The following is a 288,358-nucleotide window of genomic DNA, read 5'->3' as shown; positions in this document are numbered from 1 at the left end:
TGTAGCAAGAAATTAGGGTTTGTGTGAAAATGATGAATTTGGGGGATTGCAGTGATGGGAAGTGTTTGATAAGGTACTTTAAGGATAGGGGAAGGTGTATGAACATCAGGATACAAGTTTTGCCAATGATTTGACTGTCCAAGAGAAATTGCCTTCAAAACCCTAGGAGAGGGAAATGACCTTACCTAGGCGCAACTGAAGCATGAACAAGGTGTAAAATGACCCAGTGGAACTGGACATGATAATGACAGCCTTCTGAATGATGGTACACTCAGATGAATAGTGACATAGACCAACATTTGGGTGACTTTGGAAGGAGTGAAATCAAACCCTAGACCTAATGCCGCGTGATCAAAGTTTACTTGAAGACTCACTGAAATGACAAAATTAGACCTTGACACCTTAAAATCACTTTGTAAGAGCATGTTTGATCACTGGAGGAAGGCTGGAAAGACTGACACTAACAAGTAGATGTATAGATCTCTTGCAGGACACCTCAGCTCACCATACATCCATAAAGCAGCCAACAACAGCTCACTTCCCATAGATTTCCCAAGTCATTCGCAACATTTTGCCAATCTGCCCTAATTTCTACATTTTTTTCCATAAGCTTCCCTCATGCCATTTGAACAAAGCCAACCATCATGTTCCCTCTTGATATTCCTTGACAAGCTCCAGACACCTCAACACCTTCATCTAGCTCTCAGTTATCCTTTTCCATTATTTTTCCACCTTTAAAACTTCCAAAAATAGCTCTCGGCCTCCTCCTGTAGATCCTCCTGTAGATCCCCTGCAGCCTCTTGTAGAATTCCCTATAAGTGGTTTTTCGAAATCTGATTGCAATGGAAGTATTTAGAAGGGTACTATGAGCTTCTTAGGACCTCTCCACACCTTCCTCCACCTCTGTAAAAACCAAGTCCATCTTCCTTCATCACCAGACCTCTGCACAATCACAACCAGATAAATTACAAGCATAATAATTTCACATAAAAACACTCAAAAGCACAAAAAGATGTTTTCTTCAAATTTCTTTTCAGAAGTAGCTTGAATAAATGAAATTTACCTTTTTTAGTAGTCAATGGCACTCATCGCATCAGTTTCTATCTCTTTTTCTACAAAAGTAGGGTTAGTTGGATAAATTAGGGTTTGCTAGGGTTTGCCTTACATTCCAGTCTTCTTTCTCTTTCTGCAAATAGAATAGCCTCTGTAGAGTTAGCTTTCTTTCATCATGGTTAAAAGCTTCTTCTAGAAATTCATAGAAGTTGGCTTGAGCTCCTAGTGATCTTGCGCCAGCTGACCAAGTGACAACCTGCAGTAAGAGCTAGTACTTGTGCATACAACATTATCGCTTCCAAGTTTGTTACGAACTACCGGTTTGATAAAAGTAAAGTAGGAAGCCCCAGGAGTTGCAACATTATTGCTGCAATGCTGGTTCTCACTAGTAACTCGTAATATGGTAGCATTACATGTCATATGGCCAAAATCCCCCACTGTGGGGCCAAAATCCTTACCAGCAGGGATGGGCTCCTCCGTTCGAACCTACTTACCTACCTCCTATACCTTTTCACACCCAATTGCCATTCTTGGCCACACTCGAGTTGCCAGATGTATCTCGCCTTATGAATGATCCAATCCTCCATTCACCATACTGGCCTCCAGTGCCATCCAAGATACCAAGTGATTGTCTAAAGTTCAATGGGAAAGAAAAAGAATATCCTCAGGCCCATGTGATGACATATCACCTATGGGTCTCTTCGAACTCTTATGTTGATGATTCTATTTGTCTTCGTCTTTTCCAACAAACCCTCACAGGTGCTGCAGCCAAGTGGTACATCGAGCTTCCTAGAAGTACTTACCATGACTTTAACTCTTTAGCTATAGCTTTCCTCATGCATTTTCAATTGCCGGTTCGCTACGAAATTGGAACCTATTTGCTCACATCACTTAAGAAATATACTGTGATACACATCTCCAATCACATCCATGAATGGAGACCTAGATGTCACCTGACCAAATTTGAGATTGTTGATCAGTTGCTCGTGATATAGCTATGGGTGGAAGCGTCGCTAAAGAGCAAGCCATTTCTCGTGCCTAGTACTTAGATATAGTTTACTCTCAGTCTGGTACTTTGTACAAGTTATTACCTAATGCTCCACGGCCATCATCTGATACCGCAGCATCAAAGTCACAAGTTGTACCTCTAGTCGATGGAGTTATTGGTTCAGTATCCCAGACCCCTGCTAAATCTTCTTCCAAACAGAAGTCAATCTCAAATGTTGTTCCTAATAGTTCTTCACAGAATCCACCTGGCCGTGGTAAAAACTCAAAGGTTCACACTGTCCTGTCTACTGTAGTGGACAAATCCTCAAAAGGTAAGAAGAAAGGAAAAGGCAAGGGTAAAGTCGATGGCCCAAAATAGGGTCCTCCCAAATCGTCTGTTGGCGAATCTTCAGAACAAAAACCTAAGTATCCTTGCCTCATTTGCGAGGAAGATCACTACATAAGGATTGTCCCTGATGATCTAAAGTTAGTCTCTTGCTCAAAGGGACCCCCACTATCTTCAAAGAGCCATTTCCATCTCAGCAAACCCAAATGGTAGACCAACCCCAATCATTTGCTTCCTTAGCATCTCAATTGTTCATGATGAGTATGCCTATTAATTTGGCTACTAGATAGAAATATTATCAAAATCTTGCTCCTACAGTTGGGAAAGAGAAAGAAGCCGCCCCTTCTTCTTTTGCCCTGTGTTCTGGCCCTCTTCATATCGAGTGCCCTAACCCTAATTCCACTATATGACCATCCTCTTAAGGTGTGCTGCAGAAATCATTGTAGAATCCTAATGCCCGAGCCGCTCAATACTATAATATTGTTGAGGATTTGGCTCAGGCACTATCAGCTATGTCGGCTCTTGAGGTGCTCCAAAGTTGCCCATTGTACCAGATATCTTTACTGTCAGCTATCGGGGGTATCGATCCCACCGATTCCAATTTCATATGTTTTGATCTAGAGAACCATGTTCCATGCCTCCCTTATCCAATTGTCTTTCTTATTCAGGTAATCATCAATGAGAAGACCATCCACCAAATTGTCATCAATGAAGGTGGTTCCACTTGCATCATGTCAATCGCATGCTAGAAGGCTATTTGTTCTCCTGGTTTGAACCAATCTCTGAACACTTTCGAAGCTTTCGATGGGCGCGATTTGCAACCCTTCGATGTCTTACCTAACCTTGCCATTACCCTGGAGGGCAAGACAGTGCAAGTTGAGGTAGAGATTTTTGACACCAATCTCAATTATAGTCTTCTACTCGGCCGGAGCTGGACCCATGCTATGCATGTTGTAGCCTCCTCCCTATTTTGCATGATTCATTTTCCCCATCAAGGGAATATTGTCACTGTCGACCAATTATCTTTCTTTGCCTCTTCCTCCTTGGATGGTAATGTTCTGTACGTAAATCACATTGGTGCTTCCTATGAGAGTGTGGGGGTAGGTCTTTTGAAAGATTCTGCCTTAATAGGAAATTTTCCACTCCTGCCTCCTCATGTTGCCTCTGTCAACATGGTCTCAGTCAAAAATAACCCTTGGGTCATATCTTCACCAGATCTGGTTGATACCTGGGGCGAGGTAATGCCACTTAGTCTCGTCGAAGTCAATTACGTGGAAATTCTTTCGGCTTCAAGTTCCACATCCTCTAATTATTTTATTTCGAAGACCTCTCTTGATACGTACTCTCAATCCTCGTGGCTTGGCGCTTTAGAATCACCTAATCCTTGAGTCAAGACCTTTCTTGTTGATGAAGGTATCATGGAATTCATGTCTCTCCATGAACCACCTTGGATCGATACTCATCATCGCTCCTCATTCGTGCCTCATCCGGTGGTCACATCTACCACTTTCGAACAATTCTATTCTCCATTTTCTATTGATATGTTAGTTTATCTTGACATGATCAAGATATTTCAACTGAGGGCACCTTTATCCCTTCATGGATTCATGATTTTTCTCCCTCCCTGAGTTTTTCCCAATTTCCCATTATTGCAATGGGGTTTCCATCTGACTCATAACCTTCCCTCACCTAGGGGGCATGGGGGCAAAGCCTTATATGAGCTCTACTCTACTATTTGGCTGAGTTGATGCTTACTCATCATGGAAACGGTAAAACTTTGGTGTTCATTTGTGTTGGTTGATTACCCCAGTCCCAACATGGACTCCCACCTCAAGAAGTACTATGCTTAAGTCATATTGCATTCAATTTTGTGCAGTGTGGTTTTGTGTGTTATTTTTCAAACAACTTTCATGTTTACTATGTTTTTATTGCTTTTCATATGTCTACGACTCCTCAAATCGGTTTTGCGGATGGTGCTTGCCGTAGCACCCGGAACCTATCGTCCGCGGCATGGGTTATTTATGACCCTAATGGTGAGTTGATTGACCTTAAAGGTATCTGTTTAGGTTGCACAACTAATAACATTACTAAATATAGTTTGGTCATCGAACTGTTGCCAGACGCCATTGCTCTTGACATTAGAGAGTTGGTTGTCAACCTGGTTTCATAGCTTGTCATCCTTCAACTCAAGCAAAAATATTCCATCAGAAACCCTCAAATATTGACAATGTATCTTTGTATTCATCTACTGGAAAGACATTTTATATGGTGATAATGTTTGATACATCAAAACCCCAAAAAATAATGTGTGTCCAAACTAACATCGGCAGCTCATAGGCCTCATATATCCATGGCACGCAGGCCTCAAAAAATGTAAGTGTTGTACCTAGGAACTAATCGGCATGGTGATTGTGTTAGCATGATATATCTCGTGCAAAACGATTCAGCAGTCGGTGAATCCAATCCGAGACTCCCGCCATGTTCTCTGGTACTAGCGAGGAATATCTCCTACCTGAGAATACTCTAGGATACCATGAGTCAAACCCTCAAGGTTCCTTGCGATCTCCTCCGCGTTGTCACTCCCCTCCTGATAAGGAGTGACAACATCAATCAGGCAGGGGACGCACTTTGCTATTGGGGACATCCCAGTAGGCCATTATGGTCCAATGTCTGCATTAACAAGAGAAATTTTATAAGCACATATATATCAAAAACAATTAAAAAACCTCAAAATCTCAAAATTGATTTTTTACCTTCATCATCAAAATCCTCTCCATCTGGTAAGGGCATGTCCGGATCTCCTCAGAAGTCGGTGCCACTATATGGCCAATCCTCCACGATGATTTTTTGTCATCGTAGCCATGAAAAGAATGCAGGTTTGTATGACATGTGTTGACCCCCAGTGATCCTAGCCATCAAACAACTCCAGCAAGCCATCCACGGATCACGTGGCATGGGAGGATCCACCTTAGTTAGATAATACTAGAACAGTGGCACCCGTTCCAAGAAAAAGGTCACAAATATAGATCCGAAGAAAAACTACTTCATATTCCATGCTTTAGCTTTGGTCAGCTAGCGCTTTATGTTGATCTTCATGGCCTCTTCCCAGTTGAATATCGTAGGTGTTATACAGTCGATAACATACAGGACCTTCAACTTGTTGGTCTCATGAACTTCCTGGGACCCCGCCACTTTGTTGATGGTCAACTGAAGCACTCTCAGTGTCAGATCCTGAATAGTGGAAATCTTAATCTTCCCACTCTTGGATTACAGGGCCTCAGGGCAGTGTTCACCAAGTAATGAGGATATGCTTGCCCCAATCAATCGTGACCCATACAAGTTGACTGGTTCCCCTCCTCAGGTCAGTCCAGTGATGAAATATATATCTAAAGTTTCCAACTCTAGGTCTTGGTCACCAATGACAAATATTTACCGATTTATGTCCCAAAGACTAATCAGGTACAGAAGTAACTCAGGTTGGGTCGCATCCCTGGCGTAAGAAAGAATTTGAGGAGCCCACAAGCCCTCAAAGCTTCCAGGCAATTTGGATCATTCAGTGCCTGGGTGTCCACATCCTCATGTTCCCGTTCTTTCCAATCCACCATTTTCGCCGATTCTTTCCTGCAAAAGCCATTTGAGTCAAAAATCATGCTTGACCCATAAAATTCAAGTTTTAACAGTGATTTTGTGAGGAAATAGAGTTTCTCCTATTCACGGCACTGGTGCGCCTGTTTTAAAAATAGAGTCACTGATGGCGCGACAGGCTTTGTTAACCACCGTCAGCAAGTGCAATTTTGTGCTTGGAAGTCGCACCGATTGAGGACGGATTTTTTTTTGCAAAACCTCCCTCAAAAAAACTGAAAAATGGTTAAAATAGGAATACAAGACATGAAAATGGAGCTCAAGGCTTTAACTATTACCTGTAACTGGCGGCTTGGCAAATGCCCTCCCGAATTTCCCGCAATCTGCTCCAAAACAATTAGGGAAAAAGTTGGTAAAAAGTATTCAGAGCAAGGTAAAATGGTAAATGGTAAAAATATATTTACTTTCCCCTTTTTATTCATTTTTCATGAAAATATCAAGTTTTTGTAAATGTTTTAACCTATTTTGCGTCGAGAATTGGATAATATACTTTACCATTTGTGCAATGACAGGTGATGGATGTTCGAAGATTATGATGAGTCACATTTCAGCCCTTTTCTCAACTCGTTAAGCTCATATGAAAAGATTTCTGAGTATTTTCCCCTTTTGAATCGTAAAAGAGAATAAAATGGGGGGGTTCGCTTTCAGGCTCTTTTCCGACCCTTTAAAAGCGAAAATATGGTCGAGCCCTTGTCATTTCGAACTCATTAACGGATGTGAAACGTCGTGTGCCCAGTTAAGTTTACCTCTTTTTTGGGTTGGGAGGCACTATTTACAAAAGCATCCATAAATATTCAAGTGTTGAGGACAAGAATTTTTTGAAGGAAAGGGGCATGTTAGGTCCCTATAATACTAGTGATTCCCCCATTACTATTGTCATTGTAGCCCTTATTGTTATTATTGTGCCCCTATTGCCCCCATATTGTTATTATTGTGCCCCATAGAAGCCCACTATTGTTATTATTGTGCCCTTATATTATTATTTTTATGTTAGTTTTGATTATATTGTGACCCCTTAGACTCCTATATATAGAAAGGAGGTTTTGTCATTTGTATCATCCAAGAATTGTTAATTTGTGTAATGTAAAGTAGGTTTCCCTGCACCCCCCCCCCCCGAAGAGGCTAATTTTTAAGTCGTTGATCTATCTTGTCTTCTATTTTGTGATATGGTTGCATAACAATTGGTATCAGAGCTTTGGATTCTAGGGTTTCACTTCTTCAAACAAGTCATTGTGGAATTTTCGCTATAATATTTTGTCTACGACGTTTCAGAAGATAAAATTAAAACCCATTTGAACCAAAATCATGATGAACCTTGGGTACGAATTTCAGATCTTGGTTCACTATATGTTAAGAGATATGATCCAAGGAGGTTAGGGTTTTTGCAGGCTCCCGAATTATATCTCAAATAGGTGACCCAGGGAAAATCATCATAACTTTCTCTCTGAGCATTAGATTGAAATTTCATAAAAAGTCACAGAAAGACTTGTTGAGAAAGCAAAGGGAACGATAGTGTCATATCCTCCTTTGCTAACTTACATGACAAGGAAGTATGGGGGAATGCTTGTAGTAGATCAAATGGGAGATGAGGATGGAGGTCACCATGACCAACACTCATTTTAATCCCATTAATCCATGAATACATGGCTCATTTTTGTTGTCAGATAGCAAGGCGATATCATGGGGGTGCCTAGGGTGTTTACTCTATAATAGAAAATTTATGGAGTCATGATGATCTAAGGTCGAGGTTATTGCATCGTGAGACATGAGTCCTTATGGAGCTTGGTTCAGCAGTCAGATTAGTTTCCCAATTAACAAAGCATCATAATGGGATCCAACACATGATGATATGTAGGAATTATTTCCAGAGACGTATTTAGAGATATCATTAGGATAGACTAAATCATGTTGATGATATCCAATGGAAGATGATCAGAAGGTTTTGATTGGACTATTGTCGAGACAAAAATAACTTTGAGTGGGGGGAGGATATTAGGCCCTAGAGTTGGGCATGAATTTAACTTAATGTGTGTTCCATGGGAGACATATCCATCACATGATTTGCGATGAATATATCACAAAAAATGCATTGAAAGAGGGTGTTGGGCAAGGGAACTCGAGCACAAGGTGTCAAACAATTAACACTTGTGGTTTCCATTGGGTAAGTGAGGAAGGTTTTTAGAATGATGTATATGGGCGACAAACACCCAACTTGGTCAAATCATGGGTAAAATACCCAAGACAATTTTTGGGGGAGACGACACGAGCACCCTAAGGTGTGGGCCAAAACACCCCTAAATGAGTGTCTGGACAAGGGGAGGAGGTCGGCCTGGGGCATGTTGAACCAAGAGGAGGGTGCCATGATGGAACAAATGGTGGGTTGAGTCCCCTAAATGAGAAATCAATGACCATGTTAGCTTAATGCCATGATGGAAAAGCTTCAATTAACTACCAACTGAGGGCCATGTATGCTTGATTGGAAGGTGAATTGAGTGACAAGAAGGTTGGAATGGATGAAAAAATGAGGGCATTCCAAGAGAGTGTAGTGGAATGACTTAGTGAAGACATGTGCATGTGATGGGAAAGAAATGTGGGCGTTGAGAAAAATGATGAGTGGGCCCAACCCAAGGCACCCAAAACAGAAGGGCAAGCTGACACATATGAAAGTTGAGAATGACTGAATGAAATAGGACACGACTCATATAAGTAAAGGAGTCACATGATGGAGGAAAGAGTGATTTGGATCAACTAAACCAACTATTATGTAGCAAATATAAAGTTCATGAATGAAGTGCAAAGGGAAATGAGAAAGGAAGGTGTGAAGGGTGTGAACGACTTGAGAGAAGGGAGGCTTGGGGGGCCTGATGTTGTGTAAACCCACGCTGAGACTTGAAACTAGATGAGGACAAGCCGAGTAGGGTCATGGTGAACCGCAAGGTGTCGAGATGACACATGAAGGTGCCAAAAAGACCTTAGTGTGGTGCAAAGGGTGGAACAATGTTGGAACTTTGATATGTTGGTTATTTTGGCTATGTACTCTTGTTGTATGAGCCATTGTCTCGGTCAATTATTGTAAAGTTGACTTATTAATAAAAGAAGAAGGTTGAAGGGCCATTCTTTTATAAATCTAAGCATGTGTATGATGATGTTAATGGTGAATTAATGTCTTGCATATAATGCTCATGTATTTTATTAATGGAAAATTAATTGAAGTAGAAGTAATAGTAATATTGTTTACACTATATCAAAGAGTTATGATATTTCGCTAAGTTTTTAATGGTATAGATATTATATAAGTGAACTTACTATGAGGCATAGTATGGGTGGAGTAACTATGTGCTGTACGAGCCTTAGGCAAAACACATTTTTCCACACACTTGAGCGATGATGGTGCACCCAAAAGGTGCCTTGCAATCATACGAGGCTCTAAGGTCATGAAAACTTAGATTATAAATACCAAACATATTTAACATCATTTTTAGCTTTGTAAAAAGATAAAAATAAATTTCTTGGATGGATCTCATCACCCTCTCATCACCCTCTTTAGCATAATTAACATTTTCTTATTATTACCTTCTTCAAATTTGTATACTTTTTTTCAAAGTGACAAACATATTTACAATGATAACATTATATATTTGATCAAAACCTACCTCTACCTCTACCTCTTAAATACTTCTTTCTCTATCTTCTCTTGAATAATAATGAGTTTGACCTCTCCCATGGTCTTGGTTGCTTTTGGTGCTAGTGTGCATCTTTATTCCTTGTTATTTGTAATTTGGAGGAAACAAATTTTCCATCACATTATCCAAATTAATATCTCAATATTTTTCATGAGATATAAGAGATCCAACTAGTTGATCAAATTGAAGGGCACCTAAATCCTTTCTTTCTTCAATGATTATGGCAACAAGGTTCCACCTCAGTGTTATATACCTAAAAACATTAATTTATAATCACAACCTCTTTTTCCACATTTTCTCCATTAGTAGCCATCTTATTGACCACATCTTTTTCTCACACATAATCAACACTCAGACTTTCAGCTTCTTGAATTTTTAATTTCTCAAATTCTCTTGTCAATGTCTATGGTTTGGCAACTTTGACATGATCACTACCTTGGTAAGTTTCTTGTAGAGTCTTCCAATAATCTTGAGTTATATCTGCACTTGCAAATCTAAAAAATAGGATCTTATCTAGAACTATTTAGATGTGAATTAAAGCTTAAACATTATTTGTATTACCTCTATCGTAGTTGCTCTATCATTCGCTATAATATTGTTCCAATTAGTTGGCTTTCATAACATCTTTCTACATTATTCCATAAATATTTTCATGTCACAAAAGTCATATCTTGATATACCAATAAATAATCACTTCCATAAATTCTTGGAAATGATAAGGAGTTAGAATTTGACATGATTATCCCAAAAAAAACAACTTACTCTCATACCAAATAAAAATTTACATATATATTATGAATGTGTTGTTTAATCAATTACAATAAAATAAAATAATAATATTAGTAATAAAAATAGAAAATAATCACTTACATTCTAGGCATATTAAAAAAAATAGACTTTCATTCTTGAAGTTAGACACACAAAAAGTATTTGACATTAATAATAATAATAATAATACTAAAAAATTTTGACATTGATAACATTGATAATAATAATACAAAAAATGTTTTACATTGATAATAATAATAATACTGGTGCTCCAAATAAAGGAGTTCATATCCATACAGAATAAATAGTTCACCACTGTTATAGACATTTTTGTGCCTTACAGCATGAAGCATGAAATGTCAATAATCTAAGGGATCCAAAGTCCCTAAACATGTTTTTCCTACCCCTAGAGGAACAAGGTCAGCAAACCACAGCACTAAATATCAGTTCTCCACCTGAAAGCACTCAAAAACAAGCTAATTCTGGATCATGTCAACTGCTCCACTGAGCATCTGCGCTGAATGTCAACTGCTCCACTGTGTACCTACACTGAATGTCAACTGCAAAGAAGGCTACCTGCGCTGGGCGAGTTTGGCCAAGTGGCACAGTCATTCCTCAAGGTGTCAATGCCCAGGAAGCTTCCAAAATGACACTTGGATCAGAGAATTCGACTGGTGATGAGTAAGAGGCTCTAGATATCCAAGTGGAAGCAAGAACCTCCAAGTGGACTCAAGAACTGAAGAATAACTGAAGTGAGAGAGGACACTAGTCAGCTTCATGCCAGCCTCAAGCTGACTCATCCTTTCTCCAAAACTCCTATATATAGAGCTCTCTCATGAGGTCTAGGGAGGCTGGAATCTTGTGAATGTAAGGAAGTGCTATTGGTTTGAGTATAGAACTATTGGGTGATTTGCTTTGAAGGGGGTGAAGAGGAGATTTCTTTCTGCTGGGAGGTGATGCTGGATTGGGCCTTTTATGGTTGTATCACTTCCTGAACTTTACTTCTTCCATTAATAAAGCATTTGAGGTTCTTCTATATACATGTGTCTCAATGATGTGTTGTTATACTTGTGTATTTGATTTATTCTAATCCTTGAATCAATTATGAATGTATGCTTCTTGTAGTTTCCCTTTCTTGCCATTTAGCAGGATCTTGGTGTAGCTGGGCCAGTGAAAGAGCAAGGAGCTGGGAGCAAGCAGCAAGGAGAGAAGATTGGATCAACCATTAGCGAAAGACATCGGTTAGTGGATCTCCTTCTCCCCTATTTTACTTTCATAAAGAAGAAATCCTAGATAGCTTTACTTCGATTGTTGCTGAGGTACTATCACCCTTAGAGTGGGATAGGGTCATTCCGTATTGGATACTTTTCCCAACAACAAATTGGCGACTCCGCTGGGGAACGTATCTTGTTGGTTGTTTGTGTTTTTGCTATTCATTTCATAAACACAGGGAGTACCGAATCGAACTGCATTTGGATCTTTCAAATGCAAAGTAGAGGGCAGCTACTCTAGCTCAGTTTCTGGGCATGTTTATGATTTGAAGAGCTGATCCACAAGGACTCTAAATAGCTCTTAGTGATAGCTTTTCATCCTCCTTTTCATCCCTTAGTGTGTACTTGATTGATAGCTTCTGATTTGGCCAAAAACTGTGAATTTTTTAGCAATCTGTGACCCAGAAACTGAGAAAAACGAAAGTTTATCTCTTCATTGCAGACACTGTGAAGGCAGTCTGCATTTCAGCGCAGATCCCGAAGGGGCTACCTGCGCTGAAGGTCAAACTGCCAGTGTACTACCTGCGCTGAACCAGTTTTGCCTAGTGCTACTGGGGTTCCCTCCTATTTATTGCCCTGTTTTCATCCTTGTTTTTGCAGCCTGTTATCAGTCAATGTACCTATCTGAAACCAACTTTCCTTGCCACTATTCTGCCTCGGTTGTATAAAGAAACTGTATTTGTTCTTTGTGTATTTCTTATATCATTTGCAGTTTCCCATAACGAAAAGTGAACTAGTCTTGCTGTGGCCTCTTAGATCTAGACCTATGATAAGTGTCGTTTTGATCTTAAGAGTTAGTTTGTTTGTTGTTCATAGCTGATTGAACTTTTGCTTTCGTCATATGGTTTGAATTTATATATTTCTAGTGTCGAAACAAGTAAATCTTAAGGTGTCTTTTGATTTTGGACAAGCTTGTTTGCTTTCACTTGAAATTGAATTCAAAGTTATACAACAGCTTTCTTTTTGTATTACATCAACATTAAGAAAGAGAAAAGAAATACCTGCATTGTGCATGTGCATTTTGACAGTTTGCATGTTGATTTAGGAAAAGTGCATTAGTGTGTGCTCTATGATCTGTGTGAAAAGATGATGTCTTTCTTTTCCCTCAGTAGTTAAGATTTTCAAAGTTGAAAGATTGAAAAGCTTGCTTATCATCTTAGACTGCATTTAGGAGTGTTACTATACATCTCGTGGTGATCCATAAAGGCAAACTACTAAACAAGATCAACCTTAAAATAAATTGAATTTACATAACAACGCATTGAAACATAATGCAAACACATAGAGGTCTAAGCTAGAGACGTGTTCCGGCGTCGTTAAACGTGATATCTTAGCGTTGAGTGGTTGGGTGATTCCTCCACGGTGAAGCGATAAGTATCAATACAGACTTGTGCTCCCACGTACCGTCGCGTATATATTGGGAGAACCCTATAGGAACAAAGCCTTTGTCCATAGGAAACCGTGTCGGCCGCCCTACCGATCGCAATGCAGTGAACACAGCATTCACGAAGATCGACCACTCGTACCGTAAAACGTATTCTGTGGTTTTGCGAAAAGTTTGGCACACCCTCTGCCTAGAACTCCAGAGTAGTTTCTTTTGGCCTTTTTCAAACTCTATAACTGAAAAAGTCCATCCGAGCATTTGTCACTTCGGGCTCGTTAAAACATCGAAGGAGACTAGAGTCATCTTTAGCTTTTTCTCGACTCTTAAAAAGTGAAAAAGCAAGTTGTGTCTAAAGCGTCGTTATAAAATTTATTTTAAACGGAACATAATCACCTCCTATTCCTGCATTGATCTGTAGGTTGAGAACATGGAACGCCCCAACCAAGGAATTCCACATGATGGAAATCCTAGTCCTTTCTCCTCTTGGGGAGAAGTCGGTGTGCCCCACATGGCCACATTGTCGCTTCCAGGACTGACAATTGGCCTGCCAATTTGGCTATTCTCAACCAATGTAGTTCAGAACACCATGGTTCCTGAACAGTCGAGTCAACAGTTAGATCAGTCTAAAGCTTCCCACCAGCCTTCTACTTCCTATAACTCTTCCTCCAATCCTTCATCTTCGCAAGGTAGAGCCGGCAAAAGCCAAGCTCCCATGGAGAAGAAGGAGAAGAAGAAGAAAGAGAAGAAGAAGAAGGAGCCTAAGGCGATTGGGGGCAAGCAAAAGACATCTGACCAAAATCCACACACAGCACAGACTGGGCCTAAATCGCCATGTGTCATATGTAGAGGAGACCACTTCCATAGAGATTGTCCCTGTATTCCCCGGATACTAAGGGACTGGTCCCCTCGGTTGCACAGTTCGGGAGCATCAACCTCTGATAGCCATGTTGAATGCATACCGTCAACCAGCGAAAGTGAAAGTTCAAGACAACGAGGGGGAGAAAGATTCCCCTGCAGACTGTGTGAAGGCGATCATGCCATCCACCATTGTCCCTTCCTAGACAAAGCGAAGAGAGTTTTGGAAGATCGCCCGGTTTCACCGTTGAGACTTCCTCCTGGATACAAAAAACTCGTGCCAAGTCCTTCGTTGGTTGAAAATACAGCTAGCCTGCTCAAGTGGTCAGCTGAAGCGTCAGTCATTGAAAATTAACCTACTAAATCCAGACCGGACAAAAGTCCAAAGGTCGAAACGGCAGTTGACCCGGTTCTGCCTTCAGAGGTTTCATCTTCAAATGACACCATCAATGAAGATTCATCTTCAAATGACACCCTCACCGAAGAGAATAAGGATGACACCATCCAGATTCTTTTCATCAACACAGACTCTGATGAGCATCAGGGCAATGCGCCCATTCCTTTATCACAGGAAGGAACATCGTCAGGGTCATATCCGGCCGTATATTCGGTCCCACCACCAAGCAACCTGGTTGTGTCCTTTGATTGGAACCAACTAGGCAGACCCCGGTTGCCAGCCAGTATACCATTCAGAATCATAGTCCAAATTTATAGAATGGTAATGGTTGGCACTATCATTGATGAAGGGGCGTCTGTGAGTATCCTTTCCTCTATTTCTTGGAAAGCACTGGGTTCCCCGGCGCTTTTGCCTGAGATAAGAAATCTCTCGGGTTTTGATAAAGGAACCAGTCGACCATTAGGGATCCTCCCCAATGTGCCTGTTACATTGAAAGGGAAGACCGTTCAAATGAACGTGATGGTCGTTCAAGGACCCTTGGATTATAACCTACTCCTTGGACGAGACTATATATATTGCATGGGAGCAATAGTCTCCTCACTCTTTAGAGTAATGCGTTTTCCGCACGAAGGAAGGATGGTCAAGCTCGTAGACCAACTTTCATTTCCGGGATCACGCATCGCAAATAGTCACATACCAACCCTGAATGGTCTATTCAATCACGAAATGTCTCCACCCCCAGTCCTCCTTCCCGATGAGTGCGATTGATTCGGAAAGATGGGACTGGAACCCAGGGGGCATGCATCCTGGTCTGCTTCGGGCAGAGGAAACCTTGGGTATAAGGTAGAATTCCCGCGAGAGAATATGACTAGTCCGTACCCCGTCCGTGGAGGGAAGAGGGGTTGTTCTAGAATAGGATTCTTTTGTTAAGGTCACGTGTTTGACAAAGGTCATTCACCATTGTCTACTTCGGTAGACAGTGCCGAGGAAATGTTTTCGTTTGAAGAAGTTAACAAAACAATCTTTGGGTAACCAGAAAGAGGCAAGCCTCACCCTTTAAAACAAAATGTTTTGATGGATAAGTAGGGGCAGCCTTGAAATTGTACTTTATACCCGGGGGCATGCAAACCTTTTGGAGTGCAAGCTAGGAGCGGTTATTTATCTATTTTTGGGATTAGCCGTGTCCAAACTTGCATAAAGAAAGGATGAGAGGGAGCATAGCTTTGGTAAGGCGCGAGCTCTATAAAAAATGGGATCTTACAGGGGACATTTCTCATCTTATGACTGGTATAATCGAGCAGTTTTACCGCGGAATTTATGCTCGTTAAAAAATAGAAAAGCGAGATTCGAGCAGTTTTAGCATAAAGTTCATGCTCGTTAAAAAATAAACGCAAGATTCGAGCAGTTTTAACGCGGAATTTATGCTCGTTAAAAAATAGAAAAGCGATTGTGAGCAAGAGTTTCCTCCAGAGTTCAAGCTCATTAAAAAATGAACCTATCCCGGTAAATAACCACTGTGATCGTAAATTTATTAGCCATAAAAGCCTTGGTCGTGTTTGCACCTGCCACCTCCATTCCATTTGGCCAATCGTTCACCTCCATATGATTGTTTACCCATTTTGAGGAACAGCTGCGAAGAGTGATTTCACCTAGCCATCCTTGTGACACTGCCGTGATTGGAAAATTCCAACCTGTACCTGGAATCTGCTGCTATCCCTGTTTATCACTCGTTCCTCAAAAGACGAGTCTTCTTTGAGCTCTTTTCATCTGACTCGTAAAATATGAAAAGTTTGCCGAGTTTTGGCCTTCCAGCTCGTTAAAATGACCGGAAGAGCTATCCCTCCTCTAGATTTTAATATTTTTGGACCTGAGGGATTATTGCACAAAAAGGTCGAGCGCTTGTTTTATTCGGCTCGTTAAAGTTATCGAAAATTCATCCCTTTTGTATTGTTTTATACTTTTTCGGACTTAAGGGATTAGATGACGAAAAAGGAATTTTTGAGTTAACTTTATGTACCTTTTCAGACTCTCTAAAAATTAAAAGGACCGAGTTTTCCTTGTCGTTAGACTCGTTAAAATCATTAAATAGTGACAAACTTGTCTTTAGACGAGAACGAGTTTCCCTATCGCTAGGCTCGTTAAAACATAGCGATGGGCTTGCCCGAAGGGCAGGTTATAGAACATGCATATGTTATCCTCCTCAAGCTTGACAAAAATAAAGAGGTACTGATCAGAAATGACTGGGGAAAAATTGGGAGAACCTCAAAGCTTTAATGGTAGCAAGTCGCTCTTGAACATGACACTTTTCCTCCGTATCACATCGGGTTGGGTTGTTTCATTCACCGGTCTCATCACCATGGTCTCGCCAAACCATCCACATTTGGGGTAATGCTACCGATCCATCGCATCAGTGTCGTCATATGTTCAAGAGATGTTGTTCAGAAAGAGTCAACCGTGTCCCATCCACTGCCATACATTATCCTTCATACATCCATGATCGCCACCCTGAATCATATGTCACGGATTGTTTTCACCTCCACTAAAATCATTAGCTCCGTTCCGTGTCACTGATGTGGGATTCATTAAGGCCCTCCTTTGACGGATCGCTTCTTGTCGACTTCAGCTCATTATCCAAGAAGTTGATCTAGGAACAACCCCCTCAGTACTTTGAAGCTTGCATGCCTCAATGGCAAGTTTCTCACTTCCGACGATAGGTATACATCATTGACCTTCGACCAGAAGATTTTGTGTGGTGTTCGACGCCAAGTCCTTTATTCACACCACGTGAATTGTACTGCAGTACCTTGAGGGTCATTATCATTATCGGTGATTCCTCTCGCACTTGTTAACGGTTTACATCATTGACCGGTAATCAAGCGATGTCTTTCCATGTTCGACTTCAGCGCAATTCTCACATGGATTGACTTGTACTTTAGAGTCAAGATCAAACGAGTTTGAATACCCCGGATCTAGTTTCATCCATCCGGGCTGCGATATATATTCAGGAAATATAAAGACATTTGACATGTACATCATTGCAGCAGATGATCATCCTACTCAAAGGATGATAATTTCAGCAGAGAATTATCAGTCTACCATCAGACGATCGTCTGTTCTATGTACCAAAATGAATTTATAAAGCTAAGCATGGGAATGCCCGCCTCAGCTAGATCATGAAAGCAGAATGAAAAATAATGTATTGTATTGTATGTTATTACAGGTCACCTCTCAACGATTGAATGAACTTCGGATCCTCCTGATAAAGCATTTCACCCGATAAACGACCTCATACTTTAGGGGTCAACTGTTATAGACATTTTTGTGCCTTACAGCATGAAGCATGAAATGTCAATAATCTAAGGGATCCAAAGTCCCTAAACATGTTGTCCTACCCCTAGAGGAACAAGGTCAGCAAACCACAGCACTAAATATCAGTTCTCCACCTGAAAACACTCAAAAACAAGCTAATTCTGGATCATGTCAACTGCTCCACTGAGCATCTGCGCTGAATGTCAACTGCTCCACTGTGTACCTGCGCTGAATGTCAACTGCAAAGAAGGCTACCTGCGCTGGGCGAGTTTGGCCAAGTGGCACAGTCATTCCTCAAGGTGTCAATGCCCAGGAAGCTTCCAAAATGACACTTGGATCAGAGAATTCGACTGGTGATGAGTAAGAGGCTCTAGATCTCCAAGTGGAAGCAAGAACCTCCAAGTGGACTCAAGAACTGAAGAATAACTGAAGTGAGAGAGGACACTAGTCAGCTTCATGCCAGCCTCAAGCTGACTCATCCTTTCTCCAAAACTCCTATATATAGAGCTCTCTCATGAGGTCTAGGGAGGCTGGAATCTTGTGAATGTAAGGAAGTGTTGTTGGTTTGAGTATAGAACTATTGGGTGATTTGCTTTGAAGGGGGTGAAGAGGAGATTTCTTTCTGCTGGGAGGTGATGCTGGATTGGGCCTTTTATGGTTGTATCACTTCCTGAACTTTACTTCTTCCATTAATAAAGCATTTGAGGTTCTTCTATATACATGTGTCTCAATGATGTGTTGTTATACTTGTGTATTTGATTTATTCTAATCCTTGAATCAATTATGAATGTATGCTTCTTGTAGTTTCCCTTTCTTGCCATTTAGCAGGATCTTGGTGTAGCTGGGCCAGTGAAAGAGCAAGGAGTTGGGAGCAAGCAGCAAGGAGAGAAGATTGGATCAACCATTAGCGAAAGACATCGGTTAGTGGATCTCCTTCTCCCCTATTTTACTTTCATAAAGAAGAAATCTTAGATAGCTTTACTTCGATTGTTGCTGAGGTAATATCACCCTTAGAGTGGGATAGGGTCATTCCGTATTGGATACTTTTCCCAACAACAACCACTCTTAAGTAAATGTTCACAATAATTTATTTTGAAAAACAACTCAGGCATTTTGCATGTATTATTAGCAATAATGAATCTAAAATAATGCAAATTATATTTAAGCTCTAACAATCAGAAATAAAATTAACGATGAATTTGGTGCATGAGACTGAATGACATGATAATGTTTAAAAATGAAAGTAAAGATCAATTCTATCCATGGCATGAAATGCATAATACAACATCAAGTATCATCACAATAAATAGATGTCTTGAAGTATAACTTAGCGAAGTGTCTGAACTCCCAGATATCTGAAGCATGCATGATAAGCATGAGATTTTATCGGCCAATCATTGAATGAAGTCAAATCTTTGAAAGTTGGAGTAAAAGTAACATGGGCCAAAGAAAATCTAGGTGTATCGTAACATGTCACAAACTGATGGACCCAGATCCGAATATTCAAGACCATGGCCTTATACCATGGTCACATGTGTTGAGGGATAACGTTAAGGGTGGTGGGTGTAACACTGCATTGAAATATGGTGTCCAAGCACCATATTCAATTGAGAAAAAACTAACGAATTGTACAGCAAAAGACTATGTGGATAGTATAGAACAATGATCCGATTGACCATTGTAAATGATATACAACAACATGAAAGAGGCAGAGCATTTAAATTGAATTTTTTTTAATTCAATTGTAATCCCAAAGAAAAGGAAAGATCATAATTTTTATTCCAAGTAATTAATAAAAGAACAATACAAGAGAAACTAATGCAATGGATGGAAGTTGATTGCTTCAACTATGATGAAGTCTTTCTGAGTTGTGTAAGAAGTAAATGCAATTTCTTTTCAAGTTATGTATGTGTATTGAAGGTTTTTCTAGAGCAGTATGTGAATCGGTGTAGTTTTTTTTTTCTAGTGTTGTGTGAATTGAATACCACTCCTATTTTGATTCGTCTACATCACATTGAAGAAAAAACAGTTGCGAAGAGTTTGTTGTATGTGTTGTGCATATGTGTGCCATGAGAAAGAGAGTGTGAATTGTTTTTGTGCTTAAGAGTGAGAGAACTTAACTGAAGCAGAAGAGTGTTGTGTCTCACAAAGTGTGTGTGAGGGTGAAAGAGCTCTCTGAAGTAGAGGAGAGTTGTAGAAGCATAGGACACAATAGAAGACATCATGGCGATATTGTTTAATTCAAAATTGCAAAGATTAGCCAAAGGTTTGAGTCTGAAAATTGTATGATATATAGATTTGTTAGCTACAATAGGTTGGTACCTATACAAATCAGAGGTTGGTGACTCTAGCAAGATGGTGTTGGATGATTAGAGGGGTTTGGGGCCTCTTGTGAGTGGTTGCTCACAAAAAATTATGTAATTAGAGTTGGTACTTTTGATTTACATCATAATAAAAACATGTTTTTGTCATTTTTCTCTCGAAAGTGTTTCCATGTTAAATAATTGTGTACAAGTGTAATGTGAATGTTGTCTTATGATTTGCTTATTGAAACTAATTGAATGATTGGTTAAACATTAGTAAAAAAATTTAAAATACTTATTCAACCCCCCTCTTAGTATTTCCTAATTCCCAACATAACTTTTTTGAAAAAGTAAAAAGAGTTTCTATGCCCTTGAACACCATTTTTGTCAAAAGTACTTTGACACAATAGGGGTTGGACATCATCAAACCTTTAAACCCAAAATATAGCAAAGGTCATTCTTACATATTAACAACAATTTATTACTTTGCAAAATGGCTTGCAATAGTAGAACTAAAAATGCCAATTTAGAGCAACTCATATAATTGTTACAATATTATATTCTATTGAGGTTCAATGTTCTAGAGATTCCCATTATTGGTAATGGTTCCATCTTCATTTAGCATCATGTTTTTTTTTGTAAATTTTATATAGTAATGTGACAATCATCAAATTAATATCCATGAAGCAATGGGCTAGCGAAAAAAACAAATACCCCTTTAATACAAATTGTCAAGAAGATGGAATTCGCAAACCAAATATTTTGGCACATGAAATTGGCGAACACTCTTTGGGAAAGTAGAATCACACCAAAAAGTAGTACTAAGCATTCCTGATATCTTGTTGTATATGGAAGGGATGCCCAATTACCAATACAATTGGAGTTAAATGCATTGACCACATCAACTAGAACAAAAGATGAAGAAAGAATCACCCCTTTATAAACTTGTTATTATTAGTTAACGCAACTAAAACAAAGAGCACAAGATGTACTAAACATACAAAATAAATAGTAAGTAATGAAGAGATATTTTGATCAAAGTTCTAACATGAAATATTTTCATATAAGGTCAATTCATTTTGTTGTGGAATAAATCTAAAGAGAATCCATCTTTTCATTTGAAGTATGATGCTTTATGGATTGGCCTTTTCTAGATAGATAAATTGTTCATTTTCACTTCTTATTTGGTCAAAGGTATGGACAAAGTACCTCTGAAGCTATGTGTAAACAAGAAACACATAAAACATTTCTTTTCATAAGCATTTTTGGCACTATTTGGACAATGTAATATAGTCTACCTTACACGATCATCATTTATACGATTCATCTTAAAATAGTTTTCCATTAGTATTGTTTATCTTTTTCTTAAATTTTCTTTGTTTGACTCCATGCCAAAAGGGAAAGACCCTCTAGATTCTCAACAACCCACAAGGTGTCACTGTGTCATAGTTGTATCCAGAATGTCAATAATTTTTTTATGTTTGCCACTTCTACTTTTTTGAAAATAAGAGTAATATTTGGGCTTATTTTATTCCTACCTTACTCTTCTCTCCATCCTATATTTCTCATATCACACCTCACTTCCACATTTCTTTGTCGACAATTGTACACTTAGTTGTTTTCTTGAGTCTCTTTTGGTAGTATGTAAAGAAGCATTGTTTTGAATCATTCAACATCCCACACAGTCTCTACATCATACATAGCCTCGAAATCCTACATAGTCTTTGCATCCCACAGATCCTCCACATCCTGAATAGTCTCTACACGCCACATATCCTTGACATATCACATAGTCTCTACATCACACATAGCCTGCACATCTCGTATTGTCACCATAATTTGTATCCCATTCATAGTTTACACCTCCACATCCCACATAATCTCTACACTTTATATCCATACATACTTTGCACTTTTATATCCCACCCGCATCCTTCGTACATCCAATATCCTATACTTAACATATCACTTCCCCCATATGCAAACTTTTAACAATAACTATTCTAATTTTAGAGTGTTTTATCATGCATTTATAGGTCACGATCTACCAGATAAAGACAATCATTCAAAGAAAATGAGACTTAACTATAACATACACTTGCAAGAAGTATGGAGCAAGTGTACACATTGATTTCCACACATATACTGCAACCTATTAAAAAGTGAAGATGGAAAATAGATTGAAGAAATAACTTTTGTGTGGAGATTACTAAGGAATTTTCTAATTCAAATTGCTAGCTTTGAGGTAGGTCATCCAAGGATAAGGATTGGGTGTCTCTTTATCCTATCTTGAACTCTTATTTATATAGTGGAAACTTGGTTCAAGTGGTTAGGAGTTAAGATTTGGGCTATTGTTAGAAATTGTAGTAAGAAAGGCTCAATTTGACTTGTGCCTTAGTCAAATTGAGTAATTAAATTTTCCACATCAACAAGATGACTTGGATTGCAGTTAGCTAGAGTGACATGGCCTTGTATACTAGTTGACTCAGTAAATTCAAGTTATAAGATAGAAGTAGAGTTGTGTATGTAGTGATTGCTAAAATTTAGCAATCTAGTTCAGTTATTTTCAGTTGAACTCAATTAACTGAGCTCAAGTCATTAGTTGAGTTAATTGAAAGTTAGTTGAGTAGTAGAACTATTGTTAACTCAATGATCTCTTAGTTAAACTAGTCAGTCTACTTAAAAATAGCCCAAACATGCATGGAATTTGAATTGCCGAGGTGGAGTGGGGGAAAGGCACATTGTAAATGTCAATTATATACTAGTTGAGTGTCCAAGTTTGGCATTAATGTCGGTGATCAATTCCTCTAGAAATTGTGCAAGGAAATAGGAGGACGTTGGGGCCTTTAATTGGCTAAGTGTTGGCCAGAGCAGGACAGTGAGTAGGAGAACAAGTTTACAGTGCAGGGTGTGCTTCAGATTCTAAGAGAGACATTGTAATAGTTTCTCATTCTCATCTGATTAATGAAAAGAAACAGAGGTATTTTTCCTAGTTGGGTTCCCCTATAAATCATTGTGTTCTTGTGGTTTTGATGGTTGCATGTCATTACATGTGTTTCTAAATTGTGATTTCCATTTCACATAATAGTAGAGGAAATTTGTAATATCTTGATTTCAATTCGATTTCATTAGTAGTATAAAATTTCTATTAATTTCTACATGGTATCAAAGTAGAAATCACACTAAAAATTAGTCAATAGATCTTCTCCTTCATAAATTTTGATTTACAGATTCAATGAAGCAGTTTTCTTCCATGCGAAAAAATCTCTTTCAACAGATTGAGATTGGAGTATGCCTTAGGTGTAACCTCGAATTTGATAGCTTGGTAGGACAAGATGGAAGTTGTACACAATGATAATGGAGTGTTGGAGTACACCAAAACTGAAATTCCAAAATCAGCAGTATCATATGCACAATTGTTATCCTAGTGGAAGAATGATATTGCAAAAGCTAGGAGGATCATCCTAGAGGGTGTAAGAGATCACATAGTTTCAAATTGACATGGGAAGTTAGTTATCTTGGTATTGTATGTTAATGACTTGACACTTACAGGGGATGAGCAGTTGATCTGCTCTTGCAAGGACCTTGCAAGAGAATTCGAGATGAAAGACATTGGCTTGATACATTACTTCCTTGTGCTAGAAGTATTCCTCTAAAATACTTCAAATATTTTACATAGAGAACTGCAAGCCTATGGACACGCCTTTAGCTACAAACTAGAGGAAGGAGAGTGCTTCTTCAGAAGAGGCAGTAGATGCTACCATCTACAAACAACTTGTGGGATGTATTTAATGGACACAAGGCCAAACATATGCTATGCAGTTAACCAATTGAGTCAAGCCATGGTGAATCCTACCAAGATGTATTGGAAGAAAACAAAGCATGTATTAAGATACCTCACAGGCACAACCGAGTATGGGTTATGGTACATGAGGACAAAGGGAGTGAAGCTCCAAGGCTTCACTGATGCAGATTGGGTAGGGAGTCCATCAAACAAGAAATTACTTCAGGTGTTATCTTTAGTGTTGGGTTTGCAAGTATTTCTTGGTATAATAGGAAACAAAATTTTGTGGCGCTCAATTCAGTAGAGGCTAAATATATGGCTGCAAGTCAAGCAACATGTGAGGCCATATGGATGAGGAAAATACTTGTGGGTATTTTTAGTTAGGAGATGGATCCGACAGTGATTTATTGTGATAATCAAAATTGTATTAAACTCTATGAGAATCTAGTATTTCATGACAGGTCCAATATTTGATATCATGTATGATCACTTGCGAGATTGTGTGTGGATGAGAATTATGATGCTACATTACATTCCAATTGAGGAGTAGGATGAAGATATCTTCATAAAGGCATTTTCAAGAGGCAAATTCGAATTCCATAGGTGCAGGATAAGGGTGGTGCAAAATATCTTTCTTGCTGAGAGGGAGTGTTAGAAACGGTGGCAAGAAAGGATTAATTTGACTTGTGCCTTAGTCATATTGAGTAATTCGAGTTTCCACATCAATAGGATGACTTGGATGGCAGTGAGCTAGAGTGACATGGCCTTGTCTACAAGTTAACTCAATAAATTCGAGTTATAGGCTAGAAGTATAGTTGTGCATGTAGTGATTGCTAAAATTTAGCAATCTAGTTCAATTATTTTCAGTTGAACTCAGTTAATTGAGCTCAAGTCATTAGTTGAGTCAGTTGAGTAGTAGAACTGTTGTTAACTCAACGATCTCTAAGTTAAACTAGTCAATCAGCTAAAAATAGACCAAACATGCATGGAATTCAAATTGCCTAGCTAGAGTGAGGAAAAGGCACATTGTAATTATCAATTGTATACTAGTTGAGTGTGCATACTTGGCATTGATGCAAGTGATCAATTTCTCTATCAATTGTGCACAGAAATAGGGAATTTCCCTATATGTTAGGAGCTAATTTCCTCAAGGATTGTGCAAGGAAATAGAAAGAAGTTGGGGCCTTGAATTGGCTAAGTGTTGGCGAGAGTAGGATAATCAGCATGAGAACATGTTTACAGTGCAGGGTGTGCTTCATATTCGAAGCAGGACATTGTAATAATTTTTCATTCTCATATGATTAATGAAAAGTAGAGGAGAGGATTTTCCAAGTTGGTTCCCTTGTAAATCATTGCATTCTTGTGCTTTTGATGGTTGCATGTGTTTCTAAATTGTGATTTCCATTCCGCAAAATAGTAGAGGAAATTTGTAATCTCTTGATTTTAGTTTGATTTCATAAGTAATGAAAAAATTCTATTAATCTCTACAATTATATAGGTTTATATGTCCTCCACTTCCTCCTCTCCATGTAAACAATTTTCATGTATTTTATACTTTCCGAAATATTTTAAATACATGCAATTTGTTAATGAACAACATATCACTTTAATAGACTTTTAACACCATATTACACCGTTAACAAAAAATCCCACCATAAAATAACCCAAAACCACCTTAATATGAACCCATTTATAAAATTTGTAATATAAAAATATTTAATGATCAACATTCCATTTAACATATTTAGACATAATATTATAAAATATAACTTAATATCATAACTTAAACATTATTTAACACTTCAAATTTTATATAATCATAGTAGTCTTATTATTATGTTTAAAAATAAAAATTGCAAAAAAAATATTTATAAATTTTTTCTTATTTTTATAATAAAATATATTAATTTTAAAAATATAAAACCATCATTAAAAATAAATATACTTGTAAGAAGAGCTTCGGCGTAAATCACATATAGAAAGAGATCTTTGTCGACGCGTTTCGAGCCAGCAAGTGTGGCTCATCGTCAAGACAAGTTGAAGAAACAGATCCAGCTTTGCAAGTTAAATAGTCTGAGCAGGGCCTCCAACAGCTATCTAGATCAACGGCTAGATTTGACCAAGGGACAGTCAAAAAGTCAAATTGATTATTTAGAGGGGGTTACATTATTAATTTAATAATTAAAAATTATTATTAAATGGGAAATAGTTATAATGGAGACCTAACATTTTATACCTAAGGTAAATGTAAGTTGATAGTTAAATAAATAAAAATAAAAATAAGCAATAATAATAATAAATATTCGTTAGTAGATAAATAAATAGATTAAAGAAATAATAAAAACATAAATAAAAATGAAAATCATATATATTCGTTAAAATATAAATTGTAAAATAACACTATATAAAACTTGTCCTGACGATGAGCCACACTTGTTGGCTCGAAACGCGTCGACAAAGATCTCTTTATATGTGATTTATGTGATTTACGCCAAAGCTCTTCTTACAACTATTATGGGTCACAGAAGTCTCAATTTAACAATAAATATACTCAAAATTTATATAAATTTAAATTAAATAACTAATTTTTAAATAAAATAATATAATTTATATTTAATAATTATAATAAATCTCATAATTATCTCGAAAAAAGATAAAGCAAACATGGAAAAATATATCATTTTAAATAATGAAAATAACAGTTTTATTGTTTTGCCTCGAAGCGATTTTATAAGAATGATGTATTTTAAGTATCTTAATGTAAATATTTTTCTGTATATAATTAAAACAGTAAAGTTGAATCGTCAAACGTGGAAAAATATATCATTTTAAATAATGAAAATAACAGTTTTATTGTTTTGCCTCGAAGCGATTTTATAGGAATGATGTATTTTAAATATTTTAATGTAAATATTTTTCTGTATATTATTAACACAGTAAAGTTGAATCGTTAAAGTTATATAATTTAAATCTATATTATTAAAATATTAGAGTTGAATTGTTAAATTTATATAATTTAAACGTTTTAAATAATATTTAAAATATTAAATTTATTTATATATTAAAAAATATAATGAAAGTAATAAAAAATTATGATTATATTTAATATGTGTAAATATATTAATTTATGAGCAATTGAAATTCAAATTTTATTAGAGAAATTAAAAATAAAAATATCTAGCATCAAACCTTCCGCAATTCCAAAAATAAGAACATTGCAAAAATAAATACTTTTTCAGAAAGAAAAATCAGGATATATATATATTGAGAAAATATAAAGATCTTGGGTACATAGAAGACGCATTGTCTCAATCTGAAAATCTGTATATGGAGAGCATACAAACATAAACCAAATGTGCAGAAGTATAATAACAGTGCCGCAGCCAATATCTGAAAGTGAAATGCAAAAGATGACAGACCATCAGAGTATAAGGGGCTGTCTGTATGAGATGTGCATATTGTATAAACCATATGAGCGCAATAGAGAAACCCCAGTCGCCGGACAGAAAGAGCTTACATAGAAAGGCCCGAAGCCTGTATAAACTGAGGAAAATGAAAAACCATATGACACAATTAACACAGACACAAAATCAGAAGATTAAGATCCGCGCCTGATGAAGGCCCATAGCTGTAGAAGACGACAGATCCAAATAAATGGATCGCTGATGACCCAATGACTGAATGAGAAAGGCCGAGGGAGCCAATTAAATCTGAGTGGGCATAGACCCCAAAATGGAAGGAAGAATGGAGGCAAGCGGCAGGCAGGAGGCCTGGAAGATGCGCCTGTTCCTCCATGTCCAGATATTCCAGCATGTGAGACAGAATAGAGCCTGCCAGTTGGGGCATTGAACGCCCCACCAAGAAAAAGCATCCTGAACAGAGGAAAACAAACAGTGAGGGAAACCAAAATGCAATGAGAGGTCATACCAGATTGCAAGGGAGGCGGGACACTGAAAAAACATATGGTAGTTAGATTCGCACTCCTGTAGGCATAGTTGACATCTGCCTGGGCCGTGCCAACCTTTTCTTTGCAATACATCCCAGGAGAGATTCTTATCGGAGAAGAGAAGCCAAGTGAAAAGGATGGTTTTGAGGGGGCAAGGGGCCTTCCAGATTTTAACAGGAAAGACAAAGGGGATGGGAGGGAGATCAGCGATCAAGACGGAGTAAATTTTTCGGACAGAGATGGGATGGATAGAGGTGTCAGTGGACCAGATGAGGTTGTCTTTAGTGCCGAGTTGAAGAATCCCATGATGGGAGAAACGGGAAGAGAAGGAAAGCCATAGGGGACGGAGGAGGGGAGGGATGGCCAGCTGAAGGTCGGATTTCCATATTGGTTGAAGAGAGGACCAGGAATCAATAAGAGTGTTCCAGGTAAAAAGGCCTCTAGAATGAAAGAAAGAGAGTAAAGAGTGGGGAATCATGGACTCCAGATTGTATAGAGTGGGATCTATACCAATAAGGACACTGGAACCCGAAAAAAGAGTCCACTTAAGATACTTCAGGAAAAAAGGTTGGATCTTTTTGAAACTGTTCCAAATGGGGGATCCATTTCGGATTCCAAGCGAAAATCTTCTGAACCAGTAAACCAAGGGTCGGCCCTTTAGGATTGCAAAAATAAATACATCATTATTTAATCGAAAATTAAAACCAATACTGATTTTAAAAAAAAAAAAACAAATTAACCTAACAAAAAACAAAGCTAAACCAGATTTCCATTAAAACGTAAAACGTTAAACATTCATATTTCAAATACTCTAACCGCACATTTCAACTTAGTCGTGTTTGGTACCGCTAACCACCTCCATCTAACGTTTTCCTATATCATTGGCCATGGGTTGCAACATAATGTAGAAATGAAGGAACCCACAAACAAATACTCCGACTCTTTATCATTTCAACAAATATTCTATTTATAAATAAAATTTCGGTGTAAATCACATAAAAAACATTTATTGACACATTTCCAATCAATTAATGTAGTTTATAGTCCAAACAAGCTATACTAAGTTTTTATATTAATATGTTTCCACTATTTTCCTAAAGCCCCCATATAGATGGTATTGAATTAATATTCTTTTTCTAAAAAAATATAAATTTTTCATCAAATCCACCCGTCAGATTTATAATATGTAGACACCATATACTAAAACAAGAAATATTAGACCACAGGTTTGACGAAAAAGAGCAAGGTAGGCGGGCAAGGTATGCGGTATTCCGCCGGCACCGATCCGTAGAGTCGTAGACTGCCAGGGAGTGAAGTGGACACCGGCAGTTTCCTCTCCACACATGCGATCTCCTTTCCAAGTATATGGTTATCATCGCAAAAGTTGGATTATCCGACTGGCCGAGCATCAATTTCAGTTTCAGTGTCCCGTCGAGTTTGTTGGAGCGTATCAATTTGTTGTGCAGGACGTACCAGAGTCGATAACGACCCACAACGGTTCTTGCAGTACTGTGTTTTTCTCGTGGGGTCATGTGAAAGAAAGGCAGGGAATCATAAATTCTCAGATGAAGTAGAAAATGAGGAAGAGAAGTCTTTCTTACTCTCGGGTCGGCTGCCATGGACTCCCAGCAACTTCAGAACGATCATCAATAGGCGGTTGATACAAGTTGGGACGGGGATGAGGACAGCGATTGACTGACGCCGTGACCACAAATGGAGGGATATATTGCCCAGATGTACAAATGTAAACGGTGAAAGACGCGGGGCCACTGGGGCAGGTACCAGAATTTACTTTCGTGTCGTAGAACACTTGTAAGATAAGATAGAAAGCTAGATTCTATGTATCAGTTTTTTTTGGCTTCTTTCTGGTCTTTTGGTAGCCGGTTCGGCAGGCAAAAAGGAAGGAAGAGGAAATATCAGTGCAATCTTATTATATTATATATATGATTAATGTTCACTAAGATCCATCTTCCCTCTTATGTGCTATTTGCAGGCCACATATTCCCTACCAGGTTTGTTAATGTTAATACTACTTACTTCCGCTTCTTTATAGTGTCGATATGACATAGAGATTGATTAAATTTATTTAATGTGGAATGGTAAATGATACCCCAAGCGCCGGAAATGGAAGTGACAGTGCAACACAACTGTGAGAACTGATCTTTCGTTTCTTATTTCCCAGATATTTATCAGCTGGTGTAACTGACAAAAAGAAAATTTCTCAGAGCATTATTCATTTTTTTAAATCTTCTTTTCAATAATGCATAGATAGAACATGTAGAATTCATAGTAAAGTTTTAGTGTCGTATCTGATCTATTTTAATAGATTATTCAAAACCACAGAATGCGGCCCCTGTGTAATGTTGAGAAAACGGAATGGCTAATGCACATTATCTGAAGATCAACAAGCACGGAGACAGTTACAATAGATATATCTTTTTGTTTAAAAATTGTGTGGCTAAAAATATAAAAAATATATATAGAAACTTACAAATACAAAAAGTCATCATCCCACAGTAAAAAGTGAGAAAAGTTATTCATATAAAAGCAAGCATAATAGTCAATTTTTATGCAAACGACAATTTTTATGCAAAGTTATCCAGGTACGAGAAAACATTGTTGTTGATTTTTCATGCAGTTTTTGAGAAAAGTTATTAGGTACGAGAAAACATTGTAGTTGATTTTTCATGCAGGTTTTGAATGGCAGGTTAAGAACGTGGGGTGTAGAAATGTAACATTTTGTACATCAAAATGGAAAAAAAATTGGGTGTGACTGATTTAGGAACATTGAATCTAACTGTAAACCTAAAATCAATTTAATACTACTTTTTCAAGTCGTGTTCAATATTTAGATCTACACCAAGTGCCAAGCGTGGTAGTCTAATATAAATTTATTAAAAAAAATTGGGTGCCTTTGGTTTTTTATGTTAAAGGATAATATGTTTCATTTGTACTGTAACCATACTATTTTCCTACAATCCCATACAAAAACTAAGTGGATCACTTCTTGATTTAGTACATTGGTTTCAACTGTTTACACTATAGAGCTTCTCAACACTAGATAGGGGTGACATTCTATGGTTTTGAATAATCTATTATAAATGATCGTAGAGGCACACTACCACAGTAAAACCTTCTTAAGAATTCTACATTTATTTTTCTATGCACAGTTGAAAGGTAAGTTTAGAGAAACTAATAGATGATAAGTTTAGAGAAACTAATCGATCGATGATGTCAGAAATTTATTTATTGTCTGCTACACTACGTGTAAGGCCAAATGAGAGTTTGGGAAATAAGAGAAGGAAGGTGAGTACTTACAGCTCATGTTTAACTGTCATATCCACTTTCAGCACATGTGGCATCCTTTCCCATACCACATTAAGTAAATTTAATCAATTTCTATGTTATATGGAGGCTAAAAAGAGTTCAAAAATAACGACGTAAGCAGGGAGTATGAATATCGTCTTCCATCAAAACAGTAGTTGCAGTTCATACCCCGCGGTCTCCAATGGTCAATGCAACACTCATCTTGATGCTATTATTTTTATAGATTCACCTTTTTACTTATTATTTGTTTGGGCAATGTAAAACTACAAGTACATGCTATTATTTTTATAGATTCACCTTTGTACTTATTATTTGTTTGGGCAATGTAGAACGACAAGCACGTCGAGCATTAAAAAATTATCTCGAGTAGATCGAGCTCTCCCTCACATTCGTCTCCGCCATTTCCAAGGCAGCCAAGGTATCCCTCCAACCCATAAATTTGTTCACATGATATCGATATTGTTAATTATTATTGCATAGAGCTTTCCATTCAACTTTGATCAAACAAAACTTGGAATGACAGTTGGTGGAGTACATAGGCAAGAAGCTAAATACAAGCACAATGTTGGGGTTCTCTAACGTAATTGGACCAACAGAGGAAATGGAATTCTGTGATAATCACGTTACTTACATTCTTTCCACCTCATATGTAAACCATGATTTGAGTGTTATCTGAATTGTTTGATACGTCCTGTAAAGACATATTGTGAATCAATGAATAAATGTTGAAGCACTCGATAGTGATGCATTTCATAAACCACGATGGCAAGGGGAAGCTCATAGCATTGGTCTCCGGGGACGTCGTTCCAGATCTTCAGTAGCTCTGCGCAGATTGTGTTGATGCAGTGAGACGAATGAAAAAATGAAAAAGGTGCTTATAAACAATATGTCCTTGTAGCCTGCGGAGTCGCAGGCCTATATATCTCATGTACCTAGATATGCTTTTTGATCACATTAAGGGTAATAATCTGTTTTGCCATGGGATCAAAAACTGAACTAAACAATGCTCTGTTTTAACACAGCGGACATAAAAATCATTTGCGAAGTTTCAGCGACAGAGTTTCGTCAACTGAGTTTTCAGCAACGGTGTTTAGAAACTGGTGATTCAGCAACACTGTTTTGACGTAGAGAAACTATTTTCTGAATACGGTGTTTCAGCAATGCACTAAAAAGAAAAAAACTTGTATTAATTAACAAGACAACTGTTACAAAATTCTTCCTCTCACAAAGGGATTACAGTAGGAACGCTTCAGATGCAGTTCCAAAGATTTCACTTTGTCTCTGCCTGCAAATTGACACCACTGTGTCTGCACCACTGCTGTGCATTACAAAAGAGCAAAATACTCTATCTCTGTTTTATGAGTTTACACTGCAGTGTGTAAAAATCTCTTCATTCGCACTGCTCTTTACAATGGCGCTCAGGTTGTGATATCTCTGCACTGCTGTGCATTACAGACTCTGTCTTCTCCTGCAAAACATTACACTGCTGTGTGTAAAACTTTCAATACATGTGTGTTGTTGTCTTCTCCTGCAAAACATTACACTGTTGTGTGTAAACTTTCAATACATGTGCATTGTTGCATCTCACTGCGTCTCACTGCTGTGCATAAAACAACTTCTTACATTACTCTTCCTTTTCTTTCTCACAAATGGACAACTAACTAAAAACATGACCATATGTTTTACTTGTGTGGTAAAACAAAATACAACTCCCGTGAATAACACAAAATAGAAAAATTAAAATCTTTACCTATGTTCTACGCATCACATTGAATTTCATTAATTTCTTTTCTGACAAAGGCTGGGGGTCAAACAAAAAAAACTTTCACTTCACGCAATCTTCATGTTGCAGGCCTGTACATCAATTTTGGTTTCAATCGATGGTGGACAACACTGTTATCATTCGGACGGTTGCAATCAATATCGTGCGGACTTTTCTGACTGATCTTTATGCTCCGGGGAACAACTATTTTGGAACAGTGGCTCTGGGCATGTGTCAGCAGCTGGATGTGATCGCTGCCCCTCCAAGCAATACTACTGCTTGGTGAAAAGCGGTGCAATGAACTCATGACAGTTTTCTTGAACAAAAGCCTGCTTGCAGTCGCCATTTTGATGGCGGATTCTGGCAATTTAAAATAACATTTCAACGCTCCCCTTTAATTTCAACTGCTGGGTTATCAGTCATACCCAAACATTTCCTCAAAAATTCAAAACTTTTCTGCCTATTCATATTAGCTTTCCTTTCATCGCTTTCATTACTGTGCCCGAGCACTCCAATCATGTAATATCCTCTTTCTTTCTGCCTCAAGAAAGATCTCCAATCTTTGCATCTCCAAGCTATCCTACAATCTTTTATTCTTTGCTCTTATGTCAGATTTAATTCCATATCTCTCCCCTATAAGAAGGTCTTCATCAAGAAATATAGTTCAGCGATAATGATCAAGAATTACAGGCTCCCCCTAACTGTATACATCGTCTCCTTTTGGCAGAGTCTTCTCAAAAAAAACTTAGATTGGCTGGAGAGCTCAAGGGACTTTCAGACTGTATTTCCTTCCTTCTCCATACTTGAGTAACTTTCTTCTTTTGCATGGTTCTAGCTTGTGTAAGAGCCCATGTTAAGTTACAATCACGTGCCATATGACCAATGTTATGACACTTGAAGCATTCTACATTGTTCATGAATAAGATTTCATGATTTCTTCCTGTAAAATTGTTTCTTGGAGGTTGTCGAAGACTATAACATATATCTCTATGAGATGCTCTACAGTCTTTTGCCATATGACCAAAGTTTGAACAAGAATAACAATAACCAAAAAATGAACTTTGGTACCTGGGAGATGGAGGTTTCCTTGATGTACTTCTGAAGCCTTTCTACCTTGAGATCCTTTGATAATAACCATTGCCTCTTGCTTCTTTGACATCATCTACATTTCTTTTTGGAGCTAGTTTTCTACTTGGAGCAAGATTTCTTCTTGGAATAGGATTTCTTCTATTGTAGCCTTGATTTTTCTCCTTGCCTTCACTGGAACTAGGAGCATCACAATTTCTTTCTGGCTTCTTCACATCTCTTTTGCTTAAAGCATTTTCATTCTTGTTTGAGGGTTCACCTGCATACCCAAGTCCTGATTTATCAGATGGACATCTGTGATAGCTGAGCATGTCATCTAAGGCTTGAGAGCTCTTCATGATTTTGTTCATCCGTTCAACCTTTTTCGTGAGGAGGACAATCTCTTCTTCCAATCTTTCACACTCATTATTCTTCTTTGCAAGTTGTTCCTTAGTTTCTTCCTTGCTACGAGTAGCTTCAGCTGCTACTATTTTAAGGGAGATGATATCTGACTTCATTTTGAAGATTTCTTCATTCTTTGCTTGACTGCTCTCCATTTTCTTCTCAGCTCCTTGTGCCTGTTTCCTGGCTTCTTGTAATTGAGACTTAAGGGAGGAAACCTCTACCTCATGGAAAATTTTAAGAACCCCCCCTAAATTTATAAATATAATAAATGGGCGAATCTCCATCGTATATAGGAAAAATGGAAGGCGATTTTATCAATAATATAATATGTATATATAATGTTTTGGCGAATCTCTCACCAGGCATGGCGAATATTTTACTCAATTATAAAATCTTGTAAGATCTTGGTGAGTCTTTCACTAAATAATAAAACTTTGTAAAGTCCTAGTGAATCTTAGCATAGGCTACATGCTGGTTTAATTCCCCCATTTAAATAGGCTACATTCCAGGTGAATACCATGGGTCAATACCATGTGCCATTTTGGTGAATACCATGGGTCAATACCATGTGCCATTTTGGTGAATACCATGGGTCGATACCATGTGCCATTTTTATTTTTATTAATTCTAATATTAGGGTTAATAATGGTTTTTTGCATGGTATTAATAACAATCTAGTCCATGGTATTTGTCCCATAGTATTTTGGCCATAGGTTTCACCTAAATATAACCCATTTTTTGAGTGTTCGTAAATATAAGGTGACTTATGGAGTGAATATAAAAAAATGTTTTATTTGTTTACCATACCTCTCGTTTATTTATATTTTTATTAATTTACCATACCTCTTTTACAAATATGGTATTTGGCCCATAGGATTTACTTAAATAAAACCTCTTTCTTGAGCCTTCTAAATAGAACGAGGTTTATGGACTAAATATAAAAAGAGGTTTTATTTATTTTTATTAATTTACCATACCTTTTTTACAAATATGGTATTTGGCCCATAGGATTCAATTAAATAAAACCTCTTTCTTGAGCCTTCTAAATAGAACGAGGTTTATGGACTAAATATAAAAAGAGGTTTTATTTATTTACGATACGTCTAGTTTATTTATATTTTTATTTATTTACCATACCTTTTGAGTAAGTATAAAAAGACGTTTTATTTATTTACCATACCTCCACTTTACTTATATTTTTATTTGTTTACACCCTTACATGTATATAAGGTGACTTATGGAGTAAATATAAAAAATGTTTTATTTATTTACCATACCTCTCATTTATTTATATTTTTATTAATTTACCATACTTCTTTTATAAATATGGTATTTGGCCTATAGTATTCACTTAAATAAAACCTATTCTTGAAAATGGGCGAATGGATTCACTTAAATAAAACCTATTCTTGAAAATGGGCGAATCGAAGGTTGTAAGTCCTAATTTTAAGGGCTAAATTTACCTTTTTTACCCTCTCCCTTAAAATAAGGTGAGCTATTTGAGGTGATTTGTAAAAATGTACTATGATACAAAATATTCGCCCACTAAAAATTTAAAACCCCTTAATTTCGCCAAAGGGCGAACATTCGCCCCTAAAATTATCCTTGCTCTACCTTGTACTGACCAATCTCTTCTTCAAGTTTGTTCACGCTCTTGTGCCTTTGTTCAAGTTGACTTGACAAGGTATTTTCCTGCTTCTTTGCTTTATTCAATTGATTTGTCATGGATATGACTTCTTCATGATGTTTCCTTTTGCTTTGATGAAATTCCTTCTTAAGCTTGGCAAGCTCTTCATCCCTTTCTTGTACTTGAAGCTTGATGAGGTCAACTTTCTTCATTGTTTGATCTTGGTTACCAACTGGAGCTACCTTCTTAAGTGCCTCATTTTCCTTTTTCAAATTGTTAATCTCTTCCATGGCAGTCATAAGTTGAGTGAAGAGTTCTTCTACAAAGTCCTTTTCATTCTTTTCATCTTCTAGGTCTGATTCAGCCTTGATGTCATCATTCTCATTTTCAGCTTCTATGATGGGTTCAGGATCTCCTTTTTGATTGATGGTCATGGTTAGTGCTCCTTTTGAGTGAAGATCATGAAGTTTGTCCCATATATCATTTGCTGATGAATATTTTCCTAGATTCTTCTTTACATAATCAAGTAGCCCATTCAAGATTGTCTTTGTTGCTTGTGCATTGCACTTCTTGGATTCTCTATCCATCCTGCTATCATCAATCACTAATTCCCAAATTTCAATCCCTTGAGACTGTAAGAAAGTCCTCATTTTTACTTCCCATATATAAAAGTTCCCATTGAACCTTGGAGCCTCAAATAGAATGCTTTCAAATTGATTGTCTTCTATTTTAGTAGTAGACGGAGATACATCCTTAGGAGGATTGGAGACTTTCTTCCTTGACCTCGCCATTCTTAATTATGCTTCAAAATACTTGACTGTGTATTTAAAATAACTGACTGTCTTCAACAGTAATACAAAAACTAGCTTGAGAAATACCTTGGATTTTTGACTGAGTCTTCACTCTACTGGAAAAGCTGCTACAGCAAGAAATCCTTCCTTCAGCTTCTTTGACACCTTCAAAGAGCTTGGACAAGCTCCGGTACCATGTTGGAAATTTCTGATAATTCCAAACAAAATAACTGAATAGAGAGTAATACTCTGTTTTGCCACAGGATCAAAAACTGAACAGAACAATGCTCTGTTTTAACACAGCGGAAATAAAAATCGTTTGTGGAATACAGTGTTTCAGCAACAGAGTTTCGTCAACTAAGTTTCAGCAACGGTGTTTCAGTAACACTCTGTTTTGACACAGAGAAACTATTTTTTGAATACGGTGTTTCGGAAATACACAAAAAAAGAAAAAAACTTGTATTAATTAATAAGACGGCTATTACAAAATTCTTCCTCTCACAGAGGGATTACAGTAGGAACGCTTCAGATGCAGTTCCAAAGTTTTCACTCTGTCTCTGCCTACAAATTGACACCACTGTGTCTGCACTGTTGTGCATTACAAAAGAGCAAAATACTTTGTCTATGTTTTATGAGTTTACACTGCTATGTGTAAAAATCTCTTCATTCGTGCTACTCTTCACAGTGGCGCTCAGGCTGTAATATACCTGCACCGCTGTGCATTACAGACTCTGCCTTATCCTGAAAAGCATTACACTGCTGTGTGTAAAACTTCCAATACATGTGTGCTGTTGCGTCTCACATCACCTCTCTATCACTGCACTGCTATGCATAAAACAACTTCTTACGTTACTCTTGCGCTATTGTGCATTACATTTCATGTTCTCTCAACAAAAAAAAATTACCCTCGCGCTGCTACGCATTCCTTTTCTTTCTCACAAATGGACAACTAACTAAAAACATGACCATATGTTTTACTTGTGCGGTAAAACAAAATACAACTCCCGTGAATAATACAAAACAATAAAATTAAAATCTTTACCTACGTTCTACGCATCACATTGAATTTCATTAATTTCTTTTCTGACAAAGGCTGGCGATCAAACACAAAAAACTTTCACTTCATGCAATCTTCATGTTGCAGGCCTGTACATCAATTTTGGTTTCAATTGACGGTGGACATCATTGTTATCAATCAGACGTTTTGCAATCAATATCGCATGGACTTTTCTAACTGATCTTTATGCTCCGGGGAACGACTGTTTTGAAACAGTGGCTTTGGGCACGTGTTAGCAGCTGGATGTGATCACTGCCCCTCCAAGGAATACCACTGCTTGGTGAAAAGCGGTGCGATGAACTCATGACGGTTTTCCGGAACAAAACCCTGTTTGCAGTCGCCGTTTTGATGGCGGATTTCGGCAGTTGAAAATAACATTTCAACAACTGAGAGTCATCTATCCCAGATGTTGTTATTAGTTAATGTGGGAGAAGCATATAATGTAACGCTTGTTTTTATGGCTATTCTTTTTTTTTTTTTGGCAAGTGATGTTATATTAATATTGAGAAGGAATTGGCTATGATATGATAATAGAATGCTCTTCCTTAAGGGGAATTTCTGACGAGAAATCAGTGAATATTTCAATATCATTCCACACTTTCGCAGATTTTATATATAAGTGTTCAAGAATTTTTGCACTTTTAGTATAATAAGTGTTGCTCTTTTTAATTACAGGTGGTGTTAGGTTAAAAGTGTTGAAAAGGCAAAGGAGACAAAACACAAATTCACTCACAAAACACACGATCACAAAAAAAATGATAGTTACAATGAAACACTGAAGGGTATTTAACCTTTTCCAACTAGGACTTGCCTAAAATATCTTGACATGCAACCACACACTAAAAGTCATCTATCACTTGACTCGACTCAACACTCAACCCTCAACAATTAGTTAACTGAATCTCTAGTTTTAGTAAACTCCCTATGCGGGAGTCATTAGCTTGTTTTAACACCCCTTGTTAATTACGACTGCTAAACTAAAACTTAGACTCATGAAAACTCAAACATGCATGCTGGTCTATGTCTCAGCTAGGCTTACAATACCCAAGTTTCTTCTATGAAACTCAAACACATCTTTTGCTAGTGACTTAGTAAATATATCAGCCAATTAATCACTAGATTTACAAGGCTTCAAGTGAACTTCTCCATTGCTCACAAGTTCTCTATTAAAGTGATATCTAGTATCAATATGCTTTATTTTCTGATGAAACACATTATTTTTGGATAGTGCAATTGTTGAGGTGTTGTCACAATATATTGTTGTCGATCCTTGTTGTTTCTGCTTGAGTCCATTTAATACTCTTTTTAACTAGACTGCTTGAGATGTTGCTGATGTTGTTGCTACATATTCTGTTTCTGCTGACGAAAGTGTCACAATGGGTTTCTTCTTAGATTCCCATGAATTCACACTTGAACCAAGATGGAACACAAAATCAGAAGTGCTCTTCCTATCATCCAAATTGCCCGCAAAATCACTAACTATGTATCCAATCAAATCCTTCTTTTTTATGCTTGCATACATTATGTCACAATCTCTAGTTCCTGCTATGTATCTCAAAATTCTTTTTCTTGCACTCCAATGTGTGTATTTAGGAGTCTCCATAAATTTGGAAATCAAACTCACTCCTTGCTTGATGTCTGATCATGTAGCTGTGAGATACATGAGGCTGTCAACCAATCTTTTGAACAGAGTTGGATTGACATCTGATCCTTCATTGTCCTTGCTTAACTTTGTACCTGTTGCAATTGGTGTAGGGATAGGTTTGCAATTTTCCATCCTAAATATTTTTAACAAATCTTTGGCATATTTATTTTGACAAATAAAAATTCATTTTTCATATTTCTCAACTTCTATGCCAAGAAAATATTTCATGAGACCAACATTTGTCATCTCAAATTATTTCATCATGGCTGCTTTAAATTCATTTAGCTCAAAATCACCTGTAAAAATCATGTCATCAACATATAAGAAAACAATCAAAATGTGTCTATGCTCATTTAACTTTGTGTGCAAGGTAGGCTCAATGTTGCTTCTGCAAAATCCATTCTTAATCATGTAGCTGTCGATTTTTTTATACCATGCTCTAATCGCTTGCTTTAATCCATAGAGCGCTTTCTTCAACTTGTAAAATTTCTCTTCATTACCTTCAACCTCATATCGTGGAGGTTGCTAGACATAAATTTCTTCTTCTAGAATACTTGTTAGCTCTGCTACAGGTTGCTGATGTACAAGGGGCCTAAGCAAGCTCATTTCCTCAGTTTCTGCTCAGAAAAGGTCTACACCAATCACCTTCCTTATTCCCCTTCACCCCTGCTTATATTTTCAAACTCGCTACCTCCATTTTACCTCTGAAACTCTATGTAATTTCATGGTTCCTCTGACCCCCGAGTGCTAAGTTTTAGCCATCATATGACAAAGTTCACATGACCGCGCGCTTTCTCCAGCTTTTCCTGTCACACCAGTTAAAAAACGTGCATATCCAAACCCTGCCATCCAATCTTTTACCATTAGATCCAACAACATACGCTTCCCCCGCTAGCATAACATAACCACACGTTAGCTCATGGGGAAAGTGGTTTCCTCTCTGTCCTATTTATGCATCGGCTAATTACTCGCATCGCTCGCCCGCATACGAATACCGCCCATCCCCTGTAAGCAGTGCGATCAATACTGCCCCGCCGCACAAACCATTTTCCCTGGCCGTTAATCCCCGCGCATCTTGGATTTGTCCGCCCGCGATCCGACGGCTCACAGTCATCCATTCCCCATTTCCACCTGATACCTCCTGTAAACCGATCTCCGCCGTCCATCTGCGAGATCCGACGATTCATAATCACTCTGGCCCAGTTCCTCCTGATGCCTCCTGCCGAGAGATCCCCGCTGTTCATTTGTTTAATCCAACAGTCGCTTTTCTTCCTCCGCTTGTCCTGACTATCCACGTCCATAACCATTCTATGCTCCTGAAGGATGAAGGTGGCTAGCTACTTGTACCCGGCGCAGTTACTCCTTAACAACTGCATTCAACAGAAAGTATGGACGAGAAGAAAAGGACGTGCCTCGAGCAGTTACAAGCATTTATCAGTCATGGAATGTCTCCTATATTACACTCCACCTGTTCGAGAAGGACAACAGAGTAGCTGAAAAGATCAATTTTGTTCATTAAAGCACACAAACTGTAGCAGATACTCTTTCAGAGAGTTAAGGTGGTTGGTGGTCCATTATGACCCCTCCACGCATAGCACAACAGCATATCTTTATAAACAAACTCTATATATACCCAGAAAACAGATGTAGTCAGGGTTGATGGTTGTTGTTTTGATGTAAGGTTCAACTTCTGGAGACTGTAATTACTTTGATACTTGCAACATTTGGTCTTCATTTTCAGCTAATACAAGCTTATTTTGCTATTAATTGCTCACTTTCCATTTCTACTCTGTAACTAGGCTGTGCCTGTTATGCATTGGTTCATGTGCTCTTGATATTTAGCATTAGAGGGGCTATCATCCCACCTCTGTGTTGAAGTCTAGTATGTATCATTGAATGTGTTATGCAGGTTTTTGTTTACTTAATGCCAGGGAGCTGTCATCCTGTTTGTGCATTAGGAAATAGATTTGTAGACCTCTTTACTGGTTGCAGCCGGCCATCATATGGTCTTGTGCATCTGCTGGTGTGCTCAATATTCTCCATGTTCACCTAATCCTCAAACTATGAGTAATTGGTGGTCTAAAGCCTTGTAGTTTGGGGGTGTTCACCCATGTCTAGATTTAAGCATAGTAGAAGTGGTTATTTGGCTTGAAAAAGCATCATTCCTTCCATTCATCCATTTCCAACATTTTTGTTGAGTTTGTAATGTTCCTGAGCATCTCTGAGATACAACCTAGGAGAGTTTCTTGAGGTGATAACATTAATTGGCATCGTTGTCGAGGAGAGGAGATTGAAGCTCAGCTTCCCTGGGAGAATGACAGTTCTAGATTTTGATGATAGACAAAGTCTGGACACATTTCTGGTTGTAATCATCTATCTGGTGACTCCACTGGAGGAAGACCAACCTTTGGTGACTCCATAGTATAGTCTTGGCTCAGCTTGTGAGACATACTCGAAGAAATCCTTAGAAATCACCAGCTGAACCAATGCCTAACCCTGAGAAGATCGTTAAGCAGAAGAAAACATCACAGAAAGGAGCATCAGGATCAGGTAAGCCCAAGAAATCTTATGTATCTCTGAAAGAGAAGATTATAGTTGATAATATACAATTTTAAGATATTGAGCCTAGCGTTGCTAGTGAGAAATTTCCTTCAGAGATTCATACAGCTCCTGGTTCATTTAGTTCCCCTTTGGATCTTAGTCCAAAGAAAGTCTCCCATATAGTCCATCATATTCCCTTGTCTCCGCCATCCATTACATTGCTTCAAACTACTCAATTTGTCAGTGTCCTTCTACATACCCCAGTCATGGGAGGACAACAAGCACCTATGAAGATGGAAAGAATTATTGCTGCTAGTTATGGACCCCTAGTCTTACCTATTCCTTTGAATGCCATGCCTGCAGGAGAGTATAAAAAATATATGCCTAAATTCACTGGTACAGAGGGAGTAACTGCTGAAGAACACCTTGATTATTTTTATATCTATGCAGATAACCTAGATATCAGTGAAGATGATGTATGGATGAGATTTTTTGTCCAGAGCCTTGATGGTGAGCCTAGGAAGTGGTTCAAAGAATTACCCCATGGGTCCATAACAGGCATTGAAGCATTGGATGATGTATTCCTGAAGCAATGGGGAGATAGAAAGGATCTGCTCTATTACCATACTGAGTTTGGTAACCTGAAGAGTGAGAAAGGGGAGTCTTTGCTTGATTTTAATAAAGATTTAACCACATGTATAGTAAGATACTAGCTGAAGTAAAGCCTACTCCCACCTCTGCCAAACTCACTTATGCCAATGCTTTTGACTCTGATTTCTGCCTACTTTTGAGAGAAAGAAGATGTGCCACTCTAGTTGATATGCAGGATGTAGCACTAGAGGTGGAATCAAATATTATGGCTGCAGAAAAGCTTAAAACACATGCTGATAGAAGGAGGCAGAGAGGTGAGGCTTCTTCTTCCTCTGCTTCATCTTCAGAACCTAAATTAGATAGGATGGCTAAAATGATAGAGTCATTGGCTGCCGAGATATCCAAGCTAAAAGTTGAGCAGAGCTCTGGGAAAGCAAGGTTTCCAAACACATTTGCTCCAAGAAACCCAAATCCATTCAAGAGAGAAAATGAGCAAATGAAAATCATTTAGAAGGGTAAAGAAACTAACGAGGATCAAAGAGTTAAAGCTCCTTTTCAAAATGTGGTCATGGAGGAGGAGCAGATTGAAGATGAGGATGAAATTCATTGTATGGAAGATAAAGGCAGTGCTTCCTTTTTGACATTGGCTGCATATGAAGAATCTTTGCTGCAGGAACAAGACAGTCAAAGGTGGGACAGAGAGGTTTTTCTACAAACTGAGGAGTAGCAAAGATATAATTTGAGGTCAAATGCAAAAAATGTTAAGGAGAATCCTGCCCAAAGAGCTGCTGTTCAAACAGAGTCACAAAATATCATACAGAGAAGACCAGCAACTGACCCAGTCATCCTCAAAGCACCAGTTCAGGAGTTAAGATGTTCTGACAAGTTACCTTCCTCTTTCATCTTTGAGTCAGAAGTCCAGAAGTTAAAAATAGTTGTGCCTCTGGTAGAATTGGTAAAGAGTGAAGTGTTTAGAAAGCCTATCCTTGAAGCTCTTGAGCTGGAAACCACACAGACCTCCACTGACTCTGTCAATTTGCAAGATGACAAGCCTGCAGTTGTGCTTAGCCCTATGATCGAACCTGCTGATAATAATTCCCCATCATTTTATGTTTCATTGACCATTCATGACAAAATCCTCCACAATTGCCTGCTAGACACAGGGGCCAGCCACAATTTGATGCCTAAAGCTGTCATGGAAGAGTTAGGCCTTGACATCACCAGACCATATCATGATTTATTCTCATTTGATTCAAGAAAGGTGAAATGTCTGGGGTTGATTAAAGATCTAGCCATTACCCTAACTCAATTGCCCATGAAGAGCATGATGATGGATATTGTGGTGGCAGATGTCCCTCCCAAGTTTGGTATGCTGTTGTCCAGAGGGTGGATTAAGAGACTAGGTGGGACATTGTAGAATAGTTTGTCTTATGCCATTGTCCCAGTTTTTGGAGGAGAAAGTAGGAGATTGTACAGGGAAGCACAGTTGGCATACATCATCAGCGATGAGAAGAACCCTACCAATCATCCCATTTATGCCATGGACACCGATTTTGGAGCATGTATTCTACAAATGGAAGAGTCTTAGAGGGCCTCAATGCAGCTTAAGAAACCAATAGTTCATGCCGAGGAAGAGCAAGGAAGTCAGGTTTGGGAGATGTTCTTTGATGGAGCATGTTCCAGGGAGACTGCCGGAGCAGGGGTGGTACTGGTATCTCCAAAACAAGAAAGCACACATCTGTCTTTTAAGCTGGCTTTTCAAGTCACCAACAATATAGCAAAGTATGAGGCTCTGATATTGGGCCTTAACGCAACAAAAGATAGAGGAATCAGGAACATATATGTGTTTGGAGATGCTGATCTTATCATTCAGCAAGTAAACAGAACATTTCAAGCAAAGCACCCAAGGCTGAAAGCATACAGAGATGAGGTATGGAGACTCAAAGATTCCTTTGATAGTTTATGTATTTCATATATCCCTAGAGCCAAAAATTAGCTTGCTGATTCCCTTGCTGTGTCTGCTAGCATGTTTTTCCCTCCCACACCTCCCAGACTAGTTTATGAAGTCCAAATGAAATATAGAACATCCTTGCCTGATAATGTCTAGCATTGGAAAGTTTTTGAAGATGATGATGAAATAAATAGGTTTCTGCAAGTCACTGATGAATTCTTTGAAATTCAAGTTGACCAAGAAAATGAAGCCTTGGAAGAAAGTCCCCAATCCCAGCATAGAAACAAAATTGGCGAGGATAGTATTGTCCAGCTTCCCAACAATCATATTCCTAAGGGTTTAATTCCTTTACAAAGACTGTTTGACCAGAATGATGTGCCTTATAAGGCTGCCCAGAAAGAAGATCAATTTGCAGTTTGTAAACATAATATAGGGAGTCCAGACCAGCCTAGATATATAAACCTGTCCACCCATCTGTCTGTTGCCCAAAATGCTGAATACTGCAATTTAATGAAGCAATTTGCTGATGTGTTTGCCTGGGAATATAGTGACCTGAAAACGTATGACAAGAAGATCATCCAACATAAAATCCCTCTAGAGAAAGACACCATACCTTTCAAACAGAAGTTGAGACCAATAAATCCTTTGCTCCTTCCTCTGATTGAAAAAGAAATTAAAAATTTGTTGGCTGCCAAGATCATAGTCCCTCTTAGATATTCAAAATGGGTAGCCAATTTGGTTGTGGTGAGGAAGAAAAGTGGAGAAAACAAATTCTGTGTCGATTTCAAAAACTTAAACAGATGCTCAAAGAAAGACAATTATCCCTTACTCAAGATAGAGCACCTGCTGCAAAAAGTCACAGGAGCCAAACTAATGTCTTTCATGGATGGATTTTCAAGGTTTAATTAGGTTGTTGTGCATCCAAATGAGCAAGAGAAGACTGCATTCACCACTCCTTGGGGCACTTTTATGTACTCCAAGATGCCTTTGGGTTGATGAATGCTCAAGCCACATTTTAGAGAGCTATGGATATAAAATTTGTGGGAGAGAAGGATAAATTTGTCCTTATCTACCTTGATGACATAACAGTATACTCCAGAGACCATAAAAACCATTTGCAGCATTTGAAAAAAGTGTTCCTGAAGTGTAGAAGGTTTGGGATTTTAGTCAATCCTAAAAAATCACAATTTGCTTTAGAAGAAGGCAAGCTATTAGGACATGTTGTTTATGCTGTAGGTGTCTAGATTGACCCAGAAAGAGTAAAAGCAATACAGTCCCTGTCTGTCTTGAGATCAAAGAAGGACATCCAGTCCTTTCTGGGAAAGATTAATTTTGTGAGGAGGTTTATACCAAATTTTGTAGAATTGGTGAAGCATATTACCTCCATGTTGAAAAAGGGGTCAGAAATCATGTTGTAGATCTAACCCAGAAATATATGAAAATATAAATAAACCCAAGAATAACAAGATCAAAATAGATAGAAATGCTTCTTTATTATCAAAACCCTTAAGGTAGGGCAACACCATACATTCACTCCTTAAGGAAGGAGAACACTCCACAAGCCATATGCCTGTTCATACAATAATTCTTCACTTCATATCCCTCCATGTGGAGTCTCTAGCCTCTATATAGGCCTCATACATACAATACCATGCATCATTACCATGGTTCCCTCATACCATCAACTAATACCATGGGCCCATTACATTATTATTAACTACTTGTGGTCCCTTACATGACATGGGTTAACCACCTTATTTATTACTATGGCCCATCCCATTATTACATTATTACCTTGGGTACCTCCCTTGGTACCCCATATTATCCCCCCTAGGTATATAAAATTCCACCCCCCAAGCATGTTTCGTCCCTGAAACATGGGAAGAACATAAATAATAAGATATACTCAAAAGAGTAGTCCACTGATACCATGCACATGCATCTAGCCATCCAAGAGAAAGGTGAACCCTCGATCTCGTTGTTGCCTTGCTCGCTTGAGATGGAAGTCGACTGTGGTAGCGCTTTTGTGTGGATGTGTAGTAGGTGGATCTTCGTTCCTCTCGATCTGTCATGCGGGGGTTGGTGTCCATGTGGCTAATTGGTTGCCATCTTAATGGTTGTCTTGCGGGGTGATGTGGGTGATGATATGTTGAAGTTTTAACCCACAATGGCTTTTTCTTTACTTCACCCTGCTGTGGTGCCTGTTGTGGTGTCTTCTTTTTCAATATGACTTCAACCACTGAGCCGTCCTCTGATGTATCAGCACCTGTAACCTTTTCTGCTTCAGCCTCTGTTTGTGTTTGATTATCTATCATTACTAGCTCATCATCTAATATGTCAGACTCTGGAACACCTTCTGCTTCAGCCTCCTTGGACTCTACCTGCTTATTAATGGAAATATCCTGTAATGTAATTTTCTTCTTTTTATACCAGAGCTTCAGGAATTTCTTCTGCACATTAATATTTATAGTACCCACTGATTCCATCCAAGGGTATCCCAAAACAACATCCATGTTATCCATATCTGAAGCATAAAAATCACCATGAAACACATACTTATCCATAGAAAGTTTCAAATCCTTATAGATTTGAACATCCTTATCATCAACCTGTGTATGTTCAATTTGTTTTGCTGGGACTTGCAATTTTTTTGCCAAATTAACACTGATAAAATTATGTTTACAACTAGGATTGATAGAAACAATGATCTTCTCTTTCTGAATCAATCCATGAATCTGCAATAAGGATATACTCGTAGCAATTAACCCCTTATGTGTCTCATTCTCCTTTTTTCTAGCCCGAGACCATTTGTCCAAAAGGACTTTTTCAAATTCTGCATCTGAGAGTTTGTTCAACTGGTTGTTATCAAGTGAGAAATTCCATTTTTGAGCCTCACCTCTCATATTAGACAACATTCGAAACTTCCAAAATATCCCATATGTGGACTTGTATCTTTGTATGCATTCTTCAATAGTAGGACCATCATCTTTTCCTGTAAAATATAGAGTCGCCATGAAGAAAAAATTCACTTACTTGGAGAAAATTTGTAATTGTCACAGTTTCATCAATATTGCTCAGAATCTCTATTATAACCTGTTTTTGGAAATGGAGCAACCATTCTGCATCTGCCCATGTGATAGAAATCCTGATTCAGACACTGGAATTACAGATCTGCGCTGCTACTTTCCCGCCGTCACCCAAAATTTCTACAAAAAGAGCTGATTTTAATTCAGTGATATCTCCCTCATCCGGACTCCGATTCGACTGATTTTTTTTTTGAAGTTGGGTATTTTTTCCCAAAGAATCCAGATCTGCAATTATATTTTGCAGATCTTGTACCAGGACGTCTAGATCTGCGCCGCAAAATCGCTGCCCTGAAAATTGTCTGCAACCCCACTGATTTTTAGATCAGTGATATCTCCTTCATCCGGACTCCGATTCAATTGATTTTTTTTTTTGAATTCGACTATTTTTGCACAAAGAATCTAGATCTGTAATTATATTTTACAGATCTTGCACCAAAATGTACAGATCTGACCTGCAAAGTCGCCGCCCCCGAAACCCTGCAAAAAAAAAAAAAATCTCCACTTTTGTGCCCAAGAAAGTGCTCTAATACCAATTGTTGTAGATATAACCCAGAAATATATGAAAATATAAATAAACCTAAGAATAACAAGATCAAAATAGATAGAAATGCTTCTTTATTATCAAAACCCTTAAGGTAGGGCAACACCATACATTCACTCCTTAAGGAAGGAGAACACTCCACAAGCCATATCCCTGTTCATACAATAATTCTTCACTTCATATCCCTCCATGTGGAGTCTCTAGCCTCTATATAGGCCTCATACATACAATACCATGCATCATTACCATGGTTCCCTCATACCATCAACTAATACCATGGGCCCATTACATTATTATTAACTACTTGTGGTCCCTTACATGACATGGGTTAACCACCTTATTTATTACTATGGCCCATCCCATTATTACATTATTACCTTGGGTACCTCCCTTGGTACCCCATATTATCCCCCCTAGGTATATAACATTTTTAATTAGGTTGTTGTGCATCCAAATGAGTAAGAGAAGATTGCATTCACCACTCCTTGGGGCACTTTTATGTACTCCAAGATGCCTTTGGGTTGATGAATGCTCGAGCCACATTTCAGAGAGGTATGGATATAAAATTTGTGGGAGAGAAGGATAAATTTGTTCTTATCTGCCTTGCAGCCACATTTCAGAGAGCTATGGATATAAAATTTGTGGGAGAGAAGGATAAATTTGTTCTTATCTACCTTGATGACATAACAGTATACTCCAGCAACCATCAAAACCATTTGCAGCATTTGAAAAAAGTGTTCCTGAAGTGTAGAAGGTTTGGGATTTCAGTCAATCCTAAAAAATCACAATTTGCTTTAGAAGAAGGCAAGCTATTAGGACATGTTGTTTCTGCTGTAGGTGTCCAGATTGACCCAGAAAGAGTAAAAGCAATACAGTCCCTGTCTGTCTCGAGATCAAAGAAGGACATCTAGTCCTTTCTGGGAAAGATTAATTTTGTGAGGAGGTTTATACCAAATTTTGTAGAATTGGTGAAGCATATTACCTCCATGTTGAAAAAGGGGTCAGAAACCAAGTGGACTGATTCAGCAAGAAAATCCTTTGAGTCCATTAAAAAAGCTATTATGGAGGCTCCCACTTTAATCAATCTAAATTACAACAAGGAGTTCCATATATTTTCTTTTGCCTCTAATGAAACCCTTGCAGCAGTTTTATTTCAAGTAGATGAAGAAGGCTCACTGCATCCGGTGGCATTTTTTAGCAAAAACTTAAGGGATGCTGAACTAAGGTAGGACATTATTGAGAAACAAGCATATGCTCTTATCAAATCTTTGAAAGCTTTCAGAGTTTTCATTCTGCATTCCAAGATAATTGCATATGTACCCTCTGCTACAATAAAAGATGTCCTAACACAACCTAATGCTGATGGAAGAAGGGCTAAATGGATTGCAAAGTTAATTGAGTTTAATATAGAGCTGAAGCCCACCAAACTTGTCAGAGGTCAGGGTCTTGCTAGATTGTTAGCTGAAGAAAATTGCAGAACATTGGACATAAACCTCATAGGCTCAATTTTAGAAAATGGTCAAACAGAAGAAGAGGAAGCAGTTGAACCATAAGGGAATCAGACACTGGTCGAAAATCTAGCTTCTTGTGATTGGTACTCTACAATAGCTAAATGCTTGCTAAATCTAAAAATCCCTCCAGATTTTACTCAAAATCAAGCCAGAATTGTTAAACTTAGGGCAGCAAAATATTGTATCCATGAAAATCTGCTCTATTGGAGGGATCCATCTGGAGTGCTTTTGAGGTGTTTGGACAAAGAACAGTCAATGGAGGCTATGCAGTAGTTTCATTCCAGCGTGTGTGGAGGGCACCATTATTGGAAAACTACAGTGCATAAAATCCTCAGAGCTAGGTACTATTGGCCCACTTTATATTCTAATGTCTTTTCATTTGTTAAATCTTGTGACAAGTACCAAAGAATTGAAGGGAAAAACAGTTGAAGTCCTTTCCCTTGAAACCAATACATGCAAATGGACCTTTTCAGCAGTGGGGCTTAGACTTCACTGGAGAAATCAATTCACATTCCAATGGCCAGCACAAATGGATATTAGTAGCCACTGATTATTTTACAAAATGGATTGAAGCAATCCCTACCAGAAAGGCTAATCATAATGTGGTCATCAGTTTTTTAACAAAGAATATCTTCACTAGGTTTGGATGTCCACATAAAATAATCACAAACAATGCAGTAGCCTTCAGAGCAAAAGAATTGGTGGAAATGTGTGATTGAATGGGCATTAAGCTGGTTCATTCCACCTCATATTACCCTCAAGGCAATGGTCTAGCAGAATCCTCTAACAAAAGCCTGATAAGGATAATCAAAAAGTTGTTGGAGGACAACAAAAAGAATTGGGATTCTAAGCTCAAGTATGCACTGTGGGCTGACAGAGTGACCATTAAGAAATCCACAGGGAATTCTCCATTCAGGCTGGTATATGGCACTGAGGCTGTGTTTCCAATTCAGTTAACTCTCCCTGTGGCAAAATTCCTGCAAGAAGAACATAGTGAGGGAGAAGACATGGCAAAAAGGATCACTGATTTGGCAGAGGTACATCAAATCCGAGAACAACTGGTTGAAAAGGCTGCAACACATCAGAAAAAGATCAAGGATGCTTTTGACAAAGGGACAAAAGCAGATAATTTTCAGGTTGGAGACTTGGTTCTGAAGTGGGATGCACTAAAGGAAAAGAAAGGCAATCATGGGAAGTTTGATGCTTTCTGGATAGGGCCTTTTATCATTTCTCAGATTCAAGGGAACAACACCTTCATACTGAAAAGTATGGGAGGAGAGACAATTTTTAATGGCCCAGTTAATGGATGTTTTCTAAAAATTTATGTGATTTAAGGTCTTTTGGCCTTAAAATTGTAAATATTTGATTTTATCAGTCTTAGTGTAGGTTCAGTCAGACTACATGCCCAATGAAACACTAGGAATTTTGTTAATTTGTTTTTCATTAGAAAGGCATTGATCTGCAGGTTCTTGAGACCTCACAGGGAGGATCTCATCCCTAGAAGGAGCCAGTGTTAGCTCTACTACAGGTTATTGATGTTCAAGGGGCCTAAGCAAGCTCATTTCCTCAGTTTCTGCTTAGAAAAGGTCTACACCAGTCACCTTCCTTATTCCCCTTCACCCCCGCTTATATTTTCAAACCCGCTACCTCCATTTTACCTCTGGAACTCTGTGTAATTCCGTGGTTCCTTTGACCCCCGAGCGCTAAGTTTTATCCATCATGTGATTAAGTTCACATGACCGCATGCTTTCTCCAGCTTTTCCTGTCACATCAGTTAAAAAATGTGCATATCCAGACCCCGTCGTCCGATCGTTTACCATGAGATCCAATGACATACGCTTCCCCCGCTACCATAACATAACCACACGTTAGCTCGTGGGGAAAGCGGTTTCCTCCCTATCCTATCCACCACACATTGGCTGATTACTCGCATCGCTCGCCCACGTATGAATATTGCCCATCCCTCGTAAGCGGTGCGATCAATACCGCCCCGCTGCGCAAACCATTTTCCCCGACCGTTAATCCCCGCGCATCTCTTCTGCCCGATAGCCGTCGGATCTGCCCGCCCATGATCCGATGGCTCACGGTCGTCCATTCCCCGTTTCCGCCCGATACCTCCTGTAAATCGATCTCCACCATCCATCTGCGAGATTCGACGGCTCATAATTACTCTGCCCCGCTTCCTCCCGATGCCTCCCACCAAGAGATCCCCGTCGTTCATTCGTTTAATCCAACAGCCGATTTTCTTCCTCTGCTTGTCCTGACTATCCACGTCCATAACCATTCTGTGCTCCTGAAGGACGAAGGTGGCTGGCTACTTGTACCCGGCGCAGTTACTCCTCAACAACTGCATTCAACAGAAAGTATGGCTGAGAAGAAAAGGACGTGCCTCAAGCAGTTACAAGCATTTATCAGCCATGGAATGTCTCCTATACTACACTCCACCTGTTCGAGAAAGACAACAGAGTAGCTGAAAAGATCAATTTTGTTCATTAAAGCACGCAGATTGTAGCAGATACTCTTTTGGAGAGTTAAGGTGGTTGGTGGTCCATTATGACCCCTCCACGCATAGCACAACAACATATCTTTGTAAGAAAACTCTATATATACCTAGAAAACAGATGTAGTCAGGGTTGATGGTTGTCGTTTTGATGTAAGGTTCAACTTCTGGAGACTGTAACTACTTTGATACTTGCAGCGTCTGGTCTTCATTTTTAGCTAATACAAGCTTCTTTTTTCGTTAATTGCTCACTTTCTATTTCTACTCTGTAACTAGGCTGTGCCTGTTATGCATTGGTTCATGTGCTCTTGATATTTAGCATTAGAGGGGCTGTCATCCCACCTGTGTCGAAGTCTAGTATGTATCATTGAATGTGTTATGCAGGTTTCTGTTTACTTAATGCCAGAGAGTTGTCATCCTGTTTGTGCATTAGGAAATAGATTTGCAGACCTCTTTACTGGTTGCAGCCGGCCATCACATGGTCTTGTGCATTTGCTGGTGTGCTCAGTATTCTCCATGTTCACCTAATCCTCAAACTGTGAGTAATTGGTGGTCTAAAGCCTTTTAGTCTGGGGGTGTTCACCCATGTTTGGAGTTAAGCATAGTAGAAGTGGTTATCTGGCTTGAAAAGACATCATTCCTTCCATTCATCCATTTCCAACATTTTTGTTGAGTTTGTAATGTTCCCGAGAATCTCTGAGATACAACCTAGTAGAGTTTCTTGGGGTGATAACAATCCCATTCAAGAAGGTTGATTTCACATCCATATGATATACTTTCCACCTATTTTGAGCTATTGTGGTTACAACTACTCTTACAGTATCCAATCTGGCTACCAAGAAAACATTTCTCCAGAACTAATGCCTTATGGGGCCTGTTATCCCATATCACAATTAATTCATTCTGCGGCAAAATCTATTCCCAGTTGCTGCAAGAATCCTTTTGCTACAAGTCTAGCTTCAAAAATGTCAATTTCACCTTTCTCATTCAACTTATTCTTGTACACCCGCTTTACACCAATGAGATTTTTGTCCTTTGATAAATAAACCAAATCCCATGTATCATTCTTTTCAATAGCTTCAATTTCTTCATCCATGGCTTGCACCCAATTTTCATCTCTGATTTCTTTTTCAAACGAAGAAGGTTGGAATGACAACAATGCAAAATTTAAACTAACATCCAAATCATCATAAATATATTTTAGAATTCTCATCTTTCTCTTGCCATTTCTTGATTCATCACTTGATTGATCGCTGGGAGAATATCAATTTTTTGATCTGCTTGAAGATTCATGCTACTCTAAAAATCTTGGAGTCCTTATTGGTGTGTCTCTGTTTGGTGTTTTCACCTATGATTCGTGCTACTCCTTTTCTGCTACATCATCTTCTTCCATCAATGACACTTGTGCATCAACTGTTTTGTCTACAGTTCCGTTCCATGACTCTTGTTCTTTGAACACAACATCTCTACTAATTATGGTCTTCTTTGTGACAAGGTTATGTTGAAAATAGCAACAAGAAATGCTAAATATAGAAGTGCTAAAAATAACATTGCTATAAATACCATTTCAGGATACATTCCAATATTAGTTAGTCCCTGAACTAAAATTGAGAATTAAAATTCGAATTTGATCTTAGCAGCTATTAGAAAAATAATTAATTAATTCATCTTGAGTTAATTAGTTAGAGAAAATCAAACATGAAGTCTATTTGAAGACATGCAACAGTTATCCCTTTGATTGAGGAAGTTATCCTTTAATTAAGGAGATCACGATGAGTTGTACTTTGAGTTGTAATTAGTTAGCTCAGTTAACTGAGTTAAGTCCAGTTAGATTAGTTCCAATAGTTTGTGGAACTGATTGTGAGTCCAGTTAGTCAATGCATGCATGCATGCAATTAGTGTACTTCAGATAACTGAATATTCTCTCATAAATAACTCATGCATGTCAGTTCAGTTAGAGACCCAGTTGAGATAAGAGGATGGGACAATGTACTATCAGTTGCAGGAATATTCCCTTGAGGATATCTCTTGCATGCAGAAGGAATTCATTCCTTGAGGATTGTGCAGTTATTTCTGAGTTTGGTGAGTTGTGTGAGAGGTGAATTCACACAGGTGGCAGCCAGAGGACCCAGGAGAAACTGCGCAAGGAAATAGGAGGCTTGGAGGACTGAAGGAAGGCATATGTTATGTCTATTCAGTCTATGAGTAGAATTGAGGGATTGTACTGAGAGCTGGATAGCTTGTGAGCTAAAGCTTTGTGTAATATGAAGATATTTCCACTTGTATGATAAAACAGAGATCGGGGCTTTTAGCCGAGGCTTTCCCCAGAGTATTCTTTTGTGTTCATGTGTGATTGATTTCTCATTCTCTGTTATATGTGTTCTATTTGATCTTGCTCAAAATTGATTAAGCTTACGCAAGTTTGTTTGTAGAAGTAGATCAAGTATTTTGCTTTAGTATATTGCATTATCAGATAATCTACAGTGAGAATTTCTATAGGTTATACAATTTGTAAGCTTTTGATTGCTCACTATAACTAGTAAATATGCATTTTTCACTTTTATCATCCAATTTGCCTCTTCGCTCTTTAGGCACATGTGCATAAGCTACACAGACAAATACTCTGAGATGAGACATGTTGTAAGACATACCTAACCATGCTTATTCTAGTACTCTGTTCATCACACTCTTTGTAGAATATTTGTTGATCACATAAAAACCACATGCAACTGCTTCTGCCCAATAATCATTAGACAAGTTTCTGCCTTTCAACATGCTTCTTACCATGTTCATAATTGTCATTTTTTTTCTCTCTGCTACACCATTCTGTTGTAGTGTGTACTTGGTTGTAAACTGTCTTCTGACTCCATTTTGTTTGCAGTAATCATGGAATGCCTTTGAGTTATATTCTCCTCCATGATCTGGCCTCAATACCTTGATATGTCGATCACTTTGGTTCCCTACTAAGGCTTTGAATTCCTTAAACTTTGCAAAAGTTTCAAACTTCTACTTCAAGAAGTAAACCCAAGTCTTTCTACTATAATTATCAATGAAAGTGAGGAAGTAACAACTTCCACCAATTGACTATGTCCTCATAAGTCCACACAAGTTTGGATGCAGTAGCTCAAGGCATTGCTTTGCTCTGTATGCAACACCCTTTGAAAAACTTTCATGTTGTTGCTTTCCCAAGATGAAACACTCACAAATACTATAAGGTTCTTTGATGGGACATAATACTCTGACCATATGTTTCTGCTACAACAATCTTAAACCAGAAAAGTGCAAGTTTCGAAATCGAATGTGCCATAAAAAAATAATCATCAGAACATGCAACTGTAAAAGAACTGACCTCACCACTGTAGTTCATAATTATAGGAAAGATTATGTTCCTCGTCATTTTCACCTTCACTATCAACTGCTTACTTGGGGCCTTGTCATATATAACACATTCTTGACCTTGAAAGTTAACTCTGTATCCTTTCTGTGTCAATTGACCAACACTTATCAAATTATGTTTGAGACTTGGAACATAATATACCATTGAAATTGTCTTCGACTCCCCCTGCTTGGTTAGAATGTTGACCACTCATTTTCCATATACATCCACAGTCTTGTCAGTGCCCAACTTTACCTTTATTTTCACAGATTGATAGAAATTTGCAACCAAATTCTTATTGCCTATCATGTGGTTACTGCAACCACTGTCTAACAGCAACACACTAGCAGAAGGTTCATGCATGGTATGAAAAGCTGGGAATATGGAGTTAGTACTCTCTGTAATGACATTAGCTCCCTAGTTCCCTTGATCAACGACCTTCTTCCTGCAATCATGAGCATAGTGAACAAATTTATTGTAATAATAACATCTCACCTTTGATTTGTCAACTCTTTGATTATTGTTGAAGCTTCTGTAGTTGCTTCCACTTTCATGTTCATGCTCTTCTCGGCCATCTCTTTGATCACCATAACTTTTGTCTCGTCCTCTACCTCTCGATCTACTTCTGTCTTGACCTCTGTCTCTTGAAACAAAAACCTAGCTTTTGAAAGTGGTTTCTAAAGTGGAATCTTTATTTCTGTCTATCCTTACCTCATGTGGTAGAAGTGATCCCATCAAATCATCAACTGTTAATGATGCCAAATCCTTGGCTTTTTCTATTGCTACTACCACAACATCAAATTTGGTAGACAAAGAGAGAACCTTCTCAACCACTATTTAATTTTTAATTTCTTCACCATAAATCTTTAATTGATTTATGATAGTTATGACCTGATTCATGAAAGAATCGATGTCCTCTATGTCCTTCATCTGCAAACTTTCAAAATCTCTCTTAGTATTCTGCAACTTAACAATATTGACTTTGGTCATACCTTTATAGTTTGTTGCCAAAGTATCCCATGCTTCTTTTGCTGAAGACATGATCACAATCTTTTGGAACACTGCTCAGTCTACTCCCTACTGAATAAACTACTACGCTTGTGCATTCTTCTTCTTGTCTTTCTTCCATTGTTCCCTCTCTGCATTATTGAGAGCTCATTCTGCGACTTCATCCTTAGGTTCTGCAAACCCAAGCTGGACATAATCCCAAACATCATGAGCCTATAACTTTGTCGTCATCTTAATGGCTCACACATCATAATCTTTCCATATAAATGATGGAAACTGAGACTGGAAATTTGAGAAAACCATCTTTCTCTAAAAAAATTCTCTTCAAAAAAAACTTTTTACCAAACTTTTTTTTAATTAATTTTATAAGAACAACTTTATAAAAATTTCTCTCTATCAAACAAAATTCTTTTAAAATACTCCTCTTTCAAAACAATATTACAAAAATACTATTAAAAAAATATTTTTATAACATTCTATATAAAATCACTTTATATCCTCATGAATATACTCCCCTTAACAAAACATATGTGACTCCTCGGAACATGTAACAAAGACATTGGAATGTTTTAAAAGACCTCTCAACACATAAACCAGTGACCTTTTAATGGTTGACTTTTAAGACTTTTAACACGCTAATGCTCCTCTTGTGATCACGAAAATAAGTTTAATTTATGTTTTTTTGAAAACAGGGTAATAATGAGAAAATATAAATTTCTCTTCTTTCACACGGAGTATTGTTAATCCGTTCTCTTTTACTTTTTTAATCTCGTTTTCATATTAATTTGTATTTAGCCACAAAACACACAAGCTAGACTCTTTTATTGATCACACAAAAATTGATACTAACAACCAAGGAAAATTTTAAGGATGGAATTTTTTCTTGAAGTTTAAAAACATTGGTGCTAATCCCTAATATGTAAACTATAAAATGTTTATTGATATATTTGTAAAATTATTCAAATTTATAATGATTTTATATATAGTCTCTATATAATGTTGGGGATTTTTTAGGTAAAATAATTTTATATTTTAAAAATTGTGCGAAATATATTTTATAAAAATTGGAAATTGGTTAATCTCTTTTGTGGAAAATCATGGAAAATTAGCCCATTTGGCGAACATTAACCCCTAAAATTTTTCATGCTTACAATGACCCCAATCAAGTGTATTTAACTTTTTCCAACTAGCGACTTGCTTAAAATGCAACCACATACTAAAAGTGGTCTATCATTTAACTCAAATTGACTCAACACTCCAACACTCAACTCTCAACAATTAATTAACTGACTTTCTAGGTTTAGCCAACTCCTCATGAGGGAGTAATATGAGTAATTAGCTTATTTTAACAAAAAATAATTTAAATTATAGTTTTTTATTTTGTAATCAATTTCTTCATTATAATATGAATTTAAAAATATCATTAATATAAATAAATATATAATAATAATAATAATAATATTATTATAAAACTAAATATTCTCGGAATAAACAGAGACAGAAAATCTCACCAAAAAACCATTTAAATTCATCATCACCACACAGACAAAATAACCTCGCCAAAAAACCAAATACACATAATACAAATGCAATTATCATAGCCTCACCAAAAAACCAAATACATATAATAGAGATGCCGCTGTTGGATCTCAACAGCGAAAAAATAAATCATATTCAAATGGAACAAAATAAATCAAAATATTAAAATAGAAATAAAAAATAAAATCAATAAAATTAAGAATTAAACAAATAAATTAAATAACAATAAATTAAAATTAGAAATTCCAAAAGATATCAAAACATAAATCTATAAAAATATTAGCAAAATTATTTTAATTTAATTATATTAACCAAACACAAAACGAAAAATAAAAAATAAGGGAAACTATAAATAAATTATATATTTTTTACCAATAAATAAATAAATAATATTTTTTTCATGCAATAAAAATTTATGAAAAATAAAAATAAATAAATAAAATATATATAAAATAAAAAAAATGAGTGAAAGCCAAAATTAGAATGCAAAAGAATAGTGTATTTAAAGAGTAAATATGAATATATAGAAACCCTTATACCATAAAAATTACATATAATGAAAATAAGAATTTATATTTTCAATAAATAATTTTATTATAAATAAATAAATATTTTTGAATAAATTTAATTATATATTAAAATTAATTTATTAATGATTTAAATAGACAAATAATAAAATGAAGCAAAATCAATATTTGGTAAGTAGTGTTTTGTTTTGTTTTGTTTTTTTTCTTCAGAAAATAAATCTAAAATAAGATACATAAACTAATAAGAATATGAAAAGATAATTAATTAATTATTAACAAAAGACAAAAAAAAAAAAAAATTATTCAAAAGTAAATAAAAAACTATATAAAGTAATAAATTATAAAAAAACAAAAATAAATTAATGAGAAGAATGAAAATAAATACCTATTAGCTAGAAAAAATAGGAAAAATATTTAAATACAGAGAAAGAATTAAAAATGGGGAATGAACAATAAACTCGAAAGCAAAGAATAAATGAATTTACCATAATCTTTTTAAAAGAAGTTAACAAACAAATCTACAAATAACCACAAAAAAAAACAACTTAAGGGAAGAAGAACCACCAAGGAAGGAAGGGAGAAAAATAAAGGACGATACCTAGGAATAAAGGGATGTGATCCAACAATTGTTAATATTCAATCCATCATCCCTATTCAATACCTTAGTGCTAGAATCACTATTGGAAAATGAATTTCATTTGTATTAAGAACATTGTACATATACATACAATGTTGAAATGGTTAGATTTAGTTTCTAATGTTTCTTGGAATTTAGTAATTGATTACATAACGTGCCATAATCCTAACATATTAGATGTCCAACAATCCCCCCTAATTTGAAGGGGTGTATATGAGCCCAAGAAGAGAGCTAAAATGGAAAAAATGCATAACAACCAATAGATGAATGTGCTATATGAAATGGTGGTTCAAAAAAACCACAAAACAAATTAAAAGTTGGGAGAATTCAAGGTCTCAACTAGTGGTGGTTTAAAGTTGACCACCAACTCTAGGACCAAAGCTCGAAGCAGTTCCTAGAACAATTAAAAATATGGCTAGAAGCTGAAGTGTTCTTGTAGAGGAAGTGTTCCTAATGTTCTAAAAAATGGGGACCTTCAACATGGAAAAGAGATCTCTCAACGAGTAGAAAAAGGGAGAACCTTAACCTAAAATGGAAGGTCTCAAATTGTGATGGTTTAGTGAAGGCAACAAAGCAAAGGATTCTTATGAGACATTGCTTTATCTCTAGTTACAAATTTGAATCTAGTTATGGCTATCTCTGGTTGTATGCTTAGACAATAGGTTCAGGTTATGGCTTAGACTTGCTTGATAAATCTTTGAAGCTAGTAACTGACTATCAATTATCCCCGTATCAGATACAAGGTAAGAAGATGAAGAAACCTTCACTACAAGGCTAGTCAATACTTGAGAACAAATTCATTAGTATGAATGATATATCTTCTTGGATGTTGAAGACCATTTCCAGGAAGCAATACATCCAAGGTGAATCGTTGTTCTCGCAATACCTTTTCTTTTGGAACCTCTATATGAATGATGAGTGTGCTTACCACAATGCTCACAAGGATGAATATCAAAACACCGATCTTTCATGTGGCCAAACCAATCACAATGTTTACATCTAACAATATGTGGTTCTTGTGCAATAGGAGCAAGTGGAGATGGATCATCCTGAAGGAATCCAGTGATGTGAAACTGGGTGGTCTTGGAATATTCCAGAATATGAAAGGACACATCCTTGTCATATTCAAGACTAGTTCTATTCATGTTTTTCACAAATTATTCTCAAGGTCTGATCAAGGTCTTCAAAAGTGCAAGTTGACGTTTCACATCTGCATGCAAATCCACTCCTGAAATGGCTCCATTATTTTGTTGAATTTGTGACTGCTGGTGGGAGTTAGATACAATAAAGAATAAAATGATTCAAAGCCAAAAATAATAGTTCATTTAAAGAGTAAATAAGTGTTGGGTGTGTGTTATATTCTTTTCACAACTAGTCTCACGTGCACAAACCCAATAATAATTTGGCGGACCCAAGGATGGGGGGCAGACCCAAAGATAGTGGGTGGACCTTTCCATGGTTTTGCACATGGTTTTAAGCATGATGGTTTTCTACCCATGGTATTTTTTAGATCTGGTCAGGGAAACTATGGTTTGTAGAAATTCTACAAATTCTCTACAAATCTCGCTCTGAAACCATATAGAAAATTTGACTGTAGATTAACCCGATAATGAAATATACCAAAGCAAAATACTATAATCTACTTCTACTATCAATTTGCGGAAGCTTAAAGATTGAGCAAGATCGAGTTGAACACATATAACCAGAAAAAGAAGAATCAATGCACATGAAACATAGAAAATACTTAGGGGAAAGCCTCAGCTAAAAACCCCACTATCTGTATTATCATACAAGGTGGAAATACATCAGAATTATACAAAGCCTTAGCTCTCATAGCTAGCTAGCTCTTAATACAATCCTCCAGGATGCTCATAGGAAATCAAAGCTTCTCACAAGCCTTCTCCTCTGCCCTCCAAGCTCCTATTTCCTTGCGCTATTTCTCTTGGGTGATCCTCCTGTTACCAAGTGGAACACTGATCTCTCACACTGATCTCACACCCTTTCAGAACCGCACAATCCTCAAGGAACCTTTCCTTGACTGGATGCATGAGTTTCATCTATAGGAAAACACATGCAACTGATAGTACACTGTCCTTGACATTTAGCTCAACTAGGTCTTTCTTAGAATAGACATGCATGAGTTTCTGATGAGGGCATTTTCAGTTATCTAGAGTACACTGTTTGAGTGCATGCATGCATCAATTAACTGATAACTCACAATTAGTTCCTCAAATAGTTTGGAACTAATTTAACTGGACTTAACTCAGTAAAATGAGCTAACTAATTACAACTCAAATATAACTCAATCTTATCTCCTTAATTAAGGAATAATCTCCTTAATTTAAGGGATAACTGTTGCATGACTGCAGAAAGACTTATAACTTGATTTTCTCCAACTAATTAATCCATAATGAATTAATTAATTATTTCCAAGTAGCTAGTGAGATTAAATTCGAATCTTAATTCATAATTTTAATTCAAGGACAAATTAGAATTGGAATATTCTGGATTCTATTTTTATCATTTCTTGTTGCTATTTCAACACTCCCTCTCAACAAGAAAGGAATTCAACTTGATCCTTTGGAATGTTATGCATGCAACACTTCTCTCAAGTGTTGTTGCTCCAACAACTCTAGGAACATAAAAAACATCCAACCTGAATTAGTATGATGCATCTGTCGTCAAAGTCTCTGATTGCTATTGCCTCTCTCAACTGAAAACTTTGTGCTTTTGCTGACTTTGCCTTTCTATACTGTTGTTGTGAGTCTCTTAAATGGATAATTATATGGGTTCATTTTACCTCCTAACCTAGTCAAATCAACCATTATCTTAGCTTATTGTATGATTTTTTGATTATATTTATGCTTATAGGGTGAGTTGAGTTAGTTATTATGCCATGTGGTCTAACATGTATTTAATGCAGATTATTGATGGATTTCGAGGTCAAAGTCAAGGATCCAGTGGTCAAAGTGCAGCAATAACTTGAAGTAGATAGAGGAGAGGAATTATAGGAGGGAATCCCCCTCATTTATTACTCCTCACTTTGAATTCCCCTTCATTCAGCTCGGAGTACTAGCAGCTGAATCATGCACTATAAGGCGGTCGAGCAAGTGGAAGATGATTGATAGTTATCTCGAGTTTTGGGAGCCAAGCCTCCCTGATTTTAAAGAAGTTGTTGGTAGCTTCAAATGTATAAGTAGAGAGGCCTAGGGCCTCACTAGGGTTAGATTTTTTGCTTGTGTAAACTCTACTCAAATTTCGAGCTTATTATTTTGTGACAGTTTCATGTAATCTTGCTATTTTTTGATAATGAAGATGGAATCCTCTTTTAGCTAGCACTGAGTTACCTTAGAGGGCTAAAGCTCTTGGGTTAGGGCCCAATCCAAGTAGCCAAGCTTCTCTTTACTTGTACTTGTATGCTTTACTTTAGTTTGTAGATTAATTTGCTGTTAGATGTATTTCTCTTATGGTTAAGAATAGGTTGCTTTTGATGATTTAGTAGTTTGCTTCCATTTGTGCTTTCGGTAGTAGGTTAAGCAGTGATTAGAGAAGATTCAAAAGGATAGCAATAGTGCCTTGGCCTCTCTTCCTCCCTCTAGGACCATTATTTGAGGCAAAGACCCTCTTGCTTCCCCAAAAACATAGATTTTCCTCATTCATAGGACTTCTAGTGTTTACAACTCTTTAGTAGGTTGATAGTCCAGTTTTGATTTGCTTTAGATCTCCTCTATCAAGTTTACTTCCTAATTTGCAATAGTCCTCTTTTATGCTTTCCCTTTCTACAACATTTCTCAGCATTTCCTTTCACATATCATAATTTAGGCCATTTTGATGCAAAACTCTGTTTTTCCTAGGATGCATTCATCTCATTGGTTTCTTGATTTTCTTGATTGACTGTCAGCTTCTATGCAACAAATCTCTTCCAGCAGTAGGCTAGCTTATCAACAATAACACCCTCCATCTTATCCATGCCCTATAGGTCTCCCAAACCTCACCTCAATTTTGCCCTAATTTCCTACATTTTTCATGGAACTTCTTCCTCTCTCCTTGAGCAAACCCAATCATCTTTCTCTTTCCTGGAGATTCATGGAAAACCTTAGGCACCCTAACACCTCATCCCAACCTTCATCCACCTTTTCCACCCACTCTCACACCCTCAAAACAGTGAATTGCTCTCGGCCTCCTCCTGTAAGCCTCTTGTAGTTTCCTTATTTTCCTCTTGTAGTTTTCTTGTGTCCTCCTGTAGTTTTTCCTGTAGGCATTATTTTGAAGGCCGAGTGTGTAAAAGCCTCGAGAAGGCCACCTAAGACCTCCTAGGACCCATCCACACCATCCTACATCCTCCCAAGCTCCAAAACCTCCCTCTAACGCCACCTGTTCACTGCCACACTCACACACAATAAATTAGAAACATGTTAAATTCCAATAAAAACACATAAAAATCCAAAAATATGTTTTTTTCTTGTTTACTTCTAGAAATAGCATGGTTAGATGTTGTTTACTTCCTTGAGTAGGTAATGGCATTTCTTTCATGGTTTTCATAGTGTTTTTGGAAAAAGTAGAATTAGCTTGTTCATTAGGGTTTACTAGGTTTTGCTTTACGTTCCAGTCTTTCTCCTTTCTGCAAGTAGAGTAGCATCTGTAGAGTAATCTTTATTTCCTTTCATCACACATAGAGATTCTTCTAAAATATATAGAAGTTGGCTTGAGCTCTTAGTGATCTCGCGCCGACTGACCAAGTGACAACCTATAGTGAGAACTAGTACTTGTTCATATAGCACCGACGCTTCCAAGTTTGTTATGAGCTATTGGGTTGATAAAAGTAAAGTTGGCAGCCCAGGAGTTGCAACATTCTTGCTGCATTACTGCCGCTCACCACTTTTTGGTGTCGTTGCCGGGGAAGCGTCAGAGTATTATGTGATTACTTCTTTCTTCTATTTCCTATTGCAACATTCTGCTAATAGTTTATTTCAGCAAAAGTAGACTAGTCATTTCCTTTCTCTCAGTTTGCATTTTCTTGCTTTCCTTTTCGATTCTACAAATTTCCATTCAGCAAGTTCATTTCAGTTAGTTGTAATTTGTTTTGTTCAAATCACAATTTCAGTATTTGCAGGGATTTTCAGTGTGGGGCAAAAAGAAACAAAAACCAACCAAAAATATTTCCTTTCATGCCTCGTAGGAATAGAAATAACTCAGAAAAATTTTTGCTCAACACCCCCACTGCTTCACACAGCCAACCTTCTCTCTTCTTTGGTGGCTACAATAAAGAAGAACCCTTAGGTGAAAAACCAAACATATTTGAAGAACCTATAAGGGAAGAAGAAGAAGAAAACATTCCTCTAGAGCCAATGGCTGAAAACAGAAATGCTAGGGGAAATGGAGAGAGAATGGAGGGTACCTTCCCCATTCGGGAGACCAATGGAGACACCAAAATGAAGAATATAAGTCCTTCAACCCTACCTCACTTCCATGGTCTGAATACAGAATATCCTGACGCCTTCTTGTTTGCGTTTGTTGTCATCTGTCGAACTTATGACTATGCAGAAGAAGAGCAAAAGTTGAAACTATTCCCTTCTACTCTCAAGGATGCAGCACTGCACTGGTTCATGGGATTACCTGGCAATAGCATCACAACTTGGGCTTAGATGCAGCAGGCCTTTAATAATAAGTATTGAGACTATTGTAGGTCAAAATATACTAAAGAAGAAATCTTCCGAATGACCATAGGAAGTGACGAGTCCCTGGAAGACTATGAAGAGAGGTTCCAGGTCAGTTACAAAAGGGTCAGGTGTACACTTGAACCTAAGTCTCTGAAGTTGGTCCTGTTCAGGGCAATTCGGCAAGACCTTTTTGATACCCTCCATCTACTGGCTAGGGGAGACATCTACCAACTATCCTATGAGGACATAAAGACTGTTTTTAGAAACCATGCTAGAGTAGCCAGAAAGAAAGGTAGGGGGAGTCAACCTCTAGCCAGTGCCTCTTCTTCCAATTCATCCATTAAAGGTGAAACGAAACATGCTGGAAGACTTCAAGTGTGAGATGCTGCAGGCTCTTACCATGCAAATGGATAACTTACATATCAAAAGAAAACAAGAGGAAGCAGAGAGGGCTTTGGCCATTTTTTGCCCTAGATGCACCAGGAGGCATCCTAGAAATGAATGCCCATTGAAATCTATAGAGGCTTGTTCAGTCTGTGAAGAAGATCATGCTACAGATAAGTGCCCTTCCTTGCTCAAACTTAAAGCTGTATACCAAGGGGCCGGAGGAGTCACTGAACATATCTATTACATAAACCAAAGGAGGCAGCATGGACCTAGGCCATAACAACAGGGGATGCAAGGGACATCTGAGGCATACTATAATCCCAACCAAGTCACCTCCATGCCTTCTTGGGCCCCCCCTGCTCATCCTTCCTGGTCCATGCCTCCTCCTTGGTATTTCACATCTCAATATCATGCCCATCCAACCACCCATTCGTTTCAATCCTATGCTCAGCCACAACCTCAGTGGAATGCATCTCATCAGGGGTGGAGGCCCCAATACAACTCTCTTCCCGCTCTTTTTCCTCCACCAGCTACCCAACCACAACCATTACCTCTTGCTCCACCAAGGCAACCCCAAATGCCCGCCCAGCCAAATCCAAACCCAAACAACAGACAGGCTCAGTAAGTGTATAGTGGGGAACCATCATGCCCAACTTATGCTGTGAAGATTCAAGAAATTAACTTGCGATCTGGGAAAGTTCTCCCAAATATCCAGTGTCCACCTAGGGAGTGTCATGCGGAAAGAGTCAATTTTGCAGACAAAACCGACCTCCCTAGAAAACAAGGCTTTTCTAGTGACAAACAAAACAATCAAGCACTATCTTTCCCTAAATATGCATTTAAAATAAAAGCAACCAAGTGTTTAAGGCTTACCTCTAGTCCAACGCTGTTTGTAGCAACCAAGCCTCTTCGATCCAGATGAGCTCCTTCTCCTTGAAGCCTGCATACACAAACAAGCAAACGATTACATAGCACCTGAATAACTCATATAATAAAACATATTCATCATAAATACCAAGGAGTTTATGAAACAAATTATATATAACAACTTGTTGAGAAAAATGAACTTAATTGTATTAATTGGAAACAAAAGAAACCTTACAACCAACGCCTTGGTGTTGTGCAGGTCCCTCCCAGGGTCCAGCAAGAGTTCTCCTCTACTTTGATCAGCTCACCCACTTCCAAATGAAGCTAAGAAAGGATTGGGATCTCTCCTCTCAAGCTCTATAAAGGAGTCCTAATTTTAGCAGCATCTACCCTTAGGAATGTTCAGCTTTCAACCTCCCCTCCCTCTGGTCCAATGCCTGTATTTATAATGCTTTGGAGGAAGTTAAACAGGTCCACCATCAATGGGATAAGCTCCTCTTTCAAAGGGATAGCTCCCCTCTTCATGGGATAAGTTCCTCTTTCATTGGGATGCATGAACCATCTGGAGGCGCTCAATCCACGCCAAACCATCTTCTAGAATGCTCTAGAATCGACCACAAGTAAGTTTTTTGAAGTAAAACTTGCGCCTTTTGACCTTTACAGGAGTACGCACACGCCCCTTTACAGACAGAGCGTACAAGTACGCAGGTATTATGTACTTGAGGTGCGTACACGCAGGTAAGAGTAAGAGAAACTGCGTAACCAGAGTTGTATTAATTTTTAAAGACTTTCTCTCTTTTTTGGAGTTTGACATGAGGAGCAGAGGTATAAGACTTGCCAAGGAGGATAGTATGGTTGTTGATGGAGCCATACTGACTGCAAATAGTCATGGTGACAAATTTTAGTGTAACAGATTGCCCCCTAAAGTGCGAGGTCTGTAGTAGATTAGGGTTTTATATCATCTAGGAAGGGTGAAGCACTTTATCATTTCGAGGATTATCTTGTGGAGAGCCTAGTCGGAACCTGCAAATATTCAACACAAAATACATATATGAGATCATATCATCGCTGAGGTAGGCATTCCCATACTCAGATCAAAAACTTAACTAACAAACTAACTACTGCTCTGATATAGGAACAATTTCGCAGTACATCATAATCATAGACATATGTAGACACAGTATGGACGTAGCCATCTGCTTATAATTAGTCTACTGTATAATGAATACAAAACTCCTTGCAGCCTGTATGGCAGAAACTAGATCCACGGTCTTCATTTCTGCTTCCCGAAATAGTACGTTTCTATCCATGCGAATAAATGAGTTGATGTCGAACATGGTAGAAACCACTTGATTACCAGTCAATGATGTAAACTGTTAACAAGTGTGAGAGAGACCACCAGTGATGTTAATGGTTCTCAAAGTACCCAGTACAATCCATGAGATGTGAGTAGATGTGTTGATTTCGAACATGTCACTCAATCCTTCGATCAAAAGTCAATGATGTAAACTGTCGTCAAAGGCGAGAAACTTGCCATTGAGGCATGCAAATTTCAAGGTACTGATGATTCCTAGATCATCTTTCTAGATAATGTGCTGATGTTGATAGAAAGCGACCCGTTGCAGGCAAGCCCACAACACGAAATCATAGATCAAGTTGAAGAAATGTAGCTGTAAGGACTGACTCAGGGATGGTCAAGATGGATGACAGATTTTTTGCAGATGAATGGTTTATTTGCAAGACTCCTCTTGAACACATAACGACACAACAGATGGCTTGGTGACAATTGACCCAAAGTTAATACCCAGAAATCGGCTGAAGACTTTCAATGTGGTTTGATCAACTGTTAGGAAAAGGATTTCCCAACCCAGGTGAATGAAAAGTGTCGTGTTCAAGAGTGGTGATAAGGTTTTTTCGAGACAAAGTATAACAAATAGGCTCATTTTCCTCTCTTTTCCCCCACCATTTCTGGAAAGTACCTCTTTATTTTTTACAAGCTTGAGGAGGATAACATTTGCTTGATTATAAGCTCATCCTTCGGATGAGTCCAACTTAGTTTAGATTTGAACCCTAAGAAGGAGTGGTTCGTTCCTGTTTGTAATTGAACAGGTCCTTTACTGTGAAATTTTAACGAGTCCAGTATAGGAGAAACTCGATGTTTTTCAATTTTAGAGAGTCTGAAAAACTTAAGAAGACTCCAGGGTTGACCTTTTTTGTAAATTTGTGTCTCCCAAGCCCGAAAAAGTATAAAATAATACTTGAGAGAACTGCTTGATCTTTACGACCAAGGAGTACTTTCATGATTAGTGTCTCTGATCTGAAAAGTAAAAAGTGATCAAGGACACGTCGTTTTATTTCTAATATCGAATTTGAAACGACAAAAATCCGGCAATCTTTTCATGTTTTTACGGTCAGAAAAGAGCTGTAAGAGGACCGTCTTTTTAATTCCGTTTTAACGAGTGTAAAAGAAACGCTCGGCAATCTTTTCATGTTTTAGGAGTCAGAAAAGGGCTTAAAAGATGACTATAAGGTTTCACTTTTTCGTAAGTTTTAACGAGTTCGAAAAAATGATAAAAATGTACTCATGGTTTTCACTTTTTCGTAAGTTTTAACGAGTTCGAAAAAATGATAAAAATGTACTCATATGGCCGACTTTCAATTTAATTTACGAGCAGGAAAAGACGGAAAGAACTCGGCATTTTCATTTGTTTTACGAGAATGAAAAATAGCAAAATAATCTCGGGATTTTCATGAGTTTAACGAGCCTTGAAAATAACTGAAATTGACTCGAGATAGGTTTCATTTTTACAAAAGCTTGAACAGAGAAAAACTATGCTTCAAAATAGTTTCATTTTTACACAAGCTTGAAACAGAGAGAAAACTGTGCTTGATGCCCCCTAAGCGTAACTGCTAGAGCGCATGCCCCCCAGCTTCATTTCATTCAACCAGTTGGATGAAATGAAGGTTGAGTTATGAGATCATTTGAAAGACTCGACCTAAACTGTAAGAAAATTATGCAAAAACTGAAATAACTAACCTAAATATACAACTTAACATTTATGAGATCTAGTCAAACTCTCGACTCAAGTAGAGGAGGATTTGTTTCATTTTTTAACGAGCTTGACACAGGAAAAGAACTATGCTCGAATTCAGTTTCATGTTTATGCAAGCTTGAACACGATGTTCTTATCCCTTTTGAGTCCCTTGACATGTGTTCCTTCCAGAGAAGTATTCTTCCTTCTGATGAAGACCTTTTGGAAGCCATGATCAAGGCGTGTCCATTGACATGTCTTTCTTCCAGTTGGAAGCCATGATCAGTGAATGCGAGGATAGTTTTTTCCTGTATCAACCTCGTTAAAAAATGAAACAGGTGGTTGCAAGGATAGTTTTTTCCTGTATCAACCTCGTTAAAAAATGAAACAGGCGGTTGCGAGGATAGTTTTTTCCTGTATCAACCTCGTTAAAAAATGAAACAGGCTGCCATGAGGACAGTTCTTTTCCTGTGTCAACCTCGTTAAAAAATGAATCAGTTGTTCGAGGAAAGTTCCTTTTACTGTGTCAACCTCGTTAAAAAATGAATCAGTTGGTCAGAGGATAGATCTTTTCACTGAGTCAACCTCATTAAAAAATGAATCAGGTAGATTGTAGGTTATATAGGTAGATTGTAGAGAGTAGACATGAGCATAGTTCCTTATCTTGTGTCAAGCTCGTTTAAAAAATGAAACAAGGGTTATGAGCATAGTTCCTTGTCTTGTGTCAAGCTAGTTAAAAAATGAATCAAGGATTTTTGAGCATAGTTCCTTGTCTTGTGGCAAGCTCGTTAAAAAATGAATCAAGGTTTTTTAGAGGATAGTTCCTGTTACTGAGTCAACCTCATTAAAAAATGAATCAGGTAGATTGTAGGTTATATAGGTAGATTGTAGAGAGTAGTTATGAGCATAGTTCCTTATCTTGTGTCAAGCTCGTTTAAAAAATGAAACAAGGGTTTTGAGGATAGTTCTTTTCCTGTGTCAACCTCACTAAAAAATGAAACAGCTCCCACGAGTCTTTCCAAGATTTCGAAAGTAAACCTTCATTTCATCCACCTGGTTGAATGCAATGAAGCTTGGGGGGCATGTACCTTGATTTGCGTCATTATGCTGGGGGCATGCGAACTTATAACGAGCATAGTTTTTCGTTTCAAGCTTGCATAAACATGAAACTCAATCCGAGCATAGTTCTTTTCCTGTGTCAAGCTCGTTAAAAAATGAAACAAATCCTCCTCTACTTGAGTCGAGAGTTTGACTAGATCTCATAAATGTTAAGTTGTATATTTAGGTTAGTTATTTCAGTGTTTTGCATAATTTTCTTACAGTTTTAGGTCGAGTCTTTCAAACGATCTCGTACATGAACCTTCATTCCATCCAGCTTGTACTTAGTTGAATGAAATGAAGCTAGGGGGCATGCGCTCTAGCAGTTATGCTTAGGGGGCATCAAGCACAGTTTTTTCTCTGTTTCAAGCTTGTGTAAAAATGAAACTACTTTGAAGCATAGTTTTTCTCTGTTTCAAGCTTTTGTAAAAATGAAACCTATCTCGAGTCAATTTCAGTTATTTTCAAGACTCGTTAAACTCATGAAAATCCCGAGATTATTTTGCTATTTTTCATTCTCGTAAAACAAATGAAAATGCCGAGTTCTTTCCGTCTTTTCCTGCTCATAAATTAAATTGAAAGTCGGCCATATGAGTACATTTTTATCATTTTTTCGAACTCGTTAAAACTTACGAAAAAGTGAAAACCATGAGTACATTTTTATCATTTTTTCGAACTCGTTAAAACTTATGAAAAAGTGAAACCTTAGAGTCATCTTTTAAGCCCTTTTCTGACTCCTAAAACATGAAAAGATTGCTGAGCGTTTCTTTTACACTCGTTAAAACGGAATTAAAAGATGGTCCTCTTACAGCCCTTTTCTGACCGAAAAAACATGAAAAGATTGCCGGATTTTTGTCGTTTCAAATTCGATATTGGAAATAAAACGACGTGTCCTTGATCGCTTTTTACTTTTCAGATCAGAGACACTAATCATGAAAGTACTCCTTGGTCGTAAAGATCAAGTGGTTCTCTCAAGTATTATTTTATACTTTTTCGGGCTTGGGAGACACAAATTTACGAAAAAGGTCAACCCTGGAGTCTTCTTAAGTTTTTTCAGACTCTCTAAAATTGAAAAACGCCGAGTTTCTCCTATACTGGACTCGTTAAAATTTCACAGTAAAGGACCTGTTTGATTACAAACAGGAATGGACCACTCCTTCTTAGGGTTCAAATCTAAACTAAGTTGGACTCATCCGAAGGATGAGCTTATAATCGAGCAAATGTTATCCTCCTCAAGCTTGTAAAAAATAAAGAGGTACTTGCCAGAAATGGTGGGGGAAAAGAGAGAAAAATGAGCCTATTTGTTATCCTTTGTCTCGGAAAAACCTTATAACCACTCTTGAACACGACACTTTTCATTCACCTGGGTTGGGAAATCCTTTGCCTAATAGTTGATCAAACCACATTGAAAGTCTTTAGCCGGTTTCTGGGTATTAACTTTGGGTCAATTGTCACCAAGCCATCTGTTGTGTCGTTATGTGTTCAAGAGGTCACTGCAAATAAACCATTCATCTGCAAAATACCTGTCATCCATCTTGACCATCCCTGAGTCAGTCCTTACAGCTACATTTCTTCAACTTGATCTATGATTTCGTGTTGTGGGCTTGCCTGCAACGGATCGCTTTCTATCGACATCAGCACATTATCTAGAAAGATGATCTAGGAATCGTCTGTACCTTGAAATCTGCATGCCTCAATGGCAGGTTTCTCGCCTTTGATGACGGTTTACATCATTGACTTTCGATCGAAGGATTCTGTGACATGTTCGACATCAACACATTCATTCACATCTCACGGATTGTACTGGGTACTTTGAGATCCATTGACATCACTGGTGGTTTCTCTCACACTTGTTAACAGTTTACATCATTGACTGGTAATCAAGTGGTTTCTACCATGTTCGACATCAACTCATTTATTCGCATGGATAGAATCGTACTATTTCGGGAAGTAGAAATGAAGACCCTGGATCTAGTTTCTGCCATCCAGGCTACGAGGAGTTTTGTATTCATTATACAATAGACTAATCATAAACAGATGGCTGCGCCCATACTGTGTCTACAAGTGTCTATGATTATGATGTACTGCGAAATCATTCCTATATCAGAGCAGTAGTTAGTTTGTTAGTTAAGTTTTTGATCTGAGTATGGGAATGCCTACCTCAGTGATGATATGATCTCATATATGTATTTTGTGTTGAATATTTGCAGGTTCCGACTGGGCTCTCCACAAGATAATCCTCGAAATGATAAAGTGCTTCACCCTTCCTAGATGATATAAAACCCTAATCTACTACAGACCTTGCACTTTAGGGGGCAATCTGTTACACTAAAATTTGTCACCATGACTATTTGCAGTCAGTATGGCTCCATCAATAACCATACTGTCCTCCTTGGCAAGTCTTATACCTCTGCTCCTCATGTCAAACTCCAAAAAAGAGAGAAAGTCTTTAAAAATCAATACAACTCTGGTTACGCAATTTCTCTTACTCTTACCTGCGTGTACGCACCTCAAGTACATAATACCTGCGTACTTGTACGCTCTGTCTGTAAAGGGGTGGGTGCGTACTCCTGTAAAGGTCAAAAGGCGCAAGTTTTACTTCAAAAAACTTACTTGCGGTCGATTCTAGAGCATTCTAGAAGATGGTTTGACGTGGATTGAGCGCCTCCAGATGGTTCATGCATCCCAATGAAAGAGGAACTTATCCCATGAAGAGGGGAGTCATCCCTTTGAAAGAGGGTCTTATCCCATTGATGGTGGACCTGTTTAACTTCCTCCAAAGCATTATAAATATAGGCATTGGGCCAAAGGCAAAGGAGGTTGAAAGCTGAACATTCCTAGGGGCAGATGCTGCTGAAATTAGGACTCCCTTATAGAGCTTGAGAGGAGAGATTCCAATCCTTTCTTAGCTTCATTTGGAAGTGGGTGAGCTGATCAAAGTAGAGGAGAACTCTTGCTGGACCTTGGGAGGGACCTGCACAACACCAAGGCGTTGGTTGTAAGGTTTCTTTTGTTTCCAATTAATACAATTAAGTTCATTTTTCTCAACAAGTTGTTATATATAATTTGTTTCATAAACTCCTTGGTCTTTATGATGAATATGTTTTATTATATGAGTTATTCAGGTGCTATGTAATCGTTTTCTTGTTTGTGTATGCAGGCTTCAAGGAGAAGGAGCTCATCTGGATCGAAGAGGCTTGGCTGCTACAAACAGCGTTGGACTAGAGGTAAGCCTTAAACACCTGGTTGCTTTTATTTTAAATGCATATTTAGGGAAAGATAGTGCTTGATTGTTTTGTTTGTCACTAGAAAAGCCTTGTTTTCTAGGGAGGTCTGTTTTGTCCGCAAAATTGACTCTTTCCGCATGACAAAATTACTTGAACACATTATGCTTAGGGGGATCAAGCATAGTTTTCTCTCTGTTTCAAGGCTTTTCTAGTGACAAAAAAAACAATCAAGCACTATCTTTCCCTAAATATGCATTTAAAATAAAATAAACCAGGTGTTTAAGGCTTACCTCTAGTCCAACGCTGTTTGTAGCAGCCAAGCCTCTTCGATCCAGATGAGCTCCTTCTCCTTGAAGCCTGCATACACAAACAAGCAAACGATTACATAGCACCTGAATAACTCATATAATAAAACATATTCATCATAAAGACCAAGGAGTTTATGAAACAAATTATATATAACAACTTGTTGAGAAAAATGAACTTAATTGTATTAATTGGAAACAAAAGAAACCTTACAACCAACGCCTTGGTGTTGTGCAGGTCCCTCCCAGGGTCCAACAAGAGTTCTCCTCTACTTTGATCAGCTCACCCACTTCCAAATGAAGCTAAGAAAGGATTGGAATCTCTCTTCTCAAGCTCTATAAGGGAGTCCTAATTTCAGCAGCATCTACCCCTAGAAATGTTCAGCTTTCAACCTCCTTTGCCTCTGGCCCAATGCCTGTATTTATAATGCTTTGGAGGAAGTTAAACAGGTCCACCATCAATGGGATAAGCCCCTCTTTCAAAGGGATAGCTCCCCTCTTCATGGGATAAGTTCCTCTTTCATTGTGATGCATGAACCATCTGGAGGCACTCAATCCATGTCAAACCATCTTCTAGAATGCTCTAGAATCGACCGCAAGTAAGTTTTTTGAAGTAAAACTTGCGCCTTTTGAATTTTACAGGGGTACACACCCACCCCTTTACAGACAGAGCGTACAAGTATGCAAGTATTATGTACTTGAGGTGCGTGCCCGCAGGTAAGAGTAAGAGAAAGTGCGGAACTAGAGTTATATTGATTTTTTATAGGCTTTCTCTCTTTTTTGGAGTTTGACATGAGGAGCAGAGGTATAAGACTTGCCAAGGAGGATAGTATGGTTATTGATGGAGCCATACTGACTGCAAATAGTCATGGTGACAAATTTTAGTGTAATAGGGAGGTTAAGGAAGATAAAAATGAAAGAAAACCTGAAGAAAATCCACCCTTTCCTGAGAGACTATCCATGACACTCCAGCCTACCCCAGAAGAGACTGAACTCCTGGGAGAATTGAAACATTTATGTGTAAAGATACCAGTTCTCCAAGCCATAAAATATGTGCCTATCTACAATAGGTTGATCAAAGAGAAGTGCTTTAGGCATCCAGGAAGGCACAAGAGAGATTCCTAACCATCAATGTCATAGGACAACTGTCCAAACTGATGTTGGGGCAGATAATTTGTCCAAAATATCTGGACACTGGAAGCCCAGTAGTTGATGTACACATCAATGGTACAATGGCCCCACATACCTTGATTGATCTAGGAGCTGCCATTAATTTGATGACAAAGGACACAATGCTCAAACTTAATCTCCAAGGCTCCTTGAGGAAGACCATGATAGTGCTGTAGCTAGCAGACCGCTCCACCGTGATCCCTAAGGGGATTGTGGAAGATGTGATGGTCTCCATTGAGTCTTGGGAGTACCCTGTTGATTTCTTAGTTCTGCAGCCAAAGGCAAAGCTCATGGGATATCCTCTTATTCTGGGAAGACCCTGGTTGGCTACAACCGATGCCTACATCAACTGCCGAGCTGGGAACATGACCATAAAGAACGGGCACATGTCCAAGCAGTTAACCTTATATCCTCCTACCCAACCCTTGCTAGAACATGATCTACCTCTCTGGTTGGACGAGGAGGGTGAGGATGAAGTTTATTTTGCACCACTTTTCACGTTGGAAATCACCATGGGGGGAAAACCGCAAGATGAGGATGATTGAAAACTTGATTCAGAATCCACTTCCTAGTGTATCACCATTAGAAGACATAGTAAAAGAAACCCAAAACCACCCCCAACTTATCTTTGTGTGGTCGACCCTAATCTTCGCTTTGCAAATCTTGTTTCATGCCAAATAGTGATAAGCCATGTGCCTCAACATATTTTTCTCCTTGTTGGCTTTTTCAAGCAGCTTCTCCAAGTGCATATTTTTCCTCTCTAGCCAAGATTCCCTATCAGCATCAATCTCTTGCTCAAGTGGTGTCAATTTGACTTTCCTCCTCTTTGCTGCTTGCTTGTTTTCCCTTATGTTTTGCAGCTCCATGATTGTCTGCTTGTCCTCCAACTGCTTGTTCCATTGCTCAAGGTAATTTATGATACACTTAGCTCTTTCAAGGTTAAGATATAAGTCATGAATGTCAGCTTCTTGTTCTTCGATGATCTCCTTGAGTTTTGAGCTTTGGGAGCCCAAATTAGTATCCTCATCCTGAATCAAAATGAAATCTTTCTCCTGACCTTCCGAAGGCCCTTCATCATGAAATGGTTGTTTCCCTTTGTCTTGAACCTACTTTTTTGAAGAAGAAGGAAAAGCCCCTTTCACCTCGGGTGAAGATAGAATTTGCCTATGGTCTAATGAAGGAAACGAGACCCCTTCCACCCCAGGTGGAGATAGTACTCATTTGGAAGCTGAAAATAATCTCCTTGTGCCCTTTTGATAAGTGATAAATATTGGCACACTGGTAGTTTGAGTCTCATGAACCTCTTGCTGACTTGAAGGCCCTCCTGCCTCTTGAAATACTGATGGGGTCACTTGAGGGCTTTTGAAAACCTCATGTGAAATGAAATCATCCCATGAAACATTCAACAAGTTCAGCTGGTGCAAAACAACAATCTTGATCAATGCAAAGTGATAAATGTTGTTGTACTGTTGATGAGGAGGTTTCCTTTGCACCAATGTGATCATTTTCTCAATATTTCTGCATATGAAGTAGGGAAGGTTCATCATCCTCACTCTAGTGAAATGCATCAATAATCTAACATGATAGGTGTACAAGTGAGAAAATCTCCCTTCATAGTTGAAGTATTTGATAATGAACTTCATGAGTGGAGCATCAGTGTCCTGTAGGTATCTGAAAGGAAAGACCCTACTAATTTGCTTCTGATAACTAGCCTTGATATAAGGTTCATAATGCTCTTTGTCCACAAGCTGTCCTTTGTTCCACTGTTCACCCACATTAGGAATACCTGTTGCTTCAGCTATAGTTTCAGGTGTCAAAGTGAAGGTAACACCTGCTAAATTGACCTGGCCATTGTGAAGATGGAGAACAATAGTCTAGCAAGCTCATGGTGGTATTTCACCCTTTCTACCATCTCACAAAACTGGTAGCAAGACTGATGTTTGAAACATGCTACTACAAGAGGACAAGCCAATAGCTTTGTGAGTGTAGTGGGCTCCTCCCAGATGTGTTTTCCTGCCTTATGTGGTTTTCTTGGTGCATGAATTTCTTGGGAGGAATCACTCACAGTTTCCTCATCCCTTTCATAAGTTGAATCTGTTTCCTCGTTTTCCACTGTATGGTGTAAAATGATGAATATGAAGAGATTTTAAGTCAATAATAGGTGACTGTTGTTTGATAAATGGGATTGATGAATAGAGGATTTGATGTTGGCTGTAGGGTTTTTAGGGAGTGATAGGGTTTTGGGGAATAATGGGAATTAGGTGTTAGGGTTTTAGGGTTTTGGGGATAGGGGGGTAGGGTGAGTGTGAATGAGAGAGGGAAAGGGAAATGAAATGAGTGAAATTTCAGTGGAGAGGGATGTGAAAATGATGTAGGGGAATAAAACAACAAGAATGGAAATTTTCAAAACCCTAGACAGTTTTTGTAGTGCAACTATGGAACAAACAAGGGTTTAATTTTGCACCTATTAACACACCATCAATGATGATCAACTCTCTTGTAATGGCACAATGTGAGGTTCCACTTACTTGAGGAATTATGATTGCAAAGTTTTGGAGCTTGACAAGGTCATTTGAGCGAAATTAGGGCTAGGCAAACCGGTTGCCGCGCCAACACACAGGTGCACCATGCCTGTTCAACTCCCTCTGTAAATTCTATGCTTTGTGCACCGCGCCGAGCAGGTGTGCCGCGCCCAGAGAAACTCTTAAGTTTTGTTGCAATTTCTCCTTTTTTCGTCTCAAATCACGATTTCCACTTGTTCACTCTCTCTTTTGGCGCAAATGAAGTATACAATACAAAAAACACTTTATATACAAGTGGCTTTAATTTTTCATTTAAAAAAAGCCCACTTTCTAAAGTTTGCTTTTCACTTTGTTCTTTAAAACTCTGTTTTGCAGTTTGGCTCTCTTTCTGACATTTGATGGACTAATGCTTTGACTTTCTTGTCTCTTTTACAGGCGCTGGAGTGCAGGAGTTTGGAAAGGTGACCCAGGGCTGCATTTCTGAACTTATTACATATAGGAAAATTAAAATTACATGAAATTTTATATATAAAACATAAAAACTTTGTTTTTCCTCAAAACGGGGTTTTGAGGAAAAATCAATTACTGAGAATGTCATTATTGAAATTTTTTATGCTGAGACCTTATGAGACCTCCTCATGTGCCTGCTGACAATTATTGAGATTTTACAAGACTATGATGACAAACCCTAGGCCTAATGAGACCTAAAACCCTAAAAATGACTTTTGCAAATGTAATGACAAAAGATGACTGTAAATGACTTGAATTTGTGAAAATAGGCCAGCAGGTAAAGACCATGAGGGAAAATTGATATGCCACTACCATCAAATGATCCATGATCCTAATGAAATGCATCTAATCAGATGAGACACCTAAAAATTCATGCAACAAGATAATTTTGATCACTGATGGAGGGATGAAGATACCAACACTAACAGGGTACATATTGAAGGTCTACAAGAAGCCCTTGTCAAAGAAAGAATTCATCAATGGAATCAGAAAGACAGAGATGGTGGTGGAGCAAGTCTCAGCTTCCACCCCATCAAGTCCCTGAAAAAAGAAAAAAAAAAGAAAAAAAGCAAAAAGGGAGAAAAAAGAAAAAAAGAAAAATAAAAATAAAGAGACTCAGGTGAAAACCTCCATGAGGCACCCGAGTCCCACTGTTGGGTCGAAAACCTCCTGGGGTGGCTCAATGATGTTGAAAAAAGAAGAAATAAAAGGATATTTGGGTGAAAACCTCTTTTGAGGCACCCATCACAGGAAACTAGGATGAAAACCTCCTTGGAGGCAGAATAGTTGTTTTCAAAAAAGAGAAAAATAAAATAAAAAATAAGAAAAGGAGATTTTTTTTTGGAAATGTTGTTGTAGGTCAACAAGAGGAGGATCAATGTAGCTTGAGAGGAACCGAAGGACCTACAAAATCCATATTCTAATCCCTCCATCTCGTATTCTTCATTATTTCATCCATCCTTCCATTTATGAACTCCTCCAGCTCAGTTTACACAAGCTCTGTGTTTTCTACAGGATTCCCTATAATCCTACAAGATTCCCTAAAAACCTACAGGAGTTTCCTGTAGGAATTATAGTGGATTTGAAATCCCAAGAAAAGTGATCCTAAAGAAAAGGGGATGAAAAGCCTGTGTCTAAAAAAATAAAACATTCACTCCACCTCATCATCACCATGCCTTTCAACACCATGTTACCCCTGCATCCATCCAATAAGTCAATTAAAAAAATATATAGTTTTCAAAAAGAAAAAAAAAACAAATAGAAGAAGGTGAGAATAGAGGACAGAGGGGCAATACCTGAAGTCTATACCTCTCACCCACCATTCACTATAACCCTTCTCTACTCATGTCAATAATCCTCATGCTCTAGAAGTGAAAAAAGTATGAAATTTTAGCAGAGAGGCAACTACAAGACATCATATAGGTTTCCTGTAGGAAACCTTTTAGTATCCTATTCCACAAAGGAAACTTCACAAGGTTGCAGTCATCTTCAGCACAAGGATTCCAAGGTTAAGTAATCTTCTCCAGAGCTCAACAACAGCAACAAGATCACCAACATCACTCTCCAACACCTGCACATCAAAGGAAACAAGCATCAAAAGAGGCCAATACACAAAAATATGTAGCAAATACACATCACAGGGACATGATTCTCCAACAAAATCATCATCAAAGCATCTTACCCATAGGTATGTCATCTTACTCATGCTCGTTATCATGATATGATTAAAAATGTAGGATTATGTAAGAGTTGGTTTTATAAGCAAAGGTGGCCAGCTAACTTGGTGACCTTCGGCCAGTCTATGAGGAGAAAATAGTCAAACCACTCCATGCATGGAAGCAGTCAAATCAGAATAAAAAGGAGATAAGGCCAAAAATGGTTAAGTTACGGAGGAACAAAGTGGGAGATGATTATGAGGTATGGTGGAATTATGGACTGGTAGTGGGACCAACGATCCAAAAGGATGTGCTCATACTTAGACAACCAACACACCATCCCACACGATCATCCATATAAGGACATAAAACAATGATTACCATGAAAATAGAACATTAGAAATCTCGAGAATTCATCAAAAAGAGGTTGTTCTCGGCCTTCTTGAAGCAGCACCTACAAGAGACAGTTAACATTTTGCAACGCAGGAGACCTACATGATCCTACAGGAAAACCTATAGGATACAGAGCAGTCAATCTACATGATTATCAGTGGGCACTAAAGGGAGGAGAAATCAAAGGTTGTCCTCAACTGAACATAACCAGTGAGGTAGGAGCTATACCTTCCATGTTTTCTAGTTAAAAAGAAGAAAAATCCTCCATTTGATTAAGGAAGTTGCAAACTAGGTGAATTAAATTGGAGAGTTAACATTTAAATCTCTCTCACCCACCAGAATTCTTGAATTATATCCAACAAGCCTCCACAATTACCAAGGAAAGATGATAGGGGGTTTTAACAAGAGAGAACCCACAAATAGAGTGATAATTCATCAACACCCTCCTGTAGTAGAAATTTTCACAAGGCACCAATGGATGGGGTTGTTTGAGAGAATGAGAGGATACGATGATGAGGTGGCCAAAATTTTTTCTCTCTCTCATACCCCTCACTATGACCCATGCCACTGCTGTGGTGAAATGCCTATTATTAGAAATCACCCCTGAAGTTATAAGAAAAATCACTACACTCCATTTAGGGTTACCTTGGAGAAAGGAAGATAAGGGTAAAAACACCCTTTCAAAGAAGAAATTATTTTTGGAATGGGAGGAGCCAATGGAAGACAAACATGGGGTCAGAGGAGAAAGAATCCCATACCCTTGGAATGAAATTAGTTACCACCTCATTAAATATATGTCATGTGAGGGGAGATACTGTGTGGTGTATGGATACCACTTCAAACTCCTCCAAGAACTGAGATTTGGAGTAGACACACCTCTTCAAAACAGATTAAGTATACCCTACTTTCTTCTTCAATCAATGATAGACATGAGCATCAAAGTGCAGGAGGGAAAACATCAACAACTAGCCCATCATGGGTTGATCAAACTTATCCTAGAAGATGCTCTACAAAACCTAAGACTCCCTATTACATGGACAACTTTCAGAGACATGCAGGTAGAGGGAGAAATTGAAGCTCTTGAATATGACAAATCCCCACTACTAGTGAGAGGGATGAAGAAACAAAAGGACAAAATGAAGAGGAAACAGAGGAGGAAAAAGATGAAGAAAAGGAGGAGGGAAATGAAGAAGAGATAGATGAGCAGAGTGAGGAACTAGAGGAAGAAGAGAAATAGAAAGAAAAGGATGATAAGGAGAATGAAAAATAAGGAACAGAACATAAGGAATAATAGATGTTTATAGTTTAAGGCAGAGAAGGGGAAGAATCACCAAGGGTATCTCTAGAACCCATAGAAAAAGAGGCAGTAGCCTCTTACTACCCTAAGTACACCTATCAAGTGAAAAGGGAAGAGATAAAGACAAACACCATTGTACTTTAGGACAATAAAGATCACAAGGATTAGGCAAGGAAGACCTTAGACACCCACCAAAACTCCTATTGTCATTGAAGACTCACCAAAGCAGCAAGAAAAGGTAGCTCCTCTAGATAAAAATCAAGGATAAATTGAAGGAGATGGGTAGAGAATCGAGCAGCATAAGGGACAGAGAGGAAATGATGAAACCTTAGTTAGAAGCATAGAATGCATGGCTAAGGGGGCATCCACAAGAAAGGGAAAGCCAGTTGGAAACTATTGCCAGTTTATCCTTAGAGGCAATCCAGTGTAGGATGCCAGCAAAGTCTTATGCCTTGTATCTCAAGGAACAATGGCTACAATTCCAAATTAAGACTTTAGCACAAAGAGGCAATATTCCCTTCCAATACTATAGATAATTCATTGATCCCTGTGATCAAAGGACCTTGGAAGATAGAGCAAAAATGTCTTATTTTTACCTACACAACTTGGCCTTGACAAATTTGAATGTGTGGGGCCCAAATTCAAAACTAGGGACTTGTAATTGATGGCCCTAGCATCATGGATGAATCATGAGGAAGCAAGAGCTATATAAATAAAAAAGGTAATGGCAAGAGACAGAACCCCTTATGTCAGAGATGAGTATTCTAATCTACTGGCTGTCATTAGCACCCACAACCTGATTGCAAATGATCCTAAGCTTGCACCTAGGTACCTTGCTGCACATGAACAAACAGTCACACACTTTGAAGACATGTTCAGATTGCTAGGAGATGAAAACATGCAAGCTTGCCAAAGGAGATGGAACTCCTTGCCTTACAACCTAAAAATTAGAGAGTACCATTCTCCTAAGAGAATGAGAGAGGCACTAAACATAACACCCATGTACAGGAAAGCTCTACAAAGACTCAAACTCAATTGGATTGGCTTGAGACTTGTTTGGTCAATTTAGTGTGTTCTAAATTGCTATTTAAAATGTCAATCCGGGATTCGTAAACTGACGAAGTGAGGTGTACTATATGTACTAGATATCCATTTCCTTAGTCTTTTGTCATTTTTGAGTTTTTTAATTTGTTTTTGGACTTATCTTTCCCTAATGTGCGATGGCGGAAATGAAAGTTAAGTATGGAATATGGATGGATGATGATGATGATTTCTACAGTGATTTTTCAAAACTTAGAAAGTGCTCAAAAAAGAAAGCTTTAAAACAACTGTAATGGAATCAATTCTTAAGAAAAACAGTGAACTAATGACAATGGCCCAGTATCCTTGCTGCTGAATGAAAAGAAAGTAAAAATTGAACTTAAAGCAACTCAAAGAAAAGCAACTAATTCACACTACTTTAACTCTTCTGATCCTTTACCCTTCAGCTCAATCTACCTTGTGGGAAGCAATCATGAACAAGTCAAGCAATATGATATCTAAATGGCAAGAAATTAAATTGCATAAAAGAAACTAGTCACACTACTTCAACTCTTCTGATCCTTTACCCTTCAGCTCAATCTACCTTGTGGGAAGCAATCATGAACAAGTCAAGCAATATGATATCTAAATCACACTACAATAAGTAATATTTTGATTTCTTACTAATAGAGTCACCTGACTTAAAGAAAGAAACCCTAAACGGATGAGTAGTATGATATCTAAATAACAGAAAAATAAATAAGCAAATCACAACTTGAAAAAGGACAATGCTGGAATTAAACTTCAGAAAATGAAAGTTAGCAGGAAGGACAAGATGATCTCATATGCCAATAGTTATCAAAAAGATGAAAATTTGCTCGGGTTGCCTAAGAAAACCTGCAGAAAAACATTGATCAGCTGACAGCTACAAGAGAACAGAAATGAAAATATAAATAGCAGTGAATTAAGGAGCATCAAAACAACGTGTTATGTACAGGCTAATGATTATGAAAACAGAAACGTAAGGAAATCAAATAACAACTATACAAGGCTTTAGTGCGTAGGGGCCCTCTGCCACCTCAGCCTGTCAATGATCAGTCACGAGAACAAGCTTTAGCAAAGGAGTCTTCTCATGTATTAAAGCAGCAACATAGATAAAACAAAGTACAGTGGGGTAATAACAACAACAGTTCTGAAATTACATATCCAAAAGCTTCTACACAGCGTTCATCAACGCGTTATTTATAATGACAAAATGCTGAAACTAAGTAATTGAATCCTACACTATTAACTGTGTTGCCAAAGACACTTAGATCTCCTCAGCCGAGATCTAGCGTAACTGTCATCGTGTCTATTAAATCTTCGGAGTGGTAGCTGTTGGATTCAGGTTACGGGGATGATCTCTAGGTGTGTCGGTGTCTTCGTGGGCTGAGGACTGTGCCACGTAAACGTTCACGTGCCCAAAACAGAGACGTGCCATCGCTGAACTCCTTGGTTGGCTTTGCCTTTGACCCTCATTGACCGTGACCTTCCATGGATGATTTGGCTGATTTGAAGGGACACGTTCCATATATCCGTCACCTGTAGCTTGCCCATGTGGCTCGTTTCTTCATAGGACACCTGTAGCACATATTTTAACAAAATAGCTGCGGAATCCTGTGCTGGCTGCGGAAACCTATGCTGGCTGCGGAATCTGAGAAGTTTCCGCAGCTGCATGAACAAAAACTAAACCAAACAACAGTCATAAGCATAGTCAAAAAACCATGTAAAAAGCTCTTTTTAAACTACAATGCAATGATTTAATAGCTGGGTGGATGAAATAAGTGGAAAAAGAAGCCTGAGAGGGTGTATAGGAAGGTGCAGGTTTGAGGCTCAACGAGACTCAGTCCACCACTACATTTAGGAATCTTGGAAGGAAGGAAATAAGAAGAAGAAAGAAATTAGTGGGAAGAGATAGAGAGGAAGGTGGGATTGTATTCACAGGAAGAAGAAACTACAATAGAAGCATTGGTTGTCAGGGAGGCCACCAGAGCAATGAAGGACATGGATATAGATTAAGTTGCTCAGAGGATGAGCAACACTTTCAGTAGGGGGTGATGATGAGCCTCATCATTGGGTAACTATATGGACCCTAATTCACCTCCAAGATTACTAAAATCAACTCTTCTCATAATTCCTTACATGTTTTAATTATATTTTGCTAAATGAGATGAGTAAAAGTAAGATGTTATGTCTAGTGGTCTAATGTGTATTGATTGCAGCTTTTTCAGAGCAAATCATGGCAATTTTGGCTAATTCAGGGCAGAAACTCGAATGAGACAAGGAGGAGATATTATAGGAGACATATCATCCTCATTAAATCCTCACTCATTCAAATATTCCTCAATCAAATCACAGTATCTTGGAGTTGCAAGCAGCTGAGTGTTGGGAACGGGATCCCCCAAAGGACAGTTTTGGGGCTAAAAGCCTATGTTTTGAGTCATATTTTGTAATAAAATAGTAAATTCTTCGCATTTTGTGATTGTAGAGTGCGAAGGTGTCATGAGTCATAAAGGGTTGTCTACCCTTAGTTTCGTAAAGTAAAGTTGGCTGTAAAGGATCTACCCATGGTCCGCAGACCAAGGGATTATATAAAAAGAACTAAGCGCTAAGTAGTTTAGTAGAAATGGTGGAAGTCTAAGAGAGTCATAGCTATGAAGTAAGAAGTCTAAGTTTTGGGTCGTATCATAGGTAGAGTCTTTGTAGCTGAGTGCGCAGAGGCCTAGGATAGAAGTCTGTAGCTGAGTGCATGGACCCTTGCAGCTGTTTGCGTAGGGTGGATAGAGTTTGTAATCACTTGGAAGATATCAATAAAGAGAAGTATTCTGCAATTTCTATGTCTTTGTTCTTGTGAATGCATCTTGACATTTTATGTATGAATTTCATTTATAATGGTTATATGATGTGCGAATGTATGTAATTACGTTGTTTAAGAGAATGTAAGTAAGAACATCTGTTTACGCGGTGCTAACTATGTTTACCTGATAAGAGAAGTAGGATTCTTAAGATAACTTGACAATCTATGCAATACGCTGCCTTAGCAACACGAAAGTATTTGAATAGTAGGATAGGGCTACGCGAAGGCCAGTCGTACCCTTTCATGGAGGTATCAAATGAAGGAATAAGGGGTTAGGAAGACAGAGCCCTAGAACTTAGCGACCTGTGCCAAAGTAGGAATAGGAGGAATAAACCGACATCACGACCATCTCAGGGTGTAGAAACTTGGTTCCAGCATCCCCCCATATTGCTTCGGGTGAGACTTCAGTCCGCGCTCCATGGGCTGATGCTGAATGGGCCAATAGTGCAAGGATTTGTTTGGATAACTAACGCTGAACCTGGGTTAGGCCCCCTCAAGCCAACAAATGGTTCTGTTTTCGGGACCTGCATAAGAACCTAGGTCTCTCAGGTGAAAGCTGAGTATCCTAACCAACTAGACTACAACAAAGACTGGTTGGATAGTAAGATCCAAGAATTCGCGGTGTAGGAAAACAGAAGTCCATGACTAACAAAGGAACAGTGGTTGGACAGATACCTATATACGGAGATCTACGAGATCTTTTTTTGTTCCTTTCCAGTTGAGCTATACGAGTGGATTGCAAAGCTAGAAGATAGCCAAGCAAGGTGGAAACTTGACGGTCCTATTGTGTGGACCTTAGAGCTAGTGTGGAGGTTAGAAGCATCTAAGGATAAGATCGCCTGCGCTACCTATCATTGGCTCGATCGCGTCATAGGAGGATTTGTAACTGAATTTGCAGTTGACACCTCAGTTAGCTACAATGAGGCAGAGTGGTGCTTTTTCAAATGTCTGCGAGGTAAGTATGTGAAATATTTGAATACCTGGATGAAAATGTTATTGTGCAAAAAACGGGTTATGCAACTACCTTGATATTTGCGGCTACGCGAAGTGGAAAAACTTACAGGAACAAAGGAAGAAAGGGTCCTAAATATAGTCCATTGATTTCACCTCTGCAAGGTGACAAAGAGGGAATAATGTAGGCTTCTCCGTGAAGTGTTATTCAGTTAATAAGACAAGGATTCTCGTGACTTCCACCTCCACCCACACCACCTCCAACTTCACCACCATTGCCCGCGACTTCACCTGTACCAACTCCGCCTCCACCACAATTGAGTATGGTGAATTCAGTGAAGCTGTCTTTGTTCAAAGGCTTGGGAAATGAGGATGCGGACCAATTCTGGTTCATTGTGAAAGATGTATGGGAAGCTCATGGTGTCACAGATGATAACATGAAGAAGGCAACCTTGGTTAGTGCTCTGCAAGATCGTGCACTAACCTAGTACATCAAGTACTCTAATGATAACTCAAATGCTGGAGTGGCAGACATCCAGATCACGCTGAAGAAATAATTCAATAGGCCTAAATCTAAAGCACAATCTATTGTGGGGTTCAAGGAAATCACGATGAAACCAGGTGAGACACCTTGGGAATTAGATTAGAGGTTGAAGTGTAAAATCTGCGAAGCTAACATGAACTTGACAAATGGACAACATCACGAATGGTTTGTTTCTTTGCTACTGCCACACCTAAGGGTTGCGCTGTCACGACAAAAGATAATGACTCAGGCCGAGGCCTTGAAGATTGCAATGAGACTGCATGAAGCACCGATGCAAGATCCGAATCTGGGGGTTCAGCAGATCCATGCGCAGTTGAAAAATCTTTGCCTTGAGATTCAAAGTTTAAAGCAGGATAGAATAGTTCGACCAGAAGTGCGCGAAGAGGTATGGTGCCTGAAATGCAAGAGTCAGCGGCATGAAAAAGACATTTGTTCAGTATTTGCAAGCTATATTGTAGGAGGAGGACCGATGCCTTTGAGGCTAGAATCTCAAGCAAGACCGAGCGTAGGGCCTTCATTGCGGTGCACTATATGCCAGGTAGCAGGAAAATATGCCACAGATAATTGGCATTTGTTGTAGAAGTTTTTATAGACACTGCAACAACTGTTCTACAACTTCTGTAGGTCGGTAGGGCATGATGAGTGTAACTGCAGAAGCTACGAATTGATGATGGATAGAACACTTGCCTATAGGGTACAGGCAGAAACACAGCCCCTGACCAGAGTGTGGGGATGGTGCACACAGGCTTTCACTAGCGCGGACGAGGCCTAGGTAGAGGAGGACCTGGCAGAGGTCAGGGACAGTTGATCTTCTACAATTGCGGAGGACCAGGACATTATGCTCACTATTGTACTAACCCAACATGTCCATCGTGCACGTATTGCACTTTGTTTAATCATGAAATGGAAGACTGTCCTATGCTGATAGCAAGGATAAGTGACAAAGGGGCGCTACCACTTCAGCTGACTCAGAATCTGTAGATGATGAGGTTTAAGCCATGTGAAGAGGATCTGAATGTGAATATAGTGCTTCGAAGTGGAATCACAAGAGGCGATGACAAGGGGAAATAACCCGAAGACAACAAATGGGTTCACAAAGCCCCAACGAAGGAGGCTGAGTTTGATTTGGAGCACGCATGTGAAACATTCATGGAAGCAAAGAAGAGCTTCACTCTGACCTCCACCTCAGGGAGCAAGGATAAGCCTGATCAGGAGATGGAACCTTCTATGCTTACAACCTTCCTTGAGACCTACATGAAGCTACTGCGCAATAGCAAGGCTCTGAAGGGGTTGTAGGAGCTCATAAATGGATGTGCCAGAAACACTCCGATTGAGCCACGCATAGTATGAAAGCTTGGTAAGCATAAGACAAGGATGGGACGGGAGATGAGACTGCCCGTGTAGATAGGAGAGTATGAGATGGATCAAGTTATCTTGGACTTGGGGTCAGACACAAACATCCTACCAAAACAGACTTGGGAGCAGATGGGGAGACCCGCGCTACAATGGTCTCCGATTCAGCTAAGGATGGCGAATAAACAGAAGATCATCCCCATGGGGCAGCTACAAGGGGTGACTGTAGATATTGAAGGTGCAAGCACGTTGGTTGACTTCGAGGTAATAGAAATTATGGATGACAGCAACCCCTATCCTGTGCTCCTTGGAATTTATTGGGCTACTGATATGAATGGGGTAATCAATCTAAAGAAGAGAAAGATGATATTTGAGAAGAAATCACTCTGCATAATAGTACTCCTAGATCCCACTGAGGGATCACGCTATACTGAACCAATCCGCGATCATGAGAGCGATGACAATATGGATTGTATCTATAAGATAACAATGCAAGACCAAGATTGGGTGAATCCAATGATGGATGGATGAATTACCTGGGATCACAAGAGTTCATGCACCTCAGACTCTGATGAAGAATTAGAGCGCTGGAAAAATTGGTTATTTGAGGTAACTACATTGAGCTGTAACATGATGACCCGGTCACTTTGTTGTGTGTCATCAGAGGTAAGAAATCTACCCAATTATGATGGCGTGAATGATGTAGATATATTTTTGGATGCATTCAGGAGGGAGGTACTAGAAAAGCAGCGCTTCCAGGCGTTGGACTGGGTACTGCGCGTTATGCCTGCAAGATGGTGGGGTACGTATAAGGGAAGCTTTGATGATTGGCACGAATGTAGGAGGATAATGAGAACATGCTTTGAGAAGCCAAAGGTATGAATGACAGACAAGTATGATGGGCATGATGACCCGCGTGCACACTTGGCCAAATGAGCTCAAGCTTATGGAGAGAAGCCCCAACCTGAATGGGTGCACTTGTTCTATCACACCCTAGATGTTGTCCCGATGAACTAGTATGTAGAAACATAGCTCCACCATGGTATAGGTGAATGGAATATTCTACGTGAAGTATTCATAATGACATTCAGTTTTGAAGATGGGTTTTACTGTATTGATGAGGTGCTATAAGAGGTGAAAGCAATAATCTTTAGGATACCATAGGATCTTTTGGACCTGATTCAGCCTAAGTGGGCTACTCAGTTGAGTCATGTGCTAGAATGCTATAACATAACCACTGAAGAAGAGGATGAGGATCTGTGAAAGGTTAACATCCATGAAACAGAATGTCACCATGAGGTTGAAAGACCACAGGTTGAGAATACTGATATAACTATGCCGTTGAAAACAAAACAGGTAAACATTGGTACAGAGGCAGAGCCCAAATTTGCAAAGATTGGAGATTACTGGGATGATGCGATGGTGGATAAGGTCACTAAATTTCTCTGCAAATACCAAGATTTATTCTCTAACAAGTTTATGGATCTAAAAGGGATAATCGAGGTCCTAGGTGTTATGAAAATCACATTGAAGCCCGACACAAAGCCAGTTAAGAAAAGGCCATACCATCTCAACCCAAAGTGTAAGGAGAAGGTCTACTTAGAGCTGGACAAGATGCTCACGATAGGCATCATTGAGCATGTGGAAGAATCTAACTGGGTAATCCCAATGGTGGTACATGAGAAGAAGCAGAAGGATGAAATAAGGATATGCGTGGATCTCAGAAAGCTGAATGATGCTTGCGTACATGATCCTTTCCTGACTCCATTCACTAATAAAGTATTGGACAATGTAGGTGGCCAGGACATATATTCCTTCACTAATGGGTTCTCTGGGTACCATCATATCAAACTCACACCGGAGGATAGGAGCAAGAGAAAATTTGGCATTGAGTGGGGGTGTTTTCAGTACAGTGTAATGCTGTTTGGATTGAAGAATGCACCTGTAATTTTCTCGCGTGTAGTTGTTGCTACATTTAAGGAGTTTATTCATAAGTTCCTGGAAGTATACTTTGAATATTGGACTTTGTTTGAACTAGTGAAACACCATGTAGCAAGCTTGCGCCTGATGTTGGATACCTGTCGAAGATACCAAATCGCGCTTAATCTGAAGAAGTGCCTATTTTGTGTTCCTTTTGGGACCTTGCTGGGTCATGTAGTTTGAAGGCAGGGACTGATGGTAGATCCTGCGAAGATTGCGGTGATACTAAACTTGGAAGCATCGAGGAGTGTGAAACAACTGTGCACTACCCTAGGACATACAGGATATTGCTATGCCCAGATCACTGTGCCTATGGAGAAGTTGTTGAAAGAGGACGTTGCCACTGGAATGAGGACTTTAAGAAGAGCCTAGATGTATTGAAAGAAAAGATGGTCACTGTGCTGATCCTAGTCTTTCTGGATTGGAAGAAGGAGTTTCATGTAGATGTCGACGCGTCATGTATAGCCCTGGGAGCAGTACTAACACAGGCTGGTGGAGAAGACTTGGACCATCCTATAGCATTCGCAAGAAGAAGGTTATCTAAATCAGAAAGGAACTATTCCACCATCAAGCACGAAGGGTTAGCTATGGTATATGCGGTCCAGAATTTTAGGAAATACTTGCTGGGAGGCCACTTTAAGATGTATACAAACCACTCTGCGCTGAAGTACTTGGTCAATAAGCTTGTGTTTGGGGGGAGAACCTGCAGATGGTCGTTATTGTTCTAGGAATATGATTTTGAAGCTATTGTGAACCATGGATGACTGAATGCGGTACCAGACCATCTGTCGCACATCGAAATAGGTGAAGAGCCCACTAATGTAGTGGAAGGATTGCCTAACGTGCAGCTATTTGCAGTGCGCGTCGTGGATGGTCTTTTTGAGGATATAATACACTTCCTAATGACAGGAAATTCCCCAGAGGGATACACTGTCCAGCAGAAGAAGGAGTTAGTGGTGCGCGCAACAAATTTTTCTATCATTGTTGGGAATTTGTACAAAATGGGGTCTGATGAGATATTGCAAAGCTATGTACTAGAGTTCGAAAGAAGAAGCATCCTCGCAAATGCTCATGGGGGCACCACGGGAGGACATTATGCAGGGAGAGTGATTGCGCAAAAGATTCTATGTGCAGGGTTGTGGTGGCCAACCCTCCACCAGGACTCAAAAGCGTATTGCAAGGCATGTGATGTGTGTCAAAGGACTAGCAGGTCATTGCGAAGGGATGAGATGCCTTTGAATCCATAGATAATGTTGCAACCCTTTGAGAAATGGGCAATAGATATTGTGGGACCCATTCAGCCCCAACGAAAGACGGGAGCAAGGCACATTATTGTAGGAATTTACAGGGTAAATTCCTCAGACAGAACACCAAAAGGACACCGATCACAAACAGATCATAGATCAATACACCAGTATTTTGATGTGGTTAAAACCCTCAAATAGGGAAATAATCCACGGTCTAAGCCAACGCGGCCACTTCAGGCAATTTATTAATAAAAGAATGAAAATTTACATAAGCTTCTCTCATGAACGGTTAACCTACAAATGACCCTCCATGCTCTTTAAATAGAGATCATGGACCAATCGGGTGTTAAGCCATGGATCAAATGTCGGTAATACCGAGGAGAGAATGAACCGTCGGATCACTACATATCGTGACCGTCGGATTGTAAGTTACAAAATGTAGATAGCAAAGAAACACACTTTACCTAACTCTATACCTAACTCTATACTAGACCAAGTTGTACTTAACTATTTCCTATGTGTCGGAATATCCTAACATCCCCCCTTAAGAAAAACTTGGGATAGGATTGAAGGATTTACAAATATGACACAATAGGAGAAGGAAGGAGGCACTAGAGCATATCCCCCCTTAGTGACAACTTCCTGAACTCCAACCATAAATTGAAGTTTAGTGAACTTCGCCTCTGTGAGAGCCTTTGTAAAGATGTCTGCAAGTTTATCATATGTTGAACAATATTGCACTTCAAGAACATGGTCATGAATGAGCTTTCTGATGAAGTGCATGTGTAGTTCAATGTGTTTGCTGCGCTGATGTTGGACTGGATCTTTGCATAGTTGAATGGCACTTTGATTATCACACCAAAGTGTAGTCGGATGCTGCTGCTGAAAGCCAAACTCTGACAGGATCTGACGAAGCCACAAGGCTTCCTTGCTAGCTTCTACAGCACCACGACACTCTGCTTCTGCTGAAGAAATAGAAATGGCACCTTGTTTCTTGCAAGCCCATGTAATAGGTCCTAAACCAAGAGTGAACACACAACCTGCAGTAGACTTCCGATCATCAGGGTCACCAGCCCAATCAGAATCAGTGAAACCAACCAATAGAGGAGATGCTTCGGCACTGTAATGAATCCCAAACTGAACTGTACCTTGAACATAACGAAGTATTCTTTTAGCTGCTTTCCAATGAATTTCACGTGGGTTTTGCATAAACCGAGCAACAAGGTCAACAACAAAGGAAAGGTCAGGACGAGTATGGGTTAGATACAAAAGTTTTGTTAAACACACATGGACAACAAAGGAGTGTGAAAGATAAACCATTCAATACATTTTTTTATTAACATAAGATACACATTTATAGTACAATACGTGACTCTTGGGATTCAGATCCCAAGGTCTCTTGGACTGCTTAGTCTTTCCGGCTTCCACACTAACCCTTTAGGATTAGGTGTCCAACATTCCCCCCCTTAATCCGAAGGGTTATGTATGAGTCCAAGAAGAGAGCTGTAATACAAAATGTGCAAAAGATGCATGGCAGCACTAGGCTGAATGTGCTCTATGAAATGTTGGTATAAAAGGGCGGTGGTTTAAGGATGACCACCAACACTGGAACGCTTAGTGCAGTTCCCGGAACTCTTCCAAAACTGGTAAGAAACTGAAGTTTTCTGCTAGAGGAAGTGATCCTATTGTTTTAAAGAGGGAAACCTTCAACCATAAAAGGGAGGTCTCACCCCGCATAAAAGGTAAAACTTCAACCTGAAAAGGGAAGTCTCAACCTGTGATGGTTTAAGGATAACCAACAACTCTGGAATGCTTAATGCAATTCCTGAACTCTTCCAAAACTCGCAAGAAGCTGGTGTCTTCTGCTAGAGGAAGTGTTCTCAATCTATGATGGTTTAAGGATGACCAACAACTCTGTAATTCCTGGAATTCTTCCAAAACTGGCAAGAAGCTGGAGTCTTCTGCTAGAGGAAGTGTCCCAGATCGCCAACTGAAGGCATGTTCAGGCATCTTTGTCTCTGGCTACAACTCTGAAACTGGTGTGGCAGGTTGTGGCTCAGGCTCGCTTGATGTGGCTTTGAAGCTTGTAGATGACCATCATTTCCCCCCTGTCAGGTACAAGGTGAGAAGATGGAGAAAAATCAACTGCAAGACTGTTCAATACTCTAGAACAAGTTCTAACATGTGTTTGGAATATCTTCTTGGCTGTTGATGCCCATTGCCAAGAAGCGATCCATCCAAGATGAATCTTCGTTCTTGCAGGACGTTTGTTTTTGAAGCATCTGTGTGAAGAATGACTGGTTTTATGACAGTGCTCACATGGATGAAGATCAAAACAGTGATCTTTCAGATGGCCAACTCGATCACAGTGTTGGCATTTCACGATCTGTTGTTTTTGTTGTTGTTGTGGAAGAGGGGTAGAATCTGGAACAGTTGAAGCTGAACTGTCATAAGGAGCAGGTGAACTGTCATTAATGAAACCAGCACTCTGAAACTGAATGGGCTTGGCATAGTCTGGAATATGAAAGGACAAGTCCTTGTCATATCCAAGACCGGTTCTGTGCTTGTTGTGGACAAGCTGTTCCCAAGGTCTGATGATGGGCTTGGGAAGTGCAGACTGAACCTCTGCATCTGCATGTAACTTTGCTGCTTTATCTGAATGAACTGTAACATTATTGACTTGCTGTTTATGGGAGTCTGCTTCATTGTTCTGAACAAAAACAGGTTCAGAATGATGACTCCACTGGTGTAATTCTTCCTGCTGTAGCTTTGTTTCAAGCTGCAAAAACTCAATATTCTCATGTGCAGTTTGCAGAGAGGTTTGGATGTCAAAGAGAGTTTCTTTGTTAACTTTGACCATCTCATCAACAGTGGAATGAATTAGGATATTCAATAACTTTAATGCATCTTCAAGTCTGGCCATTTTTCTTCAATGTCACTTAAAAAACACAACTGAGGCAACAGCAACAGAAAAATAATATTGTACTCTTACTACAAGATATTGTAAGGGCTTATCAAGTGGCAACAATGTCGCGAAAATGGTTGATGGAGCAGGACCTGAGTAAGCTGGATGTTACCAAGTTAAACTACAATAAACATTTATCGTCAAGCTACAATAAACATTGGTACAATTGGGCACATGGTAAATCAACAGTCCACAGTTCGTTTCAAGAATGAACTGGAGCATAACATCACCAATGCAAAAAAAAAAATATATAAATGTGAAGATGAGTGATGTCCTCAACTTCAAAATTGAGAGCATCTAGCTGCTATGGAAATCATGCAAAATCTCTACAAGGAACTGCTCCAAAATCTCTACAAGAAACTTGCAAAAAAATGACTTCCAAAAATGTCTTCAAAAATGCTTCAAATTCACTTCACAATGCTGATCACTTCTCCACGAATCACTTCACTCAGAGGTTGTTTCAAATTGTTCCATGGACAACAGCAAATCTGCTTCGAGGTGGCTTCAATACTGCTCTTAAAATCTGCTTGAGCATGTGCCAAGTCATAAAAAATTTGACTTACAAATCATCTATCAGCGTTAACTCCAGAAATTTGGGCGTTTACCCCCATATAAGTGGGGGGTGGCGATGTGCCATGAAGACTGGCTGTTATGGAGGGAGTGCGCAGCCTTAAGTGGAGTCTCGCCCTGGTTCTGGTATTAATCATCGCCAGCTTTTCCATCTTTGACACATATCATGTTAATCTACTGTTATCGTATATTTCATCACAATCTCATGCAATACCGAATTATGGATTGCCTTCGCATGGTTCATCCTTGGTCGGTTCACCTGCTGTAGTTCCTCATAACAGAAGCCCTGTCAATGAGAAGCAAGAAAGACGTGGTATTCCGAAGGTGGAAATCGACCTGAGGCGCGCTCGGGCTTCAATAAGGAGAGCGGTTTTGCATGGAGAACAGAAAGGGGCACCCGGGGGTAACATTTCCACTAGTGACATCTACAAAAATGTCGTTGCCTTTCATCAGAGCTATTGGGAAATGTGGAAGCGTTTCAAGATCTTCTTATACCGAGATGGGGAACCGCCTCTGGTACACATTGGGCCGTGTAAGAATATCTATACGACGGAAGGCAGGTTCATTGACGAGCTTGAACTGGGGAATCGGTTCCTGACATCGAATCCGGAGGATGCCCATGTTTTTTTTCTTCCCTTCAGCGTAACCCTGATGGTGAGCTACATTTACAAGCCCTATTCATATGATCTCAAGCCCTTACAACGCTTCATGGCAGATTATATTCACATGGTTGCCAACAAGTACTCGTTTTGGAACAGAAGTCAGGGGGCCGATCATTTCATGCTGTCATGCCACGACTGGGCACCGATTGCATCTAGCGCAAATCCATTATTGTACAACAATTCAATTCGTGTTCTGTGTAATGCCAATGCTTCAGAAGGATTCAATCCGACAAAAGATGTAACACTTCCAGAGATGAATTTATATACTGGTGAAATGACTGGCTTGGTTGGTGGTCAATCTGCTCTGGAGAGACCTATTTTGGCATTCTTTGCGGGTGGAAATCATGGACCTGTGAGACCCCTATTGTTCAAGCATTGGAAAGAGGGCACTGATAGTGATATACATGTCAGTGAGCGTGTCCCCAGTGGATCATCTTATCATGAGTTTATGAAGAAGAGCAAATACTGCCTATGCCCAAGTGGATACGAAGTGGCCAGCCCTCGAATTGTGGAGGCAATTTACAGTGAATGTGTGCCCGTCATAATTTCCAAAAGCTATGTTCTCCCCTTCAGTGATGTACTGAAGAAATTCATTAAAGAATCGATGATGCCGCCATTACTGGACAAGGCGGAGTATCGGATTGTACATGCTACAACAATCTATTATTCGATTTGAAATGCACAGCGAAGTGGAGGGAGGTCGGAGCAGTTTGAATGACACGCAGACCAAAAGGAGAATCAAACGAAAATGAAGAGTTTTGTTGAGTAACGTGCAAGCGGAATTGGGATACTACGTTACCATACCATACGTTACCATACGTTAGCTCTGAGACCATACATTACCAGGCGTTTCAATTCAGCACTGGCGCTACTGCTATCGGTTACGTTACCAGGCGTTTCAATTCAGCACTGGCGCTACTGCTATCAGTGCAACTCCTCCAACTGAGCCAGCGATTATACTGGTAGTCTTCAGAAAAAGAGTCTTCAGGCAGCGTGCATTTCACTCAGCAGTGTTTCAGGCAGCGTTACCGTTTCAGCTCTGACATCATTTTGTATGCAGCTTCAGAAGAGCAGGGCGCAGGTACAGCGCAGGGATGGCAGAATTAATGGAGCGTTACAGAAGACTAGGCCAGCTCTAGTCAGCACTATTCAAGGCAACTCAGACCAGTTGCTCAGGGAAAACAGGCCACTCATCATGGCTCTGATACCATGTTAAACACACATGGACAGCAAAGGAGTGTGAAAGATAAATCATTCAATAAATTTTTTTATTAACATAAGATACACATTTATAGTACAATACGTGACTCTTGGGATTCAGATCCCAAGGTCTCTTGGACTGCTTAGTCTTTCCGGCTTCCACACTAACCCTTTAGGATTAGGTGTCCAACAAGTTTTCCTACAAGTTGACGGTATAAGGTAGCATCAACTTCAGGAGAAGTACAAGTGACTGAAAGTTTGACTCCAGACTGAAAGGGAGATGGGGCTGGCTTACAGTCTTCCATGTAAAATGGCGTAGAATATCACAAGCATACTTGGATTGGGAAAGGGAAATACCTTCCTTGGATTGCAAGACTTGAAGACCAAGAAAATAATGTAAGTGTCCTAAGTCTGTCATTTCAAACTTCCTTTTAAGGCTAGACTTCACATGGTTTATAAGGTTGGGATCACTACCAGTCAGGATAAGATCATCAACATAAAGAACAAGAATGATAAGAGACTTGCCCACTTTCTTGGTGTAGACAGTATTGTCAGAATGACACCTAGAAAAGCCATTTTCTAAAAGAAAGTTATCCATTTTGGCATACCAAGCTCGAGGAGCTTGCTTGAGACCATAAAGGGATTTCTTAAGCCGACATACAAGGCTGGAGTCTGTTTGTATAAAGCCAATAGGTTGTTCCATATAGATTTCTTCATGCAAGTCCCCATGCAAGAAGGCAGATTTAACATCCATCTAATGGACTTCCCATTTGAAAGAGGCAGCAAGGGAAAGAACAAGGTGGATAGAGTTCATTTTGGCAACAGGGGAGAAGGTTTCAGTATAGTCAATGCCTTCAACTTGTGAAAAACCCTTAGCAACAAGACGAGCTTTATGTTTATCAACTTTCCCATCTGGTCCATACTTGGTTCTGTAGACCCATTTGCATCTAACAAGTTTTCGTCCCTTTGGTAGAGGAACAAGATCCCATGTATCATTTTCCAATAATGAATGATATTCTTCATTCATAGCTGCTTCCCAATCTGGATGGCCTGAAGCTTCCGCAAAGGTGTCAGGATCATAATTCAATGAAGCTTGAGCCAGTAAAGAAGAGGCTCTCTCGAACTGAGAACGTGTACGTCGCTGATCTGTAGGATCACCGGCAAGATCACCTGTTGCATCCCGAGTAGCACGGACCCATTTTGGAAGATGAGGAGCTGAAGGAGGATCCTGAGAAGGTGGGGGAGGATTTTCATCCTCACTTTCATCATCTGAAGAAGAAATATTTTCAAAAGTAGAAGATAGGGAGAGGTGGCACATTTGCCGAACTAGGCTCGCAGGTCGATATATTTTCAGCAAAATTGACATCTCTTCTAATGATAACATTTTTGGACTTAAGTGGAATAAGTCTATATCCTTTGACATCTTCAGAATATCCAACAAAAATACATTTTTCACTCTTAGGATCTAAAGCTTTATGTTTCTCATCTGGAATATGGGCCCATCCTTCACTTCCAAAAACACGAAAGTGACTTACATCTGGTTTGATTGAGCTCCATGCTTCTTCTGGAGTGATATTCTTTAAAACCTTAGTAGGAGTGCGATTTATTATGTAATTTGCACAGTTAATTGCTTTTGCCCAATAATTAAGACTAAGTCCTTTAGATTGAAGCATACAATTAGCCATTTCCTTTAAGGTGCGATTATTCCTTTCAGCTACACCATTTTGTTGTGGAGTATATGGAACAATATGTTGCATTTGAATTCCATTATCAGTGCAAAAGTTGATGAATGTGTTGTTAACATATTCTCCGCCATTATCAGATCTTAGCTTAAGAATTTGATGTCCAGATTGTTTTTCAACAAAGGCCTTAAAGGCTAAGAACATGTTAAATAATTCACTCTTGAGTTTTAAGAAGTATACCCAAGTGCGTCTGGAGAAATCATCAATGAAAGTTAAGAAATACTTGTAGCTAGAGAATGAAGCAACTGGAAGTGGACCACATAAATCACTATGCACGAGCTGTAAAGGGGCTGAGGCGTGCCAAGAGGCACGTTTTTCAAAACTATCCCGATGATGTTTTCCGAGTACACATCCGGAACAAACACCATCTCTGCAAGATACCATTGGAAGACCTGTCACGATATTTTCTTTACATAGATTCTGAAGAGAGCGATAGTTTAAGTGACCAAATCACTCATGCCGAAGTTTGCTCACTTCATCATTATGAGCAACAAATACTGAGGGAAGATTTGATGACCCAAAGTTGTGAAACTTATACAACCTTGTAGAATCATCAGTAATGCCAGTAGCTAAAATCTGTCTAGGATCTCTTAGGTCCTTAATTACAACATGGTGAGGTGAAAATTCAACGATTTTACCTTCACCTGAATGGGTTATCTGATATACAGATAGAAGGTTGCAGGATAAGGTTGGAACACATAATACATCATTAAACTGACCATTGTCTAGATGAACAGTTCCAGTCCCTACAACACTAAGAGATCTATCATCACCAACATATATATTTTTGGTGTTACAATCATTTAGAGAAGAAAACATGGCTTTGTTTTTGGCCATGTGATAAGAAGCTCCAGAATCAATGAGCCACTCATGAGAATGAGAAGAAGAAGATACATTTAGTGCATAGCCAGACCAAGATGCTTGACAACCACATGCAGAAAGTGCCATTCTTGAAGATGAAGTTGAAGTTGAAGATTGCTCCAAATGGATGTTATGCTTCTTCATTGCTGCTTCCAAGGCTTCCATCTTCTTAAAGCATTTGTATTCTAAGTGGCCATCTCGATTACAAAAGTTGCAATGTCTATCAGTCTTCTTCCATTTGTTTCTATTTGTCTTATCATTTTGTTGAAATGATTTTTCATTTTGTGGTGGAAATTGCTTAGGACCCTTGTTTGGTTTAGGACCATTCCTTTTAGGATACGACTTCTTAGGATTCTTTGAATTTGGTTGCTGCTGGGCGGCTAACGCTTTCTTAGAAGAGTTTACAAGATGAAGAAGACCAAGGTGTAAGAGTTTTTCTTGTTCTCTTATTAAAGAATCACAAAAGGAATCAAAGGAAGGGGACTTGTAGGTTTGTCCTTGAGAAATGAAGGCTTCTCTTGTAGAATGGAAGGTGGAAACAAACACAGAATAGGCTGGTCCCAACTTACTAAGAATGGAGTAGATAAGGCTACTATCTTCTTTCTTAACCTTAACACCTTCCAAGAGAAGTCTAAGGGTCTTGAACTTGGACAAAAAATCTTCAATGCAAGAAAAATTATTGGGGTCCAATGTAAGCAATTCATTTTCAAGTTGATGGGCTTTAAGTTCTTTTTTAATTCCAAAGACTTTAGTAATCTGTTTCATTGCTTCATCAGGAGTATCAAGTTCTGCAATATGGAATCTAAGATCTGGAGAAATAGACATCCCTATCAATCCACGTGCTTGGTCTTGCCTATTTTCCCATTTAGCTGCCTTGTCTTCATCTTTCAGTTTGGTCTCTTGGCCTATGGCTATTCTGTAAAGACCTTTACTTCTAAGTAAATCCACAATGTAGGACCACCTTTGGAAGTAGTTGGTGCTATCAAGAATAACTTGGCATGGACTTTCTTTTTAAAAAAACTAAAGCTATAGATGCTGAAACTAAGTGTCTCAATGGAAAGATCTCAAAAAATTAGGCTGTTTCAAAAAAACCAGTTCTGAAAACGGCTTCCGGATGAAGAAGTTATGGCTTTTTGAAGAAAATTTGATGAAGTCGCCGATGAAGTGCGGGAATGTGCGGAAATGAAAAATCTGCCCCCACAAAATGGAGACTTGAACCCAAGACCTCTACTCTCATAAATTAGCTTTGCACCAAGTGAGCTATACAAAAATTTTGAGAGAGAGAGGGGGGGGGGGGGGGGGGGGGGGTTGATGCTTTGGGTTGCGTGCTTGCTTTGAGAAAGCTCTTTTTCCCTACAAAACAAAAAACACAAAACCCAACACCGACATACAAAAAAAATGAACCTTGCGGCTCAAAGTTAGCTTTAGCCGGAAACTAAATATTTTAAAAAATGAACCTTGCGGCTCGAAGTTAGCTTTAGCCGGAAACTAAATATTTTCCTCAATGTTTCTGATTTTCCGAGATCACACTAAGGCATAGCGGAAAAGAGCATATGCATGAGAAAAATCCTTCCTTTCTGTTTCTAGTTTGCCCAGATCGCACATAGTCGTAGGGCAAAGAGCATACACAGAAATGAAAGGTATAGATCTGGTAATAAAAATAGCTAAATAAACCGAAAACTGAAATAAACAGAGAGAAAATAACTGTAAACTGCAAATAAACAATGTATACCTCCAGATCTTAAAAATGACGCAGCTAGGGCTACCGGAAACCTTTTCGCGTGAAATGAAAGGTGTTCCTCACAGGAACAGATGCTCCCAACAAAAAAAAGCAGTCCTCTCGGCTCGAAAGCAGTCAGAAATAGTAGATCTAGGAAACGGTAGTCAGATGCAGTTCTACCGGCTTCATATTTGGATCACCAACAGACGCGGCCCTCAAATAGCTCTGATACCATGTAGGAATTTACAGGGTAAGTTCCTCAGACAGAACACCAAAAGGACACCGATCAAAAATAGATCACAGATCAATACACCAGTATTTTGACGTGGTTAAAACCCTCAAAGAGGGAAACAGTCCACGGCCTGAGCCAATGCGACCACTTCAGGCAATTTATTAATAAAAGAATGAAAATTTACATAAGCTTCTCTCATGAACGGTTAACCTACAAATGACCCTCCATGCTCTTTAAATAGAGATCATGGACCAATCGGGTGTTAAGCCACGGATCAAGTGTCAGTAATACGGAGGAGAGAATGAACCGTCGGATCACTACATATCGTGACCGTCGGATTGTAAGTTACAAAATGTACATAGTAAAGAAACACACTTTACCTAACTCTATACCTAACTCTATACTAGACCAAGTTGTACTTAACTATTTCCTATGTGTCGGAATATCCTAACAATTATCACCACGATGGAATATTTGACTCGTTGGGCGGAGGCACAGTCTGTGAAGGATTGCATAGGCATGACAGCTACGAAGTTCCTCTTTAAGAATGTACTGACATGATTTGGCTGTCCAAAGATTTTGATGAGTGATCGCAGTACACACTTTCTGAATGAGATGATCAATGCACTAATGGAGGAATTTCAGGTATTTTCACTAGAAGAGCATGCCATATCAGCCGTAGGCTAATGGGACATTGGAAGCATTCAATAAAGTGCTCGAAAATGCACTAACCAAGGTTTGCAATGCTTAGTGAAATGATTGGGACCTATGCATACCCGCAATACTATGGGCTTATCGGACAACACGCAAGAAGTTCACTGGACAAACTCCCTTTCGGCTGGTCTATGGTGTTGAAGCGGTAATGCCTATGGAATATATCATGCCTAGTCTGCCCATAGCAGTGCTCAGAGGTATGACAGATCGCAAGCCCTTGAGGAAAGGCTTGCATAACTGGATGAGCTTAAGGAAGAAATATTTCTAGTGGGATTTCACCAACAGGTCCAAAAGCAGCGCAAAAAAACATGGCATGATTAACATATTAAGCTACGCATCTTTAAGGTAAATGACCTGGTTTTGTTATATGACAACAAGTTTGATAAATTTCTGGGGAAATTCAGAATGCACTGGTTAGGAACCTATGTCATTAAGGAGATTACTGACGGAGGAGCGGAGGAGCGGTACAACTAGACAAATTGAATGGAGATCCCTTCCCAAAAGGTGAATGGTAGTTGATTGAAGCCATACACTGTTAGTCCGGCCATGTGACTAGATGAAGGTGGCACAGTCTTAGCGCTCCAGGTAGCTGAAAGGAGGCATGAGACTATAAACTACACTGCCCCAGTTGCGGAGCTGCGCGATTGGAGGATTGTACAAAGCAAGGAAGTGTCACAGGGTTCATGACAACGCAAAGGGAGCTATGCTACCTAGGGAGAAATCACACAGGTCAGTCGGAAAGTGATCGTTAAAATCATTGTTCATGATTTGACAGCAGAAATGCGGCCAAATGGAGCAGGCGGCTAACATTTAAGACGGAATTTATGGGTCATATCTTTGAAAAATTGCCATTAATCTGACATTAATGGACCAAATTTGGGTGGGACGGTTGGATTTGAATTCAAAATTCCCTATAAATTACAAGTGGCCATCCAGCGAAAAACACTTGGCATTTTGAGAATTGAGTTTCTAAGCTCTTAGGCGCACATGAATCACAAGCACTACGAACTTCTGATAGCCAGTAAAGTATTTGACACATTTTCAAAGGAGACATAGGAGTTCTTGCATAAAATCATGTCGGCACCAAAAGAAACTATAAATACCAAAGAAGTAGGAGAGGAGTTGGCACCAGAAATGGAGATGGAGGCAGAAGTAGTTTCTACAGAAGTTGTTGAAGTACTAGCTGAAGTCCCTAAATCACCAAGGACACTGAGACCAAAGCTGACCCCAACCAAGGAGACCACCAAGGATAAAAAGGGCAAGCAACCTGCCATACCAGTGCAGGCATCGCTAAGGAGAAACCCACCAAAACCCACCACACAGGAGAAAGACAAGGCCATAAATTTGGAGCCAGAGGAGGAAGACATTGAAGACATCCCAATAGATGATGAGGATGTGGGAGTTGAAGTGGAGGAGGTTGAAGCCCAGGGTGTGGACCCTATTATTCGATTTCCTAAGTATGTCCCTCTGCGCAAGCCCAAGACCAAGGTGCCAAAAGACATCAATGAAAGAAAGACCTCTTTGCAAACCCCTCTACTGTTGAATGCTATTTTTTTTGACGGACTATGCTTGGTGTGGGTGCTGCTGCTAAAACTTGAGGGCTAAGACCTGACTGATCATGAGAAGTTCCCACACCTAGAGACCGAGTAGCTGATGTGCTGCATCATTGATATGAATACCAGAATGATTGCATTGTGTTTGGTTGTGTTATATTCTTTCCACGAATAGCCCACATAGTTAACCAGGGGGTTAGAGGGAGGGTGAATCCCCCCCTTCATTGCACTGATTGTGTAGCGGGAGGGGGGTCACATGGGGTTTGAGGGGTGCAGGTAACCCCACTCTATGGGGTTGGTTTTGGAACCTATGTTAGGTTAGGCGGACCCACCTATGGTTTTGTGCATGATTTTCACACATGTTTTTGGATGCGATGGTTTTCAATGCATGGTTTTGGAAGCGATGGTTTTCAGTCCATGGTTTTGGATGCGATGGTTTTTTGTCCATGGTATTGGATGCTTCAGCATGTATAAATATGTATTGTAACATTGAAAGGAAATAATGAAAAATCAAGCTGGTAGTCCCAGTTTTGGGATCCAGGGGAAAATCTCTGTGTATATGTGTTATGCTCTCACATTTTTTATTTTCTATGTTTTAGAATTCGTATGCAGGTAATTTCTGTATGGGGTTAAAACCTACATTTGGTATCAGAGTTGTTTTAGCTTCAAGGGGACACCTTTGTTGCTGATGGGTTTCGCTTGGGCCTGTGGTAGACCCTGTTTAGTGGGAGATCTGCAAGATCGATTCTGGTGGTGAAAGAAGATGGTGAGTAGTGGAAAGATAGAGATTGAGAAATTTAATGGTCAGAGTTTTGAGTTTTGGAAACTCAAGATGGAGGATTTGTTGGTGGATAAAGATCAGTGGATCACGATAGATCCAGGTACTAAACCAATGGGAGTGTCTGATGAAGAATGGAAGAAGTTGAATCGGAAGGCAAAGAGCACAATATGATTATGTGTCTTAGATTTAGTATTGTTGAATGTATCAGGGGAAGCTACGACAAAGGCTTTGTGGGACAAGTTAGGGACTTTGTACCAATATAAGTCTCTAGTGAATAAATTGTCCCTATGGAAAAAGCTGTATAACCTGAGGATGAAAGATGGAGACTCGGTGACAGAGCATTTGAATGAATTTAATACTATGGTAAGTCAGTTATTATCTGTTGATATTAAAATTTCAGATGAAGATAAGTGCATCAGTTTGTTGTGTTCTCTACCAGATTCATGGGATAGTCTGGTTATTGCAATAGGTAGGAGTACAACTGCCTTGCAGTTTGATGAAATAGTCTCATCCTTGCTGATGGAGGAGATGAGACGGAAAAATATGGAGAGCCAGAATGGTGATGCCTTGTCTGTATGAGGATGGTCCCAGAACAAAAACAAAAATAAGTCATCAAGCGGGAGATCTAAATCTAGAGGGAGATCTAAATCTCTAGGAAAACATGTAAAGGTTGTGTGATGGAAATGCAGAAAGGAAGGGCACTACAAAAGGGACTGTAAATCTAAAGCCCCTGATAAAGGAAAGGGAGTTGATGATGCTCCTTCTGTAGAGGTGAAAACCACGTCAGACGAAGGTGGGGATGTGTACTTGGCTTCTTCAAGTACATATGTAGATCATGAGGCATGGTTGATTGATTCAGGTGCATCCTTTCACTTCACTCCCCATAGAGAGTGGTTCTATGAGTATGAGAAATATGATGGTGGTGATGTCTTCTTAGGGGATGATAGGAAGGCTAGAATCGTTGGTCATGGAAAACTAAAGTTGAAGTTCCAAGGTGGAAGGGTTAGAACACTTCCGGGTATTCTGCATATTCCTGCATTGGCTAGACATATGATTTTTGTAAGAAAGATGGATGATGCAGGTGTAAAAATAGTGTTCGAGAAGGATACTCGTAAGATGGTTCGGGGAGCGCTGGTATTGATGTGGGGAGTCGAGTATACACGAACTATCTTATAGGGGGGCCAGCCCCCTGAAGCCAGAAGCCCCAACCAGACCGAGCATAGGAGTTGTGTTATGGTGCACCATTTGTTAGGTCACTCAAAAACATGCCACAGATAACTGCCACTTACTTCAGAAGTTCTTTCAGACACTGTAATAGCTGTTTTACAATTTTTGTAAATCTGTGGGGCATGATGAGTGCCATTGTCAGAGTTATGAGCTAATGATGGAAAAAACCCCTACTTACCATATGCAAGAAGAGAGTCAACCTCAGGATCCTGGTACAAGAAGAGCACGCGAGAGTTTTCAAGGATGAGGAGGAGGACCTGGTTGAGGTCGTCGTCAGATTATCTACTGCAATTGTGGATAGCTAGGGCACTTTGCATGAGATTTCCTGAATCCTACACACCCTTCGTGTCAATACTGTAGAAAATTTGACCATGCCATAGAAGAATGTCCAGTGCTGATATCTAAAATGAAAGAGAAGCAAGAATAGCCTCAAAAGCCTACAGAGAATTTAAAAATGATGAGAGCTAAGCCCCACGAGGAGGATCATAGCATTAATATTGTACTAAGAAGTGGTATGTCAACTGGAGTAGATAAAGGTAAGCAGCCTGAAGAAGATGGATGGGTCTGCAAAGCTCCTGAGAAATAAGTCACCTTTGACCTTAATCGCACTAAGGAAACATTCATGGAATCAAATAAGAGCTGCATTGAGGCCTCCACCTCGGGTAGCCAGGAAAAGACACCAGAGACCAGTGTGACACAAGAGGTTGATCCTTCCATACTCACTACTTTTTTGGAGACCTGCATGAAGTTACTGCGTGACAGAAAGGTTATGGAAGGATTTCAAAACTTAATAGACAAGTGCGCCAATAAGGAAAAGACTCCTACAGAGCAACACACAATTAGAAATATTGGTAATAATAAGGCACGAACCTAATGTGAGATGAGGCTAACAACACCGATAGGCGATTACGAAATGGACTAGGTAATTTTGGATCTGGGGTCCGATGTGAATGTTCTACCAAAAGAGACATGGGAAAGGATTGGGATACATGTGCTACATTGGTCTCATATTCAATTCTGAGTGGAAAATCAACATAAAATCATCCCCATGGGACGATTTTATGGAGTGACAATCGATATAGAAGGTGTGAATGCATTAGCAGACTTTGAAGTTATCAAAATTGTCAATGACAGTAATACCTACCCCGCACTCCTGGGAATCGACTGGGTTATTAATATGAACGGGGTCATTAATTTGAAGAAGAGGACAACATCGTTTGAAAGGAAGTCTCTAAGGGTTATAATGCCACTAGATCCTATGTAAGGGTGCACTATACTGAACCAGTCCATGATTATGTAGAAAGTGACAATGAGTTATATAAAATCTACAAGATAACAGTGCGAGATTAGGATTGGATCAATATAACAGTGGATGGATAGATCGAATGGGATCGGGAGATTTCCTACACTTTTGACTCAAATGAGGAATTAGAGCATTCGCAAAACCGCTTACATGAAGTGTCTACATTATAGTGCAATATGCTGACGAAGTCACTGTGCTGCATCTCATCAGAGGTAAGAAATCTACCTTATTATGATGGTCTAACTAATGTAGATATGTTTTTAGATGAATTTTAGCATGAAGTCTCTGAAGACCACTATTTCAAGCATTCGAGTTGGTGCTACACCTGCACGATGGTGGGGAACACATAAAGAAAGTTTTGCTGGATGGAGAGATTACAAACGAATGATGAAGTTCCCATTTGGGCATGCTAATATAAGAATGAATGAGAAGTATAATGGGAAGGATGATCCACTCGATCACCTGGTGAAGTGGACTAAGGCATGGGGGATAAAACTACAACCGTAATAGGTACATATATTTTTTCATACCTTGGATACAATCCCCATGAACTAGTATCTCAAAACAGAGCTCTGCCATGGCACTGAAAAATGGGATGTATTGAAGGAAGGTTTATTATTGACTTTTAGCTTCAAGGATAGGTTTGAAAGCATGGAAAAAGCACTTCAAGAGATTGAAGTGGTTGTCTTCAGGAAAATGAGGGAACCTATGGATTGGATCCAACTAGATTGGAGCACCCAGTTGCACCACGCATTGGAATGCTATAATGTGACCATTGCAAAGGAGGAAGAAGACGCGAGGAATATACAGAGACACAAGGGCATCAAAAAATAGAAGGGCCACAAGCAGAGGACCCATAAATCCCTTCACCTTTGAAAACAATATAAGTAAGCATTGGCACTGAGGACAAAATGAAGTTTGCGAAGATTGGAGACAATTGGGACAATGCTACAGCAGACAAAGTTACTGAATTACTTCACAAATACCAAGATCTCTTCCCCACTAAGTTTTCATATTTAAAGGGCATACTTGGTGATTTGGTGTTATGAGGATCACATTGAAGGCAAATACAAAGCCTATCAAAAAGAGGCCTGATTGCCTTAACCCTAAGTATAAGGAGAAGGTTCGCCAAGCACTGGATAAATTGCTAGATGTAGGCATTATAGAACCTATTGAAGAGTTTGATTGGGTGAGCTTGATGGTAGTCCAAGAGAAGAAACAAAAGGGCGAAATAAGGATATGCATATTTTTATCACTCAAGTTGTCCCCCAGGTCGGAGTAAAGGGATACGGCCGAGGTAACCACAAACCAACTTTGGGCTACAGGTTCTAGCCCACTTGCAGTCAGAGAGGGCTCTCTCTTTATGATTTAGCTTTGTTGATGATGATTTTAGGCTAGATATTGAGTTCAGGGATTTTTTGTTTGGGTTTTGTTTGTGTTTTGGTGGGAAAATTGATGTTTCAAGTAAAAAGGCAAGTGTAGTGTGAAAGTTTCAAACCATTGGGCATGGAGTCAAGGAAGTAAGACTGCTGGTGCGTTTTCTTGGTCACAAGAGGAATGAGGAGCAAGGTAGCTGCACATGAAACAATTTTCCAAATTTAAAGGATGGAAAGAATGCTAAGGAAGGAGAGGCAGTTAAGAATCTCTTAGTCAGCTTAACAAAGAAAGTGGATGATCTCTATCTAGGGGCAGTAGAGAATCCCTAGATAACTGTCAAACACATGTGAATAAGAGTAAATATGAGCCACAAGGAATTCATATTCATGTCCAGTTCATTTCAGATGAAAAAACATAAAGAAATAGCAGAAATTGAGCCTAGAGTGCAGTTAAACAAGTTCTAAGCTAATCTTTCTTTTTGCTATTTAGATGGTGAAAAATGAAAACAGAGATAAGAGGCACTTATTGATTCATGTTGCAGCACAAGAATTCCATCATTCAGTCTCCAGAGACCATTAACGACACATCAGGCAGTCATTCTTCCAATTTCTTCAGCAATCTTTGATTAAAGAAAAGTATCAGACATACAGTGCGAGTCTCTAATGAAAAGTTATCAATCAACCAACCCTTGAAACAATACAGTGGGTGGTATATATAGGGAAGATTCTCCAAAATTGTTTATTACAGCTGTGACCTAAACAGGTCTGAAAGTAAATGATTACTTTAACCTGAACTTATAAATGCAAAAAATATCTATGAGCTGCACTGAGGGCAGTTGTATCAGAACTGAATCAATGTGTTGTCCTCGGTGACTTGGTGCAGTGCTTCTGCAATAACTGCGCATGGACTTCTGATCCATTGTAGTTCGGTGGCTTTAAGTGCTTTAACTGTGATTTGAGAGCTAGGATGGGCTTACACCTCCTGACTTGACTCTGCTAGAGGCCAATTAATGCTGACCTGCCTTGGGAACTGAAGATTTCCATTAAAAAATTAACTGATACTCTTTTCCGCTTCATCTCTCCTCTGATACTCTTTGACAAATGAATTGGGCTGGTTTCTGTCTCACTGCGGGTCAAATCAAAACTTAATGGCCGCTGTTTGGCCCTCTGTTTTCTTTAGAATTGTCTTTTGTTCATCTCTGCGTGCCTTGCGAAGAAAAACGGGTCATTCGGTGCCTTTAGGGCTTGCTGGGGGTTGCGCAATGAGGGATTTTCCATTTCCGCCCTTTTCTCGTAGCCATGCGCGATTAGCGCTAGGCACTAATCGCGCATGAAAAACTGCCTCGGAATTTGAATCTGGGCCTCCTAAGCACGATTTTCGCCTTTCGCCTCAAAATTGATGATGACATCAGCATGATGTCAGCGGGTGGGACCATGGTACGGCGGATGACGTGGTAGGGTGACGTCAGCAGGGTGACGTCAGCATGTACGGTCGATGACGTGGCAAGGGTGACTCGGCAGAGGGCCGACGTGTGCAGATGACGTGGTGAAGGTGACTTGGCAGACACGTGGAACCGGATAGGCGACATGGGGCGCGCATACAGAGGGCGGAAAGTGGTTTCATCGGACTGCTTTCTGTACGGGGGCAGTATCTGTCAGAGCCCCTCCGATGCAATAGGAAGTGGACAAGTGTCTTTGGGTACGGTAGAAAAACCGCCTCGCTATCAGAAGCTAATGACTAAGCAGCGGGGCACCTCCGAAAACGCCGAGAGCCGTCGGATGGGGAGGGCCCGATCCGACAGTGGACGGAGCGCGGAGCTGGCAGGAGAATAACAAACGGGCGCACGAATATGCGAATCTTCATACGGTGTGGTGGGGGGGTTTAGAACTTAGGAAATGTGGGTTATGGGGTTGTTTAACGAGCGAGGTTAATGTTTTATGCACACAACTTTAGGTTAAGGGCGGAAAAGAGGGTTTTTCAGGGCTAGGGTTAGGGAAAAAGGTTGTTAGCATGACCAGGTGTCACACTAACTCCTGTTAGGACGCGGATGGGTTCATGATAGTCCCAGGTGGACTATTATGTCCCAGAACTGATAAATACATAGCTATAGTGCTAGAGGGCGGGGTATGTATATAGGGGAGTTATTTAGTACATATTTAGTAGGGGAGGGGGAAATAGATAGGGGGCTATATAATATAGTCAGGAGTTAATATGGATATGATGAGAAGCGCTAAGGTAAGGAACCTTAGGCCATTTTGGGGGAATAGGACTTTGTAATAGAAGAATGGGAATCGTTGAGTAAAGCAGATCTTCACCAAGGCCAATGATGTGGAAAATGATGACTAAGAGGCATCAAGCAGATCTTGACCTCTTTGGGAAAATTAGTGAGTGATTTGGGGAATAAGAATGAACAGGGGAGTTAGTTATGTCCAGCTTGACTTCCTCCTGATGAAAACTGCATCATGGCTGTGATCTGAAAAGATATAACACTTAGAAACACAAAATTGATCATGAATCATCATTCTGCAACCTCAAAAACTACCTACCCAGCCTACAATCCTGTCATTTTTTCTTCTCTTTGGTCTGGGTGCACTTAGACTTGCAGACCCAGCTTTACAAATTTTTCTTTTTTCTGTTATCCTATCTAAGTCTACACTTATTTCTACCAAGGGCCCAGATTAAGCAGTTGGGCTCCTTTGATTCTCTACCTATCTACAAATCTGCCAAGATTAGACTGTTTGGACAGATATCATTCTCTATATTCTAAAACAGGAAATTGAAACCTAGGGAGACCAAGGTTAAGCTGTTTGGCCCTCCCTTTTATAGGACAAAAATGGTTGAGTCATCTCAATTGGAATTCAGCAGTGGCATTTGGATTGACACTCTTTCATAGTATCTTCTTTAACTTTTTTTTTTGTTTTGGAAATATGGAACACTGCAGCATGCAAAGTATGACATATTTGGCATGTAAAAATGTCAATCATGAAAAATGAACACCTGTCGCAACATGAGGCTAACAATGGCTCCACTTGGGGATGGCTTTTCCTTATGAAAAGCCAAGAACACCAGGTCAGACTGCCTTGAACTTCTGTGGTTGCTGTGGATTGAAGGAACTTCTTTATGCTGGCTGTTAGATAATTAAAACTTTGTAATATAAACAACCTCCTCCTCAACTGAAATATTGTGCAATGCATAGCACTGCCTGCTTTCTTCTACGTGCTAGCTATTATGTAGAATGTTGCTTGAGCATTGCCTTTGAAACATTTTCAAAACATGGATCAAAACTAATATGTTTGCTTCACTTTGCTTTGACCAAGGGTGCTGATATGTACTGTAATACTGGTCTGTTTTGCTACCTTTGACTGAAGATTACCAACAACTTCCCTTTACCATGAGTTGCTGTGATGTGACTGTGCCATTTTTTTTGTTTTGTTGAGGTTAGTGCAGAGACAGAGCTTTTGAACTAGAGCACTTGTATTGGCTATGTCTTCTCAAAATTCACTGCTGCTCCCTTGACAATAGGTTTGCTAAAAAAAATGAGAACAAAGTGCTGATATATACAAATATCGTTGTACAAAAGATATATACAAAGCTGCACTGTGTCCCTTAAAAGGGATCATGGTAATGTTTTAACATACAGCCATTGACAGGGCCTTCTTCAACAGAACTATCCCCTACAGACTTGAGAAAATAAGTGTTATTTCCCTGAACAGCAGAAATAACGAATGGTCCCTTCCATAAAAAATCAAACTTGGCATGTTTCCCCTTGTCTTCTCTTCGTGAGTCCCACCTTAGAACTTTGTCACCAATGTAGAAATCCTCAGCTTTAACTCTCTTATCAAACATCTTTTTGAGTTTCTCTTGCAAAATTTGAGCTCTGTCATAAACTTTTTCTCTGGTTTGCTGAAGATGAATGGTCTGATTTATCCTTCTTTGAATGTCATTTGGTTCAGCCTGAATTTCCTGTAACAGTCTGATAGTAGGAATGCCCAGGGATGATGGAAATCTGGCCTCCATGCCATATACTAGCTCATAAGGGCTCATTCCAATGGATCTCTTGCTTGAAAGTCTGTCTGCCCATAGGGCATTTACCAGCCTTTTGTGCCAGTTCTTCTTGTTCTCTTCCAGCACTTTCTTTATGATGTTGATGAGGCTCTTGTTGGATGATTCGGCCAAGCCATTGCCTTGAGGGTAATAGGCTGTAGAGTGGCCCAAGGTAATATGAAATTTGTGGCAAAAACTAACCATCTTTTTGGATTTAAAGGCAGCAGCGTTGTCAGTGATGATTTTCTTAGGGCAGCCAAATCTAGAAAGGAATTGGATAATGATGGTGTCATTGGCTTGCCTGTAGGGAATGGCTTCGACCCACTTAGTGAAATAGTCGGTGGCTGTTAGGATCCATTTGTACTGGCCTGAGGAAGAGGGATGGATTTCTCCAATGAAGTCAAGACCCCATTGTTGAAAAGGCTTCTTGGTAGAGATGGGCTTCAGGGGAAAAGGTAACAGCTTTCTCTTGCCCTCAAAGACTTGGCATTTGTGGCATGACATGGTAAACTTCTTTACATCTGCAAAAAGAAAGGGCTAATAAAAACCAGCCCTTAAAATTTTATCAGTAGTGGACTTCCAATATAGATGTCCTCTACAGTCACCTGCATGGAATTCTTTCATGACATTGTTAGTTTCGTTCATGGTTAAAAGGTTAAGCAATATACCTTCATGATTTCTCCAAAATAATGCACCATCTATGACACAAAACTTTAAAGCTTTCATTTTCAAAAATCTTTTCTTGGTTCTGGACAATCCTGGGGGAGCAAACAGGTTTAACAGTACAAAACATATATCAGTATACCAGGGAGATTGCAAAAAGGTCTCACTGATCTATGGAGTCGCCAGCTCCTGTTCATTGTCCAGTTGGTTAATGTCTAAGGCTTGAAAGTTTGTTTCGGACATCAGTTTGGCTAAACCTTGTCCCTTTATCAGCTTGGTTGGTTTTATTTCTATGTCATATTCAAGGATGTTTGCTATTCACTTGCCTCTTTTGCCTTCTAATCCCTCTTGGGTCAATATGTCTTTTATAGCAGCGTGTGGGACATAGGCAATCACATGGGAATATAAAATGTACACTCTGAAATCCTTGATGGCCTTAACAAGTGCATAGGCCTGCTTTTCCATGATTGGGTACTTCAAAGGGGCATCTCTTAAAGCTCGGCTGAAAAATGCAATCGGCTTTTCAGCTCCCTGCTCATCCTTTTGCAAAAGGACAACAGCTATAGTATGATCAGATGCAAAAGAAAAAATGATAAAATCTTTGTCAAATTGTGGGCTGGTGAGGACAGGGGTTTGTGTTAAGGCGGATTTGATACTCTCAAATGCCTGTTTGGTTTCAAGAGACCATTTTACCTTGGCATCTTTTTTTAACATATTGCTTAACAGTCGTATCAGTTCAGCTAGATTTGGAATAAATCTTCTTAGGAAGTTGATTTTCCCAAGGAATGCTTGTAGCTCTTTTATGTTTCTTGGATATGGGATTTGGAGGATGGCTTGGATTCTTTCAGGATCAATTCTAATCCCATCTTTTGATATGATGTGACCGAGTAATTTGCCTTCTTCAAGGCCAAATAGAGACTTCTTGGGATTCAAGGAAATGCCATATTTCCTGCATGTGATGAATATTTGCCTAAGATGCTTGAGGTGCTCTTCATCAGATTTGGAAAACGGGGTTAGGTCATCAAGATAGACAACTAGGAAGTCATGTATTTCTTTGGCAAAAGCAATATCCATTGCTCTTTGAAAGGTTGCACCGGTGTTTTTAAGTCCGAATGGCATCTTAACATACTTAAATGTTCCCTAGAGTGTGGTAAAGGTTGTCTTGTCTTGGTCATCCGGGTGAACAGGTATTTGATTGAAACCTGAAAAGCCATCTAGCAAAGAGATTCTAGATGACCCCACTACTCTTTGTAAGATGTGGTCCATTTTGGGCAAAGGATAGTGGTCTTTTAGGGAGACTTGGTTTAAATTTCTCAGATCTACACAAAGTCTAATCTCACCTGTTTTTTTTCTTGTAGGAACGAGATTGGATACCCATTCAGAAAATATGATGGGTGCTATTATGCCTGCTTCAAACATCCTCTTTACTTCCTTCTCAATCATGGGAAGAAGCATAGGGTTAATTCTCCTAAGTTTCCGTTTGAAAGGTTTCTGGTTTGGTTTTAAGGGAATTGTGTGTTGGATTACCGAGGTGTCATAGGATTTCAAATACTCATAACTCCAAGCAAATACATCTTGGAATTCTTTGAACAAATCAATGTACTTGGGCTTTTGATCGGGTGGTAAATTTATGGACAATTTGTTCATTTAGGGATTCTCTGCTGTCCCAATGTTGTGTTCTTCTATAGCAGTGTTCAATGGTTGCAATTTTGGCTTTCTGGGAACATCATTGGCGTCAAACATGTCTTCTAATGGGGTTAGGCCAGCAGGCAGAAAATTATCCTTCAGGTCAATGATCTCTGCCTCTGTTCTGGCAATTTCCTCCAAATGTATTTGTTTCAGCTGCTCTATGTTTGTTTTTTCAAAAACAGTGGGGTTTAGGATTTGTTTGGCTGTTGCAGTTGTTACAGCTTGCTGGTTTTCATTTGTTTGCTGTTGGACATCGTTCATAGCATCCATGTCAATGTTGATATTAGAGAACTCATGCTCAAGGGTGAGGAAATTGTTGATCTGGGTGTCATTTTCAAACACTTGCCAATCTTTCACGTTGTTTGGGACATTGGGCCTATGTTTTATTTCGGCTGTGAAGTGATGGTTTGGGTCAAAAGGAAGCTTGCATGTACTAGCAAAGGTGGCTAGGCTGTGTGCATGAATGTTATTCTCTCTTGAAATTTTGGCCAGTTTGCATTCAGTAAATGCATTGAGTATATTAGTGGCAACAGTCCTATAGGCCCTCATTCTATTGTCATTGGTTACAAAGTTACCTTTCATCTGCTGTATGACTAGGTCAGAATCTCCTAAAATAGACACCTTTGCAGCTCCTAGAGCTTTGAGCAGTTTAAGGCCTAACAGCAGAGCCTCATATTCTGCCATGTTGTTTGTGCATTTGAAATTCAGTCTGTAGGCATGACCTTCCGCATAATTGTTATGTGTATTGTGAATCCACACACCTACCCCTGCTCCTAACTTATTGACAGAGCCATTAAACTCTAAATACCATGTGATTTCTTGCTTGTGGTTTGTGCCAAGAGTTTCAGCTATGTTAGGATTAGGCAGAGTTGAAATTTCTATTTGGGGAGTTTCTTGTAGCATGCTGGTTGCATTAATTGTTGTGACAATCTCATGGGTATATGCAACTGGTTCTTCATTGATTTGTGCTCGTTGTTCTAGAGCCAACAACTCATCATCAATTAGAGAATTTGTATTATCATTAAACAAAATAAAAGAATCCATATTAGAATGGATTGAGTAAATGGGAAAATTTTCAGGCTTACTCTCACTACTCACTACATATTTCATGAGGGTTTCTCTGTACAGTCTCTTTGGTTGCCCAAAGGCCGAAATAGTAGCATAGGAGAGGTCTAGTTGAAGGGATCCTTGGAGCTTTGCTCCCCATGATCTTGATAGGAGCATACCATATTTTGGTGGGATGTCAGTCACTACCACGTCCATGAGGATGGTCTTATTGGGATATTGGACTAAGGAGACACACAAGTCTTTGATGAGGCCTAAACACTTGACCTGACTTGAGTCAAATGAGTACAAATCTTTGTAGGGTCTTGTAATATCAAGGTTCAGCTTTTCCATAACTGCTTTGGGCATCAGATTGTGTGATGCTCCTGAGTCAAACATAGCATTGTGCAGAACTTTGTCATGTATATGCAAACTGACATAAAAGGGTGGAATAGGTCCATATGTTGATTTTCCATTAACTTCTGGGCCAAACAACAGTTCCGGGGTATCATCCAGGACATTCACATCGTCCTTATTCTCTGGGATTTGAAGTGATCTTTGAATCTGTTGCCTATATACATCATGTTTGGCAAGTTATGAGAGGGGGATGGATATCTTCAACTTGGCTATTTCTGCCTCTAAATTAAATGGCTTTTCCAATGGAGTCTTGGTATTGATGCTGGTAGTTTTTTCTGTTTCATTTGAATTATCAGCGTTTTGCTCCTTTTTATCAGTGTTATGGGAATTGATTACTTGTGGTTTTTCAACTTCATGAAGGCCTTTTGGAGCGTTGTTCGAGTTTTTCTCAGAAGAAGAAAGTGGCAAAAGCTGATCTACAGAAGGCTGCGTTTCTGTAATGTCTTCTACAGTTACTTGATGCGGATTTGGGACAGTTGTATCAGCTGGTTTTGTTATGACAGCCTTGCTCTTAATCTTGTTGGGCTGTTTTCCATCCTTTATTTTGTTAGGTTCAGAAATGTCAATGGTTCTAGTTCTTAGCTTGTATTGTTTGTGTACTTCATACACAGTAGTATCATATCCTTGTTTAAAGTCAAAAGACTCGCCAAACTTAGTCTGAAATTGACTAAAGTTATATTCATCTTGGTCTTCTTGGCTTAGAAAAGTCTGATGCTCACCCTTTAGATCCATCAGATTCATGTGAGTGTCTTCTGTTTGCTCATTGGATGTAGATCCTTCAACATAATTATCTTGAAAAGGGGGTCTTATGTCATGGTCTGGGGTTGACCTACCAACATTTGTGTTCTGCGTTTTCCTAAAATTTGGGTTCCTTATGGTATTGGACTGTTGCCCTTCCCATGATGATCTTCTCTCAACATTTTCTACTCTTTCTCCCAGCCTTTGTAGGCCACTGATAATCGCATCAAGATTGTGATCAAAGGCTAAGGGTTCTTCCTTAAAGGTGGTTCTTCTTTCCATTCTGGCTCTGTTTCTTTTGGCAATTAGGTTGGCCTCTACGCTGACAGCAACATTTTGCATATCTGCAAGGGTCTGAGGAGCTCTTTCTTTTAACTGGTATGCCATATCTGGATCGAATCCATCAGGAAATTTATACAAGGCAAGGTCAGGTGGGGGTCTTAAGTTCTGTGGTATTGCATTATAGACATTGTTGAACCTTGCACAGTACTCCAAGACAGTCTCCTGAGGACCTCTTTTAATTGTATCATATTCAGCTAGTATGTGCAAGGGGTCTTTCTTTTTCTCCCATCTGTTGGTAAAGGATTGGTAAAGCTCATCTGGAGTAGTTATGGAATTTGCAGCAAGTGATCTAAACCAAGTTCTTACATCACCGGTTAAACTTTGAACAAAAATTCTCATTCTCACGCTATCATCATCTATCTTGTAGTTTTCAAAATAGTCTTGCATCTTTTTGGTATGCTGAAGGGCTGTGAAAGGATTGGTACTGTCAAAATAGGTAATTTTAGATTGGTACTCCTGAGGTAGAGCCCCGGGATTAATAGGCAATTGCAGGGGTGCATATCTATTAGCCATATTGGCAGGGATAAGTGGGACGACAGGAATAACAGGGATAACAGGGATAACAGGAGTAACTGAAGTAACTGGAACAATAGTTGTAGTTTTTGTAGTATGTGCAGTGAATGGAGGTGTGGATGGAGTACTTTGAGATGTGGATGATGAATAAGGGGAAGTAGGGGTTGAACGAAATAAAACTTTAACAGGGGTTGGAACACAACTCAGAGGAGCTGCTTCAGGACTCAAATAAGAAAAATCTTGTCTTTGCTCTTGCTTCCTGAGGATCTTTGGGATTAGGTTCGGATTTTCAAAAACAGTCGGAGGGTCTGGATCTGGATTTGACCTTGTATATCGTGGATTCTTCTTGGGAGCCAGTTTCCGAATGTTGTTTTTTGGTATTTTTATGGGAATATTTTTGAAATTGGCAAGGAACTGTCAGATTTTGAAATGGCTGTGTATAGTTTAAAACTAGCATGAAGATTGACTGAAGCAGCTTTTATTTGCTTCTGTTCATGTAAGACAGGAACAGTTTCAAAGGCTTCCTGGTTGACATTTAGGCTTCATCTGTAGTTTTAAGGGATATACAACAGTTAGAAAATCGATTTGCTTAGTGGATTTTTCCAACCTTCTTAGTGAAATTAACTGAGGATGTTCCCCAGCGGAGCTTTCCAACTTGATTTTTTGAAATTATCTGAGGATGAACTTCCCCAGCTGAGTCACCATTATGTTATCACTCAGGTTGTCCCCCAGGTCGGAGTAAAGGGATACGGCCGAGGTAACCACAAACCAACTTTGGATTGCAGGTTCTAGCCCCCTTGCAGTCAGAGAGGGCTCTCTCTTTATGATTTAGCTTTGTTGATGATGATTTTAGGCTAGATATTGAGTTTAGGGATTTTTTGTTTGGGTTTTGTTTGTGTTTTGGTGGGAAAATTAATGTTTCAAGTAAAGAGGCAAGTGTAGTGTGAAAGTTTCAAACCATTGGGCATGGAGTCAAGGAAGTAAGACTGCTGGTGCATTTTCTTGGTCACAAGAGGAATGAGGAGCAAGGTAGCTACACATGAAACAATTTTCCAAATTTAAAGGATGGAAAGAATGCTAAGGAAGGAGAGGCAATTAAGAATCTCTATCTAGGGAAGGAGAGGCAATTAAGAATGCTAAGGAAGGAGAGGCAATTAAGAAAGTGGATGATCTCTATCTAGGGGCAGTAAAGAATCCCTAGATAACTATCAAACACATGTGAATAAGAGTAAATATGAGCCACAAGGAATTCATATTCATGTCCAGTTCATTTCAGATGAAAAAACATAAAGAAATAGCAGAAATTGAGCCTAGAGTGCAGTTAATCAAGTTCTAAACTAATCTTTCTTTTCGCTATTTAGATGGTGAAAAATGAAAACAGAGATAAGAGGCACTTATTGATTCATGTTGCAGCACAAGAATTCCATCATTCAGTCTCCAGAGACCATTAACGGCACATCAGGTAGTCATTCTTCCAATTTCTTTAGCAATCTTTGATTAAAGAAAAGTATTAGACATACAGTGCGAGTCTCTAATGAAAAGTTATCAATCAACCAACCCTTGAAACAATACAATGGGTAGTATATATAGGGAAGATTCTCCAAAATTGTTTATTACAGCTGTGACCTAAACAGGTCTGAAAGTAAATGGTTACTTTAACCTGAACTTATAAATACAAAAAATATCTATGAGCTACACTGAGGGCAGCTGTATCAGAACTGAATCAATGCGTTGTCCTCGGTGGCTTGGTGCAGTGCTTCTACAATAACTGCGCATGGACTTCTGCTCCATTGTAGTTTGGTGGCTTTAAGTGCTTTAACTGTGATTTGAGAGCTGGGATGGGCTTACACCTCCTGACTTGACTCTGCTGGAGGCCAATTAATGCTGACTTGCCTTGGGAACTGAAGATTTCCATTAAAAAATTAACTGATACTCTTTGCCGCTTCATCTCTCCTCTGATACTCTTTGACAAATGAATTGGGCTGGTTTCTCTCTTGCTGCGGGTCAAATCAAAACTTAATGGCTGCTGTTCGGCCCTCTGTTTTCTTTAGAATTGTCTTTTGTTCATCTCTACATGCCTCGCGAAGAAAAACGGGTCATTCGGTGCCTTTTGGGCTTGCTGGGGGCTGCGCAATGAGGGATTTTCCATTTCGGCCCTTTTCCCGTAGCCATGCGCGATTAGTGCTAGGCGCTAATCGCGCATGAAAAACTGCCTCGGAATTTGAATCCGGGCCTCCTAAGCATGATTTTCGCCTTTCGCCTCAAAATTGATGATGACGTCAGCATGACGTCAACGGGTGGGACCATGGTACGACGGATGACGTGGCAGGGTGATGTCAGCATGTACGATCGATGACGTGGCAAGGGTGACTCGGCAGAGGGCCGACGTGTGCAGATGACGTGGTGAAGGTGACTTGGCAGACACGTGGAACCGGACAGGCGACATGGGGCGCGCGTACAGAGGGCGGAAAGCGGTTTCATCGGACCGCTTTCTGTACGGGGGCGGTATCCGTCAGAGCCCCTCCGATGCAATAGGAAGTGGACAAGTGTCTTTGGGTACAGCAGAAAAACCACCTCGCTATTGGAAGCTAATGACCGAGCAGTGGGGCGCCTCCGAAAACGTCGAGAGCCGTCGGATGGGGAGGGCCCGATCCGATGGTGGACGGAGCGCGGAGCTGGCAGGAGAATAATGGACGGGCGCGCGAATATGCGAATCTTCATACGGTGCGGCGGGGGGGTTTAGAACTTAGGAAATGTGGGTTATGGGGTTGTTTAATGAGCGGGGTTAATGTTTTATGCACACAACTTTAGGTTAAGGGCAGAAAAGAGGGTTTTTCAGGGCTAGGGTTAGGGAAAAAGGTTTTTAGCATGACCAGGTGTCACACTAACTCCTGTTAGGACACGGATGGGTTCATGATAGTCCCAGGTGGACTATTATGTCCCAGAATTGATAAATACATAGCTATAGTGCTAGAGGGCGGGGTATGTATATAGGGGAGTTATTTAGTACAGATTTAGTAGGGGAGGGGGAAATAGATAGGGGGCTATATAATATAGTCAGGAGTTAATATGGATATGATGAGAAAGCGCTAAGGTAAGGAACCTTAGGCCATTTTGGGGGAATAGGACTTTGTAATAGAAGAATGGGAATCGTTGAGTAAAGCAGATCTTCACCAAGGCCAATGATGTGGAAAATGATGACTAAGAGGCATCAAGCAGATCTTGACCTCTTTGGTAAAATTAGTGAGTGATTTGGGGAATGAGAATGAACAGGGGAGTTAGTTATGTCTAGCTTGACTTCCTCCAGATGAAAACTGCATCATGGCCGTGATCTGAAAAGATATAACACTTAGAAACACAAAATTGATCATGAATCATCATTCTGCAACCTCAAAAACTACCTACCCAGCCTACAATCCTGACATTTTTTCTTCTCTTTGGTCTAGGTGCACTTAGACTTGCAGACCCAACTTTACAAATTTTTATTTTTTCTATTATCCTATCTAAGTCTACACTTATTTCTTCCAAGGGCCCAGATTAAGCAGTTGGGCTCCTTTGATTCTCTACCTATCTACAAATCTGCCAAGATTAGACTGTTTGGACAGATATCATTCTCTATATTCTAAAACAGGAAATTGAAACCTAGGGAGACCAAGGTTAAGCTGTTTGGCCTCCCTTTTATAGGACAAAAATGGTTGAGTCATCTAAATTGGAATTCAGCAGTGGCATTTGGATTGGCACTCTTTCATAGTATCTTCTTTAACTTTTTTTTTGTTTTGGAAATATGGAACACTGCAGCATGCAAAGTATGACATATTTGGCATGTAAAAATGTCAATCATGAAAAATGAACACCTATCGCAACAGGAGGCTAACACGTATATCTGTGAAAGTTGAATGATTGATGTGTCCATGATCCATTTCCAATGCCATTTATAGATGAAGTGTTAGACCATGTCGAAGGGCAAGAGGCCTATTCCTTTACCGATGGGTTTTCCAGTTATCATCAAATTAAGATTGCACCAAAGGATAAAAGAAAAACCACCTTTGTGACAGAGTGGGGCTGCTTTTAGTACACTATTATGCAATTTGGATTGAAGAATGTTCCTGCAACATTTTCCTACGTACTCATAACAACATTCAAAGAATTCACCCATAAGTTTTTGGAAGTATACTTCACTGACTAGACTATGTTTGGATTGGTAAAGGGCCATGTAGTAAGTTTGCGCCTTATGTTGGATGCATGTCGCAGATACCAAATCACATTTAGTTTGAAAAATGTATATTTTGCATTCCTTTTGGGATCTTTCTAGGTCATATCATGTGTAATCAAGGACTGATGGTGGACCCTGCAAAGATTGTGGTGATTGTCAACTTGGAGGCTGCTAGGATTGTCAAGAATCTATGCACGATGCTAGGACACATTGGATACTACAGAAAATTCATTAAAATTATCGCGCCCATGGAAAAATAGCTGAAGAAGGACGTGAAATTCTTAAGCGCGCTTGAGCCAGAGGAGTTCTAGGATGGGTGACCTCCTGGGAAGTCCTGGTTACCGGGTGCAAGCCCCGGAAGTGATGATTGATGCTATGTGATTCGTTCTCCACATTTCACTAGTTTCAATCCCACTTCTTCACCCCTGTGAGCATCACCCGATGCAATGAGTGCTAAGTGAACTATTCAAAAATCATGAGAAATTAGTCAGTTACGACTACCTCTCATGGAAATGGTCATACGTTTGAATGACTTACTTAACGCAGTTGAATCCCAAAAATGATATCTAATATAATGCACTGCGTAAATCCCCCATACGTGAAATTCTGTTGGGATGAGGAATGTCAGCGCAACTTAGATGTGTTGAAAGAAAAGATGGTGACTGCGGCCATCCTGGTATTTCCCGATTAGAGGAAGGAGTTTCATGTACATGTGGATTCTTCTTGCATTGAGCTAGGTGCAATATTGACACAGGTAGGCGAAGGAGAGCTGGACCATCCTATAACCTTCGCAAGTAGGAATTTATCAAAGGTTGAAAAAAATTATTCAATGATAGAGCACAAGGGATTGCCCATGATCTGCACGTTGTAGAAATTCAGACATTACCTATTAGGGGGTCATTTCAAAATGTATACAGATCATTTTGCTTTAAAATACCTCATCAACAAGACTGTATTAGGTGGAAATATTTGCAGGTGGTTGTTATTATTTCAGGAATATGATTTTGAAGTTATTGTGAAGCCTCGTTGGTTGAATGTTGGTCCAGACCACCTATCATGGATAGAAACAAGTGAAGAACCTGGTAATTTGGAGGAAGGGTTGCTAGATGCATAGCTCTTTACGGTACATGTTGAAGATGACCATTTTCCTGACATTATTCAATTCTTAACTACAGGGATGGCGCCTAAAGGATATACAAATCAACAGAAGAAATAACTAGTCATTCGCACAACAGATTTTTCGGTCATTGTGAGACATTTGTACAAAATGAAGGTAGATGAAATATTGTGAAGATATGAGTTGGAGTTTGAGCGTGATAGTATTCTCTTTGAAGCTCATGGGGGAGTTGTAGGAGGCCATTATGCAGGGAAAGAAACTATGTAGAAGATTTTGTACGCGGGATTATGGTGGCCAACATTGCAAAAGGATTCTAAATCATATTGTAAGGCATGTGATGAATGTAAATGAACTGGAAGACCATCGTAGAGGGATGAACTACTACTACATCCTTAGGTATCTTTGCAGGCATTTGAGAAGTGGGCGATCAATTTTATTGGGCCAATTCAGCCACCTGGAAAGAAAATGGGCTTGCGCTATATTATCACTGTGACAGAATATTTAACTCGATGGGTGGAAGCACAACCAGTCAAGGATTGTACAACGGCTACTACAATGAAGTTCTTATTTGAATATGTCTTAACACGGTTTGGATGCCCAAAAATATTAATGGGTGATAGGGGAACGCACTTTCTGAATGAAACGATTAGCGCGATGACAGATGAATTTTAGGTATACCATCAGAAGAACACACCATACCACCTACAGGAAAATGGGATGGTCGAACCTTTTAACAAAATTTTGGATAATGTGTTGACAAGGGTTTGTAATGTGCAGTGGAATGAATGGGATGTGCACGTACTTGCAATTCTACAACCTTTAAAAAACTTACTGGGAAAATTCCGTTAAGATAGGTCTATGGTGTGAAAGTGGTGATTCCTATGGAGTACATTGTACCTATTCTATACATAGCAGCTTTGACAGATATGGCGGATCATGATATCTTGGAGGAATGTCTTGCACAGATAATGGAGTTAGCAGAGAACCGCTTTCCAGTGGGATTCCACCAATAAGTACAAAAGGAGTGCGAGAAAGAATGGCACAATTGCCATATCAAGCTTCACACATTTATCATAAATGATCTTGTGTTGTTGTATGATAGCAAGTTCACCAAATTTCCAGGTAAATTCCAGATGCATTGGTTAGCACCATATATTGTTAAGTAAATTACAGAGAGTGGCATAGTTCAACTCGTGAAGCTGAATGGTGAACCATTCCTAGGAAAAGTGAATGGGAGCTAGTTGAATCTATATATAGGGGATCCTGCCCTTGAGCCATCACTATATGACTACAAGATAGTCTTAGTTCTCCAGGCAGTTTCAAGGGAGCGCGGGACTATAAACTACACTGCCTGACTTGGATGACAAGGCAGCCACCAAGGTGCGTGACGATTGATGAGGGTGCACCAGTTGAAGCTGCGCTCAAGATGTTGTGACATGAAGGAGGGTGCCTAGCCCAAAAATAATCGTTGAAGTCACTATAGCTAATTAGACTGAGAAAATCTTGTTAGGAGGAGCGGGTAGGTAGTAATTAAGGTGAAAATCTTCAAAAATTTGCTGCCAAAGGTGCATTTATGACAAATTTATGGAGGGAATGGTTGGATTTGAATCCAAAAATCACTATAAATATGCCTTGTTGGTCTAGAAAGAAACACTTTGTTTCCTAATAATTTCTTGCATGCACCAAGAAGAGTGGGAGAGTTTTTTCAAGCATCCTGGGCTAGTTCAATATTCTGATATGTTGTGCCGAGTTTCTTTGGAGAAGATATTTGAACCTATGAGTTCTGAGGCCATGGTGTCTGAGGCCCCAGCTCCAGAAGCTACGAGCTTAGAAGCTATACCAGCAGTTCCTATGACACCAAGGTCGCTTAGGCCAAAACAATTTTCTTCTAAGGTAAAGAAAAAGAAGCTGGTTGGTGAACCAGTTCGCCACTCACCCTAGAGACATCCATAGGAGGTATAGCAGAAGGGAAAAATGGATAAGGAAAAGAAACCTTTTGTGCCCCTAGATTTAGAAGAAGAGGAACTCCGGTAGGGGATTGAGGGGTTGGATGCAAAGGACGCAGATCCCATCACTATGCTCCTCACATATGTGCCCCACAAAGAGGACAGAAGAAGGTGACCAAAGACCCTAATTCTGGCAAATTTTCAATTGCTACACCATTGCTCCCAGTTGAAGTTCAATTTGAGGGTATGCTCTTAGCTTGCATACCAGTGCTCAAGATGGAATATTGGGACCTCGCTGACCAGGAGAAATTCCCACATTTAGCCACAAATCAGTATATGACACACATATACTACAAAGATACAGGGGTCACAACGTTGGAACCAATGAAACGGGTTCACGGAGTTTAGCTGGTGGGGCTTTTACACATGCTATTCATACATCATTTTCATCGCTCCATTATCAATATGGCATGTGTGTGCTAGTTGCTGACTTTAGTGCATGATGGGTTTTCATGTCTAGGTGAGCCTATCCCCATCATGGATATGTTAATCCATAGGATTTCTAAGCTACCATATAAAGGAGCGGACCCATGAAAGGAATTTGTGGGAAAATCCCTCGAAAAGCAGCTTGCAGACTGCATAAAGTCCAAGTACGAGGTGGTCAAGGGAAAGCGCAGATATTCTATCCATGACATAACAGAATAGGTGGTATAGTTTTCCAAGAAGATCCTTGCAGGAAATATAATGTGAAAGTGTCACGTAGATGAACTTCCTGCACCGGTCATATCATTAGGCGCGTAGTGTGCGAATGGGGTCCAGCATAACTGGGCCCAATATCTTTGTAAGGAATTCTTGGCCAACTGTCACGAGGCGCAAGAGAAGAGCCATTCATTCCACTATGATTGGCTTTTATTGCTATTTTTTTTAGGTGGCATGGAGACTTCCAGAGGACAGTCAGTTCCCTCTGCTGAATGAGACCCTCCCAGAGGCAATAGAGTTCGCTTCGCTGTGGCAGAAAAAAGATGTGGCCTGTAGTACAAAATGCAAGGTTTTTTGGGTTTTCATGGAGATGGACATCCATATGGTTATAAACCATAGGCATAGGTTATCTCCCACTTTATTTGAGAAGCTGAGGGCTTCACATACTTTAAGGCAGACTTTCACAATGTCTGGATCCGTGCACGAAAAGGCCCTCAAGAGGTAGGGCACAAATTTCCTTACTTAGTGGCCGACACAGATGTACAGGAGGTTTTGGGTGGATGGCTAGCCGAATGGTGCAAGCCTTTGCAATTGGATGTCAGGACCAGCAAAGCAGGAGAAAGCTCCTCTGTGCATACCTCTGCTGTGAAAAAAAGAAAGAACAAGAACAGGAAGTCGCACAGGAGAAGGATGCCCAGTAGAAGAAAACAGAACTTGCTGCTAAGATAGCTGCAGAGAAAGAGCGAGCTGTGAAGGAGTGCGCTCCTAAAGAGTGGGTTGAAAAGGAAACACAAGATACTGAAGCGAGCAAAAAATTAGCCTCACAGTGCACTAATGAACAAGATCTATTTGCATAGGGCGTCCATGGGGGTGAAGAGGTGTCCACCCCCTTTAAATTCCAGAAGCGCACCAAGGAGCTAGCAACATGTCCATGAAAGAAGTGGATGTCTAATAAGAAATTGTAGGTGGACCATGTTGTGCTCACAGAGGGTGATTTAGATGAAATTGATGACAAAGTTAGAGATACCACATCAGAGCTATGGTCACACTTTGAACAACAGTATATGCAAACACTAGGAAGTGTCTAGAAGGATCTGAGCGGGCTATAGATCTAGGCCAGTAGGATCCAAGCGAGAATTGGGAAATTGAGCACAGTGCAAGCAAGCGTGAATGTTCTAGAAGTGGAATGGACCATGGACTTAAGGGTCATTCCTTTACCAAAAGGATCCTTGAAAGCAAATAACCAGGATGATCATGCCATGCTCGAAAAGATCAAGGATCTTAGAATCAATGTGTTTGTGCTTCCACTCCAAACCCTCCATGCTTTTGTGGTCCACAACAAAAGCATTGAAAGAGAAATAGGACATGAAAGTACACAACACAAACCTAGAATTAGTTATTGAACAATCCTGCAAGATAGTTCCAGAATTGCATGTCCCAAACGATGCATAGGCCAAGACAAAAGTCAGGAAGTTAGTTGTTGTAGTGCATGACGCCAAAGATGAGGTTGGGTGCATCACTTTTGAATTCCAGATGTAGATATCTGAACTCAAGCTCAAGCTTCAACCAACCACACTACCAAAAGTTCGGGAACAAAGAGACGCAACTATAAAAGAATCCATGGGTCAACTAGATGTCACAGTTCAAGGTTTCGAATAGCTATTCACTCAGGCAATGGGCCTATGGGATACACTATAGGAGGATCCTACACTGCAACAGTTAAACACAGAGATCAGGGAAGCGCAAAAATAATATGATGAGATCAGTACGACGGTGTAGATGTTTGCGCCATTCCATCGCTTCGTGCACTTGCAGGAACGCAAGCTGATGTCGATACAGATCCAGGAATTGTAGAAAAAGAAGTCCTTGGTAAGAGACTAGCTTCAGCCTTGGACAAAGGAAGCCACATAACTTTCACAGAACATTCATGAGAAGCGGAAGGCCATGCAACATACCCAGAGGACTATGCAACTTGCAGTGGAGGGGCCAACTATAGAGAAATTGGTCCAGGAGGTACAACAAGTGGTAGAACAGAGTACTGCGAAGCTTCAGGCATTGACCAAGGCATAGAGAGAACTCCACGAGAAAGTGGAACAACTAGCTGAGTGACTCGAGGGCAAGTCACGATCTTTGTGTTGGGGGCCTATTTGGATGGGGTCCCTAGGGGTAGAGTTGAATTAACTTAATCAATTTTTGTAAATAATTTTTTAAAATATGTAAATTCTCCACGAAATGTGGATGCAGACCGCATAGATAGATTGGAGCCAAAGGGCTCTTAGCCCCTTGTTTTGTTCAGTTTTGTAGACTCGCCCATGAGTCGGGGTCCATGGTATTGTATTAGAAAAGCTATAAATAGTTGAGTCATAGTGAGTCTTAGAGATAACTTTTGGATAGATAAGAATAGATAGATGAATGAATGAATGATATTGTAAGGGGTTGATACACAGGAAGGTTTGTTCCCGTCAATAGAAAAGGAAAGGCTCTGTAGCTGAGTGCACAGAGGCTTAGAAGAGTCCACAGCTGAGTGCGTGGACCCTTGTAGTTGGGTGCATAGGGTAGTCGAAGTCTATACTGGAAATATTCTGATTAATAAAGACTAATTTTGGGTTGGAAATACTTGCATCTGTGATTTATCTCTTTATCTTGCTCTGAATATTGTTTTCTTGAATTAATGTATTTTATTTGCGCAAATTGGGTTAATTGAATATTGTTATGCCTAATAAGATGATTGAATGGTGTACGCAAAGTTCTAGATATAAACTAAGTTAGTTGTCGATAGAAAGGTCTGTGCGATGATAGACCTAGGCCACAGAAACCCTAGAAAGCATTCTTATGTGCGCAAAAGTAGTAGGACTATATTCTTAAGATCTGAATAACATTATTGAAGGGTTTCACGAGGAATTGAGGGTCTTTAAGGCCAGTTCAAAAGTTAAGATCTATCGAAGGATTAGATAGGCACAAAGGCCAATCTTAGCTATAGAAACTCATCACATGATATCTGGATGCAGAAAATTGGTTCTTGCGTGCCCCAATACTGTTTCGGGTGAGACTGCAGCCTGCGCTATGCAGGTTGTTTTCAAAAGGTCCAGCAGTGTAGGGTTTTGTTGGATGGCGCAGCTAACTCCGAACCTGGGTCAGGACCCCTTAAGCCAACAACTTGTTACATATATCCTTTTTTGGTTACAATACCATAGGTAGATTCTATGAGTGGGTAAATAACATGGGTTAATGAACACCATGGGTGGATGTCACTTACAATACCATGGGTAAATTCCATGAGTGGTTAAAAATGCCTTGTTACATATAGCCTTTTTTTGTTACAATATCGTAGGTAAATTCCATGGGTGGGTAAATACCATGGGTGAATGAATACCATGGGTGGATGTCACTTACAATACCATGAGTAGATTCCATATGTGGATAAATACCATGGGAGGATGAATACCAAGGGTGTATGCCACTTACAATACCATGGGTAAATTCCGTGAGTGCATAAATACCATGGATGTATGAATACCATGGGTGGATGTCACTTATAATAACATGGATAAATTCCATGGGTGGATGAATACCATGGGTGGTTTCCATTTTCCATTTGAATAATATTTTCCCCCTATGATTTGATGGTTAAGGACATGTTTCATTGAGTTGGAGTCAACAATGATGATAGTATTTTGCAGTAAAACATAATGCCTCAATTGTTGTACAACAATAATGGCTACAAAAGCAAACTTCTCAATATGGGAATAACGAAGCTCGGGACTGATAAGGCCTTTGCTAAGATAGTAAATAGGATGTTCATTACGCATATCATACTCTTAGAAGAGGACCATACCTAAGGAAGAGTCTAAAGTGACGAGATATAACAAAAAATATTGGTAGAAATTAAGAGGAATCAGTAAAGGTGTAGACAACAAAGTTATTTAATATCGTTAAATGAATGTTGGGCTTGGTCATCCCAAATGAAAGGTACTCCTTTCTTCAACAAGTGCATGAAGCCTTGGGTAATGTCGGCGTAATTTGCAATGAATTTTCATAAACAAATGGATTTTCGCTGAAGTATTTGAAGCTAGCAGACAGTGTGAGGAAGAGGCAAATTGATAATTTCCTTGACCTTTGAGGGATCGACACAGATCACTTCTTGGGAAACAATGAATCCTAACAACCATCTAGATCATACATGAAAAACAAATTTGTGTGGATTAAGCCAGATTCTGTAATAAAGATATCAGAGAAAAAATTCTCGAAGGTGAGTAGGATGATACTCACGAAGCAAACAATGGGAAGTAAGGTCATAAATATAAACTTCAGCGATGTTTTGATATTGTGAAATGCATAAGACATGGACCGTTGAAAACTATCACAAACATTTTTAACACCAAAGGGAAGTTTAGGATAAGAAAATGTACTCCACAGGAAGATGAAAGAAGTTTTATGTTGGTCTTAAGGTTTTATTTAAATTTGGTTATAGCAAGAAAAACATCCATAAAAGAGAAGATTGCACTACCAGAACATGCATCGAGAATCTAGTCAATGAAAGGTGTAGTATAATTGTCTTTTGGGTAGGCTAGGTTCAAGTCATGGTATTCAACACAAACTCAAATGGTTCCTTGTTTCTTATCAACCGAAATGGCATTAAAGACCCATTTTGTCAAAGGCATAGGACAGATAAAACAAGAATCGAGAATATTTTGAACTTCAGCTTTAATAGTGGATTCCTTGCGTGGGTTGACCGAATAAAGATTCCGCCAAATAGGCTTGGCTCCAAGGTAAGTCTTAATAACATGTTGCACAATTCATGGATCAATGCTAGGATTTTCATCATAGGGCCAAGAAAATACATCACAAAATAATTTGAAAACGGAAATGTAGGTGTCAATCTCAGAAGGAGTACAATCAGCCCCAATCAAGATTTTTTCCACGACACCTGGTTTCATGGAAATATTAATAGGAATAGTATTAGAGATATTAGTGAAGTTCCCTTCATAAGAGATAGAAAAAATCAATGTAAAAGGTGGGGAAACATTGGTACTACCAGAGGAAACCAGGATTTCACGAGACGTGTACAAACTCTCTACACAGGCGAAAAGGGAAGAGTGGTGATGAAGAACTCTTCAAGGACAGTCTGAAACTGACATGACTTCTCTAATAGCTTCATTGAATGGTATCCAAATTTCTAGGAAGTCATAAGAGAGTGGATAGTTAATGGTCTAGGAAAGAAAAGGGTAATCCTCAGGTGGTACCAAAATGGAATCACTAGATTCGTTGGATATGGAGGCCAGCTGGATAGCTTGATAAGCAAGCTATATTTGGCTTAAAGGAATGTGATCACCATATTAATAAATATCATATTCAGATGGCACCACCTAGGGATTGTCAAGAGGTTGGTGTCCACAGGTGAGAGAAGAGATCATACCGACATGAGCAACAGTAGAGGTGGAAGGAGTGCTAAGTGGGGGTAATTGAGGAAAAACTCCCATAAGGGTTGAAATTTTAAATAGTCATGAACTAACACTCTAGAAAATTGACCAGGGCTATCTCCCACAAGTGGTATTGAATTCCACGTAGTGGAGACTTAATTCGATGGCACATAATAGTAAATTTGGTTGATAGTGACAATATTTCCCTCACGAGGAAAGAAAAGGACACAGAATGTGGACGAGACAATGACGATCATGGAATAGAACCAACTACTTCCAAGGATAAGGTTGTAATCTAAATAGTTGTCGATGACTTCAACATCGTATACAGCTTCCCCCACTAAATCAATTGAAAACTTGGGAAGAACCCCCTTATGTACAAAGTTGTGTCCATTAAAGGATTAAAGAGGAGTGTTGGACACAACGAGCGCTAGAGAACCAAGGGCATTCTAGCATGATGCTGACATGACACAAGTGGAAGAGCCTTCATCCACCAAAGTGCGATGAATATTCCTATGGAAGACATGTATGACAATCTAAAAATAAATCTGGTGGAAAGGTCATAGAGAAGCCTTGTCAACATTGAAAGTAATGATGCTTGAGTTAGATGGATCTACTCCACTAATGGAAGACAATAATGTCTTGCGCTACTGAGGATAGCTTTGCAAACCTCCAGCGAAAACATGGCACAAGGATCCTGGGCAAGATCTTCAACAATACTATAATGTTAAGTGGCTCGAGCAGAGGGATTGTGTGTTGCCTTATGGATGACATCCTTAGGGGGGTGATAAACTAGTTCCAAAGGCTTATCTAATGTGAGAGGTCCATTGGAAGGAGTTGGATCGAGTGAATCCTTAGGAGAAGAACCTGACTCAGGAACATCATAAGACTTAGCTCGTGTGGTCACATTCACATCTTCTTTGCACATAAATAGTGATGAACTCTAGATAGGATAGGATTGTGAAGACCCCATCTTGTGAAGATTAATGAAAACTTTTTTAGTGAAGGTCAAATGAAAAGGCTTATTAACTCCAAAAAAAGTTGCATGCTCATGGTTATAAGGGAAAAAATATGCAGAATCATATGATGCTTTCGAGGGTTGTGACCCCTCCCACAAGAAAGAATTACATGATGTTGTTTCTGTTGGCATTTTGGCTCAGGTATGGCGCTATGATACAAGTGTTGTCCTTGATGGCAACTCTCTTTGATGACAGATCTCCGTTCAGTCTACAGAATGAAGAAGAAATCTCATATACGCAGGTTAATTAAGTCCAAGTTGCGTATACACGCTGGTGATATGCATACTAAGTCGTGTATACGCAGGAGAGCTATATAATAAGTCGCGTATACACGCAGATGCATGAACAGAAAAATGCGTATATGTCGGGAAGTTTCCTTTTGGTCCATGGTAGTTAGTCCTCGGTACTTGTGCCCATGTCTTTGGACCAAAGTACCTCGACAGTCGTGTAGATCTCTAGTTTTGAAGTTGATGGTTTTGGATTTCTATGGTTTTGGCTCTTGGTATTGAGCAAGGCCTAAGGCTATATAAGGAGAAGAATATCATTAGGCAAAATCATCTTTTGAGAAGGCTTGAATATCTGAAAAAGAAAGAGATCTGACATGCAGGTTCTGGGTTGCTTGATCTAAGCCAAGGAGAGATCACATCGGTTGATGGAAGACTAGATCTAAGGATAGATTGGGATCTAATGGTCTGAAATGCACTATCATGATATGGTTGATTATGCGTATTTCTAGATCTGCATACTGTCGCAATGTTATGTTCTGGGTCTAACTGATGTCTGGTACAGCTGCAAATTGAGAGAGTTTATTTTTAGATCTGTACGCAGGTTGGCTTCGGTAAAAGCGCGTGTATATGTGGGTTTTGCTCATTGAAGTAGCGTATATCTTTTGAAGCTTGATTTTGGGTCTACAGTTGGGTCTGACTGTTATTGCAGAGTTCTGTAGTCTGCTCTGTGTTCCTGTAACTGGTGATTGACAGGGTTCAGTGGTTCAGTGATTCAAAGTTTGGTTGTTTTATGCTTCAATGATCTGTTGTGAAAGGTGAATGAATTGTAGTCTTCAGATTGTAATGTTGTGCTTCAGGAATATCCAGTCTGAAAATGTATGAAAAGTGGTACCTGAAGGAAAGAAGATTGTAGGCCAGCACCTACGTACTAGTATCTTAGCTAGTACAAGAGCAAAAGGGGGTTGGAGCTCCCTTCCAAGGAAGTTTGGAGAACGAGAGAAGGTTGTAGCCTTCTGCAGGTTGTAGCCTGCGTACTGGTATAAGGCTGCACCAGTACAAAAGATTGTAAACTGAAGTTTTATATTAAAGAAAGATAGAGACGACTTGCAGCAGGTGGTTTTCACCCACATTGGGTTTCCACCTTATATCTTGGTGTTCATGTGTGTGGCTTTTGATCTGTTCTGTTATACTGCACCTCTTTACTGTTAATGTGGTGAATAATGTCCTGATGCACTTAACTGAAGATTAATCTATCTAAATTATAAGCTTTCTTCTTATACGCTGTTTTATTTAGTCACAGTAGCGTGTACACGCTGGTTCACTTAACTGAAGTAGCGTATATGTTTCTGAGCATTGAAAAAGTTTGATTGATCTGATAATACTGATTCACCCCCCCTCTCAGTATTATTTCCAACAATTTCTAATTATGTTGGGATTTTTCAAGAACCAAGTGGGTTTCCAAATAAAAAGGGAGATCCAACATGGAATTCATCTCCAATAAGATTCTTCTTTACCTAATGTGGCAAGTACAGGTTTTCAACTATTGAAATGGAGGAGATCAAGAAAAGGGGCAGGACTTGTTGAACCAATGGAGCATCAAACCTAGTTCTTCTCCTTACTGCTCACCCATAGTGTTGGTGCCAAATAATGATGGAACACAGAGGATGTGCATGGATTATCTTTCACTCAACAAGATCATGATGAAAAACGACTAACCACTTCCTTGCATAGATGATTTGATTGATCATTTGAAAAATGTTTTTTATTTCACTAAGTCGAATTTGCATAGTGGCTACCACCAAATCATAATTGTAGAGCATGATGTGTGGAATACTACATTCAAGTCCAAGAAGGTGTTGTTCAAGTGGCTGGTAATACCATTTGGGATTTGCAATGCCCCAACCACATTTATGAGGGTGATGAATGATATATTTAGACCTTTTCTAGATGATTTTGTGCTTGTGTATCTTGATGATATACTTGTTTTTAGTAGAAATTGGGATGATCATGTAAAACATGTCAAAAAGGTGCTTGATATTTTGCAAAAGGAAAATTTTTGTTAAAATGTCCAAATGTGAATTTGGAAAAAGTTCTTTAGTTTATCTAGGTCATATTGTTGGAGGAGGTCAATTGAAAATTGATCCTTCAAATATTGATGTAATTGTTAAATGGCCTAATCCCACCAATGTAACAGAAGTAATCCTTTTGGGTGTAGTGTTGTATTAAAGGAGGTTTATTGCCAACTCCTCCATCACAAAATCTCCTTTGCATGCCTTAACCAATGTGAAGCATACTTTTCAGTGGGGAGAAAGTAACGAAAGGTTTTTGACACCCTAAAGGAAAATATTAGTATCGCACCAGTACTAGCCTTTCCTAATCTCTAGCAGCCTTTCAAGATTAAGATAAATGTCACTGGTTACACCATGGGTGTAGTGTTGATCCAATAACAGAAAATAGTTTGTTACCATTTAGAGACCTTCTATCAATTTGTTGTGAATTATCCCACTTACAAAAAGGAGCTGTGTTCTTTGGTGAAAAGCATCAAGAAATGGAAACATTACTTGAATGGAATGGAGAATATTATTCATACATACCACCAACCATTACAATACCTCCAAGCACAAACCAAATTGCAGCAGGCTCGTCATTTTAGGTGGATGGGATTTTTTCAAGAGTTTGACTTGGTAATCAAGTAAAAAAAGGGTACAAGCAAAAAAGTAGCAGATATGCTCTCTAGACATCTTGTTTATGCATATGTTATTGTGAGAAAAGCCTCTTTCTCATGAAATTTATGTTGAGCAATATTTTGTTGATGAATATTTCAAGGAGATTTATGAGAAGCTAATCCATGGATCACAGGTAGCCAATTACTGTTTGTAAGGAAAAATCGTACCACCTTGGAAAACTAGGTATTCCTACCAATGAGAGAGTCCATGTAATGTGAGAATCTCACAATTATTTTTTGTTTGGTTGTTAGCTTAGGGGGTCCTAACCCAGGTTTAGAATTAGCTGCACCAACCAAAAAAACCATACACTACTGCCCCTTTCGACAACAACCTGCGTAGCGCAGGTTGCAATCTCAACTGAAGCAATATGGGTGGATGCAAGAACCAATATTCTGCATCCAGAGACTAGTTTGATGTCTTCCAATGCCTTAGATCTACCTTCCAAATTTGCGAAGGTCATCAATTAGTCTTGCGGACCTTTAGCAATCAAGTTGCCTACTTACGTGCACCAGAGAGAGGTCCTAAATTAGGGTTCACACATATTTACTTAAGTCAGTTATTAATAAAAATCAGAGAAAACATCAGAGTCTTCGCCAAAGTACTTAACGTTGGGTGCAGGAATTGTGATTAGGAAGACTCCTTCAACACTTAATTGTCAACCTAGGGGTTTCGTAAACTTAGAGATGAAGCACATGAAATGCCAGAAATGATATGAACTTTTCCAAACTCTATTCCTACTTCCTTAATTGTAATCTTGCAGAATCAAAAGAAAATATCACCCGACAATTTACACCAAAGAAATTCTAGTGCTGGAATGTGAAAGAAAGTACTCTTGCAGGAAAATAAATGAAAGGAACTCTCAAACTTCTTGCAAACAATATTGACTAATGAAAATGTAAATCTATGTTTATCTTCAGTATAGTTGTGTGCCAGGTTAATAATTGGACCCTTGAAGATATCTGACTTCTTATAGATATTTCTCCCTGCACTAAGTTGCTATTCTTGTACTCCTGCAATGTGCTTGCACTAGTACTAGAACAAAGTTTAGGTGCTGGAAGTATATTTTACACCTGTACTGAATATTTATGACATTGTCCAGGAGCTCTAAGCCTCAGGACTAGAGCACTCTATTCCTATATCAAGATATCGATTCCTATACCAGAACAAAGGTTCCTGCACCAAGTTTTCCAATTCTTCTTATAAGAAAATAAAGAATGTGTTAACTTAGAGAAAGAGATTGCAAAGTTCATACTAAGCCTTTCAGCTATAACAAAACACTAATCTAAGCATTCGGTCGGCGACCCAATCTCCACCATATCCTTGACTTATCTCTGCTCCGAGCCCAACTTGAGTTGACCGTTCTGGAACAAGGTGTCTACATTAAGTGGTGAGTTGTCACGATAGTTAAGGATTCGCTAGCAGTGCAGTAATCCTACTTGCACTTGACCATGCTAACGAAATGATCAATACATTTCTTATCAAATACTTTAGGAAAAGAAATATTAGTTGCAAAGAATATTAAAGGTACAAAATCTATGAAAATGATTAATTAAGCACATTCTTAACCCCTAAACATGAAATATAAAGCTAGTATGGGAAAAGGCATGATTCTTAGACTAGTGCAAGAATAGGGAGGTTTTCAAGGTTAAAATAGAGGTCTAAGGTTATGATTTTGAAGGGAAAAAGGGGTTTAAAATCAAGAAATTTAGCCTACCAACATCCTCCCCTCCTTAAGATGTTGTGGGTCCTCACACAACCTTTACTTGCTGAAAAGAAACCAAAGAAGAACCTCCCTTCAATTCTGGGCTTGTATGTTGATCCCTGCTTTCACTGTCTTTGCCTTCCTGCTTCAAGCCTTTTTGAGTTTCTTGGTCACCTTTTTAAGATGTTCATAACACTTCGAGGCTTGAAATTTCCATATCTTAACTTGTCTTTTCTTCTCCTTCACCTCTTGTGACAATTCCGCATTTGCTCATTTTTGCACTATATTCTGCTCTTTCATGGCTTGGTTTAATACCACCAAGTCGTAAACATGTTGCTTGAGCTCTTCTATCTGATTGTTCAGATAGAGGGTAGAGTTCTCAACTCCGAATTCCTCTGGTGCAAACTTCTTGGCAGTCAATTCTAGACATGTGCAAACATCATCAAGGTTGAGGTTATCCTGGCCACCTTTCAGTTCGTGCAGTTCAATATTGTTAAGGGTTTCAACACCTGGAGTCTCAATGTCACTAAGGGTCTCAGTTCCCTACATTTTTACTTTACCAGGGGTTTCAGTATCATCCAATTTACCAGGGATTTCAGTACCCTGCTCCTCAAAATCATTAAGGGTTTTAGTACCCTTCTCATCCATCTCACCAGGGGTTTCAGTACCCTACTCATCCATCACACCAGGGGTTTCAGTACCCTGCTCTTCAAAGGGCTTCAGTTTCTTTCTCCTTGTCATCCACCTGACACTCTCCTGGGTCTTTTCTTGCACTCAACATCACTTTTCTTTTCTTCATCCTTCCAAAGAGGACTGATAAGGGTGTGTCATCTTCCTTCTCCACAATAGTCACCATCAACCACTGTATGGGTTGTTGCCTCACCAAGGACCGAAATATTATCGTTACTTGGTGAAGCAGGTGGTGATTCATCCAACAGTATCGGGGAGGTTGACTGAACATGACCCACCCTCAAAGAGGCAATCCTTCTCATGGCTGATCTCCTGGTCTTGGTAGGGTGCGGGTTTAGCATTTCTGATTTCTTTTTCTTTCCTACACTCTTCTTTGAGCTGACTTCCCTACACTTCACCCTTGAAACTCCTTTAAGAATTCCTCCCAAGTCACATTTTTAGCTTCCAGCTCCTTCTTAATTAGGATTGTGATCAGTCTGTGGTGATATAATATATATGCGACTTGACTAAACTTCCTTTTCTCAACCCCTTTCGCCATCTTCTCTAAACTTCTGAGCAAATAATAAGGGAAATTGATGAGTGTACCAGAATCAAAGTGCAAGAGTAGGTGTATGTGATAGAGGAAAGTTAGTGAATAGCGTACCTCACAAGTAAGGAACTTCTGCAGCACATAAAGGAGATCCTTCCACTTTCCTATCATAGCGTTCCGATCGAGGTCATTCTTCTAGTCCACCTTTTGCTTTGGGTTGACCATTAACCAGTGCCACAGTTTCTTTTCTAACTTCTCCTTCTTAAAACATTATTCCCCCACTACTAGTAAAATTGTAGCCTGAGATATGGACTCTTATGTGATTGCAAATTCTAAGGAACCAACCTTGGCTTGGCTCCCATCAAAATTCTGAGTGAATGCTATTGCCATGGCTGAGTCTGATCCATAGAATTTATGTAGAAATGGGAGGAACCTAGATTCCTTCAATATTATAAGACTATTCCTATACTCAGCTGTCTGTTCCATCTCTTCTATGGATCGTGGCTCAATCCTCATAGGTGCCATGTCTATTCGAATTCACCCAATCTCTGTCTCAAGTTTTGAAAAGATTTTACAACATAAAGAACTCAAATGATGGTCAAGATATACATCTGTCGCTATATTAACCACTTTCCCGAATGGTCATGCTTCATCATTAAAATTACATGGATGTGAATACGAATTGGTTCAAGTACAGGTAGGCGATGATGATTGGAAGAGGCAACGGTTTAGATAATAATTCCATGTAATGGTCATGCAAGGTCGGATATGGAGTAAGGCCATTATTATCAGGTGATGAGTTTTTCAAGGAAAGGTAAGCATTGGATTTCGGGAGAATCGTACCATCCTGCATTTGCTCCATGATCTCACATAAGGTGTACTTATTACTCATTAGAAGGATGAGATTTCATAACCTAACATATCTTTGTACTTAAATGATTTCTTCCTAATTTGGTAAATGATAAAAAAAAGTGTTAATCATAATACAAACTAAGTGCCATTATCTGCAGGTGGTACATTTATTCTGCATGTACAAAAGTTCATGAAACAAAAGATAAGATCTCAATACGCATTTTTTCACAAGGTGTTCCTACACCAGAACATTTGTTTTCTAAATTGGGGGCACTTATCGGTGTGGATTCATGTACTAAACATGCCTGCACTGGATGTGCTTGCACCATCCATGTTTGCACCGAGCATGCTTGCACTTAGACATGCTTTCACTACCCATACCTGCATCGAATGTGTTTGCACTCAAACACACATTCCTGCACCAGGGATATTTGTAGCATTTCTGGATAGATAAAGGGGACCAAAAGAAAATTATGAAAGGATATAATTCATAGGATGGATTAAAAAATTTGATGAATATACAAAGGAGGTTTTATTCACCATTCTTTGGTGTTGATATATACCTTCCAATTTGATTTGTGAGTTCACATCAGATCCTGCAATTGATCCATGAGGGAAAAAAAAAGGTGGGAAGAAGGGTAAATTTTTCAAATGGGAAGGAAATTACGACATCAATATCAAGAGTGTGACCACGAAGAGGGACAAATCGAAAAAGGGATTTCAGGAAACAATTTCAAGGGAAAAAGAGGGAAATAAGAAATCGGATAGGGAAATTTCTTGAAGAAAGGGATGTTAAACTTCATGGGATAAAAATAAGAAAAAAAGGGAATTTTTTGAAAGAAAATTGGAATAGAAGAAGGGCAAAATTTCACTTGATATCTACCTATATAGTGTTGATCCATAAAATAAATGTAGTGGGAATTGAGTGTTTCTTGGATACAAAATTTATGTGCTAGCTATCCCAAACCTGGATAAGGGCCTGGTTCTTCTACTTGAACCTTCTTCTTCTTGGTGACAATTAACACATATAAAGATCAGGAAATATTCCAATTTTATTAGAACTGATCTTCCTGCCAGCAAGCTAGTTTTTAGGTTGATCCTTCTGCAATCATGTCAGTAAAACTGATTTTCACAATCACAAGAAATATTTTTTTTTTAATTATTTTTCTTTTTATTCTTATATTTACTTTTTTGGATTTTCTTTAAACTGTATATCAAGAGAGAAGAAATCATATTACAGAAAGCTGGCATAGCCACCTACCAACTGAAGTTCACACTGCTGCTGCACTTGCTGCATGAATTCTTCCTTTGTGATGGGCTAAAAATATGCTTTAAATCTATGCCCATTCAAAAGGAAAACTGAATATTTCCCATCAATAGTTTTGACTTCTATAGCCTCACTGTCGAAAACTTGAATTACCTCATATGGTCCCATCCAATGAGTATGGAACTTCCCTTTAAAATGCTTAAATCTAGAGTCATAGAGAAGTACTCAATCACCTGGTTGGAACTATTTCTTCCTAATAAACTTGTCATGCCACTTCTTGCGTTGCTGCTACACCAAAATATTTTGTTGAATAGCATCCCTTCGAAATTCATCCAACTCGTTTAACTGTAATAGACGCTGTTGTTGTTCTTCCGAGAGATCTAGACCCAATCGAACTGCAGTTTTGAAAGTCTTTATCTAAAATTCAATCGGAAAAAGGACTTATTTTCCATACACCAGCTCATATGTTGTATGCCCTGTGATGTTCCTCCAAGTGGTTCGATAAGTCCATAAGACTTTAGGTAATCAACTAGCCCAATCCTTCCTATGCATGTTTACTATTTTGGTGAGGATGGATTCGATCACCTTGTTTGTGGATTCCACTTGGCCATTTTCTTGCAAGTGGTATGGTGTAGATTTTCTATGCCAAATCTTGTACTGATTCATGACTTCTTATACCAAGTTAGAAACAAACTGTGGCCCATTGTCAGAAACAATTTCTCTAGGAACACCAAATCTAGTAAAAATTTCATTGAACAAAAAATCAACAACTTTTTTAGTGGCAAAAGAAATAGCTTTAGCCTCTAACAATTTAGTAACAAAATCAGTACAAACCAAGATATGATTTTTATTTAAAGATGTGGGGTTTATGGGTCCTACGAAATAAATAGCCCATTTTTTAAAGGGCTCAATCATGACTTGAGGACATAAAGGCATTTCATTGGCTTGAACAGGTTGACCCATTCGTTGACAACTATCACAACGCCTAACATATTTCTTGGTATCCTTAAACAAATAAGGCCAAAAATAGCCAGTGCATAAAATTTTATATGCAGTTTGCTTGTCAGTGAAGTGGCCACCGCAAGGTTCATCATGGGCAGATTTTAAGATATCACACATTTCTTCCTGCCTTACACATTTACGAATAACAAAATCTGGTCCAGTGTAAAAGAGGTCTCCCTATATCCAAGAATATGAAGCACTTTTCTGAATAATATTCCACTTTTCATGAGTAGATAAGTGAGGTGGTGTCTTTCTGGTGACTAAATAGTTAGCTATGTCAGCAAACCATGGATATTTTTCTAACATAGAAAAAAGATAATCGTTGGGGAAATCATCATCAACAGGAATTACTTCACCATGATTGTTTAATCTAGAAAGATAATCAACTACAACATTAGACTTTCCTGGTCTATCAATAATTGTAAGATTGAATTCCTGTAATAGAAGAAACAACCTAGTCACTCTACCACTAGTTAAAGGTTTATTCATTAAATATCTTATAGAAAAATGATCTATATGCACATAAACTTCATATCCTATAATGAAATGTGTAAATTTATTAATAGCAAAAATAACGGATAAAAATTCTTTCTCAGTTGTTGTATAGTTAAATTCGGCAGGTGACAAATTTTTACTATTGTAGCAAATATCATAGGATTGTTTATTCTCCTCTTGTCCTAATGATGCACCGGTGGTATTGTTTGAAGCACCAGAGGAAATATGAAATGGTAGGGACCACTTTGGTCCTCTCAAATCTGGTGCCTGTACTAATTTTTCCTTCAATGTTTCAAACGATTGTTGGCAAGTTGTGGACGAGGTGAATTCACTATCCTTAGCTAGTAATCGAAAAAGGGGGGTACCAATCTTGGAATTTTTTTTAATGAATCTCATGTAATAACAAGCATGTCCTAGGAAACCTCTCACTTCCCTTTGGGTTTTTGGTGCAGGTAGATGAATAATGACTTCAATTTTAGCGGGGTCCATTTGGATACCTTTGTCAGAAACCAAATGGTCAAGAACCACTCCTTCTTTGCACATTAATCTACATTTTTTATCACTCAAATAAAGATGAGCCTCTTTGCAACGTAAAAACACCTTTTCTAGATTTTTAAGAGCTTCATCAAATGAGTTACCAAAAACAGAAAAATCATCCATATAAATCTCAACACATTCAAGATCAGCAAAAATAGCCAGCACAACCCTTTGAAAGGTAGTGGGTGCATTACACAACCCAAAAGGAAGGACTTGATAAGAAAATGTACCCCAAGGGCATGTAAATCTAGTTTTGTCTTGATATGAGGGTGTGATCTGGATTTGGTTATACCCACTGAAGCCATCTAAAAATGAAAAATACTTTTTACCGGCAAGGGTATCTAGCACCTGATCGATGAAAGGAAGGATAAAGTAATGCTTGAGAGTGGCTTTGTTTAATTCTCGATAGTCAATAAAAATACTCCATATCCCATCTTTCTTAGGGGCTATCACTAGTGGAGAGACCCACTGACTGTTAGAAATGGGGTACATGAAATTAACATCTAAGAGTTTTTGTAATTCCTCAACAATATCTCTTAGTGCGAGATTCATTCGTCTCTGGGGTTGTCAGACAGGTTGGTCTCTCTCTTGGATATAGATATGATGAGTATAAGTCTCAGAAGGAATGAATTTCATGTCTTAATAACTCCAAGCGAATGCATCCAAGTGATCTCACAACAAGGTAACAAGCTGCTCTTGCTGAGATGAATCCAAGTCTCATCTAATGTGTAAAGATTTTCCTGGACTAATTTCAACAAGAGTGGTCTCGGGATCAAGAGTACAAGAATATGATGCCACAATATGGGATAAGGAAGGTTGGGAATCAAAATTTTCTTGGAAATATAGACTAAAGATCTAATGAAGTGTATGAAAACTAGGCATAGTGTCTAGATTGTTCAAGAAATCTCATAATTCACCATCCTTGGTGGACTCGGTATGATGCTGAATCGAAGAAATAGGCCGGGTCTCCTCTTCACTACTATCATAATCTAACCATAAGGTATCCTTGAGTTTCCCAATACATCTAGCAGGTGGGTATAAGGTAACATTTTTCCTAGAGTCTCCATGTGAAATATACATATCACCGAAGCAACATCCAATATAAGAATTGACAGTTTCAAGCCATGGTCATCCCAGAATCAAAGGATGTCCTCCACTAGATTATTTGGCTAAAGAACAATGAAATCGTGGGGTATTCCCATGAATCTATAGAGACAACCATGTTCTCCAATACTCCATTGGGCTTGATTTTAGATCTGTCTGCAAGTTCAAGCACAATGGGTGTAGGACGAATATGTCCCAACACAATTTGTTCCATAGTTTTCTTGGTCATCACATTGATGGCCACCCCTAGGTCTATTGATACATTAAAGACATGGATATCACATATCTAGACAGAAACAACCAGGTTTCCAGGATCTATGTATTTTTCCATTGATATGCATCATCTCATCAACTCAGCTGCTTTACCAACAAACTAAATGGTCTAAGGTTCTAATATCTTCCTCCCTAGATTTTTAAGACATAATTACTAAATGATCTTTGTATAGATGGGAATTTCTCGAATAACCTGAAGTAAAGGGACCTTTATACAAATATTCCTTAATTAAAAATCCAGAGTGGACTCGAGGTCACTCTTCTCCATGACCAACCACTCTGGATAGGGGCGCTGGTTTGAAGAAGATGGTGAATCTGAAGGTATGAGAATGGGATAAAGGGTGACATTGTTTTTCGAATGATCATGAGTGTTGTCCCTTAAGAAACCAATTTCTTGGCTGTGTAGAAATTGTGCTTAAGACATTAATGTTTATTATTATTGTCACTTATTTGTATGATGTATCCTCAAGTGAAGGACCTGACATTTAACCCTTAATACTTAGGTGATATGAAAGTCTCAGAATTCCATTTGATTGCTGAATAAAAATGTTGGGTGAAGAATTCTTTGAGAAGTTAGAGACAATATGTTGTTTTTCACAGAAATTGTTATCTGTAACACTTTGGGAAGTTAAAGACAACATGTTGTTTTACACAGAAACTATTATTTGTAACTTAGAAGAAATGTAGAAGTAGGAAATTTAAGTATAGGAGCGCTCTTTTAAGGAATTTTAACTTCATTCACATAGGTAAACAAAGACCTGCAACTTCATTACCATACTTAAAGAAAGGAAGATACATAATGACACATAACACAGAAATCACAAATCATACCCAACAATGTGTGGAAAACTCCTGATTCTTTCATTAATCATCAGTTTTATCAAGAATCCAATAACCTACTCTCCAGGTTCTTCAATATACGAACCCTTTTCTATAATTTTGCCTCTTTTTATACATCATGAGACAGTTGGTAATCACCAAAACTGTCAAACTGCTTAACTATCTCCTAACTATCTAAAGTAAAAGTCATTATAGAATATTACATTGGAGGGTAAAAGACACCTCATTCTTCTCAAGAAAACAAAATAACAAGAAGTAACAGAAATTAGAAGGTGATGGCTGCTCGTTGTTCGAATCTGTGGCTTGACTGTTGATGAAGTTTCTCTGTAGATGTTCTGATGATAGCTAGACTATCTTAACATAGAAAACTGCATCTTTACAAAACTCTATGCGTGGAATTGTGGGTTATGGGCCCACATATATATCAGAAGTGTTCTAATTGGTGGAAGCACAAAGAAACCTGACCAATCACCATCACCTTATGAGTTTCAATCATCTCCTCTAATTTTATTATTTTGCTAAAACGATGGAATTGGTTGATTTACACAGAATATGGAAAACCTTTAGTTACCACGGAAACAAAAGAATTAAAACTCTGGTTCATAATCTTATCACGTCCACCTTTTCCACAAACCTTTACCTTCCCCACGGAACTAAGAAGAAACAAAACTACAGTTCATAGATTTCTTGGGTCTGAAATTTATAATAAAACCCGTGTAATTTTTGATGCGATATCTGTTAGATCTCGTCCCTTTTTTATGAGCGGCTGTGATAGATCATAACTTCAACGGATTAAATTACATTCCATAAACCATCATGTCCATTTTCCAAATTAAACCTCATCCTTGTTAACCACATGATTACCGTCGGATCTAAATCCTTCAAGCGGACGGCCCTGATTAATTAAGGTTTTAACTCAGTTTTATAATTTATCGCATCCGATTTTGAATTAAACCTCATCCTTGTTAACCATGTGATTACCATTAGATCTACTACCTATCTATTGGATGGCCCAGATCTTCCCTTGGGTTTCTCACATTCGCAAGCCATCAATAACATAAAACAAATCATTTCTTTCAAATTTCCGCATTCTCTTTTATTTCCGGTATAGCATAATATTTGATTTTTTTTTTTTTCATTTTTGTGATATAACTAAAAATAAAATTAAAATGAGAATGGATGCTACAACATTGGGCTCCACCTAGGGATAGTGCTTTTGCCATAGAAGCACTAAGAACTGTAGATCAGTGCCTTCACCTCGGGCATGGAGTCATATATTACTTAGCCAATTTAAATTCTATGGAATTTTTACTATGAATTCACTCTGGTATCTACAATGACAGGATGCTTGTGCTTCAGAACTCGAAATAATGTTTGAGGTACTGCCCATTGAGAGAAAGCTATAAAGATTCACCATCAAGATTCTCCGTGAAGAATGTATTATTTTCCCTTGCTTTTATAATTCTGAGTGGGCCATACCAGAGAGGATCAAACTTCCCATGTTTTCCCTTATCTTCTTTGCTAGTATCCCACCTTAATACCAGGTCTCCAGCTTTAAAATCAATTTCTTTGGCCTTTCTGTCAAAAACACCCTTCATCTTTGATTGATACATAATCAAATTATCTCTTACCTTATCCCTGCTTTCACTCATCTCCACTACCTTATGAATCCTTCTTATCAAATATTTGGGCTCTCCTTTTGCCTCCTGAATCATTGTAATCACAGGATTCACAAGATGACTAGGGAACAGAGCTTGAGTTCCATACACTAACTGAAAAGGTGATTTTCCTATAGACCTTCTTGTAGTCTCTCGGGCAGCCCATATGGAAAACTTTAATTTAGAATCCGAGTCTTTCTGATTCTCTACAATAGTTTTCCTAATTATCTTCATCAATGTTTTGTTAGTGGATTCAACCAATCCATTTCCTTGTGGATGATAAGTTGTTGAATGAGATAAAATAATATTATACTTCTGACAAAAAGCAACAAACTTACCTGAACTAAACACTTGAGCATTTTCTGTTAGGATTTTGACAGGGCATCCAAATTTGTTGAAAATATTTTTCTCTAAGAACTTCATCACCACTTGGTCATTTTCCCTTTTAGTAGGTATAACTTCTACCCACTTGGTGAAATAATCAGTAGCTGTGAGAACCCACTTGTGTTGTCCACTTGAAGATGGGTTAATTTCTCCAACAAAATCTAGTCCCCATTGTCTGAATGGTTCTTCTATGAATACTAGGATCAAAGGCAAGGGAGCTAGCCTCTTCTTCTCAGCAAAAAGCTGACACTTCTGACAGATTTTGATAAAATTATATGTATCACCAAATAGAATGGGCCAATAAAACCCTACCTGGAGGATTTTATGTGCAGTAACCTTCCAACTATAATTTCCACCACATAACTTCCCATGATAATCTTTAATGGTCTCTGTAAATTCATCCTCTGTTAAACATAGCAATAAAATTCCCACAAGATCCTTCCAATAAAATCTGCCCTCAACAATCACATATGGTTGTGATTTGATTTTTAATGCTCTATATTTTGTTCTATCCAAAGATTGAGGAAAAGAGAGAAAAGATAAATAATGGACTATGTTCTTGTACCATTCTGAACATAAAAATTATATCGGATCTTCATAACTGGGTTTGATTTTTCCTCACCTTCTTCAATTACTTCCTCATTTAAAGGTGTTAGCAAGTTGATCCCCAATGCCTGAAAATTTGATTTTGTCAACATATTTGCCAATCCCTACCCTTTCACCAGCTTTGTGGGCTTTATGTCTAGGTCATACTCTTGAATCTTGGCTATCCATTTTCCTCTTTTGCCTTCCACATCACTCTGGACTAAGACATCCTTTACTGCAGCATTTGGCACATAAGCAATGATATGTGACTGCAGCACATAATTCCTAAAGGCTTTTAGGGCTTTTACCAAAGCATATACCTGTTTTTCAAGAATATTGTACTTTAGTTCAGCATCTCTGAGAATCTTGCTAAAGAAAGCAACTGGCTGCTCCTTCTCTTCATCATTTTTCTGTAACAAAACAACAGCTATTGAATTAGGTGATGCAAATGAAAAAACTTGAAAAGGTTTTTGATAATCAGGGCTAATTAACACTGGAGCTACTTGTAATGCTTCTTTAATCCTGAATAATGATTTTCTGGCTTCCTTGGTCCAATACACTTCATTTTCCTTCAACATATTAGTAATTTCTTTTACAATTTCAACATAATTGGACACGAACCTCCTTAAAAAGTTTATTTTTCCTAGAAATTTTTGAATGTATTTCTTACTCCTAGGCAGCAGTATTTTCTACATAGCCTGCACCCTTGCTGGATCTATATTCACTCCATATCTAGCAACAATGTTCCACAACATTTTGCCCTCTTCTAGAGAAAAAAAAGACTTCTTAGGATTCAAAGAAAGCCCAAATTTTCTACATTTCTCAAAAGTATTTTTAAGATGGTCTAGATGCTTCTCATCAGACTTAGAGAAAACACAGATGTCATCCAAGTATATCACTACAAACTTATCACCTACAAATGCAATGTTCATAGCCCTCAGAAACGTTGCACCTGCATTCATCAACCCAAAAGGCATTCAAGCATACATGAAGGTTCCCCAAGGAGTTGTGAATGTAGTCTTTTTCTGGTCTTCTTTATCAACAACCACCTAGTTATACCTAGAGAAACCATCCAGCATTGACATTCTGAATGATCCTGTTACCTTCTGCAGCACATGATCCATTTTAGGTAATGGGTAGTTATATTTTAAAGAAGCCCTATTTAGATTTCTAAAGTCCTGTTGAGGGCCCGGAAATCGGGTCAACAACAAGGGGGATACCCACCTGGTCCGGAACATGGTTGGCAGCTCCTTGTCCGTTTGGTATAGCGGGTCCGACTGGGGATAATGGGACCAGTTTCCCAATGTAAGGGGGGGTGTGTGTGTGTGTAGAGTTTGATGATGCTGATCTAGAAGTAATTTAAGCTAATTTAATCCTAACTTCTAAACTGACTCTATGCTACTGTAATCTAACAAAAAACAACACATCTAATCTACGCTAACCCGGGGTAGATTTCCTTATTATGCGATCTAAAAAGATTTCGAACAATAACTGGTAATAAAGATTATTCAGCTATCATAAGAATAGAAATCAATTAAGATAAACCATTCTGCATAAAAAGTTAGGCAAAACAGTTGTGAACAACATATCGCATAATAAGTTATTCATATGTCAAGCATAAATAAATGACTCCACCGTACAGAAGTGCCAAATGGTAACCCACACATTCATACATTAACATATAAACAACTCAGCTGCATATCACTCTAATAATATAAGCAAAAATTGGTCAAGAGATAAAAGTACCATTTATGACTAATTTCACTCACAAACTTCAAGCAATAACGATTTATCTCTACTTGTTCTAATATCTACTAAGAGTACAAAAGTGCAACATCAGTAGCAGACATTAAAATGCAAACATAAATAAATCTCGATCCATCCATTCATCAAAAACCCCCTCCGAGGGTGCAAAAGTGCATGTTCTGAGGACAAGTTTTTTGACAAATTTCCGGACCCTTCTCCAAATGCCATGAGAAGGGTTAAATACTATTAACTAATTAATCTTAATTACACAAATTTAGGAAACGGTTTCAAATGACTGCCCTTTTACTAAAACAAATTTATTTCTAAAAATTGAATCTAATTTCTAACCGTTTCTGTATCTTCTCCTTAGTGCTATAAGCGATGCAGCGTTCGCCTGGAAAGAGTCGGCTGGTTGTCTTTTCCTTTCGTTCGAGCGATAAAAGCAGAAATTACAAAAGTTGGAACCTCTTTCTGACAAACTAGAAGATATTTTCGAAAATCTTCCTCTGGCTAGGTGTATTCGCTGTGTGTATACTTAGTATAACCCAGATTTCTTTCAAACTGATTGTGCTGTTGCTATTTCAATTTCCGGCCGTGCGAATGACTCAATGAGTTAGGGATTTCGTTGCCTGAACAATCTTCCATATTGAAAATTGCTTCCGTTCTTTGTTCTAGGATTTTCTGGAGCATCCTCCCTCTTTAGCGTTTTTCTTTTTGCTTTACCCAGTCTGAGCTTCAAGATCTTTTGCAAACATGCTGCTTTTGTGCGCCTTTGACTCTGAGTCTTGGATAGTCTATTTTCATCAGTGTCTGTTGAGTGATACTCTGGAATCCGTGGTCCTGCTGCATGCGACATCCATTTGCGAAGGCATCTCCTCTCTGTTCTCCTAGTATTGGTGCTTTCCCCTTTTCCTTAGATGTTTCCTGCATATTGATTTATATTAGTTGCTGCCTTACAGTTTACGCAAGGGAAAAGAAAAATGACGAAAAGATTGACATGAAAGCTTTAAGTTCTAATGAATGCATAATCATGATGCTCATAATGACTTGACTCTTCGAAAAACGCAACACAATCATTCTTGGATATTTTGGCGTACAATCATTAATTTCCCTTAAGGTGCGCGCTCAATTTTGGGTTTACAGACCATGTCGAGGAAATCTTGCGATGAGTGGTTCCTGCGATTCGCATCGCAGTATCGAGGATTGTGATGTCAAGAATTGTCGTCGCAGGAATTGATAGTTTCATTCATCGCAGATCGCAGATTGCAAGATCGCAGATCGCAGATCACAGATTGTAAGATCACAGATCGCGTTTTCATTTACTGTGTGATGTTTATGCGATGCTGCGATATGCGACGTCGTATATCGGCCGTCGGTGATTCCTTAAGTTTTTCTTTTAAGGGCGCTTTCAATATATGCGATGCGATGAATTTCGCGTCACTTCTTCTCAGCTCATTTATGCGCATAGGAAACGCTTCACTCTCTCTTCGCAATGCGATCTAGCTTTAGGGAGTAGAAATACAAAAATTTTGATAAAAATATTTTTGGATTTTTTGTTAAGGGTCCCCCTTTGCTTGGTGTTATTGCTAATATCAAACAAAGAGGGGGGTTGTTGGTGACCACAACAATGGCGATTCACTGTGAAGAACCAGTTATCTCTGCTTTTCTATTGAATTTTCACTTCCGAAACAGAAAAAATTTTCATATGCCTAAATTTTGTTATGGACAGATAGAGTACATTACTCCTTATCCTGTCAATGATACTTTGTCACAACCTTTTCATATTCCAATTGTCTTCTTCCTCAGGTTTAATTCTTGCATTCATACCAGACATTACTCGACCTTTTTAAAGATAAAATAAGGTCTTCTCTGCGTACTGGCTTTTAAAATATGCTCATTTGTCGTAGGTAGAGCCTCTGCTTCCCGCAAGCGTCCATAGCCTCGACAGGGTTACCTGTTATCCAGCAATGATCCTTTATCCTGCTTGAGGTTATTTACAACATTTCAGAGAAAAATCCTTTTTGACACTTTTTCCTTTTTTATTCTCTAAAGAACAATGTCTTGGTTTGGTGGCCAAATTATGACACAGTCATTCACTTGATTTACACTTTTGCTGAACAAGCTGGCTCGTGATGAGACCCCTTGTCTTTTGATTGCAACAATCTTGAGTCGTTGCCCTGTTTTGATAGACAGTATTGGCAAAGTCAGCAAGTTATAATATCTGTGATCATGATAAGCCGGCTCGTGATGAGACCTCTTATTCTTTGAGATATAGTGTTTTCTCGGACTGTTTCTCTGAATGCTGCAGTTTCCTTTAGCAGGGAGGAAGTCATTGTTTTTACTTAAGAAAGCTCTGGATGACAATAATAGAGTTTGAAAACAGCAGCTTTACAGAGAATATTTATTTTATTATTGATGATACCTTTCATTGTGCTGACATAAAACAATTTTTTACCAAAGGTTGCTTTCATCAAAGTTTTTTGAGGTTGAAACTAACATCATATTTAGGCTAAAGTTAACTCTATTTGTCAATAATAAAAATCAGATTTTTCGAAAAGTTTTGCTACTTGTACAAGCGAAATCAAAATCTGATAGAGAATTGGTGTGCTCTTTCATGAATCCTTTTTGATGATCATTTACAACCGGTTTTATTTATAAGAAAGAGAAAAACAAATAAAAATAAAAACTAAAACTATCCTACAAAAATAGAAGAATGATCTTCTATGGAAAATACATTTTAAGAATCTGTCCATTCACAGGCAAAGAATCTCTTCTACCTGCCAAATCCTGCAACACAAACGTCGATGGGCCTATGACTTCTACAATCTGAAAAGGACCAAGCCACAGCTTCTGAAATTTCGTATGTTTGCCCTTTTCTTCATGAGCCTTATCCCATTTTAAAACTAAATCTCCCATCTGAAAGCTTTTTCTGGTCATTATGCTTGAGTCAAAAGAGGATTTTATTAGCGCTTGGTGGTGAGCATGGGTTTTCTTAGCTTGTTCTCGTCGTTCTTCTAGTTTGATTATTTCCATTTGTCTCAATTGTAAGGAGGAAGTAGATACTTCATCGATGTATTGTATTAAAGACAAAGAAGGAATGACTAAGTGAGTTGGAAGAATCACTTCTTTCCCATAAACTAAATTAAAGGGAGAAGTGCCGATTGAAGCTTTCTTCGTAATTCTATCTACCCATAAAGCATTTACCAGCGCTTTGTGCCAATTCTTTTGGTTTTGGTCGACTGTTCTTTTAATAATCCTGATTAGGTTTTTGTTTGTTGATTCAGCCAACCCATTACCTTGCGGATAGTAGTTGGCAGAATACTTCAGTTTGAACCCTCTTTTAAGTGCAAACTCAGTCATTGTATTTCCAGAAAAGTATGATGCATTATCAAACATTAAGGCCGTTGGCAATCCAAACCTAGTGATGATAAATTGATCTATGAATTCAATAATGTTTTCAGAATTAGCTGTCTTGAGAGGAACTACTTCTACCCATTTAGTAAAATAATTTGTTGCCGTGAGGATATACCTATGCTGCTTAGAAGAGTGAGGAACGATCTCACCTATTATGTCCAAGCCCCATTGGCTGAACGATTGCTCGATGTTAACCGGCTGTAGTGGCATAGATGATTTCTTTTGTTTCCCTGCAGCAGTCTAGCAAATTTGGCATTTCCTTACGTAATTGTATGAGTCTTTGAACAGCGTGGGCCAATAATATCTTGCACGTAAGATTTTATGTGCAGTAGCTTCTCCAGCATAGTGTCCACCCGCTGGTCCATCGTGGAGTTCCTGCAAAACCTTTTCAGCTTCAGTTTTCTCAAGACACCTAAGAAGTACAGAATCGTAATTCCTTTTAAACAGAACATCATTTATGAGCTAGTATTGTTTAGCTTTCAATCTCAGAGCTCTTTTCTTGGTTTGGTCCAGGTGTGATGGAGCATACCCGTTCTTAAGATAGTAAATGGTGTCCGCATATAATGATTCTGCGTCATTTAGGCTTACCTCATATGTATGTACCTCTTCAGATGAGTTCTCAGGAATTTGCGATGCTCCAGCTAACATCTTGCAGAAGCCTTGACCTCTTACGATGTTTGCTGTTTTGATCTCAAGATCGTATTCTTGTAAGGCGATAATCCAATTTTCTCTCTTTTCGCCCACATCCTTTTGTATCAGAAGGTTTCTTACCGCTGGAAACGATACTATGACTTTGGTATGGGCTTTAAGTAAGAAAGGTTTGAAATATTTGATTGCTTTGAAAACGTCATATGCCTGTTTCTCCACGTCTGAATAATTGAGTTCAGCACCTTGTAAGTTCGTGCTAAAAAATGCGATTGGAGCTTCCGCCTTCTTTTGATTTGCTTGAGTTAAAATCGTGGCATAAGATTTCTCTGAGGCAAATGTGTATAAGATAAAAGATTCTGAAAAATTTGGGGTTGCTAAAGATGGAGCGTTGATGATAGCTTGCTTAATTAGGTTGAATGCTTCATGCTCATCTTGACCCCATTTAAAATTTGAATTTTTTTTTATCATATTTTGTAGAGGAGAAATAATACGTGAAAAATCCGGGACAAACCTCTTTACAAAATTGATTTGTCCAAGGAAAGATTGCATGGCCTTTTTGTTATGGGGCATGGATATTTCGGAAATTTCTTTGATTCTGTCAGGTTCAATGTGAATACCAGACTTTGACACTTCGAAAAAAGATTTCTTTGGGTTAAGTGAGATCCCATACCTTAAACATCTTTGAAATATTTGTTTCAAGTCTTTGAGATGGTCGCTTCGCTTCTTGGAGTACACTGTTATATCATCCAGGTAAATCACTACCGATTTATTGATTAAACCTTTAAATGCGATGTCCATGGCTCTCTGAAAGGTAGCGCCGACATTGATCAGACCAAATGGCATCTTCCGATATGCATATGTGCCCCATTTAGTTCGGAATGTGGTTTTTAACTGATCATCGGGATGTACCAGCACTTGATTGTATCCTGAAAATCCATCCAAAAAAGACATTAATTCTGAGCCTGCTACTGCCTGTAATATTTGCTCCATAGGTGGGAGGGGAAAATTGTCTTTTTGACAGGCTTTGTTGAGATTCCGGAAGTCGATACAGATCCTGATATCTCCGTTTTTCTTTCTAACGGGCACCATATTGGATACCCATTTGGAATGTCTGACGGGGAAGATTATTCTGGCTCTCAACAACTTATTTAGCTCAGTCTTTATCTGATTTTCTAAGTTGGGGTGGATTTTTCTGAGCTTCTGCTGGACAGGTTTTTCATTGTCAATCATAGGGATAGTGTGTTGAATGATAGAAGTGTTGTATGTCTTCAGCTCATCGTAATTCCATGCAAAAACGTTTTTGTATTGTCTCAGAAGATGGATATATGCTGATTTTTCTTCAGGGGCTAGGCCGTGGCCTAGATTAACGTTTTGTGGCTTCTCATCGGTTCCTAGGTTCACTAATTCATAATTTAGAGTTGAACTATAGAGTTTAGAATTGGCAGACCTTTTAAACCGACTTTTTAAATCATATAAATCTTCTAATTTAACCATCGATTTAGGTATAGCATTATCAGTGCTATTTTGCTGTATTTGGTGATCATGATGGTCTTCGTCAATTATTTGATTTGAGTAGGATCCTTCAGAAGTGAGGAAATTTACAATGTCAGGATCGTCGTTGAGTACTCTCCAGTTGGTGATGTTGTCAGAGATGGATGGTCTAAAGATTAATTCTATTGAGAATCTATCTGGACTAAAATCTTCGGAGGGAATAAGTCTAGAGGCTACGTTAGCTAACAGGTCTGCGCTCGCATTTTGGAGTCTTGGGATTGAAGAAATATTGAATGCTATGAAATGTGCAGTCAGATCTTGTACTAAAGATTGATAGTGCTTCAAATGGCTTGACAGGCAATGTATGGTGTTACGTACCTGTTTGACGACAATCTTAGAATCTCCAAAAACTTGAAGATACTTAACGTTTAGTCTGATTTCTTTGTATAGGCCTTGCACCAAGGCCTCGTATTCCGCTATATTGTTTGTGCAATCGAACTCAAGTCTGCACGTAAGCATGGTCTTATTTCCGTTTGGGCTAATCAGAACGCATCCTGCTCCTGCTCCCTCGTTAGATTTAGAGCCATCAAAATATAATTTCCAAAACAAAGATGTATTTACAGGGTTATCTAAAAAATTAACACATTTTGAATTATCAGTTTGAGAAAAAATTTCAACTTGGGACAAAACTGAATTTTCTAAGTAAGGTGAAATATGAGCATTGAAATTGTCGAGGAAAAAATCTACCGAGTAATTGCCTATGATACTACTGTTGTATGCTATTGCTTCATTCTCTCCTTCCAATTCAGTCACTATGTACTTTTGGTGCAACTCTCGTTCAACCTTTATTTGATTCGGTTTACCGTTATAGGGTAACCACATGTGCGACCAGTCGGTTGAGAAATATCTGTGGAGTTTTTCGGACCAATCCCTGCTAAGAATTAAACCATAGAATTCAGGGATATTAGCTACTAGAATGTCGATAACCTGACATACTTTCGGGTTAGACGACAATCTTATGGTCACCTGATTAAGTTCACCAATCACTTCGACTTGAGATCGATCAAGTTGAACTATGCGCACTGCGGATTTTTGTGGTTGAACATTCAATTTGGCACATATTGATCTGGGTAAAATATTCGTTGAAGCACCAAAATCAACCAAACAATTGTGCACGTTTTTATTGAAAATTTCATAAGTGAGAAGAAAAGGAGGAGTATGAGATCTTGATCTTCCTCCAATCAAGGCAATGTCATTTGGATCAATCTTGTTGATCATGTTTGTTGGAGGTCTTCCCATGTTGTGGGAAGCTACAACTGTAGGTAAAGATGTAGTAGGCATGGCATGTAATTCTTTCATCATTATTTTCTGTTGATGTTTCAATTTGCTCAATTCGTAAAGAGTGATATTAGCCCTAGTCTTTTTCATGTCATCGATAATGTTATACTCCATTTCATCCGACACTATCAGTGTTCTTGATGGAGGTGCTTGATCTGATTGGACTGGGCTAAATTGGGTCGCTGTAGCGGTTGTTTTCTTTGTTGCGACCTTATCTTTTGTTGCAGGGCTTGCGCCCTTCTGTTTAGGGGTAGTTTGGGGAGGATCAAGTTGATTTTTGCTTCGTGTGCTAACCGGAAATGCTTCTTGATCTTCTTCTTGTGGGAGGATGAAATCCCACATTCCTTGTAGTTCCACAACTTCTTCATCATCGGTCTGCCCTTTAGTGGTATTCTCTTCTTCTTCTTCTTCTTCAGATTCGACGCTTGAGACAGCATTGGGTGGTTTCACCTCCATGGGAGGATTTCTTTTAAAATCTCTGTAGGGCTTTTTTGAAGAAGTTTCTGCTACTTGTTTTCTTATGTCAATCATCTCATTGGACATGGCCTTTAACACTTTTTGTAATCCTTCCATATCGAAAGGATATTTCGTTTGTTTCTTCCTGGTGTCTTCTTTGAAAGAGATTTTCTTAGATTTGCGTTCCTCTATTGCAGATCTCTTTTCTAGGGCTACTACGCGTTTTTCTACTGCTAACACCTCTGTCAAGTTTTCAACTAAGGTCGTCTTGTTTGCCCTATCTACGAAGATAGCCAAGTTTGATGGTAAGGCCGTGATATACCATTCACATCTTACTTCCTCGCTGGGTTGAGAAGCAGCGGGAATTTTGTTGAGGATCTTATTGAACCGTAAATTGAAATCTTTAATGGGTTCTCTAGCCTCAGCTTTAAGATTGGATAGGTCATTGATCAATGTCGTTGTTGATCTGTCATCACCAAACTTAGTAAGGAATTGACTTTGAAAAATGTCCCAACTTGTGATGGACCCGGAAGGTAACGAAAAGTACCATGACCCGGCTGTTCCTTGCATTGTATAGGGAAAAAGCCGGACAACAGCATCCTCGTTGGTAACTCCATTGAGATTAACAGAAAGCATGAAATTATTGATACGTTGTTCGGCTAGCATGCCTGTTTCTGGATTAAATTTAGTTAGCCATTTCTCAGGATGGGCCGGTATTGGGCTCAGGGGTGGAGGCATTAAAACCGCCCCAGGATTGTTCCATGGAGACTGGGCCATCGTTGAGCTGCTAGTTAATGAAAGTGCAGAGGATGGTCCCTGATGCTGAGAAGATGAAGATATTATGATCTTTGATGATTGAAGAGGAAGGGTTGTGGAAGATGGATGAGTGATTTGGGATGAGGATGTGGGTGGTTGACTTCGCGGTGAGGGGGTTGAAATGGACGAAGTAGATGAAAGAGTCTCACTGTCAGACTCTGGTGATGTTTTCCTTGCTCTTTTCCTAGTAGGGAGAGGGAGTTCACTTGGTTGAATGCCAATTTTTCACTCTTCAATCTGGTCAGGGGATGAGCAGGATTGTACTGCGAAGTCACGCTGCTGTGGGATTTATCAGACCTCTGAGTAAAAATAGAGAATCCCTGGAGTTTACGAATCAAAGTTTGAATTTCAGGGGGTTCAATGATAAGTTGGTCTGATATATTAGGGTAGGTAGCAGCGGTGGATACTCGAGCGACTTCTAACTCCGGGTTTAACAGTACTAGAGAAGTCGGGGGAGTTGATGAGGGTGATTTACTCTCAGAATGGTATTTAGATTTTGATTTAGGTGCCATTCATAGTTCGTGCCCTCCTTCTAGCGCCAAATATGTTGAGGGCCGGGAAATCGGGTCAACAACAAGGGGGATACCCACTCGGTCCGGAACTTGGTTGGCAGCTCCTTGTCCGTTTGGTATAGCGGGTCCGACTGGGGATAATGGGACCAGTTTCCCAATGTAAGGGGGGTGTGTGTGTGTGTAGAGTTTGATGATGCTGATCTAGAAGTAATTTAAGCTAATTTAATCCTAACTTCTAAACTGACTCTATGCTACTGTAATCTAACAAAAAACAACACATCTAATCTACGCTAACCCGGGGTAGATTTCCTCTATTATGCGATCTAAAAATATTTCAAACAATAACTGGTAATAAAGATTATTCAGCTATCATAAGAATAGAAATCAATTAAGATAAACCATTCTGCATAAAAAGTTAGGCAAAACAGTTGTGAACAGCATATCGCATAATAAGTTATTCATATGTCAAGCATAAATAAATGACTCCACCGTACAGAAGTGCCAAATGGTAACCCACACATTCATACATTAACATATAAAAAACTCAGCTGCATATCACTCTAAGAATATAAGCAGAAATTGGTCAAGAGATAAAAGTACCATTTATGACTAATTTCACTCACAAACTTCAAGCAATAACGATTTATCTCTACTTGTTCTAATATCTACTAAGAGTACAAAAGTGCAACATCAGTAGCAGACATTAAAATGTAAACATAAATAAATCTCGATCCATCCATTCATCAAAAACCCCCTCCGAGGGTGCAAAAGTGCATGTTCTGAGGACAAGTTTTTTGACAAATTTCTGGACCCTTCTCCAAATGCCATGAGAAGGGTTAAATACTACTAACTAATTAATCTTAATTACACAAATTTAGGAAATGGCTTCAAATGACCGCCCTTTTACTAAAACAAATTTATTTCTAAAAATTGAATCTAATTTCTAACCGTTTCTGTATCTGCTCCTTAGTGCTGTAAGCGATGCAACGTTCGCCTGGAAAGAGTCGGCTGGTTGTCTTTTCCTTTTGTTCGAGCGATAAAAGTAGAAATAAAAAAAGTTGGCACCTCTTTCTGACAAACTAGAAGATATTTTCGAAAATCTTCCTCTGGCTGGGTGTATTCGCTGTGTGTATACTTAGTATAACCCAGATTTCTTTCAAACTGATTGTGCTGTTGCTATTTCGGTTTTCGGCCGTGCAAATGACTCAATGAGTTAGGGATTTCGTTGCCTGAACAATCTTTCGTATTGAAAATTGCTTCTGTTCTTTGTTCCAGGCTTTTCTGGAGCGTCCTCCCTCTTTAGCGTTTTTCTTTTTGCTTTACCCAGTCTGAGCTTCAGGATCTTTTGCAAACATGCTGCTTTTGTGCGCCTTTGACTCTGAGTCTTGGATAGTCTATTTTCATCAGTGTCTGTTTAGTGATACTCTGGAATCCGCGGTCCTGCTGCATGTGGCATCCATTTGCGAAGGCATCTCCTCTCTGTTCTCCTAGTATTGGCGCTTTCCCCTTTTCCTTAGATGTTTCCTGCATATTGATTTATATTAGTTGCTGCCTTACAGTTTACGCAAGGGAAAAGAAATGACGAAAAGATTGACATGAAAGCTTTAAGTTCTAATGAATGCATAATCATGACGCTCATAATGACTTGACTCTTCGAAAAATGCAACACAATCATTCTTGGATATTTTGGCGTACAATCATTAATTTCCCTTAAGGTGCGCGCTCAATTTTGGGTTTACAGACCATGTCGAGGAAATCTTGCGATGAGTGGTTCCTGCGATTCGCATCGCAGTATCAAGGATTGCGATGTCAAGAAGTGTCATCACAGGAATTGATAGTTTCATTCATCGCAGATCGCAGATTGTAAGATCGCAGATCGCGTTTTCATTTACTGTGTGTTGTTTATGCGATGCTGCGATATGCGACGTCGCATATCGGCCGTTGGCGATTCCTTAAGTTTTTCTTTTAAGGGTGCTTTCAATATATGCGATGCGATGAATTTCGCATCGCTTCTTCTCAGCTCATTTATGCGCATAGGAAACGCTTCACTCTCTCTTCGCAATGCGATCTAGCTTTAGGGAGTAGAAATACAAAAATTTTGATAAAAATATTTTTGGATTTTTTGTTAAGGGTCCCCCTTTGCTTGGTGTTATTGCTAATATCAAACAAAGAGGGGGGTTGTTGGTGACCACAACAAGTCCACACATAGCCTTATTTCTCCATTTTTCTTCCTTACAGGCACTAAATTGGCCACCTAGTCAAAGTACCTGAGTGGAACTATTATCTTGGCATCAAGAAACTTTTTGACTTATTTCTCAGTCAATGGTGAAAGCAAAGAGTTTATCTGCCCAAGTTTATGCTTAAATGGTTTAATCCCTTCTTTCAAGGGAATCTTGTGTTGAATAATACTTACATCATATGTTTTGAGATCCTCATAGGACCAAGCAAAAACATCAATATAGTCCCTAAAAAGCTTAAGATATCTCTCCTTATAATTAAGTGGAACTCCATTAAATAATTTGACTAACTTGGGCTCCTTCTGGGTTCCAATATTGTGATCTTGAATTTGTTCATCCTGTGGAATTTTCTCTGAACTAACAGCTACATCATTGGAGTTAAAAAGTCTTTCAAGAGGGACAAGCCCCCTTGGCAGAATATTATCTTTCAATTGAATAATTTTTTGATTAACTATAGAATTTTTCAAACCACTTACTTCTGCACCTTTTGTTATTTCATCTTCATCTTGATTAATCTTTGTGCCCTGAAAATCTTCAATCATAGTTAAGAATTCCTTAATCTGCTGATCATCTTCAAAAATCTACCAGTGTTTTATATTATCCGGAACAGAAGGCCTGTGCCTCATTTCAACCTCATATCTTAGCTTTGGATTTACGGGGGGTCTAAAAGTGCTAGCAGCGACAACCAAAGAGTCTACTAATCTGTTCCCATCTCTTAGAATGAATTGTAAGTTGAAAGCCTCAAAGAAGTTGTCAACTAAATCCCACACTTCATTTCTGTATGCCCTAAGCCTAGGGTGTTTTGTTTGACAATGGTTGTTTATTTGCTTTATAATTAGCTTTGAATCTCCAAAAACAAAAATTGACTAGACTCCCATTTTGTTTGCTATTTACAGAGCAATGATCAAGGATTCATATTCTGCCACATTATTTGTTGCTTCGAACTCCAATTTAACATAAAAATGGATCATATTACCTCTAGGTGTAATCAGAAGGAAACCAACACCCGTTCCTTGTTTAGAATAGGCTCCATCAAAGAAGCACTTCCACACCCTTTCTATTTGAAGCTCTATATTTACACTGGCTGAAGTAAGCTACCTCTGGTTATTTTCAGCTAACTCTGCATTGTCATGCGGCACGAAGCAAGAAAAGTCATGTTTCTCTTGGTTATATACAGGTGAATTACTTTCTCCATTCTTTGTGATTGTTTTTACAAATCTTGTTTCTCTGTACAACCTCCTTTCTTCTCCACAAAAAATTGATATGACAACATAAGTAAAATCCAGTTTCAAAACACCACCCAATTTATCCCCCCTGACCTAGATAGTAACATTCCAAACCTAGCACGGATATCTGCTACCACTACATCCATTACCAAGCTTCTAGCTGGCATCTGGGCTAGTGACACCACCATATCTTTAATGACCCCCAGACACTTGACTTTATTTGAATCAAAAGAATACAAGTCTCTATAAAGTTTAGTAACTTGTAAGTTTAGTTGTCTCATCACTAATAATGGCATAAGGTTATGTGAAGCTCTTGAATCAAACATACAATTATGCAAGAGGAAATCATGAATCAATAAAGAAATGTAGAAAGGAGGTGTTGAAGAATCTACCTCCTCCACATGTGGACCAAAAACCACTACTGGTTTATCTTCTTGTAGATTCACAGTGTCATTTATATTCACATTCTCTTTTAGATTGATAAACTCAGCAATCTCTCTTTGATAAACTGGTGTTTTGACCAACTCTATGAGGGGCACTTGAATTCTGATTTTTTCTAATTCTTTAGTAAGACTAAACACATGGACCTGTTTAGTATTCCTTTCATTTTCATCTTCACTTTTCTTCATCACTGAAATCTCTTGTGGAATGGAAACAAGTTTTTCTAAAGGAATTTTATCACTTTTGTCTTGAGAAGACTCACCTTGAAGTATTTGAGTCTTGCTATTTGTATTTTGTTGTTGCTTTCCTTTATTTAATTGTTTTGCAAGCTGTGGTTCTTGTGGAGTTGCCTTTTGTAGGGGAGCTGGAACTTGCTGCTCACCTTCATTTTCTTGAACTCTAGATATTTTCCTTGATCTCAAGTCATATTTCTTATGTAATTCTACCTGCATAAAATCAGAAAATTGCTTCCAATATTCATCAATTTCATTCTCATCATCAATGACATCTGTTTCAGTATATTCATATTCTTCTCCCTCAATGCCTAGTTCATCTTCATCTACTGCATACAATGTATAAATATGATCATCATGGTCCCTGTAATGCTTTGGTACTTCATCAGGATCTACCTCTAAGTAAAGTGGTGCTTGAACCTGATCTTGATCTTTCCTCTCCTTCTGCAAAATTTGTAGAGGTTTTCTTCTATATTGAGGATTAAATTTTTTGTTTTGTTGTGCTTGCCTCTGAGAATTCTCACTCTCCAATTCCAATTTAATCAATTTATTAGACAAATTTTTAAGTACATTATTCATATCCTCTAATGTTTGACTTTGAGAGGATTCCAGATTAGCCTTTCCCTTATCTTGGATACGCTGTGTCTCTAGTGCTTTACCTGCAGCCACCAGATTTGCTTGTATTTCTAAGGCATCATTTTGGATCTGATCAAGGGTTTTGGATCTTCTTTCCCTCAATGTGAACCAAAAATATGATTCAAATTCCCTCGCAAAAGTTATTTTTGCACCAGCAGGAGGGGGCTTAATCTCCACTGAAAGACTATTATACAGTTTATTGAACCTTCTGATGAACTCAACAACACTTTCATCAGATTTATTCTTAATAGCATTAAACTCTATGAGTGAATACCCATGGTCTCTTTTCTCTCCCCATCTTTGGGTGAACAGGTGCTCCATCTCTTCCCATGAAGGAATAGAGTTATTAGGAAGCCATTTAATCCACTTCCTTGCTTCTCCATCCAAGTATTACACAAAAAGTCTTAAAAAAACATCCAAGTGTTCAACATTGAGATTTTCTGCAAAATTACAAAACACTGCTATATGCTTCTCTACTATTTTCTCATCCTCCCTTGAGAAATGAGGAAGAATATTCAAGTATTCTTGAGGCATTTGATTCAACTGTTGTGGCAATTGAATAGGTGCATACCTATTCAACAAGAATGCAGGTGCTGCCATGTTTTCTCCTGAACTTACTGAACTTTGAGTACCAGCAGGTGTAGAACCTGTCTGAGGAGTAAATGGAGTATGAAAAGGTGGAAATGTAGTTATAGGTTCAGGTTGAATAACTATAGCAGATACTGAAAAAGAAACAGACTCTAAAGACTGTTCTTGACAGTTGGGTTCTTGAAATGAAGTGGATGTAAAAGGTATCTCTTGGTCAAATAAAGGTGAATGTTTGGATGAAAGATGTGTTGAACTGCTACCAGGTGCAGACAGTGTAGGACTTGGTGTAACTAGAGTTTTTGGCCTTCCAACCCTCTTGGAAACTAGTCTCTTAGGGTCTGAAAGGACTTGAACCTTTTGTTGTGAGGTATCTGACCATGTATGAGGCCTCTTTGAAGCTAGAATTATTGATTTCTGTTCATTACAGCCAAATATTTCCTCCACATTGAAAAACCAGAGGAAAATATTAGAAAACCTAGGGAAAAGTGTTCTCGAATTCTCTCCCCAGCAATGGCACCAATTAATGTTGTCACTTAAGAAACCAATTTCTTGGCTGTGTAGAAATTGTGCTTAAGACATTAATGTTTATTATTATTGTCACTTATTTGTATGATGTATCCTCAAGTGAAGGACCTAAAGGGCCTGAATTTTAACCCTTAATACTTAGGTGATATGAAAGTCTCAAAATGCCATTTGATTGCTAAATAAAAATGCTGATTGAAGAATGCTTTGAGAAGTTAGAGACAATATGCTATTTTTCACAAAAACTATTATCTGTAACACTTTAGGAAGTTAAAGACAATATGTTCTTTTACACATAAACTATTATCTGTAACTTAGAAGAAATGTAGAAGTAGGAACTTTAAGTACAGGAGTGCTCTTTTAAGGAATTTTAACTTCATTCACATAATTAAACAACGACCTGCAGCTTCATAAAGAAAGGAAGATACATGATGACACATAACAAAGAAATCACAAATCATACCCAACAATGTGTGGAAAAATCCTGATTCTCTCATTAATCATTAGTTTTATCTAGAATCCAATAACCTAGTCTCCAGGTTCTTTGAAATTCGAAACATTTTTATATAATTTTTCCTCTTTTTATACATCATGAGAAAGTTGGTAAATACCAAAACTATCAAACTACTTAACTATCTCATAAATGTCTAAAGTAAAATTCATTACAAAATATTACATTGGAGGGTAAAAGACACCTCATTCTTCTCAAGAAAACAAAACAACAAGAAGTAACAGAAAGTATAAGGTGATGGCTGCTCGTTGTTCGAATCTATTGCTTGACTATTGATGAAGTTTCTCTGTAGATGTTTTGATGATAGCTAGACTATCTTAACACAACAAACTGCATCTTTACAAAACTCTGTGCATGGACTTGTGGGTTATGGGCCCACGTATATATCAGAAGTGTTTTGATTGGTGGAAACACAAAGAAACCCGACCAATCACCATCGCCTTTGGAGTTTCAGTCATCCGCCTCTAATTTTAGTTATTTTGCTAAAACAATGGAATTGGTTGATTTACACGGAATATGGCAAACCTTCAGTTACCACGGAACCAAAAGAATTAAAACTCTGGTTCATAATCTTATCGCATCCGCCTTTTCCACAAACCTTTACCTTCCCCACGGAACCGAGAAGAAACAAAACTACAGTTCATAGACTTCTTGGGTCTAAAATTTATAATAAAACCCGTGCACTTTTTGATGTGATATCTGTTGGATCTCATCCATTTTTTATGAGTGGTTGTGATCAATCTGGACTTCAACAGATTAAATTACATTCCATAAACCATCGCGTTTGTTTTCTGAATTAAACCTTGTCCTTGTTAACCACGTGATTACCATCAGATCTGAATCCTTCAAGCGGACGACCCCGATTAACTGAGGTTTTAACTCAGTTTTATAATTTCTCGCGTCCGATTTTGAATTAAACCTCATCCTTGTTAACCACGCGATTACCATTAGATCTATTACCTGTCGATCGGACGACTCAAATCTTCTCCTGGGTTTCTCACGTTCGCAAGCCATCAATAACATAAAACAAATCATTTCTTTCAAATTTCTGCATTCTCTTTTATTTCTGTTATAACATAATATTTGATTTTTTTTTTTCATTTTTGCAATAAAACTGAAAATAAAATTAAAATGAAAATGGATGCTACAACAAGGATTCACCTCCTCAATTTTCTCCTCAATAATCACTGTGAACTATTTTTGTTTTTCTAGTTTAACTACCCTTTCCAATCTCAATTGAAGCTCATTTATCCCAACCAACAGGGTTTGATAGGTGGGAAGAGGGGATGGTCCAACCAAATGAATCAATGGTACCGCCTTATTCTTAGGATTCGGTACCGGTTGAGCAACTAGTTGAGGTGGTCTAAATGGTGGTGGAAAAGGAAATGGTGGCAATGATTGACTTTGTTGAGGTAGAGAGGGAAAATATGGTTGTGACATATGGTGTGGTGCATAGGAAGGAGGATATGATGGCATCTGAGCAGGATAGGAATGATATGAATGGTTTGGCCCTCTCCATCCTTGTTGCCAAGGTTGAGAGGACTGTCCATGATGAAAATGATTCTCATGCTGCCAATGTTGAGAGTGATTATTATTATTATTATAGGAATATGGAGGTGCATTATAGCCATAAAAATGTGGTTTAGGAGCCATACCTGCACTTACTTGTGGCTAGTTTCTTCGTGCTCCCATGGCATGTAATGGCTCAGGTTTAGAATGCTCTCCTTCAAGTACAACTTTTAGTCTAGGTATGGAGGGGCACTCCTTGATGGCATTGTTCTTGACACAAATCACACATTTATTAGCACTTTTTATATCAGCATGACATTCTTTAAAGGATTCTTTTACCTACATTTTGGACAAAAAATAGACAATGACTCTTGTTCCTTTTCTAATTTTTGCTGAAATTTCAAAGAGTCTATTTGTTTGCTAACAGTATTCATTATTTCAATTTTCATGTTGTCCATTTTATTCTCCAAGCCAATGATCATAGCATCTGTAGATCCCAATTTGTTAGTTTTTCTTCGACCTCCTCTAGTGGATCTAGATTGATTTATGGAGAACTTCCTACACAAGTCATAATTTTTTTCAAAAGTTTTCTGAGCGATGTCTCCTTGTCCTAACAAATTCATATTATGTCTAGAATCCTTAGTAAGTCCTCATAGGAACAAGATTTGAATAGTACTTAAATCAAATTTGTGTTTGGACCTTTGGAGTATATACAAAATTCACTCTAAGTAATCCTCCAAAGTCTCATCATCACCTTGTACAATGGTGAAGATCTCGTCCTGCATTTCTCTAGTTTTAAAATATTCTTGATATTTATTCAAAAATACTCTCTTCATTTTGCCCCAACAACTTATATTTTTTCCTCCTAGTCCCATGAACCAGCGCAATGCTGAATCCTTCAGGGTTGTAGGAAACAACTTTAATTTTTGGGCATCAGAAGAATAATCATAAGTCTGACACAATATATCAAACTGAAAAAGAAATAAATCTGGGTCTTCGTGTACCTTACCATGAAAGTGTGGAAGAGATGAAGGTGAAATATTCTTCATTTGTACATTCACTTCTAGGTTCACTATTGGAAATCCAAAAGTGGACTGCTATTCATTTACCTGGTTCTCTCCAGTCCACTCTGCATGGTCTTCATTATCAACATTGTTGTGCCTCCAATCAGACCAGTTCTAGAAGATTAAGGTTGAATAATGCTGAATTGAAATTTTAGATCACCATTAGCCTCCTTCTTCCCCTTTTCAGGTTGTGTCACACCTAAATCACTGTTTCCAGAATCCAAGTGGACTGTTCTGGCATGATGATTCTGGGTCTTCTTGGACTTCCTACCTATAAAAGAGAGTCCAACAAAAGAAGATTTTTCAGATTTTTTAGTATTTCATCGGCCATTATTGGGCTTCGGACGCCTACCTTTCTTAGGCATTTATTTTAAAAAACCAAATCCAAAAACAAAATTCAAATTCCTATAAATAAAAAGAATCTATTAATTGTTGCAATGAATAAAAATTAGCACTCGTAAAATCCTCAAAACAATAGAAGCATATTTCAGGAAAAAAATAATAGCATACTTACCCTTATTGTAGACAATGGAAAGTTCTTACCAATTTCAAATCACCTTCCTGGCGATGGCACCAAAATGTTGGGTGCAGGAATTACGATTAGGCAGACTCCTTCAGCACTTAATTGTCAACCCAAGGGTTTCGTAAACTTCGAGACAAAGCACAGGAAATGCAAGAAATGATATGAACTTTTCCAAACTATATTCCTACTTCCTTAATTGTAATCTTGTAGAATCAAAAGAAAATATCACCCAACAATTTACACCAAAGAAATTCTAGTGATGGAATGTTAAAGAAAGTACTCTTGTAGGAAAATAAATGTAAGGAACTCTCAAGCTTCTTACAAACAATCTTGACTAATGAAAATGAAAATCTATGTTTATCTATAGTATAGTTGTGTGCCAGGTTAATAATTGGACGCTTGTGTCGAGCTATAAAAAGGGTCTCTTTCACCTTTAGTTACCTCACATTAATTTGTCAATCCATGAACGTTTGTTATTTCAAAGAGTGTCTCAGTCTAAGGTTATCATTTGCCATAGTAATACTAGTAGTATAGTGCTCAAAAATACAAGAGTAAACAGATGCTTGTTTACAACAAACTGCTTTTAAAAAATAAACCCTACATTCAGAAAACTAAGCAATTTATCAGTCAAGGGTTCAGTAGCAGTAGCTCATCCCTTTGTAAACTGATGGGACCAAAGGAAATTAGGGAACAGATCATCGATCTGGGAGCCAGACAGTAAATGTCAATTCCCACTACAATCTCAGATCGTTCTACACACCGAAGCAATAATAGTGCGAATAACACGAAATGGAACAACAGATAAGAAACGGAACAACAACTAGGAAACTGTAACAACAATTAAGTTTAATAAGCAGCAACACCTTAGTCTACAAGATCAAATGCAACAATTGTGTCCTACAGAAATCAAATGGCAATCCTCTACCTTTAAGGATGAATTGAACAAAACACAGAAATAGAACAGCATTGACTAATGATGGAATATGGGACAACGCTAGGAATTCAAACAGTAACTTAACACATGGCACACCTCAATAGTAATCTGATCTTGGTAATCCAATCATCAGTCTTAGTTATAAATAATACGACTGTATTTCAGAATGGAACAACAACGTCCATAGATTCAACAATTGCAAGGAAATATAATCTCTAAGATGAATTTAGTAATACCAACAGTCAAGTGTTACAACACAAACATTCTATAATTGAACAGCAACGGTATCATGTAAAATCTAGTTATATCAGTACTTAAGGAAACAACAATGCGTTGCAGAGTTATAATGTCTCTGTCTCAGAAAACGATATCACTTAACAGATCAGATGTAACAGGGCTGTGATGTAAAATAACATAACATATCAGATTACCGAATAAAACTGATGAGCACACCACGCATAAACCAAAAGTACTAGTACAGGAGCAAGTGTTCCTCCAAGGCCGGGCTGTTAGCCTCCAGGGGTACACCGCTTGAAGTTATTTTAGGATCAGAGATGAAATAGAAACCAAGTTTGTATTAATGCATAAGACAGAATTACAGTGGATCGCTTCTCAATGAGATTCGACGATCAAAGTATCAACTTTAAGATAAATTACATAAAAACATAATAGGCTATCCCCTGGGCTAACAATGTTTCCCCTTTTTATAATGGTGAAGGCAGAGATGTCTAGGTGAAAAAATAGTTAAAGCAGCGATCCCTCAAGATCCTTTATTCACCGAACCGTTGGCTCTCAGTTATCTCTTCACTTTCTTGCGCCGAGCCGATATCTCTATTTCCTTTCCTGGGCTAATACGCTTTGATTTGGTCTGCCTTGTTTGCATGTGGTTCCCCGTCAAAGGGACAGCGGTTAACCTGGCTTTGTCCTTTCCTTTGGAATGGTAGTCTTTCGTTTTTCCTTCTTTCTGCATAAGAAAATGACAATTGTCAGTGTTTGTTTTGCACATTAGTCTTACAGATTTTATTACAATTCCTTATCATCTACCTAGTTCATGATGCAAAAGGTTTGTAAGTTTTAATGAAAAGATGCTGAAATAATCACCAAAAACATACCTTCTTTAGTACTCCACACACCCCCCTACTTACCCTTTTTCATGCCCTCATGAAAACATTGTAGTTGACATGTAAGGCAGTGAGAGAGTAGGCTGGAGATGGGATCTCATGTGGAGGTCTACAACCATGATGCATAACTAGGTGTTCAAAAAAATGGCCTGTCTGACCCTCAGGCATCTCGTACAGGGCTTGGTATCTAGGTGCAGGGTGCCAAATAATTGGACTCCGGAACCTATATCCTAACCAGGATGGCCCTGCCCTCAAAATGATTTCACCATAGAGGTGCAAGCAGTTGGCGGCTAACTTAAAATTTTCATAATTAAATGGTTCCCTGAGTTGGATATTTGGATTAGAGATCTGATATCGAAATTTAGCCGCATCAATGGCAAGGTCTATAATAGTGAGAATTTTTTCTATTCCCTACCGATTGATTGTTGTATGAATGGGGCCTAATGCTTCAATTACGCCTAGATTCCCCATGAGGTTCCTATGTTCCCTCCACAATTGTACTGGATTCCTAGGCTCAGCTCTTACCCACAAGTCTAATCCGTTTTCTTGTCTTTGGAAAGAATTATAGGTTTTAAGCCATTTAATTTGATTAATTCCAAATGAAATAAATGCCTGTAATTGGATATCCCCAACAAAAGGGCCAAGGTTCTGCTCGGTCTCCTGGTCTAACACAAGGTTATGCAAATAGAATTCACACAATAATCTTTGAACCTTTACCCCATAGTGCTTACAACAGTTTATAAAATCATCGATGGTATTAATTTGTATAGGGGCGCCTGGTTTAACAGCCTTTATTTTCAATTGCAAATATCGTTCCATTAAAAACAAGGCATAATTCTCAGCAGGGGCTCTACATGCTAGGATGTCATTATAAAAAGAGCATAAGGTATGCATCTGCTTGATAACCATATCTAACCTACGAGTTACCTTCGTGACCTTTTCTTCTTCCTTTTGCAACCATTCAAAGGCCTGGCTTTCGGATAAATTGACGTTCCTTAGCTGTTTCTGTAGTTCTTCATACCTTTCTCGAGGAACCGTTTGTTCTATGAGTTTTTCTGCTACTTACTGAGCTTGCGTCAAACCCTCTCGTAGGGTTACCATCCTCGGATCACTATCCCACATGGTGGTGGTGAGCGGGAGGTTCACCTGAATCTTCTTATTACGTTTTTTCGTGGCTCGTATTCCTTCAGGGGACTGTGCCTCTATCTGTACTTCTTTGTCACAGGCCAATACATTATGGGTAATAGTCAAATGCTGTTCCTTTTGATTTTGAATAGCAGACTGCTCCTCAACAACATTTGGAATAGCATATCACTTTTCGACAAGGTTTTGAACAATAGGATGGACTCTGGTCCTCCGATCCTTTGTCTTGAGGGGTTTTGCTGGAGTGGTTGCATGTTTCCCTCACGAAGTCCTTTTTACCCTTTTCCTTGTTTTCAGAATCCTGATCTGTTGTCAAAGTTGAACTATTACATTCAGTAGTCTTTGCTATTCTTTCCGTAATCTCCTAATTTCCTCAATTTCCTTAGAAGGAACAATAGATTGTTTACTGCTGCCTAGACTATTATCTCGATCAATTCCCTAGTTTTCTCTTTGTGGTGCTTCTTCGTTGCTCTGCTCGAGTTTCTCAGGGGCAAGAACCCTAGTGTTGTGGGGAAAAATGCCTATGCAAGACGATCCTATCCACCTAAGGTGTGACAGTGCCTTAGCAACAAACAGAGACAGCTATTCTAGTATTCTTCCTTTATGAATTAAGAATGAAGAGAGATGGATGGACTAACCGGTGTCTTCCGTTTGTCCCTTGATCCGGCTTCTCTTCTCTTTGAGAGCTCCCAACTACTTGCCTTCTCGCTCGCCTAGCTTCAATAGGTTCCTGCAAGATCACAAGAAGGGAACACTACACAAAGACATAGATTCATATTCATAACTAGTTCAGGATTAGAAATAAACCAAATACACTAATGCAATCATACATCAAAGACACATCAGCATATAGGAGAAACCAAGATAGATTTATTGATGAATAACAAGGTTCAGGAGGAGATACAACCAAGAGAGTTCCAATCCAGCATCTCCTTCCCAGCAAATGAAATTCCTATCTTCACCTCCCTTCAAAGCATTAAGCACCCAATGATTCCAATCTCAAACCAACAGCAATTCTTTGCAATAACAAAATTCCAGCCCCTAGATATCATGGAGAAGAGATCCATATATAGATGTTTGGAGTGAGGATGAGTCAGCTTGTGATCTGACTAGTGTCCTCTCTCTCTATCAGTTCTTACTTCCACTTGGAGACTAAGAGCCTCTTACTCATCACTTAGTCGAACTCAGCAAGGCAAGTGTCATGGAGGAAGATTCTGGAAGCTTCCACAGTCTTGACACCTCTCACAAGAGACCCTGACATTTGTCATTTCCCGCTCAGCGCACCCTGGTAGTGCTTCCACCTGCGTTGCAATGCAACTGGCCAGTGTAGCCTCTGCATTTCAACGCAGGCAGCTAGTGGAGCTTCTGAATTGATCCTGAATTGACTTGTTTTTGAGCAGTTTCTGGTGGAGAACTTCTGTGAATTGTTGTGGTTTGTTAGCCTTGTTCCTCTAGGGGTAGGAACAACATGTTTAGGGACTTTGGATCCCTTGGATTATGGAAATTTCATGCTTATAGCTGTAAGGCACAAAAATGTCTATAACACTTAGCTGGTTCTACTTTTTCTTGGGTGACTTCTTTTTCCGCCTCCCTTCTTCCAGAATTTCTTCTTGTGTAGTCTGGCTAGGAACTGATTGCTCGTATTCTATATCACTTCTCTCTCCTATCATACTTTCATCATGAATAGGCTGATTCTCCTTTTCTACCTCCTCGTCATGTAATTCTTCGAGTGCATTTTTATCCTAAGCAGAGTGTTCTTTTGGTTCTTCTTCAGCATGGAGATCTGGTGGGCTTAGAGGTTGGCCATATTTGCTCATATTGGCCAAAATTTTAGCCAATTCATCTTCTCTCAATGGATTCTGCAATGTGTTGCCTTCATGCTATTCTGTTTCCTCCTCCTGCTCAGGTTGCTCAGTTTCTTCCTCCATTTCTCCTTCCTCGTTTCCTTGCATTCCTTTCTCATTTTCTTCCCCTTCTAATCATGGGGGTTGTTCATCCCCTGTATTGCCTATCTCTATTGGTTGGCTAGTATCTCCTTGGGAATTTCCCAGCCTCCCTTTAATCTGTGCTAATCAGACCAATTTCCTTCGTTTTTCTGGACGCTTTGGTGTATTGGTGGCATGTTTACATTTTTGGGATGGCGTGGTCAATCCCCCATCTATTATGGCAATTAGCTTTTCTCAGCTGCTCTGTTGCTGGGTAAGGCTATGGCTAACTATTAATTGTATCAACCCATGGTGACTGACGACTGATTCTACATGCTGTGCCTTTTTCATACTTCGTGCAACATCATGAAGTAAAAAATTTAAGAATGCAGGTAAATTTACAGAGCATTTCTGCTTTAATACGGCTAAAAGTTTAAGGTGTCATGGTATTACCACGTCTTTCGTGTCTTCACAGGTGATGTAGCTCTGAATAATCTTTGCCAATTCCGCCCATGGCTCTCCTAATGCTGTAGGTAGAACCCCTTTTACTCTAATTGTCAGGTTCTGGCCGTTTTTATGATCTTCTGCAATCTCTCCTTCTTTATCGTCCATACAGGTCTAGCGGCTGGCAGTCCCGAGACCTTTGCGATTATGTCATTGGTGACTGCTATATGTCTCCCCCTTACTATGGAGTGATCTTCTTGCAAGTTCTGCAAGAATTCTATTGCTATAGTCTCATTGGATTCCTGTAAAATATTGAGATAAGTTAACCATCTTGCTTTTGCCAGGATTTCCCGTGCAGCATCAAAGACTGTCAACACTTGTGGTTCTCTCCGAATCAATCTTCCTCCCATGTTTTTGGTTTCCCTATAAAATCTCAGAAATGGCAATGGAATAGCAAGTTGTTCACGCTTTTAAAACACAGAGAAACTAACAAATGTAGGACTCACTCAAAATCTAAAGGGATTTACTAATGCCGTAGAGCATACTATGGAAATGGCTTAGGAACAGTAAGCCATGCAAAAATAAAAAATAGTATATCGTTGAGCCATGCTATTCCCAAGTATGAAATTTCCCGAATAGTGGTATGACACGTAATCCAGAGCATGATGAGGTTAACCTCCCCCCTGCAATGTGATAGGCCTTCCCCGGTCGTCAAATATAAGAGTGGCGTGTCGATCTGCCCTGGAATAGAGTCATAATGGAATAGCGTATGACAATATGCCATGTTTACAAAAGTAGCAGGTTACCAAATCGAGTGTAAAGTCAGATCACTTAACAAGTAAGAGACTGTTGTGATATGATGCGAGGCTGGGAAGATAGGACAGTTGCCGTGCATATAGAGTCTCATGCGGTCATTGTCAATTGTTTTGTCATGATTGGTGATAATAGATTTACATGCGTTTTATGGTTCGAAAATAATATGCATTCTTCTTATGTGATTTATTACTAAGGTATAAGAAACAGAAGGGTGTTAATAATTACCTATTGGTGTAAGTAATGTGACTTCAATACTATTAACAGAGCTCTGCTGCCGACAGGAGTCCATAACCTTGGCAGAGTTGTTTGTTCCACCCATGGAACCATGATCCTTTGTGTATGCTTAGGAAATGTTGTGTGATGTCAAAATGTAGGCCATTATGCTGGCTTGGTGACCAGTTAGCCATAATGCCATTCACGAGGAAGGAGCGAAAGGTGGGCAGGCCGGCTCGTGATGAGACCTCCTATTCCAAGGGTTCTTTATTTGATATACCTTTTGGACCATATCCCTGGTGTGGTGGCCATAGTGGGAATGCCACTTCAATTTCTTCCTCATGATCATGGTAGGCTGGCTCTTGATGAGACCACCTATCCTGCATTTGACAACTTATATAAACAAGTCATTAAAACATCATTTTTTGCTCTTTTTTCTTTCTTTTTCATAAAGTACTTTCCCATTTATACACAAGGGTGGTTCAACACTCCTTAAGAGTAAGAATGGTGGAATAAGTCTTAATATCTCAATAGGAACATGTAAACCCTTTGCTCTTATTCCTAAATAATAATCGAAGAGAATTGTAAAAATTTAAAAGGAACCAACATGATAAAGGTAACCAATCAGAGCAGAACTAATGGAACAATGACAACAAAAGATAATGGGTAAGTGTGTCCTTCCTTCTGTCCTCTTACCAAATTAGAGAAATTTCTTATAAAAATAACGATTTTATAATTCACTGATTTCAATATGTTGTGATTTTATATCCATTGCATAAGTGCATAGCTGTGTTCCAAAAGACTTGAAAGAACATGAATAGTAGGTATCCTTAATTTAGAAAAGCAATGGGGAGCAAGCATAAGTAAATGGAATACGAGGATGTTGTTATTTCAAAAAGGAAGAGAAAAAGAATACAAGTGGTGTTCCTTTTTAAAAAGGAACAGCAAAGATCAAAAATGTTGTTCCTTTGGAAAAGGAACAACAGAAAGCACAAATGTCGTTCCTTTGGAAAATGAATAGAAAAAATCAAAAGTGTTGTTCCTTTGGAAAAGGAATAGAAGAAAACACAAATGTCGTTCCTTTGGAAAAGGAACAGCAAAAATCAAAAGTGTTGTTCCTTTGGAAAAGGAACAACAGAAAACACAAATGTTGTTCCTTTGGAAAAGGAACAACAAAAATCAAAACTGCTGTTCCTTTGGGAAAGGAACAGCAGAAAACATAAATTTCATTCCTTTGGAAAAGGAACATCAAAAATCAAAAGTGTTGTTCCTTTGGAAAAGGAACAGTAGAAAACACAACAGTAGAAAACACAAATGTCGTTCCTTTGGAAAAGGAACAACAAAAATCAAAACTGTTGTTCCTTTGGAAAAGGAACAGCGGAAAACACAAATGTCGTTCCTTTGGAAAAGGAACAACAAAAATCAAAACTGCAATTCCTTTGGAAAAGAAACAGTAGAAAACACAAATGTTATTTCTTTGGAAATGGAACAACAAAAATCAAAAGTGTTGTTCCTTTGGAAAAGGAATAGCAGAAATCAAAAGTGTGGTTCCTTTGGAAAAGGAACAACAAAAGCACAAGGTAGAAAAAAAGAACATCAAAGTTAAAGAAAAATGAATGGCTGATCCGAAAGGTGTTGTTCCTTTGAAAAAGGAACAAAAAAACAGAAATGATGTCCCTTTGAGAAAAGGAACAACAGAGAATAATAAAATTGCTACTGCTCCAAAAAGTAACAACAAAGTGTTGATACAAAAATATGTACAAAAAAGATTCAACAAAACAAAGAAATTATGTATAAAGTGTAAAAAGAGATAAATCACTTAATGAGTCATAGGTGAGGAAGACTTCTCTCCCTCCCCCTAAATTTCGATATCAGAATATTCGTGTAGCTGCTGGCAGAAGGACTCCTGAGTGAGTGGTTTGCGATAAAGTCGAACTTGGTGGCCATTTGCCTTGAAAGCATATCTAGAACTGTTAATAGTGATTAGAGTAAGAGTACCATTGTCATGTACCTTCTGGATTTCGTATGGTCCCAACCAAAGAGTCTGAAGTTTCCTGGGAAAGTCCTGAAACCTGGAATCTTACAAAAGTACCCAGTCTCCTTCGTGGAAAACTTTGTTTTTAATGAGAGAATCATGCCATTTAGCTCGCTGCTATTGGATCAGTGTAGTGTTTTGAAGTGCAGAGAGCCTGATTTCGTCTAGCTCATTTATCTGTTGTAATCGATTAATCTGTGCTTCGGTTAGATCTAAGGCAACTTCTTGTGCTGTTCGCAATGTTTGGATTTTGAATTCTATGGGAAAGATGGGTTGCTTTCCAAACACTAATTGATAAGGTGAGTAGCCGGTGGTGCTTCTCCATGTTGTTCTGTAAGCCCACAAGGCTTCTGGTAGTCTTGCAGCCCAATCTCGTCTATGTGACGCAATGGTTTTTGTTAGGATTGCTTCTATTATTTTATTGTTGCTTTCTACCTGACGATTTTCCTGTGGGTGGTATGGAGTAGTGATTTTATGTTGGATATGATAGTTTTTGAGTGTTGCAGCTATTTTGTTACCAGAAAACTATGGTCCACCATCTGTAATTATATCTCTTGGAAGGCCATAACACACAAAGATATGGAACAGGAACTATATGACAGAATCCTCTGTAGCTCTCGGCAATGCCTCTGCTTCAACCCATTTGGTGACATATTCAGTTTCCACCAAAATATATGTTTTCCGGTTCAAGGATGGGTTAATTTGTCAAACAAAATCAAGGGCCCATCGCTCGAATGGTTCAATGACTAGCTGTGGGTTCAGGGGCATCTCATCGGACTGACCAGGGCGTCTTGCTCTCTGGAAACTGTCACAAGCTTGGACGAATTTCTTTGCATCTTTGAAAATTTTTAGGCCAATAATACCCTGTTTGCAGTGCCTTATGTCCAGTTCTGCGATCGGAGAAATGTCCGCCACATGGTTTGTCATGGTAGGATTTTAAAATGTCAAAGATTTCATCCTCACAGACGCATCTCCTGATATGCATATCTGCCCCTGTGTGAAATAGGTAGCCCCCAATCCAAGAAAACCGAGCACTCCGCTGAACAATCTGTTTTCGCTCATTGGGGGTTAGATGTTTCGGTAGTTTACCTACTGCTAGGTAATTGGAAACATCAGCATAACAGGGTGTTTTAACAAAAATAGTGAACAAATATTCATCTGGGAATTGATCTTCAACTGTTGTTGCATCGATTGGCTTTGGCATTCGTGAAAGAAAATCGGCTACAGGATTTTCTTTTCCAAGTCGATCCTTGATTGTAATGTCAAATTCCTGCAATAAAATCAGCCATCTAATTATTCAGCCATTTGTGATAGGCTTGTTTGCTAAATATTTTATGGCAGAATGATCTGTATACAAGATAACAGGATATCCAGTAATGTAATGTCTGAACTTATTGACAGCATGTATTACAGCTAGAAATTCTTTTTCAGTAATAGTGTAATTCAATTCAGCAAGGGATAAATTTTTGCTAATATAATAAATTACATATGGTTTTTTATCCTCTTCCTGCCGAAGGACTGCTCCAATGGCTGTATCTGAGGCATCACATGATATCTGAAATGGCAAATCCCAATTTGGTCCTCGAAGGACTGGGGCTATGGACACAAGCTTCTTCAGATCCTGGAAAGCACGTTCACATTTTTCTATCCAAAGAAAGTCAACATTCCCTGTTAGTGCATACAGAGGTGCAGAAATATGCGAAAAATGTTCTATAAACCTCCTATAATAACCAAAAAATCCAAGAAAACTGTGTACCTCCATTTGAGTGGTAGGAGTAGGAATAAGCAAAATTATTTGGATTTTGGCTGGGTCTACCTGAATGCCAGCTGCTAAAATATAGTGTCCTAGAATAAGTCCTTCAGTCATCATCATATAGCATTTTTCGTGGCTTAAACAAAGTCTGGTAGAAATGCAGCGTTGTAGGACTTTTTCCAGTGTGTGCAGTGCTGGATCGAAATCATCTCCGTACGGTGTAAAGTCATCCATGTATACTTCGAGTCCTTCATTTATTAAGTCTGTAAGAATGCTGAGGATAGCCCTTTGGAATGTGGCAGGGGCATTGCATAAGCCAAAAGGTAGAACTCTGTAGGCAAATGTTCCCCAAGGACAAGTGAAAGTGGTTTTGTCTTGGTCTTCAGGGGCAATCTGGATCTGATTATATCCACTGAATCCATCTAGGAAGGAAAAGAATTTCTTTCCTGCCAAAGTGCCTAATACTTGATCGATGAATGGGAGAGGGAAGTGGTCTTTTGTGTTGAATTATTTAGCTCTCTGTAGTCCACACAAATCCTCCACTTCCCATTATTTTTTGGTACCACCACAAGTGGAGAGACCCATTTACTATCGGAGATAGGGTAAATGAAATTAACATCTAAAAGTTTTTGCAGTTCAGCTTTTACCACTTCTTTTAAATGGGGATTAAGTCTCCTTTGAGGCTGGCGAACAGGTCTCGCATATTTTTCCATGTAAATGTGGTGTGTACATAATTGGGGATCAATTCCTTTCATATCAGGGTAGTCCCATGCAAATGCTTCTTTATATCTCCGCAATAATTGGATGAGCTTCGTTTCTTGTTCGGAGGTGAGGTTGGCATTAATGTTTAAGGTTTTTCCCAGATCAACTTCCACAACTTTACTATTTGAAACAGAGGTAACGGATATTTTTTGATCCTGTGTATCTTTAAGAGGATCTTCTTCCAATTCGTTATCGAATGCTACCTCTATCATGTGACATTGTGTGTGGGATTTGAGTTCAGTTTGACTAATAAAATTAGTAATGGCATCGTCTTCTATTTGATCCTTGAAATCAAGTGCCTCTTGTATAGTTAATGGAGATCTAATGTTATTAGTAAGGTATGATACAGGGTGCCTATTAGTTTTCATTACTGTGACACTTGGTTGCACTGGAGGATATAAAGCTAAGTTCTTGATATTTGCTCCTCTATTTATGGCCATATTGCCTTGTCGGTAGCCAACATAAGCATCGGCAGTTGCAAGCCAAGGTCTACCTAAAATCAATGGATGTCCATCAAGTCGGTTTTTGGGATTTATTATTAGAAAATCGGTCAGATATTCCCAGGAGTCAATAGAGACCTTGATATCATGTAGTGTACCTTCTGGCCTAACCACAGATTGGTTAGCTAGTTCTAGTAAAGTAGAGGTGGGTTCTACAGATGTAATTCCTAGCTTTTGGCAAGTAGTAGTTGTTAAGATATTGATTGCAACTCCTAGATCAACTAAGGCATTGGAGAAGGTTTGACCATGAATTTGTATGGTTACTATTGGACTTCCTGGGTCTTCATATTTAATGGGTGCTTCTTTTCCTGATAGTAAGTCAGATAGAGTGCTAACTACTTGGACTCTTGGATTGTTTGTTATATTCCTCCTTGGTTTCTTTACACATAATTCTTTGATAGTCTTTGCATATATCGAGATGTCTAGAATGGCTTGGAGGAATGGAATTTTTATGTACAAATTTTTTAATTCTCCTAGAATGTCAAAATCAGGATATTGTGTAGGTCGAGGTATGATTAATCGTTCTGGGAACGGGGGAGAGGATGTGGTTGCTTGATTATGAATTTGTTGTGTATTCACATCCTCGTCTTGTGACGATTGTTCTCTAGGTAATGGATTTTCAACATGAATTGTCTTGTCTCCCTCGGTTTCAATAATACACCCAGATCTTAGCTGAAGATCATTACACTCCCTCAGATCGGCTCCTATTTCTGGTGTTTCTACTATTTGGACATATTGGACCGGTCTGTTATTTGGGTTAGGGTTGGGTTGGGCTGGGAGTTGTGGTCTCAGGTTAGACTGGGGGTTTTGTTGTAAGGCTGGTAGTGTAGGTTGAGGGAGCGGAATGGTTCCTACTGGCTGATGCATCGGTCTTTTCCAGTTTGTCTGCCAGGCTTGATTTTGTGAAGTAGGAGGGGTCCATTGTGCTAGGTATGCGTTACTTTGCCAATATGGTGGGGCATAGGGAAAATTCGGCCAATTGGATTGGCTTGCTTGATTCAGCCACGGGGTTGATGAAGGAAATGACTGTGGTGACCAATTCGGAAAGGGGGGTTGAGGTTGATTTTGCCACATATTATATTGTTGAGCATTATACTGTGGAGACTGAAAAGAAGAAGTTGGGTCTGCAAACATACCAGACTGTCGCAACTGCCACTAACGGCGCTGATTGAGTAGATACACTGATTTTGGCTCTTCTTTTGCTTCCTTGTATACTACTTTTAATCCGGGAAGTGAGGGACAGCTTTTCGTAAGGTGGTCTTTTGTGCAGATGGCGCATGTTTGGACTGCATCTAGTGGACACTCCTTATGGCTATGTTTCTTTCTGCATCGGGGACAGAAGATTGCCAAATTCTTTTCTGGCTCCATTTTCTTTTGTTTGGCCTACATAATATCAAGTTGTGTAGTTAGCGTCCCCAGTATATCAGTTTTAAAATTTTCCATTAAATTTCCAATTTCTGCATGCGTTACTCCTTCTGTCGAAATTCTCTTATCTCTTACAAACCGATCATGTTCTACCGGTTTTAGTCTTATGCTACCTATCGAGCTCCTGATACATAAATCAATAATGTCAGCAAAATTTTCCTGATAAATATCTCCTTTTCCCATAATGTCTAATGTTTCAATCCATTATTCCTTCATACCCCTAATCAATGTTGTTTTTAACACATTATCAGGTAAAGGTAGTGATGCATAAGGAGATCTTTGAAGATTATACTGAAAATGTTCCACATACTCCTCTAATGTTTCATTTGGTCTAACTACCATCTGGAATATTTCGTCTTTTAGTTCTCTAGACTTGCAATAGTTCTGATATTTTTTTAGAAAAGATTCTTTCATTTGATCCCAGTTATTTATAACACCGCCACCTAGTCCCATGAACCATCTCAAAGCAGCCCCTTTTAATGTAGAGGGGAATAATTTTAGTTTCTGGGGGTCGGTGGTGTAGTCATAACCCCTGCACAGCACATCGAACTCAAATAGGAATGCATCCGGATCTTCTGATGTAAGACCGTGGAATGTAGGGATATGTTGAAGAGGAATTGCTTTCATAGGCGCATTTGCTACAGTATCCACGATGGGGTATTGCAATGTAGAGGTTTGGGTGTTTGGCTGGTTTTGAGCCATTTGGTCAAATATATGCCAATAACCTTCTGGGATATCTAGGAGGGTATTCCTAGGTTGAGAGGGAATGGCTTTAACAGGAATGGTTTTAATAGCACTTCCTTTATCTGGGATAATGAGAGTGCCTAATGTCTGAGGAGATTGAGTTTCTTCAAAAATGATTTTTGCAACACTTCCCTTATCTAGGCAGCTCAATGGCTGAGTTATCCCAAGAGGAGACCTCGGTTCCTTAGCTTCCCCTGTCTCTCCTCTTCCTTCACAAAGATTGCTGAAATTCCCTTCTTGCAATAGTTTTGGAGTATAATTTTCAATTTCTTGAAAATCCTGCTCTTCGGTTTGACTATGCACCTCAGCAAAGGCTACAGATGGTGATCCTGTGGCCTAAAGGGAACTAGTAGGCTATCTGGAAATAAATTTTTTGGGTCCTATTGAAGGCTGAGATTCTGCTTTCTTGAAGATTTCGTCTATAAAGGTTGATCGGCCAAGGGTCACCGGCCCCTTAGCTTTTTCTGGCTTGGGTAGAGGTTTAGAATTCTTTTCTGGCTTTTTCTGCTTAGTCATGCACACAAATCAACTGCTAGGTTCTACCCACACAAAACAGTAGCAAATCTATAGGAAAGCGGGCAGGGGAGTAGGGTTGTTACTTGCTCCACACGTAGGTTCTTATCTTCCATTTTTAAAACCCAATTCTTCCCTAGCAGGCTCTTACACTACTCTGAAAAGAAATAAATGGCTACACTCTTTCCCCGACAACAACGCCAAAATGTCGAGCTGTAAAAAGGGTCTATTTCACCTCTAATTACCTCACAATAATTTGTCAATCCAGGTTCATTTTTTAATTTCAAAGAGTGTCTCAGTTTGAGGCTATCATTTGCCAGAGTAATGCTAGTAGTATAGTGCTCAAAAATACAAGAGTAAATGGATGCTTGTTTACAGCAAACTACTTTTAAAGACTAAACCATACATTCAGAAAACTAAGCAATTTATCAGTCAAGGGTTCAGTAGCAGTAACTCATCCCTTTGTAAACTGATGGGACCAAAGGAAATCAGGGAACAGATCGTCGATCTGGGAGCCAGACAGTAAATGTCAATGCCCACTACAGTCTCAAATTGTTCTACACACCGAAGCAATAATAATGCGAATAACAGGAAATGGAACAACAGATAAGAAACAGAACAACAACTAGGAAACTGTAACAACAATTAAGTTTAATAAGCAGCAACACCTTAGTCTACAAGATCAAATGCAACAATTGTGTCCTACAGAAATCAAATGGCAATCCTCTACCTTTAAGGATGAATCGAACAACACACAGAAATAGAACAACATTGACTAATGATGGAATATGGGACAATGCTAGAAAGTCAAACAGTAACTTAACACACGGCACACCTCAATAGTAATCTGATATTGGTAATCCAATCATCAGTCTTAGTTATAAATAATACGACTGTATTTTAGAATGGAATAGCAATGTCCATAGATTCAACAATTGCAAGGAAATATAATCTCCAAGATGAATTTAGTAATACCAACAGTCAAGTGTTACAGCACAGACATTCTATAATTGAACAGCAACGGTATCCTGTAAAATCCAGTTATATCAGTACTTAAGGAAACAACAATGTGTTGCAGAGTTATAATGTCTCTGTCTTAGAAAACAATATCACTTAACAGATCAGATGTAACAGGGCTGTGATGTAAAATAACAGAACATATCAGATTACCGAATAAAACTGATGAGCACACCATGCATAAACCAAAAGTACTAGTACAGGAGCAAGTGTTCCTCCAGGGCCGGGCCCTTAGCCTCCAGGGGTACACCACTTGAAGTTATTTCAGGATCAGAGATGAAATAGCAACCAAGTTTGTATTAATGCATAAGACAGAATTACAGTGGATCACTTCTCAATGAGAGTTGATGATCAAAGTCTCAACTTTAAGAGAAATTACATAAAAACATAATAGACTATCCCCCGGGCTAACAGTGCTGCCCCTTTTTATAATGGTGAACGCAGAGATGTCTAGGTGCAAAAATACTTAAAGCAGCGATCCCTCGGGATCAAAGGATCCTGAGGGATTCGCCGAACCATTGGCTCTCAGTTATCTCTTTACTTTCTTGCGTCGAGACGATATCTCCATTTCCTTTCCTGGGCATATATGCTTTGATTTGATTTGCCTTGTTTGCATGTGGTTCCCTGTCAAAGGGACAACGGTTAACCTGGCCTTGTCCTTTCCTTTGGAATGGAAGTCTTTCGTTTTTCCTTCTTCCTACATAAGAAAATGACAATTGTCAGTGTTTTCATTTTTCACATTAATTTTAGAGATTTTATTACAATTCCTTATCATATACCTAGTTCATGATGCAAAAGGTTTGTAAGTTTTAATAAAAAGATGCTGAAATAATTGCCAAAAACATACCTTCTTTAGTACTCCACAGCTTGAAGATATCTAAATTCTTATAGATCTTTCTCCCTGCACTAAGATGCTATTCCTGTACTCCTGCAATGTGCTTGCACTAGTACCAGAAAAAAAATTTAGGTGTTGGAAATATATTTTACACCTGTACTGAAGATTTATGTCCTCATGTTGGGGCTCTAAGCCTCGGGACTAGAGAACTCTATTCGTATATCAGGATATCAATTCATGTACCAGAACAAAGGTTCTTCCACCAAGTTTTCCAATTCTTCTTATAAGAAAATAAAGAATGTGTTAACTTAGAGAAAGAGCTTGCAAAGGTGAACAAAACTTCAAAATAAATTCCTCAAACAAAAAGATGCTTCAACCAATCTTAATATCTAAAATAAGAATTAATTTCCAAGTTCAAAGCACACTCTTCTTCAGTTAATGAACTCCTTCATGCAATCTAAAGAAATCATCTAATTGTGACAGCAGGCTTCAATCTTGTAATAGTTATTCACACAAATCTGATTTGCATTCATAACCTTCTCAACTTAGAAAGATTCTCTTTGAAAATAATTAAATAGGAAGTATGATCTTTCCTTAAATATTATGAAGTACATGTATAGATTAGTGTGTCACAACGACGTTCAGTCTTGAATTACCAAAGCATATTTAGATTGAGATATCAAGAACACTTCGGAATGAAAATCACGCATTGTAGAAACACATTAAGGCTCATAAATCATAAAAGAATAAAAGAATATTATTGTAATGAACCAAAGGAATCAATATGTGACACTGTAAATGCACTAGTGCATGAATGCGTGCTTGCACGATCAAGGTAGAAATGATATTAAACTTTGAATAAATAAATAATAAAATTAAACTTAGTCGGGCATGCACACTATAGATCCGTCACATAGTGATGAAATCAAATCTAAACTTTGCAGAAGAATAAAAGAATCTATTCAATTCACACTTTGCATTAAACAAAATTAACACACCTTAATTGAAAAAGAACAACACAAGGGAGAACGAGCTGGATTGGTTGGGCCCTAGCCAACCAGCTCGTTTCCCTGTTTAGGAAACGTAAAGATTCAGCTCTTAATCAATGCATCAACACAGAATTACACCACAAGATTGAAATAGCATGGCACGGTCCATTTCTATAAATAACCAACAAATGTACATCATGAGTTCGAATCCATCCTAGAACGAGGGTGATACCAACAAAATTACAGAAGAACAAAATTACGGTATCCTTGCTATAGATATCGCTTGCTACCATTTTTATCTGAATATTTTATACATCCGTTCAAGCCTGCGATCGTAACCAAATTACATCAAGTGTTCCAATCTAGGCCTTTGGTCTATAACAAAATAACAATAACAATTCATACTAAGCCTTTCTGCTATAACAAAAGGCTAATCTAAGCATTTGGTTGGCTACTCAATCTCCATCATATCCCTAACTTATCTCCACTCCTAGCCCAACTCGAGTTGATCATTTTGGAAAAAAGTGTCCGCATTAAGTGGTGAGTTGTCATGACAGTTAAGGATTCACTAATGGTGCAAGAATCCTACCTACACTTGACCATGCTAACAGAATGACCAATACATTGCTTATCAAATACTTTAGGAAAAGAAATATTAGTTTCAAAGAATATTAAAGGTACAAAATTAATGAAAACAATTAATTAAGAACAATCATAACCCTTAAACATGAAATATAAAGCTAGTGAAGGAAAAGGCATGATTCTTGGACTAATGCGGGAATAGGGAGGTTTGCAAGGTTAAAATAGAGGTCTAAGGTTATGGTTTAGAAGGGAAAAGGGGTTAAAAATGAAGCAATTTATCCTACCAAGACTTAAACATGCATTGCGTACATCATTAACACTTATTCAAGAGAATCATGTGACATTTAATCAATATTCCATAAAACACATCATTTATAGACATCATATAACATTAATAGAAGTAAGCAAAAATACGTAGGAATTCTTCAGAAACTGTCTTTATTGATCTTCAATTCAAGATTACATACTCAAAACTACCCTGCGCACACAGCTGTAGGGGTTCGCGCACTCAACTGTAGACTCTACCTAGGCCTCTACACACTCAGCTACAGATCCTTTCATCCTCTCTATTACCCACTTCTTCTTGCTATCACTTCTCATCCATCATCAACTATTATTCCTTAGACTCTCTAAGACACACCTATTTATAGCCTTTTTCACACAATGCCATGGTTCGCGGACCATGGGTGGATCTTAAAACTGACTCAAACTTTACATAAAACAAGGGTCTAAACCCCTTTGACTCCTACTCATCTATGCACTCCGCATCCACAAATTGTGAAGACTTTACATTATTTACAAAAATGTAGCAAAAAATGGGTTATCTTAACCCCAAAACTGACCCAGGGGACCCCATCCCAACAAGCTCCCAACACAAAGATCGTGACTCACCCTCGAGTCACTCTACTGGCATTGCGATCTTACTGCGAAGATCCCCCATCTCCACCTGGATCACTGCAACTTTAGCAGCGCTTTGTGTTGCTGCCTGCTTGACTTCCTGGACTAATTTCTCCGTGGCTGGTCCTTCTATGACTAGCCTCATAATTTTTTGTTTCTACTGCAATCCTTTAAGCTTATCTTGAATGGTAGTAGTGAGTTGATAAGCCCCCTCCAACCATGGTTGCAACCTGCCCTTTAGCAAGGCCTCCTTCTTCTGTGCTCCATCCACTTGTGCTAGTAGCTTCTTTCCTTCCTATAATTTGGCAAGGTACTGCACTGGTGCTAAGGAGTGCGCAGTCACCTTGAGTTCATCATATTGCCACTGCAGCTCCCTTACCTCTGTGTTTAGTGTCTCCAGGATTGGATCCTCCTACATATTGGTCACTAGATCCATAGCTTTCTCAAACAATGCGGCACAGTTAGTGAATGTGGGATCCAAGGTAGCCATGTCTTCCCTTATCATAGCTCTGCGCTACTCCTGGACCTCAGGCGGAGTCATGAGATGAAACTTTAACTACAGCTCTATAATCTTCATGTTGAGCTTAGACGTGATTTGGCCAACCTATGCTTTAGCCTCATTCTGATTTTGGCTTCTGGCTGAGCATCCTCTAGCATGTGAAGCTTAGGCATTATCTTCCATGCATCTACTACTAGTGACTCCAGACTTGAAGCACGCATCTGAAGTGCCTCCTTTTCCTTCAAATCCTACCTCTTTTCGTGAACATTTGCTCATTGGTGACTTTGTACTCACTGATGAGGTTGAAGGCGCATTGCTCCCTGGTTCTCAATTCATCTGCCACCCCTGTATGTAGAGCATGGAGGGTCTTGTTGGAGAGAACCTCCATATTCAGTCCAATGTTCTTGATTGTACTCAATAAATGTGATCGTAAATAGACTTTGCGTGAATGGACCCGTTTAGTAATGGTATAATTCTAAACTCTAGGGTCCTTAATCGCTATGTTTCTTGGCTTGTCTTGGTTTCCAGGCTTTCTTGCTTCGCATTCGCCTGTCTGGTGCCCACTTGTATTATGTTTTCTTGGATCTGCAGCTCATGCAGATCCTTTTGGACACTCCCCAATGTCTGCATGTAGTTCTTCTCAAAACTTCTATAACACTTCAGTCGTGGTATCCCTAATTTTATGGCCGATCTCATCAAGATCGCCTTCTGTTAACAGCATGGGATCAACCTGTGACTTATCTGATTTCTATTTTTTCCATGTTCCACCCTTCTTCTCCTTGCTACGTCATTCCAAAATAAATGGGGTGTTATGCCCCTCAGCACCTCCATCGCCTTGTCCTGAAAGTTCTTCTTCCTCTATCTCTGGCAAAGGTGACTTGTCACCTTTTTGTGACTCATGTTGTTCCTGTTCCACCCACTTCTTGGCAGTGTTTTCTTGCTCCACACGAGCCTTTTCTATGGCTTACTTATTTTTCTGAGCTGTCAGGGTACGCATAGCCTGCTTAGCTGCCTCATTCCTTTTCTAAGCGGCATAAGTTTTTGCACTCGTGCTTGGTCTAACAACTAAGTTTGACAAGGCACGCCACTTCGTAGACCATTTTTCTACAACCTCTTGCACATCTGTTTTTATCACCAAATAGGGCAAATCATGCCATTTCTACTCTTGATCCTTCCACATCTGGATATATGCCCTGTGGAAATCAACCTTGAATGCCGCGTAGGCTGACAGCTATGTGAATAAGGTTGGAGACAACCTTGGACGTTGATTAATGGCCATGCAGAGATCCATTTCCATAACAACCCAAAATATCTTTGTTTTTCCAATCCATGTAGCATCCTTTGTAGACCATAAGGAAGAAAATTGTGCTACCTCTGGCAATCCTCCCTCAAGCTTAGGAATTGGCTATCCTCTGGTAATTCCCAGGAAATAAGCACAATTGATTGTAAAAATCAACTGTAGTGAAACAACTTGGTTTCATCCTAGGCCTCGCGGCAGTTCGCTAGGAACTCCTGACAGAGGTATCTTGCCTAATTAAATTGTTTTCCTTTCACACATTGTGTAATCAGGGAATTGTAGGTGCCAAAAATTAGTCCCTACGGAATTTCCTCATCACCTTCCCTGCTAAAATATGGGTAGCCAATTGAATTGGCAGGTCTATTATAGAAAGAATTGGATATGCTCGTGACTTATTAAGGAGGTCGTAATCTCTCTTCATCCTTTCTGTGAGTTATTTTTCCCTAGACTTTCCACCAAACTCCTTGGTTGGGTCTGTGCCTTTATAAGGTAGGTGTGTGATTCTGTGAATGAGCATGTTTGTGATGGTGATAGGCCCTCCTAGCCATTAACAACCATCGTGCACCAATGTGAGAAGCTGGTGCACAGAGATTGTGTTAATGGGGGTGCAGTGATAATGGGGTACCCATAGTAGATTGAGTAACCCCGAGTGCTCGACATCGTGGACCCATTCCTTTGTTTCCAATGTTGTAACACTTGATTCTGCATAATAAAACCTCCACATATATTTGTCCATCGCCAAGTGCAGAAACATAGCGTGGTCTATGAGATCCAAATCCTCCATTTTCAATAGCGGGATCCGTGTGAGCCACAGACCTTCAAAAGGGACCTGCTCAGGTAGCAGGGGTGTAGATACGGTGAACTTCTCAAAATCCAGGTACTCCATGACCTTTTCTTTTATCTTTCACAGAGGGATATACTCAAGGATCCTTGTTATAGGTTTCGCTCCTTCAGTGTCAATATCTTTTGTTCCCTTGGCTTCTTCTGCCTCCAAGTCCACTACCTTCTCTGGCTTCTTATATTTCTTCTAATTTTGTGTTTCAGTATGCTTCCTAGGGGAAGCACGGACTGGCATTGGCTTCTTCTACTTTCCCTTCATAGATTTCTATGATTTGGATGGTTGGGTTTCTTTGGTAGGGGTAAGCTTCAACCTACGCAACCTCGGCGCCATAGGCACAGTAGTCAGAGCTTCCATACTTACAACTTCCAAGGTAGCAGTCTTAGAGGAAACATCGCCAGTATTAATGGTTTCAACGGGACTTGGTGCATAAATTTTGTTAAGAATAAACTTCTGGTTTATCGTAAGAAACTCAGAAAATGTGAGGCTCGCAACAAAATCCTCCCAAAACGCTCAGCTCATAGGTAACAGATAGTGGAATTCACTAAGAATTCAAAGAGCGCAAAGTGTTCTCTATTGGACCAGCGCACGTAATTTATAGGAGATTTTGAATTCAAATCCAACCATTCCCCCCAATTTTTGACAATAAATGTTGTTTTGGCGACAGATCTTCAAATAATTATGCCTTAAATGTTGTGAGCCCACTCTACTTAACTGTGTTCTGGCCATCAAGTCATGAACATAACTTTGATAGTCACTTTCATGTTGTGTTGTGCGGCACCTTCCTCCATGGCGTAGCTTCCTACGTGCGGCTTCATGGGTTGTATCTTCGTCATTCTCCGCACAGCCTATTCGTTGCGTTGTCCTTCGAGCTAGGCAGTGTAGTCTATAGTCCCGCGCTTCCTTAAAACTGCCTGGAGCACTAAGACTATCCTTCTGCCATATAGTCATTGTGAAGGATCCCTTGTATACAACTTCAATCTGCTCCCATTCACTCTTCCCAAGAAGGGTTCCCCATTCAACTTCGTGAGTTGAACTGCTCCTCCATCTATAATTTCTTTAATAATTTATGGCCCTATCCAATGCATCTAGAATTTACTGGGAAATTTAGTGAATTTACTATTATATAACATGATGCGATCATTTACCTTGAAAGTGCGAAGCTTGATATGGCAATCATACCACACTTTTTCACGTTCCTTCTATACTTGTTGATGAAATCCTACCAAAAATCGATCTTCTTCGTTCTCCATCAACTGCGCGAGCCGTGCCTCCAAGGCCTCACGATCTCCCATATCCGCCAGGGCTTCTATGTACAAACTAGGCACAATGTACTTCATCAACATTATAGCTTTGACCCCATATACTAATATGAACGGCATTCGCCATGTCAGCTTCTTACAAGTAGTCATATAAGACCATAGTACTGCAGGTGTGCACACATCCCAATCATTCTGTTGCATGTTGTAGATCTTCGTCAATGCATTCTCCAAAATATTATTGAAGGCTTCAATAGTTCCATTGGCCTGTGGGTGATATGGTGTACTCTTCTGATGGTAGACCTGGAATTCTTTAGTCAAACCGTTGATCATTTCATTCAAATAGTGCATACCTTTGTCACTTATCAACACTTTCGAGTAGCCAAATCTGGTTAAGATATATTCAAACAAAAATTTTGTTGTCGTAGTCCCTGTACAATCCTTAACCAATTGTGCTTTCACCCATATGGTTATATATTTTGTCACGGTGATAATATAATGCGCACCTGTTTTCTTTCCCTGGGGCTGAATTGGCCCAAAAAAATCAATCGCTCATTTCTCAAATGGCTACAAAGATACTTGAGGATGTAATGGAAAACAAGGAAAATTTTAAGGATGGAAATTTATATTAATTGTTACACAGTAATTTGTCACTGCTTTCACCCCAGTCCTTCTACTGTGTCATGTGTCCTAATGAAACATGCTCATACTGCGCAAATGCTCTCTGATGTTGCCAAGTGACCCACTTTTTCTGAGTTTTCTGCCTCATCACGACTCTGGACTTAATATATGCGATGAATAACGGTTGTAAATAGTCAAGTCGCGCTTCTAGCATGCAATTACATCTATTTCCCATGACGGTCCGATTTCATGCTCTAGCGTGAGGATACTTGCTATCTTTAGCGACGGTCTGACTGGCTACATTGTCTACTAGCGGTGTTAGCACTAAATCTTAGTTATAAACTCGCAATGATCTAGATTGGGCAAATTCGTTCCAACATTCGGCCTTCTAGATGCCTCCAGACCTAGTTATTGGCATAGTTTGTGTCGCCCTTCCTCCTTTGGTATGGCAGTTCCATCATTTGTGCTACCTTCCTTGGGGATAAGCCCTCTCTTCCACCTTTCATGGAGACTCCTTCTCCTATTTAATCAGCTAGTTGGTAAATTCTTGGATTGAGCAGTGCTGTTAGTGTTTGTGAGTTTGATAGATAGCTGATGTGGGTGTGAAAAGTGTGGGATTGTTGATAGCTTGTGGAAGGTTGTGAAGTGCCCTTAACTTTGTGCTAAAACTTATTAGTGAGAGAGTGTGTTGGGAGATCCATCTTCAAAGAGTGAATTCTTGAGAAATACACTGGTTGGACCCTCTGAGAAGGCTTGCGACGTCAAGACTTTGGTTGTAAGCTTGCTCTTATTTCATTATTAATACAATCAATGATGTTTTCCTATGTCTTGTATGTAATTTACTTGATAGCTCATGACTTATTGACTTTGTGAGTAAATAGATCATTGTTTTTTTCCGGTTACGTGCTTTGTTGTATTTCCTTTGCATTGTTTTAGGTTGATCACTCATTGAGGAGAAGGAAGCGAAAGCTGGAGCAGCACAATGAAACTTCATCGATCACTGGTTGAGGTAGGCTCATTAAATATTCAAAGGTGACTAGAGTCATCTTTTCGTCCTTTTCTTGACTCTTTAAAGATGAAAAGGTCAAGTTTTGTTCCTGTGTCTTAAAATTTATTTGGCCATGATCACATTTACCCTGTTAGATCTTGTTTGTGTTTTAGCTTGTGTAGGGTTCTTTCTCGTTAGTTTTCCTAGGATTTTGAATTGAATCATCCTGGCAGAATCACCGATCCCATCTCCCGTTCCAAGTGACCAAGGGTCTCCATCTTCTGTCGCTCTTGAGGTACCGGTTGTTAGTGATACTCTTTTGTCATCCCAAGTATCCAACCGCTTAACTCTCGTGCTCCAGAGGATGAGTCTTACGATATTCATTGGAACCCCATTTGGGAGCCTTCAGAAGAAGATATTCCCGTTACTCCTCCTAGTGTTTCGATCCCAATGTCTTCTTCTGACATGAATGATACATCTCTTGTCACGAGTGAAGAATCCTTTGTGATGAGCGGTGAAATTCCCATCCCGACGGAAAATTCACCCTTCCGTATCACACTGCCTTTACACTATAAGGCTTTGAAGGATATTATGGGTTCTAGATCTCCCCTTACGAGTTCCATGTGGTCTCGTACCGTCACCCTGACTTCGGAGCCTTTTACCCCTCAAATTCACAATGTGTCTGTCACCTCAATCCTGACTATTCCAACTGTTTGTCTAGCTTCTTCAACCCCTGTTGTTAGCACCATCACTGCATCCTCAATTGTGACCACTATTGCTGGACCTTCGTCCGGACCAGCGAATAGTGGCCCATAGGCATCTACATCCGGAGTTGTTGATCCTACACTAAATGCCCTACCTTCTTCTGGTTCCATTCCAGCAGGGGGGGCATACGATCAATATTTACAAGCTCTTTAGAATCTGGATCCCCAAGATTCATTTCATTATTACTATTCTTGAGGAGCCCATATTTATTACCCCGGACCTTTGCCATCTAAACCTGCGGTTGAGGTCTCGGTTCCATTGTCTGTTGCTTGGGGTACCATCGCCTATCATGGTGGCCAAGTATCCCCTGCAAATTTTCAAGGACCACCCTATCAAGTTCAGTTGTCTTACGGACAACCTTATCCAGGGCAGCCTAGAGGCCCACAAGGACAACCCTTCCAGGGACAACCTTCGGCCTTTGGTGGTTCCTCCTTTACCTATTTTGGGCAACCTTCTAGTAATCTAGGACAACCTTACATACAACAAGGCCAACCTGGTGTCCAACAAGGCTACACTTTTGGGCAAGTCGGTCAGCCTTACATTCAAAAAGGCCAACCCACTATCCAGTCTAGTCAACCATCTAGACAAACTGGTCAGCCTCAAATCCAGCCAGACCAACCAACTGTCCAGTCTACTCAGCCATCTGGAAAATCAGGACAAACCTCAGTTGTGCAAGGACAACCCAGTACCCAGCAAACTCAACCTTTTGGGCAAATGGGTCAACCTCAATCTCAACTAGGTCAACCTTCTAGCCAGATGACTCAGCCTCAGTTCTCTCAAGGACATCGGTCTGGGCCTGCTCAACCGGGCACTCAAATGATTGTTACTTCTCAAGCTCCACCCATTTTTCAGCCCCAGTCTGGGCTCCAGACCCAATCCGGTCCTCAAATTCAGGTTGGATCCCAATCTCAGCCTGCTTATCAAATGTTGCCTGGCTCCCAAGCTCAGTTTGGAGCCCAGCCACCTTATGGTTTCCAGCAATCCTAAGGGCAAACCCAATTTGCCCCATACCAAAATTATCAACAATTGCAGGTGAGTCCTTATTAGAATTTTCAGCAACCATATGTTGCTCCTGCAAACTAAGTTGGTAATCAGTGGAATGCCGGGGGGCAAATCCAGGGTCAACCGTCCAGTTACAGCTATAACCCCTATGGACAAAATCCCTATGGACAGAACCCTTCTGGGCCAAATCCGTCCAGACAAAATCAATGGGGGCAACAAGCAGCTGGTTGGAACTCTGGTGCTACCTCCTACCCACGGCCTCAAATGTCCTTTAACCCTCAATTACCCTTTTTAGCAACGTTGGAGTTACCAGATATGTCCAAACTGAAAAATGATCCTATTCTTCATAATCCATACTGGTCGTCGGCTCCAACTAAGATTCCTAGTGATTGTCCCAAGTTTGACGGTAAAGCTAGAGAAGATCCCCAAGCCCACGTCATGACTTATCATCTATGGTGTTCGTCAAATTCGTGGCTTGATGATTTAATCTGGCTCTGCCTTTTTCAATGGACCCTCACTGGATCTGCTGCTAAATGGTATATTGAGTTAGCTCGCGGATCTTTTCAGGACTTTAACTCATTGGCTATGGCATCTTTAACTCATTTTCAATTGCTGATTCGATATGAGATGGGCACACATCTCCTGACATCCTTAAAACAAACAACAGCTATGCATATCTCTAATCATATCCATGAATGGATAAGGCGTCACCATTTGATTAAGTTTTGGATTCCCGATTAGCTTCTGACCGACTGGTTCATGACCTCATTTGTTGGTCTGATAGCGCAGGACATTACTATGGGGGCATGTGTAACTGAAGAGCAGGCTATTGCGTGTGCTCAGTACTTGGACTTGGTTTACTCCCAATCCAGTACACTATATGATTATTTGCCTGATGCTCCAAGGCCTGGAACTTCCAAAGCCCCACCAACACCATCTGTTGACGGTGTCATTGGTTTTGTTAATCTGTCCTCTAAGAAATCTTCCGCGAACCCTGGGAAGCAAAAGTCGAATGCTTCGAGTGAAAACACTTCTCAAGCTGTATCTAATTCTAATAACACTTCCGAGGTTAACATCATTTAGTCCATCACAGCAGATAAAGCCTCGAAAGGGAAAAAGAAGGGGAAAGGAAAGAATAAGGCTGATCAATCGAAGCAGGATTCCCCTAAACCTCCACCCGAGGAAGGTACCAAATTCAAGCCTAAGTATCCTTGCCTTATATGTGATGAGGATCACTATACCAAAGACTGTCCTAGGCGGTCTGAAGTTAGTTATTTGTTGAAAGGTGCCCCTGGGACTCCTGTTGTACTCAAAGAGCCTTTTCACTCGCAGCAAACTCAAATGGTGGTTGATCCATCTCAATCCTGTTCTCCCTTTGGTTCTCAAGTATTTATGGCTCAGATGATTCCCATCCAAATTAGTACTCGGGAAAAAGAGTATCTGTCGCCTGCTAGGAAGGAGCCTGAGGTCCCCTCTAATGCTCCTCCGTCCAGTTCTAGTCCCCTTCATATTGAGTGACCTAGCACTGAAGCGGTCATCCGGCCTCCTCCCAAGGGTGTGCTCCGGAAATCTTCATACAACCCTAATGCTCGTGCTGCTCAGCATTATAGCATCGTTGAGGACATAGCCTAAGCTCTATCATCTATGTCTGCATTGGAAGTTCTCCAGAGCTGCCCCTCTCAGAGGAAGTCATTGCTATCGGCCATCAGTAGCATTAACCCAGCCAACTCAGACCTAATCACTTTTGACCTAGATAGTCATATACCGAGACTGCCTCACCAAATTTCCTTCCCTATCCAATCATCATCAATTCTAAAACGATTCATCGTACTATCATTAATGAAGGTGCTTCTACTTGCATAATGTTTGTTGCTTGTTGGAAGGCTATTGGTTCTCCGACTCTGAGCCAGTCTCCTACGACCTTGGAAGCCTTTGATGGGAGAGAGTCTCGTCCTTATGGTATACTCCAACGCTTGACTATTACTTTGGAAGGGAAGATGTTCAAAGTGGAGGTTGAAGTCGTTGATGCCAATTTAACTTACAACCTCCTTTTGGGACGAAGCTAGACATATGCCATGCAAGCCATGGCTTCATCTCTATTTCATGTCATTCATTTTCCTCATCAGGGGAAGATCGTCATAGTAGACTAGATGTCCTTCTTTGCCACCTCCTCCTCCAATGGCAACGTGCCTTTTGTGGAGCATACCTCCGTTCCGTGTGAGAGTGTGGGTGCTAGGCTCTTTAAAGATCCTAAGCTCATGGGTTTCTTTTCGCTCCCACCTCCCAACGTCGCTCCCATTAATATGATTTCTGTTCGCTCTGATCCTTGGGTTCTTCCCCGCGCTGACCAGATAGAATCCTAGGGTGATGAGATGCCTTTGAGTCCTACTGAGCTCAACTACATTGAAATTGTTTCTGCATCGGCTCCCTCCTTTGAATCTACTCCTTCGAGCAGAGCTCTCGACTCATACGTTCAATCCCCTTGGCTTAGAGATGCCACTTCTTCAGACCCTTTAAAGGAAACTTTTCCTTCTGATGAAGTGATTATTGAGACCATGTCTTTCGAGGAACCCCCTTGGTCTGATCATCACCATCGTTCCTCGTTTCTCCCTACCCATTGGGAAATGCTTACTTGTCTTAAGCGGTTTTCTCGATGTATCCCATCCCAACCCCTTCAGACACCCATTCAAATTCATCAAGTGTCTTCTGAAGGGAACATGGGAAACATCACACAAAGTCAGCCAATCAACAACTCTGTTAAACCAGGGATTGTAAAGCATATCCATGTTGGAGTAACCTGTACTCCGGAAGAGATTCATCTTTGTACTGATCTTTTTCGTGAATTCTGTGATGTGTTTGCTTGGTCTTAAGAAGAGATGCCTGGCATCGATCCTAGCATCGTGGTGCATGAGATACCTACATATCCAGGTGCTAAACCTATTCGGCAGCATCTACGCCCCGTGCACCCCTGAAAGGCTGCAGCTATTAAAGCGGAAGTTGAAAAGCTTCTCAAGGTTGGTTTTATTTACCCCATCCCACTCAAGGATTTGGTCTTTAATATTGTCCCTGTGACTAAAAAATAGGGCACTATCAGGGTATGTGTTGATTATTGTGATATTAATCGGGCCTGTCCCAAAGATAACTACCCTACACCCTTCATTGACCAGCTCATTCATGAGTGTGTTGGGAGTGAAATGTACTCATTCATGGATGGTTTTTTTGGTTATAACCAGATTAATATTGCACCTACAAATCAACACAAGGCTGCATTTATTTGTCCATGGGGCACTTTTGCCTATAAAAAGCTCCTCTTCAATTTAAAAAACACCGCTGCCACCTTCCAGCATGCAATGTCTTGTGTGTTTCATGATATTCGACACATTGTGCAGCCCTACCTGGATGACCTTCCGGCTCATTCAGCAAAGTGCCAGGACCATCCAGCTCACCTTTGCAAAAATTTTCTCCACTGTTGACACTATCGTATCCGGCTTAATCTGCATAAGTGTGTCTTCTGTGTTGAGTCAGGCAGAATTCTTGGGTTCATCGTCTCCCGAGAGGGTATCCGTCTGGATCCCCTTAAAGTCAAAGCCATCCTGAATCTCCCTCCCGCTGCTTCTTTGCAACAATTGCAGAGTTTGCAGGGTAAAGCAAATTTTTTACGACGATTCATTCTGAATTATGCCAAAGTGGCCAAAGGCTATATGTGGTTATTAAAGTGGGATACCCCTCTCCTTTGGGATTCCGTTGCGCAAGAGTCATTTGAGCGCCTCAAGGCTCTCCTTGTTTCTGCTCCATTGTTGCGTCCTCTTGATTATCATCGTGACTACACTCTGTATTTAGCTGCTGCCGATACCACTATTGGCATGGTTCTCGTTCAAGATGATGACGATGACATTGAGCATGTCATTTGCTATCTCACCCGCAATTTACTAGATACAGAAACTCGATATGCTTATATCGAGAAGTTGGCATTGGCTGCCATTTGTGCCGTTCAATGTTTCTGCCACTATATTTTATTGCGTACAACGATGGTGGTTTCTGATTGCAACCCAATGACGTACATTTTGTCACGTTAGTTACTGGGGGGAAAATACTCAAAGTGGATTATCATCCTCCAAGAGTTCAACTTGGATTTCACCACTGCCAAGTCTAGGAAGTCCTTTGTCTTTTTTGAGTTTCTTTGCTCTCTGCCATCTATTACCGCACCCTCTTGGTTAGAGGACCATATTCCAGATGAAACTATATTCTTGATTAGTACCCTCGATCCTTGGTACAAGGATATTATTGTCTATCTTCAGATGTCCTCTTTTCGTCCCGATTTGTCCAAGGATGCTCGCCAGCAAATTCGCCATCATTCTCAACCCTACCACATTATTGGGGACACCCTATACCATCTCGGCGCCAACTCTGTTCTCCGCCGATGCTTTACATTCAAGGAAGCCAAACTAGTTCTAAATGACTGCCATTCTGGCGCCTATGGTGGTCACATGTCCGGGTATGCTACTGCTCAGAAGATCCTCTGTGCTGGTTATTTTTGGCCCTCCATCTTCAAGGATTCTTGTCATGAGTTCTAAATCTACCAATGGAAGATGCGTGCCTCCCGCCCTATTACACCCTGTCGTTACCATCGGCCCTTTTGCCAAATGGGACATTGATTGTATGACCTGTAACCCTCGCTCGGCGGGGGGGCATGGGTATATCATCATTGCCAATGATTATTTCACAAAATGGGCCAAGGCGATGCCTACAATATCTGAAGACGGTCACACAACGACAAAATTTTTATTTAATCATGTTATCTCACGGTTCGGAGTCCCTCAGGCTATCATCACTGATCACAGCAAACATTTCCGTAATCATATGATGACTGAGTTAACAACCCAACTAGGCTTGCGGCATGATAGCTCGACACCATACTATCCTCAGGCCAATGGCCAAGTAGAAGCCGTCAACAAAGTTCTAGTTACGATGCTTCAACGCACCATCGGCATGCACAAGTCCAACTGGCACTTGATGTTGTTCTCCGCCTTATGGGCCTGCCAAACTTTAGTGAAGGATGCCACCAGGTCTACCCCGTTCCAATTGGTTTATGGTCTGGAGGCTACCCTTCCGATTGAGTGTGAGATCCCTTCTCTGAAATTAGCCATCGAATTACTCCCTAACACTACTCCGGTAGAAGAACATCTTCACTACCCAGATCATCTGGACGAGACTCGTCGACTAGCCTCTCTAGCTATTGAAGCATAGAAGAAAAGAGTGAAAAATCACTTCGATCATACTGTCCATACTCGTTCTTTCGTTGAAGGAGATTTAGTCTTACTCTATGATCAAGAAAATGATAAGCTGAGGGCAGGAAAATTCGAGCCCATGTGGCATGGGCCTTATATTGTAAAGCGAGTTTTGCAAAAAGGGGCCTATGAGCTGATTGATTATGAAGGGAACCCTCTAGATAAGCCCCGAAATGGGCTTTATCTGAAAAAATATTATGCATGAACCCCATGCACTCTGATTTGTACATACGTGTGTTTTCAGCAGGTGTGTTGTGTGTGTGTGTTTTCATGTTTGGCTTGGTGTGTAGGCATAATTGCCGCTTATTGTGTCTTTTGCTTCTTGTGCAGATGTCTGGTACACCTTACGTTGGTTTCGCTGATGGTGCCTACCGCAGTACCCGCAACCTTTCTTCTGCGGCATGGGTGATCTACGATCCTCATGGTGAGTTAGTAGACCTTCAAGGTGTTTGTCTAGGTTGCACCACAAACAATGTCGCTGAATATAGTGTTGTTATTGAGTTACTGACCGAGGCTATCAACCTTGGTATTCATACATTGGTTGTGAATCTAGATTCTCAGCTTGTTGTCCACTAGCTTAATGGGCGTTATTCCGTCAGAGACCATTGGATTTTAAGGTTGTATTTACGTGTTAAGTTGTTAGAAAGGAATTTTGATTTTATCACATATCAACACATTCCATGAAGATTAAACACGTTAACTGATGCATTAGCAAACTATGTATTAGACAAACATTTGCGTAACATGTAATCAAAACAGCATATAGAAGCATTCAAAACACAATAATGAACCATAGGAATATGTATATATATATATATATATATATATATATATATATATATATATATATATATATATATATATATATATATATATATATATATATATATATATATATATATATATATATATATATATATATATATATATATATATATATATATATATATATATCGTGTGGCACACCGAGGCGCTCAAAAAATAAGTGTATATTTCCAAATAGAGTCTCTGTTCTCCGTACATCCGAGGCACGTGTCTCTCAAAAAATCAGCAGGAAATAAAACCTAGGCATCTACTGTGGTGGGTTATGCTCCTTGTAGCACACCACCGCTCGTGCAACTCGCCTCAATAGGCGGTGCACCCTGGGTATCACCCCTACTATATGTATCTGAAACTCTATGGGGACCTCCTCGACCCCCATGTAATTAGGGATTCCTGCCGTCAGGCCCTCAAGATTTTGGGCCACTATCTCCACTGGATCGCCAACTGGGGGAGCCAAGGCCAGCTCTTTGATGCCTTGTGATCCCTCCATGCCTCTGGAGCCAGTCCTACAGGCCTCACTAGTCCCACATCTGCAAATACCATAGAGTACATCATTAGGACATATGCATGAAAAAATATTAAAAACAAAAACATCATGAAAGATAAAATACAAAAATAATGTGATCAAGTGTTTTACGCCATCATCCCACTACTCGCCAGCAGGTAGCTGCATGTTGGGGTCTCCACAAAAGTCCATACTAGCATATGGCCAGTCCTCGACAAAGATCTTCTGGCGATCCAACCACTCACGAAATAGTGTCCCCCATGACAATGGTCATCTGCCACCTCCTCGTGGCATAACATGAGCCCACCGTGTGACCCTAGTCTCCCGTGGTCTAGGCAAATCCAAGTCCATATCCTGTAACTGAAGCACTGGCACCTGCTCCAGCATGAGCAAGATCAAGATAGACCCATAGCCGAATTGTTTCATCTCCCCACGACAATAGTTGGTAAGTTGTCTCTTCATGTTCGTCGTCACTGTTTCCGCCCAGTTGAACATGGTCGGGTTGAGGCATTCAAGAGCCAACCGGAGTTGGATCTTTGATGCCTTGTGTTTGGCTTGGGACCCCACTACCCTCATCACCATGAATAGAACTACACGAAGAACCAAGTCTTCCATCGTCGGAATTGCCACCTTCACGCTTTTTGATTTGTGTGCTCGAGTCACACTCGTGCCATCAACATGTCTAGTGATTCACTCCCAGTTCGTTGACCTTCTAGAATCAACCTCTTGCAGCGACGGGACAATTTGGTCAGGAAATATATGTCTGTAGCATCAAACTCAATGTCTCTGCCACGGATGATGAATTTTCCACCTGTCGGGTTCCAGGCATGAATCAGCAGCTCTAACAAATTGGGTTGGGCCCGAAGGTGTGGAGTGAGGAAGAATTTTAGCAACCCACACACACGTAAAGAATTTCAACACCTAGCATTGGAAAAAGCTTCCTCATCGTTGACATCGTGAGTTCTTTCCTGCCAAAGAAAATGCCATGATGCCCTGCATAACAAGAAAAAATGAATTAGAACTCCTTCTGTAAATTTAAGTTCACAATTTACATAAAAAATTAATTTTACGTCGCCATCGTGACTATTTTTAAAACAACCTTAATGATGCTCAGTTCACAGTTCATTTTTCGTATGATCATCACGAGAATACATTAGTTTCTTGCCATGATCTGAAGGTGTTACGTGTAAAGCATGCTTGTTCATCGCAGACCCGAGCAGCTTTCCTGCGATGACCGAGAGGTGGACTCCGTTTCCAAAATCCGTCTAAATTCACCTACCCAACACCAAATTACGTGGAAAAACTACTAAAATGTAGCGCACAGTGAAATGTACTTACTTGGTGAAGGTTTTAGGATGAACCGTGGACAGATGAGGCCGAAATCAGCTTGAGAACTTTGCTTAGGTTGGTGCTCCAAAATGCTCTGAGGTAAAATGAACAGTGCAAATGGTAAAAACAAATGAATTACCCCAGCCTTTTTATAATAATTTTTGAAAAATTAAAAAATTATAATTTAAAATGTGGGTTCTTTTCTCATTTTTATCACATGGTTAATTAAAGTTTTGGCTTTTTAACTATGTTTCTGCATATATTAATCATTTTATGTTGAATTGGTTTTACGTTTGACGTGTCTTGTGCAAAACTATAGGTAGTGGAGTTATGTCATACTTCATGTACACTTGATCCGTAAAGTCTTCTTTAACGCTCTTTTCTGACTTAAAAGATGAAAAGATAGCCGAGTTATTCCTTTTTACTCGTTAAACGAAATAAGAGGCGGTCAGCTTTAAGCTATTTTCTGACCGTGTAAACACAAAAAGCTTGTCAGGCTTTTGTCGTTTTAGGTTTGTCATTGGTTACGAAACGACATGATTTCGATCGCTTCTCTACTTTTTCGGGTCGAGGTCACTAATCACAAAAAGTACTCCTTGATCGTAATGGTCAAGCGGTTCTTTCGAGTATTGTTTTATACTTTTTCGGACTCGAGAGACACAAATCTACGAAAAAGGATCCTCCTAAAGTTTTCTTTTTCTTGTCTTTTTCAAACTCTCTAAACGTGAAAAAGACTCTGAGTTTTACCTATGTCGGACTCATTAAACCCTGGCGACATTGGACTCATCACCATGACGAGACTCGAGCTTCTCCTCCCTAGGGCTTGTTAAACTATTACTAGGTTGGATTTGTCCGAAGGTCGAACTTGTATTACAAGCATATGCTATCCCCTTCAAGCTTGTTTTCAAAAATAATTGGGGTACTCACCAGCAATGATGGGGGAAAATTTGGAAATCATCATGGTAGCTACTCACTCTTGAACATCGACACTTTTGCTTCTTGTCGGGTTGGGACATCCATATATCATCATTTGCCCTTCCGTGGGTTTGGGTTGCCATTTAGCCTCATTCCATCTGATTCATGCTATCTCCATTCAAAGCCTCTGATCCCTTGGTACCTGAATGTTTCCACCCTCCAGAGTCGTGTCACTGACATGTTCAAGAGTATAATCCTTCTGCAGTTTACATCCTTTCCTCCTCGTCTGATACTCTGTTTCGCCATCTACCACTTTTCCCTTATCTCGTGTTGTTGATGGGGGAAACATTATGGCCCTCCTACAACGGATCGTCTCCTGTCGACATTAGCTCATTATCCAGGAGATTGATCTAGAGATTCCTTTTGGTACCCTGGAGCTTGCATGCCTCAATGGCAAGTTCTTCACACCTGACGATTGACTTTCATCATTGGTCTTTGATTGGGTGATTCCACGAGTGTTCAAATTAAACTTATTTTTCACACTTCGTGGATTGTACTAGACAGTACCTTGAGGACCATTGGCCTTATTGGTGGTTTCTCTCGTGTTTGTTAATGGTTTTCATCATTGATTGGTAATCAAGCGACTTTCTATCATGCTCAACTCCAGCACATCTATTCGCATGCTAGAATTTGTACTATGACCGGTTGGGTTCAAGACCCCAAAATCAGATTACACATGTTCAGGCTGCGTGGATTGGTTCGTGATTACATGACTCATTGATGGATGGTTGTGACTATGCCTGAGTCTTCATGGACGGCTACAACCATACCTTTATCATTATCATGGTCTTATTAGCTGGGTGGCTATGTCCATACCATAGACCTAATTCGTATGTCTTTTGGATGGCTGCGCCCATGCCTAGACTACATGTATTTCACTATCAGAGATATCAGTTGTACTTGCGCTTGCAGGTTCTTCCAGATGGTGTTCTAGCTCAATCAGTTTCGTAAAGCATTTCACCCCTCCCACTCTCTCGGGCTTCATAATTTAGGGGGCATCTGTTACATAGTAATTTGTCACTGCCTTCACGCCAGTCCTTCTACTGTGTCATGTGTCCTAATGAAACATGCTCATACTGAGAAAATGCTCTCTAATGTTGCCAAGTGACCCACTTTTCCTAAGTTTTCTGCCTCATCACAACTCTGGACTTAATATACACGATGAATAGCGTTGTAAATAGTCAAGTCGCACTTCCAGTGTGAAAGTACATCTATTTCACGTGACGGTCTGATTTCATGCTCCAGCATGAGGATACTTGCTATCTTTAGTGACGGTCTGACTGGCTACATTTTCTACTAGTGATGTCAGTGCTAAAGCTTAGTTATAAACTTGTGATGATCCAGATTGGGCAAATTTGTTCCAATAGTCAGCCTTCTGGATGCCTCCAGACATGGTTGTTGGCATAGTTTGTGTCGCCCTTCCTCCTCTGGTATGGCAGCTCCGTCATTTGTGCTACCTTCCTTGGGGATAAGCCCTCTCTTCCACCTTTCATGGAGACTTCTTCTCCTATTTAAACACTCACCATTGCTATGATCAGCTAGTTGGTAAATTCTTGGATTGACCAGTGTTGTTAGTGTTTGTGAGTTTGATAGATAGCTGGTGTGGGTGTGAAAAGTGTGGGATTGTTGATAGCTTGTGGAAGGTTGTGAAGTGCCCTCAACTTTGTGCTAAAACTTATGGGTGAGAGAGTGTGTTGGGAGATCCATCTTCAAAGAGTGAATGCTTGAGAAATACACTGGTTGGACCCTCTGAGAAGGCTTGCGACATCAAGAATTTGGTTGTAAGCTTGCTCTTATTTCATTACTAATACAATCAATGATGTTTTCCTATGTCTTGTATGTAATTTACTTGATAGCTCATGACTTCTTGACTTTGTGAGTAAATAGATCATTGTTGTTTTCTGGTTACGTGCTTTGTTGTATTTCCTTTGCATTGTTTCAGGTCGATCACTCATTGAGGAGAAGGAAGCGAAAGCTAGAGCAGTGCAACGGAACTTCATCGATCACTAGTTGAGGTAGGCCTCTAACTATGTCTGTTTAAGGAAATCTATTATTGATCTGTCCTTGCTGTGACTAGACACACTCTAGGGCTAGAGGGGTTGCCTCTGTCCACAGAGGGAACACTTTCCTGCATCACATTAATGTTTAGAAACTTTGGCGAATCTCACTAATCCATGATATGCCATCTATAATATGTTTGGTGGCATTTCTATAAAAATATTCAAACTTGCAATAATTTTGTATAGTCTCTATATAAAATCTTAGCGATTTTTAAGGTAAAATAATTTTATACTATAAAATTTGGGTGAAACATTTTTAGAAAAAATGGAAATTAACGAATTTTTTTTTGGAAAAAAGCATGGAAAATTATCCCACTTGTGAATATTAGCCCCTAAAAGTTTCCATGATGGAAACTCATCCCTTTGCGATGGTCTACCAATTCTTTGCCATGTGTCGCATGACTTATAATACGCCTTGGAATCCTTGTGTAGCGTTGGCCACCATAGCCTTGCACACAAAAGCTTCAGCACAGTTTCCTTGCCTACGTAATGACCTCCCGCAGCTCGCCCATGAGCTTCAGCGAAAATGCTATCTCGTTCAGAGTTAGGCACATATCTTCGCAATATTTCATCTACACCAATCTTATACAAATGTCTCACAATGACTGAAAATCCAACCGCACACACTATTAATTCCTTCTTTTGCTAACTTGTATACCCTTCCAGTGTCATCCCTATAGTCAAGAAGTGAATAATGTCTATAAAATGATTATCTGCTACACGCTCCGCAAAGAGTTCCACATCTGGCAACCCTTGCTCTAGATTATTGGACTCCTCGCCTGTTTTGATCCACAATAGATGGTCAGGTACTGCATTTAACCTCCCTGGCTTCAAAATGACTTCAAAGTCATACTCCTGGAATAATAGTTGTTATCACCCAGTAATTTCCCAAGGTTAAGGAAAGAGATCACTGGGGTAACCACAAACCAACTTTTAGGCTTAGGATCTAGCCAACCTAAGTCTAGAGAGGGCTCTCTCTATATGATTTAGCTTTGTTTTTATGGGATTTTAGGCTAGTTCTTAGTGTTCATGGGGTTTTGATTTTGAATTGAAGGTTGGGTGGTGGAATTCATAGAGCAAATGGATAGAGCTAGGTCTTCAAGCCATTGGGCTATGGAGTCAAAAAATGGATAGCATAACTGGACCAAATCATTAAAGGGAATGTTCACAGGGTAGGCTAGCAAAGCAAAAGGAAAATATTTAGGCCTAATGGTTGAAGTGATTTTAATCAGGGTGAAAGGGCACTTAAGAATCCTTGGACCGGGATCAGAATGAGGAATAGAGGATGATCATGAACAAAGGGCAATTAAGAATCCTTTGCTATAGATCAGAGGAGAAACTACAGAAGGTAAGGAGTAGTTAAGAATTACCTAGCTAAGATAGTTTAGGAGAAAACATTCAGAATGTAAAATAGTCAAGACAGAGTGCGTTTAAGAAATTTTTGAAATATCATTCCTTGTTATACATTTAGATTTTAGAAATTTACACAAAATATTGTGGAAAAAACATAAGGAAAATAACATTGAACATAGGAGAATACTTATTTGTATTTCTCTTTACACAAGAATCCTATAAAATATATGATTTTTATTCCTTGATCCAGCAAGCCAATCCAGTCATTGATACAATAGAACTCTGATTTGAGAGAAAAATTCTATAGAAATGCCTTGGAATCCACCCCAAAATACTTCAAATGAAGAAGTATTTATACAAATTCTAAACTGAAATATCTTGAAAAAATATCAAGATTGGTTTTACAAATATCTCGAACTATTTTACATTAATAGAACTTAAATAAAGGACACTCAAAGCTAATGAATCTATTTGGAACTATATTTATGGATTGAGGGTGACAAAGAAGAGAAAGTAGAATTTGATAGAAACTCTTAATTGATGATGAGGCATCCAAGTCACTAACTGCATCCTTTCTTTGTGCATTTTTCCCCAGCAATTATGCAAAATTAGGGTCCATTGATACCTTTTTATATATCAATAAGTGATATAAATGTAAAAAGTGAAAGAGTTTATTGTAGATAAGTATGTGTTTGAGATAAACCTCTCTCAGTTTCCCAAAATTCAGCTCCATCTGTTCACAATATTCTCTGCAAAACGATGTGAAAAACAGGACTTTGCATAGTCCGAAAAATAGGCTATGAAGACATAAATTTATCTCACTTTTGGTAATACCTGTGTAAAACGTGAGATAGTTTTTTGTAGATTAGCCTTTTAGGAACACAATCCTCCTCTAGTTTCTCAAAATTCATCTTAGATTGGTTGAACTAGTTTCTGAAAAACTATGACTTAAACAGGGAATTTTTGAAGAATGTACCATTTTTGCTCTGATTTCATCTTTTAACCTTAAATTTATTTAAACTATTTTTTACTTTTACTTTGGATAAACTTCATTGTTGCTGGTGAAAGTGTTTTCATCTTTGTTTAACCCTTACTACCTCCATGTTTACTTTTACTGTTTACTTTTACCGCTCTGTTTTTTCATCTATCTTCACTTTGACATGAATCTGTATACTTTGTAACGGTCTTCCCTGTTGTTTGTCTTCATGCTAGCTTATTTACTTGATTTGGTCTTCAATTTGATACCTTTTAACCCTGATACACTTTGATTGTTCTTTACTGTGTCCTTTTACCTTCACTGTTGTTTGTCTTCATGCTAGCTTCTTTACTTGACTTGGTCTTCAATTTGATACTTTTTAACCCTAATACACTTTGATTGTTCTTTACTGTGTCCTTTTACCTTCACTGCATATTTTAGGTTTTTACTATCTATTTCAACAGTAAATCATTTAATTCCATGTTTCCTTTGCTTGTCTTTTAATTGAATGTTTTATTTTCCATCTCTGTTTGAATAGATTTGATAACAATCTCAGAATAAACAGGTCTTATGACTAGTATTAAGACTGTTTATCCAAGGCTACGGTCTTTTAATCACCAGTAAAATAAAAAAAAACTAGTAGGAAAACGTTGGGTTGACAGGGAGGGTCATTAATGGCTTTATTGAGCTGTATAGGTCTATGGAGTGAGTCCAAAGTGCTTTCAAGAGGTAAACCATGCTTGAATTGGTTAGCAGAGGCTTTAGGAAGTGCAGAAGGGTTACACAGGGTTTTACTACACAAACAGGCGAAAACGAGAAAAACTGGGGTTTTCATGTTTAAATGGGTAAAGGTTTGTTTTTTTTGAATTTTGGCGCAAAGTGAACAGTAGACAGTTTTTTCATTTAGCGAGAGGGTGGTAAGCGGTTTATTTCGTACTGCTTTTGTGGGCTTGGTGGTATTCGGGAGGGGTTCCCGATTCCATTCATTGAATGACACGTAGCATCATGGGCTAGTGGCCAAACCACTTTATCGGGTAGGTATCGTTCAGTGGCTGGGTTGGCCCAATATGAATAAGGGCTGTCGGATGTCGAGGGAAGCGATTGCATGGTGATCGGGTGGGGAAACTGCATGGAGGCTAGTGGGGGCACCAGTGGGCACTTAAGTGTGGCGATATCGGGTTTATTGATGGCTTAAAGAGTGATTAGGCCATCGAGGTTATTAACGGAGGATTTTAAATGGCGCTTTATTTATTTTGATCATAGATCGATCAATTAGAGATTTTGGTCGGGGTTACTATATATTATAGTTTATATTTAAACTAAGGGGTAGGGTTAATTAATATGTAGGGCTATATATTATATATATATATATATATATATATATATATATATATATATATATATATATATATATATATATATATATATATACGGGGAAATGGGTTTTTCATCAAGAATTAATATAATAAAATTAATAATTAATATGAAAAGATGAGCAGAAAGGGAAAAATCAATAAGTAAATGCTCTAGGGGGGAATGTTCGCCCTTTGGCGAAATTAAGGGGTTTTAAATTTTTAGTGGGCGAATATTTTGTATCATAGTACATTTTTACAAATCACCTCAAATAGCCCACCTTATTTAAAGGGAGAGGGTAAAAAAAGGTAAATTTAGCCCTTGAAATTAGGAGTTACAACCTTCCATTCGCCCATTTTCAAGAATAGGTTTTATTTAAGTGAATCCATTCGCCCATTTTCAAGAATAGGTTCTATTTAAGTGAATCCTATGGGCCAAAGGCCCAAATACCATATTTATAAAAGAGGTATGGTGAATTAATAAAAATATAAATAAATGAGAGGTATGGTAAATAAATAAAACATATTTTTATGCTTACTCAAAAGGTATGGTAAATAAATAAAAATATAAATAAACTAGACGCATGGTAAATAAATAAAACCTCTTTTTATATTTAGTCCATAACCCTCGTTCTATTTATGAAGGCTCAAGAAAGAGGTTTTATTTAAGTGAATCCTATGGGCCAAATACCATATTTGTAAAAGACGTATGGTAAATTAATAAAAATATAAATAAATGAGAGGTATGGTAAACAAATAAAACATTTTTTTTATATTTACTCCATAAGTCACCTTATATTTACGAACACTCAAAAAATGCGTTATATTTAGGTGAAACCTATGGGCAAAATACTATGGGACAAATACCATGGACTAGATTGTTATTAATACCATGCAAAAAAACATTATTAACCCTAATATTAGTATTAATAAAAATAAAAATGGCACATGGTATTGACCCATGGTATTCACCTGGAATGTAGCCTATTTAAATGGGGGATTAAACCAGCATAGATCCATCTTTACTCTGGATCTACTAACCCCAAAGAGGTATCAAATATTGTGATATGCAAACTAGCATAGAGTGAAAAAATATTTGATCCGATCAAGAGTAAAAATGGATGTTGTAATTTAATGTATGTTAAACATTTTAGCTTGGTTAAAATAAAAAATAAAATAAAAATCAACTATTAATTTTATTAATTTTTATAAATTACTAATAGTAATTTTTAAGCTCCAGGTTTATGACAAACCATGGTATTGACCCATGGTAATACCATGGTATCATGTGAGCATAAACTATTTAAAGGGGAGATTCTATCTTCTTAGATCCATCTTAATTCAGGGTCTACCAAGTGATTAGAGGGATAAATAGATTTCATCCCCCTAAGAGTGGTAGATGTGGAGTTAAGATGGATATAGGTTGGCTTTTATGATAATGAATATATTAAATAGACTTAGGAAATTATATTGTAAAAACATCTTAAGGTGAATGGTTAAAGCATAGACATTGGACAAGTATATTTGTATATTTCTATTTTAAACTGAAACAAATCCACGGCTAAAAGGAATGGATTGATTGCACTAGTCATCCTTCTATAACTTTCCAACATATGCTGGAGTAAACAGATTGTAATTTGGGTAATTTTTCTAATTGCAAACAGGAACATACTTGTGTATTGGCAGGGTAGTTACGAGGTCCCTAGAAGTGATGAATTTGAATTTTTCTTGGTTTTATATATAGTATTAGGTTTTTTCTCATGCTTTCTGTGAATGGCATGGGTGAATTTTATCCTACACCCACTAGGTTATCGATATGTAATTTTGGTAATTTTGACTTCAAAAGATATTTTAAAGAAATGAAATGATTTCATTTGTGTATTAAATAAACAAAAGATTTTATAATTGAGTAAAATATTCGCCATGCCTGGTGAGAGATTCGCCAAAAAATTATATATACATATCATATTATTGATAAAATCGCCTTCCATTTTTCCTATATACCATGGAGATTCGCCCATTTATTATACATGTAAATTTAAGGGGGCTTCTTAAAATTTTCCGTGTTTAACATTGATACTCAGGGTAATGTGTTTTGGTGGGTTTTTGATATGAAAATGCTTTATGTGGGGGGGGGGGGGGTGGGAATGTTTTTCCTAGGCAAAAGTGTTTTATCCTTAGGAAAGGAACATTATTTAGGAAAATGAATGAACTGAAGGGGGGATGAACTTTTATCAGGGGAATTTAGTACTTAACATCCATAAGTCATTTAGCTGAGGATCTGATCCCTCCAAAAGTCAAAGAAATGCTCTGAGTCTCTTTGACTTAAAGGTTTTTGAGTACTTTGAACTTTATTTATGGGAAATTAGTAAATTAAAGGGGTGAAATGAATGGGGGAAGTTAATTAATTGACTTTGTAAATCATTTGCATGCTTGATTGTTCATTCATATCTGGAACTTTTATGATGAGAATGATAAATATGATTTTTGTCTAACCAATCATCATACTTCTGCAACCTTTCTTCTACTTACCCATCTACTCATCCTACCATTTTTTCTTCATTTTATTTGGGTGCATTTAGGCTAGCAAACCCTTATCCATTTTCTTTTAAAGCAAGAAACTATCTAATTCTAACCTTATATCATCTAAGGGCTCAGATTAAACTGATGAGCTCCTTTTATTTACTCTACCTATCTAATGATCTGCCAAGATTAAACAGTTTGGTTAGATTTTATTCTCTAACTATCAACATGAAATTTAAAGCATGACATAATCAAGATTAAATAGTTTGATTACCATGGATTGTGGCATGAATAACAAGATGCACACCATCATTATTATGCATAAAAGTAAATAGTAGTGGCATTTTTACTTGCACACTTTCATGGTATTTTTTTTTTGGGCTTCATATTTTTCACTTTTTTGGACCTTTTCTTATTCTTTTTTGTCCTTTGATTTTTCTTTTAGCACATACCCTCTTTTCATTTTTAGATTTTTCAATATGGAAAACATTTGCAGAAAGCAAAGGTATGTAGATATTATAAGGCTTAACCTTAGCCATTCAAATTTATGACTCCTATTGGTATAGGAACCTAACAATAGCAACCATCTGTAGATCTCCCCCCCCAACACAAGCTTATTGGCCAGCTATTTAAAGGTAGAATTATCTGTGTACATTTTGAAATGGCTCCTAACAGATAATTCCTGATTTTTTGCAGTGTGCACACCATGGTCAATCCTTCATGCTCAATTGTTGAATAATTCTTCTCAGCTTTTGATAACTTTCAACTCATGAAGGCTATAGGATGGTCTATTTCTCCTTCACTGGTTTGCATTAACATTGCGCCCAACGCAATGCAAGATGCATCCACATGTACATGAAACTCCTTTTTTCAATCAGGGAATACCAAGATCGGCGCAATGACCATATTTTCTTTCAATACATCTAAGTTTCACTGACATTCTTCGTCCCAACAGAATGTTGTGTCCTTCTTAAAAAATTTCTCCATGGGCACAGTAATTTGAGCATAAGCTTTGATAAATTTTCTATAATATCCCATATGTCCCAATATTGCGCGTAGCTGCTTGATCTGGTATCTGCAACATGTATCCAACATTAGGCACAAACTTTCTACATGGCACTTCACTAATCCAAACACCGTCTAGTCATAAAAGTATACTTCCAAAAACTTATGAATGAACTCTTTGAACGTTTCTATGACTACGTGGGAAAATACCGAAGGTGCATTCTTAAGTCCAAACAGCATCACAGTGTATAAAAAACAACCCCACTCCACCATGAAGGTCATTTTTCTCCTATCCTCTAGTGTGATCTTGATCTGATGATACCCATAAAATCGGTCAGTAAAGGAATATGCCTCCTGCCCTCCAACATTGTCTAATACCTCATCTATAAATGGCATTGGGAATGGGTCATGGACAGACGCATCATTAAGCTTCCGTAGATATACAGAAATCCTTATTTCCACTTTTTGTTTCTTCTCCTGAACCACCATCGGGCTCACCCAATTAGATTCCTCAACAGGTTCTATGATGTCTATCTCCAGCATCTTATCCATCTCTATGGAAAGATTTTCCTTGTTTTTAGGATTAAGATGATACGACCTCTATTTAACAGTTTTTGCATCTAGCTTTAGAGTGATCTTCATAACACCCAAATCTCTAATTATTCTCTTCAAATCCAAAAACTTAGTAGGGAAGAGATCCTAGTATTTGCGGAGTAACTCAGCAACATTATCCATGTTAGCATCATCCCAATAATCTCCAATTTTTGCGAACTTCAGTTGTGCTTCAGTGCAAATGTTTACTTGCATTGTCTTCAAGGGCATGGTGATGTCTAGGTTCTCTATTTGTGGGCCTTCGTCTTCCTGATGCCCTTCTGCCTTTGGAATATTAATTTTTCTCAAATCCTCATCCTCCTCGTCAGTGGTCACATTATAGCATTCCAACACATGGCATGGCTTGGTGCTCCAATCTAGTTGGATCCATTCCATAGGTTCTTGTGGCATTCTGAAGATAACTACCTTAATCTCTCGTAGTTCTTCATCAATGCTTGCAAAGTCGTCTTCGAAGCTGAAGGTCAATAAGAACCCTTCCCTCAATATATCCCACTCTATGGTGCCATGGCAGAGCTCTGTTTCTAGATACCATTTCGTGGGAATTGTATCCAAATAATGGAAAAATATGTGTACCCACTATGGCTGCAGTTTTGTCCCCCATGCTTTAGTCAATTTTTATAGGTGATCGCGCAGATCGTCCCTTCCATTATATTTCTCAGCCAATCTAGTGTTGACATGTCCTAACTACAACTTCATCATTCTTCTGTAATCTCACCATCCACCAAAGATATCCTTATGTGTTCCCCACCATCGTGTAGGTATAGCACGTAGTGCCAATTATAATGCTTGGAAGTGGTGATCCTTGGGTACTTCATGCTCAAATTCATCCAAAAACTTATCTACATCAGTTAAGCCATCGTAATAGGGTAATTTCCTTACCTCCGATGAAACACAGCATAGCGACTTCGTCATCATATTGCATCACAATGTAGACACTTCATGCAAGTGATTCTACTAATGCTCTAATTCCTCATCTGAATCAAAGGTGCAAGAACTCTCTCGATCCCATGCAATTCATCCATATACCATCGTATTGATCCAGTTTTGGTCTCGCACTATTATTTTGTAGATTTGATCTAGTTCATCATCACTTTCTTCATAATCATGGACTAGTTCACTATAGTGCACCCCTTTTGCAGGGTCCAATGGTACTACAACCCAAAGCGATTTTCTTTCAAATGACATTGTCCTCTTCTTCAAATTGATGACCCCATTCATATCAATAGCCCAGTCAATTCCCAAGAGCGCAGGGTATGGATTATTGTCATTGGCGATATCTATAACCTCAGAGTCAATCATCGTGCTTGCACCTTCTATATCAATGTTCACTCCATATAATCATCCCATGGGGATGATTTTCTATTGGTTCGCCATTCTGAACTGAATCAGAGACCACTGTAGTGGAGGTCTCCCCATTCTTTCCCATGTTTGTTTTGGTAATACATTTTCATCAGACCCCATATCCAATATGACTTGGTCCATCTCATAATCACCTATCTGCGTGGTGAGCCTCACCTCGTGCCCTATTCGTGTGTTATGTTTGCCAATCTTGCTGACCACCTAGTGTCCATCATGGACCTTCTCTTTGCTAGCGCATTTATTTATTAATTCCTACAGGCCTTTCACAACTTCGCTATCGTGCAATAGTTTTATGCAGGTCTCCAAAAACATAGTGAGTATAGAGGGATCAACCTCTATAGGCGTGTTGGTTTCTTGCACCTTGTCCTGCCTTCCTGAGGTTGAGGCCTCAACAAAGCTCCTTTTAGCTTCCATAAATGTTTCCTTATCACGAGTTAGATCAAAGCCAACTTCCTTCTTTGGGGCCTTATGGACCCATCCATCCTCTTCAGGTTGTTTACCTTTATCATCACCATTCATTATTCCACTTCACAACACTATATTCATGCTTTGATCCTCCTCGCGAGGCTCATCTCTCATCATCTGTAAGTTCTGCATAGGTTGATGTTGGGAGTAGGATCCCCTAAGGGTATTTTTGGGGCTAAAAGCCCACGTTTGAGTCAAATTTTGTGATAGAAATGTAAAGACTCTGCATTTTGTGGTCACGGAGTGCAAAGGTGTAATGTGTCATAAAGTGCAGTCCACCCTTAGTTTTGTAAATTAAACTCAGTTGTAAGAGATCTACCCATGGTCCACGGACCATGGGATTGTATAAAAATAGCTAAGATCTAAGTAGTTTTAGAGACACATAATGTAAGTGAGTCCTAGCTCTAAAGTAAGAAGTCTAAGTCTTGGGTCGTAATGTAGGTAGAGGCTCTACAGTTGAGTGCACAAAGGCCTAGGATAGAAGACCGCAGCTAAGTGCACGGACCCTGTAGCTGTGTGCACAGGGCGAACAGAGTTTGTAAACACTTGGAAGATATCAATAAAGAGAAATATTCGGCAATTCCTGTGTCTTTGTTATGTTAATACATCTTGATATGTTATGTATGAATTTCCTTTATTATGCTTATGTGATGCGTGAAGGAATGCAATTGCGTTGAATAATTGAACGCAATTACGATTATCTATTTACGCGGTGTTAAATATAATTATTTGATAAGATAAGAAGGCCACTTAGATTAATTGGGGAATGTGCACGGCACACTGCCATAGCAGCACGAAAGTACCTAAGCAGAAGGCTAGGGTTGCGTGAAGGTTGATCATATCCTTTCACGGAGGTATTAAAGGACAGAATAAAGGTCTCGTCCTGCAAGCCCTAGAGCGAAGTGACCTGCGTGAAGGCAGGGATACAAGGAATCAAACGACATCACAACCATCTCAGGGTGCAGAAAATTGGTTCCGTCATCCCCCCATACTGCTTTGGGTGATACTTCGGTCTGCGCACTGCGGGCTGATGCCGAAAGGGCCAGTTGTGTAGGGATTTGTTTGGCTAATTAACGCTGAACCTGGGTCAGGCCCCCTTAAGTCAAAAAATGGTTTCGTTGCCGAGACCAGAATCTGCATAAGAGATGTGTGATGTCATATCATTGGAATCCAACTAAGAAGGAGATCTGAGACTGGTTAGATAGAAAGATCCACGAATTTGCGGCACAAGAGAATAAAAACCTACGACTAACAAAGGAACAGTGGTTGGACAGATACCTATATACCAAGATCCATAAGATATTTTTCTACTCCTTCCCAATTGAGCTATACAAGTGGATTGCAAAGCTAGCAAATAGCCAGGGAAGGTGGAAAATTGACGGTCCTATTGTGTGGACCCCAGAGTTAGTGGGAAGTTTGGAAGCATCGGAGGATAAGATCACCCACGATGTTAATCATTGGCTCGATCACATCATAGGAGGATTGGTGATTGAATTGATGGTCTATACCTCAGTCAGCTACAGCGAGGCAGAGTCGCGCTTTTTCAAAGGACCACGAGGTAAGTACGTAAAATCTTTGAATACTTGGATTAAAATGCTATTGTGCAAAAAATGGGTTATGCAGCTATCTTGATGTTCGGAACTATGCGAAGCGGAACAACTTATAGGAGCAAAGGAAAAAAGGGTCCGGAGTATAGTCCATTTATTTCACCTCCGCCAGGTGACAAGGAAGATATAGCGAACGTTTCTCCATGAAGTGCTATTTAGTTTATAAGACAAGGATTCCCATGAATACCACCTCCACCTCCACCACAGTTCAATATGGCAAATACAATGAAGTTACCTTTGTTCAAAGACTTGGGAAATGAGGACCCAGACTAATTTTGGTTTGTTGTGAGGGTTGTATGGGAAGCTCAAGGTGTTATAGATGATCATATAAAGAAGGTGACACTGGTTAGTGCTCTGCAAGAATGCACACTAACCTGGTATATCAGGTACTCTAATGACAACCCGAATGTTGGAGTGGCAGACATCCAGACAACACTGAATAGAGAATTCAGTAGGCCTAAATATGAGGCGCAGTCAATTGTGGGATTCAAGGAGATCAAGATGCAACTAGGTGAGATGCCTTGGGAACTAGATCAAAGGTTGAAGTGTACAATCCGTGAAGCCAACATGAATTTGACAAATGGACAACATTGTGAGTGGTTTGGGGCTTCGCTACTGCCACACTTAAGGGTTATGTTGTCACAACAAAAGATAACAACTCAGGCAGAGGCCTTGGAGATTCCCGTGAGACTACATAAAACTCCAATGCATGATCGAAACCTGGGGGTTCATCAGATCCATGCACAGCTAAAGAACCTATGCCTTGAGATGCAGAGTCTAAATCAGGACAGGACGGTTTGACCAGAGGTGCGCAAGGAGGTATGGTGCTTGAAATGCAAGAGCCAGGGGCATGACAAGGAACATTACCCAATCTTTGCGAACTATATTGTAGGAGGAGGACCAACGGCTCTAAGGCTAGAAGCTCAAGCAGGACCTAGCACAGGGCCTACATTATGGTGCGCTATATGTCAGGTAGCAAGAAAACATGCCACAGATATATGTCATTTGTTGCAAAAGTTTGTACAAACACCGCAACAGCTGTTTTGCAACTTTTGTAGGTTGGTAGGGCATGATGAGTGTAATTGCAGGAGTTATGAATTGATGATGGATATAACTCTCGCCTATAGGGTTCAGGCAGAAACACGGCCCCCTGACCATAGCGTAGGGATGGCACAGACAAGATTTTAGAGGACCTGGTAGAGGTTGAGGAAAATTTATTTACTACAATTACGGAGGACCAAGACACTATGCCCACGATTGCACTAACCCAACACATCCATCATGCAAGTATTGCAGGTTGTTTGATCGTGAAACAGAAGACTATCCTACGCTGATAGCTAGGATACATGATAAAGGGGCACTACCACCTCCGATGACTCAGAACTCGTAGATGATGAGGTCTGGGTCATGCGAAGAGGATCCAAATGTAAATATAGTGCTTAGAAGTGGAATCGCGATAGGAGATGACAAGGGGAAACAACCAAAAGATAGTACATGGGTTCACAAAGCTCCAATGAAGGAGGTTGAGTTCGATTTGGAGCGCGCACATGAAACCTTCATGGAAGCTAAGAAGAGCTTCACTGAGGCCTCCACCTCAGGAAGCAAGGATAAGCCTGAGTAGGAGATGGACCCCTCTATGCTCACAACTTTCCTAGAGACCTATATGAAGTTACTGCATGATAGTAAGGTTGTGAAAGGGTTACAAGAGCTCATCAATAGATGCGTTGGAACCGCGCTGGGTGAGTCGCGCGTAGTATGAAAGATTGGCAAGAATAAAACAAGAACGAGACGAGAGATGAGACTGACCGTGGAGATAGGAGAGTATGAAATGGATCAGGTTATTTTAGACCTAGGGTCAGATACGAATGTCCCACCAAAGCAGACTTGGGAACAGATGAGGAGACCCACGTTGCAATGGTCTTCGATTTAGCTAAGGATGGCCAATCAACAAAAGATCATCCCCATGGGGTGATTGTAGAAGGTGATTGTGGATATTGAGGGAGCAAGCACATTAGCTAATTTCGAAGTAATAGAGATAGTGGATGATAGCAATCCCTATCCTACACTCCTAGGAATTGACTGGGCACTGATATGAATGAGGTAATCAATCTAAAGAAGTGGAAGATGATATTTGAGAGGAAATCGCTACACGTAATAGTACCTCTAGATCCTACTGAGGGATCGCTCTATACTGAACCAGTCCGCGATTATGAGAGTGATGACGATTTGGACTGTATCTATAAGATAACAATGTGAGACCAAGATTGGGTGAATCCCACTACAAATGGACGAATTACATGGGATCGCGAGAGTTCCTACACTTCGGACTTCGATGAAGAGTTAGAGCGCTGGCAGAACCGGTTACATGAAGGTACTATGTTGAACTGTAACATGATGACCCGATCGTTGCACTGTGTGTCCTCAGAGGTAAGAAATATGCCTACTTATGATGGTCTGAATGAGGTATATATCTTTTTGGATGCATTTGAAAGGGAGATACTAGAAAAGTAGTGCTTCTAGGCATTGGACTGCGCACTCCACGCTATGCTAGCAAGATGGTGCGGTATGCATAAGGGAAGCTTTGATGATTGGTGTGAATGTAGGAGGATGATGGGAAAACAATTCTAGAAGCCTAAGATGTGAATGACAAACAAGTATGATGGGCAGGAATGATTCACGCGCACATTTGGCCAAATGGACCTAGGCTTATGGAGAAAAGCCTCAACCTGAATGGGTGCACTTGTTCTGTCACACCCTGGATATTGTTTCGATGAACTGGTACGTAGAAACCGAGCTCCCACATGGGACAAGCGAATGGGATATCCTGCGTGAGGGATTCATGTAGAAATTTCTGTTTTCCCACCCCGGTTTTCAGTTTCTCCTTATTTCTCCCATGTAGTTAAATGCCCATTCCCATAACCATACATTTAACAGACTGAAAAGAATAAATATTGCTGAAAACACAAATTCTGGAAATTTTTCAGAATGCTGGAAATTGCAGAATTAAAAATCAGCAATCAAAAACAGCCATTAAAACACATTAAAACACTGATATTTTTGGTCAACTTGACCCTGGAAAAACCCCCTACAACTCTTTGGGAAAACCAGTCTGAGAGCTCTTCTTTATTTCTAAAAATTGCCTTTTTAAAGTGAGAATTATTCAGCAAAAAATTAGCAAACAAATTTACAACTTATCTCCTTTCCCGTGCCTCACAGCAATCTGGAAATTACAGCAAACACGACAGCAATAAATGTTGTACGGCCTCCGTTTTGTGTGCAGAAAAATCAGCAAACTCCTCCTCGATTTTTGTGCAAAAATCTACCTTTCACTATGTGCTGAATCAATTGTACAAATCTGCTCAACTGCTGCCTTGGAATGTGTGCCAAGCTGCTGTCTCCTTCTCCTCCCTGCTCAGAAATCTCTCTTGCTCTCTTGCTCTCCTTCTCCCAATCTGCTCATGAAAGAATGAATGACCTTTTCCTCCTTTTCCTCCTTTAATATAACTCCAAGTGACTTTTGGGTGATCTCTAAATCCAATGGCTGAAATAGATTTAGATCAATGGTTGAGATTAAATGCTCATTTAAATCTCACTTTCTATTTTTTAATTCACCCCACTTTAATAAAGACCCACTTAGTCATTTATTTCCAAAGTCACTTTTCCTTTCTAATTTTTCATTTACTTTATAAAAGCTACTTTAAAATTAGACTTAGTAACTTTATCACTTAAAGTCACTTTTAAATTAGATTTAACTTTATAAAATTATAAAGTCACTTTAGGAGACAAATTAAATTCTTTTGGACACTTTTCCCTAGGCCAAAGATCAAAGCCTAAGGGAACCACCTGTCCTTCGGTACCGAATTTCAACACTCCCTCTTACTGAGGAAGGTGTTCCTCACCACACCCATCTTGTCTCTGAAGTAGACATGCTTGCCCCATGGTAAGGCTTTGGTAAGAATATCTGCAACCTGCTCATCAGTGGAAATATACTCAAGCTTCACAACTCCCTTCTGAACATAGTCTCTGATGAAATGATATCTGATCCTAATATGCTTTGACCTGTCATGAAATACTGGATTCTCTGTGAGTTTAATGCAACTCTGATTATCACAGTAAATCACTGAAGGTCTCAACGGCTGACCAAATAAGCCAAACAACATCTTGCGAAGCCAGATGGCCTCACAACTAGCTAGACTGGCTGCCATATACTCTGCTTCCGCTGAACTCAGTGCTACTGACTGCTGCTTCCGGCTGAACCATGACACTACTGCTGAACCCAACCCAAAACAACACCCTGAAGTGCTCTTCCTATCAGAAGCACAACCTGTCCAATCAGAATCAGTGTATCCTGCCAATCTCACTCCATCTCCCTGCCTGTAGTCCAGACCATAATCCACTGTCCCCTGCAAGTACCGCAAAATGTGTTTTGCAGCCACCCAGTGAACCTTCCTAGGCTCACACATAAACTGACTCATCGTGTTGACTGCAAAACAGATATCTGGTCTAGTGTTGACCAAATACATCAAGGAACCAATCAGCTGCCTGTACAATGTGGGATCCACCAACTCGAAATCCGAAGCATGAAGCTTCTTCCAGTTGGTGATCATCGGTGTAGACATGGGTCTACAATCCTCCATGTGGAATCTACTAAGGATTTCCACAATATACTTCCCCTGCCCCAGGAAGAAATGCCCCTCCTCCTGCCACACCTCCAAACCCAAAAAGTAATGCATCAAACCGATGTCCTTCATCTCAAACTCCGCCGCAAGATCTCTCTTGCAGTGCTCTATGAGTCTCTCTACACCTGTAATGATCAAGTCATCCACATACAACACCAGAATGAGAGGCTCCTCACCAATCACAATAAAGTAAAGGTTCGGATCTGCCTCACTCTTTGTGAAACCCATCCCCTGCAAGTATGCATCTATCCTGGAGTACCAAGCTTTGGGAGCTTGCTTCAGGCCATAAAGGGCCTTCTTAAGTCTGCACACATGGGACTCCTTCCCATGCACCTCAAAGCCCTGTGGCTGCTCAATGTACACCTCCTCCTGTATGAAGCCATTGAGAAATGCGGTCTTCACATCCATCTGGTGGATCTTCCAACCCATCTCTGCTGCTATCGATATAATGGAGTGGATCGAAGTATATCGAGCCACGGGAGCGAAGGTCTCCTCATAATCAACTCCCTCTACCTGGGAGAACCCTCTAGCCACAAACCTCGCTTTGAATTTCTCAATGCTGCCATCTGCAGCATGCTTTACCTTGTAAATCCATCTGGAAGTAACCACGGATTTGCCCTCAGGCCTCGGCACCACCTCCCAAACATCATTCTTCATGATAGAAGAATACTCCTCCTGCATGGCCTCTCTCCAGACCTGCTGGCTAGCTGCCTCCTCATAGCTAGAAGGTTCAGAGTCAAGGATGCTGGTAACCATCGCCATATAACTACAAAACCTCTCAGGTGGTCTACTCTCTCTGACCGGCCTCTTCGACTCAGCAACAGATGTAGCATCTCTCAAGGTGTCCTGAAGTCACTTGGGCTTCCTCTTCCTGAGCATGCTTCTCCCATAGGAGAATGAAACTCCTCCTCCTCATCACCATCAGTAGCCTGAACTCCTGACTGTCTGTCTGCTGTCCTCCTGCCTGCACCTAAACCTGTAGAAGATGAGGTACCGTGTGAACTGTCCATCAGTGGACTCCCTAGTGAACTGCTCTGTGAACTGCTCTGCATGCTGCCCGGAGCACCACCCCTCTGGCTCGATGAGCCACTGCTCACTGACGGACCTGACATCCTCATAGATGTACCTCCTGATCCTTCTGATCCCTGCCCACTAGATCCCTACGACTGACTCAACTGCTGCTGAGGGTCTGGCTGATCCAGATACTCTAACTCCCGTGACCTCCTAAAGGCCCTGTCCTCCTCGAACTTCACATCCCGTCTGACAACAACTCTCCTCTGTGCAGGAATGTAAATCTGAAAGGCCTTTGAGGTCTCACTGTAGCCCACAAAGATAACCTACTCTGCGGTGGGCTCTAGTTTGGTCCTCTTCTCCTTGGGTATATAAGAGTATGTAATGCATCCAAAGATATGAAGATGACCAATATCAGGCTTCTTCCCAGAGAAAGCCTCCTCCGGAGTCATTGTTATAGACATTTTTGTGCCTTACAGCATGAAGCATGAAATGTCCATAATCTAAGGGATCCAAAGTCCCTAAACATGTTGTTCCTACCCCTAGAGGAACAAGGTCAGCAAACCACAGCACTGAATAGCAGTTCTCCACCTGAAAACACTCAAAAACAAGCTATTTCTGGATCATGTCAGCTGCTCCACTGAGCATCTGCGCTGACTGTCAACTGCTCCACTCTGTACCTGCGCTGAATGTAAAAAGCAATGAAGGCTACCTACGCTGGGCGAGATTGGCCAAGTGGCACAGTCATTCTGCAAGGTGTCAAATGCCCAGGAAGCTTCCAAAATGACACTTGGATCAGGGAATTCGCCTTGTGATGAGTAAGAGGATCTAGATCTCCAAGTGGAAGCAAGAAACTCCAAGTGGACTCAAGAACTGAAGTATAACTGAAGTGGGAGAGGACACTAGTCAGCTTCATGCCAGCCTCAAGCTGACTCATCCTTTCTCCAAAACTCCTATATATAGAGCTCTCTCATGAGGTCTAGGGAGGCTGGAATTTTGTGAATGTAAGGAAGTGCTGTTGGTTTGTGCATAGAACTATTGGGTGATTGCTTTGAAGGAGGTGAAGAGGAGATTTATTTCTGCTGGGAGGTGTTGCTGGATTGGGCCTCTTATGGTTGTAACACTCTCAGAACTTTACTTCTTCCATTAATAAAGCATTTGAGGTTCTTCTATATGCATGTATCTTAATGGTGTATTGATGCTTGTATATTTGATTTATTCTAATTCTTGAATCAATTATGGATGTATGCTTCTTGTAGTTTCCCTTTCTTGTGCTTTTGCAGGATCTTTGTGTAGCTGGGCCAGTGAAAGAGCAAGGAGCTGGGAGTAAGCAGCAAAGAGGGAAGATTGGATCAACCATTAGCGGAAGACAACGGTTAGTGGATCCCTTTCTCCTCTCTCTTACATCTCATAAAGAAGTAATCTTGAATAGCTTTGTATTCAGTTGTTGCTGAGGTACTATCACCCTTAGAGTGGGATAGGGTCATTCCGTATTGGATACTTTTCCCAACAATAGTCATGTGCCCCAAGGCACGATGCGGACTCCTGTTCTGCAAGTAAACAGCTGTGTTGCAGGCCTCTGCCCACAAGAACAATGGCAACCCCTGATCATGTATCATGGCTTTGGCAGCCCCTATGATGGATCTGTTTTTCCTCTCCGCAACCCCGTTCTGCTGGGGGTTGTAAGGAACAGTGAACTCCCTCCTAATGTCTACCTCTGCACAATAGTCAACAAACTCTCCAAGGGTGTACTCTCCTCCATTGTCCGACCTCAAGGACTTGATCTTTCGACCTGTCTGAGTCTCCACAAGAGCTCTGAACTCCTGAAACCGCTTGAAGACCTCACTCTTGGTCTTCAAAAAATAAATCCAGGTCCTCCTGGAGTGATCATCAATGAATAAAACATAGTATTCATATCCACTCAAGGAAACATGAGACATCCGACCGCTCACATCGGAATGAATCAAATCAAGTATCCCCGTCGCTCTGCTGTCACTGCTGGGAAAAGGGGATTTGGCAAACTTGCCCATCGCACAACCTCTGCAAGTATCAAAGTGATCAGTACTGAAATCTGGCACACCTGTAGTGATCTCCCGCAATGTCCTCAAGGCTCCATGATACATATGTCCCATCCTGCGGTGCCAAATCTCACACAGCTCAGAACTGCTAGCTCTGCTGTCGGTACTACTGCTCAATGCCAAAAGGGGCTTAAATGCAAACTTGTACACCTTTGCATGGCGTACACCTATCACTCTAGTTGAATCAGCTGGAGTGCCCCTGGGATACATCAACACATGTCCTCCCCTGAACAGTACCTCATATCCTCTGTCCTCCAAAGCTGAGACGGATATGAGGTTCTTCCTCATCCCTGGCACATAAAGAACCTCTGACACCTTCAAGGGAGGTTTGGACTCCCTCTGAAATGTCACTGTCCCCACCCCGACCGCTCTAACAACTCTGTCATCACCGAGTACTACCTCAATATCAGTGCCACTCTCTGAAAGCTCTGAGAAGTACTCACGGACTCCTGTCATGTGACGTGAAGCCCCACTGTCCACATACCAGATACCTGTAGATGCTCTGCTAATCGAGGGAAAAGCATGCTCCCTCTGAACCTGTGTAGCAGGTGATCCTGCACTAGAGGACTCACACGTAGTGAACGCAAACTCTCGGTCAAAACGACCAGCAAAGTCCTCAATCTCTGCTGAAGCTGCCACATCCTGGTTCTTCCCCTTCTTCTTCTTCTTCTTCTCCGGACACACAACTGCATAGTGTCCCATCTTTTGACAATTCCAACACTTCACCTTGGAATAGTCCTTCTGTGTGTTCCCATGTTTACCTTTACCTTTGCCTTTGCCCCCACCACTGCTTGTGGAAGCCTGCTTCTTCCCTTTGACTTTCTTGCCTCCTGCCACCAGTGCTATATCCTCATCCTGCTCAACTGGCTTGGCTGCCCCAAGCTGACCTTTCCTGATCTCTGTCTGAATGCAATCATCCCAAAACCTCTCCCATGTGGGAAGGGTCCCACGTGCACAAACCCCATCAGCAAAGTTCAACCATGAACGGGGGAGGCCATTCACTACAATCCACACCAACTCAGTGGGTGGAATGGCCTCTCCAATCGCTGCCAACTCATCTCTCACATTGGTAATCTTTGTGAGATATCCAGTTGCACTATCATTCCCCATCTTAATGTTCTTCAGCTTCTCCTTCAGGACCATCTTCCGGTTCTCATTGGTACTCTGGTAGAGATTGGACAATGCTGTCCACATCTCATGGGCATTTCTCTTTCCTCTCACATGAGGAATGCAATGGTCTTTGATTCCGTCTAGAATCAACCTCTTACCCTTATTGTTCTTGTTTTTATACTCAGCCAACTGAGTAACATCAGTGGGCACAACAACAGGGTTCTGTGCGGTATACACCATGATATCCCAGACTTCTGCCTCCTCAAAGATACTCTGCATTCTCTCCTTCCAAACACTGTAATTTATATGCCCATCCAGCCTATCCTCCACCCTCAATCCCAATGACATCCTGCTGTCCTAAAACTGAAAAATAGCACTGCTGTAGTAAAGATAAAACTGCTGTTTATGAAAAAATCAGCTTGCTGGAATTTTCTGAGTGAAAAATCAGCAACTGTAATTTTTCCTTTTGCTGTCCCAAACTGCCCTTCAGCACTCAAGCTCTGATACCATGTAGAAATTTCTGTTTTCCCACCCCGGTTTTCAGTTTCTCCTTATTTCTCCCATGTAGTTAAATGCCCATTCCCATAACCATACATTTAACAGACTGAAAAAAATAAATATTGCTGAAAACACAAATTCTGGAAATTTTTCAGAATGCTGGAAATTGCAAAATTAAAAATCAGCAATCAAAAACAGCCATTAAAACACATTAAAACACTGATATTTTTTGTCAACTTGACCCTGGAAAAACCCCCTACAACTCTTGGGGAAAACCAGTTTGAGAGCTCTTCTTTATTTCTGAAAATTGCCTTTTTACAGTGAGAATTATTCAGCAAAAAATCAGCAAGCAAATTTACAACTTATCTCCTTTCCCGTGCCTCACAGCAATCTGGAAATTACAGCAAACAGGACAGCAATAAATGTTGTATGGCCTCCGTTTTGTGTGCAGAAAAATCAGCAAACTGCTCCTCGATTTTTGTGCAAAAATCTGCCTTTCACTATGTGCTGAATCAGCTGTACAAATCTGCTCAACTGCTGCCTTGGAATGTGTGCCAAGCTGCTGTTTCCTTCTCCTCCCTGCTCAGAAATCTCTCTTGCTCTCTTGCTCTCCTTCTCCCAATCTGTTCATGAAAGAATGAATGACGTTTTCCTCCTTTTCCTCCTTTAATATAACTCCAAGTGACTTTTGGGTGATCCAAGTGACTTTTGGGTGATCTCTAAATCCAATGGTTGAAATAGATTTAGATCAATGGCTGAGATTAAATGCTCATTTAAATCTCACTTTCTATTTTTTAATTCACCCCACTTTAATAAAGACCCACTTAGTCATTTATTTCCAAAGTCACTTTTCCTTTCTAATTTTTCATTTACTTTATAAAAGTTACTTTAAAATTAGACTTAGTAACTTTATCACTTAAAGTCACTTTTAAATTAGATTTAACTTTATAAAATTATAAAGTCACTTTAGGAGAAAAATTAAATTCTTTTGGACACTTTTCCCTAGGTCAAAGATCAAAGCCTAAGTAAACCACCTGTCCTCCGGTACCGAATTTCAACAATTCATGATGACATTTAGTTTTGAGGATGGGTTTCACAGTATTGATGAAGCACTACAAGAGGTGAAAGTAGCAATCTTAGGATACCGCAGGATCCTTTAGACCTGATTCAGCCTGAATGGGCTACTCATCTGGGTCACACTCTAGAATGTAATGGCTGAAGAAGAGGATGAGGATCCGTGAAAGATTAACATTCTAGAAACAGAGGGTCATCGCAAGGTTGAAGGACCGCAGATTGAGAACCCTAATATAATGGCGGCATTGAAAACAAAATAAGTAAACATTGGTAAGGAGGAAGAACCCAAATTTTCAAAGATTGGAGACTACTGGGATGACGCGATGGTGGATAAGGTCACTGAATTGTGCCACGAATACTAGTATTTATTCCCTACCAAGTTCACGGATCTAAAGGGGATAATCAGGGACCTAGGTATGATGAAGATCACATTAAAGCCCGACATGAAGCCAGTTAAGCAAAGACCTTACCGTCTAAATCTGAAATATAAGGGGAATGTCCTCTTAGAGCTAGACAAGATGCTCGTGGCAGGCATCATTGAGCATGTGGAAGAATCTGACTAGGTAAGTCCATTGGTAGTAGCGGAAAAGAAGTAGAAGGATGAAATAAGGATATGCGTGGATCTCAGAAAGCTAAATGAAGCTTGTGTACATGATCCTTTCTCGAATCCATTCACTGATGAAGTGTTGGACAATGTAGGTGGCCAAGAAGCATATTCCTTCACTGATGGATTCTCTGGGTACCACCAGATCAAAATCGTGCTGGAGGACAGGAGCAAGACAACCTTCACAATTGAGTGGAGTTGTTTTTAGTCCACTGTAATGCCATTTGGATTGAAGAATACACTTGCGGTCTTCTCTCCTGTATTTGTGCTTGTGTTCAAGGAATTTATTCATAAGTTCTTGGAAGTATATTTTGATGACTGGACCATGTTTGTGCTAGTTAAACGCCATGTAGCAAGCTTGCGCCTGATGCTGGATACCTGTCGAAGATACCAGATCATGCTCAATCTCAAGTGATATATGTTTTGTGCTCCTTTTGGGAATCTTTTGGGGCATGTGGTTCACAGGCAGGGACTGAAGGTCGACCCCATGAAGATAGCAGTGATATTGAACTTGGAAGCACCGAGGAGTGTGAAACAGTTACGTGCTACCCCGGGACATACGGGATATTACATAAATTTTATTAAAGGCTATGCCTAGATCACCGCGCCTATGGAGAAATTGTTGAAGAAGGATGTCACATTCTACTGGAACGATGACTGTAAGAAGAGCTTGTATACATTGAAAGAAAAGATGGTCATCGCGCTGATTCTAGTCTTCTCGGATTGGAAGAAAGAATTTCAAGTCCATGTCATCATGTATAGTGCTAGGAGAAGTACTGACACAAGTTGGTGAAGAAGGCTTCGACCATCCTATCCCATTCGCAAGATGAAGATTATCCAAAGCAGAGAAGAACTATTCCACCACCGAATGTGAAGGGTTAGCTATGGTGTATGCGCTCCAGAAGTTTAGGCACTACTTGCTGGGAGGCCATTTTAAGATGTATATAGATCACTCCACGCTAAAGTACCTGGTCAATAAGCCTATGTTGGGGGGGAGAATCTGCAGGTGGCTCTTATTGTTCTAGGAATATGATTTTGAATTTATTGTGAAGCCTGAACGACTGAACGCGGGACCATACCATCTGTCGCGCATCGAAATAGGGGAGGAACCCACTAACTAGGAAGAAGGATTGCTTGACGCATAGCTATTTGCAGTGCGCGTCGTGGATGGTCATTTTGAGGATATAATACATTTCCTAACGATAGGTACTGCATCAGAAGGATACACTATTCCGCAAAAGAAGGAATTAGTAATGCGCGTGGTAGATTTCTCTGTCATTGCTAGGCATCTGTACAAGATGGGGACTGATGAGATATTGCGACGGTATGTACCTGAGCTCGAAAGAATCAGCATCCTTGCGGATGCTCATGGGGGTTCTGTGGGAGGACATTATGCAAGAAGAGAAATTGCGTAGAAGATTCTATGCACAGGGTTGTGGTGGCCAACCCTCCATCGGGACTCAAAAGCGTATTGCAAGGCATGTGATGTGTGTCAAAGGACTAGCAAGCCATCGTGGAGGGATGAAATTCCTTTGAATCCACAGGTGACGTTGCAACCCTTTGAGAAGTGGGCGATAGATTTTTTGGGACCCATTCAGCCCCAAGGAAAGATGGGAGCAAGGTACATTATCACCACAATGGAGTATTTGACTCGTTGGGTGGAGGCATAGCTTGTGAAGGATTGCACAGGCACGACTACTACAAAGTTCCTCTTTGAGCATGTACTAACACAATTTAGCTATCCAAAGATCTTGATGAGTGATTGTGGTACGCACTTCCTGAATGAGACGATCAGCGCACTAACAGGGGAATTTCAAGTATATCACTAGAAGAGCACACCTTATCACCCGCATGCTACTGGGATAGTGGAAGCGTTGAAGAAAGTGCTCAAGAACACTCTGACCAAGGTTTGTAATGCTAAATAAAGTGATTGGGACCTACACGTACCTACAGTACTGTGGGCTTATCGAACACCATGCAAGAAATTGACTGGACAAACCCATTTTAGGCTTGTCTATGGTGTTGAAGCGGTAATGCTTATGGAATATAATGTGCCTAGTCTACGTATATCAGTGCTCATAGGTATGATAGATCGCAGGGCCCTAGAAGAAAGGCTTGCACAACTGGATGAACTTGAGGAAGAAATATTTTTAGCTGGATTTCACCAACAAGTCCAAAAGAAGCGCAAAAAGGCATGGCATGATCGACACATTAAGCTACTCTCATTTAAGGTAAATGACCTAGTTTTGTTATATGATAGTAAGTTTGATAAATTTCCAGGGAAGTTCAGGATGCACTGGTTAGGGCCCTATGTCATTCAAGAAATTACCGATGGAGGAGTAGTACAGTTGGTCAAATTGAAAGGAGAACCCTTCCTCGGAAAGGTGAATGGCAGTTGCTTGAAGCCATACACCGACGATCTAGCCATGTGACTAAATGAAGGTAGCATAGTCTTAGCACTCCAGGCAACTGGAAGGAGGCACGAGACTATAGACTACACTGCCTAGGTTGGGGAGCTATGCGATTGGCAGATGGTACGCAGTGATGAAATGTCACAGAGTCCACGGCAATGTGGAGGGAGTTGCGCTACCCAAGGAGAAATCGCACAGGTTGGTTGGAAAGTGATCGTTAAAGTCATTGTTCATGTTTTGACGGTAGAAGTGAGGCTACATGGAGCGGGTGACCAGCATTTAAGACAAAATTTATGGCTTAGATTCTTGAAAATCTACCACCACTGGCATTAATGAACCGAATTTGGGGGGAAAGGTCATATTTGAATTCAAAATGCCCAATAAATTGCAAGTGGATTTCCAGTAAGAAACACTTGGCATTTTGAGAATTGAGTTGTTCAGTTCTCAGGCACATATGAATCGCAAGAAATATGAGCTTCTGATAGCTACTAAGGTATTTGAGACTTTATCGATGAGAACAAAAGAATTCTTGCATAATATCATGTCCGCACCCTAAAGATTATAAACACTGAACTAGTAGAGGATCCGGTACAGGAAATGGAAAGAGAGGCATAAGTAGCTTTTCCAGAAGTGGTCGAAGTATTGGCAGAGGTCCCTAAATCACCAAGGATGTTGAGACCGAAGCCAACCCCAACTAAGGAGACTGTGAAGGATAAGAAGGGAAAGCAACCTGCCATACCGGTGCGTGCATTTCCAAGGAGAAACCCACCAAAGCCCACTTCATAGGAGAAAGGCAAGACTATAAACCTAGAATCAGAGGAGGAAGATATCGAATACATTCCATTGGACGATGAGGATATGGGAATGAAAGTGGAGGATGTTGAAGCCCAGGGTGAGGACCCTATTATGCAGTTGTCAGAGTATGTCCCTCCACACAAGACTAAGTCTAAGGTCCCAAAGGACATTGATGAGATTAAGACTCCCCTGCAAACCCATCTTCTACTCGAAATTTTTTTTTTTGACGGTTCGTGCTTGGCACAAGTGCCCATACTAAAGCTTGAAGACTAGGACTTGGCGGACCATGAGAAGTTCCCACACCTAGCGACCGAGTATTTGATGCACTGCATCATTGACGCGAATACGGAACTAACCGCATTGGAGCCATGCAGGTGGCTCAAGGGGGTAGAAAAGGCAGGGTTTCTCAACCTGCTCTAGGTGTCGCATTATAACCACAACCCGGTGATAGTTTTGGTCCTCAAGTAGCTACTTTTCTTTGTGCATGATGGGTGTCAGTGGCTGGAGGAGCCAATACCCATCACAGACAGGTTAATTCACCAAATAACGTGCCTGCCGTATACTAGTGAGAATCCAGCGATGATATTTGGCGGCAAGGGTGGCGAGCAGGCTATCGTAGAGTCAATGAAGGAGAAATTCAAGCTGGTGAAGAAGCCACGTGGGTATGCTATCTCCAGCATCTACAACCCCAATGTGAAGGTAGCAATGTAGATCCTTATAGGGAAGGTGATGCAGAAATGTTGTGCTGATGAGGTGCAGGCACCTATCATCACGCTCGCATAGTAGTGCACAGAAGGAGTCCAGTTCAACTGGTCAGACTACCTTCACAAAGAGTTCCTAACAAACTACCGTGAAGCACAAGAGCTCAGCAAGACATTCCACTATTTGTGGCTCTTGCTGTCAATTGTTCTTGTAGCGTGGGAGCTACCAGAGGACAGCCAGTTCCCTTCGGTCATGCCAGACCTCCCTGAAGCAGCAAAGTATGCTTTTTTGTGGGTGACCAAGGATGCACAGTGAGTCTGGGACAATAAGATCTTCTGGATCTTGATGGAGATGAATATAAAGATGGCCATCAATTGCAAGCCGCAATTGTCACCCACGGTTTATGCCGACCTATATGGCTACGCCAAGTTTAAAACCGATTTCCATCGAGTATCAATCAGGCGCGGAAGGAGCTTGAGCAGAAGTGGTACGACTTGCTATATCTAACCACAGATGATGCCATTAATGACGTGCTTGATCAATGGCTGGCAGAGAGGTGCACTACCAAGGACTTGGTGGTGGGTGGAAGCAAGTCATTGCACAGAAGAAGGAGGAGGAGGCCAAGCTGAAGATGGAACAACTGGTCGAAAAGAGGAAAAATGAGGCTACTGATAAGGCCCAAGCGGAACAGGCAAAAAATCTGGCAGGTAAGTAGACAAGTGGAACAGGGCATGGCTCTGACAAAGGTGCGTGGTCGCCTTCGCCTAAGACAGAAGAGGATGACATAGAATAGCATGGCACAGACCCTAAGGATACGTCCACCCGCATTAAGCACCTAAGAGAGTTGCAGAAGGGAGGGTCTAGGAATAAATCAAAGGCAACCAAGACCTCGCTAGACCCTATCACACTGACAGAGGGCAATTTACATGATATCAGTGACACAGTAAGGGATGTTACCATGGAGGCCTTATAGCAATTGGAACAGTAGCAGCAGCTCATACTAGGGGCTATCCAGACTGGGTTGCATGAGTTGCAAACCCACTCATTGTAGGCTGGTACGGTGTCTACTAGCTTGGCCATAGACACTTCAGAGGCTGCGGATATGCTGCGCACGAAGGCTTCCAGTGCGGTAGTGCTGCTAGATGGAGCACTAACCATGGAAAATGAGGCTGACAAGCCCACTGTTAGTGGCCTGAAAGGAGTTGGGATGAACCTGGAAGCGCTTCCGTGGAAAGCACTCCACCTCTTGCAGGATGGAGTAATTTCACAGATGAGGGCCTGCGAGCACCACGCCCTTTAGGTGATCATCAAACGGTGAATCAACAACAAACCGATGGCCCTACAGAGAAATGTTGCCATCATCGTGGAGATCGATGCGACAAATCAGAGAAAGAGGGATACGTAGGTCATTGAGGAGGAATGCTGAATGGTCCCATAATTGGCCATCCTAGAGGAGGAGCCAGTTGAGGTCTGCATCAGCTAGTTGGCCAAAGGGGTGCACGACACTCAGACTGAGATGGTGCAAGTTTAGCTGGAGTTGAACCTACAAATTACAGAGCTACAGTTGAGTGCCCAACCTTCACACCGCTAGAAGTAAAGGAACAGGAGGTAACCACTGTCACAGAGGCAGTAGCGACGGTGGAGAGTGTGGTAGTAGACTGCACACAGTTGTTTGAGCAGTCATTTGAGGTCCTGAAAAGCTTGCAAGAGGACCCAAATATACAGAGGCTAGAGATGGAGGCACATGAGCTATAACAACGCTACGATGAAGTCAAGGGCACAACGCGAACCGTCGCACTAACACAAAGACTCACCAAGTTCCAAGAGGCCAAGTAGCTGAAGGAATAGGTGGATGCCGTGCTGCACAAAGAAGTAGCATTGAAAGCGAGACTAAATCCCTGGCTGGAGGAAGCTTACGTAGTCACAGGAAATATTAAAGGCAAGCTTGCAGCTTTGCAAGTGATGCAACAAAAGCTTCAGGCCAACAATGCAGGAGCAGTGACCGAGCAGACAGTGGAAGATGCGAAATAGGTGGTATCTCAGTGCATGATTGAGGTTGTAGTCATACAAGTCGAGCTGGATAGGCTTTATGCAAAGATCTTTGCACCTACTAAGTAACTCGAGGGTGAGTCACGATGTTTGTGTTGGTGGCCTGTTGGGAGTGAGATCCCCCAAGGGCAGTTTTGGGGATAAACGATCATGTTTTAGTCAAATCTTGTAATAAAAATGTAAAGGCTCCGCATTTTGTGGTCACAGAACATGAAGGTGTCATGTGTCATAAAGGGTAGTCCGCCCTTAGTTTTGTAAAGTAAAGTTAGATGTAAGAGATCTACCCATGGTCTGTGGACCATGGGATTGTATAAAAAGAGCTAAGCTCTAAGTAGTTTTAGAGATACACAATGTAAGAGAGTCATAGTTTTGAAGTAAGAAGTCTAAGTCTTGGGTCGTAGCATAGCTAGAGGATTTGCATTTGAGTGCATAAAGGCCTAGGGTAGAAGTCTGCAGCTGAGTGCGCGGACCCCTACAACTGTGTGCGCAAGGCGAACATAGTTTGTAAACACTTGGAAGATATCGATAAAGAGAAATATTCGGCAATTCCTATGTCTTTGTTCTGTTAATGCATCTTGATATTTTATGTATGAATTTCCTTTATTATGCTTATGTGATGCATGAAGGAATGCAATTACGTTGAATGATTAAACGTAATTACGATTATCTGTTTACGCGGTGTTAACTATAATTATTTGATAAGATAAGCAAGCCACTTAGATTAATTGGTGAATCTACATGGCACGCTGCCATAGCAGCACGAAAGTACTTGAGCAACAGGCTAGGTTTACGTGAAGGTCGATCATACCCTTTCACGAAAGTATTAAAGGATAGAATAAAGGGCTCATCTTGCAAGCCCTAGAGTGAAGCGACCTGCGCGAAGGCAGGGATAGAGGGAATCAAACGACATCACAACCATCTCAGGGTGTGGAAACTTGGTTCCAACATCCCCCCATACTGCTTCGAGTGAGACTTCGGTCTGCGCTCCGTGGGCTCATGCCAAAAGGGCTAGTAATGTAGGGATTTGTTTAGCTAATTAATGTTGAACCTAGGTTAGGCCCCCTCAAGCCAAAATTTGCTAAGGTTGTGCTTTCTTCTCTTGCATTTTATCTATTAGAACTAGGCACTCTTCTAAAGTCTGGTCAAACTGGCTCGGTATTGACATGACGGGTGTGTCTGATTCTGACACTCTAGCGTGTAGTGCACTAGTTATCTGCAGTTGTAGCAGATAATATGACTGCGACCTCTACTAGGTCCTCCTCCTCCTCGGCCCTATCCTTGTCCTTGATAACCTCTATGTGCTCCTCTAGCGTCCTGATTTGGAGGCCAAGTTTCTGCTTGCATCTGATATGTAGGTGTTCTTTCCATCATCAACTCGTAGCTTTGATAGTGGCACTCATTGTGGCCCACCGATTTGCAGAAGTTACAGAACAATTGTTGGGGCGTCTAGTCGAATTTTTGAAGTAAATGAAAATTATCCATCACATGTTTTCCAACAACCTGAAAAATAGCGCACCATAGAGCAACCCCCACACTTAGCTATACTGGGGCTTTTAGCTTCATGGGAATTGGTCCCCCTCCTATAATATAATTCATGTATACAGAACAGTGACCTTTATCATGCCCATGGCTCTTGCACTTCAAACACCAAACTTACGCGCGTGCTTCTGGTTTAGTGTCCTTGTATTTCTTCAAACTCTGTAATTCCAAGTGTAGGCTCTGTAATTGAGAGTGGATCTGTTGTACCCCCAAGGTCGCATCCTGAATAGGTGATGCATGCAACCTCATCACGATTTCCATCACTTGTTCTTTTGTTCCTATCTTTTGTTGTGACAGAGAAATTCTTAGGTGGGGCAAAAGTGAAGCTATAAACCATTTGCGATGCTGACTATCTATGAGCTGCATGTTAGCTTCTCGAATCTAACACTTCAACCTTTGATCTAATTCCCAAGGCACCTCATCAATCCTCATCATGATTTCTTTGAATCCAATTACTGACTGTGAGTCAAACATAGGCTTACTAAACTCTTTGTTTAAAGTCGCCTTAGTCTATGTAGCGATGCAAGAGGATTATCAGAACAATACTTAATATACCAAGTTAGTGTGTGATCCTGTAGAGTAGTAACCAGTTGTGCCTTCTTTATATTTTCATCAGTAATCTATTGTGTTGTCCACATAGCATTTGCAACAAACCAAAACTGTTTTGTATCTTCACTCCCTATGCCCTTGAAAATCGGTAGCTTCATCGCGTTTTCCATGTTGAACGTGGTGGTGGAAGTGGAGGTGTGGGCAAAGGTGTATGTGGTGGAGGTGGAGGTGGAGGTGGAGTGGATGGATGATGTGTTCATGGAAAACCCTACATTATCAGCTGGAAAACACTTCAGGGTGAAGCCTACACTGTCCCTTCATCGTCGCTTGGAGGAGGTTCGATTAACAGACTATATTTTGGACTTGACCTCTCTCGATCCTTAAAGAGTCTTGCACTTCACATAGCTTCAAGCATCAAGGCAATGGCATCACCTGTTTTTCACATAACATCATTTTAGTCTAGGTATTCAATTATCCTAAATACATACCTCGTGGTCCTATGAAAAATCGCTGCTCTTCTTTGCTATAGCTGACTGAGGTATCCACTGCCAATTTTGTAACAAATCCTCCAAAAATCTTATCAAGCCAATGATCAACGGCCTATGCGATATTGTTTTCAGAGGTTTCTAGTCATCGCACTAGTTCTAGAGTCCACACTATAGTACTATCGAGCTTCCACCTTCCTTGATTGTTTGTTAATTTAGCTAACCACTCATACAGTTCAATGGGAAAAGTGCAGAAGAAGATCTCGTGTATATCTATATACAGATACTTGTTCAACCACTCTTCAAATACCTGTTCAATGCCGTGAATTCGTGAATCTTTTGATCCAACCACTTTTCAATATCTTTCTTGGTCAGATTCCAATTATGTGACATCACACATCTCTTTCAAGCAAATCTCGGTCCCGGCAATGAAACCATTTGTTGGCTTAGGGGGTCCTGATCCAAGTTCAAAGTTAGCAACGCCAACCAGAAAAACCCTACACTACTGGCCCTTTCGGAAAAAAACCGTGTAGCACAAGCTTTAGTCTCACCCAAAGAAGTATGGGGGGATGCAAGAACCAAGTTTCTACATCTAGAGACTAGTGTGATGTCTTCCAGCACCTCAGATCTGCCTTCACATAGATCGATACACTCTTAGGGCACACTGTTACAACTCTCTTAAAATAGCCTTCAGACCTTCATGAATGTCTACAATTAGTTTTTGCAGACCTTTAGCAGCCAATTTTCCTAATTATGCACATTAGAGAGTGGTCCTAAATTAGGGTTCGTGCAGATTTACTTAAGTTATTAATAAACATCAGATAATACATCAGAGTCCTTGCAAAATTACTTAAACATGCGTTGTGTACATCATTAACACTTATTCAAGAGAATCACATAACATTCAATCAATATTCCATAAAACAAATCATTTATCAACAACATATAAAATTAACATAAGTAAATAGAAATCGACAGAATTCTTCGAAAATTTTCTTTATTGATCTTCAATTCAGGATTATAGACTCAAAACTACCCTACACACACAGCTGTAGGGGTCCACGCACTCAGCTACAGACTCTACCTAGGCCTCTGCACAGTTAGCTACAGAGCATCTCCTCCTCTATATTACCCACTTCTTCTCGCTATCATTTCTCATCCATCATCAATTATTATGAGTTAGACTCTCTAAGATACACCTATTTATAGCCTTTTTCATACAATGCCATCGTCCGTAGACCATGGGTGGATCTCAAAACTGACTCAAACTTTACATAAAAAAATGGGCTAAACCCCTTTGACTCCTACTCATATATGCGCTCTGCATCCACAAATTGCGGATACTTTACATTATTTACAAAAATTGTAGCAAAAATTGGGTTATCTTAACCCCAAAATTGACCCAGGGGACCCCATCCCAACACTGGTCATTTTGGTGTAGGAAAGACTATGTCTCACTTGTATAGGTTTTACCATTGACCTCATATGAAATATATTATATCAAAATATGTAAAGGGATGTGTGATGTATTTTTTTGTAAGCCCATTGATAGAAAATTAGGGCCATACACACCACCCCCTGTTCCTTCTAGTCATTGGGAAAGTGTCTCCATGGACTTTGTAGGAGTGTTTCCTTTGTGAAGAAAGAATCATGATTATTTGTATGTCATGGTGGATAGGTTTAGTAATATGTGTATCTTAATGTCATGTAAGAATAAAATTACTATTCAGTACACTACTCAACTCTTCTTTCTATATGTATGGGTCGATTTTGGGTTACCCACATCCATTGTATTTGGTAGAGACTCTCAATTCCTTAGGGAGTTCTATAAAAGTTTATGGAATATGATGGACACCAAACTAAATAGGAGCACAACATTCCATCCACATACAAATGAAAAATAGAGGTACTTTTCAACTGAAGAGTGGTTCACTTTCTTTGAGGCTATTGCAAAAAACATCCCAAGTTGTGGGATGAGAAGATCCATTACATGCAACATGCATACAATAGGATCATGCACTAATCTACTCAAAGCTCATAGTTTTAGACATGCTTTGGGTACCTACCGAAATATCCCCTAAATTTGGTATATGGGAAGGATGAGTATTTCAGTGAACAAATTTATTAGGACAAAGAACACAAGTTCATTCAGTGGATCCAAATGATTCATCAAGTAGTGGAGGAACACTTGGAGAAGAGTCGGGCTCGATACAAAGCTTGGCATGATAAACACCAAGTTGATTATTATTTCTTGGTTGGAGATAGGTTATTGCTCCATATTAGAAAGGACAAGATGAGGGGAGAAGGAAAGAAGTTGAGAATAATCAGATATAGTTCTTTCAGTGTCTTGGATAATATTGGGAACAATTCTCATCACCTTGATATTCCAACATATATGCAGATGTATTTTGTGGTGAATGCTGAAAACTTGAAACTCTATGAACCACCTATGATCATGGATACAAAGGAGAGTGGGCAGGTACCTTTAGTGGATGATTTTACACTAGATTACTTGGACAAACTACCTGAAGACATCATCCTTGACAAGAGGACCAAGACTTCATGATAAGGAGATGTAGAGTACCTTTGTGTGTGTTTAAAAGGAATTCATCCAAGTAAGGTGCAATGGATTGAAAATGAGAAAGTGAGGGAGAAATTCCTTCACCTTCTAGTTGATTGATGAGGTTTTTAGAGGTGAAAAATCTTCTCAGTGGGAAGGAATGATCCAATAGGATCCCAAAAGGTCAAAATTTTTAAATCCTGAAATATCAACAAATCTTATCTCAAATCGAAGAGTTCATTATTGTGAATCCAATGACACGAATGCACCTCAATCCAACATTGTATGCAAAAGTTATGGTCATATGAAGTTTTTTCCCAACATTGAAAAGATTTTGAAAGTGTACCCTAGTGTGCCACATGGCACTCCACAATCCACCATGTGGAAATACAAATGACACCCTAGCAATTGCACTACGAACCACTTGGGATAATCCTACATTGATACATGACAGGACGACCAGTGATTGCACATGATTGGGTTGTTAAGTTGCCCAATAAAATGGGCCAATGTGGCACCCCATTGACAACCAAATTGAGATGGCCAACCATGTAACTAATCAAGCATTAAATGATAAATGGTTTTGTAAAAATTGTTGCATAGTTAATTTGGTGGTCAGAGTTTAACGGACTCTGATGGTTTGTTTAATCGTTATTTTTTGTATTATTAAAAATAAATGACAATTGGGGGTTCATGGGTTTAAACCCACAACCCTCAGCCTTCTAATGACCCAAGATTCATATGAAAACCATGAGATCCCAAGTAGGGATTTCTTAATAAAACCCAAAAAATATATTTAAAGAGCGATTCATTTGGCAAATGGGAGAAGTTAGAGTGTGTTGAACCATGCAATGTTTGGCAGAACATCATGTGGAACCCTAGATGCGAGAAACTAGAGCGAGCATGATTTACGAGGCAGATCCTAGGAAATATTCTATTAGAATATTCTCCGATAAAATATGTGTGGAATCTTTTAGATTCTTTGAAGGGCTAAAGTTGTAGGTGATAGAATATAGTCAAGTTTATACTCAAATTTCTCAAAATTTTTAGAGGATTTCACTGGTACAGTCTATCTTTGGATCTGAGCAACCCATTTTTAGGTCATCCTAGGGGCTATATGTTTCCAACGTGTAGGGGGTGTTATCACTCAAAAGTCTTCCCTAGAAGTTATCAAAAGAAGGAATAATCTAAGGTAACCACAAACCTAATCTTTTAGACTCAGGTTCTAGCCAACCTAAGTCCAGAGAGGGCTCTCTCTTTATAATTTAACTTTGTTTTGGGTGGGATTTTAGGCTAGTTCTTAGTGTTCATAAGGTTTTGAATTTGGTTGGGTGGTGGAATTCTAGGAACAGATGGATGGAGCAAGGCCTTCAAGCCATTGGGCTATGGAGTCAATCAAAGGATGGATTAACTGGACTAGATCACTAATGGGAGTGTTCACAGGGCAGGCTAGCAAAGAAAAAGGCAAACCTTCAGGTTCAATGGATGAGATAGTCTTAACTAGGGTGAAAGGGCAAAGAAGAATCCTTAGACTGGGATCAAGATGAAGAGTAGGAGGTGATCATGAGCAAAGGGCAACTAAGAATCCTTTACTATAGATAGAGGGAGAAACTATGGAAGTAAGGGAGCATTTAAGAATTCCCTAACTAAGATAGTTTAGTAGAAAATGTTAAGAATGTAAACAGTTAAGACAGAGAGCATTAAAGCCAGTTCTGAAATATCATTCCTAGTTTACCATTCAAATTTCATAGAAACAAATATGATTATTAATAAACATAAAGAAAAACAATAATACACATGAGAAAAAATACTTATTTGATTTCCGCTTTACACAAGAATCCTGTGAAATGTCTTTACTTTATTCCTTGATCCAGCAAGCCAATCCAGTCTTGATATAATAGCACTTTAACTTGATAGGAAAATGTCTACATAAATGTCTTTGAATCCACCCTAAATACTTTGAAAGGTGAAGTATTTATACAAAAAATATTTACAAAATATCTTAAAACAATATGAGAATTAATCTAGGAAATCAAAATATCTTCAAGCATGAAGATAAAGACAGATGGAAAACTACATCATGTTGTCCCTTTTATTGTGATAGTGCTGGTTGTTTGCAGTTCGAATTTGAGCTCTTTAAATTGGCTGATATTTGTCTACTGGAATCACATTTGTCTTTAATCTTTTACTAATACTCTTTATCCTGTTACTCTTTGACCCTGCTTATCTGTCCTTTCACCTGCCTTCAGATTTACTGTGGTAGCTTGTAGTAAATATGTCATCTTCTCCCACCATTCATCTCCAAGTAACTTTACCTTGAGCATCCTTATATATATCTCATCTACCTCAGTGTATTTGGAAAAATTTGGCTTGATGAAAAATATATGTTTCACCTCATGCTCTAGGAAGAATAGATTTTCTAAAGTATCATATAATACTTTCCCTGTTGGCAGTGCTTTGACTCCTGAAGTGCTTGCTTTTTTCTTGGACAATTTCTTTAATCTATCAACATAGTCCAATTGGGTCATAAGTTTTTCATTGATTACCATGGGACTGGGAATGCCTTTATCCCTCAAAATTTGAAACTTTTCCATGAATCTGTCAATGTCAACCTACATGTTATGGCAATTTTTCTCTAGGTTAAGCATAAGGTTTCTTTTAGAAAGAACCTTTTTGACTTTAATGATGGCTTAAGTTCTGTCCTCCACCCCAAGCTCATTTAGTTCATGCCTGTTCTTGCTGTTTAAGAATTGGATGAGTCAATTAGCATCCTCAGGCTGGTCTTCTAGGTCTTCCTTTACCTTTTGTATTGCTTCGGTGGCCACTTTCACCAATTCTGTTTGCTCGAATATTACTTGAATTGATGGCCAAATATCATTGACAGAGTCAATGATATTGGCCCCGAGCATCTCCTTAATCTGTCCTAGTGGCTTTTGCAAAGTTAAATCTTTTTCAAGGACCTTTATGTTCTCACCCATCCTTAGGGCTTTTTGTGCTTCTTCTTTCTATTGTATTTTTGAAAGCTTACAGTCAGTTTCTAAGCTTGCCACTTTATCCTTAAGCTTTTTTAGCTTTGTTACCTAGATGGACATTTCCTCCATGTCTTTCACCAACTCTGTTGTCTTTTCTATTGAGGCACCTGCTGCTGTAGGCTCAGTTGTGACTGGCAGTGTTGTGGAAGGTGGAGTTGTTGGTGCTACAGAGACTGCCAATGTTGAAGGGACTGCAGTTGTTACTGTGGCAATGGAAGCTATGGAGGTCGTGGTCAATTCACTCTGTTTGGACTGAATCAATGTGTCCAATTCTTTCTCTGTTTCTCTCAACTAGTCATTTAGCTTGAGGACCAAGTCCATAAGCTGTTCTTGTCCCTTTTGGATCTCCAAGGACCTCTGCTCTCTGTGGGTGATGCAGTGGTGGAATCTTCAGTTTTTTCTTTAAAGTAGCTATATCATTGTTTTTCTTCTTGATCAGTTTTTCAGTGGCCTTCACATCTTTGGGATCATGTCCCAACTCAATGATTAAGTCCTTTAAGGACTTGATTCTGGTGTCTTTTGCCTATGAGGAGGCCTTCTCCAATTGGAACTGAGCTGATATATTATTCAAGAAGTTCTGCAATTGGTGGGCTACGATGGCTTTCCCTGTCAAGGTGGAGTAAATCATCTACCCTGTCTATTTGTGCATCTCAATCTGGTCATTAGGATGTATGTCCTTTGCCAGTACTTCAAAATCTATCTTATAGAAGTCAGTTGTTGTCCTCGGTTGTTGAGTAGTGGGTTTCATGAATGTCATTTGCATTTGGCCTTCTTTCACATCATAGGTTGACATCAGCCTTGTTTGGTTGGTAGGTGCCATCTTGAGGTACTGTGCATAAGTCTGGGCCTTTAGCCTCTCATTCCTGGCTTTGATGTCCTTGTATCTTTCTCTAATAACTTGATCTTTGTCTGCTGGCATCCTAAGTGAGGACACTTCAACACTATGTTGCCTCTCCAACATCTAGGTATGAGATGTGGAAGGTTCTGGTGTGCCCCCATAAGGAGTAGTAGGCCTACTTATTCCTTTCTCTGTGCTGGTGGCCCCTACTATCTCTTCTATGAATTCCTACTCAGAGACAGGATTTAACCTATACCTTTTGACTAGGCTGGTTTCCGCATATGTTTGTATGGTTTCTCTGCCTGATGTAGTGGCCTACTCCCCATTCCTTTTGAGGCTTCTTTCCTCATTTAGACGAGTTTGCAAGTTAGGGGGAGTACTCATATTGGGCTGCTATGTACCTGTTTGACCTAATTCCTTTGATAGGTCTGGCTGCTCTAATTCTTCTTGTACCTGGGATTCTTCTTCTGTGTGTTGTTCACTATGTGCCTATGATTCTCCTTGTGCTTGAGATTCTCCTAGAACCTGCAAGAAAGAACCTTCATCAAGTCTTTTTTCTAGATCAATTAGTGCATTTTCAATAGCAACTTCAGTGCTATCTCTGTCCACTAGAGTATTCTCCACCCATTCCAACTGATTTGCATATTTCTCTATTTTAGGGATTCGGTGGTGAATGTAGGGAGTCATCTTATTTTTCTATCTTCTGTTGTAGATGAAGTCACAGGGGTCATATCTCCACATGAAGCTTTGTTTTAGTTTGAGTCTCTAAAGGATTTCTTCTGCTTCTCTTCCAGCTTCTCTGCTATTGCATACAAAGGGGCCTAGTTGATCTTTGATTCTGAGTTGGGCCTTCTTTTTGGATTTAACAAAATGTACCTCATCTGAGTTGATTATCTGCCTGTAGTACTCTAGAGAAAATAACCTCATTGGGAGGTATCTGGGCAGTTTATATGGGGCCAACTCACAGCCATAGATCCTAATTTCTATGTGATTTTGGTACAAGTACCAATCTCCCACTTTGTGTTGTTTTGACAGCTACAGGATCCTCCTGATGTCTGAACTGATTCTTGGAGGAGGACTTCCTAGCAGCATGGTCACTACTGGATGTACAAAAATATCAATGAAATCTGTGTATGGATATGGGGAATCATGCTTATGTATCAAAGGAGTCCAAAAAATTACTGACCTAGGATGACCTTTAGTGTCAAGCTTTTGGAGAGTGAATGGGAACTTGTCAGCTTGGTAGTATGAGAGAAGGTGGTACAAAACTGAAGGATACTTAAACACACTTTCATTACTCATTCTCAAAAATTGTTCATGCATCCTATTAGCTATGTACTTGGCATAATTATACATGACAACAAGGGGCTGTCCTGGAGTAAAAATGGACAAGAAGGCTAAAATTATTTTATCTATATACTCACTGGTGGTATAGCCTAAAACAAAAGAGATCATTGCTACTATATCCTCACCAAATGGGGAAATATGGTAGCCACATATGGAGGAGGCTCTGTTGGGACATGCTTTCCCTACCTGATGAAGGTCTGAAGCATTTCATCAATCTTGGCAGCAGTAATCTTGGGAAATTGGTCTAGTAGGTCTCCAGTTGTGTTGGCTTATTGGGGCTTGACCCAGGTTTGGAAGAGTTATTAGCCAAAAAATTCCCGTAGCTACTGGCCCTTTCTGCAACAACTCGTGGAGCGTGGACTGAGGTCTCACCGGAGGTAGAAAGGGTGGGTGTTGGAACTAGGTTTCCACACCCTTGGGATGTCTTGATGTGGTCTGGAGGATTCATGCAGAGTTCTATGGCCTCGCGCCACTCTGCTTCCATGTACATTCAGAACAAGGCAAATCCTTTCTACTTATTAATACTGTGTTTATTATCAATCAAATCTATTTCTGACGATCTTTAAGTAAACATTTACTAGAGACAACCAATGCGTGCACCCAGAAATGTTATAAATTTGCATAAATTCTTAACATAAGCATAAGCGCACAGATTAAACAGATATTTAAACCAGAAATTAACCAGGTCCACAATATTTCTGAAGCAACACAATATTTTAGAATCAACTTATCTTTATTCAATTCCTTGCCAATACAACCAAATTCGCCTTGTGCACTCAGCTGCAGGGGTCCGCACACATAGCTGCGGACTCTACCAGTCCTCTACACACACAGCTGCAGAGCCTCTATCTATCTACCAACACCCTTGACTCGGACTTACAAACACAGAAAACATTGTCTTTACCCAACCATAACACCAAGATTAATCCAAAGCATGAAATTCCCTCTACCCTTAGAGCCTCACTCTATTTATACATTCCCATGGTCCGTGGACCATGGGCAGGCCGACTTACTTCCTATTATTCTATATTATTTCTTGGGCGGACAACCCTTTGACTCAACCTATTACATTTCTTGCTCCACATATTTTAGAGATTTACAATATTATTATCCTAACTTTTAGGATTTAAGCCCCATAACTGTTACACGGGACCTAATATAATCATTGTGACTCATCCTGAGTCACTCGTCGGTGCAGCGATACGCGCTACCTAGGCTCCATGGTTCACCTTCTTTTGAGTGACGCACCTCGTTCTGTAGCTCCCTCTTTGTCTCCTACAACATTTCTTCCAGCTCTTGCTCCATTGTCACTACCACTTCATGCAACTAATAATGCTCATTCTTCTCTGCTCGGTTAACACAGAACACCCCCTCATATAATTTTAGCTCTAGCTAGGGTGCCGCATACGGGAACTCGTTGTACCAATGTAGCCATTTCCCAATTTCGTAGTGTTTATGTGGATTGTCTGCTGCAGCTTGTGTTGCAATTTTGCAAGACCATTGTTGCTATCCGCAAGATCCCAGTCTCCAAGGTGCATCATAGATGACTTGTTAACTACAATTCCACCATTTTTCGCCATGTTTACAGTTGTTCCCTTATCTTTTATGGTTTGCCGATCAACCCATGGGTGGGAAAGCGGCATCTGGACCAGTTTTGCTTCGTGTTTAAAAATTTCTAGCACATCCCCTACCGTCAATGCTGAACATAGCACAGTGCCCACAGCTGTCAACACCATGATCTTCAGAAAGCCCGGCATCTTCATTGGCCATATCAAAATCCTCGGTCGTACCCCTTGAGCATAGATAATGAATAGTTCCATAGTGGCGGGAAGGCACAATAGCTTGTTGTTCTCAAAAGCGCAACTCATTCGGTGGATGCCCCCCTATGATTTATAAGTGTTTCGAAATTCAAATTCATAGGCTCTGGCCTTTTCTGGTGCCCTCATGTTAAGCGTAAGGCTGATCATTCCAGATCTGGTTTGTACCACGTCTCTTAATTTCCTGCCGCCCGCTCCCTTTTTCCTTAACTTAAACATCTTGTCATGAATAGTGACAACAATGGTCACCTTTCTACTTGTCAACGTAGCAACGCAGCCTTTTCCACGCAACCGCGACCCTTGTGATAGACCAAATCTACATGCACCCTGGTTGTCACACAACTATCCACTAGAATTCTTTATTGTCCCACGCTCTCTTTCAACTGGTTGGAGCGGTGAGACTGTCGTTCGGATGGTTAGTCAGGCGGTTGGCCCACCCGTGTAGAGTTTCATGCGACTTCTCTTTACTCTACCCAAGAATGGGTCTCCATTGAGCTTGGAAAGCTGGACCACACCTCCATCTGTAACTTCTTTGACTACATAGGATCCTAACCAGTTCATGCAGAGTTTTCCAGGGAATTTCTCGAACTTGCTGTCATATAGTAATACGATATCATTGGCTTTGAATGTGTGCATTTTGATATGTCAATCATGCCAAGATTTTTCTCACTGCTTCTATACTTGCTGATGAAATCCTGCCATAAATCGCTCCTCTTCAAGTTCCTCCAATTGTGCGAGCCTTTCTTCCAATGCTCTGCGGTCTGCCATACCTGTCGCTACTGCTATTCGTAAACTAGGAACAATGTACTCCATTGGCATGATGACTTCCTTGCCATCGACTAACCGGAAAGGGGTCTATCCAATCAGCTTCTTACATATTGTTCGGTATGCCCATATGTTACAAGGAAAAGTGTCTATTTAGAACTGCTCTATCCCACTAAGGTGTGACAGCTGCATTAGAAACAAATAGAGAAAAACTACTTTTGTTTTTCCTTTATGAATTATAGATAGAGAGGAACAGAAAGACCAACCTCTGTCTTGAACTAATCCTTCGATTCGATCCCTCTCTTCTTTGATAGTCCTCAGCTACCTGCTCCCTTGCACGCCCAGCTTCACAAAATACCTTCAAGATCACAGAAGCAGAGCACTATACAAAGACATGGATCTATAATCATAAACAATCTAGGATCAGATGTAAATTGACCATACAAATGTAACAAGCATCAATGATACAAAAGCATGGAGGAAAACTCAAATAGTTTTTATTGATAAACAAGAAAAGATCCAGGAGGAGTTACAACCAGTTGTTCTGACCCGGCATCAACCTCCCAGCAAGGAAGCCCCTCTTCACCTCAAACAAAGCTTAGATCACCCAACAATCTGATGTTTGTCTCTAGAAACCAACAGCAATTCCTTACAATATGCAAAATTCCAGCCCCTGGATCTCTGGGATGAGGGATCCATATATAGATATCTGTAAGGGGGTTGAGTCAGCTTGTGATTTGATTAATGTCTTCTCTCTAATAGTTCTTGCTTCCACTTGGAGACTGAGGGCCTCTTACTCATCCTTGGTCGAATTCAGTGAGGCAAGTGTCACAGGAGAAGATTCTGGAAGCTTCCATTGCCTCTCCACCTCGCGGAATGACACTGCCATTTGTCATTTCTCGCCCATCGCACCCCACAGAAGGGACTTTTGAAATGCAATGCACCCTCACAATGTATTTAGGTGAGATGCAACGCACTTAGCCAGTGGAGCAGCTGCAATGATCCTGTTTTGACCAATTCTGAGTAGTTTCTCATGCAGAACTTCTGGGAGAAGCTGTAATCTGTTGACCTTTTTCCTTTAGGGGTTAGAACAACCCTTTTAGGGACTTAGGAGCCCTTGGTTTATGGACATTTCATGCTTGGGGTTGTAGGGCACAAAAATGTCTATAACAGTTGCCCCCTAAAGTATGAGGCCGTTAACCTTTTGGTGTCAGGTGAAATGCTTTATTATGAGGATCCGAAGTTCTTTCAATGCTAGGAGGTGACCTGTAATAAGATACAATACAATACATTATCTTCATATTATTTTCATGATCTAGCTAAGGCGGGCATTCCCATGCTCAGCTTTATAAATTCATTTTCATGTACATAGGACAAACAATCGTCTGAGTGTAGACTGATGATTCTGATAGAGCCATCATCCTTTTGAGTGGATGATTATCTGTGCACCAATGATGTACATTTAATGTCTTTATTTCCCTGAATATATATCACAGCCCAGATGGATGAAACTAGATCCGAGGTCTTCAATCTCGTCCGATCTTCACTCGAAGTAAAAGTCGATCCATGTGAGAAATGTTCTGAAGTCGAACATGGAAAGACATCGCTTTATTACCAGTCAATGATGTAAACTGTTAACAAGCGCGAGAGGAATCACCGATAATGATAATGACCCTCAAGGTACTACAGTACAATTCACGTGGTGTGAATAAAGGACTTGGCGTCGAACACCATGAAAAATCTTTCGGTCGAAGGCCATTGATGTAAACCTGTCGCCGGAAGTGAGAAACTTGCCATTGAGGTATGCAAGCTTCAAAGTACTGAATGGGGTGTTCCTAGATCAAATTCTTGGATAATGAGCTGATGTCGACAAGAAGTGATCCGTCACAGGAGGGCCTTAATGAATCCCACATCAATGACACGGAACGGAGCAAATGATTTTAATGGAGGTGGAAACGATCTGGTGATATAAGGTTCAGGGTGGCGGTCATGAAAGAATGGAGTATAATGTATGGTAGTGGGTGAGACACAGGTGAATTCTCTAAATGACTTCTCTTGAACATATCGGTGACACTGATGTGATGGATCAGTTAACCCCAAATGTGGATGGTATGGCGTGACCATGGTGATGTGATCGGTGAATGAAACAACCCAAATCGACTCGGACACGGAGTGGAAGTGTCATGTTCAAGAGCGACTTGCTACCAACAAAGTTTCTTTGAGTTTTCTTCCCAATTTTCCCCAGTCATTGCTGACTAGTACCTCTTTACTTTTGTCAAGCTTGAGGAGGATAACATATGCTTGTTCTATAATTTTCCCTTCGGGCAAACCCATCGCTATGTTTTAATGAGCCTAGCGATAGTGAAACTCGTTCTCGTCTATAGACAAGTTTGTCGCTATTAATCTTTTTAACGAGTTTAACGACAAAGATAACTCGGTCCTTTTCAATTTTAGAGAGTCTGAAAAGGAACGTAAAGGTAACTCCAAAATTCCTTTTTCGTCATCTAATCCCTTAAGTCCGAAAAAGTATAAAACAATACAGAAGGGATGAATTTTCGATACTTTTAACGAGCCGAACAAAACAAGCGCTCGATCTTTTTTTGTAATAATCCCTCAGGTCCAAAAAGATTAAAATCTAGAGGAGGGATAGCACTTCCTGTCCCTTTAACGAGCTGGAGAGGCCAATGGCTCGGCAATCTTTTCATATTTTACGAGTCAGTTGAAAAGAGCTTAAAGGAGACTCATCTTTTGAGGAACGAGTGATAAAACGGGTAGCATCTGATTCCAGGTAAGGTTTGGAATTTTCCAATCACGGCAGTGTCACGAGGATGGCTAGTGAAATCACTCTTCGCAGTTGTTCCTCAAAATGGGTAAACAATCAAATGGAGGTGAATGATCGGCCAATGAAAAAGTGGAGTGACGGTGCAAACACGACCAAGGCTTTAACGGCTGAAGTACTACATTCACGACGGTTATTTACCGGGGAATAGTTCATTTTTTAACGAGCTTAAACGCGGGGGGAAACATTTGCTCATGTCTTATGTTTATTTTTTAACGAGCTTGAACTATGTGCTAAAACTGCTCGATTAATCTAGCCGTGTGATAAGAATGTCTCATATAAAATGACAACTTTTAGAGTTTTGCCCCACATCCTTCCTTTATGCAAGTTATGAGATGACCAATCCTACGAGTTTAAAGGGTTAGAGGTCCTAAAAATTTAAAAAATAAATAGTCGCTCTTCGCTTTCACTCCAAAAGGCTTGCATGCCCCCAGGTATAAAACAGAGTTTCAAGGTTACCCCTTCTTTAGTCTGTTAAAACATTTGTTCTACCGAGAGAGGCCTACCTCTTACAGGTTACCAAAGATTGTTCTATTTACAGCGCAAACAAAACACTTCCTCGGCGATGTCTGCCGAAATAGACAAAGGTGAGTGAAGGAGGCTACTCCACTCACATAACTTTGACAAGAGAATCTTGTTCTAGAATAACCCCCTCTTCCAATCATGGACGGGGGTACAGACTAGTCATATTCCCTCACGGAAACCTACCCTATACCCGAAGTTTTCCTGCCGAAGCAGACCAGGGTGCATGCCCCCTGGGTTTCAGTCATGTCCCCCCGAATCACTCGCGCTCATCGGGAGGACGGACTGGAGATTGAGACATTTCTTGCGTAAAAAGACCATTCAGGGATGGTATATGACTATTTGCTCTGTATGATCCGGGAAATGAAAGCTGGTCCACGAGCTTGACCACTCTTCCTTCGTGCGGAAAACACATTACTCTAAAGAGTGAGGAGACAATTGCTCCCATGCAATAAATATAGTCTCGTCCAAGGAGTAGATTGTAATCCAAGGGTCCTTGAACTACCATTACGTTCATGTGAACGGTTTTCCCTCTCAATGTTATGGGCACATCGGGAAGGATCCCTAACGGTCAACTGGTTCCTTTATCAAAGCCTGTCAGATTTCTCATCTCAGGCAAAAGTGATGGCGAACCAAGCTCTTTCCAAGCAGTTGAGGAAAGGATACTCACAGAAGCTCCCTCATCTATGATGGTACCAGCCATAACCATTCTATATATTTGAACAATAATTCGGAATGGTATACTAGCTGGTAAACGGGGTCTGCCTAGTTGATTCCAGTCGAAGGAGACAACTAGGTTGCTTGGAGGTGGGACCGAATAGACGGCCGGGTACGACTCTGACGAACTTCCTTCCTGCGATAAAGGAACGGGTAAATTGCCCCCATGTTCGTTGGAGTCTGTGCTTATGAAAAGAATTTGGACGGTGTCATCCTTGTTCTCTTCAGTGACTGTATCATCTGAAGATGGAACCTCTGAAGGCAAGACCGGGTCAACTGCCACCTCGACCTTTTGACTTTCGTCTGGTATGGATTCAGATGGTTTATCTTTAATGATAGATGCTTCGGCTGACCACCTGAGTGGGCCAGCCGGATTTTCAACTAGTGACGGACTCGGCAAGAGTTTTTTATATCCAGGAGGAAGTCATAATGGTGAAACTGGACGATCATCCAAAACTCTTTTAGCTTCGTCTAAGAAGGGACAACGGTGGATGGCGTGATCGCCTTCGCACAGTTTACAAGGAAATCTATATTTTCCTTTTTGTCCTGGGGCTTCACTTTCACTAGTTGACGGTGTGTTTTCAACATGATCATCAGAGGTTGACGACACCGGGTTGTGCAAACGAGGAGACCAGTCCCTTAAGATCCGAGGGATGCAAGGACAATCTCTGTGATAGTGGTCTCCCTTGCAAATGACACATGGCGATTTAGGCCTGGTCGGTGTAGTGTGTGGATTTTCGCTAGACGACACTCATTTTCCCCCATTCGCTTTTGGCTCCTTCTTCTTCTTCTCTTTCTTCTTCTTTTCCTTCTTCTCCTTAGGCACTTGAATTTTGGCTTTACCAGCCCCATCAAGCGAAGAGGAAGGAGGAGAGGAAGAATTAGAGGAAGTAGAAGGTTGGTGGGTAACTCTGGACTCGTCTATTTGCTGATTCGATTGTTCAGGAATTGCAGTGTTCTGAATGACAGAGGTTGAGAAGAGCCATACAGGCAAACCAATTGTCAGTCCTCGAAGTGACAATGTGGCCATATGGGGTGCACCAACATCTCCCCAAGAGGAGAAGGGACTAGGATTTCCTCCAAGGGGAATTCCTTGGTTGGTGGACTCCATTTTCTCAATCCAAGATCAACGTAGGAAAGGGGTAATGAATATTCCGTTTAAAATAAATTTTAGACGCTTTGACACAACCTGTTTTTTCACTTTTTAAGAGTCGAGAAAAAACAAAAGATGACTCTAGTCTCCTTCGATTTTTAATGAGCCTGAAGTGACAAGTGCTCAGATGAACCTTTTCCATTAAGGAGTCTGAAAAGGAACGAAAGGGACTGCTCTGGAAATCTAGGTAGAGGGAGTACCAAACCAATCGCAAAACTGCAGAATACTTTTTACGGTATGGCACTCAATCTTCCTGAATGCTGTGTTCAGTGCATTGCAATCGATAGGGCGGCAGACACGGCTTCCTATGGATAAAGGATTAAGCCTATTGGGGTCTCCCAAAACATACTCGACGGTACGTGGGAGCACAAGTCCATACTGGCACTTATCGTCTCAAAGTGGAGGAATCACCCAACCATCAGTGAGAACAATAGTTACCAGGCTTTACGACGCAGGAATACGTCTCTAGCCTAAACTTCTAAATGTTGTGCGTTAAGTTCCAAAGCGTTGTTAGATTCATTGAATTTATTTTAAGTTGATCTTGTTTATGAAGTTTGCCTTTCGGGTTCACCACGAGATGTAGATGTAATTCCTAAAATGCAATCTAAGATGATAAACAAACTTTTTATCTCTTTTATGCAATGAAAATCCTAGCTACTAGGGAAAAGAAAGACAGAATCTTTTCACAAAGAGCAAAGAGCACACTCCAAATGCACTTTCCTAAATCAAGCCAATCAGACTGTCTATATGCAAATGCACATGCATGTATTTGTTTTCGACTTTCTTAGTATATGGATGCTAAAAAGAAAGTTGATGCACAAATCTGAATTTCTTTTCAAGCGACAAATATCAACAAGCTTCTTTTTCGAAATCAAAAAATGGAGACGATTACAACACCTTACGATTTTGAAATGAATACTTGTTCTTGGCACTAGAAAATTACAAATTCAAACCAAAAGCAATAGTAACAGGATAATCGACCATCAACAACAATCAAACTTTTTCCTATGATCGAAATTGACACTTGCAACAGATTCAAATCAAAGGACGACAGTACGACTATGCTACTTTTGCAAAGGAGAACTGTAAATGACTCAAAAAACACACAAAAACATCTACAGTTCTTTTGTACAAAGGAGGCGGAATAACAACAAGGAAAAGGGGTTTCAAACAGACATATACTGATCACAGGCAGCAAGATTCAGGAATAGAACTAGAAAGAATGAATCATAGAAGCCACAGCTACACAGAGCTAGTCTGATCAGCGCACCTGTAACACAGAGAATCTGAAATGCAGCACAGGTTGTCCACTCGGGAAGTGCGCTGAAATTCAGAATCTCTGAACAGTACCTGCGCTGGGCCAAAAACGAGATTTTGTTCGGGTTCCGGGTCACAGTTTGCAGTTCAGTTCTTGGGTTTTGGCCGAGTAAAAAGCAATCAGTAATGCAACAATCAGGGGTAGATCTAAGGAGGATCTAAGAGCTATCACAGGGGCAATTAGATAGTTTATGAATCAGTTTTTTAAATCATAAACAGATCCAGTGGATGGAGTGAAGTAGCAGTTATCTACTTTGCATTTGTTATGGCAAATGCAGTTCGAATGCTACTTGTAAGTTTATGAAATAGACAACAAGGAATGATAAACAAACAAAATAATTAGGTCCCCAGCGGAGTCGCCATTTTGTTACAGGGAAAAGTGTCTATTTAGAACTGCTCTATCCCACTAAGGTGTGACAGCTGCCTTAGAAACAAACAGAGAAAAACTACTTTTGTTTTTCCTTTATGAATTATAGATAGAGAGGAACAGAAAGACCAACCTCTGTCTTGCGCTAATCCTTCGATCCGATCCCTCTCTTCTTTGATAGTCCTCAGCTACCTGCTCCCTTGCATGCCCAACTTCACAAAATACCTGTTGTTGTTGGGAAAAGTATCCAATACGGAATGACCCTATCCCACTCTAAGGGTGATAGTACCTCAGCAACAACCGAATGCAAAGCTATTCAAGATTACTTCTTTATGAGATGTAAGAGAGGGGAGAAAGAGATCCACTAACCGTTGTCTTCCGCTAATGTTTGATCCAATCTTCTCTCCTTGCTGCTTGCTCCCAGCTCCTTGCTCTTTCACTGGCCCAGCTACACAAAGATCCTGCAAAAGCACAAGAAAGGGAAACTACAAGAAGCATACATCCATAACTGATTCAAGGATTAGAATAAATCAAATATACAAGCATCAATATGCCACAAAGACACATGCATATAGAAGAACCTCAAATACTTTATTAATGGAAGAAGTAAAGTTCTGAGAGTGTTACAACCATAAGAGGCCCAATCCAGCAACACCTCCCAGCAGAAAGAAATCTCCTCTTCACCTCCTTCAAAGCAATCACCCAATAGTTCTATACTCAAACCAACAGCACTTCCTTACATTCACAAGATTCCAGCCTCCATAGACCTCATGAGAGAGCTCTATATATAGGAGATTTGGAGAAAGGATGAGTCAGCTTGAGTTTGGCATGAAGCTGACTAGTGTCCTCTCCCACTTCAGTTATACTTCAGTTCTTGAGTCCACTTGGAGTTTCTTGCTTCCACTTGGAGATCTAGATCCTCTTACTCATCACAAGGCGAATTCCCTGATCCAAGTGTCATTTTGGAAGCTTCCTGGGCATTTGACACCTTGCAGAATGACTGTGCCACTTGGCCAATCTCGCCTAGCGCAGGTAGCCTTCATTAGATTTGACATTCAGCGCAGGTACAGAGTGGAGCAGTTGACATTCAGCGCAGATGCTCAGTGGAGCAGTTGACATGATCCAGAATTAGCTTGTTTTTGAGTGTTTTCAGGTGGAGAACTGATTTTTAGTGCTGTGGTTTGCTGACCTTGTTCCTCTAGGGGTAGGAACAACATGTTTAGGGACTTTGGATCCCTTAGATTATCAACATTTCATGCTTCATGCTGTAAGGCACAAAAATGTCTATAACACCTGTAAGATCATAGAAGCAGAGCACTATACAAAGACATGGATCTATAATCATAAACAATCTAGGATCATATGTAAATTGACCATACAAATGTAACAAGAATCAATGATACAAAAGCATGGAAGAAAACTCAAATAGTTTTTATTGATAAACAAGAAAAGATCCAGGAGGAGTTACAACCAGTTGTTCCGACCCAGCATCAACCTCCCAGCAAAGAAGCCCCTCTTCACCTCAAACAAAGCTTAGATCACCCAACAATCTGATGTTTGTCTCTAGAAACCAATAGCAATTCCTTACAATATGCAAAATTCCAGCCCCTGGATCTCTGGGATGAGGGATCCATATATAGATATCTGTAAGGGGGATGAGTCAGCTTGTGATTTGATTAGTGTCTTCTCTCTGATAGTTCTTGCTTCCACTTGGAGACTGAGGGCCTCTTACTCATCCTTGGTCGAATTCAGTGAGGGAAGTGTCACAGGAGAAGATTCTGGAAGCTTCCATTGCCTCTCCACCTTGCGAAATGACACTGCCATTTGTCATTTCTCACCCATCGCACCCCACAGAAGGGACTTTTGAAATGCAACGCACCCTTACAGTGTATTTAGGTGAGATGCAACACACTTAGCCAGTGGAGTAGCTGCAATGATCTTGTTTTGACCAATTTTGAGTAGTTTCTCATGGAGAACTTCTGGGAGAAGCTGTAATCTGTTGACCTTGTTCCTTTAGGGGTTAGAAAAACCCTTTTAGGGACTTAGGAGCCCTTGGTTTATGGACATTTCATGCTTGGGGTTGTAGGGCACAAAAATGTCTATAACACCATAGCATAGCAGATATGTGTAAATCCCAATCGTTTCACTGTGCATTACATAGCTTGGTCAACGTTGTCTCCAAAATTTTGTTAAATGCTTCAATGGTCCCATTTGCTTATGGATGATACGGTGTACTCTGCTGATGATATATTTGAAATTCCTCAGTGAGCATGCTGATAGTCTCATTTACAAAATGTGTGTCACGGTCACTCATTAGAATTTTTGGACATCCAAACCACGTTAACAAATTCGCGAACAAGAATTTTGTAGCTGTAGTGGCCGTACAATCTTTAACCGACTGTGCTTTTGCCCATCAGGTCAAGTATTCTGTCATCATGATGATATAGTGTGCCCCTATCTTTCTTAGAGGTGTGATAGGCCCCACAAAATCAATCGCCCATTTTTCAAATGGTTGCAGTGTCATCTGTGGCTCAAGTGGCATTTCATACCTCCGCGATGGTTTCCCAGTCCGTTAACATACGTCGCAAGCCCGATAGTATGCTTTCGAGTCTCGATGTTGAGTTGGCCACCATAGTCTGGCGAAGAATCTTCTGTGCTGTAGCGTAGCCCGTATAATGCCCTCCAGTAACCCCCCATGTGCTTCAGCTAGGATCAGTCCTCACTCGAATTCAGGTACATATCTACGTAATATTTCGTCGTTGCCCATTTTGTAGAGGTGCCCTACGATAATAGTAAAATTTGTTGCGCGTATCACCAATTCTTTCTTATACTGAACGGAATATCCCTATGGCACCGTTCCTATGGTTAGGAAGTGGATTATATCCTCAAACTGGCCATCCGTGACCCTACTACATACAGCTATGCATCCAGTAGCCCTTCCTCTAAGTTTGTGGGCTCTTCGCCATTCTCAATCTGCGACAGGTGATCTAGGCATGTGTTTAGATGTCCCAGCTTTACGATGACTTCAAAATCATATTCTTGAAATAATAACAACCATCTGTAAATGCGACCCCCAACACAGGCTCGTTCACTAGGTATTTGAGTGCAGAGTGATCAGTATACATCTTAAAGTGTCCTCCAAGTAGGTAGTGGCGGTATTTATGGAGCGTGTACACCATCGCCAGTCCCTCCCACTTTGTAGTGGAGTAGTTCTTCTCATCTTTGGATAATCGTTGACTTGCGAATGTGATCGGGTGATCAATTCCTTCCGCTCCTTCCTGTGTGAGTACTACGCCGAACGCAATACACGACATGTCAACATGTATGTGAAATTCGGTGTCCCACTTTGGAAAGACCAAGATAGGATCTAATGCCATCTTTTCCTTGAGCGTTTCCATACTTTTGTTACATTCCTCATTCCAGAAATAAGTAGCGTCCTTCTTCAACAATTGTTCCATCAGTGCCATGATCTACGCATATCTTTTGATGAACTTCCAGTAGTAACCAGTGTGTCCTAGTGTGGCACGCAGCTGCTTGACACTTCGTGGTGCTTGTAGATTGAGTATAACAGTGATCTTTGCCAGATCCACCATGAGGCCTTGCCTACATAACACATGGCCGAGCAACTTCCCGAAGGAGACGAGGAAAGTACACTTCTTTAGGTTTAGTGCAATCTAGTATCGTCGAGCACATATCCAGCATTAGCCATAAGCTCACAGTATGTTTCTTAACTAGCCCAAATACAGTCCAATCGTCCAGATATACCTCTAAGAACTTATGTATGAATTCCTTGAATGCAGCCACCACAACGCGCGAGAATATCACCAGAGTGTTCTTTAGTCCAAAGGGCATCATCATATACTGAAAGCAGCCCCATTCTGTAGCAAACATTGTCTTACTCCTATCCTCCGGCACAATCTTGATTTGGTGATACCCTGAGAAGCCATCCGTAAAGGAGTAGGCTTCCTGTCCTCCCACATTTTCCAGTACCTCGTTTGTAAATGGCATTAGAAATGGATCATTAACACATGCATCATTGAGCTTCCGAAGGTCCATGCAGATGTGAATTTCACCTTTCTATTTTTTCTCCTGCACAACCATAGCACTTACCCAGTCAGACTCCACCACTGGCTCAATTATTCCTGCTGCAAGCATCTTGTCCAATTCTTCATGGACCTTCACTTTGTATTTTGGATTCAACTAGTAAGGCCACTGCTTCACTGGCTTCACATCCAGTTTTAGGGTTTTCTTCATCATTCCTAGGTCGCTGAGAATCCCTTTTAACTCTGTGATTTTAGTCGGGAATAAATCTTGATATTCTCAAAGTAGTTTGATGAATTTTTCCACCGTGGCATCATCCCAATAGTCCCCAAGCATTGCATACTTCGGCTCTTCCTCTGTTCTGATTTTTACTTGTTTCTTTTAGCAGCGCTGTGATGTCAGGATCCTCAATTTCTGGTACGCAAACCTCACGACTCCCCTCTATTTCTAGAATATTGATGTTCCTAGGGTCGTCCTCATCATATTCTACCTGCACATTGTAACATTCTAGGGCCTGGCTCAACTGTTACGACTAGTTTGGCTGCACAAATTCTTCTGGTTCCAGTGGTATTTTGAAAATAGCAGCCTTGATCATCTGTAATGCATCGTCCACTGTATCCATCCATTGATCTTCAAAGAGGAATGTTAACAAAAATCCTTCACATAAGATATCCCACTCACCTGTGCCATGTCGGAGCTCAGTTTCAGTATACCAGTTCCTTGGAATGACATCTAGGGTATGATAAAATAAGTGTACCCACTCTGGTTGAGGCTCTTCTCCATAGGCTTGGACCCATCTGGTAAGGTGCCTGCACGGGTCATCACGTCCATTGTATTTCTCAGCTATTCGTAGCTTTGGCTTCCCAAATCTTATCTGCATCATGCACCTACATTCATGCCAATTGTCGAAGGATCCTTCATGTGTGGCCCACCAACGCGCAGGCGTCGCGTGCAATGCCCATCTCAACGCATCAAACCATTGGGGTTCTGGAACTGCTAATGAGCCCCAAAAATGGATAATTATATGGGCTCATTCATCCTCCTAATTCGACTTAATCCACCATTCTCATTAGATTATTGCATGTTTTTTATTATATTTATGCTAATAGTGTGAATTGGGTTAGTCATTATGCCAACAAGTCTAACGTGTGCTTTATGCAGTCTTTTTGGTCTATTTGGAGACAAAATCAAAGGTTTAAATGAGCACTTGGCAGCCAAATTCGCGGAGAGGAGTTTTAGGAAGGTGTCCCCTTCATTTATGGGACCTTACCTCGAATTCTCCACCATCATCTCGGAGTTCAAGGGCAGCCGAGCAAGTGATAGTAGAAGTGCTATTAACTACAAGTTTTGGCAGCCGAGTTCCTAAAGTTTAGGAGGGTTGTTAGGGTCCTAAATTTGTATAAATAAGAGGGCTTAGGGCCTCATTTTAGCTAGTCACTTTGTAGGCAGAAGTTAGCTAGTTTTTAGTTCACTTTTAGTCATTTTTTAGGTAGTAGGTTAGCTCTGCATTTCAACACATTCTCAAGTTTTCCTTGTGGACAGTTTTTGGAATGTAACTATTCTTTTGATCAATAAAGATGAATCGAGCTTTGCACCAGCTCTAAATCTCGCTTAGGAGGTTGTAGCTCTTGGGGTTGGGCCCATCTCAAGTGCCCAATACCTCCTTTGTTTACCTTCATGTTTTTTTGTTGCATTCTTAGAATAAAATATGCTATTTAGATTTAAATCTTGTTTTGTTGTTTAGGTTGCTTTTGATGATTAAAAAGGCTTTTCATGTTCAGATTTAGTTGATAGGTTAATAACAGGGAAGATCTTCAAAAAAAGGGCCATCAAGCACCTCTGATTTCACCTCTCCCTCAGTGGGATCAGGAGCTGGGATCAAGGTGACCTTGTTGCCACCAAAAACAATGCCTTTGCTTCGCCATGCAATCATTAGTGTTTGATTTTTAATTGCAGAAGTTGGTTACATGTTCAGATTCTTGATTGCTTCATTCCATAGTTATTATACATGATTTCATTGCAAATAAACTTTTGTTCTTTCTCTTTACTGTTAGCTAGATCAGATTAGGTTAACATAACTAGGTCTCTGATTTTCCAAATCTTTGTTTGTTCAGTTGGATAAACAACTTGCAGAGCACCCGTACCACTTCTCTATCTTATCATACTCCATCAATCCCACCTACTCCATCCTCTGACTCAGATTCTTGCTTCACATTCTCCATTTTCTCACTTTGCCCTAAATTCCCATATTATTGTGCATCATTGCTCCCTCCATCCTTAAACCAAATCCAATCACTCCTTAGCCTCATGTGCCAGGTCCTGGACCTCCTCACACCCTTATCTCACCTCCATACCCACTCCTTCATCTTTCTTCCTCCATCCATCCTCCAAAATCTCATTTCTGAACATCTTGTAGAAAATTACAGAACATCCTGTAGAAATTTCAAAACATCCTGTAGAACCCCTGCAGACTTCCTATAGAAGCTCACGAATGAGGTTTCTTGATAGCAAAACTCTGTGAAACTATCTGGAATGGTGTTACGGACCCCTTAGGCCCTCTCTGAACCTTCCCGACCTCCTCCAAGCATTTCCTCTCGCCAATCCACCTCTGCACAGTCAAATCCAGTTAAAAGCACATGCATGATAATTCTAACAACTTATTCAAAAATACAAAAAGATGTTTTTTTAGATGTTACTATAGAAGTAGCTTAGACACATGCATTTTACCTTCCTATAATTCAATGGCATCTCTCTCAGTAGCTTGCATCCTCTTTCTCGCATCAGTAGGGCTAGCTGGAAAAATTAGGGTTTGCTAGGGTTTACATTTCCTTTTAGCTTTTCAGTTTCTTTCTGCAAGTAGATTAGCCTTCTTTGAGTTAGCTTTCATCCATCAATTAAAAAGCTTCTTCTAAGAGCTCATAGAAGTTGGCTTAAGCTCCTAGCGTACTTGTGCCGGCTGACCAAGTGACAGCCGCGGCAAGAGCTAGTACTTGTGCAAACAGCACCGTCACTTCCAAGTTTGTTACGAACTACCAGGTTGATAAAATTAAAGAAGGGAGTTCCAGGAGTTGCAACATTATTGCTGCAATACTGGGGCCCACCATTATTTTTGGCGCCGTTGCCGGGGAAGCGTCAGAGTATTGGTGATTGCCGCTTTTCTTCTATTTTCTACTACAACCTTCTGCTAAGTAGTTTATTTCATTTCCATTCTACAATTTCATTTCTGCAAAAGTAGAGTAGATATTTGCTGCTTACATAGATTAGCATTTCAATTCCACAATTTCATTTCTGCAAGCGTAGATTAGCATTTTAATTCCGCAAGCGTAGCCTAGCATTTCATTCCTACAATTTCATTTGAGAAAAATAGATTAGTCCTTTCCTGCTTTCATTTCAAATCCGCATTTTCATTTCAGCAAGATAGTTAGTTGCAATTTAATCTATTTTAGTTTTGTAGGTACAAGCAGAAAAAAGAAAAAATCAACCAAAAATATTTCCTTTCATGCCTTGTAGGAGTAGAGATAATTTATAAAAATGATTGCACAACGCCCCCACTGCTTCACACAGCCAACCTTCTCTCTTCTTCAATGGCTGTGATTAAAGAACCCTTTGGTGGACAGGAAGACATATTTGAAGAACCTCAAGGGAAGAAGAATAAGAAAAGATTCCTCTGGAGCAAATGGCTACAAGCAGAAATGTTGGGAGCAGTACCTTTTCCAAAAACAAATTTGAAAATCAGATGGAAGATTTCAAGAGTGATATGAGGCAGTTTCTTGCCATGTAATTGGATACCCTGCGGATCCAAAGGAAGCAAGAGGAAGCCAAGAGGGCTTTGGCTAACTTTTGTCCCAGGTGCACTAGGAATGTCCAATGCACTCCCTATAAGTGTGTTTCGTTTGTGAAGAATACCATCCTACGAATCAGTGCCCTTCCTTGCCTGGACTTAAAGCTGCATATCAGAGAGCCAAAGGAGCCACTGAATCACTCTATTATATGAACCCAAGGAGGCCACATGGACCCATACCCTACCAGGAGGGAATGCAAGGGACATCCCAGACCCATTATAATCCCTATCAAGCCACTTCCATGCCTTCTTGGGGTCCCCCTGCTCATTCTTCCTGGTCCTCACCCCCTCCTTGGTAATATCCTCCTCAATACCATGCTTCTCCAATTGCTCATTTTTTCACTCTTATGCTCAGCCACAACCTCAGTGGAATGCACCTCATCAGGGGTGGAGGCCCCAGTACAACTCTTGTCCTGCTACATTTCCTCCACCACCTGCTCAACCGCAACCATCGCCTCCTCCTCCACCAAGGCAGCCCCACATGCCTGCCCAACCACAACCCCATCCACATCCATCTCAAATATACACCCCCACTCAACTACCCGTACCACCATTTCCAAATCCACACATTGGAGTAGCTCAACTCCATTACAATGCTAAGGCACAACATGTCCAAACAACTCCTCTTGAGCTCAAAGATATTCACCATAGCTCAGGAAGAGTATTGGAGAAAAGAGATTATATTGACAACACTGAAGGATCACATCCAGCAAAAGAAGATTCAAGAGAGGATATCAAAGAACCATGGGCTGCACTTGATGAAGAGAAGAGATCAGAATCAGAGATTGAGAAAGCTCCCTCATGGTTACCATCAAATCCTCCATGTAGTCAAGATAAAAATCAGTAAAAAGAGGAAGATGAGAAGGTCATGATAGAAGGTGACATGAAGAATGATCCAGATCAGCAAGAGGACCAAGGATATCAGAGCTATATTGAGATATGGTTCCAGAAAGTCACTAAGTTGTAGCAGTACTTTCTTCCTCAGCTATGTTTGATCCCTTCAAAGTCAAATCATTTGGTCTCTGAAATCCGGATAGCTGTCAAAGCATGCATTTCAAGCCTCCACATCATTTTGTCTCTAATCTCGATGTGCACATGGCTCCAATGGAAGTATTCTTATACTTGAAAATGATTTTTGCTTTTCAAGTAGGGTAGGGTAGGAAAAAAGAAAAAAAAAGAAAAAGAAAAAATGAAAATAAGATGAGAATAAAAATCTAAGGTGAAAACCTCCTCGGAGGCACCTTAGATTGGCTCATTGATTGAAACCCTCAATGAGGCGGTCAATGGGTTGGAAAGAAGGAAAAAATAAAAAAAATAAGATCCTTGGGTGAAAACCTCCCTTGGAGGCACCCAGGGCAGGCAATTAGGGTGAAAACCTCCATGAGGCGCCCTAGTTGTTTTCACAGAAGAGAGAAAAAAGAAGAAAAAGGAAAGAAAAAATAAACCTAATTTCTATTGAGTAATTACGGGTTGCAAGAAGGGCATTGCAGGTTAGGAGGATCGCTCAATACAAAGACAAAGGAAGTTCTATGCCTTCTACACGAAGTTCTGTGTCTTCTACAGGAAGCTTACAAATAAGCCAAAATCGATCTCCGAAGATGACCGGAAGGCTAGGAATATGTCCATGAGGCCTGAAAGCATCCATGTTTCCATCCCTCACCCTTCTCCATCATTTTTTCCATATCATTGTGCTTCTCTCCTCAAAATTGCGTGTTCTACAGGAAGTTCCTGTAGAAATTTCAGGATTTCTACAGGAAGCTAGAAATGGATTTCAAAAAGGTAGTTTGGCGAACATGATAGCTTCCTCAAGGGTTCAGAAGTCCTCCAGCAATCTTCAAACTCCTCCTCCATCATATCCATGCCTGCATCCCAGCCCAAGCTCATTTTTTTTACCATGCAAAAAGTTGTAGAATGCTTTGAAGAAAAAATACATAGAACATAATTTGTTTTTTCCCTAGCTTGAAAACCATGCATCCATTTGCAAAACTGTTACAGTGGAGTTGTATAGGGATGATGGAAACATGCCCGATCAATTTCAGCCAATTCCGATGCACGGTTTCCAAGGAATCAGCCTCCATCACCTTCAGCCATTTTTGCATTTTCTCCATATCCGTGCATCCGTTTCAAAACATGTTTCATGGGGAGATGCATATGGGTGATAGTAACCTACCCAAGCAACTTCAGCCGATTCTGATGCACGATTTCTGAGAAATTGATCTCTGTAATCTTCAGCCATTCTCTGTTTTTCTCAGAATCTGTGCATCCATTGATCGCAATTTTGCCATGGGAGGTGCATAATGATGATAGGAACATGCTCAAAAAGTTTCAGATCGATCCGGTCTATCGTTTGGGAGAAATGGCGAAAACAAGTTTCTATCATGTGGAAATTCAACATCAGTAACTTGAGGGTGCAAGTCTGAACGTGGAAACAAACTCCTGCAGCTTAGATCTGGCCAGAGGACGCCTGCACAAGGAAAACAACCATGAATCAGCAACCAAGCCATCATGCAACCACAGAAACCAATGCATGCAGCAGATGGAAGGCCACAGCACCTCGCAGCAACCACACTCGACTTCTAGGTACATGACTAACCTCGTTCCTCTGTTGCATGAATCTAATTTAAGAACTGCATGAACGAATGAAATGGTGGGATTCAACCAGAAAGCTAGCCAGTTCGATTGCACTCACCCGGGGATCACCAGTGCACGTGTATAGTCATTCACGGGAGATTTAAAAAATAAACAGACAGTGGTAGAGATTTTGAACTCCAACGCAACTAATGGTAAGGGATTACTGGCAAATGGCACTGCAGACTGCATGTGGCCACGTACACCTGGCCACCTCACTCCCTCACCACAAATCACGCCGAAATTAAATGATGCTTGACTGAAATTCTCACCACCCTCTGTTCAACTGTGGTCACAACTGAAGCATGCATCCACCACATCCAGATCAGTTAACCAGTGGTACTCTACAAGATTCCTGCCTGATTTCTCGAGATTTCTGTCGTTTTTAAAAAAAAATCCCACCTATCGGGCTCTACAAGAAGCGCAGTTTTGTTCTATAGGAAGTCTTCTATAGGAAATGTAGAAAACAGCCATGCAGAAAGAAAACCTAGTATTTTCAGTGAATTTCAAGCTCCAAACAAGGTAGGATTGGGGAAACTTCTCTGTGCATGATTTGTTGGTGCAAAATGGTGAATTGAACATGGAATTAAATTTAAAAAATGAGAGTAAAAAGTCTGCCTGCATGATTCACTGAGTTTACCCATTTTTTTTCTTTTGCATCTGAAATATCCTCATCAGTTTTAAAAAAGAAAATAAAAAATTCCCTTGCAAGGAAGACATGCAGCAGTAGAGACCAACCTGTGTGTGTAAATGTAAAGCTAACCTGAGCAAGAAAGAATTCTTCCTACCAGAGGAACAGTTTTCAGAAGATAAGAATGGGGTCCGGAGAGCCAGCCTACATCCTTTTTGGAGTGAAGTCAGCTTTTAGATTATGAGATACATTACCTGTGAGGGGTGGTTCAGTATTGTTTACAGCTATCACTTCCGGTCATTGAGCGAACTCAGGCATGGGATAGATTTGTCTCCAGAACAAAAGTTAAGCATCCCCTATTTCCTCCTATAATCATTAATTTAGTGTGGCACAAAATTGAAGGAAGGGACACCGGATCAGCTAACCCATCGTTGGCTTATCAAGCTTCTAGTGGAAGATGCCCTCCATAACTACACTGTCCCTCTCTCCTGGGAGATTTTCTACAACATGTCCAAGCATGATGATATTCGAATCCTGGTCGAGGAACTCACTTCATCCAGCAGTAAAGAAAGGGAACACATTGAGGCAGAAGATAAAGCCAGGGGTAAGGAAACACAGGACAGACCACCACAGAAAGAGCAAGAAGAGAAACGAGGGAAAGGCCAAGCTGCTGAGCCCAAAACTGTGGGTAGGACAAAGGCACAAACCCCAAGGGAGAAACGATTGCAGATCAGGGCAGAGAGGACTGAAAAAGTCCAAGCAACTGAGGACACAACCAAGGAAACCACAGCAAAATTAAAAGGGAAGGCACCCCCAGCCAAGCAGACCAAAATAGTGAAGACAGCTTCTACAGGAAGCCAGAAAACCGTTTCTACAGGAAGCCAGAAAACTGTTTCTGCAGGAAGCCAGAAAACAGTCAACATAGGACTTTTTATAGGAAGTCTGGAAACAGAGGAACAAAAAGGAGAAATCGCCTGAGATTTTAGCCAGGGAGGCAGCAGCTGTGCTAGCTACCCTTAGCACGTCTCCAAAGAAAAAAGAGCAGTGAAAGAGGGAGCCTTCCATGTATTTTAAGGAAAGAAGGAGCATGCGGATAAAAACTGGCAGACCCCAACCACAGTCAAAAGAGCCAATTACAATTGTAGACACCCCAGCTACACAAAAGGAAAAGTCTCCCTCAAGGACATCCATCACCTATGAACGGGGAAGCCCGAAGACATCCACCTGGAGAGAAAGAATGAAAATGTTGGACACAAAGGCCTCTCTACAGGATGCCGAGACTGTTCTACAGGAAACACTGGCTAAGTTAAGAGAGACCGAGAAATTGGAGGAAAAGGTAGCCAAACAATCACAGGAAGAAGGAAAGAAAAGGAAACATCTGATGAACAGCAAAGAGAGGACAAGCTGCAGGCTGAGGTTGAGGAGCTAACAAAACTGCTACAGGAAAAGGAGCACAGGCAGTGGGAAGAAGCAGAAAGAAAATCATGGTTTCATGACCGAGAAGAGGACATCACTTCAAAAGCTTGGCATGACAAGGAGGCCACTAGGGCCATCAGAGATGAAGAGATAGATTAGTTGCTCAGAGGATGAGAAACACTTTCAGTAGGGGGGTGATGATGAGCCCTAAAAATGGATAATTATATGGGCTCATTCAGCCTCCTAATTCAACTTAATCCACCATTCTCATTAGTTTATTGCATGTTTTTTATTATATTTATGCTAATAGAGTGAATTGGGTTAGTCATTATGCCAACAAGTCTAATGTGTGCTTTATGGAGTCTTTTTGGTCATCAAAGGTTTAAATGAGCACTTGGCAGTCAAATTCGTGGAGAGGATTTTTAGGAAGGTGTCCACTTCATTTATGGGCCCTTACCTCGAATTCTCCACCATCATCTCGGAGTTCAAGGGCCACCAAATCGATTATCACAAGGGTAGCCGAGCAAGTGCTAGTAAAAGTGTTGTTAACTACAAGTTTTGGCAGCCGAGTTCCTAAAGTTTAGGAGGGTTGTTGGGGTCCTCAATTTGTATAAATAAGAGGGTTTAGGGCCTCATTTCAGTTAGTCACTTTGTAGGCAGAAGTTAGCTAGTTTGTAGTTCGATTTTAGTCATTTTTTAGTCAGTAGGTTAGCTTTGCATTTCAGCACATTTTCAAGTTTTCCTTGTGGAGAGTTTTTGGAATGTAACTACTATTTTGATCAATAAAGATGAATCCAGCTTTGCACCAGCTTTAAATATCGCTTAGGAGGTTGTAGCTCTTGGGGTTGGGCCCATCTCAAGTGCCCAGTACCTCCTTTGTTTACCTTTATGTGTTTTTGCTACATTCTTAGAATAAAATCTGCTATTTAGATTAAAATCTTGTTTTGTTGTTTTGGTTTCTTTTGATGATTAAAAAGGATTTTCATGTTTAGATTTAGTTGATAGGTTAATAACAGGGAAGATCTTCAGAAAAAGGCCCATCAAGCACCTCTGATTTCACCTCTCCCTCAGTGGGATCAGGAGCTGGGATCAAGGTGACCTTGTTGCCACCAAAAACATTGTCTTTGCTTCGCCATGCAATCATTAGTGTTCGATTTTTAATTTTAGAATTTGGTTACATGTTCAGATTCTTGATTGCTTTGTTGCATAGTTATTATGGTTTCATTGCAAATAAACTTTTGTTCATTCTCTTTACTGTTAGCTAGATCAGATTAGGTTAACGTAACTAGGTCTCTAATTTTCCATATCTTTGTTGGTTCAGTTGGAGAAACAACTTGTAGAGCACTCATACCACTTCTCTATCTTCTCATACTCCATCAATCCCGCCTACTCCATCCTCTGACTCGGATTCTTGCTTCACATTTTCCATTTGCTCACTTTGCCCTAAATTCCCATATTCTTGTGCATCATTGCTCCCTCCATCCTTAAACCAAATCCAATCACTCCTTAGCCTCATGTGCCAGGTCCTGGACCTCCTCACACGCTTATCTCACCTCCATACCCACTCCATCTTTCTTCCTCCATCCATCCTCCAAAATCTCATTTCTAAACATCTTGTACAAAATTACAGAACATCTTGTAGAAATTTCAAAACATCCTATAGAACCCCTGCAGACTTCCTGTAGAAGCTCATGAATGAGGTTTCTTGATAGCCAAACTCTGTGAAACTCTCTGGAAGGGTGTTAGGGACCCCTTAGGCCCTCTCTAAACCTTCCTGACCTCCTCTAAGCATTTCCTCTCGCCAATCCACCTCTGCACAGTCAAAACCAGTTAAAAGCACATGCATGATAATTCTAACAACTTATTCAAAAATACAAAAAGATGCTTTTTTAGATGTTACTATAGAAGTAGCTTAGACACATGCATTTTACATTCCTATAAGTCAATGGCATCTCTTTCAGTAGCTTGCATCCTCTTTCTCGCATCAGTAGGGCTAGCTGGTAAAATTAGGTTTTGCTAGGGTTTACATTTCCTTTCAGCCTTTCAGTTTCTTTCTGCAAGTAGATTAGCCTTCTTTGAGTTAGCTTTCTTCCATCAGTTAAAAAGCTTCTTCTAAGAGCTCATAGAAGTTGGCTTAAGCTCCTAGCAAACTTGTGCCAGCTGACCAAGTGACAGCCGCAACAAGAGCTAGTACTTATGCATACAGCATCGTCGCTTCCAAGTTTGTTACGAACTACCGGGTTGATAAAATTAAAGAAGGGAGTTCCAGGAGTTGCAGCATTATTGCTGCAATACTGGGGCCCACCAACTACACTTTTAAATTTGGTCAGGAATTCATCTACTGTTGTCAGGCCATCATACATTGGTAGTTTGCGATCCTGAGCTCTAATGCAATACAATAACTTAGTCATCATATTGTAGTTTAACATGGTTACTTCGTTTAACCAATTATGCCACCGCTCTTCCTCCTCATTTGAATTGTCGGCACCGGACTCTACATGCCACCATGATATTCTTCCTTACGCAGTCGGATTGACCCAATCTTGATTTCATGCAGTAATTTTGTAGATGCAATCTAATTCCTCATCACTTCCTCCATCGCGCATAGGTTTAGTGAAACACGGTCCTTCAACTGGGTCTAGCGGAATGACTACGCAGAGCGACTTCTTCTCAAATATCATTTTCCACTTATTTAAATTAATAACCCCATTCATATTAGTGGCCCAGTCTATCCCTAACAATGCAGGGTAAGGGCTACTTTCATCCATGATTTTTATTACCTCAAAGTCCGTGCAGGTTCCCGCACCTTCTATATCTACTGTAATTCCTTACAGTCTTACCATGGGTAGGATCTTCTGTTGATTCACCATCCACAATTGAATATGAGACCATTGCAATATGGGCTTTCCCATGCGCTACCAAGTTTGTTTAGGTAGCATATTTGCATCTGATCCCAAGTCCAGAATGATCTAATCCATCTCGTAGTCGCCAATCTATGCCATTAATTGCATTTCCTTGCCAGTCCGTGATGCCTGTTATCCCAATTTTCAGACCACGCAAGGTTCACCTAACCCTACACACCTAGTTATCAATTCTTGTAATCCTCTAACTGCCCTATTGTCATGAAGCAATTTCATGCATGTCTCTAAAAAGGTAGTTATCATTTAGGGATCCCTCTCCTATTTGGGTTGATCCTTACTACCTGGGGTAGAGACCTGCGCGAAGCTCTTCCTAGCTTCCAGATTTGTCTCCTTGCAAACCCTGGCATCATCCTTGGTTACTTTCCTCTTATCCTCCCCTGTAGTTGCACCACTTTTGAGCACCATGTTTATGTTGGGGTCTTCCTCGCGTGGTTCAACCCTCATCATTTGGACATTCTGCGTCGTCGTAGGTTGTGTCGCCCTCTTCTCATGTATCTGTGCTATCAATGAGGGGAAATCTATCATCTTATGATCGAACTGCTCACAGTAAAGGCATGATATTCTGTTTGGGTTGGTACAGTCCCGTGCGTAGTGTCCTGGTCCTCCGCAGTTGTAACAGATTAGCTACCCGCGACCCCTTCCTGGCCCCATTCCTCCCCATCCTCGTCCATGTCCTTGGAACCCACCACGTGTTATCGCCATGGTTGGATCCTAACCTCGTGCTTTAGTCTGCATTCTGTAGGTAGGTGATTGGCCCATCAATAATTGATAACTACGGCATTCTTGCTCCTTGTGGCGCACCGATCAGCAAAAGTTGCAAAACAGTTGCTGGGGGGTCTGGTTAAATTTTGGCAGTAGATGGTAGTTGTCCATGTTTTGCTTTCCTCCCACTTGACAGATTGCACATCAAAGTGAGGGTGACATGCTTGGCCCTGCTTGTGCCTTTGGTCGCAATGGTTTTGGTCCCCCCGTTGCCACATAGTTCACAAAGACTGGACAGTGATCCTTATCATGACCCTGGTTTCTACACTTTATACACCATACTTCTTCCCGTGTTTCTGGGCGGGGTTGATCTAGGTGGATGTTAGTGGCCACCAACCTATCCCATCTAGACCCCCATGACTATCTCTTTCAGTCTTTCAGTTTTCATAATTGTAGCACAATTTACTATTTTTAGAAGTTTTTGAGGTCCTGAACTTCTGGAGCCGTTTTGAGGCTCTGAACGACGTTTTTTGGGAAATATGGGAGCAACATGGGTCCATTTACCAATGTTTCTCTTCCCAAAGTTAAATTTCTCGAATAGATCTTTTTAACGAGCTATTGTATGCATCAAACGGAGATCGGTGCGAAAGTTACGACCCCAGGAAATTGATGTACCAATTTACCCAAACGGGGCCCACAATCTGGCATTTCATCTTCTAGGGTTAGGTTTTGGGATGTTAAGGGTTTTCCATTGTTTCTCAACAATAAATAGGCCTTCAAGCCTCATTGTAACAGAGTTCAAAGGCATGTTGCTGCCACATCTCTTCTCAGAGATAAGCTACCATCGCCCTAGCTGGTTTATTTCCATTGCTATTTGTAAGCATATTTCAGTGTTTTACATGAATGAGATGAAGTATTATTTCCACTGCATCTCTATGTTTATGGTTATCTCTGTAATTTTTTGTGTTCCTATTTAAATTCAGATCGGTGGTATCAGAGCGGTCTGCTTTTTCTCTATTTTTCTTTGCATGTCCCCAACGAGGTCGGGATATAAGGAGTTAGGGCTTGAACTGGTCAAACCTTTGCATGACCAGCCTCACAAATCTCGACGGCCTCCCATGGCGAATGAGAAGAAATACGAGGGGGTAGGAGATCCTATCAAAATCTTGCTCAAAGAAGCCCTTGAGCGACAAAGGAACGCGATGATGGAAAACTTTGCCTAGATCCTTCAACGGCTACCCAGAGGTGACACATCGGCTTCCAACAACTACTCTGGAAACGCCACACCCTTTAAGGTACAAGTTAATTTTGAAATCCCCATATTCGAGGGTTAGATAGACATAGATGTCGTAGATAAATGGTTAGATCTGCTAGAGGGTTATTTTTCTGTTCATGAATTTTCAAGTCGGGAAAAGATTGTTTTCACTTTTCTCAAAGTAGCCCCCCAAATCAAGGACTGGTGGGAAACCTACTGTGAGCAGAAGGATGAAAATACCGGCTCACTATTTTCAGCACCCACCTGGAATTCATTTCGAGATGCCATCAAGGAGCTGTACTACCCTATCAAAAGCTATGAGAAAAAATACATCAAATGGACCACACTGCAGTAGGGAAGGGACCAAGATGTGCCAGAGTTCACAAACATTTTTCATACCCTTCACACACAGTTGGGTATCAAGGACTCTAAGCTTCATTTGGTACTCAAATATTGCGGCTGCCTACACAGATACATCTAGGAAGAGATGGAGTTCCTGAACATCACCTCACTCGGCACAGTGTACCAATATGCTATCAAAATCGAGCAAAATTTCAAATAGAAGAAGCGAGACTTTGGATCTGCAAATCCGAAGACCAAAGGAAAAAGCCAAGGAGGGGTGACCCAAGACAACCCGTTGAAGCTACAAGAAAAGAACAACAACAACACGAAGTCAAAGAAGGAAACAGGAAAGTGGTGTGAGTTCCACACGAGTCCCACTCATAACACAAGTGAGTGTCAGACCAAGCAGTCACTGGTGGCCAAGCTGAAGGCTTCAGAATCAGATGCATGTTCTGACCCTGAGTCAGAACTCGACAAGGGGAATGACAAAGGGAAGCAGATCATTGATGTGGAGCCCAGTATCACTGTTGCCACTGCCAAGATCCGGAAGAATGAGCTCAAAGATCCAGAGGAGGGGGAACATCTTTTCCACTCACAGATGTGGGTGAAGGGTTCGCCGCTGCAATTCATTGTCGACAGTGGCTACCAAAAGAACCTCATTTCATTAGAGGTTATGAAGCGGTTAGGCCTACCGACTACACCACACCCATAGTCATATAGTATTGGGTGGCTTCATGAAGGACGAGATCTCAAAGTTCGCTAGCAGTGCCACCTTCCCTACAGCATCAAGCCCTTCACAGACGAGGTATTGTGTGATGTTACACCTCTGGATGTTTGTGATGTATTATTAGGCCAGCCATACTTGTGGAGGCGACATGCTATGTATGAGTCAAGGCCTTGTGCTGTCATTATTTCTTTGGATAATTCATTATACAGGATATTGGAGCTAGCCCCACCTATCGCCACCTCTTTGATCTCTACTAAGAAAGGCAGCAAGCTCATCTTCCAGACTAGGAAATTCATTTTCTGTCTGATTCACTCCCAAAGTAAGGGGAAGATCGTCACCACATCCATGACCCTAGCGAAGGGTTCCTCCACACAGCAATAGCAGCAAAAGAATACAGTCATGATAGAACACAAGAATAACTTCTCCTCACCCACAGGGATATCACACAAGCTTCAAGTGGGCAACAAAGTTTGGTTGCATCTGTAGAAAGAACGCCTTACAAGAGCCCATTAGAAGCTCCAACCACACCGACATGGTCCTTAAGCCATTACTAAGGCTATCGGAAATAATGCTTTGGAGCATAGCATTCCTCCATTCCTTCGCCTACACCAAGTGTTAAATGTGTACCGCCCTCGACCATGCTTCCCACCATTACTGGACACATCCGAGATTGCAGAACAGCTCACCAGGGACCAAGTTCAGTAGATGGAGGAACTCAATGAAATGGGGACCATTGCTTCCTAAGGGGGGAGGAATGATCCAGGTGGATGTTGGTGGCCACCCACCTATCCCATTTGGACCCCCATGACTGTCTCTTTCAGTCTTTTAGTTTCTGTAATTGTAGCACAATTTACTATTTTTAGCAATTTTTCAAGTCCTGAACTTCTGGAGCCATTTTGAGGCCCTAAACGACGTTCTTTGGGAAATATGGGAGCAACATGGGTCCACGATCTAATGTTCCTCTCTCCAAATTTATAGTTCTTGGATAGATCTTTATAATGAGCTATTGTACGCGTCAAACATATATCAGGTGCCAAAGTTACGACCCCGGGAAATTGATGTACCAATTTACCTAAAGAGGGACCACAATTTGGCGTTCATCTTCTAGGGTTAGGTTTTGAGATGTTAAGGGCTTTCCATTGTTTCTCAACAATAAATAGGCCTTTGAGCCTCATTGTAACAGAGTTCAGAGGCATGTAGCTGCCACATCTCTTCTCAGAGATAAGCTACCATCGCCCTAGCTAGTTTATTTCCATCGCTGTTTGTAAGCATATTTCAGTATTTTACATGAATGAAATGAAGTATTATTTCCACTGCATCTCTATGTTTATGTTTATCTCTGTAATTTGTTGCATTCCTGTTTAAATCTGGACCAAGGGTGCCTTTTCTTTTTTTAAATTTTGCATTTCTAAACACAGGTTTTGTATTTGCGCATGGATTTGCTAAATTCCCAACCCCGAATCCTGTATTGGAATTTCATGCAATCTCATTGCTGTCTCTAATGCTTCAGCTTGGGTTGAGATCTTTTGTTGTGATAGCGTTGTCCTCAGATGTGGTGTCGATGACACCACAAACCACGTGCAGTGCTACGCATCCGATTGTGTCATGTTCGCCTCGCGGATTGTAATTTTCAATCTCTGATCTAGATCCCACAGAGTTTCACTAGGCATCATCGTGATCTCCTTGAACCCTATGATGGACTGCATTTCTAACTTCGGCTGGCTAAATTATTTTTTAAATTCAGCCTGGATCTCTGTTATTCCTGCATTCAGGTGATCGCTTGAATACTTTATATACCACGTCAGTGCGCGGTCCTGCAGCGCACTAACTAGGGTATCCTTTTTGATGTTATTGTCCATAACTTTGTGTGCTTCCAAAACTGCCCTTACCACGAACCAAAATTGTTTTGGATCTTTGCTTCCTACTCCTTTGAATACCAGCGACTGGATCACGCTTGTCATGGTTATCCTCTAGTTTGCACGTCGATATACTAGGACCTACTATGAACTTGTACCACTCCCGATTCAATCAATCCTCAGATTCTTTCTCCGTAGGGCTCCAACATCTCAATATCAAACATCCCTTAGGCAGATCCTAGTCCCAGAAACATAACCATTTGTTGTCTTATTGGGGCCTAACCCATGTTTGGAAGAGTTATTAGCCAAACAAATCCTGCAACTACTAGCCCTTTCGGCAACAGCCCGTGGAGCACAGACTGAGGTCTCACCCAAGGTAGCAAGGAAGGTTGCTGGAAGCAGGTTTCCGCACCCTTGGGATGTCTTGATGTTGTCTGGAGGATTTTCACATCGTTCTATGGCCTCGCGCCACTCTACTTCCGTGTATATCCGAAACAAGGAAAATCCTTTCTACTTATTAATACTGTGTTTATTATCGATCAAATCTATTTCTTACAGTATTTAAGCAAACATTTACTAGAGACAACCAATGCGCGCACCCAGAAATGTTATGGATTTGCATAAATTTAGAACATAAGCATAAGCACACAGATCAAATAGATATTTAAACCATAAATTAACCAGGGCCACAATATTTCAGAAGCAACAAAGTATTTTAGAATCAACTTATCTTTATTCAATTCCTTGCCAATACAACCAGATCCACCCTAAGCACTCAGCTGCAGGGGTCCACGCACACAGTTGTAGACTCTACTAGGCCTTTGCGCACACAGTTGTAGAGCCTTTATCTATCTACCAACACCCTTGACTCGGACTTACAGATGTAGAAAACATTGTCTTTACCCAACCCTAACACCAAGATTCATCGAAATCACGAACTGCCCTCTACCCTTAGAGCCTCGCTCTATTTATACATTCCCATGGTCCGCGGACCATGGGCAGGCCGACTTACTTCCTATTATTCTATGTTATTTCTCAGGTAGACAACCCTTTGGCTTGACCTATTACATTTCACGCTCCGCATATTTTGGATATTTACAATATTAATATCCTAACTTCTAGGCTTTAAGCCCCAAAACTGTTACACGAGACCTTCGCTACCCAACAAATTGAAATAGGGGTTAAGTTTTGCCCTGGTTTGTTATAGACATTTTTGGGCACTGCAACCTCAATCATAAATGTCCATAAACTAAGGGCTCCTAAGTCCCTAAAGGTGTTGTTCCAACCCCTAAAAGAACAAGGTCAACTGATTACATCATCTCCTAGAAGTTCTCCATGAAAAACTACTCAGAACTGGTCAAAACTAGATCATTTCACTTGCTTCATGGCCAGGGTGCGATGCATCTCACCTTGTACACACGGGAAGTGCGTTGCATTTCAAAAAGCCCTTCTATGGGGTGTGATGGACGAGAAAAGACAAGTGGCGGAGACAGTTTGCGAGGTGGATGATCATGGAATCTTCTAGAAACTTCTCCTATGACACTTGCCTCTCAAAATCGCCCAAGGATGAGTAAGAGATCAATGAGATCTCCAAGTGGAATCAAGAACTATCAGAGAGAAGACACTAATCAAAAACCTAGAGCTGACTCACACCTCTGCAAATATCTATATATAGATCTCTCATCCCAGAGATCCAGAGGTTAGAGGCTGGAATTTTGCATCTTGTAAGGAATTGCTATTGGTTTCTTGAGGCAACATCATAGTGTTGGGTGATTTAAGCTTCTCATGAGGTGAAGAAGGGCTTACTTACTGAGAGGATGATGCTGGGTCAGAACAACTGGTTGTAACTCTCTTGGCTCTTTCTTGATTATCAATAAAGCTATTCAAGTTTTCCTCCATACTCTTGTGTAATTTATGTTTCATGCATTTGTATGGTCAATTTACATCTGATCCTAGATTGTTTATGATAATAGATCCATGTTCTTGTATAGTGTTATGCTGCTTTGATTCTACAGGTACTCTGTGAAGCTGGGTATACGAGAAAGCAAGTAGCAAAGGACTATCAGAAGAGAGAGGAATCGAGCAAGGAACCAAGCGCAAGACAGAGGTTGGTCTCCTTTATTCTTCTCTCATCTATCTTTCATAAAGGAAAACGAAAGTAGTTTTACTTTGTTTGTTTCTAAGGTAGCTACCAGCCTTAGTGGGATTAGCAGTTCTGCATAGACACTTTTCCCTGTAACAAAATGGCGACTCCGCTGGGGAGCGAATAGATTGATTGTTTATCTACATTTGTTTACTTGATAAACTTACAGATGGAGCCTGAAGTCAAGCCAGCTAGCCTTCGAACTGCATTTGCAAAGTAGATCAACGCTGCTTCAGTCGATCTTCGGGTTTTGTTTATGAATTAAACAAATGATTTACAAGCTTTCTAATTGCCCTTCTGGTGGCTCTAGTAACCTCCTTAGATCTACCCCTGTGATTGATTTACTGATTACCACTTGCTCGGCCAAAATCCCTGAATTGAACTGCAAACTGTGACCCAGAACCCAATCAAAGTCTCGTCCCTGGTCCAGCGCACTGTCTTTTCTGTGAATCTCAAATTCAGCACACTTCCCGAGTGTAGTAGGTGCGTTGCATTTCAAATTCACTGTGTTACAGGTGCACTGATCAGACAAGGCCTTGTTCCTAAATTTTGGTTTCTGTGTTCACTCTTTTCAGATCTATTCAAGAGTTTTGCTACCTATAGTCAGTACACCTCTATTTGAAACCCCTTTCCTTGCTATTATTCCGCCTCTATTGTGCAAAGAACTGTAGATGTTTTTATGTATTTGTTGAGTCATTTTCAGTTCTCCTTTACAAAGAAGTAACGTATTTGTACTGTCGTTTCTTGATTTGAAAGTGTCGCAAGTGTCATTTTCAGTCATAGAAGAGGACCTGATTGTTATTGATAGTCGATTACCCTGTTACTATTGTATTTGATCTGAATTAGTAGTTTTTCTAGTGTCGAAAGCAAGTTTTCATTTCCAAATCGCAAAGTGTTGTCATTGTCTTCATTTGGATTGTGAAAAGAGACTTGTTAGTAATAATTGCTTTGAAAAATAATTTAGATTTGCGCATTAGCTTTCTTTTTATCATTCACATATTAAGAAGGCTAAAAACAAATACATGCATGTGCATTGGAATTTAGACTGTTTGATTGGTTTGATTTAGGACGGTGCATAGTGTGTTCTCTTTGCTCTTTGTTGAAAGAATACTGTCTCTCTTTCCTTAGTAGCTAGGATTTTCATTCCACAAAGAAGATAAAACAATTGTTTATCATCTTAGATTGTATTTTAGGAATTGTACATCTACATCACGCGGTGAACCTGAAAGGCAAATTTCTTAAGCAAGATCAACTTTAAAATAAATTTAATGAATCTAACAACGCTTTGGAACCTAACGCACAACATCTAGAAGTCTAGGCTAGAGACGTATTCCGACGTCGTAAAGCCTAGTAACTGTTGTTTTCATTGTTGGTTGGGTGATTCCTCCACTTTGAGACGATAAGTGCCAGTACGGACTTGTGCTCCCACGTACCATCGAGTATATTTTGGGAAACCACAATAGGCTTAATCCTTTATCCATAGGAAGTCGTGTCTGCCGCCCTATTGATCGTAATGCACTGAACAAAGCATTCGGGAAGATTGACTGTCGTACCGTAAAAAGTATTCTGCAGTTTTTCGATTGGTTTGGTAATCCCTCTATCTAGATTTCCAGAGTAGTCCCTTTCGTTCCTTTTCAGACTCCTTAATGGAAAAGGTCCATCTGAGCACTTGTCACTTCAAGCTCATTAAAAATCGAAGGCGACTAGAGTCATCTTTTGTTTTTTCTCGACTCTTAAAAATTGAAAAAACAAGTTGTGTCAAAGCGTCTAAAATTCATTTAATTCGGAAACATATTTCCCCTTTATTTTGGGTTGATTGAGTAATCCGAAATCGTGGAAGAAAGTCAATCGAAATCGCTAGAAAATCTTTTGGATAGACTAGATATGTCTAAAAAACCATCGACATCCAGGACTGTGTCATGTGACGCACCAGCGGCAGAGCCTCCGGCTACTACTCCAACGATGTTCGCTGGTATACCATCTATCCCGGCAAGTTATCAACAACAAGCCGGAGTCCAATCAGGGACTGTTTCGATGACATGGTCAGTTCCTATTTCTTCATCCGTATTATCATCTGGTATTTCTTATGTTGAAACTCAACAAATTGATCCGATGTGTCTTCAAAGGCCAATCTACCTGTTAAGTACTGGATCTCTGCCATATGGAGGGCAGTATGCCTTTTCATTGTTCCCTCCCAGAGAACAACGATATGGGAGTTTACAACAAAGTTCAGGTCAAACTGGAATTACATCCAGCGGTTGGGTACCAATACTACCTCAGTAACCAAGGGTTGTATATTCAATGCAACCAGTCCACCCTGTGTTGAATATTCCCACTATACCTGCTATGGTGACTGCATCGCAAATACAAGCGCTACCTGTTGTATGTCAACCCCAAGTTTCTCAGGTTGCAATACAACAGCCTCTTGTCTCAACGACTCAATCACAACCTCAGGTTAGTGCCTCCTTATCTGGAGTGACTCAGGCTCAAACAAGTACTATGACTCCTCATCTTGGTCAATCATCCAGTATTGGACAATAGCAAATGGTCCAACAACCATGGCTGGTTCAATCTCAACAACTACCATTCCAGCAGTCATATCAAGGACATGAGAAACAAGTCTTTGTAAGTAATGGGAAACCGCATTTCCAAAGCAATTATCAACAACCATATTATAATGGTTATGCCCATCAACCTTATCAAAGTTACCAGCATCAAATACATTATGTTGGTATGCAAATACCCATTGCTCAGGCGATTCCATCTTATCCTGGGTATGCTTTGCCTAACCTGAATCAACAATTGCCCTTTGTAGCAACTCTAGAATTACCAGATCTAAATCGTCTGATGAATGATCCAATTGCTTACGCCCCTTGGTGGCTGGCGATTCTGCATAAACTTCCGTCAGATATTCCTAAATTTAATGGAAATCCGGGGGAAGACCCGTCAAATCATGTGATGACATTTTATCTGTGGTGTTCATCAAACACCTTAAACGATGATTCGATTAGGGTTTGCCTTTTTCAGAGGACGTTAACTGGTTCGGAAGCAAAATGGTATATCGAATTACCCAGAGCTTCGTTTCACAAATTCAGTACCCTAGCCACAACCTTTTTAACCCATTTTCAGTTACCGATAAGGTACGAAACAGGAACAGAACTTCTTACCAATTTCAAACAAACAACAGCCACTCACATATCCGATCATATTCATGAGTGGCGACATCGTCGTAGAATGGTAAAAACATATTTTCCTAATCAGATTTTAGCTGAATGGTTTATTAAGTCATTGTTACCTTCCATTACAGAAGATGTGGCAAAAGGAGGAGTCGTCACTAAAGAGCAAGTGATTGCTCGTGCGCAATATTTAGACTTGATTTATACTCAGTCTGGCACGCTCTACGATAAAATACTTGACGCTCCCAGACCGGAATTTCCCGTCCCTCCTCCTCCTAAACCGAACAATGACTCTCATGCCAGCAATGGCGTGATTGGTACGACAGACACGAAATCGACAAAGGCTACATCTAAAAAGGCCCGTAATATTTCCAGTCAAAATGCAAAAGAAGAACTTCTCGCCTCGGAAGTAAATGTTGTGTCTACTGATAAAGGTAAAGAAACCAAGAAACCAGGGGGCAAGAAGAAAAAGAAAGGGAGAAAAAAGAAGCAGGATGAGTCATCTCCTGAAAAACATTCTGCAAACCCTTCTGGGAAAAGGAAACCCCCTGTGGGGTGTCAGATATGCGATGAGGATTATCGGACGGGAGATTGTCCACATAAAGCTGAAGTTAAGAAACTCTTTAAGAGTTCAAAAACCTCTGCAGTATTGACTGATCCGTTTCCAAACCCAGGAACCAAACTGGTTGCTAATCAAAATGCTTCCCGATCCCAAGTGCTTATGTTGTCTATCTCAAAGCAGCAAAATGATGCTTTGACAAGGAATAAAGATTACGGGAATCCACAGTTGTCGAATAACAAGGGTAATGAACAACCTAGTAGTTCGACAACAACTTTGACCGAAGTTGTGCCACCCATCATTCCTGAACCAATGATAAAGCAGCCAAAGGGAGTAGTACACAAATCGACATTTAATCCTCATGCCAAAGTAGCACAAAATTATAATATAGTAGAGGACCTGGCCTAGTCACTGTCCACTATGTCGACACTTGAGGTACCGCAAAATTTCCTCTCCCAAAAGCAGGATCTATTATCAGTAATAGGTGGGATTGACCCAACCGATTCCAATCTTGTATCCTTGAATCACAAAGGATATGACCCTCAGTTACCAGCTCAACTAGCTTTCCTTATTCAAGTGAAAGCCCTCAACAAAACTGTTCATCGAACAATTATTGATGAGGGGGCATCTACATGTATTATGTCGATGAGTTGCTGGAAAAATTTAGGCTCACCACCCTTGTCGCGATCGTCAACAATGTTAAAAGCATTTGATGGACGATCATACACTCCATACGGGATTTTAAGTAACTTGCAAGTTGAACTGGGGGGCAAAACAGTAGAAATTGATGTTGAAGTAATCGACGGAAACCTCGATTACAACATCCTACTAGGAAGGACCTGGATATATGCCATGGCCGCAGTTGTGTCGACCTACTTTAGGAAGATTGCATTTCCCTTTCAAGGAGGAATTACAATCGTCGACCAACAAACATTTCTCCCCAACAGTTCACAAGTTACGGGAAGCATTCCAATGATCCATGGAAGCAATCCATGGGGGCAACTGTTATAGACATTTTTGGGCATTGAACCCCAATCATAAATGTCCATAAACTAAGGGCTCCTAAGTCCCTAAAGGTGTTGTTCCAACCCCTAAAAGAAAAAGGTCAACTGATTACATCATCTCCCAGAAGTTCTCCATGAAAAACTACTCAGAACTGGTCAAAAATGGATCATTTCACTTGCTCCATGGCCAGGGTGCGATGCATCTCACCTTGTACACACGGGAAGTGCGTTGAATTTCAAAAATACCTTCTATGGGTTGCGATGGACGAGAAAAGACAAGTGGCGAAGACAGTTTGTGAGGTGGATGATCATGGAATCTTCCATAAACTTCTCCTGTGACACTTGCCTCTCAGAATCGCCTAAGGATGAGTAAGAGATCAATGAGATCTCCAAGTGGAATCAAGAACTATCAGAGAGAAGACACTAATCAAAAACCCAGATCTGACTCACACCTCTGCAAATATCTATATATAGATCTCTCATCCCAGAGATCCGGAGGTTAGAGGCTGGAATTTTGCATCTTGTAAGGAATTGTTGTTGGCTTCTTGAGGCAACATCATAGTGTTGGGTGATCTAAGCTTTTCATGAGGTGAAGAAGGGCTTACTTGCTGAGAGGATGATGCTGGGTCAAAACAACCGGTTGTAACTCTCTTGGCTCTTTCTTGATTATCAATAAAGCTATTCAAGTTTTCCTCCATACTCTTGTGTAATTTATGTTTCATGCATTTGTATGGTCAATTTACATCTGATCCTAGATTTTTTATGATAATAGATCCATGTTCTCGTATAGTGTTATGCTGCTTTGATTCTACAGGTACTCTGCGAAGCTAGGTATACAAGAAAGAAAGTAGCAAAGGATTATCAGAAGAGAGAGGAATCGAGCAAGGAACCAAGCGCAAGATAGAGGTTGGTCTCCTTTATTCTTCTCTCATCTATCTTTCATAAAGGAAAATGAAAGTAGTTTTACTTTGTTTGTTTCTAAGGTAGCTACCAGCCTTAGTGGGATTAGCAGTTCTGCATAGACACTTTTCACTGTAACATGGTTGTAGTTGCAGCATTTCATTGGTTGACTCAGCAGTGATGGTGAAAAGCATGGTGTGGCCAGGGGACATCACTACTCTTTGATTGGGAATGTAATTTGAATGGAAATAATGAATGATTTCAGGGAAAATATGCACCTCAAGGAATTGATACTTGGGCAAATTAGATTCCCACAGACCTATTTTATCAACTTGGTTTAGGTATTGGCCCCTGTATCGGCAGTACAGTTTGATATGGGATTCATGGACAGAGGTTTCCTTGATTTGGAAGTCTTTAGCAACAAGGGGAAGGTGATCCAAGTCTGGGTGAGGAGCGGAAATTGGTCTAACATCCATAGCAATTAGGGTGGCCATTCTCAATTCTTGTGGATTTGATAATGGGGGATAGAAATTATAGTTTCTTGAGGGTAATGGGGTTTTAGTGCAGAGTAGGTTGGGGTAGCTTCAAGTTCCTTTCAATTAATCTTTCTTTTAATTTTTAAGAAACTGAGTAATTTGTCTAGAATTTTAGACAAGGTTTTTTCAACAGATTTTGGTCTAAATACCTGGAATTTTGAGGAAAAATGGGTTCTGAATAGGTTGATTGGCAACTGCAAATGGTCGAAGATGTTCAGTGTTGGTTGGAAGGTGAATTGATTGTTCAGTGGCGTCTTTAGGTTGGCGAGTGGACGTAGATGGCAACTTCGACATTTGCAGGTGCGTGCTTGGAAGTTTTAGTTAAATTCATGATAAAAGAAATGATTTCGGGGTTTTGTCTTTATGTGTAAAGTCAAATTTTTTGCGAGTAATGTGAATAGTGATAGTTTTGGCATTTAGTGGGGCAGCAGTAAGCGGTTTCCATCGCACCGCTTTTGGGCGCCTGGCGGTATTGGGAGGAGGGCGCCCGATTCCATTCATCGAGTGCCACGTCACTTCGGGGGCCCAACGGAAAACAACCCATTTCGAGAAGGGTAAAGTTCAGATTTCAGGCCCACCCTATATGGTGAATAGCCGTATGATCAAATGGGAGGCGATCGCATGGTGATCGGGTGTGGGAGTTGTACAAAGGGTAATGGAGGGGCCTGGCTGATGTTTAAGCACGGCGGGATTTAATTAAATGATGGATTAAGGTGGGGTTAGGGCATTGGGGTCATTAACGGAAGGTTAACTTTTAATTAATCACAGATCGATTAATTACATGAGTCGTCAGGGTTTGGGGCAAAGTATAGTTTATATTTAAATTGGGCTAGGGATATTAAATTAAAGGGTTTTAATATAACTATACGAGAAAGGGTCTTTTCTTTGGGAATTAATATATATAAATGTTAGAAATTAATATGAGAATGGCAGAAATGAAATTGCACTAAGTATAATGAATTCTTTGCATTTGTTTGCTTTTAGCATACATACATCATAACTTAGGCTAAAAAGTATTTTTGGGTTTTTTGAGAAAAGGGGTTTTTTTCATCGGGGTGGTCACTTTTCCTAGGACAACAAGGTTTTATCTTTAGGAACGGGGGTTTATTAGGGGAAAATGAATGAATTGAAGGGGGTGAATGTTTATGAGGGTATTTTAGTACTTAAGATTTATAATTCATTGGGCCAAGGGTCCAATCCCTCCAGAAGTTAGAGAAATGATCTGAGCCCCTTTGACTTAAGATTTTGGGTACTTCAATCTTATTGTGGGAATTTAGGTAAGTAAAAGGTCAAATGAGTGGGGGGAAATTAATTAATTGCCTTTGATTTTCAATTTCATGCTTGATTGTCCATTTATCCATATAATTTTCTTGATAAGGGTGATAAATATGCTTTTGTCTAACAATCATCACAATTCTATAACCTTTCTTCTACTTACCCACCTACTCATCCTACCATATTTTACTTCTCTTTATTAGGGTGCATTTGAGCTAGAAAACCCTTATCAAACATTTTTCTTTCTTTTACAATGGTAATCTAACTAAATCTAACCTTATTACATCCGAGGGCTCATATTAAACAGTTGAGCTCCTTTATTGACTCTACCTATCTACTTATCTGCCAAGATTACACTGTTTGGTCAGATTTTATTCTCTATCTATAAGCATGAAATAGCCAAGTTTAAACATTTTGACTATCATGGATTGTGGCACGGGTTACAAACTGCACACAATCATTTATTTTGTACAAAAAGTAAATAGTAGTGGCATTTTGACTTGCACCCATTCATGGTCTTTTCTTTCTTAGGGTTCATATTTTTCATTTTTTTGACCTTTTTTATTCTTTTTGTCCATTGATTTTTTTTTTAGGACATACCCTCTTTACATTTTTTTATTTTTTGAATATGGAAAACATTTGCAGAAAGAAAAGGTATGTACATATTATTGGTTTAATCTTAGCCATTCAAAAATTATGACTCCTATTGGTATAGGAACCTAACAGTGGCTCCACTTGGGGATGGCATTTCCTAGTGAAATGTCAAGAACTTGTAGATCAATGGCCTTCTGAATTGCTGTGACTTTAGCCTGCAACTTTTCCCTTTCACTTTTCTGCATTATTGCTATTTATGACAGTAAAAATTTTGAAACTTAGGGCCTTCTCTTCAGGCTTCAACTCCAAAATTTACCATCCAATCAACTCTAAACTTTTGAAAAATAGAATATGTACAAGTGATTAGTGAAATCAGTAACTAGGTTCTATGTAGTGTTTAAGCATTCGACCATTAACTGGTCCTCCTTCTGCTTCTATGCCATCCAATTCTCTGAGGAAAAAATCATTACTACCCCTAAAAGCATAAATGATATATGGGCCTTTCCATAGGAAGTCAAAGTTCTCATGTTTACCTTTATCCTCTCTTCTTGAATCCCATTTCAAAACTTTATCTCCTAGGTAAAAATCTTCTGCCATAGTCCTTTTGTCAAAATATTTCTTGATCCTTTCCAGCACAACTTGGGATCTGATGTACACTTCTTCCCTAGTCTGCTATAAGTGAATTGTCTGTTTGATTCTCCTTTGAATATAATTTGGCTCAACCTACACTTCTTGGAGTAATTTCATCACTAGTGTTCCCAAGGAAGATGGGAAAACAAACTCCATTCCATAAACTAATTGATAAGGACTTGTACCAATGGATTTCTTTGTGGTTAGCCTATCTTTCCACAAGGCATTTACTAGCTTCTTGTTCCATGTTATCTTGTTATCCTCCAACAATTTTTTGATGATATTCACTAAACTCTTGTTCGGGGACTCTTCTAGTCCATTCCCTTGAGGGTAATAAGTTGTAGAGTGACCTAGGGTTATATGATGCTTATTACAGAAATCAATCATTCTCTTAGATTTTAAGGCTGCTACATTATTAGTGATGATCTTGGTTGGGCACCCAAATCTAGATAGGATGTTGTATTCAAGTAAGTTTATTATAACAGTATTAGTGGCTTGTCTTGAGGGTATGGATTCTATCCATTTGGTAAAGTAATCTGTAGCAGTGAGAATCCATTTGTGTTGGGCAGAGGAAGGTGGGTGGATTTCACCAATGAAGTCAACCCCACTATTGAAACGGTGCTTCAACAGATATTGGTTTCAAGGGTAAGGGTAAAATTTTTTCTTTCCTTCAAAAATCTGACATTTATGACATGAGGTTACAAATTTCTTTACATCAGAAAATAGAGTGGGCCAATAAAAACCGGCTCTTAGAATATTTTCAGTTGTGGTTTTCTAGTAAAGATGTCCCCCACAATCACCTGCATGAAACTCCTGTAATACCTTGTCAGATTCTTTTTTTAATAAACAGATAAGAAGGATACCTTCATGATTCCTCCAAAATAGATCAGTGTTAATTATGCAGAATTTTAAAGATTTCAATTTTAAGAACCTACTTTTAGTCCTGGATAATTCAGGAGGAGCTTGTAGATTTTGTAAAGCATATATAATGTCAGAATACCATGGTGATTCAATAAAGGCCTGGCTAATTGGTGGAGTTTCCATCTCCTCTTCATTATCCATTTCTACAATAAAATTTATGTCTAAGGCTTGACAGTTCGATTCAGCCATGAGTTTGGCTAAACCTTGGCCTTTGATCAACTTTGTAGGTTTGATTTCTAGCTCATATTCTAATATAGTAGCTATCCACTTCCCTCTCTTTCCATCTGTACCATCCTGAGTAAGGATGTCTTTGACCACAGCATTGGGAACATAGGCTATTACATGAGAATATAGATTGTAAACTCTGAAATCTTTGATAACTTTGACTAAAGCAAAAGCTTGTTTTTCCATTATATTATACTTTAAAGGGGCACCCCTCAAGGCTTTGCTAAAGAAGTGTTCAAAACCTTGATCATTCTTCTACAGTAGGACTGCAGCAATTGTGTGTTCTGAGGCAAAAGAAAATATAATGAAACCCTATCAAACTTTGGATTGACCAAAACTGGTGTTTGTGTTAAGGCTAGCTTAATATCTTCAAAAGAACTTTTAGCCTCAAATGTCCATTTAATAGTCGAATATTTTTTCAACATGTTATTTAATAATCTAATTAGTTCTGCTAAGTTAGAAATAAATCTTCTAAGAAATTTTATTTTACCTAAAAAGGCTTGTAGTTCTCTGATGCTCCTAGGATGTTGTATCTGTAAGATGGCTTCAATTCTTGCAGGATCTATTCAGATACCATCTTTAGAGATTATGTGGCCTAACCGTTTTCCCTCTTCCAACCCAATAAATATTTTTTAGGATTCAAAGAAATTCCATACTTTCTACATTTGATGAAGACCTGCCCTAAATGATCTAGATATGATCAGATTTTGAGAATACAGTGATATCATCTAAGTATATTACTAGGAAGTCATGGATTTCCTTAGAAAAATCTATATCCATATCTCTTTGAAAAGTGGCCCCTGCATTCTTTAATCCAAAAGGCATCTTCACATACATGAATGTTCCCCGAGGAGTAGTGAATGCAGTTTTTGCCTGGTCTTCTGGGTGAACTAAAATCTGGTTGTAACCAGAAAACCCATCTAGTAATGAAATCCTGGTTGAACCTACTACCCTCAGTAATATGTGATCCATATTGGGGAGAGGGCAATTGTCCTTGAGTGAAAGTTTATTGAGATTCCTAAGGTCAACACACAGTCTAATCTCACTAATTTTCTTTCTTGTGGGCACCAAATTTGAAACCTAATAAGAGAATCTAATTGGTGCTATGATCTTGGCTTCGTACATTCTTTTGATTTCATTTTCAATAGAAGGATATATAATAGGATTAATCCTCCTAAAATTCTTTCTAAAAGGTTTCTAGTTTTATTTTAAGGGGATGGTATGTTGTATTATGCTGGTGTCATAGGACTTGAGGTCCTCATAACTCCAAGCAAAGACATCTTGGAATTCCTTTAGCAGTTCTATGTATTTTACTTTTTCAGTAGGAGGTAAGGATTTTGAAAGTTTTATCAATTTAGGATCTTCCTCAGAGCCTATGTTACACTCCTCTATGTTAGATTTTAAGGGTTCCATTTTTAGTTTTCTAGGGACATCATTTGAATCAAACAAGTCTTCTAAAGGAGTTAATCCTTTGGGAAAAAAGTTGTCTTTGAGATTAATGATTTCAGAATCTTCGTTAATTATCTCTTCAATTTCAACTTGCTTTAGGTTTTGAATATTTGATTTAGTAAACTTTTTGGGATGGAATCTAACTATCTATTCATCTTCTAATTTGTTAATTTCTATTTTATCTGTAAAATCAAGATCTAATGTTATGTCAGTATCTATGTTTCTATTTACAAATTCTTCCTCTAAAGTTAGAAAATTGTTTATTTGTTGGTCATTAGTGAATACTTGCCAGTTTTTCAAGTTGTCAAGGATAGCAGGTCTATGCCTAACCTCAGCAGTGTACTAATGGTTAGGTTGAAATTGTACCTTACAAGTTTTGGCAAACATTGCTAAACTATGAACCTGCATATTGTGTTTTCTTGGGATGACTGCAAGCTTAGTTTCTAAAAAACTATTCAATATTTCTACAACTGTTCCTCTATAAAAACCTAACCTAGGATCTCTATTCATATATACAGCGTTGATTTGTTTTATAACCAACTCAGAATATCCCATAATATAAACTCTTATGGCTCCTAACCTTTTAACCAATTTGATACCTAAAATAAGTGCTTCATACTCAGCCATGTTGTTAGTGCATTTGAAATTCAGTCTGTAGGCATGGCCCTTTGAGTAATCATTCTCTAAATTGTAAATCCACACTCCTACCCCTGCACCTCGTTTGTTCATTGACCCATCAAATTCAAGATGCCATAATATTTCATGTTCATAATTCTTACTATTTGGGGGAACAAAATCTTCTTTGGTTAAGGTATCTTGATCATCTTTTTTATTTGAAAGCTCTTGAATTTGGACAATTTGATTTTCTACTACAATTGCAATTTCTTTTGGTTCTGAAGTAATCTTGTTTGAAGTATTTTCTTGGCTTGGTTCAACATTTTATAGAATGAAAGAATCAATGTCAAAATGCATGGAGTATATAGGAATGTTTTGAGGCCTCTCCTGGCTACTCACTACATACTTCATTAGGGTCTCTCTGTACAGTTTTTTAGGATGTCCAAAGACTAATATTGTGGCATATGACATGTCAAGTTGCAAAGATCCTTGGAGTTTGGCCCCCCATGATCTAGACAATAGCATGCCATATTTAGGTGGTATATCAGCAACAATTATGTCCATAAGAATGGTCTTAGCAGGGTATTGTACTAGGGAAACACACAGGTCTTTTATTAGTCCTAGGCACTTAACTTGACTTGAATCAAATGAAAATAAGTCTTTGTAAGGCCTAGTGATATCCAAGTTCAATTTCTCCATAACAGATTTAGGCATTAGATTGTGTGAAGCTCCAGAGTCTAGCATAGCATTGTGTAGGATTTTATCGTGAATGTTAAGGCTAATGTAAAAGGGTGGTATCCCTCCTTCCACTGGTTTTCCATAACATCAAGACTGAAAATAAGCTTAGGGTGATCATCAAATAGGTTAACGGAGTCTTCATTCTCAACGAAGTTTAAGGATTTTCTTATTTGAGATATGTAAGTTTCATGTTTAATCAGCTCTCTTAAGGGAACCGAAATTTTTAATTTGGCTACCTCTACCCCCAAATTGAAAGGCTGCGGGGATTTCTCTATTTGAGTGTTTGGAATTTTAACAGCAGGGTTTGGAGCAGATTGCTCTTCTTTTTCTGTATTTGAAGTCTTTTTTAGTGAATTTTCTAAGGTGATTTTTGTAGACTGTTCCACTATTTCCTTGGAGGGAAATGAAGTGGAAGACTGATTATTAGGGGGTTGGTCATTGGTTACATCTACAATGGTGGGACTAGGAGGGTTCTGATTTGGTCTAGAGAGGATTTGGAGAGTTTTTGTAACTGGAACTGCTTTAATTTTCTTAGGTTGATTTGATACTAATTTCTTGTTTTGGTTAGGATTATCAGTGTTCTTTTTACTCCTCAAATTGTACTATTTGTGCACTTTGAAGATAGCATAATCATACCCTTTCTTGTAATCGAATGATTCTCTGGATTGGGTCTGTAATTGCTAAAGTGTATGTAATTCCTGATCATCTTGAGTCAAAAAAATGGTTTCCTCCATATCTAATCCCATTAAGTTAATTTGGGTGTCTTGTTTAGGGTCTTTTGAATGGGAAGTTTCAGCATAGTTTTCTTGAAAAGGAGGCCTAATATTCTGATCAGGTCCATTTTTTCCAGTGTTCTGATTTTGATTCTTTCTAAAATTTGGATTTCTCACTGTAGGCACCTGTTGATTATCCCAGTGAGGCTTCCTTTCAATGTTCTCCAACCTATCCATCATTTTTTCCATTCCTTTGGCTAGGGCATCCATTTTAAGGTCAAAGGGTGAGGCTTCATCTTTCAAGGATGCTCTCCTTTCATTCCTAACCCTAGCTCTTTTTGCTAGCAAATTAGCTTCTACACTAACTGCTACACTCTGCTTGTCTTCTAGAGTTGGAGGGTTTCTCTCTCTAAGTTGGAATTCCATATCAGTGTCAAACTCGTCAAGAAACTTTATCAGAGCTAAGCCAGGTGGGGGTCTAAGGTCGACTAGTATTACATTGTATATATTGTTAAATCTAGTAAAGTATCCTTGGAATGTTTCGTTTGGTCCTCTCTTGATGTTTTCATATTTTGAAAGGATCTGCGGAGGAGACTTTTTCTTTTCCCATATATTTAAAAATTGTTGGTAAA

General features: G+C 39.7%; 1 protein-coding gene across 1 annotated transcript; it reads left to right on the top strand.

The window, feature by feature from the left end:
- Positions 1-94,837: 94,837 nt before the first annotated feature.
- LOC149232642 (putative glycosyltransferase At5g25310) lies at positions 94,838-240,462 on the top strand. Its single transcript, XM_089381960.1, has 4 exons — positions 94,838-96,169; positions 96,387-96,488; positions 96,587-96,680; positions 240,326-240,462. Exons 1-4 carry the CDS (start codon positions 94,946-94,948, stop codon positions 240,460-240,462), a joined length of 1,557 nt encoding a protein of 518 aa, XP_089238086.1. The 5' UTR covers positions 94,838-94,945.
- Positions 240,463-288,358: the final 47,896 nt, after the last annotated feature.

Source organism: Pinus tabuliformis, chromosome J (assembly GCF_031772625.1).
Source record: "Pinus tabuliformis cultivar Carrire ecotype Pingquan chromosome J, CPIR1, whole genome shotgun sequence".
NCBI lineage: Eukaryota > Viridiplantae > Streptophyta > Pinopsida > Pinales > Pinaceae > Pinus > Pinus tabuliformis.
Note: the sequence above shows the minus strand (reverse complement) of the source record. Positions and strands in the feature narration are given on the sequence as shown.

Bases quoted from the DNA above. Each gene is read 5' to 3' on its own strand.
- LOC149232642 (XM_089381960.1), top strand. From the start codon at position 94,946: ATGGAGGGAGTGCGCAGCCTTAAGTGGAGTCTCGCCCTGGTTCTGGTA. The intron at 96,170-96,386 runs GTACATGCTACA...GTTTCAATTCAG, and splicing joins ACAAGGCGGAGTATCGGATT to CACTGGCGCTACTGCTATCG. The intron at 96,489-96,586 runs GTAGTCTTCAGA...TTTTGTATGCAG, and splicing joins CTGAGCCAGCGATTATACTG to CTTCAGAAGAGCAGGGCGCA.